Genomic DNA, 243,793 nt, shown 5'->3' on the forward strand with positions numbered 1-243,793 from the left:
AAATTAAATTTTTATTTGTTAAATTTTATTTAAACTTTAAAAAACTAAAAAGATAGGCCGGGCGTGGTGGCTCACACCTGTAATCCCAGCACTTTGGGAGGCCACGGTAGGTGGATCATGAGGTCAGGAGATCAAGACCATCCTGGCCAACATGGTGAAACCCCATCTCTACTAAATATACAAAAATTAGCTGGGTGTGGTGGCATGCACGTGTAATCCCAGCTACTCAGGAAGCTGAGTGAGACAGGAGAATTACTTGAATACGGGTTGCAGAAGTTGCAGTGAGCCGAGATTGCGCCATTGCACTTCTGGGAGACAGAGTAACACTCCTCCAAAAAAAAAATAATAATAATAACTAAAAAATAGAGATGAGCATCTCACTATGTTGACCAGGCTAGTCTCTAACTCCTGGCCTCAAGTGATCCTCCTATCTCAGCCTCCCAAAATGCTGGAATTACAGAGGTGAGCCACTGTGCCTGGCCCCAGATTAGACATTTAATATCAACCTTAGCAGATTAAGATCCCTTGGGTTAAGGCAGTAAGTCCTTCCCACCTCTCTTCACCACCCCCTAATCCCACCACACCTCACACCAGCTTTCTATTCAGTCTGGATCTTAAAATTCCTTCTCTTTAGCACTCTGCAGGGGCCAGCATTTTTTGCCTGGCTCCTGCCTGAATTAATCCCATGTGTCCAGCCCACTGAGGAGCACAAGCTCGTGCTGGCTCTGGCTGCCTCTGGCTGAAGGCTCCAATCCGGTGGCGCTCCCATTTTTCACTAGAATGTTCCAGTGGGATTTGTAAAATCTTTGTCTCCTTCACCGCTCTTTATGATGGAGGGGCCAGGCAGTGCAAGTCTCGGCAGACTGAAGACGAGGTGGCACAGCTTCGGATGAGACTCTAGGGAGACAGGCGTTGTTTGGTTTTGTTAAATTCCAGAAGCAACTCACTTTGCCAAAAATACCAAAAATAAAATGACTGTCTAGACGCTTACATGTTGGAAGCTCTCATAAGAAGAGAGACTTGATTCTCAAGGTCACTGACTTAGGCATCAATGATGAGTCAAAAGGGCTCGATTAAAAAAACACATATTGTGTGTCTGCAATGTGCCAGGCAGTGTTCTAGGCACCGGAGGCGGGGGTACCTGGTGAATAACACACACAAGGTACCAGATGATTTTAGGTAGTGACAAGGGCAAGAACGAACATAAAATAAGGCAACATGATCTATGTGATGGTGGCAGGAACACAATCAGAGGTGTCCCTAAGAAGGCAGGATTGAAGCTGAAACCTTCGTTTGGAGAAGGAAAGCTCCAGGCAGAGGAAGGAGCTGCTGCAGAGGTTCTGGGGGCTGGAACAAGTTGGTTGGTTTGAGGAACAGAAGAAACACGTGTGGGCGGCACAGAGTGAGGCGGGGGAAATGAGACATGAGATGGGAGCCAGGCGGAAGCCAGGTCACGCTGGGATTTGCTTGATGTGGGAAGGAGTTGGGATTTTATTGCAAGGGTGATGGGAAAACAATGGAGAATGTAGAGTAGAAACGATTTGCTTATTTATTTAGTTATTTATTTATTTGAGAAGGATTCTTGCTCTGCTGCCCAGGCTGGAATGCAGTGGTGTGGTCTCCGCTCACTGTAATCTCTGCCTCCTGGGTTCAAGCTATACTCCTGCCTCAGCCTCCTGAGTCGCTAGGACTACAAGCCTGTACCACCGCACGCAGCTGATTTTTTTTTTTTTTTTTTTCATAGAGACGGGGTTTTGTCATGTTGGCCGGGCTGGTCTCGAATTCCTCAGGTGATCTGCCTGTCGTGGCCTTCCAAAGTGCTGGGATTACAGGCGTGAGCCACTATGCCTGGCCCTATTTGCATTTTTAGAACTGATCTCTGTGGAAAGGAGCATATTTTTGGGAGCAAGAATGGAAGCCGGTGAGAGGCTGGTTAGTGGTACGGACGAGTGGGGTTGTGGTGTCTTGGACCTCTTTGGTGGCACTACAGATAGAGAGATGGTGGACCATTTTCCAGGTGAACACACCTGATGCAGACAGTTTTCTTTTTAATGTAATATGTTGCAAATACACAGTGGTTAAGGCCCCATAGAAACTGTAGCTTCATGCATTTTAGCAGAGTTAAACTTAGCTCCGCTTCTCAGGTCAAAGCCTCCTATTCCTGCCCTACCAGAAAAACAAAAAAATCATTAAAATCCTCCTTAAGAGACAGTGGCTTGACTGATCTTGTCCCTGCAGAAAGTTAATCTTGGCAGGCAGGAGGAGGAAAGAAAGAGAAGATATGTATTAAGTGCCAACTGCATACCCTGATCTCATCTGATCCCGCAGTAACTCTACAAAGTCAAGTTATTAGCTTATTTTTTTTTCTTTCTTTTCTTGACGTGAGGGAACTGATGTGTGCCTTGTGTGTGTTAGGTTAGGTAAATTGCCCAAGGTCACATAGCTAACAAGTGACAGAACTGGGATCCAAAACCACATCTGTCTGATTCCAATTCTTTCCACATCATCCCTGGCTGGTGGGGCCAGTTCAGCATATTGAGGAAGATTTAATAATCTCTGGGCTCTGGGGATTTTAGCTACTTCTTGGTTTGGGGATCCACTGACTTTTTCAGGCCATGGGTATGAAAAAAAAAAGCCTGAAGGGTCACAGGGGAACTTTTTGGAATGACAGAGAGGTTTCATATTTTGATTGGGGTGGTGGTAGCATAAGTGTATTTTTAAAATATCATTGAACTCTTCATTTAAGTGGGTGCATTTTATTGCATACAAATTAGGTCTCAATAAATTTACAAGCCTCTAAATTAATTTTTTTACCATAAAATTCACCCTTTTAAAGTGTACAGTTCAGTGGTTTTTAGTGTATTCACAGAGATACCATCTAATTCCATGATCTGATTCCAGAATATTTTCATCACCTCAAAAAGAAACTCTGTACTGTATGCAATGATGTTTAAGAATAACTTTTTTTTTTTGAGTTGAAGTTTCACTCTTGTTGCCCAGGCTGGAGAGCAGTGGTGCGATCTCGGCTCAATACAGCCTCTGCCTCCTGGGTTCAAGTGATTCTCCTGTCTCAGCCTCCTGAGTAGCTGGGATGACAGGTGTGTGCCACCACGCCCAGATAATTTTTTGTATTTTTAGTAGAGATGGGGTTTCACCATGTTGGCCAGGCTGGTCTCAAACTCCTGACCTCGTGATCTGCCTGCCTCAGCCTCCCAAAGTGCTGAAATTATAGGCATGAGCTGCTGCACCTGGCCAAGAATAGCTTTTAAAGATCTTCCCTAATGGTCAAGGCTGGGGATGGTGGCTCACACCTGTAATCCCAGCACTTTGAGAGGATCACTTGAGGTCAGGAGTTCAAGACCAGCCTGGTCAACATGGTGAAATCCCAACTCTACTGAAAATATGAAAATTAGCTGGGTGTGGTAGTGCATGCCTGTGATATCACCTACTTGGGATGTTAAGGCATGAAAATCGTTTTGGCCTGGGAGGCGGAGTTTGCAATATGCCAAGATCACATCACTGCACTCTCATCCGGGTGACAGAGAACCTGTCTCAAAAAAAAAAAAAAAAAATCTTCCCTAATGGTCAAGATTTAATGACCCCAAAGAATCTAATGGAGAAAGAGGGAGTTTGGGTCTTGAGATAAACAGGCTCGTTAAATCAATTAGGGTGAACGCATGCTATCTGCCTTGACTCTTTTCAAATGAAAGACCGATGGTTGCTACCAGTGGATCATGGAGCAGCATTGCGGGTTCAAGACCCTCATGATGAAGAAGGCCTATGCTGTAAATCCTGCCCTTGCTACTGGAGCTGGTTACTTGGTAGGAAGGCTCTGGGGGGCTCTATCTAGTGTTTCCAGCAAGTCCCCTGGCCCATCCCTCCAGCAGCCATAGGACTATGTGTGTCACTCAGAGCAACCCAGAAAGGAGTAGGTCTTTCAGGTTAGACCTAGCCTGACTACCCAAGACTGTCTCAGAGAAAGGCTGGGGCATCCTTCCCAGTGACAGCACATAGGAAAAGCCAGCCCATCAGGTATAAGCAACAGATTCATCATGCCCAGGGTCACACAGAAGAACATGACACTGTGTTCCTCTCTTTGGGGCTTGTAGTAATCTGGGGAGTGTATAAACCTACTGCCAGACTGCAAGCTCCTTGCAGGGAGGAATGTGTCAGACTATTATTTTTTTCTTTCTTATGATTTTTGCTATGTTTGAATGTATTAACTCAGATTGACTGATAGATATTACCTGTTTCCTCCAGGATTTGACATTGCCACTGGAATTTTAAGCCCATAATGAGGAAACTGAGGACAGCACATTTGAGGCTAGGTACAGTGGCTGATGCCTGTAATCCCAGCACTTTGGGAGGTTGAGGTGGGAGGACTGCTTGATCCCAGGAGTTTGAGACCAGCCTGTGTAACATAGCAAGACTCTGTCTCAAAAAAAAAACAACAACCCACAAAACTTACCTGGGCAAGATAGTGCATGCCATCTTGCTACTCAGGAGGCTGAGGCAGGAGGATCGCTTGAGCCCAGGGGTTTGAGGCTGTAGTGAGCTATGATTGTGCTACTGCACTCCAGCTTGGATGACAGAGTGAGACTATCTTTAAAAAAAATAAGTAAAAATAAGGCCAGGCTCGGTGGCCCAAGCCTGTAATCCCAGCATTTTGAGAGGCTGAGGCGGGCCGATCAGGAGTTCAAGACCAGCCTGGCCAACATGGTTAAACCATGTCTCTACTAAAGATACAAAAAATCAGCCAGGCGTGGTGCTACATGCCTGCAATCCCAGCTACTCGGGAAGCTGAGGCAACAGAATCACTTGAACCTGGGAGGCAGAGGTTGCAGTAAGCCGAGATCACACCATTGCACTCCAGCCTAGGTGACAGGGCAAGACTGTCTCTAAAATAAATAAATAAAATTAAATAAAAAATAAAATTAGGCCAGGCATGGTGGCTGATGCCTATAATCCCAGCACTTTGGGAGGCCGAGGCAGGGGGATCACAAGGTCAAAAGATCAAGATCATCCTGGTCAACATGGTGAAACCCCGTCTCTACTAAAAATACAAAAATTAGCTGGGCATGGTGGTGCGCGCCTGTAGTCCCAGCTACTCGGGAGGCTGAGGCAGGAGAATTGCTTGAACTCAGGAGGTGGAGGTTGCGGTGAGCCAGGATTGTGCCATTGCACTCTAGCCTGGGCAGCAAGAGTGAAACTCTGTCTCAATAAATAAATAATAAGATAAAATTAGAATAGTACATTTTGTAATCAGACAGCTCTAGCTTCTAGGTACAAAGCTTTGGTTTCCGGCCGGGTGCGGTGGCTCACGCCTGTAATCCCAGCACTTTGGGAGGCTGAGGCGGGTGGATCACGAGGTCAAGAGATTGAGACCATCCTGGTCAACATGGTGAAACCCCTTCTCTACTAAAAATACAAAAAATTAGCTGGGCACAGTGGCGCGTGCCTGTCATCGCAGCTACTCAGGAGGCTGAGGCAGAAGAATTGCCTGAACCCAGGAGGCAGAGGTTGCGGTGAGCCGAGATAGCGCCATTGCACTCCAGCCCAGGTAACAAGAGCAAAACTCCGTCTCAAAACAAACAAACAAACAAAAAAAACAAAGCTTTGGTTTCCTTACTTGGAGAACGGACGTGATGAGTTGCACTGTGGAAAGGAGCTGTGGAGGTTAAATGAGATTCTGCACGTAAATATTTTGCGCAGAGCCTGTGCTCATCGCAGCACACAGAATGAGACATCACATTTTTTCAACTACCCGCAATGCCTTGCATAATACTTTGTGTTTCAACAGGGACTTTCACATTTTTTGGACTGAGACTCACATCACAACCCTTATAATGTGTTTGTGTGTGTGTCTTTAAATATAATGGAAATGCAGGTTTTATGACACATTAGTCGATTAATTAATTCAAACTTAAATATATAAAGCTATGTGTGGCTAGCGCACTCTGATACAGACAAAACGGTTCAGGCCTTTTCTATGCGTATGTGTGAGTGGAAGGATGTAAAGAAAGCTGGAGACACAAGCATTTCGGCACTGCCTCCCAAAAGCCTCGTAGGTGTGATTACTAATTAACCTAGGACATGTCGGAATTATCCTAAAGAAATGCAGCTGGGCGCGTGTGATCTGAGAGGCCAAGGCGGGTGGACAGCTTGAGGCCAGGAGTTTGAAACTAGCCTGGTCAACACAGACCCTGTCTGTACAAAACATACAGAAATTAGCCAGGCATGGGTACGTGCCTGTAATCCCAGCTACTCAGGGGGCTGAGGTGAGAGGATCCTTTGAGCCCAGGAGTTTGAGGCCACGGTTAGCTGTGACCGCACCACTGCATTCCAGCCTGAGTGACAGAGCAAGACCCTGTCTCTAAAAGAAAAAAATAAGTGATTATGACTTTGCTCAAAATTGAGCTCTGAGAGCATTTATTAACACAAAAAACTGGAATGTTGTAGGAAAATAGTTACTAATGTGGGAATATGTTCTCAACTGTCTATTAAGTAAAAGGCAGGGAACAGCCAGCTCACGCCTGAAATCCCAGCACTTCAGGAGGCATGTAGGAGGATCGCTTGAGCTCAGGAGTTCAAGACCAGCCTGGGCAACATGATGAGACCCCGTCTCTACACAAACATAAAAAATTATCCAGGGATGGTGGAGAGCGCCTGTGGTCCCAACTACTTTGGACGCTGAGGTGGGAGGATCACTTGAGCCTGGGGAGGCGGAGGTTACAGTGAGCCATGATGGCACCATAGCATTCCAGCCTGGGGGACAGAGAAAGACCCTGTCTCAAAAATAAAAAATAACTGAAAGGCAGGTTACAAAGCAGGAGGCTTTCACTAAAATGTAAATAGCCTAGAAAGATCTATTTCAAACTGCTCAGTCCATGGCAGGCACTCAATAAAGATCAGTTAAATGACTGAGTGACTGTTAAGAATTAACACCAGGTGGTGAAATTATGAGTGATTTTATATTTTCATCTTCACCTTTGTTTATATTTTCTAACTTTCTATGGTGAACACATATACTTTTGTAATAAGAAAAAACATATATTGAAGAAGTATAGTTGTTGGCCAGGTGTGGTGGCTCATGCCAGTAATTCCAGCACTTTGGGAGGCTGAGACAGGTAGATCACCTGAGCTCAGGAGTTCGAGACCAGCCTGGCCAACATGGTGAAACTCTGTGTCCACTAAAAATACAAAAAAAGTAGCCGGGTGTGGTAGTAGGCGTCTGTAATCCTAGTTAGGATTACAGGAGAATTGCTGAGGCAGGAGAATTGCTTGAACCCAGGAGGTTGCAGTGAGCTGAGATTGTTGTTTCACTCCAGCCTGGGCAACAAGACTGAGACTCTGTCTCAAAAAAAAAAGAGAAAGAAGTATAGTTGTTGTGTTGTAACAGTTCAGAGCTGGAAGGAACTTTAGAGACAAAGACACACATGGCTAGTGAGTGGCCAAAACCTAGTTTCCGACAACACACAAATATCTTCCTGAGCCAAGGAGAAGATACTGCCTGATTGTCCCTGGCCAGGACAAACTCTCTCGGTGTGACAATTCAGGAGTGTATTTCAAGAGGGAAAAACAAACGGTATTAATGCTCCTCAACAAGATATAAAACATCATGAAAAATCTTACTACAACAAACCCAGGGCATCGTCATCTTTGCTCTAGTTGGGCCTCCCTGCCTACAGGGCCCTCAGCTGTGGCACCAGCAGGGACTCCCTCCAGGACTCCTTGTCTGGCCGGCATGGCCGAGAAGTCTCTCTCTCTTTCCTTCCTTCCCTCCCTCCCTCCCTCCCTCCCTTCCTCCCTCCCTTCTTTCCTTCCTTCCTTCCTTCCTTCCTTCCTTCCTTCCTTCCTTCCTTCCTTCCTTCCTTCCTTCCTTCCTTCTCTCTCTCTTTCTTTCTCTCTCTCTCTCTTTCTTTCTTTCCTTTTTTTTCTCTTGATCTGTCACCAGGCCGGAGTACTTGGTGTGATCTCAGCTCACTGCAACCTCTGCCTCCTGGGTTCAGGTGATTCTGATGCCTCAGCCTCCTGAGTAGCTGGGACTACAGGCACACCCCACCATACCCAGCTCATTTTTGTATTTTTGGTAGAGAACGGGTTTCACCAGTTTGGTCAGGCTGGTCTCGAACTCCTGACCTTGTAATCTGCCTGCCTCAGCCTCCTAAAGTGCTAGGATTAAAGCCACCGTACCCAGCTGCCTTTTTTTTTTTTTTTTTTGAGCCAGCATACCCAGCTGCCTTTTTTTTTTTTGAGACAGAATCTCACTCTCTCATCCAGGCTGGAGTGCAGTGGCACAATCTCAGCTCACTGCAACCTCCATCTCCTGGGTTCAAGCAACTCTTGTGTCTCAGCCTCCCAAGTAGCTGGGACTACAGCTGCACGCCACCACACCTGGCTACTTTTTTTGTATTCTTAGTAGAGACACGGTTTCACCATATTGGTCAAGCTGGTCTCGAACTCCTGATCTCAAGGTTTCTAGCTCCCAAAGTGCTGGGATTACAGGCGTGAGCCACCATGCCTGGCCAGAAGTCTCTGTCACTTGCAGGAAGAAGCCTATTACTTACTGGTTGTCCCCACATATTGGGTCTTCTTCAAAGCCTGTCCCTTTTGCAAAATTCTTAATCACTGTCTATCTCGGCTGTCCTTCCCTTTTATTCAACATTTACCATTGGCTTACACGCTCAAGTTTTTTTTTTTTTTTTTTTTGAGGCAGGGTCTCTGGAGTGCAATGGTGCAATCAGGGCTCACTGATGCCTCCTGGACTCAAGTGATTCTCCCATCTTGGCCTCCCAAGCACTGAGATTACAAGTGTGAGCCACCATCCCCGGCCCATGCCCAACTTTGGAAACTGTTGTGCTCTAGTCTATGAAATGCTTACTGACCCAGCAGCTTTTAGTTCTATGACTCAGTTAGTCTCATCACACATTTTGGTTTTTTATTGTTTTATATTAGTTCCTGGGAGCATAGATTCAGGTGCCCTGAGTATACACTCCCTCAAAAATTTTTTGAGTGGGCCGGACGCGGTGGCTCACGCCTGTAATCCCAGGACTTTGGGAGGCTGAGGTGGGTGGATCACCTGAGGTCAGGAGTTCGAGACCAGCCTGGACAACATGGTGAAACTCTGTCTCTACTAAAAATACAAAAATTAGCTGGGCATGGTGGCAGGCACTGGAATCCCAGCTACTTGAGAGGCTGAGGCGGGAGAATCACTTGAACCCAAGAGGCGGACGTTGCAGTGAGCTGAGATCATGCCATTGCACTCCAGCCTGGGCAACAGAGCAAGACTCCATCTCAAAAAAAAAAATTTGTTTTTTTGAGTGATCACAAGGTGCTAAGCAGCAGTATTTAGGCTGGGCAGAATATCTACTGGTATTTAGGCTGGGTATGGGGGCTTGAGCCTGTAATCCCAGCACTTTCTAAGGCTGAGGCAGGAGGATTGCTTGAGCCCAGGAGTTGGAGGCTGCAGTGAGCTATGATTGTGCCACTGTACTCCAGCCTGGTGATAGAGAGAGCGAGCCTGTGACTAAAAAATATTTTTTAAAGATATTTATCCAAGAGAAAAGCATAGGTCCACAAAAAGGCTTTTATGAAATTTATGTGTTTATGTTGTAGCCAGGGTCCCAGTAGGTAATTTGAGAAGCATTTAATAAAGGGACTATGCATAAGGGTGTGTTTGGTCTAGAGAAATCACAAAGGCTGCAACTTCCTTCCAAAGAGAAACCTACATGGAAAAGGATGGGGGCGGGTTGAAAGCGTAACTTTACAGTGGGGAAACCTGATTCCACCTCAGCCAGGCACTCAAGGTCAACATCAAAGTCACAGATCACGTGGATAGTATGTACACTTCACATGAAGGGATGAAAACAGCAATTGACCTCTGTGGTCTTCCTTCCCCAAACCCATAAGCTCAGTCTAATAGTGAGAAGAAATCAGACCAATTCAAACAGAGGGGCCTACAGTGTACCTGAGCAGTACTCCTCAAACCTGTCAAGGTGGTGGTACATCAGAGGACACAGTTAATAATGTAAAAAGGCAACACTGGAACGTGAGAAAATATTTGCAAATTATACAGTCATGGCAGTATAAAAATGTTTCAGTTAACGACAGAATATAAAACAGTGGTCCTGTGAGATTATAATGGAACACAAATCAAAACCATCTGATATATGGACTGGGCATGGTGGCTTACACCTGTAATCCTAGCACTTTAGGAGGTCAAGGCATGCTGATCACCTGAGGCCTGGAGTTTGAGACCAGCCTGGCCAAAATAGCAAAACCCCATCTCTACTAAAAACACACACACACACAAAAATTAATCAGGCGTGGTATGGGCACCTGTAATCCTAGCTACTCAGAAGGCTGAGGCAGGATAATCACTTGAACCCAGAAGGCAGAAGTGGCAGTGAGTCGAGATTGCGTCACTGCACTCCAACCTGGGTGACAAGAGTGAAACTCCATCTCAAAAAAAAAAAGAAAAAAAAGAAAAGAAAAGAAACCTAATATATGGCACTTGATATTGGCATTGCAGGTCCAGTAAGGGAAAAGACTGATATTTGGTACTGGTGCTGGGACACCTGGTTTTGCATAATATATGTAAATAAAAATATATATGCCATCTAGGTTTGTGTAAGTACACTCTGTGATGTTTGCACAGTCAGTGACAAAATTGCATAATGACTTGTTTCTCAGAACATATCCCATCAAGTGACATATGACTGTGTCTGATGAGGGGTGAATATCTAGAATATGCAAGCAACTCCTACATACAACTCAAGAACAAAAAATTAACCTCATTAAAAAACAGGCAAAGGACTTAAGTAGACTTTTCCCCAATGAAGACATAAAGATATACAAATGGCCAACAAGCACACGTATGAAAAGATGCTCATCTTCCCAGCCACTGGGAAAATGCAAATCAAGACCACAAGATGCTATGTTGTACCCATTAAGATGGCTACCATCAGGAAAACCCCAGAAAACTGCAAGTGTTGATGAGAGTATGGAGAAACTGAACACTTGCTTGCTGTTGGTGGGAATGTTAAATGGTGCAGCCACTATGGAAAATGTTATTATGGTTCCTAAAAAAATTAAAAATAGAGGCTGGCATGGTGGCTCACACCTGTAATCCCAGCCCTTTGGGAGGCTGAGGTGGGCAATTCATGAGGTCAGTAGTTTGAGACCAGCCTGGCCAAAATTGTGAACCTCCATCTCTACTAAAAATACAAAAAATTAGCTGGGTGTAGTCAAGTGCCTGTCATCCCAGCTACTCAGGAGACTGAGGCAGGAGAATCGCTTGAACCTGGGAGGTGGAGGTTGCAGTGAGCTGAGATTGCACCACCGAACTCCAGCTCAGGTGACAGAGTTGAGACTCCGTCTCAGAAAAAAAAAAATTAAAATATAAGTACAATATGGTCCAGCAATCCCGCTTCTGAGTATACATCTCAAAGAAATGAAAGCAGGGTCTGAAAGAGATATTGGTACGTCCATGTTCACAGCAGTACTATTCACAATGGCCAGAAGGTAGGTATCACCCAGGTGTCCATTGACAAATGAATAGATAAACAAAATGTGGTATATATCCATTCAGTGAAATGTTATTCAGCCCTAAAAAGGAAAGAAATTCTGGTACATGCTATGGCATGGGTGAAACTTGAAGATGTTATGCTAGGTGAAATAACCTGGTCACAACAAGACAAATATTATATGATTTCACATATATGAGGTATCTAAAGTAGTCAAATGCATAGAAACATAAAGTAAAATGGTGACCAGGAGCTTAGGGGAAGGGTAATGGGAAGTTGTTGTTTAATGGGTATAGAATTTCCATTCTGCAAGATGCAAAAATTCTGGAGATCTGACTCACAACAATGTAAATACACTTAACACAACTGAGCTGTGCACTTAAAAGTGGTTAAGATGATAATTTTTATGTTACATATATTTTACCAAAATTTAAAACATTGTCAAGATCATTGAAAACAAGGAAAGTATAATAAATTGTCATAGCCAAGAGGAGCCTACAGAGATGTGACAATGTGAAGCCATGGTGGGTGTGGGTGGATCACTTGAGGTCAGAAGTTTGAGACCAGCCTGGCCAACATGGCAAAAACCCATTTCTACTAAAAATATAAAAATTAGCCAGATGTGGTGGCACACACCTTTAATCGCAGCTACTTGAGAGGCTGAGGCAGGAGAATCACTTGAACCCTGGAGGCAGAGGTTGCAGTAAGCTGAGATCATGCCATTGCACTCCAGTCTGGGCGACTAGAGCAAGACTCCATATCAAAAAAAAAAAAAAAAAGAGAGAGAGAGAGAGAGATGTGACAATGCAATGTCCTATATTACCCTGATGGGACCTGGAACACAAACAGGGCATTAGGTAAACTAAGACAATGTGAACAAAGTAGGAACTTCAGTTAATAAAGACGTACTAATATTGGAGCATTAATTACAACAAATGTGGCCGGGTGTGGTGGCTCATGCCTGTAATCTCAGCACTTTGGGAGGCCAAGGCAGGTGGGTCACCTGAGGTCAGGAGTTTGATACTAGGCTGACCAATATGGTGAAACCCCATCTTCTACTAAAAATACAAACAAATTAGCCGAGCGTGGTGGCACGCATCTGTCATCCCAGCTACTCAGGAGGCTGAGGCAGGAGAGTCGCTTGAACCTGGGAGGTGGAGGTTGCAGTGAGCTGAGATCGTGCCACTGCACTCCAGCCTGGGTGACAGAGCAAGACTCTGTCTGAAAAAGAAAATTATAACAAATGTAACCTATTAATATGATGTTAATAATGGTAGAAACTGGAAATGCGTTATATGGAAACTCTATTACCTTACTAATTTTTCTATGAATCTAAAAGGTCCTACAAAAGAAGGTCTATTTAAAACGAATAACTTAGGTCCTCCTCTCAAGGAATGCAGTGGCTTGGGGCGTGAACTGGGGGCTCCTGGGTTCAGACCCTGGCTCCACCACTACCCAGTATGGGCCCTTCAGGGAGTAAAGTCACCCCACTGTGGGTCAGTTTCTTCCTCTGGAAACTGAGGAGAATCCTAGGATCTACCTCATGGGGGCGCTGTGAGGATTGAATGCAAAGTGCTCAGCACCATTCCTGGCTGGTAGTAGATGCTGCTATTCCTGCAAGTTAGAAATAAAAGCAGTAACAGAGTGGTGAGAGTGTGCGTTTTGGAGCAAGGCAGTCTGGATTCGAACCATGGTCCTTTTTGTAAAATCTTGAACAAATTGCTGGCGCTGCACCTCAGTGTACTTAGCTATAAAATGGGACAAATGGGGCCTCCCCCAGGTGTGATTGGAAGGACTGACTGAGCTCAAGCTGCAAAGCCCCAGCACAATGTGTGTGCATGGGAAGCCCTTGCACGCTAATTGGGGAAGAACAAATAAAACTGCCTGGGCATTTGAGAAGGCTTCCCTGAGGGGTTCACAGAGAGGGGCTTGCCCTGGTTTTTGCACTGAATCCACTGACAGGCCAGCTTCACAGTCCTCCAGGGTCCTGTGTGACCTCCTCCTGGGCCCCAAGGTCCTCCCAGGTCCCCATCGTTGGAACGTAGCCTCCATCTGCTGCTCAGCCACTGTTCTGTCTGAACTGTGATTAGGCTCTTATCTCAGCGAGCTTTGCCTTGCTTGGCTGCCTGTCACATTCAATTCTGTGCCAGGGCATTCACCCTGCCCTGGTTGGGTGTGTCCCGAGCACAGGGTTCTGGGACACAGGGCCTGGTCTTGATCGTCCTCAGTTCCCACAATCCTGAGGATGGTGTCTGGAACACAGCAGTGTCTCAGTACATGGCGGCTGAAGAGAATAAAATCAGTGAGAAACTCACTTCCAGCCCTTGCTGTAGCTGGATTCCAAGGCACTGAGAAACACCCACACACTTTCCCCTTTAAAAATACCTTCTCTCTTTGGACTCTGTTTAGCCCCAAATTCTATGATTAGAGCTTCATTTCTTTGGCTTGAGCCAAATCTGGACCCTGTACCTGATAAAAACACAACACCCTATATCAGTCGGATTCCAGTGGGAAAAAGAAGGCACATTCAAAAACTCAACCGGGTTTAAATGTGGGGTGAGGGGAGGGGGCAGAAGGAAAAAATAATAAAAATTAGTAAAAGAACTATTTACAGTGAAATGGACGGGACTAAAGGAATCTGCAGAGACAGTGAGGCACCCCCGGCCTTGCAACAGCAGGAAGCTGTTAACACCCAGGCAGAAGACTTCAAGGGAGCCTGGGAGAGCTGCGCTGCAGGGGACAGAGGCTGCGGAGACATATCCACTGCCCCGTGATCCAGGCTGAAGCAGGTGGGAAATATCTCAGTGGTGCTCTCCTCTTGCCCTCAGATCTCCCAGCAGACCCCCTATTGGCCAAACCCAACGGGAAGCCAGAGGGTGAGGAGCCCTGGGTGATGTTGTCCCCAAAGGTCAGCCTCCCAGGGTCAGAGAAGAGCAGAAAATAGATCTGAGGTTGGGAGAGGGGAGCAAACCAAGAATAACAAGGCTTCAGAGGTGACATAATTCAGTCTTATCAATCATTTACAATTCAGTGCAAATAAAGACATCAGATCTGATATGGTTTGGCTGTGTCCCACCTGACTCTCATCTTGAGGGACCTGGTGGGAAGTAATTGAATCATGGGGGTGGGTCTTTCCTGTGCTGTTCTTTCCTGTGCCATTCTGGTGATTAACTCTCACAAGGTCTAATGGTTATATAAAGGTTTCCCCTTTCCCTTGGTTTTCATTCTCTCTTTTGCCTGCAGCCATGTAAGATGTCCCTTTGCTCTTTCATCATGTTCCACCATGATTGTGAGGCCTCCCCAGCCATGTGGAATTGTGAGTCAATTACACTTCTTTCCTTTATAATGACCCTGTCCCAGGTATGGTTTTATTAGCAGGGTGAGAACAGATCCTGTAAGGAAGAGAAGGAAAGGAGATTGGGGACCAGGGACCTGAAGATTTACAATGAACAGAGTGTCACTGACTGGGAAAAGGTGCCTCCCCTCCTCTAACTCTCCCAAAATAAAGACAAATCTTGCCTGTTTCCAATGGTGGCTCTGGAATTTCCTTACAGGGAAGATCTGAGGCTGGCATTTGGGTGACAGGAAAGCCACCATTGGGTAGCAAACCTGGGATGTCACTTAGATTTGAGTAGCATGGGTGGAGGGTGCTGATGAAGATTAATGAAACCACTGAGTCTCTCCCCCACCTCAGCCATCCCTTCCCCTCCTCCTCCCACCAGCTCCAGCTCCTAAACAAAGCTTTCTCATTGCAGGACTTCTTGGAGATAAAGTGAGCTGTGATTCTGAGTCCTGGGAGATGTCCCTGACCACAGGAGCCCCTTCACCAAGCCTCCCTTAGGACCAGTGGACACACTTTGTGGGAACAGCAGGGATGAGGCTGAATGTCTTCAAACCTGGTTCTGGGAAGGGGGAGGAAAAAATGGGAGGAGTGGCTGGCTGAGGCTGTGTGAGCAGCTTCCAGAAGGTGAGGCAGAGGGAGGGAGGGATTCCTAGTGTGGAATGAGCTTCTCTTGGGGATGGGGACAGGTGGGGATCATCTAGGGTCTTGCTACTCAAAGTGGGGTCCAGGGACCGGGAGTATTGGCATCTCCAGCAAGCTCTTTGGACATGAAGAATGTCAGGCCCTCACTCCCGCCTCTCCCGAATCAGGATTTGCAGTTCTGCAAGCTCCTCATGAGCTTCTTATGTATATTAGGGTTTGAGAAGCAGCCGCTGCAGTGGCCCTGCTCAGGTGAGCCTGCCTGCTCATCTCCCCTCTGCACACCTGTGCTTTTTTCTTTTTCTCCTCTTGGAGGCTTTTTCATTCAGAAAGTCACTCAACAAACACTGAATCCATATCTATCCCTAGGGATACAGAAATTAATAACAGAGGAGCGAATAGGAAACTTCAACTCAGTGTGGGAAACACTAACATAAGGATGGGCGTCAGTTATGCAGGACAGGGGAAGGGCCCCCAACCTGCAGTGGGGTGGGGTGGCCAGGGAATGCTCCCTGGTGTTTGGCCCTCTCCCTTTCTCCTGCCAGATCTTCCTTCCCAGACCCCACCCTGCTGCTCACACCAGCACCACACACTGGACATGACTCCCCGCTTCCCCAATTATTTCACGATTTGTGTGATTGGGTTTCATTTCATCAACTCAAGTGTTCTCTGATTTCTCTTCATTTTAACCCCTAGTAGCCCCTGAGTTCTAAATAGGATGAATGAATGAGTGAATGAATGAGATTATGTGTACCAGGTAACTGTGAGACCCACTCCTTTTTCCCATTGTCTATCAGTCTGCTGTGCTGAAACCACCCCCCGTATCCATCTCTCTCTGTGTATATATAATTTTAAAAATATGAGTGTTTATTTCCTTGTTGATAGGCTTTTTAGAAGCAGCAGGTAGAGCAGGCTAGGAGACCCAGCTTAAGAAAGTGGCTAGGAGCTAAGACTCAAGCCAGATCTTAGGTTCAAATCCTGGCTTCCTTCTTTACCAGGTCAGTGACTTTGGGCATGCTATGTAACCCCTCTGTGCCTCAATTTCCACATCTGTCAAATGGGAATAATAACAGCACCATGTTCATAGGAGACTATTGGACAGATTCCATGAATTGCTATCTGTAAAGCACTCGGAACGGTGTTTGGCAAGCACTAAGAAAATGTTGGCCAGGTGCAGTGGCTCAGGCCTGTAATCCCAGGAGGTCAGAAGTTCAGACCAGCCTGGCCAACATGGTGAAACTCCGTCTCTACTAAAAATACAAAAATTAACTGGGTGTCGTGGCATGTGCCTGTAGATGTTTGGGAGGCTGAGGGAGGAGATTCGCTTGAACCTGGGAGATGGAGGTTGCAGTGAGCCAAGACTGCACCATTGCACTCCAGCCTGGGCAACAAGAGTGAAACTGTCTCAAAACAAGGAAATAATTTGCTATGGGCTAGGGCCTGAGATTCATCTGCCTGATCACTGGGAATCGGGAGGGCAGAGAACATCATCTGTGAATAGTTGATCTGACCCCTGCACACCTGAGGGCTGGAAGAGAAAGGGCTTTGTCTACAGCGGGGGGCGGGGGGAGCTGTGTGGGCTGTGGGCTTGCCTGGGGAGCGAATAGGAAACTTCAACTCAGTGTGGGAAACGCTAACATAAGGATGGGGGTCAGTTATGCAGGACAGGGGAAGGGCCCCCAACCTGCAGTGGGGTGGGGTGAGTCCAGTAACCACTTTCATGGGAACTAGAAAGGCCTTCTTGTGCTCATCTTCTTGGGGGCTCTGTGATTGCTTCTCTTGTCCAGGATCTCCCTGACCTCCTCCTCTTTGAAGACCCTAGGCCTGGTGCCCTTTCCACTTCCTCTCACTGGTAATTGGAAGGCAGTGGGTTGGCTCCCGAAGGCAAATAGTAATACTCAGTCTTGGCTGGCATTGAAACAACTTCATAGACTTCATATTTTGTGAGTTCTGGAGGCCAAAGGGCCCTCACTTGCACTTGGGTGTTCTCTGGGCCTTGACCGGAGGATCTGTTTCTTACGTTCATGGAGCTCTCGCCTGCCTCTTCCACATCTGATGGACTAGGAATCAGGGTGGGTGCCTTGACCTCTGACTCTGGCATCGTGAGGAGGGGCTTTCTAACAGTGGGCCCCACTCACCCAAAGATATTTGGGTAATTCCGCAGCTCTGAGATGTTCTTGGAAACTTGGGAGTTTGCACCACGGTGTTCTGGCCAGGCTGCTTCTGATTGGGCTCGGGGGGCGGGTGAGGAAGGAGAGGTTTCTGCCTTCTGGCCCAGGACCCAACTCCACAGAAGGATGTACTCAATCTTAAAGAGCAAGAGGGTGGGTGGGGACATGGCCTATCCTGAGACATCATGGGGAGCCACTGAGATGTCCCCAGATCAAAGGTAGGGGTGAGACAAGTAGAGACTGACTGAGGGGCTGACCCTGGGGTCACAAGAACAGCACAAAGTTTTGGTAGTACAAGGGTTCCTAATAGCTGCAGGAGATGCTGTCAACTCAGACGGTTGTCACCTCCAGCTCCCTAGACACAGTGGCAGTGTGGCCACATGGGTAACCATCTGACCTCGACCTCTATTTACCATTCTACATTCCATGAAGAAATGATGACACCATGGCCTCTCCTGTCCTTAAATTAAACTTTCTGATTTAACTTAATAGAGACAGGGTCTTGCTATATTGCCCAGGCTGGTCTCACTCTTGGCCTCAAGTGATCCTTCCGCCTCAACCTCCAAAAGTGTTGGGATTACAGGTGTGAGCCATGCACCTGGCGTCCTTGCATTTTAAAAAATCTTTTTATTTTGAAATATTTCAAATTTACACAAAAGCAGCAAATAGCATACTGTAAGGAATTCCTGTGTTCCTTTCATTCAGATGCATTAGTAACGTTTTATTGCATTTGTTCTCTCTCTCTTCTTTTTTGTTTGTGTGTTTTTTTTTTTTTTTTTTTTTTTTTGAGACAGAGTTTTGCTCTTGTTGCCCAGGCTGGAGTGCAATAATGGGATCTTGGCTCACTGCAAACTCCACCTCCCGGGTTCAAGCTATTCTCTTGCCTCAGCCTCCCAGGCAGCTGGGATTACAGGCATGAGCCACCAAGCCCTGCTAATTTTTGCATTTTTAGTAGAGATGGGGTTTCACCATATTGTCTGGGCTGGTCTCGATCTCCTGACATTGGGTGATCTGCCTGCCCTGGCCTCCCAACATGCTGGGATTACCTCTTTTTCTTCTTTTGTCCATAAACGCATGTGCGTGTGTGTGTGTGTGTGTGTGTGTGTGTGTACTTTTTTCCTAAGCAACTTGAAGATTAAGTTGTGGACACATTGACCCCTTAATCTGTTTTTTTTTTTTTTTTTTTTTTGAGATGAAGTCTCACTCTGTTGCCCAGGCTGGAGAGCAGTGGCGTAATCTCGGCTCATTGCAACCTCTGTCTCCCCAGTTCAAGTGATTGTCCTACCTCAGCCTCCTGAGAAGCTGGGATTACAGGCATGCGCCACCACGCCTGGCTAATTTTTATATTTTTAATAGAGATGGGTTTCAGCATGTTGGCCAGGCTGGTCTTGAACTCCTGACCTCAGGTGATCCACCCACCTCAGCCTCCCAAAGTGTTGGGATTATAGGCGTGAGCCACTGCACGGGCCTTACTCCTTAATCTTTTAGTGTGTATTTCCTAAGAATAAATCTCTTTTATTATATGACCAAAATATAATTAGAAAATATAGGAAAGTTAACCTTGATCCTGTTATCTAATACTTAATACTGCTATCTAATCTATAGTTCATATGCCAAATTTCACCAATCTCCAATCAAGTATCTTACGGCTATTTTTTCCCAGTCTAGGATCCAACCCAGGATGAACACTGCATGTTGTCAGGTGCTGTGAGTCTTCTTTCGTCTAGAATTGTTGCTCAGTCTTTCTTTGTCACTCATGTCCTTGGGAGTTTTCTAAATGAAAATAAATCTGAAAGCATTCTTGGGGCTGTGACTTCTCTAAATACTAACTCAGGGGTAAAAAAAAGGAAAGAAATATTTTTCAGTTCCTTGCCTTTGAAGCCTCCAGACATGTGTGTTTGACAACAACTTATTTTGGTCATGCCTGGGCAGTTCTGGCTTATTCATCTACACTAGCCTCAAATGATCCTGGGATTTGCTGTTGGGTATACAGTAGATGCTTAGTAAGTAACTTGCTAATGTGCCAGGAGAGAAAATGAATTGGACCACCGGATGGAATAACTCAATGACATTCCAGAAAGGCTTTGCCGCTGTAGATAGACAAAGGGCTGGCTCTTTCAGGCTGTGTCAGCCCAAGAGCAGCATGCAGCTGCGGACTTCATTTTCTCTCTCTTTCTTTCTTTTTCTTTCTTCCTTTCTTTTTCTTTCTTCCTTTCCTTTCCTTCCTTTCTTCTTTCTTTCTCTTTCTTTTTCTTTCTTTCCTTTCTTTTTTTTCTTTCTCTTTCTTTTTTGAGGGAGTCTCGCTCTGTTGCCCAGGCTAGAGTGCAATGGGGTGCTCTCAGCTTACTGCAACCTCCAACTCCCAGGTTCAAGTGATTCTCCCATCTCAGCCTCCCAAGTAGCTGGGACTACAGGTGTGTGCCACCATACCTGGCTAACTTTTTGTATTTTTAGTAGAGACGGGGTTTCACCATGCTGGCCAGGCTGGTCTTGAACTCCTGATCTTGTGATGAACCCACCTTGGCCTCCCAAAGTGCTGGGATTACAGGCACGAGCCACCATGCCTGGCCTCTTTCTTATTTCTATTACATAGCACTAAGGCTTAATTTCTCCTCAGATTCCCCAGAAGGAGAGCTAGGAATTTCCACTGCAGGCCATTCAATTCACCAAGAAGAGGAAGCAAACCACACATCCTGACATATCCTGCTGTCAGGACTTGGCCAACTTGGACACATGATTTAAGAACAAAAATTGTTTACTTTTATTTAAAAAAAATAGAGATGGGATTGCTGTGTTTCCCAGGCTGGTCTTGATCTCCTGGGCTCAAGTGATTCTCCTGCCTCAACTTCCCGGGAAGCTGGGATTACAAGCACTCAGCAGACACATAATTTTGGATCTCCAATCTGGGGTGTATGCATTTGGATTATCTCCTCAGGAATAAGAGAACAGAGCCTTGGGCCAGGCACGGTGGCTCACGCCTGTAATCTCAGCACTTTGGGAGGCCGAGGCGAGCAGGTCATGAGGTCAAGAGATCGAGACCATCCTGGCCAACATGGTGAAACCCTGTCTCTACTAAAAATACAAAAAATTAGCTGGGCATGGTGGTGTGTGCCTGTGGTCCCAGATGCTCGGGAGGCTGAGGCAGGAGGATCGCTTGAACCTGGGAGGCAGAGGTTGCAGTGAGCCAAGATTGTGCCACTGCATTCCAGCCTGGCGACAGAGTGGGGCTCCATCTCAAAAAAGAGAAAGAACAGAGCCTTAAAATCCACCTATTTGAAACCAGCCAGCCTCCTCCAGGACGATTCCTGTCTATAGCCGTACCACCCTGAATGCACCTGATCTTGGAAGCTAAGCAAGTATGGGCATGGTTAGTTCTTGGATGGGACACCAAGACAATCCCTGCTGATCCCTACCTCCCCGGGTATCCACCTCTTCCTGTAATCCCCTTCCTGTGAATCAGGGCTGGTATACATGAACAATACAATAGGGTGACAGTGACTGGGTGTGACATCTGAGGCTTAGTTATAAAAGATAATGCAGCTTCCACTCTGGCCTCTTGGCCAGCTTGTTTTGGAGGAAGCTGAGTACTTTGGGCATACTCAGGTGTCCATGAGGCCAGGACCTGAAGCCCCCAGCAAATAGCCGGCACCAACTTGCCAGCCATGTGAGTGAACCACTTTTGATGTGGATCCTCCAGCTCCAGGCTAAGCCTTCAGATCCTTGCCACCCTGATCAGCATCTGACTGCAACCTGACAAGCAACCTGGAGGGCTTCAAACCCCTGACCCTCAGAAACTGTGAGCGATAATAATTATTGTTATCTTAAGCCATAAAGTTTTGGGGCACTTTTCTATATAACAATTGGTAATTGGTATGATTCTTTTGAAAAGTATAAAGAGAGGTCAGGCATCGTGGCTCATGCCAGTCATGCCAGCACTTTGGGAGGCTGGGGAGGGCAGATTTCTTTACGTCAGGAGTTCAAGGCCAGCTTGGCCAACATAGTGAACCCCCTTTTCTACTTAAAATATAAAAATTAGCCAGGCGTAGTGGTGCATGACTGTAATCCCAGTTACTCGGAAGGCTGAGACAGGAGAATCACTTGTACCCAGGAGGTGGAGGTTGCAATAAGCTGAGATCGAGCCACTGCACTCCAGCCTGGGTGACAGAACGAGACTCTGTCTCAAAAAGAAAAAGAAAAAAAAAGTATGAAGAGGCACATGACCCAGAAATTCCACTCCTAGGCACATGCTCAAGAGAAATGAAAATGTGTCAGCTGGGTGCAATGGCTTATGCTTGTGATCCCAGCACTTTGGGAGGCTGAGGCGGGTGAATCACTTGAGGTCAGGAGTTCAAGACCAGCCTGGCCAACATGGTGAAACCCCGTTTCTACAAAAAATACAAAAATTGGCCGGGTGCAGTGGCTCATGCCTGTAATCCCAGCACTTTGGGAGGCCAAGACAGGTGGATCACCTGAAGTCAGGAGTTTGAGACCAGCCGGCCGACATGGTGAAACCTTGTCTTTACTGAAAATATAAAAATTACCCAGGCATGGTGGTGGGTGCCTGTAGTCCCAGCTACTAGGGAGGCTGAGGCAGGAGAATCGTGGTAGGTGGAGGCTGCAGTGAGCCAAGATCATGCCACTGCTCTCCAGCCTGGGCAACAGAGCAAGACTCCGTCTCAAAAACAAAACCAAACGAAGCCAGGCATGGTGATGCGTGCCTGTGGTTACAGCTGAAGTGGGAGGATTGCCTGAACCTGGGAGGTCAAGGCTGGAGTGAGCTGAGCTGTGACTGAGCTACTGCACTCCAGCCTGGGAGACAGAGTGAGATCCTATGTCTAAAAAATAATAACTTATTTTTCAGAAGTAACTTTAATAATTTTAGAGACCAAGGATAACCGAGATAGCCTGTAACTATTTAGCATAAATAAAGGAGAGAGCCATTAAACTTGTTTTTTGTTTTTATTTTAGACACAGGGTCTTGCTCTGTCACCCAGGCTGGAGTGTAGAGGCACAGTCAAAGCTCACTGCAGCCCCTAACTCCTGGGCTCAGGTGATCCTCCTGCCTCAGCCTCCCAAGTAGCTGGGACTGCAAGTGTGTGTCAACATGCCCCACTAATTTTTGTATTTTTTGTAGAGACAAGGTTTTGCTCTGTTGCCAGGCTGTTCTTAAGCACCTGGCCTCAAGCAATCCTACGGCCTCAGGCTCCCAAAGTAATGAGATTCCAGGCGTGAGTTACCATGCCCTGGCCGATAAGTTTTTGTTTTTCACCTTTATTTAAGGTAAATTGTAATCTCATTTCGCAGATGACGAAAGTGAGACCGATGGATACTTAGTAACTTGCTCAGGTTGATATGGGTAATACACATAACTGGGGTCCCCATTGCTGTTCCATGTTGCCTCTACAGACACACAATGGGATTGAAGAAAAGGGATGAAATATCTTAGGAATGGCCATGCTGGCCATCTTCTGCCACAAAATATAAGATCTGAGATTTCACGATTCCATCCATTTACAATCCCAAATTCATAACAAATACCTTCATGTGCATGAGAACATTAAAAATACTCAGATTTCTTATATTTCTTAATCTTGTTCTTAGACTCTTGTGTCAAAATGAGGAAATCTAAGATTATTTTAATTGGTGAATTTTTTCCTCTGGGATCCAGAAATCTGTTAGAACTCCTATTTATAAAACTGCTAAGTGAACTATGCCAAGAACTTACCCAAACCCCTCACTTGGCTGTCATTAGTGTCACCAGTAAATGTTTTATTTTTATGTATGAAAAAAATACCTTGCTATCATCAAAGTAGGCTGGAGGGATTTCTTTTGGTGGAGATGGGGGTGTAGCAAGGAAGATTGTTAACAGGTCCATACTGATGTTCCAGCATGGGACCAGGTGGAAGCAGATGCAAAATTTAGTGTCCCCCAAACCTCAGTAATCAAGGTAAGTGCCATTTTTATGCAATTCTTTTTTTTGAGACAGAGTCTCACGCTGTCGCCCAGGCTGGAGTGCAGTGGTGCAATCTTGGCTCACTGCAACCTCCACCTCCTGGGTTCAAGTGATTCTCCGGGCTCAGCCTCCCGAGTAGCTGGGACTACAGGCATGCGCCCCCATGCTCTGCTAATTTTTGTATTTTTAGTAGAGACAGCGTTTCACCATGGCCAGGGTGGTCTCTTTTGACTTTGTGATCCTCTCACCTTGGCCTCCCAAAGGGCCGGGGATACAGGCGTGAGCCATTGTGCCCGGCTTATACAATATTTTTTAAAATAAAAAATAATGCAAAAAAAAAAATCCGTGATGAGCAAAAAAACATCAATATTTTCAGTAAAGTCAGGATCCAACGGGGCTGAGACTGGGGGTGGTACGTGAGGTGAGTCATGCAAATGTAAAGTCTATCTTATTTAAAAGTTTGCTATTTTGTTCATGATAGATTTTTTTTTTTTTGCGTTAACTCTTTTACATGGTATTAAAACATTATTTATCTTGATTGTTGAATTTTTTGGCACCCAATTAAGTTTTGCCTTTGAGGCAAGTGCTTCACTTGCCTTGCCTAGTCTTGGCTCTACAGATTTACATGAATCCATCCTAGGGAAAGCTAGAAGCTGCTCCCATACAACTGGTCCTAGACATGCCCAGCTCTGGTGACCTGAGCAACATGGGTCTCAGGAAATGCTATTTTCCTGGCCTTGCTGATGGTGAGAGGAAGCTTTTGCCACCTCTCTCTGTTTTGCCCTGTTTACCTCATCATGGGGCATGTCTGGCAGCATCTGGCTGAGAAGCACCTTTTCCAGGTGGTATCACGGAGTGAGCAGACTCTATAGACCTAATGTGGGGTGACTGGGTCTTCCACCAAGACTTCACGTTCCTTGGCTGAAAAGTAAGATGTCTGAAAGTCCTGTGGAAACCCAAAGACTAAGTTACGAACTAAGCACTTAATAATACTTGTCAATTTTTAAAAAATCAAGGCAGGGTATTGGTCAGTCAGCCAGGCTGGAGAACAGTGGTGTGATCATAGCTCACTGCAGCCTCAAAGTCTGCAGTTTGAGGCTGCAGGGAGCTAGGGATCCTCCTGCCTTCACCACCTGAGAAGCTGGGACTACGAGTATACACCACTATGCCTGTCTATTTAAAAAAATTGTTGGTGGGGGGGTAAAGATGGGGTCTTTCCATGTTGCTCTGGCTGGTCTTAAACTCCTGGGCTCAAGCAATGACCCCTGACCCCTACCTGCTTCAACCTTCCAAAGTGCTGGGATTACAGGTGTGAACTACCACCTCACCTGGCCAAAATGATGTTTTTAGATAAACAAAGACTAGGCTGGGCATGGTGGCTCATGCCTGTAATCCCAGCACTTTGGGAGGCCAAGGCAGGTAGAGCATCTGAGATCAGGAGTTCAAGACCAGCCTGAGCAACATGGAGAAATCCCATCTCTACTAAAAATGCAAAAAATTAGCCGGGCATGGTGCTGCATGCCTGTAATCCCAGCTACTCAGGAGGCTGAGGCAGGAGAATCACTTGAACCTTGGAGGTGGAGGTTGCAGTGAGCCAAGATGGTGCCACTGCACTCCAGGCTGGGCAACAAGAGCAAAACTCTGTCTCAAAAACAAAACAAAAACTAAAAGAATTCATTGCCAGCAGACCTGCATTATTTAAAAATGCTAAAGGAAAATGTTTCAGGGTAAAAGGACATGATAGGAGCTATCCTCAGAAAGAACACCAGAAATAATATGAGTAACATAAAAAGTAATTTTTCTGGCCAGGCACAGTGGCTCACACCTGTAATCCTACCACTTTGGGAGGCCGAGACAGGCAGATTCTCTAAGCTTAGAAATTCAAAACCAGCCTGGACAAGGTGGTGAAACACCATCTCTACTAAAATACAAAAAATCAGCTGGGCATGTTGGCAGGCATCGGTAATCCCTGCTACTCAGAAGGCTGAGGCACGAGAATTGCTTGAACCTGGGAGGTGGAGGTTTCAGTGAGCCAAGATTGTGCCACTATACCCCAGTATGGACAAGAAAGTGAAACTCTGTCTCAAAAAAGTAATTTTTCCTCTTCACTTTTTAAAAATCCCATGATTGTTTAAAGCAAAAATTGTAGCCTCTTACTGTGAGGTTTATAACTTATGTAGATGTAATATATAACACACATTTAATTTTAATTTATTTTTCCTGAGACGGAGTCTCACTCTGTCACCCAGGCTGGAGTGCAGTGTTGTGATCTCAGCTCACTGCAACCTCTGCCTCCTGGATTCAAGCGATTCTCCTGCCTTAGTCTCTTGGGTAGCTGGGATTATAGGCGTGTGCCACCATGCCTGCCTGATTTTTGTATTTTTAGTAGAGACAGCGTTTCACCATGTTGGCTAGGCTGGTCTTGAACTCCTGACCCACCTCAGTCTCCCAAAGTGCAGGGATTACAGGCATGAGCCACTGCACCTGGCCCATGGACGTTGATTTCTAAAAAATGTTCAGTTAACTCAGAAGAAGGCAAGAAAGGAGCAACAGAGGAACAGGAAAAGGGTGGGGGAAATAAACAGAGGAATAGTACAATGGTAGACCTACTATCAACCATACCAATAATTACATTAAATGTTAATGGTCTAAAACACTTCAATTAAAAGGTAGGGATAGCCTAAGAGATTTTAAAAATCATGATTCAACTATACTGTGTCTACAAGAGACACACAAAAGAGGCTGATGGGAAGTAGAACGGGACACAAGATTATTATTGTGGAAATCAGTATGTACTATTGGCAAACACTTGAGAGATAATTTTTTAAAATGTCATCTAAATTAGTATCCAAAAACATAAAATGCATAGAAATAAGCTTAACAAAAGGCAGGTAAGTCCTATACACTGATGACTGTAAATCATTGCTGAGGGAAATACAAGAACTAGATAAATAGCACGATGGTTAATTTTATATGTCAAATTGACTGGGCCAGGAGATGCCCACATAGCTGGTTAAACTCTATGTTGGGGTGTGTCTGTGAGGGTGTTTCTAGAAGACATTAGCATTTATTGTTTTCCTTTTTCTTTTCTCCCAAGCAGCTGGACTATAGGCACGCACCACCATGCCCAGCTAATTTTTTTATTTTTCGTAGAGACAGGATTCAATATGTTGGCCAGTGGTCTCAAACTCTTGACTTCAGGGGATCTGCCCACCTCAGCCTCCCAAAGTGCTGCAATTACAGGCATGAGCCACCATGCCCAGCTGAGAGTAGCATTTAAATTGGTGAACAGAGTTAAGTAAATGGTCCTCCCAAGTGAGGATAGGCACCATCCAATCCACTGAGGGCCTGAATAGGACAAAAAGGTGGAGAAAGGGAGGATTCACCCTCTCTCTATCTGAATGCTTGAGCTGAGACCCTGATCATCTTGTGCCCTCTGCACTCATGGTTCTCAGGCCTTCAGACTCAGACTGAATCTCCACAATTTCTCCAACTCTCAAGCTTTCAAATTACACCACCAACTTTCCTGGGTCTCCAGTTTGCAGAAGGCAGACCATGGAACTTCTCTACTTCCTTAATCATGAAAAACAATTTCTTGCAAATCTCATTTATTTTACATATTATATATACGTAACCTCCCACTGGTTCTGTTTCTCTGGAAAATTCTAATTAATACAGAGAGATATATTATCTCATGCACTGGAAGACTCAAGATGCCAGTCTTACCCAAACTAATATACATATAGGTTCAGTGTAAACCCCTTTGTAATTCCTATTAAAAATGATGTGATACCACCTTACTTCTGCAAGAATGGCCATAATCAAAAAATTTTTAAAAATAGATGTTGGCGTGGATACAGTGAAAAGGGAACACTTCTACACTGCTGGTGGGAATGTAAAATAGTACAGCCACTATGGATATGTCCATCAACAGTAGAAGAGATACATTGTGGTATAATCATACAATGGAAGAGTGTGATAATCAGAATGAAAGATCCATGAGTATATGCAACAGTATGAATGCACAAATATTAAGTGAAAGAAGTCAGACATAAAATACAAGCCTCATTCATATAAGGTGTAGAAACAGGCAAAACAACTTTATGCTGTTCAAAGTCAAGCTAGTGACTGCCCTTGGGCAGAATCATGGCTAGAAGAGGACATGGTGGGGCTCCTGGGTATCCTTGGGTAAGGTCCTGTTGCTTGGCTTGGATGCTGGTTATATGGGTCTGCACAGTTTGTGAAAATTCATTAAGTGGCACACACTTCTCCCTATTACCTATTATATGCTTCAAGGTAAAGTGATTTAAAAATTAATGTTAGCCCTCACTCCTCTTCAAACAGGTTCCTCAGCCCAGCCCCACCCCTGGGAATTCTTTGCCAGCCATCTTTCTCCCATCTCCCTTCTTCTAGTTCCCAGGCTCTGACATGCCTGTCTCCCTCACCTGCCAGGGAAAAACTCAGTGCAGAGGAATTTAGTTCTCAACCTCTGTCCTTGACTATGCTGCAGAATGAATCCAACTAGAAAAGACTCATTAATCACCTAAACCATGGGGCCATGTAGCCCAGGAGAAACTCCTTTGCTTCCTTACAACAACCACAAAAATTGCCATGGGCTTTTTTTTTTTTTTTAAGATGGAGTCTCGTTCTTGTCACTCAGGCTGGAGTGCAGTGGCGGGATTTCAGCTCACTGCAACCTCTACCTCCCAGGTTCAAACGATTCTCCTGCTTCAGCCTCCTGAATAGCTGGGATGACAGGTGCCTGCCACGAGGCCTGCCTAATTTTTGTACTTTTAGTAGAGATAGGATTTCTTCATGTTGGCCTGGCTGGTCTCGAACTCCTGACGTCAGGTGATCCGCCAGCCTCGGGCTCCCAAAGTGCTGAGATTACAGGTGTGAGCCAACACGCCCGGCCACCATGGGCATTGTTTTAAAGCAAGATGTGTCTTCCCTTTACAGAGATGTCAGCATATTCCTCTTTTACTACCCTCAGTTTATCCCTTCCATCCTCTTTGCTTGATAGTGGTGATTGCAGCTCACTTGCTTTGCCAAATCTGGGAATTGGTGACTTGCCTAAGACATTGTTCTCATGCTTCAGCTCAGGCTTGAGGGTCCTTTGGCTGGTAAGCCAATTCTCAGACCTCAGCAAAGCCGGGATGGAGGTGTATATATGGGGGATGGGGGTAAGAGGACAGGGGAGGAAGGAAGAGAAATATGGTGGTGAGATCAGAGTAGGATACAGAGCTCAAGGACAAAATCCCTGCCCTGCCCGGCCTTGCAATTGGCCGAGGAGTCTACAGGAATACACATCTAAACCAAGCCAGAGAACTATTTAATTAAGCATTTCTTATTTTCATCTGATGGGTCAAGTTTCAGTCCTCTTGTTACTTGATCATTGAGAAGCATTTGACACATTCAACCTTTTTCCTCTTTCTTGAAACGTTTTTCAAGTAAGTTTCTTCTTATCTCCTTATTTATTTTTGGTCTGCTCCTGCTAGTTCTTCCTCATCTCTTTGATCACTAAATGTTGGAGTGCCCCAGGGCATGATCCTTAGACCTCTCTGCTTCAGCTGCTTTCACTTCCTTGATGACTTCACCCACTTCGGTGACTTTAAAAAACAGCATCTATACCCTCTTGACTTCCGAATTGGCGTTTCCACTCAGCTCTCTCCCTTAAACCCCAGAACTGCTTATTGAACCACCTACTCGTCTCCACCAAGGTCCCCCGTAGGCATCTCAAATGTATCATGTCCAACGCTGAGTTCCTGATCCGTCCTCCAGACCCATTCCTCCCACGGTTACCTTAGTAAATGGCAACTCCATTCTTCCTGTCACTCAGGCCAAAAACCTGGGTGTCATTCCTAACTCCTCCCTTTCTCTCACCTCCCACCTCCAAACTGTCAGGAAATGTTGACTTAACTTCAAAACACAGAATCTGACTACTCTTGCCACCTTCACTGCCTCCATCCAAGCCACCATCAGCCTCCACCCATCATTCACAGCACCCCTGCCTTGTGCTTCCTCAGCCTGCTCTCAACACAACAGCCAGAGTCACACAGTTTTTTGTTTGTTTTGAGATGGACTCTTCCTCTGTCACGCAGGCTGGAGTGCAATGGCGTGATTTCGGCTCACTGCAACCTCCACCTCCTGGGTTCAAGCGATTCTCCTGCCTCAGTCTCCCAAGTAGCTGGGATTACAGGCACCTGCCATAACACCGGCTAGTTTTTTTTTTTTTCATTTGAGATGGAGTCTCGCTCTGTCACCCATATTGGAGTACAGTGGCACAATCTCAGCTCACTGCAACCTCCGCCTCCTGGATTTAAGCATTTCTTCTGCCTCAGCCTCCTGAATAGCTGGGATTACAGGTGTATGCCACCACACCAGGCTAATTTTTTTGTATTTTTAGTAGAGATGGGGTTTCACCATTTTGGCCAGGCTGGTCTTGAACTCCTGACCTCGTGATCCACCCACCTTGGCCTCCCAAAGTGCTGGGATTACAGGTGTGAGCCACCGTGCCCGGCCGCTAGTTATTGTATTTTTGGTAGAGACAGAGTTTCACCATGTTGGCCAGGCTGGTTTTGAACTCCTGACCTCAGGTGATTATCTGCCTTGGCCTCCCAAAGTACTGGAATTACAGGCGTTGAGGCACCATGCTCAACCCAGAGTTGTACAGTTAAAATGCAAATGTTAGGGCCCAGAAAATGATACCTCAAAGTATAGTGCTTTGGCAGGCTTAGTACTTTGAACTAACAGACATTGGAAGGCTTCAGAACCAGAGTCTCTCTCTTTTTCTTGCCCTTCTATCTCCTGCTCCTTTTTCTCCACTGGTTTCTCCATAGAAACCAGAATTCCTCTTTCTGCAAGGCACATCCACAAGGCAAACTAGAACCCCGGGAGGCGCAAGGTGACTCTCACCTGTGAGAGGCCAAGGTAGGCAGATCACTTGAGGTCAGGAGTTGGAGACCAGCCTCGTCAGTATGGTGAAACCCCATCTCTACTAAAAATACAAAAATGAGCCGGGCATAGTTGCTCGCACTTGTAATCCCAGCTACTTGGGAGGCTGAGGCAGGAGAATAGTTTGAACTGGGAGGCAGAAGTTGCAGTGAGCTAAGGTTATGCCAGTGCATTCCAGCCTGGGCGACAGAGTGAGACTCTATCTCAAAAAACAAAAACAAAACACCCAAAAATCTAGAACCCCTATCTCCAAAAGCAAGCCATAAAACCTAGAAATATCATTCACTCTGTCTCCCACTTTTCTGTGGAGGAGCTGGCCATTAAGAAATTCTCTAGGCCAGATTCGGTGGCTCACACCTGAAATCCCAACACTTTGGAAGGCCGAGGCGGAGCACCTGAGATCAGGAGTTCAAGACCAGGCTGCCAAATATGACGGAACCCTGTCTCTACTAAAAATACAAAAAAATTAGCCAGTATGGTGGCACGTGAGTGTAGTCCCAGCTACTCGGGAGGCTGAGGCAGGAGAATCGCTTGAATCTGGGAGGTGGAGGTTGCAGTGAGCTGAGATCGTGCCACTGCACTCCAGCCTGGCAACAGAGCAAGACTCCGTCTCAAAAAAAAAAAAAAAGAAAAAAGAATTTCTCTGAACTCCCTTGTCTGATAGTAAGTCATAAGACCCTCTTTCCAGAAAGGTCCTGCCCTATACTCAAGAGGAAGAAATGCTACACAGAGAGGACAAGAAGAATGTGCAAGACAGGCCTTGCTAGGTTTCCCCTCTCAGTCTATTACCTCTAGACCATCCCCCCATTGACTAATCACATCTCTACACAAAGGCCCATTATTCCTTGAATCTAAGCAGAGAAATGAACAGTTTTCCCTGGGTGTTTGGCTCTTCATTTCTGAAGTTCCCTGAGTCACGCAAAACTTTGATTAATTTGATTAAATAGGCTGGGCACGGTGGCTCACTCCTGTAATCCCAGCACTTTGGAAGGCCGAGGCAGGTGGATCACGAGGTCAGGTGACCGAGATCATCCTGGCCAACATGGGAAACCCCATCTCTACTAAAAATTAAAAAAATTAGCAGAGCGTGGTGGCACATGCCTGTAATCCCAGCTACTTGGGAGGCTGAGGCAGGAGAATCTCTTGAACTGGGAGGCAGAGGTTGCAGTGAGCTGAGATCATGCCACTGCACACCAGCGTGGCAACAGAGCAAGACTCCATCTCAAAATAAAACAAAAAAACCTTTGATTAAATAAATGTGTAAAGGCCAGGTGCGATGCCTCATGTCTGTAATCCCTGCATTTCGAGAGGCCAAGAAGGGCAGAACACTTGAGGTCAGGAGTTCAAGACTACCCTGGCCAACATAGTGAAATCCTGTCTCTACTAAAAATACAAAAATTAGCCAGGTGTGATGGTGCATGCCTGTAATCCCAGCTACTCAGGAGGCTGAGACAGGAGACTCGCTTGAACCAGGGAGGCAGAGGTTGCAGTGAGCTGAGATTATGCCACTGCACTCCAGCTTGGGGGACCAGAATGAAACTCTGTCTCAAAAAAAAAAAAAATGTGTTATGCTTTGCTCACTCTTTCGCCCAGGCTCAAGTGCAGTGGCACAATCTCAGCTCACTGCAACCTCTGCCTCCTGGTTCAAGTGATTCTCCTGCCTCAGCCTCCTGAGTAGCTGGAACTACAGGTCCACGCCACTATGCCCAACTAATTTTTGTATTTTTAGTAGAGATGGGGTTTCACCATGTTGGCCAGGATGGTCTTGATCTCTTGACCTCATGATCCGCCTGCCTTGGCCTCCCAAAGTGGTGGGATTACAGGCGTGAGCCACCGCGCCCGGCCATTTCTTTGTTTTTTGTTTTTTTTAAAGGATCCAGTGAAATACTATACACATAATGTCCAGGCAAGGGCAGGGTACTTAGGAAGACTTTGCTGAAAAAGTTGTAGTTATCACTGCGTAGAACTTAGGATACTTACGAGGTAAGACTTCATGTCAAAGGTATCATGGAACATGGGGACAGAGATGGAGCTAGTTTAGATTTAACAGGAACAGCCCCTCATGGGTATAACAGTTTCCGTCTCAGAACTATCAGTTCCTGGACTCAGCCACCTGGGTTGAACCCAGTTCTCATCTTGCATTAGTTAAGATGCCTTTGCTTACAAGAAAAAAAGGAATCAGAATTAGGCACAAACATGGCATGAGGCCTCTTCTGGGGACCAAGTAGCTCCCAGCTGCCTGTCACTGATGCAATCAGAGTAAAGAGAAATGATTCACTTCACTCCTGCCATCAACCTCAGGATTTTGGCCAAGTGCAGGTTTGGGGTTGGTTGGTGGATTATTTTTTCCCTTCCTGAGTTGAAAGACTGACTTTGTGTTTCAAAAAGGCACTTTCTTTATGCAGAGAAACTCTGTGGTGAGGTTTTGCTGAGCTCGGTCTGGGATGGACTACCCTTGCTTATGTCTGGGGAGAGAAAGAAATCTAGGGCCCCTATTTTTAATTCCCCTTCCCCCCAGTAAAGACACAGAGCTGAAAGGTGTCTTTCAGAAGGGCTGGAGACAAGGGAGCTGACTCCCAGGTAAAAGGACACTGCACAGGAGACTGCCAGAGAAGTGGCTTCTTGTTTGTTAGCATGGGTTTGTGGTGAGGAGGTCCGTGAAGCCTTCCCCCAGAGTACCCGGGACTAAACAGAACAAATACCACCTCTATTTGTTCACCTCTGTCCTGGCTTTAGATGGTGCTTTATGGCCAGGGTTATGGGGATCAGCTGAAACCCAGGCTGATGTTTATTCCTGGGATTGCAAAGACAGACAAATACCTCTCTGTCCTTCCATTTACCAAGCCAGGAGAGCAGAAGACATTTTTGATCAAGCAGGCAGGCAGTGAAGAGTTTTGTTTTTTTCTTTCCTTGTTTTTTGAGACGGAATCTCACTCTGTCACTGGGCTGGAGTGTAGTGGCGTGATCTCAGCTCACCGCAACCTCTGTCTCCCGGGTTCAAGTGATTCTCCTGCCTCAGCCTCCCAAGTAGCTGGGACTACAGGTGTGTGCCACCATGCCCGGCTAGTTTTTCTATTTTTAGTAAAGACGGAGTTTCACCATGTTAGACAGAATGGCCTTGATGTCCTGACCTTGTGATCTGCCCACCTCACCTTCCCAGAGTGCTGGGATTATAGGTGTGAGCCACCGCACCTGGCCTGAAGAGTGATTTTTAGGTGCCCACTGTGTCCTTGATGCTGAGCCACATAAGTATAAATAGCAAAAGTACAAGACAAGTTTCAGCCCTGAAGACACATAAAATCCAGTTAATAGGAGGAGGCTTGGTGAGCAAAACACACTCAAGAGAAACTGTTAACAAACAGTGGTGTGAGTTACTAAGAATTAAAGGAGGTAAGAGAGGAGGAAGATGAGTGTGTGATGGTGGGCAGGGTGGTACAGCTCTTGCAGAAAGCTTCACTTAGGTTTGTAAGACAGTAAGCAACATATACTCTGGTTTCTTTTCAAAACAAATACATCATTACCCTTTTACAATAAGCAACATGGCTACAGAAAGCACCTCTGTTTTGTTCCCCACTGTAGCCCAGCACTTAGCATAATGTCTGACACATAGTGGGCATTCGGTGAACGTCTCAAGAATGAATGAAGAAGGGGGCTGATAGGAAAAGGTTAAGTAGGTGAGGAAGAGGGAGGAGAGCATTCCAGCATGAGGAAAGGCCCAGAGAAATGAACTGGATGCCTTGGTGAGACTGGTTTAACCACAGTGGAGGGTGTGGAGTGAGGAGTAGGGTAATGAGGTTAGATACACGGCCAGATGGGGGAAGGCTGGAAAGCCAGGCAGAGAAATTTAGAAGGGATGAACATTTCTTCATTCTTTCATCAAGGGAAAGAATGAGCACAGGCCATGCTCTAGGCAGAAGCAAGGGAAAGTAGTGAAGATAGAAAGATGAATAAAAAGACATCACCATCTGTTGAGGATAGGCAGAATATCTGTCCTTTATTGTAATAACTGTGATAATCATGGTATAGACAAAACATTTTGATGTTTTAATCAGTTAAGTTGCATGAAACTGAGGCCATACCAAACTTGCTCAAATAAATTGGGAGTTTATCGAAAAGTGCACCAGACATCCATGGCTAAGACATGGATTCAAAAGAGACACAACAGGCTGGGTGTGGTGGCTCACGCCTGTAATCTCAGCACTTTGGGAGGCCAAGGTGGGTGGATCATGAGGTCAGGAGTTCAAGATCAGCCTGGCTAACATGATGAAACCCCATCTCTAAAAATAAAGTAATAATAATTTAAAAAAAATAAAAATAAAAAAAGGGTCAGTAAATTGGACACCGACCCTCCCCTCCCTCTCTCCAGTTTTGCATTCATGCGTCATGGACCGTCTCTTACTTTTGCTCTTTTCTACACACAGGCTGCATCCCCTGGCTCCTCTCTCTTATTGGGATTTTACCCGGTGCAAGCTTGACACCTTAATTCCACAATACTCTCCTGGAGGGCCAACCTTCCTCATTCACTCTCTGAACTATTTAAGTCAGACTCTCAAGGACAAAGAGGCTGAAGGGTTCCGTTCAGCAGATGGGCTGGGTCAGGTGATCACTCAGAACCAAAGAGCTGCGGCCAAAAGAAAATCATGTGATTGAAATATGGCTGCCTAAGCCTACCAAGAACTCTGGATGAAGGTCAATTACAAAGAAGGGGTGTGGACCAGGAGACACCAATAGACAAGCTTAATTCCCGCAGGTTAACAATGCAGGGAGCAAATCAATTCACTTGGGTTGGGTTACCCCAAGGTAAGGGAGAAGGCCTGATTTAAAGGTCCGATTTAGACATGGGGTGGGAGGAAAGAAAGATGGCCCTACTGTCGATGAAAGCAGCATTCTGCAGCCATTAGACTAGCTGAAGCTCTTTGGAAGAATTGAAAACGTCGAGAAACTGAAGGGACCCAGACCATCAAGAAAGCTTTTGCCTGAACCAGAACGGAAAGTTTAGAGATAAGTATTTTAGCTTTTTTTTTTTTTTTTTTTTTTTTTTGAGGGCAGAATGTGCTTCTCATTTGTTGCTATAACCTCCTGGTCACATAGTCAGGCTCAGAGTAGAAACTCACTACACATTTGTTCAATTGAGTTTCAGTCCTCTAAAAGCCAGACAATCAACAAACATGTTGCTATTTGTATTCTGTTAGAGACAGAGTCTAGACCAGGAACACAAAACAAAAAATCAAAACATGATTTTTCTGATTACTGATGCAGGGCTCGGGTCACTGGATGCAGATTCGGTGAGAAGCAGAAATGCAGCAGCAGGAGAGTCTGAGGCAAGGTGCCTGGCGGAGAGCTAGATAAATAGATAGTGCTCTGCCCGGTGGCTTCAGGGGCAGATCAAAGCCGGCTTTCCCAGCACAGAGCAAGCATGGCAGGAATCTGGGAGACCTCTTACCCAGTCCCCCACCCACGCTCACAGGTGGAAAGCCACACCATTATTGGTCACACCTTTGCACATTGCCAGCACGCAGGCGTTTGTGACAATCTTTTATAGTCTTGTATATAGCTCTCTCAGATAGACACCTGTGATATGACTGGGGCCTGAGATTTCTGGCTGGGCTGCCTGGGTTCAGTTCACAGCTGAAGTCAGCCACTTGGCAAGTCTCAACTACTAAATTACTTTGTGTCTTAGTTTCCAAATTTGTAAAACAGGGAGAATAGACTCCCTTAGGGGGTTGTTGAGGGGATTAAATGAGAGAATGTGTATTTTTGCATATATATTTAATATGCAAAGCAATTAAAATAGTGTCTGGCACATAGTAAGCAATTATGGTTATTATCACTGGTACCAAAAAACTAAACTACAGAGAATCGCCTCCAACCTGGAGGACCCTAAGATCATTAAAACTCGGAGAGCAAAGGCCAGGCGCAGTGGCTCACGCCTGTAATCCCAGCACTTTGGGAGGCTGAGGCAGGTGGGTCACAAGGTCAAGAGATTGAGACCATCCTGGCCAACATGGTGAAACCCTGTCTCTACTAAAAATACAAAAATTAGCTGGATGTTGTGGGGTGTGCCTATAGTCCCAGCTGCTCGGGAGGCTGAGGCAGGAGAATTGCTTGAACCCGGGAGGCGGAGGTTGCAGTGAGCTGAGATGGTGCCACTGCACTCCAGCCTGGCACCTGACAACAGAGCCAGACTCTGTCTCAAAAAAAGGAAAAAACCTCTCACAGAGAGCAACCTATTGGTAAATATGATTTGGGCCTGCCTGAAACCCATCCCTCCTTCTTCTGGGAACAAACCCTGGGTAGGCTCAGGAACAGAAATTCTTTCCTAGGACTTTTCCAACTGGTAGAAAAAAGTATACTCTCTCTCTTCACATTTTCCCCCTTTTGGGTTTCAAATAGTAAGGATGTGAGCTCGGAGCTGCCTTTGTTCGTTTCCCCTTCCCTGTGGAGAAGCTGGCCTGAGAGAATGAAGCCAATTTGCGGAGAACCTGGAACAGAATTCTGGCTTGGGCAGAACCGGAGTTTCCGAATCCAGTTGACCGTGGATTCAGATACCCACTCCCACTGGTCTGTAATTAGATTACAGAAGTCATTAAATCAGTCTCTCTCCTGAAACTACTTTAGATGCGGTTTCTATTACTTGCAACTAGAATTTGTGCCTGAGGGTCAATTAAATATGAAAACAGCTGAGTTTGATTTTTTTTTTAATATTAAACAACGACAACACTAAGTTTTATGGCAAACAGTGTAGAGTCTCACTGTTTACATTACTTTGTTTTTAAAGTAAGAGCACAAGAAAATTGATGCTGTTTTGTCCAGGTGCGGTGGCTCATGCCTGTAATCCCAGTACTTTGGGAGGCTGAGGCGGGCGGATTGCCTGGGGTCGGGAGTTCAAGACCAGCCTGGCCAACATGGCGAAACCCTGTCTCTATTAAAGATACAAAAAATTTCTACCAGTTGAAACCTAGGAAAGAATTTCTGTTCCCGGGCCTATCTAGGGTCTGTTCCCAGAAGAAAGGAGGGATGGATTTCAGGCAGGCCCCAAATCATGGACATGGTAGCGTGTGCCTATAATCCCAGCTACTCAGGAGGCTGAGGGAGGAGAATCATTTGAACCTGGGCGGCAGAGGTTGTAGTGAGCCAAGATCACACCACATCACTGCACTCCAGCCTGGGTGACAGAGTGAGACTCTGTCAAAAAAAGAAAGAAAAGAAAAGAAAAGAAAATTGGTAGTGTTTTATAACCACTGGAATATTTCTATCTTGGACCACCAGAAAGGAGCAACCCAGGGTCAACTTTAAAAAGTTTTATCTCTTAAGTTTTCTTTTCTTTTTTTTCTTTTCTAGAGCTCTTGGCATGGATATCTCTTAAGTTTTCATTTGTTTGTTTTTTAGAGACTGGGGTCTCATTCTGTTGCCCAGGCTGGCCTCTGGAGTAGCTGGGCATGTAGGCATGTACCACCACACCTGGATAATTTTAAGAAAAAAAATTTTTTATAGAGACAGGAGTCTCCCAGTATTGCCCATGCTGGTCTCAAGCAGTCCTCCTGCCTTGGCCTCCCAAGTAGCTGGGATTACAGGTGGAGAGCCATTGTGTCCAGCCATCTCTTAAATTTGTAAACTCTTCAAAGGCTAGAGTACATTTATTGTAAGGGTTGCAAACTCTAATGCTACAGGAGCCAGCTGGGTAATACCTGAAGTGAAGTGGATGGGTGAGCATAAGACAAGGAGTGATGGGGACTGTGGCAAAGGGGTGAGTGCTTGATCCAGCTGGGAGAAGCTGCTGCCACTCAACACCAGCCAGTTGTTTCCATGTGTAAATCTGGGTGCAGAGTTACCAAGTTGTCCCATTTTTAAGAGATTCTGAACATTTGGAATATTTCAAATATTTTCTTTTTTTTGGAGACGGAGTCTTGCTCTGTCGCCCAGGCTGGAGTCCAGTGATGCAATCTCGGCTCACTGCGGACTCTGCCTCCTGGGTTCAAGCAATTCTCCTGCCTCAGCCTCCTGAGTAGCTGGGATTACAGGCACACCCTACCGTGACTGGCTAATTTTTGTATTTTTAGTAGAGAGGGGGTTTCACCATGTTGGTCAGTCTGGTCTTGAACTCCTGACCTCCTGATCTGCCCACCTTGGCCTCTCAAAATGTTAGGATTACAGGCGTGAGCCACCATGCCTGGCTGACATTTGGAATATTTTATGAGAAATCCTCTCAATTGTGAACATTAGTTACAAATTTGGCTTTAAGAAATGACCATGTAAGGAGGATGACCAATCATCCCAGTTTGCCCAGAACTAAGTTGTTTTCTGGGATGTGGAACTTTCTTTTTTTCTTTTTTTTTGAGACGGAGTTTCGCTCTTGTTCCCCGGGCTGGAGTGCAGTGGTGCGATCTTGGCTCACTGCAACCTCCGCCTCCCAGGTTCAAGAGATTCTCCTGCCTTAGCCTCCTGAGAAGCTGGGATTACAGGCATGTGCCACTACACCCAGCTAGTTTTTTTGTGTTTTTATTAGAGACGGGGTTTTTCTTTTCTTTCTTTGTAATCCCCCGCCCCCCCCAATCTCCGCCTCCCGGGTTCAAGCAATTCTGCCTCAGCCTCCTGAGTAGCTGGGATTATAGGCATGTACTACCACACCCAGCTAATTTAGTATTTTTAGTAGAGACAGGGTTTCTCCATGTTGGTCTTGAACTCCTGACCTCAGGTGATCTGCCCACCTCAGCCTCCCAAAGTGCTGGGATTATAGGCGTGAGCCACTACGCCCGGCCGGGATGTAGAACTTTTATTGCAAATCAGGATGAGTTGATCACCCTATGTGTGGGCAAACTGGAATTGATGTGAGACCCCTGGCTCACACACAGTGGTCTCATTTCACCCCAGTGAAGTATCTTTGCCCTCTAGGTCACTATCCCCGCAATCTACTTTAGAGAGACTCCTACAATGAGTGTGGTACAGAGAATCTATTTATTCTATGACCCAGGGAAACACTCCTTTATCTCCCCTTATGGATCTGGCTTTGTGTAATCAATAAGATTCAGGTCTCTTCTGGCTTCATCTGATAGGTTCTTTATGGTTGTAAAATCTTTTCTCTGCTTGGGGTGGGCAAGACCCTCTGGGTGGCCAGAAGGTTACAGATTTTATGTGTTCTCACCACCAAGAAATGATAGGCACAAATGTTCTGAGACTGGTAATGGGATCATATGTTGAAAATATCATAAGTCAGGCTGGGCGCAGTGGTTTACACCTGTAATCCCAACACTTTGTGAAGCCGAGGTGGGTGGATCACCTGAGGTTAGGAGTTCAAGAACAGCCTGGCCAACATGGTGAAACCCCATCTGTACTGAAAATACAAAATTAGCTAGGTGTTGTGGTGCATACTTGTTAATCCCAGCTACTTAGGAGGCTGAGGCAGGAGAATAGCTTGAACCGGGAGGCAGAGGTTGCAGTGGGCCAAGATCGCGCCATTGCACTTCAACGTGGGCAACAAGAGTGAAACTCTTGTCTCAAAAAAAAAAAATTATAAGTCAAAAATGCATTGAACATACCTAACCTACCAAACATCACGGTTTACCCTGGCCCACCTTAAATGTGCGCAGAACACTTAGATTAGCCTACAGTTAGGCAAAATCATCTAATACAAGGTCTATTTTGTTTTATTTTATTTGTTTTTGAGACAGGAGTCTCACTCTGTCACCGGGCTGCAGTGTAATGGCACAATCACGGCTCACTGCAGCCTACACCTCCTGGCCTCAGGTGTCTCTCCCACCTCAGGCTGCCTAGTAGCTGGGACAGGTGTTTTCATTTTGCCCTCAGCAATGATGACATCTGTAATGAGTTAAACTGTCTTAAGAACCAGTTTCTTTTTTTTTCCCCCCAGCTATTGGCTGCTCAGCATAACTTTTTTTTTGTTTTTCTGAGACGGAGTCTTCCTCTATCACCCAGGCTGGAGGGCAGTGGCACGATCTCCCTCACTGCAACTTCCACCTCCCGGGTTCAAGCGATTCTCCTGCTTCATCTTCCTGAGTAGCTAAGATTACAGGCGTGCACCACCATGAGAGTTTTTTTCCTTCATCCCTCCTCTTTCAGCTGAAAGAAAGGCTACATATATAATTATATGTCATATAATGAACTTGGACCTGCTCCACGTTACGAATGTGGAAACTGAAAACAGTGGAGTGGGAGGTGACTTGCTTGTGGCACGCGGCACAGTGGTCTAACCTCCAGTGTGTCGTTTGCCGGCATGGTACCTGACTCTTGTATTAAGCAAAGCGAAGCGGACCAAGACTTGCTGCCTGTCTCCTGAGTGGCAGGCCCCACTCTGGGTATTCATATGGCCCTCCTAATTCCCTACAAACTCCCAAGAGGAGGACTGGCATTCCAGGCCACCACCCTGCCAATCCAGGAGTGCCAAGAGGGCGTATGGAATTGCCAGGTTGTCATTGCACAAGGGGAGGGGTGCGGCTCAGAATGGAGGGAAATGATAAGGGTCACTCATAGGCTTGTGCACGAAGCTCATCAGGTGTCTGTGGCTCTGTGGGTGGGCTGCAGGGAGAGCCAGCTCTACTCCCCTGTGAAGTCATTCTCTGATGAGATGATGCCTGTTAAGTGATCTATAAACTTTTAAGAGCACATTTCATACCCACTCATAAACATTCGGAATCATTCCCTTTGGGAAAGCTGGTAGGCTCAAGGCGGTAGAGCGTGCCACCAGCCTAAAGGGGCCCCCCTGTTAGAATTTCCTCTCACCACTAGTCTGAATTCTTGTAAGGGATCCAAAATTAGAAGGAGAGGTTTGTGTTTTATTCATACCTTTAGCCCTTATGGCCTAAGTGTCTTTGGCTCCTTTGAACATAGTGGCAGGAAGACAGGATCACATTGCTGTTCCTAGCAAGCTTTTTGCCATCAAAAATCTGAATTCAGATCCCATCTCTGCCACTTACCCACTGAGTGATGTGAGAAGGCAGGCCACTGAACCTCTCCTGCCCTCCTTCCCCTCTAGGATGAGGCTAGTGAATCCAAGTCATGGAGCTGTTATAAAGATTAAAAATGAGATGGCTGGGGCAGTGGTGTGTCTGTAATCCCCAAACTCCTGAACTCATCATTAATACTTAGGAGGCTGAGGTGAGAGGATCGCTTGAGCCCAGGACTCTGAGGCTGCAGTGAGCTGAGACTGCACCACTGCACTCCAGCCTGGTCAACAGCACGAGACGCTGTCTCAAAAAAAAAAAAAAAAAAGAGAAGATGACATGGAAATGATACCCTCCAACTTCAAGCAACCCAAATGTCCTTCAACTGATATAAACTGTGGTACATCCAAATAATGGAATACAACTCACCAATAACGAGAAGCAGATTATTAACATGAAAGACATACGCAACAACAGAGATGACCTCAAATGCACTCTGCCAAGTGAGGAAAGTAAGACACAAAAGGGTGTGTATTTTTGTGGAACGATGTATGATTCCATTTATGAGACATTCTAGAAAACATAAGGCTAGAAGCCCAGAGAACATATCAATGGTTGCTAGTGGTTGGGGGTGGCAATAGAGGAGACTGCAGAGGGGCATCAAAGAATTTGGTGGAGGGGGTGGGAGAAGTCGTTTTTATTTTATTATTATTATTTTTTGAGATGGAGTCTCACTCTGTCGCCCAGGCTGGAGTGCAATGGGGCAGCGGGATATCGGCTCACTGAAACCTCCACCTCCCAGGTTCAAACAATTCTCCTGCCTCAGCCTCCCAAGTAGCTGGGATTGTGGGTGCCGCCACCATGCCCGGCTAATTTTTTTTCTTTTTTTTTTTAGACAGAGTCTCGATATGTTGCCCAGGCTGGAGTGCAGTGGCATGATCTTGGCTCATTACAATCTCTGCTTCTTAGGTTCAAGCAATTCTCCTGCCTCAGCCCCCTGAGTTGCTAGATTTACAGGCACGTACCACCATGTCCAGCTAATTTTTGTATTTTAGTAGAGACAGGGTTTCATCATGTTGGCCAGGCTGGTCTCAAACTCTTGACCTCATCATCTGCCCGCCTTGGCCTCCCAAAGTGTTGGATTACTGGTGCGAGCCACCTCACCGGCCTTTTTTGTGTGTGTATTTTAGTAGAGATGGGGTTTCGCTGTGTTGGCCAGGCTGGTCTCGAACTCCTGGCCTCAAGTGATCCGCCCCACTCGGCTTCCCAAAGTGCTGGGATTACAGGCATGAGCCACCAAACTGGGCCCTTTTGCATCTTGATCATAGTAGTGGCTATGAGACTATGCATTTGTGACAACTTGCAGAACGGCCCACTAAAAAGGATACATTTTACTGTATGTATGTTATGCCTCATTAAACCTAACATTAAAAATGCAAAAGCTAAAAAAAAGAGGGGCCTAGCTGGTGGCCCCAGAAAGAAAACAGCTATAGATTCCTTTTTATTCAACTATTTATAGCACTGTGTTCTTCCCTGTAGCATTTTTACTTTTGCAAAAAGAGCCTGAAACTTTTGTATAAAAAGAAGGGCGGTTGTGTGTGCATGTGTGCATTTATTGTATATGCACAAGGGGACTCTGGAGAGATATTCAAGAAACTAATAACATCAGAGACTGTGGGAGTGGGATAAAAATTAGGAAGGGCCGGGTGCAATGGCTCATACCTGTAATCCCAGCACTTTGGGAGGCTGAGGTAGACAGATCACCTGAGGTCAGAAGTTTGAGATCAGCCTGACCAACATGGAGAAACCCTGTGTCTACTAAAAATACCAAATTAGCTAGACGTGGTGGTGTAATCTGGGCAACAAGAGGGAAATTCCATCTCAAAAAAAAAAAAAAAAAAAGGAGGACCCAGTAAAAGAATGAGAAATAAGGCCGGGTGCAGTGGCTTATGCCTGTAATCCAAGCACTTTAGGAGGCAAAGGTGGGCTGATCACAAGTTCCGGAGTTTGAGACCAGCCTGGTGTGCACCTGTAGTCCCAGCTACTTGGGAGGCTGAGGCAGGAGAATTGCTTGAACCTGGGAGGCAGAGGTTGCAGTGAGCTGAGATCGCACCATTGCACTCCAACCTGGGCAACAGAGCAAGACTCCATCTCAAAAAAAAAAGAGAGAGAAAGAAAATTGTGTGTGTGTGTGAGTGTGTGTGTGTGTGTGTGATGTATATAAGTTTTGAACCATGTGAACAGATTACCTATAAATACACTAAATTACAAAAAAATCAAAAGGTTGAAAAGAAAGGGAAATGCTTAATCCCTAAGCGTGGCTCTCCACTGGAGGAATCTGTAGGGGGTGGGATTCTTGTGGCAACTGCATCACTTCTTCTGCTCTGGCCCTGCCCACCTGGCTAGTAAACTGGAGGTGATATTGGGCTCCTGAGCAGGTGGCCCAGGGTGGCTCATGGTCAGGTTCAACAGAGAGCAGCACTGAGCACACTCCCTTTCTTCCCCAGACATCTCCCCCATGTGTCTTCCAGTGGTAGACATTCCTTTTATTCTTTCACCCCAAAGTTGGAATAAGACTTCACATGTGGGTTTTCACCGACGGAGTAATGATGGGCCTAAATTCATACTTTGTATAAATGTCTGATATCAGATTCTTAGACTCTTTCCCAGAGACCTGTTTTGTAAGAGAGCGATCAGACCCTTTGAGGGGCTCAGGCACCTGAAATCTGGGGCAATGGAGGCTTGGAAGACACAAGTTAATGACTTCCCAGTCTTGTCTTCAGCAGACCTAGATGAAAGTTCAGCCTGAACTTGAATCTCAAGAGCCAGTCTGTTCCTAGCTGTGAGCCCTTGGGCAAGTATTTCACCTCTCCGTGTCTTGTTTCCTCATCTGTGAAATGGGAATGCTAATAACACCTTTGTCGGGTGAGTTGACATGAGAGTAAGAGGCAAGCATGTTGGTGACTGCAGGCAGTGCCACGAATGACCCACTTTAGGTGCTGAGCACCAAGGAGCCCTTCTCAGTGCAATCTGCCTGGACCACCTCGAGACCACACATGTGATGCGGTGGGGATGGTGGGGGTGGCAGGGGTGGGGGGTGGGGAAGGGTGACGGAGAGGAGCAGTAACATGGAACAATCCCAAGAATGAAAGCAGGGCGGCGGGGCTGACTCACCGGATGACTCACTTCCTTGCCCAGGGATGTTCTGAGCATCCACAGAGCTGCTTCTCATACTCCTCATACCCTCGGTTCCTGCTCTGTGGGTAAGGCAGGAGGAAAATGCCCTCCCCCAACCCAGAGCAGGAGCAGAATGTAGGACCTCCTCCACCATACCCAGAACCATGGAGATGTCAACTAGCTAGCACCCCATTTTTTCATTCACAAAATAACTCCCTATAAGATACAATCTTTTTAAGGAAGAAGAGTTTCTGCCCAGGAGTACCAGAGAGATTCTAGACTCCTTTTTGTCCTTTTCCAGATTATCACAGGGAGATCTGGACCCCACAGAATATTTGAAAGTGCAGAAAAATGCAAAGAAGCAGAAAAAAATCACCTCTAATCCTATTGTTTAAAGTTTATCACAGTGATGAGTTTGGTATTTTGCCATTCTATTTTTTTCTCTGTATTTTTTCATGATGCAGTCAAGTTTCTGTTGTCTATATCAGCACTATTCAAAAGAAATATGCAAACCACAGATGTGAATCATATAGGAAATTTAAAATGCTTCTGAAGCCCTACTGAAGAAAAATAAAAACAGGTGAAATTAATGTTTATATGTGTGTGTGTGTATTTTTTTTTTTTTTTGAGATGGAGTCTCACCCAGGCTGGAGTGCAGTGGCATGATCCTGGGTCACTGCAACCTCTGCCTCCTGGGTGCGAGCGATCCTCCTGCCTTAGCCTCCTGAGTAGCTTGGATGACAGGCACCCACCGCCACACTCAGATAATTTTTTGTATTTTTAGTAGAGATGAGGTTTTGCCATGTTTGTCAGGCTGGTCTCAAACTCCTGACCTCAGATGATCTGCCTACCTCAGCTTCCCAAAGTGCTGGGACTACAGGCGTGAGCCACTGTGAAATATATTTTATTTAACTGAATATATCCAAAATATCATATAGGATCAGCATAAACATTTAGCCATTTTTATGACTATTAAATAAAAAATGAGATATTTTACATGCTTATACACCTCAGTTCAGGCTAGCCACATGCATTTCAAGTGCTCGTTAGGCACACAGGGCTGGTGACTACAATGTCCAACAGTGCAAGTCTGTGCAACCCTTTTTTTTTTTTTAGGCAAGGTCTTACTCTGTCACCCAGACTGGAGTGCAATGATACGATTGTGGCTCACTGCAGCCTCGACCTCCTGGGCTCAAGCAATCCTCCAGCTTCAGCCTCCCAAGTAGCTGGACTAAAGATGTATGCTGCCATACTTGGCTAATTTCTTTTTATTTTTTGTAGAGGGGGGGTCTCATTGTGTTGCCAGGCTGGTCTCAAACTCTGGCCTCAAGCAGTCCTCCTTCCTGGACCTCCCAAAGTGCTGGGATTACAGGCAAGTTTATGCAGTTTCTTTCTTGCTTTTGTTTTTGCTTAAATTGCATCCTAAGTATTTCTCATATCATAAAATAGCTTTTGAAAAAGATAACTTTTATGAGTTTCAATAACATGTATTTATTATCTAATATCAAAGGCAATATATTTATTGGTTTTTGTTTCTGGCCACTCAAGGATAATTTATGTTCGCTGCTTGATGTAATTACTTCCTGAAGATTTTCTCAGCAGATATTCACAATGAACAAAAATTGGATGCATGCAATATGTACTGCTTTATAACCACTCTTTTCATTTAATGATACATTGTAAACATACAATGTCAGAGTTAGACATGAGCCTGTATTCAGAGCCAAGCATATTCAAACACCTGTTCTCTTCTCAGCAGTGGGAGGGGTAGCATTTGCATCCCTCCCTTCTCAAAAGTGGGAACTGAGGCTTAGAAAAATAAAATGATTTTCTTGATTATAAAGTTGAGATTCAACCCGGGTCTTCTGATTTTATCTCCGGAGCCCTTCATTTTTACCATATGGTCTCCTTCTGGAAGGAGACAGGAAGGAGATCCAAGATATGCCAGAGAAGCACTTTATAAATTAATGTTTGGAGTAGGATTCTCAGTAAATTGGAACTGTCTCCACCCATAGTTTGGCCTAACAAGCTTCGTAATCACCCAAGTAAATCCTTTTCCCGCCTGCACCTTCATCTCTGAAAGGCTGCCCTCTCCTCGTGGGATGCCCTCTCCCCGTGGGATGCCCTCTCCCCATTCCCACCATGAAAGGTTACAAAGTAACTTCCAAGAAAGAATCATGGTAGTCTAAGTCCGAGTTTATCCATCTCAGCACTATTGAAATTTGAGCCATATAGTTCTTTGCTTTGGGAGTTTTTCTGTGCACTGTCAGATGTCTACTATCCTGACCTCTACCACTAGATGCCCATAGCACTCCTCCCCACGCCCAAGTTGTGACATTTGAAAATGTCTGCAGACATTGCCAAAAGTCCCCTGAGGGGAACATCACTCCCTGGTTGAGAACCACCCCTCTAAGTATTATCAGATGGAGGAAATCTTTCCTAACCCAGTCATTTGATGCTACCCACAGACTAGGTTGAACAATGACTTCTTTGTTTTTCTTTGTTTTTGAGATGGAGTCTCACTTTGTTGCCCAGGCTGGAGTGCAATGGCTCAACCTTGGCTCACTGCAACCTCCACCTCTCAGGCTCAAGTGATTCTCCTGCCTTAGCCTCCCTAGTAGCTGGGATTACAGGTATGCACCACCACACCCAGCTTTTTTTTTTTTTTTTTGATATTTTTTAATAGAGACAGGGTTTCACCATGTTGGCCAGGCTGGTCTCAGACTCCTGACCTCAAGTAATCTGCCTGCCTCAGCCTCCCAAAGTGCTGGGATTACAAGGATGAGCCACCACACCCTGTCATCAATTCTTTCTTATACAGACTGCATTGCTCAGAAAGATAGAAACGTTTTCTCTCCATCATTGAGTCTCCAGTGTCTGCATACAGTAAGCACTCAACAAATGCGTATACCATGAAGGACACTGGTGATTTTTTGTTTTATCTTACACCAAGCTTTTCAAGGCTGAATTTATTGCACACAAGACATGTCCCATATGATGGTGCCCTTTAAAGGGCATTTCTGTCTTTTCCTGGACTCCTTTTCTCCTGGAGTCCTGTGCCTCTCAGATTCTGATACTCAATCTATTATTTTCTTATACCAAAGAGAATGATACGGCAATCTTAGCAATTACATCCTTGAATGTCATATTACATTTGTATTGTGCACATATGCCATATGCTAGATTGACAAAATTTTTTGTCTTTTTTTTTCTTTTTTTTGAGACAGAGTTTCACTCTTGTCACCCAGGCTGGAGTGCAATGGCGTGTTCTCAGCTCACTGCAACCTCTGCCTCTCAGGTTCAAGTGATTCTCCTGCCTTAGCCTCCAGAGTAGCTGGGATCACAGGTGCCAACCACCACGCTCCTCTAATTATCTTGTATTTTTAATAGAGACAGGGTTTCACCATGTTGGCCAGGCTGGTCTCGAAATCATGACCTCAGGTGATCCACCTGCTTCAACCTCCCAAAGTGCTGGGATTACAGGCGTGAACCACCACACCTGGCCCATTGACAAACATTTCTATGAGGCAAAAGAAAGATGATTTTTAACATTTGTTTCATATGCCATCTTTTAAACATACCATGGTCAATCATTTTTCTAATTATGGGCGTTTAGAGTGCTTCCAATTTTCCCACTGTAAATAATACTACAAGCCAGGCATGGTAGCTCACGCCTGTAATCCCAGCACTTTGGGAGGCCAAGGCAGGGAGATCACTTGAGGTCGGGAGTTTAAGACTAGCCATGGCCAACATGGTGAAACCCCGTCTCTACTAAAAATACAAAAATTAGATGGGCATGGTGGTGCATGCCTGTAATCCCAGCTACTCAGGAAGCTGAGGCAGGAGAAAGAATCACTTTAATGAGGGAGGTGGAAGTTTTGCAATGAGCAAGATCAGGACACAGCATTCTAGCCTGAACGACAAAGGAAGACTGTCTTTTTTTTTTAAAAAAAAGGATTTATTGTGGAATTCTTTATTTTATTTTATTTTTAGATGGAGTTTAGTTCTCTCTTATTGCCCAGGCTGGAGTGCAATGGTGCAATCTCAGCTCACTGCAACCCCTACCTCCCGGGTTCAACTGATTCTCCTGCCTCAGCTTCCCACGTAGCTGGGATTACAGGTGCTCACCACCACAGCTGGCTAATTTTTTGTATTTAGTAGAGATGGGGTTTCACCATGTTGGCCAGGCTGGTCTCGAACTCCTGACCTCAGGTGTTCCACCTGCCTTGGCCTCCCAGAGTGCTGGGATTACAGGCATGAACCACCACACCCAGCAGTGTGGAATTCTTTCTTAGCTGGCTATGGAATGTGAATGGGCAAGTTACCTCTCCTTTTGGGGCTCAGTTTCCTCATCTGTGAAATGGGCATGATAATAGTACTGAACATTCCTCACAAAATGATGTGAAGATTAAATGAGAGCACAGGAAAGTGCTTAATGCAGGGCTTGGCACAGAGTGAAGGACAGTAAGGCAGACTGTAGTTTCCTCCTTCCTAAGGGACAAAACTTAGTTTGTTTGTTTTGCCAGGGAATTATTCCGAACGCCACTCTGCTATTATATCCAAAGATGATTTTTCTGTTTGGAAGGTCACACAAGGCTCAATATCCTGAACTGCCCGGAGACCAGTAGTGAAAAACTTAGCATATTATTGTCCTGATTTCACCAGGCCCGTGCACCTGGTGACTCGCTGGGTGATTCACAGATCGCTCTCAGAAATTTCATTTTGACCTTAAACCTGTGACAATTCCATTCCTAGCAAGTGGAGCACATTGCTTTGAGAAAGTGAGCTGATTTATTTTGTGTTTTGAATCCTCTGCTATTGGTTTACACCAGAGGACCCAAAATGTGCACCTGTCATCTGCAGAATATGGGTTTGCTAGGGCATATTATGAGATCTCAGACTCCTGTGTTTCCTGATATTTACGGAACACACCTCCCTTAGCATCCTTCACCACTGACAACCTGAAACATCCTGAATCACACTCCTTATTTTCTTTTTCTCTTCTTTCTTTTTTTTTTTTTTGAGATGGAGTCTCACTCTGTCACCCTGGCTGGAGTGCAGTGGTGTGATCTAGGCCCACTGCAACCTCTGCCTCCCAGGTTCAAGCAATTCTCCTGTCTCAGCCTCCCGAGAAGCTGGGACTACAGGTACCCGCCACCACACCCAGCTAATTTTTGTATTTTCAGTAGATATGAGGTTTCACTATGTTGGCCAGCCTGGTCTCGAACTTTTGACCTCGTGATCTGCCCACCTTGGTCTCCCAAAGTGCTGGGATTACAGGCGTGAGCCACCATGCCCAGCCACATTTGTTATTTTCTACAACAATCATGGCCATGGCCAGCATCACCTTCCTCTTGACATGGGATAAAGGGAAAGAGGAGGGCTGGTGCTGTCCCTAGGGAGCCTTCCTGCTAAGTAAAGGGTGGCACCTGTCTTCTAAGCAGACACAGCCCCTGCTGGAGTACGTGGCTTGGAGAACAAAAATGGGCTTCCACTCACCCACTCTGCAACCCTGGTGGACCCTGCAAACAGCATGGCCTTTGCAGTTAGGTAGAGTCAGAATCTGCTTTGAATCTGGTCCCTGACTTTTACTGTTTACTAGCTATGGCTGTGGGCCAGGTACTGAACCTATCTGAGCCTCAGTTTCCTCATTTGATTGTCATGCCCATTTCATATGATTGTATTATATGAGTGTAGCTCATTGTTTAAATAAGAATATTTTAAAACTGTGTGTGTGTGTTTGAATTAACACGAAATACACACAAAAATACACATTGAGCTATTAAAAGTGGTTGGAACTTAGGGGCAGAATCATAAGGCAGAAGGAAAAAACTAATTCTTTTTTTGGTGGTGGTTTCTTTAAACACTTCTGTTTTGCTTGAACTTGTTTTTATGCACATTCATTACTTTTTTAAAAAATGATATTTTTATTTTGAAATAATTTTAGATTGGCCGGGTGCAATGGCTCATGCCTATAATCACAGCACTTTGGGAGGCTGAGGTGGGTGGATCATCTAAGGTCAGGAGTTTGAGACCAGCCTGGCCAACATAGTGAAACTCTGTCTCTACTAAAAATACAAAAAATTAGCTGGGTATGGTGATGAGCACCTGTAGTCCCTGCTACTAGGGAGGGTGAGGCAGGAGAATCACTTGAACCTGGGAGGCAGAGGTTACAGTGAGCCGAGATCACGCCATTGCACTCAGCCTGGGCAACAAGAGTGAGACTCTTTCTCAATAATAATAATAATTTTAGATTTACAGAACAGATACAAAAATAGTACAGAGATTCTGTATATTCCTCACCCAGTTCCCACTAATGTGATCATCTTATATAACGATGGAACATTTGATAAAACTAAGAAGCCCATATTAGTATATTACTGCTGATTAAACGGCAGACTTGATTAGGATTTCACTGGTTTATCCACTAATGTCCATTTTCTGTTCCGGATACCCGCATTGTATATATATCTATATATGTAAAATATGAATTAATATGTATATTATATTGTCTTTTGTTCTCAAATGTAGGGGAAAGAGGTCAAGATGCTTGAGGATTATTCTGCCACAAATAACTTCGGTTTTGTTTTTGTTTTGAGATAGGGTCTTGCTCTGTTGCCTAGGCTGGAGTGCAGTGGTGCGATCACAGTTCAGCTCAGCCTCGGCTTCCTGGGCTTAAGTGATCCTCCTGTCTCAGCCTTCCAAAGTGCTGGAATTACAGGGATGAGATGCCATGCCCAGACAGCTGTACGGTTTTGAGCCAGATACTCCCTCTCTTTGGACCAGTCTCCTCATTTATAAAAGAAGTGGGTAGGGCGAGAGATCACTAAGCGTCTCTCACAGTCCAGGCCCACTGATTTTTAGGGGAGACAAAATGAGGATGCAAAGTCATTTAAAATAAATTTCTCAAAACATTAAAATAGATGCTATAGCTGCAAGGAGTCCCTTTTGGCCTCATTAAGGAACAGTTAAAGATCTGGTCACATCTTCCAAATGGGAACTGCTGACTCCTGTGACCACTGAGGATGGAGACATTTGCTGATCTCGCAGGTCTCTTCCATTTCTCTCTACTAGGATTTACTGTGTTGTAAAGGCTTGGTGTGAGGAAGAAGGAGGTTTTATCCAAATCCTTTGAGAAACGAGAAAATGTAAATCCTGATTCTCATTTTGCTCTAGTGTTAATGACCCCCAGATATCTGGTGAGGAAGACAGGATCTGGAACCGGTCTCCGTTTCTTACTAGCTGGTTTAGTCTTAAGTTCATGGCAGCTTGCCCAAGCTGTGCCAGCTGAGTGAGCTCTAGATAGCAGCATTTGAAATGGGTAATTATGCATCAAACCCAGCCTACCTTACCTCTCCTAAAGGAACCTGATGTCTGAATTCCTTTCTCCGAGATCATGGCATATACCTGTTTATACAGAACTGTGTCCATGGCAGGCAAGTTCTGTCCATGTTTGGCTAAAAGAAGGGGGCAACAGTGTCACATCCACAGGGAAGCTTTTCTCACCTACCCCTTAAAGATTAGACCAGACCCCTTGTGGAAGCTTTCAGAGAATCCCGCACATCCTTGTCGCAGAAGTCAGCACCATTGTCATCATTTGAATAGTTTGTTATAATTTGATTAATGTCTTTCTTTCCTTGTGGTTCTCAATAGGGACGATTTTGTCCCCAGGGAACATTTGCAGTGTCTAAAGATATCTTTGGTTGTCACAACTGGAGGGAGGCAGGGTGGAGGGATGTTTTTGGCATTTAGTGGATAGAGACAAGGGATTCTGCTAAACATTCTAAAATGTACAAGACAAGGCTGGGCACAGTGGCTCACGCCTGTAATCCCAGAACTTTGGGAGTCTGAGGCAGGAGGATCACCTGAGGTCAGGAGTTCGAGACCAGCCTGGCCAACATGGTGAAACCCTGTCTCTACTAAAAATATAAAAATTAGCTAGGTGTGGTGGCACATGCCTGTAATCCCAGCTACTCAAGAGGCTGAGGCAGGAGAATCGCTTGAACCTGGGAGGCGAAGGTTGTAGTGAACTGAGATCGAGCCATCGCACTCCAGCCTGGGCAACAAGAGCAAAACTCAGTCTCAAAAAAGAAAAAAAATAGAATGTATAAGACAGCCTCCGGAAGTATGATCCATCCAAAATGTCCACAGTGTTGAGAAACACTACTGTGGATTGTGCGTTCCACCAAGAGAGGAATTGTGTTTTTTTTCTTTACCGCCGAACCCAGTCCTCACAGAGTCTGTGACAGGAAAGGTATTTGGTGCATAGTTGATGACTGACACCTGCCTATTCTGTCCTCTGGGCCTGGGATAACATCAGATTACATTTTGTTTCCCAAGGGCTGAACCCAACGCTTAACATATAGTAAGCAAATGATTTGAAATGAATGAAGACTTGGTAAATGAATGGATGAATGAAAGAATGAGTGAATAAATCCATCCATCCATCCATCCATGACCCAAATGGGCCCTCATGCCAATAATACATCAATAGTAGTCTTCTGACGCCAGCTTTGGTTTTACCACTACCCAGCTAAGTAATCTTATGAATTTGGCATGTATTTGTGTAGACCAGCATTGTCCAATAAAATGTCCTACAATTATGGAAATGTTATATATCTGTGTATATGTCTTCAAAACAGGAGCCACTAGCCACCAGTTACTAATGAACCCATGAAATAAGGCTAGTGTGACTAATTCATTTAATTTAAATGGCCACATGTGGCTAGCAGCTACTGTATTAGCACAGTTTCAGACCTTTTAGATTTTTACATTTGGGATTACATCACATATATTATACCCATGTAAAATAGTTTTGTTGCCTGAGTTTTTATATAAATGTATGTATTTATTTATTTATTTATTTTTTTGAGACAGAGTCTTGTTCTGTCACCAGGCACCAGGCTGGAGTGCAGTGGCACAATCTCGGCTCACTGCAATCTTCATCTCCTGGGTTCAAGCAATTCTTCTGCCTCAGCCTGCCGAGTAGCTGGGACTACAGTCATGCGCCACCACGCCTAGCTAATTTTTGTATTTTTTAGTAGAGATGGAGTTTCACCATGTTGGCCAGGACAGTCTTGATCTCTTTTTTTTTTTTTTTTCTGAGATGGAGTTTCGCTCTTGTTACCCAGGCTGGAGTGCAATGGCACAATCTCGGCTTACCGCAACCTCCGCCTCCTCGGTTCAGGCAATTCTCCTGCTTCAGCCTCCCGAGTAGCTGGGATTACAGGCACGCGCCACCATGCTCAGCTAATTTTTTGTATTTTTAGTAGAGATGGGGTTTCACCATGTTGACCAGGATGGTCCTGATCTCTTGACCTCGTGACCCACCTACCTCGGCCTCCCAAAATGCTGGGATTACAGGCGTGAGCCACTGCACCCGGCTCTTTTTTATTTTTGAGATGGAGTCTCAGTCTGTTGCCCAGGCTGAAATGCAGTTGTGCAATCTCAGCTTACTGCAACCTCTGCCTCCCAGGTTCAAGCAATTCTCCTGCCTCAGCCTCTTGAATAGCTGAGACTACAGGTGCATGCCACTATGACTGGCTAATTTTTATATTTTTAGTAGAGACAGGGTTTCCCCATGTTGGCCAGGCTGGTCTCAAACTCCTGACCTCAGGTGATCTGCTTGCCTTGGTCTCCCAAAGTGCTGGGATTATAGGCTTGAGCCCTTGTGCCCAGCCATAAATGTATTTTTCACGGGTTCTGTAACTTGGCTGTTTCACTCATTCTGTTTTTGACACCTGTCCTGTTAGATCTAGCTCACTCCCTTTATTTACTGCATAGTGTTTCATTGTATGACTATTTTATATTTTGTTAGCCATTCTACTGATGGACATTTTGGGTGTTTCTTTTTTTCTCTCTCTCTTACAAACAGTGCTGCAGTGAACATCTTTGTATTGTCTCTGTAGAGGTCTTAGTCCATTTTCTGTTGTTATAGCAGGATACCACAGTCTGGGTAATTTATAAAGAAAAAACTATCTAGCTCACCATTCTGAAGGCTGGGAAGTTCAAGAGCGTGGCTCCAGCCTCTTGAACTTCTTGCCATGTGATGCCGTCTACCATGTTGTGAAGAAGAAAGATGCCTTCATAGCATTGTAGAGGGCATCACATGGCAAGAAGAGAAGAGTGTGTGTGTGTGCTCAGATCTCTCTTCCTCTTCTTATAAAATGACCAGTCCCACTCTGGGGACCCCACCCAGATGACCTCATCTAATCCTAACTACCTCACTAAACCCCCTATCAACATATAAATTTGGAGATTAAATTTTGAACACCGGAAATTTGGGGGACACATTCAAAGCATAGCATTAGGCTTCTCCTGGTTATTCTCAAGATTGAAATACTCCATAGTGTATGCATGAGTATAATTTTATTAGTTCTGCCAGGAGGGTGCCCTAATTTGTAAAATAAGGATTCAGTGATTTCTAAGGTTTCTTTCTCCGGTGTAAAACCCAATTCTTCTGCAACAGTAGAGGTGAGAGACTGATTTTATTTATTTTATTTATTTATTTTTTTTTTGAGACGAAGTCTCACTCTCACCCAGGCTGGAGAGCAATGGCACAATCTCGGCTCACTGCAACCTCCACCTCCCAGGTTCAAGCGATTCTCCTGCCTCAGCTTCCCGAGTAGCCGGGATTACAGGCACATGCTGCCATGCCTGGCTAAGTTTTGTATTTTTAGTAGAGACAGGGTTTCACCATCTTGGCCAGGCTGGTCTCAAACTCCTGACCTCGTGATCCACCCACCTTAGTCTCCCAAAGTGTTGGGATTACAGGTGTGAGCCACCACACCTAGCGAGAGACTAACTTTAAACTTTTGGCAATGATCTAGTCTGTACTGTGCTCAGTCAGATACAATGGAAACAGATAATATCCAGGGTCATATGTTCCCAGTTGTCCCCTCTCTGGGTCCCTGGGAAGAGAAAACTCTATAAAACATCAGATCAATTTTTCTTTTAATCCTCTAAGTAATAAAGTGGATAAAAGTTTCTGGCAGTGGAAAACTCCTATTATTTAATTACATTAAAATAAATCAGTCACTAAACTTGGAAACCCAAGCTTTGCTTGCTCAGATAGCTGAAAGAGTAAAAAGGTTTTCATGCTGCACAGTTTTTCTAACTCCCCCAATGTGATCGTGATCTAGAGTCATTTTACCCGTTCACACCTGCTGTTACCCAGTGGTTAATGCAATGAATAATAATTGTCAAAGAAACCTTATCTAATGTCAGTAAACACCTCATGTCTACTAAGTTTGAATGTGTCACTTGTCTTTGGACAGTAACCACAATTTAGTATTTTAGAATATACACACATGCAGGCAAATATATATCCTATTTCTGAGGAATTAAATATACAGTAGTCCTTGATGTTTTGTCCATTACTCATGTTCACATGACTTCAGTCTTATGAGAGGACTTTAACCCACTTATCTGGGTGGCAGAATAGTGTTAGGAAAATGTGGGCTTTTTCATCACCTGTTTAATTGCAAATACTTGTACTGGGTGTTGTTTCTATATTGACATTAACTAACCTCCAGGTATTAGAATTAAGTTTGCTAAAACAAAGCTTCAGAACAAAACAGAATGATTTGGTGGTTTCCCTCCCATTATAGATTTGCTTATTATGAAAACTTTGGAAATTATAGAAAAGCAGAAGGAAGAATCAAAGGATGATCACTATTACTATATTGGTGTAGTTCCTTCTCATTTTTTCTCTTCCTTCTTCTTCTTCTTCTTTTTTTTTTTTCTGAGACAGTTTCACTCTATTGTTCCGGCTGGAGTAGTCACTGCTTATTGCAGCCTCTACCTCCTGGGCTCAAGTGATCCTCCCACCTAAGCCTCCTAAGTAGCTGGGACTATAGGAGTATGCCACCATGCCTAGCATGAAAATATTTTTTATTATTTTTGTAAAGAAAGAGTCTCCCTATGTTGTCCAGGCTGGTCTTGAACTCCTGACCTCAGGTGATCTGTCGGCCTTGGCCTCCCAAAGTGCTGGGATTACAGATGTGAGCCACAAGATACATATATTTTATATAAAACAATATGCAGTGTTCTTTTGAGTAGTTTTTTTTTTTAATTGCCCATATTTATAGCTTTGTTTTTGATATGAGGTCTCACTATGCTGTCCAGGCTGTACACAAACTCCTGGGCTCAAGCAATCTTCCTGCCTCAACCTCCTGAGGACTGGGACTAAGGTGAGCACCACTGTGTGCAGCTTGTATAGCTGTTGTTTCGATACATAGTGATTGTATAGAGTTGTTTAGATGTGTAATATATTGATGGTATACCTATTGTTTGCATCTTAATGTCCCTCTTGAGGAATGGAAATCCTGAGCCATATAGGAGAATAAACCCTCAGTCCTCTCATCCATAAGATGATAATAATAGTACTGTGATATTGTGAAATATGTTTGGTCTTCATCCAGTTTGCTGACATACAACTAAAATCCTTCAAAGTGATGTGTGTTTTTGTACGCTAATAAGTTGACTGGTGGCTTGGCAGCCTCTAGGTAGCTTCAGAATGCAGGCTGGTCCCAAAAAGACTCAGGCATGATTAGCGGGTTAGGACTTTCAGCCCCACTCTCCAGCTTCTGGGGAAGGGTGAGGGGCTGAGGGTTAAGTTGATCACCAATGTCCAAAGGCTTAATCAGTCATGCCTATGCAATGAAGCCTCCATAAAAACCCAAAAAGACAGGGTTCAGAGAGCTTCTGGATAGCTGGACACATGGAGGTCCCTGGAGGGTGGCACCCCAGAGAGGACCTGGAAACCGTGCCCTTTTCCCCGTACCTCACCCAAGGCATCACTTCATCTGTACCCTTTGCAGTAAGCTAATAAATGTAAACACTTGTTTCCCTGAGTTCTGTGAGCTATTCTAGCAAATTAATCAAACCCAAGTAGGGGATCGTAAGAACCCCTATTTATATCGGTCGGTCAGAAGCATGGGAAAAACAACATGGACTTGAGTTTGGCATCAGAAAGTGGGGGGCAGACTTGTGGGACTGAGCCCTCAACCTGTGAGATCTGACGCTATCTCTAGGTACACAGTATTAGAATCGAATTTATTTATTTATTTATTTATTTTTGAATTGGAGTTTTCGCTCTTGTTACCCAGGCTGGAGTGCAATGGCGCGATCTCGGCTCACTGCAACCTCCACCTCCTTGGTTCAGGCAATTCTCCTGCCTCAGCCTCCTGAGTAGCTGGGATTACAGGCACTGCGCCAACGTGCCTAGCTATTTTTTTGTATTTTTAGTAGAGACGGGGTTTCACCATGTTGACCAGGATGATCTCAATCTCTTGACCTTGTGATCCACCCGCCTCGGCCTCCTAAAGTGCTGGGATTACAGGCGTGAGCCACCGCTCCCGGCTAGAATTGAATTTATTTAGAAGATACCTGACTTGAAGTCAGGAGTTTGAGATCAGCCTGAACAACATGGCGAAACCCCGTCTTTACTAAAAATACAAAAATCAGCTGGGCGCGGCGTGGTGGCAAGCATCTGTAATCCCAGCTGCTTGAGAGGCTGAGGCAGGAAAATCGCTTGAACCCGGGAAGTGGAGGTTGTATTGAGCTGAGATTGCGCCACTGTGCTCCAGCCTGTGCGACAGGCTTCTATTTTCTTTTCTGTCTCAAAAAAGAAAATAGAAGACACCCTACTGGTGTCTGCTGAAGACCTTTCCAGAGAATTGATTACTGGTGGGGAGAAATCCACACACATTTTTATGACCAGAAGTCACAGAAGTAATTTGTTGAGTGAGAGACTAGGAAAAAAAAAAAGGTCTGTTTTTTTTTTCCTGCTTGTACGTACCTCATAGTGTGGATGTGGAAATTAAATGAAATTGAATGATTACTTTGAGTTTTGAGATCTCACTCTGTGCCTGGCTCCCTCCCGCTGAGGGCTCTGGGGCTGCTTGCTGGGCTTCCATTTCCAAGTATTTATTACATGACCTTGAACTGCATACCTGATCCCTATGAGCCAAACTTTTCTCATATTTAGAATGCAGATAATAATAATATGTATCTCTAGTATGACATACTAATACATGTCTAATGCAGATGATAATATGTATCCATGATATGTTATTGTCACAACATATCATTGTTGTGACAAAGAAGTGAGATAGCATGGGGCCTGGCAAATTGTAAGCACCAAGGAACTGACAGCCTTTATTATTTTTAATAATAATTATAAAGGTTGATGCAAAAGTAATTGCAGTTTTTGCCACTAAAAGTAATATTGCTGGCCAGGTGCGGTGGCTTACGCCTGTAATCCCAGCACTTTGGGAAGCCGAGGCAGATGAATCACGAGGTCAGGAGTTTGAGACCAGCCTGGCGAAGATAGTGAAACTTTGTCTCTACTAAAAATACAAAAATTAGCCGGGTGTGGTGGCGGACACCTGTAATCCCAGCTACTCAGGAGGCTGAGGCAGGAGAATCATTGAACCTGGGAGGCAGAGGCTGCAGTGAGCTGAGATCATGCCACTACTCTCCAGTCTGGACAGAGCAAGACAGCATCTCAAAAAAATATATTATTACTACTCTTTAACTTTATATTATTATTATTGTATTATTATTAGCTGTCTAACTTGATCCTGCTCCACAGATTTTGTTTTTGTTTTTTTGAGACAGGGTCTTGCTCTGTTACCCAGATTGAAGTACCGTACCCTCGAACTTCTGGGATCAGGTCATTCTCCCACCTCAGCCTCCTGAGTCTCTAGGACTACACGTATTCACCAGCATGCCTGGCTAATTTTTTAAAATTTTTTGTAGAGATGGAACCTGGTTATATTGCTCAATCTGATCTCAAACTCCTGGCCTCAAATGATCCTCCCACCTCAGCCTCCCAAAGTGCTGGGATTACACGTGTGAGCCACCGTGCCCAGCCTTGCTTGACAGATTTTAATGGCTGAAAATGAATCCACAAAACAAAAAAATGGTCAGTGGTTAGATGAATTTGGGAAACCACATCTGTTGTGACTAGCTCTTGATTGACAGTGCATTGAAAAATATAAAAAGTAAAAATGTCCAAGGTAAAAAGGATTTTTTTTTTTTTTAGGTAAAAAGGGTTTTAACCAACATTTCCCAAACACATTTGACCATAAATCCTTCTGTTCCTCTCACATCTATAAACGTCCCAAAGAAGTAATGTTCTGTCTGAAATGCATTTGGGGTATTAGTTTAAGGTATGCCTCCCTCAGATTGGATACATACACCTGAATTGGCGGCCTTGTATATCTTCATCCATACAAGAAAGCCTACTGGCTACTTCAAGACCTCTGGTGTGAGAACACTAGTGTAATTTAGAATATGTGTTAACAACTACGGATTCTCAGATTCTCAGGCAGCCTTGAGCACCCAACAGATTCTTGATCCTGTAACAAGAGAGTTTTCTTTATTTTGGAAGCAATTGTCTAATACTATGTTGCACAGAGCTTTGTGCCATTGGAGCATGTCTCTTAAAACCTTTGGCCCTCATGTGACTCTGTAATATGAGATAAGACCCTCCTGGCCAGGCTCAGTGGCTCACACCTGTAATCCCAACCCTTAGGGAGGCTGAGGCGGGTGGATCACAAAGTCAGGAGATCAAGACCACCCTGGCCAACATGGTGAAACCCTGTCTCTACTAAAATACAAAAAACTAGCTGGGCATGGTGGCACGTGCCTGTAGTCCCAGCTACTCAGGAGGCTGAGGCAGAGGAATTGCTTGAACTCGGGAGGTGGAGGTTGCAGTGAGCCAAGATTGTGCCACTGCACTCCAGCCTGGCAACAGAGAAGACTCCATCTCAAACAAATAAACAAAAAAAAGATCCGCTGGGCATTAATGACTGAGGTCTTTCAAATATCCTTGAGAGTTCGGTATGACAGAAGATACCATAAACCAAAGGAAAGACAACCCATGGATAGGGATGAGGTCTTTGCAACACATGTAACCAGCCTGGCTGGTTACAATGGATTTGTATCCAGAATACATAAGGCTGGGTGTGGTGGCTCATGCCTGTAATCCCAACACTTTGGGAGTTCCAGATAGGAGGATAGCTTGAGGTCAGCAGTTCAAGACTAGCTTGAACAACATAGCAAGTCCTCATCTTTACCAAAAAATAAAAATAAAACATTTACTGGGCATGGTGGTGTGCACTTGTGGTCCCAGCTACTTGGGAGGCTGAGGGGGAAGGATCACTTCAGCCTGGGAATTTGAGTTTGAGGCTGCAGTGAGCTATGAGAGCACCATTGCATTCCAGTCTGGTTGACAGGGTGAGATCCTGTCCTTAAAAAGTAAAAAAAATTAAAAGGCTCAAATGAATAAGCAATAAAGATAAAAATATCCTAAATGAAAAACTAAGCAAAGCAAACAAAGAGAAGAGGAAACTCAATGGTCAATAAACATCTGAAAAGAGGTCCAGAGTAGTCACAGGAAAATGCAAATTCAAACAATGAGATATGTACATAAGTAAAAGTATGAACACAAGCGGGGGATGACACAAACCAACTTCAAAATAGTAGTTCCTTTTTTTTTTGAGTTAGAGTCTCTTTCACCCAGGCTGGAGTACAGTGGCATGATCCCAGATCACCACAAGCCCCACCTCCTGGGTTCAAGTGATTCTCGTGCCTCTGTCGCCCAGGCTGGAGTGCAGTGGCATGATCCCAGCTCACCACAACCCTGCCTCCTGGGTTCAAGTGATTCTCATACCTCAGCCTCCTGAGTAGCTGGGACTACAGGTGCCTGCTATTTTTTGTATTTTTAGTACAGATGGGATTTCACCCATGTTGGCCAGGCTGGTCTTGAACTCCTAACCTCAGGTGATCCACCTGCCTTGGCCTCCCAAGGTGCTGGAATTACAGGCGTGAGCCACGGCGCCTGGCTTAGCATAGTAGTTTCTAAGGGGAGGGAGAAAGGAACAAAGAATAGGGAATGAGGCTTAAGTGCTATGTGTATGTCTTCTTTCTTTCTAAAAAATGTAAAAACAAGATGAAGAAATATAGGGAATGTTGACATCTGTTAAATCTGGACTGTGGATTTGTGGCATCTATTTTCTGTATATTTTAAATATTTCCTGTTTGTTTTTATTATTATTATTATTGAGACAGTGGCCATGATAGCTCACTGTAACCTTGAACTCCTAGGCTCAAGTGATCCTCCTATCTCAACCTCCTGAGTAGTTGGGATGGACACCATCACACCCACACCCAACTACTTTTTATTTTTATTTACTTATTTATTTGAGATAGAGTCTCCCTCTATTGCCCCGGCTTGAGTCCTCTGCCTCCTGGGTTCCAGTGATTCTCCTGCCTTAGCCTCCTGAGCAGCTGGGGTCATAGGTGTGTGCTGCCACACCAGAGTATTTTTTTTTTTTTTTGGTACTTTTAGTTGAGATGGAGTTTCACCATGTTGGCCAGGTTGTTCTTGAACTCCTGACCTCAAGTAATCGGCCTGCCTCAGCCTCTCAAAGTGCTGGGATTGCAGGCATGAGCCACTGCACCCAGCACTCATTTTTGTTTTTTTATTTTTTGTAGGGACAGGGTCTTTTTATGTTGCCTTGGCTGGTCTTGAATTCTGGCCTCAAGCTATCCTTCTTCCTCCCAAAGTACTGAGATTACAGGCGTGAGCCATTGGGGCTGACTGAGATATTTCCTATTTTAAAATAAAAGGAAAGAAACTTCACCTTGAGCTGATTTATATGAATATAGAGTTTGTAGGATATTACCTTATAAAATATCTTCTTCTATTTTAAGTATTACATTTATTTAATCTCTTTCATTTGTTGATTTTGTGCTTTCATCAACAGACTTATCTGGAATCATTTGTACATTGTAAACAGCAGAAATGTTGATTGTCGTGGTTTGATTGGCCTCTAGGACCTTAAGTCCAGGTAGTTTGGCTTTGCTTAATAGTTTTGGCCTTTTTCCTTTTATAAAAGACTTGGTGTTGATTTAGATTAACTTGATGATAGTTTCTAGATGAATCAGTCAGGACTCACTCAGTAAGGTTGCAAATGACAGAAAAGTCACCTCAAACAGGCTTAAGATGAAATTTTATTTGGACATGTTAGTGAAGGGTTATGAGTTGCAGGAGAACTGGTCAAGCTTTAGATACTAGTGGATCCAGGATCTGAAATAATCTCATTCCACTTTCAGTGTTACAATAATTTTTAATATTTTGGTATTTTATTTTATTTTTTGAGATGGAGTTTCATTCTTGTTGCCCAGGCTGGAGTGCAACGGCTCAATCTCAGCTCACTGCAAACTCCGCCTCTGAGGTTCAAGTGATTCTCCTGCCTCAGCCTCCCAAGTAGCTGGGATTACGGGAGTGAGCCACCACACCTGGCCAGTATTTTGGCATTTTAGTTTTTCAGTATTACAAATAGTGTTGTAATAAGCACGTCATCTATACACATGAGTGCAAGTTTCTTGAACCTAGAAGTGGAACTGCCAGGTCAAGAGTATAGATATTTCCGGCTTTACCAGGTGTTGCCAGATTTCTAGCCAAAGAGGGTTTTTGTGTTTTTTTGTTTTTGTTTTTCTTTTGTTCATTTGTACTTCCAGTAGCACTAGCAGTGTAGGTAAGTTCTCATTTCTTTTCCTTTTGTCCTTTTAGACTTAGAATTTTAAGGATCTAAAATCGTTCCATTCTTCAGCCAAAATGATCAAGGTCAACGTCAACAGTAACAAATCATGTTAATAGTGTGTGTCCTTGAAATGGTGTTAAAAAATGGCATTTTACCTATGTAGTCTTCCTCCCAAAAACACATTTTCCCAGCCTAATTACAAGAAAAACACCATAAAAATGCCATTTGAGGGGTACGCTGCAATGTATTGTCTAATAGTTCTCAAAACTGTCAAGGTCGGCTGGGCGCAGTGGCTCACGCCTGTAATCTCAGCACTTTGGGAGGCTGAGGTGGGTGGATCATGAGATCAGGAATTCAAGACCATCCTGCCCAATATGGTGAAACCCCGTCTCTACTAAAAATATAAAAATTAGCCAGGCACAGTGGCAGGCGCCTGTAATCCCAGCTACTCGGGAGGCTGAGGCAGGAGAATCACTTGAACCCAGGCGGCAGAGGTTTTAGTGAGCCAAGGTGGTACCACTGCACTCCAGCCTGGGTGACAGAGTGAGACTCTCAAAAAAAAAAAAAAAAAAGCTGTCAAGGTCATCAGAAAATCTCAGAAACTGTCACAGCCACGAAAATCCCAAAGAGACATGACAACTAAATGTAAGGGGTTTTCTTGGAGGGGGTCCTGGAACACAAAAAGGACATTAGGTAAACTAAGAAATCTGAATAAACTATGGACTTTAGTTAATAATGATGTATCAGTATTTGTGCATTAATTGTAGCAAACATACCACACTAATGTAAGATGTTAACAATGGAAGAAACTGGAAACTGGGCTTAAGGTATACGGTAACCTTAGGATCACTTGAGCTGGGAGTTCAAAGCTGCAGTGAGCCATGATCACCACACGCCACAGCACTCCAGCCTGGGTGACAGAGTGAGACCTTGTCTCTTAAAAAAAAAAAAGCCAAGTGTGGTGGCTCATGCCTATAACCCCAGCACTTTGGGAGGCTAAGGTAAGCAGGTCACAAGGTTGGGAGTTCAAGAACAGCATGGCCAACATAGTAAAACCCCATCTCTACTAAAAATACAAAAATTAGCCGGTGTGGTGGTGGGCACCTGCAGTTCCAGCTACTGTACTTGGGAGTAGGAGAATTGTTTGAACCTGGGAGGCAGAGGTTGCAGTGAGCCAAGATGTGCCATTGCACTCCAGCCTGGGCAACAGAGCGAGACTCCATCTCAAAAAAAAAAAAAAAAATTAGAGGCTGGGCACAGTGGCTCATGCCTGTAATTGCAACACTTTGCAAGGCTGAGGCAGTCAGATCACTTGAAGTCGGGAATTTAAGACCAGCCTACCTAACATGGAGAAACCCTGTCTCTACTAAATATGCAAAATTAGCTGGGTGTGGTGTCGCATGCCTGTAATCCCAGCTACTCGGGAGAATGAGAATTGCTTGAACCCAGGAGGCGGAGGTTGCAGTGAGCCAAGATTGTGCCATTACACTCCAGCCTGGGCAACAAGATAGAAACTCTGTCTAAAAAAAAAAAAAAGAAGAGGAGGAAGAAGAAGGAGGAGGTTTGTAGCAAGTGTCTTGGTGCCATTTTCTCAAAAGCATGTGTTCACTTCTTATCTCTATGTCACATTTTGGTAATTCTTGTGATATTTCAATTTTTTTCATTATTACTCTATCTGTTATGGTGTTATGGTGATATGTGATCAGTGATCCTTGATATTACTATTTAAATTGTTTTGTGGCACCACCAACCACACCCATATAAGACAGAAAACTTAATCAATAAATGACTACTTTACTGACCGGCCATTCCCTTGTCTGTCTCTCTCTCTCTCTCTCTCCTTGGGCCTTCCTACTTCTTGAAACACAACATACTGAAATTAAGCCAATTAATAACATTACAGTGACCTCTAAATGTCAAAAGTCAAGAAGGGCTGAAAGCTAGGTTTCTTGTGAGTGAAAAGGAAAAGTTTTTTTGTTTGTTTTTGTTTTGAGATAGGATCTCTATTGCTCAGGTTGGAGTGCAGTAGTGGGGTCATGGCTCACCGCAGCCTCAACCTCCTGGGCTTAAGTAATCCTCCTGCCTTAGCCTCTCAAGTAGCTGGGACTACAGAGGAGCACTATCATCTGGCTAATTTGTTATTTATTGTAGAGATGGGGGTCTCACTCTGTTGTCCAGAATGGTCTTGAACTCCTAGACTCAAGCAATCCTCCCACCTCAGTTTCCCAAAGTGTGGGGATTACAGGCATGAGCCATCCCGCCCAGCCCAACCAGATTTTCAGAATGCTAAATGAGCATTAGCTTCAGTTTAAAAGTCTCCAGCTGCATTAGCCCCTGACAGGGGAGTCAGCCAGCCCTTTGAAGCCAGGCACTGATTTCTCTAGCTGTGGAAGTCCTAGATGGCAGCTTCTTCCAATAGAAGGCTGTTTCATCTACATGGAAGATCTGTTGTTTAGTGCAGCTCCCACTGTCAATTACCTTGGCTAGATCTTATGGATTACTTGCTGCAGTTTCTCCATCAGCACTTGCAGTTTCACCTTGCATTTTCATATTGTAGAGATGGTTTCTTTCCTTTAGCCTCATGAACCAAGCCCTGCTATCTTCCAACTTTTCTTCTGCAACTTCCTCACCTCTCTCAGCCTTCATAAAATTGAAGAGATTTAGGGCCTTGCTCTGGATTAGGCTTTGGTTTAAGGGAATGTTGTGGCTGGTTTGATCTTCTGTCTAAACCACTCAAACTTCCTTCCTATTAGCAATGAAGCTGTTTTGCTTTCTGTCATTTGTATATTCACTGCAGCAGCACCTTTGATTACCTTCAAGAATTTTTCCAGCGCCAGGTAAGGTAGTTCTCACCTGTAATCCAAGCACTTTGGGAGGCCGAGGCAGGAGTATCACTTGAGGTCAGGAGTTCGAGACCAGGCTGACCAACATAGTGAAAACCCATCTCTACAACAAATATAAAAAATTAGCCAGGTTTGGTAGCACATTCCTATAATCCCAGCTACTTGGGTGAGGCAGGAGAATCGGTTGAACCCGGGACAGAGGTTGAAGTGAGCCGAGATCATGCCACTGTGCTCCAGCCTGGGAGACAGAGTGAGATTCCATTTCAAAAAAAATTAGTCAGGCATAGTGGCATGTGCCTGTAGTTCCCGCTACTCCAGAGGCTGAGACAGAATTGCTTGAACCTGGGAGGCAGAAATTACAGTGAGCACAGATTGTGCCACTGCACTCCAGCCTGGGTGACTCAGTCTCAAAAAAAAAGAAAAAAAAATCTGACTGGGCATGGTGGCTCACATCAGTAATCCCAACACTTTGGGAGGCCCAGGTGGGAGGATTGATTGACCCTAGGATTTGAGACCAGCATGGGCAACAACACAGCAAGAGCTTGTCTCTATGAAAAAATAAAATAAATTAACCAGACATGGTATCATGTACCTGTAGTCCCAGCTAGTCTGGAGGCTGAGGTGGGAGGATCACGTGAGCATGGGAGATAGGAGTGAGCTGTCATCATGCCACTGCACTCCAGCCTGGGTGACAGAGTGAGACCCCATCTTAAAAATATATATATATCCTAAGGCTCATAAGAATTATGCTAAATCTACTGTGCCTATGCTTTATAAATGGAACAACAAAGCCTGGATGTCAGCCCATCTGTTTACAGCATAGTTTATCAAATATTTTAAGTCCACTGTTGAAACCTACTGCTCAGAAAAAAAAAGATTCATTTCAAAATATTACTGTTCATTGATAATGTACCTGGTTACCCAGGGGCTCTGGTGGAGATTTACAAGGTGATTAATGTTTTCATGCTTTCTAACACAACATCCATTCTGTAGCCCACAGATTAAGCAGTCATTTCAACTTTCAAGTCGTATCATTTAAGAAATACATTTTGTAAGGCTGTAAGTGCCATAGATTGTGATTCTTCTAATGGATCTGGGAAAAGTCCAATGAAAACCTTCTGAAGCTGGGCACAGTGGTATGTGCCTCTAGTTCCAGCTACCTGAGAGACAGGAGGATCACTTGACTCCAGGAGTTTGAGACCAGCCTGGATAACATATTGAGAACTCCAACTGTTTTTTATTTTTTTGAGATTTCACCTTTGTTGTATCCTATATTTTATTTTCTTTTCTTTTTTTTAAATTATCCTTTAAGTTCTGGGATACACATGCAGAACATGTGGGTTTGTTAGATAGGTATACATGTGTCATGGTGGTTTGCTGCACCCATCAACCCACCATCTACATTAGGTTTTCTCCTAATGCTATCCCTCCCCTTGCCTCCCAACCCCTGACAGGCCACAGTATGTGATGTTTCCTTCCCTGTGCTTATTTGTTCAACTCCCACTTATGAGTAAGAACACGCTGTGTTTGGTTTTCTGTTCCTGTGTTAGTTTGCTGAGAATGATGGTTTTTAGCTTTGCTCTGTTGCCTCCTGAGTAGCTGTGATTACAGGCGCCTGCCACCAGGCCCAGATGATTTTTTGTATTTTTTAGTAAAGGCAGGGTTTTGCCATATTGGCCAGACTGGTCTTGAACTATTGCCCTCAAATGATCCACCCACCTTGGTCTCCCAAAGTGCTGGGACTACAGGTGTGAGCCACTGCGTCCAGCCAGCAATAAAGTATTTTTAAAGTATGGGCTGGGCGCAGTGGCTCACACCTGTAATCCCAGCACTTTGGGAGGCTGAGGTGGATGGATCATCTGAGGTCAGGCGTTCAAGATTAGCCTGGCCAACATGGAGAAATCCTGTTTCTACTAATAATACAAAATTAGCTGGGTGTGGTGTTGCATGCCTGTAATCCCAGCTACTTGGGAGATTGAGGCAGGAAAATCACTTAAACCCGGGAGGCGGAGGTTGCAGTGAGCCGAGATGGTGCCATTGCACTCCAGCCTGGGCAAAAAGAGAAAAACTCCATCTCAAATACTAATACTAATAATTAATTAATTAAAGTATGTACAGTTTTTTAGACATGATGCTGTTGCACACTTAATAGGTGACAGTACAGTGTAAACATAAATATGCACCAGAAAACCAAAAAATTCATATGACTCACTTTATTGCTGTGGTCTGGAACTCAACCTGAAATGTCTTCAAGGTATACTTGTATTTGTGAATTAATCTTTTGTTGGGTAAATGAGTTGTAAGTAAATAACTTCAGTTTATAGATTATCCTTTGATCAATTTTCCATATATATTTTATATACAGATATTTGAATTTAATATAGTCTAATCTTTTTCTTTATGCTTTGTACTTCTGAGTCTTTAGAAAATCTCTCCCTGTTCTGATGCCATAAGGACATTGGGCATTTTATTCCAAAAGTTTTTACATGCTGCTTTTTACCTTTCAAATTTTTAATTCATTTAAAATTATTTTATTTTATGTAAGGAACTAATTCATTTTGTGGGTTTTTTTTAATATAAATAATTGTTCTAGCACCATTGTATTTTCATTTTTTTCCCCACAGATTGATTTATAAAACCATTTCTATTTTATGCCAAGTTTCTATATGTATTTAAGCTGCTTCTGGCTTATCTACTCCTTTAATCTATTTGTCTATTGCTAAACAAATGTTGAATTTTTTTTTAATAATACGGCTTTATGTTAAATGTTTCTCATCTGGCAGGTCAAGTTCCCTCCTCTGTATGTTTTTTTCCTCAAAATTATCTTGGCTATTTTTGGCCTATTTGTTCTTTCATATGAAATTTAGGATTAGTTTTTCAAGAGCCATAAGAAGACTTCTGGGAATTTTGGTTGGTGTTATAATGTATTGATAAACCAACTTATTAATATTGAGTCTTTCTATTCAGGAACATAGTATCAGCTCTCTTTTTTAAGTTTTCCTTTGTGTCCTTCAATGAGCATTTTGTAAATTTCTCCTTAAAAGTATTTCCCATCTTTTGTTATATATTTATGGGCACCTCATAGTTTTTGTTGCTCTTGAAATTGTATTTTTTATCATTAATGACATTTTGAATGTCCTTACCAGCAAGTTGCTGAATTATTTTAATATTTTTCTTGGACTTCCTATGTAGATAAACATTTTGACTGTAAATAACCAAGATTTTTCTTCCTTACTTTGCAACCCTTATTCCTTTCATTTTTCATATTGCATTGACTAGAACCTCTTGGACAATATATAATAGTAGCACTGAGAGGAAAACATCTTTATCTTCTGTATTTTTGTCTGTTTTTGAGTCAGAGTCTTGCTCTCTTGCCCAGGCTGGAGTGCAGTGGCGTGATCATAGCTCACCACATCCTCCAACTCCTGGGCTCAAGTGATCCTTCTGCAGCAGCCTTCCAAATAGCTAGGACTACAGGTGTGTGCCACTATGCCCAGCTAAATGTTAAAATTTTTCGTAGAGGTGGGATCTTGCTATGTTGCTCAGGCTGGTCTCAAGAGGTCCTCCTACATAGGTGCCCTAAAGTGCTGGGATTACAGGCATAAACCATTATGCCTGGTCCCTGTAACGTTTATTTATCTGGTGTTTGTTTCTAACCAAGACAGAACGATTAATTCTAGAACATAGATTAGAATATGTTTTCTGTCTAACTAAAAATATTTTTGAAAATTGAGCAGGGATAGCTGATTAAGGATACAGAACTCTTAAGTACACTCAAGCTGGGATGAATTTCTTTAAATTGATTTGTGCATGTAATTATAAACTTTAAAGAAATAGAAGGAACAAGGCTGGGCATGGTTTTCCTGGGCTCACACCTGTAATCCCAGCACTTCAGGAGGTCAGCTTTTATTTTTATTTTTAATTTTTTTTGAGATGGAGTCTTGTTCTGTCACCCAGGCTGGAGTGCAGTGGCACCATCTCGCTTCATTGCAACCCCTGCCTCCTGGGTGGTGATTCTCCTGCCTTAGCCTCCTGAGTAACTGGGATTACAGGTGCCCGCCACGAGACAGGGCTAATTTTTGTATTTTTAGTAGAGACAGCGTTTCACCATCTTGTCCAGGCTGGTCTTGAACTCCTGACCTTGTGATCCACCTGCCTTGGTCTCCCAAAGTGCTGGGATTAGAGGCATAAGCCACTGTGCCTGGCTGAAGTTATGTTTTATGATGTTTAAGTTTCTCTATGAGGATTTCTGCAGTGCTCTGCAGAAAGCTCAGATTTCCAGGTATGATGCCACAATAATATATTTTAAAACCATTGCATTAGGTTATGCTGAGTAAGCCCTGGAGCCCGCAAGCCAAATACATGTTAGGTCCCAAAATAATGGTAAAGTACTACTGTGGGTTTGTTTTAGTCTCTCCCATTTCATATGAAATGTGTATTGCTTCTCCTTATTGGTCATCAAAATGAATCTTATTGGGGAGCGTATCCAAAGGGAATAATTAAGAAAAGGACACAAGTATAGATTTAGCTACAAGGATGTTCATTTCAGTTGTATTTACAAAGGTTTTTTCTTCTTCTTCTTCTTCTTCTTCTTTTCTTTTTTTGTGAGACAGTCTCACACTGTCGCCCAGACTGGAGTGCAGTGGCGTGATCTTGGCTCACTGCAACCTGTGCCTCCCAGGTTCAAGAGATTCTCCTGCCTTAGCCTCCCAAGTAGCTGGGATTACAGGCATGTGCCACCATGCCTGTCTGGTTTTTGTATCTTTAGTATCTGAGAGGTTTCACCATGTTGGCCAGGCTCATCTTGAATTCCTGACCTCAAGTGATCCACCCCATCTTGGCCTCCCAAATTGCTGTGATTACAGGTGTGAGCCACCACACCCAGCCTACAAATGTTTCTGAAAAAGAAAATAAACTAAATGCCAAAAGTAGGAGATTAGCTAAATAAGGTATTTCCTGTAATGGAATACTCTTCTGTCATCACACATTATTAAGAATATTGACTGATGTGGACGGACGTTCACAGTTAAATCAGGAAGGCAGGATAATAGTATATATAGGAGAGCCAATTTTTGTAATATGTAATGCAAAATATACATGAAAAAAATTCTCGAAAGATATATACTAAATGATCTTCTCTATGTGATAGTTTATGAGTTTTTGAATAATTATTATTTATGTTTTCAGCGATTATTTTTGTTTTTTACAATGAACACCTATTGTTTTTGAAGTATAATCCCACACACGCCTTATTTTTTATTAGAAAAAAACACTCAGGCCTTTCTAAAGCACTGATTAAATATATTACCTGCTGTGTTCTGTCAACTTAGAGAGCAAAGGAAGAAGAAATAGCTGTGTACAAAACTTAATTTAGACATAAGGAGAATTTCCTGAAGGTAAGACCTTTAATCTGTTGAATTGGGAAGGGGCTAGGTGAAACAATTAGGCAAAGGGAAGTGGTCAGGGCAGACTTGTGGGGCCAGCTGAATGAATAATGGTGAAGAGGATTTGAAGGTAGAAAGTAAAAGGCTTTCTGAAGCTGGAGGCCTAGGATACAAATTGCCTTGGTAATGACTCTTAAAGGCAGTCAGTTCACAAGCATGCATGGAAGGCAGAGTTCTGGGGAGAGAAAAGAAATAGAAACTGGGACTTCAATTATTCATTCATTCATTGCTCAAACATTATCGATTGCTCACTACCAATCCAGCATTGTACTAAGTGTTAGGCTCTGCTCTAGACAAGTTTACAATTTAGTTGGAGAGATGAAACACTAGAGTATGAAATCATCTGAGAAGGACTGGAAAATTAGTAGGAAAACACAGGTAACTTAGTTCATTTATTTATTTTACTTTATTTTTTGAGATGGAGTCTTGCTCTGTCACCCAGGCTAGAGTGTAGCCATCTTGGCTCACTGCAACCTCTGCCTCCCAGGTTCAAGCAATTCTCCTGCCTCAGCCTCTCAAGTCACTGGGATTCCAGGTATGCACCACCACACCAGCTAATTTTTGTATTTTTTTAGTAGAGGTGGGGTTTCACCATGTTAGCCAGGCTGGTCTAAAACTCCTGACCTCAAGTGATTTGCCTGCCCTGGCTTCCCAAAGTGTTGCGATTACAGGCATGAGTCACTGCGCCCAGCCAGGACTAGAAAATTAGAAAGAAAACCCAGGTAACTTGGTTCAACTAAAGAAGATACCTGCATAGCTGGGGTTAGTGAGAATAAGTTTCCTGAAGTTTGGAATTTAAAGTTTAAGAACATTTCAGGAAAAACCTAATAAATGTAAAGCGATTTTGACTGTAATCTGACACAAATGTATTATCATTTAATATATGTATCTCACACAAATGTATTATCATTTAATATATGAGATGTAGCTACTCTTCTCCAAGACTGAATTTTAAAAATGTGCTTTCCATAAAATACTTAGCTCTTTTCCATTAGAAAATGATTAAGTAAAACAAAATGGAAAGAAGACGAATTCAGATAATTGAAGTCAGGCATGGCTTCCTCCAGAGACTTCAGCTTTGTTTTGTTTTCTTTCAGGTTCTGTTTTTTTCTCTCTCTCCATCTCTTGGCTCATAATTAGTCTGCTTCTGGCTCTTTCCTCTTTGTGGCAAGGTGGTGCCAACAGCTTCAGCCTTATCCCACCCAGGATGAAGTTCTGCAGAAAGCTGAAACTCCTCTCTAGAGGAAAGTCACACTATTCAGGAATAGCACGGAATGCCTCACTTCCTGTGCACAGTAGGTGCCAAAATAGAACTAGAATTTAGGACTCTGCTCCAAGTCAGTTCACTTTCTTTTTAAATTTCATTTTATTAGTTGTTTATTTAGAAACAGGGTCTCGGCAGGCTCGGTGACTCATGCCTATAATCCTAGCACTTCGGAAGGCTGAGGCAGGTGGATCACTTGAGGCCAGGAGTTCAAAACCAGCCTGGCCAACATGGTGAAATCCCATTTCTAATAAAAATACAAAAAAAAAAAAAAAAAACTAGCTTGGCATGATGGCAGACGTCTGTAATCCCAGCTACTTGGGAGCCTGAGGCAGGGTAATCACTTGAACCTGGGAGGCAGAGGTTGCAGCAGTGATCTGAGATCGCGCACCACCACTACACTTCAGCCTGGGTGACAAAGTGAGACTTTAAAAAAAAAAAAAAAAGAGGGTCTCACTCTGTTGCCTAGGCTGAGATTTGCAGTGATGTAATCATAGCTCACAGCAGCCTTGAACCCCTGGGCTCAAGGGATCCTCCTGCCTCAACTTCCCAGTAGCTGGGTCTACAGCTGGCTAATTTGTGTGTGTGTGTGTGTGTGTGTGTGTGTGTGTGTTTTTAGTTTCAAACTCCTGGGCTCAAGGGATCCTCTAGCCTTGGCCTCCCAAATCAGATAATAGGCATGAAACACTATGCCTGGCCCCAAGTCAGTTCACTTTCTACCTTGTCAAATAGCTTCTGAAAAATGTATCCTAAGTAGGTATATATAGCACCCATGAGAAATAACAGAGTTTCCTTTGATCACATGGATGATCACTTGTTCCTTTGGAAGCTTTTCACTATTGAGGTATGTGAGTACCATGGAGAAAATATCAAGTCTATCTAGAATAAATTTGAACTCACTGGGCACCATACCTAAAGATGGTCCCCAGTAGGGAGGACCAAGTCTGATCTGGGGTTTAGGGTGGACCTGCTCATGAGGAGTAACACAGATCACATCTTCTCCTTTGCTTCTGGAGGAAAGCCTGCTGGAGCACCTCTCTACAGGCTTTTTCTCTTACTGAATGTTTCTTTCTGAATTTCCCTTTTTTCCATACTCTGTTTGCACTCAAAAAAAGCATTCATTTAATAGTTCAGAAGCGCTGAAGATCTACTTATTCCTGATCAGGTCAGGCTGTCAGGTCTGAGTTCAGATTATCCACAGCCTATACCATGTCTAGTTTTTAAATATTTTGGTCCCTAGGCCTGGACCAGGATAACCTTTAGGTCTATTATTACCCAAGTCTTCTATGAATGGAAGGTTTGCAAATTGATCCTCTTTAAAGAAATTAGACATATGGCTGCTTTTCTTTCTACAAGCTTTTTTTTTCTTTTTCCTTAGAATTGTTGGCCTGTAGGATTCTTGAACTTCTTCCACATTTAGTTATAAAAGTGAGTAGATAAAGGCTTAAATATTAGTACTCAAGTATGTTTGGAGTGAAACTGGGAATGCATGGTCATGTAGATTTGTTTCTTACCAGCTATGTTCATTTGAATTTCCTACTGGCAAAGTGTAAGTATAGGATTATTTCTGAGTAGAGTCTTTGCAGTTCCAGGTAATAAAGTATAAAGTCTTGCCAGGCAAGTGGCTCATGTCTGAAATCCCAGCACTTTGGGAGGCCAAGGTGGGTGGATCACCCGAGGTCAGAGTTCAAGACCAGCCTGACCAAAATGGTGAAATCCTGTCTCTACTAAAAATACAAAAATGAGCTGGGTGTGGTGGTTGGGTGCCTGTAATCCATCTACTAGAGGCTGAGGCAGGAAAATTGCTTGAACCCGGAAGGCAGAAATTGCAGTGAACCAAGATTGGGCCATTGCACTCCAGCTTGGGTGACAAGCGAAACTCCATCTCAAAAAAAAAAAACACCAAAAAACAAAAACAAAGGATAAAGTCTCTTGAGTGATTTATGCTTGGTGGCGTTTGCTTCTCTGTTAAATTTTCTTCTGATGGGTTAAGCTATTGGACTCTGTGCTAGTTTTGCATTACTATCAAGAAGTAGCTAAAAGAGGGATTTAAAAAGAAAAGAGGTTTAATTGGCTCCAATTCTGTAGGCTGTACAAGAAGCATGGTGCCAGCATCTGCTTGGCTTCCAGTGAGGCCTCAGGGAGCTTTTACTCATGGAGGAAGGTAAAGTGGGATCAGGCATGTCACATGGCAAGAGGGAGCAAGAGAGAGGAGGAGGTGCCAGGCTCTTTAAACAACCAGAGCTTGCATGAATTCAGAGCAAGGACTCACTTATTACCAGGACGAGGGAGCCAAGCCATTCATGAGGAATCTACCCCGTGACCCAAACACCTCCCACCAGGCCTCACTTCCAACTTTGGAGATTCCATTTCTCTTTTTTTTTTTTTTTTTTGTGACAAGAGTCTCACTCTGTTGCCCAGGCTGGAGTGCAGTGGTGGGATCATAGCTCACTGCAGCCTCAAACTCCTGGGCTTAAGTGATTCTCTCACCTCAGCCTCCCAAGGAGCTGAGACTACAGGCCCGGGCCACCACACTTGGCTAATATTTTAATTTTTTTTTTTTTTAAAGATGGGTCTTGCTATGTTGCCCAGTCTGGTCTTGAACTCTTGGCTTTAAGCAGTCCTCCTGCCTCGGTCTTCCAAAGCGCTGGCATTACAGGTATGAGCTGCCCCGCCTGGTCTGAGGATTATATTTCAACCTAAGATTTGGAGGTAACAAACATTCAAACCATATCAGACTCCACCGATGAAGTACCTGTTGGTTCATACAAGTTTCGAGTCTTTGTCTCATCATCTCCTTTTTCAGACTTTTCTCTTTTCCTTACTCTCAACATTTGAGCACTTCTGAGTTCTTCTGATTCTATTTGTATATCTTTTCTTTCTTTCTGATTTTTTAAATGGAGTCTAGCTGTGTTGCCCAGGCTGGAGTGCAGTGGTGCAGTCTCGGCTCACTGCCACCTCCACCTCCTGGGTTCAAGCGATTCTCGTGCCTCAGCCTCCCAAGTAGCTGGGATTACAGGCGCCCACCACCAGCCACCCGGCTAATTTTTGTATTTTCAGTAGAAATGGGGTTATACTGTGTTGGCCAGGCTGGTCTGGAACTCCTGACCTCGTGATCCACCTGCCTCGGTCTCCCAAAGTGCTGGGATTACAAGCGTTAGCCACCGCGCCCAGCTACTTGTATGTCTTACAAATACAATTCCTTCTTTACATTTTGTTTCCTGCTCTACTCTTTTTTTTTTTTTCTTTTGTGAGATGGAGTCTCACTCTGTCATTCAGGCTGCTGTGTGCAGTGGCGCGCTCTCAGCTCATTACAACCTCCACCTCCCTGGTTCAATTCTCCTGCCTCAGCCTCCCGAGTAGCTGGGAGTACAGGCATGTGCCACTACATCTGGGTAATTTTTTGTATTTTTAGTAGAGATGGGGTTTCACTGTGTTAACCAGGATGGTCTCGATCTCCTGAGCTTGTGATCCACCTGCCTTGGCCTCCCGAAGTGCTGGGATTACAGGCGTGAGCCACCTTGCACGGCCCTCCTGCTTACTCTTTCAGGCCTCATTGGCTGCTGACTGGTCTCTCTTTCTAGGCTCTCAGCTGCCCATTTACTCTCCACAATGCTGCCTCTGTTACTTCCCTAAAATAGAGCTATGGTCAGGTCATTTCCTCAAAAAATCTTCAATGCTCCCCAGTGCCTTCAGGATAAAGAATAAAATCCTTGGCATAATGTTTAATATCTTTCAACTCTGTCCTTGTCTTACCTTTAGAGTTGCTTGTTTCTTCTTCCATTCTCTTCATCTCTGTACCCAATGTCAACAGATGGCTATTATAACATTTGTTTCATTCTGTCTGGGTGCTAAAGCTGTGTGCTCGCAATGAATTATAAGCTATTTAAGGCAAGAATTGTGTTTTCTTTATTTTTACTTTCTCCGATACTGTATGACCAAGTGTGTTCACAATATATCAGAGAGAGAGACCCAGGAACTGTAATTCACTGTGTTGATTGCTATGCCAGCACTTTGAACAAAATGCTATAGGAACACAGAAGAGAGAATGATTAACATTGCTTGGAAGGGCTTGGGATGAATTCACAGAGAAAATGGTATCTGAGCTGGACTTTGAAAATAAAGTAAGATTTTTGCAGGTGGAGAAACTGAATGAATAAATAGATAAATATTGTCTGTAAGTAGGATCCCATTTTATCATCAGAGTCTAACACCTGGAGGCAGATCAGTCCCTTGTATGTTTCTTCCAGGTTTGGGGCCGTCCACATTTCCTTATGCAGCTGAAGTAAATGCTTTTCAGGTGAAATATGTTATTTCTAAAATCAGTCTAGTTTATCCAGTAACTTCAGCGCAACCCTTTAATTCTGGGGCTTAGTTGTGGATTACCAGTTCAACGATTTTATCATTGCATCCTTAATCTAAGTATTGAACCATAATCCTCTGCAAAGCTGAAAAAAAAAAAAGACACTCAATGTTTCTTTGACCATCCACTGACAAAGTCCAATGAAGCCCAGGTATTACATGGACTCTTCGCATCAACACATAATACCTGTGATGCATCACATTGTAAACATTTGCATGTCAGGACTTTGCCCTGCAACTGTCTGGCCTCTTTTAACCCCTGTGGGAAACTGCGGTTCAAGTGAAGAGATATCAGCTGTGGTAGTGGAGGAGGAGAAAGAGTGTGATGTGTGAGATGACTGACATTCCTCCTTCCCCTCTCTCAGCTCACTAAGAAAGCAAACTGATAATTTATTTCTAGATATCTGTACAAGATTTCTAGCATAGCACCTATCACAATGCTAAGTATACTACTATATTCCTCTTTTCAAAAAATCTTCATATTTATTTATTTATCTATTATTGTTATTTTTGAGATGAAGTCTCACTCTGTCGCCAGACTGGAGTGCAATGGTGTGATTCTGGCTCACTGCAACCTCTGCTTCCTGGGTTCAAGTGATTCTCCTGCCTTATCCTGCCCAGTAGCTGGGACTACAGACACGCGACACCATCTCCAACTAATATTTGTATTTTTAGTAGAGGCAGGTTTTCACCCTGTTGGCCAGGATGGTCTCAATCTCTTGACCTCATGATCCACTTGCCTCAGCCTCCCAAAGTGCTGGGATTACAGGCATGAGCCACCACACCTGGCCGCTGAGACGGAGTTTCGCTCTTGTTACCCAGGCTGGAGTGCAATGGCGCAATCTCGGCTCACCGCAACCTCCTCCTCCTGGGTTCAAACAATTCTCCTGCCTCAGCCTCCGGAGTAGCTAGGACTACAGGCATGCACCACCATGCCCAGCTAATTTTTGTATTTTTAGTAGAGACGGGGTTTCACCATGTTGGCCAGGATGGTCTCGATCTCTCGGCCTCCCAAAGTGCTGGGATTATACGCGTGAGCCACCGTGCCCAGCCTGTGCAAAATGTTTCTATCGCTTATACCTAGCATAGCTCCCAGCACCCATTCGTGGAATGAGAGAAGAGTGATTCCGATTCATGTAGAGGAATCTTTTTTTTTTTTTTTTAATCTTTTCTGGGTGATGAGTCTTTCTTTCAGAAAGCTTAAGCAGGCCAAAATTTTAACCTTTGTCCGAAGAAAAGAGATGCTTGTCAAAATTTGCATACACGTTTAGGAAGATTACAGATGTTTTGAAGCAAACCCATGGAGCTCAGAGGTCAAAACTCCCTAAATTAAGAGAGAGGGCAATAACCTTTACTAATTCATACTCTTGGTCAAACTAATATCACAGCTGAGGTGGGGTTACTAGACATAATAAATACCGTAATTATGTGTGGAAACAGCATTGTAGCAAATGCAATGTGGTGGTTTTAGAAACAGCGTTGTAGCAAATGCAATTTGGTGGTCTTCACAATGGTGATAGGTCAGTGTGAATAAGGACCTGCTTGCAGTTTTCATGTATAACTGAACTGCCTAGTGTTGTGATGATCTGGAGACATTATCTTCCTTTCTTTCTTGGATTCAATGGGATCAAGTATTTCCACTTTTCCATTAAAACTTCTCCTCCCTAACCTATCCTTCAAATTGCTCTGGCATTGGCTGGGTGCAGTGGCTCACACCTGTAATCCCAGCATTTTGGGAGGTCAAGGAGGGCGGATCACTTGATGTCAGGAGTTTCAGACCAGCCTGGCCACCAACATGGCAAAACCCTGTCACTACTTAAAAAAGAAATTGCTCTGATATATACCATTTACCTCCTTTCTTCTTGCTCATTGTGTCTTCCAGATGCAAAATGACTGTACTGTATTTCAGGACTTGCAATTATTCTAGATATTGAGAGACTTAATTGGTCTCTATAAGACTTTAGATGCAAACTCTGACTGAGACCAACTCATAAACTAAAGAAGTATGCCATCAAAGTGAACAAAGTGAACTGAATGCCTGATTCTAAGATTTTGGCTATTTAGAAGACACCAGGAGTGAGAATGTTCTAAACCTGATGCTAAATAGTATATAAACTAATTTCGCCTTCACAAATATTTGCTAGGCTAGGCATCATGGCTCACACTTCTAATCACAACATTTTGGGAGGCCAAGGAGGGAGAACTGCTTGAGCCTAGGCGTTTGAGACCAGCCTGAGCAACATGGTGAAACCCTGTCTCTACAAAGAAAAAAAAAAATTAGGCAGGCATGGTGGCACACACCTGTGGTTGCAGCTACTCAGAAGGCTGAGGTGGGAGGATTGCTTGAGCCCAGGAGGTTGAGGCTGTAGTGAGCCGTGTTCACTCCACAGCACTCCAGCCTGGGCAACAGAGTGAGACCCTGTTTTAAAGAAAAAAAAAAAAAAAAAGGAAGGGCTGGGTAGGGTGGCTCACGCCTGTAATCCCAGCACTTTGGGAGGCCAAGGCAGATGGATCAACTGAGGTCAGGAGTTCGAGACTAGCCTGACCAACATCGTAAAACTCCGTCTCTACTAAAAAACACACAAAATTAGCTGGGCGTAGTGGCAGGTTCCTGTAATCCCAGCTACTTGGGAGGCTGAAGCAGGAGAATCTCTTGAAGCTGGGAGGCAGAGGTTGTAGTAAACCCAGATCATGACATTGCACTCTGGCCTGGGTGACAAGAGCATCTCAAAAAAAAAAAAATTAATTAATTAAATTAAATTGAATGTTAAAAGAAAAAATATTTCCTAGAACATGCTATATGGGTAGAAATTGACACCTAAACATATTCAGAATTTGATTACAATTCCAGCACAAATGCAGTCACTACTATTTCCCACCACTATTAATTCTCCATTATTATTAAGGAGTGCTCCCATGGTGGGGCAAAAATAATTGTGGTCTAAACTTTTTTTTTGTTTTTGTCTTGAATTGTTCTGGAAATTTTCCTTTCAGATTTTGTGTTTGTTTAGCAGGTTCCTTACAATATATGTGTGACTAAAATTATTTTAACAGCTTTAATTGTATTACAATGACAAAGATTTGTAGATCTTGTGACAGCACATTCCTCTGTTCTGTATGAGTTTATTTAATTCCTTTTCAGTGGCTGATATTTGAACCTCTTTCATTTATAGTCATTCCAGCTACACAATTCACAAAGTGCCTAAACAAGTCCAGGAGGGGTTAAAGTACACACCACAAATATAAAAAGTGCCATTCTATTGCATAATCTACAGTCTTGTAGTTGAATCTGGGTTCTTGTGAAATTTTAATCAAGTGACTGGGGAAGGTGATATATGATTGGGAAGTAACAGAAAGGAATTCTACAAACTCCTAAATCTGCTCTATGTTTTGCTCGTGGTCCCATTATAATTTCAAAAGGAGGAAATTTCTAAATTCTGCATGCTTACAGTTTTACTTTTTGTTGTGAACAGAAAAAGTTTTATTTACTTATTTATTTTGAGATGGCATCTCACTCTGGTTGCCCAGGCTAGAGTGCAGTGGTGCAATGTTGGCTCACTGCAACCTCCGCCTCCCAGGTTCAAGCAATTCTCCTGTCTCAGCCTCCCAAGTAGCTGGGTCTATAGGTGTGAACCACCATGCCTGGCTAATTTTTTTTTTTTGTATTTTTAGTAGAGACAGGGTTTTACAATGTTGGCCAGGCTGGTCTCGAACTCCTGACCTCAAGTGATCTGCCTGTTTGGGCCTCCCAAAGTGCTGGGATTATAGGCTCAAGTCACCATGCCCAGTCAGAGGAAGTTTTGTTTTTTTTTTTAAAGACGGGGTTTCACCATGTTGGTCGGGCTGATCTTGAACTCTGACCTCAGGTGATCCGCCCACCTTGGCCTCCAAAGTGCTTGGATTACAGGAGTGAGCCACCACGCCCGGTCCAGAGGAAGTTTTATAAAGGTATATAGATGAAGAGGTAGTTTAAAAAATACATCATTAGACTATTTCAGATATCAAAGAAAAGGGGATGCAACTGAGACCTAAATGACCACAGAGGGAAATATGATTGGAACTAAGAATGGCATATAATTTACTAATGACACAGTGACCAGATAGTTATTTTTGATAATCTTGAATATCATGCAGGTCGCATTTTATTTTGTGATGACAGCAGAGCAAACACTGTTTACTAACGAATTTATTTGTGTTTTCAGTCACTGAAATTTGAAAGACAAAATGAAAATCTAAGTCTCTATGCTGTTGCAAAGTATGGCCAAGAAAACTAGCCACCTAAGCAGTTTTTCAGATAATGTGTTTTGGGCCAGGCTCGAGGGCTCATGCCTCTAATCTCAGCATTTTGGGAGGCCGAGGCAAGAGGATAATTTGAAGCCAGGAGTCCAAGACCAGCCTAGGCAATATACCAAAACCATGTCTCTGCAAAAAAGGAGTTCAAGACCAGCCTGGGTAATACAGCAAGACCATGTATCTACAAAATCAATCAATCAATAATAATGGAATGAATTAGCCAAGTGTGATGGCACATGCCTGTAGTCCAGATATTCGGGAAGCTGAGGTGGAAGGATTACTTTGAAGCTGGGAGTTTCAGTTTGTAGCTGCACTGAGCTATGACCTTGCCACTACACTCCAGCTTGGGCAACAGAACAATACTCTGTCTCAGAAGAAAAAAAAAAGAAAGAAAAAAAAAGAATATAGGGCAGATGCGGTGGCTCATGCCTATAATCCCAGAACTTTGGGAGGCAGAGGCAGGTCGATCACCTCAGGTCAGGAATTTGAGACCAGCCTGACCAACATTGTGAAACCCCATCTCTACTAAAAATATAAAAAAATTAGCCGGGGGTGGTGGTGGGCACCTGTAATCCCAGCTACCCAGGAGGCTGAAGCAGGAGAATCACTTGAACCTGGGTGGTGGAGGTTGCAGGGAGCCGAGATTGTGCCATTGCATTCCAGCCTGTGCAACAAGAGTGAAATTCCGTCTCAAAAAAAAAAAAAAAAGAATCTATTTCTATAAAAAGACAGGTGCAAGCAGTGGGAGTGGGCACTGATTTTTCAAATAACTATTTAGATATAATCCAAGTTTAATGCAGGACCTAATGAGGTGAGGCCTGAGGCTACAGAATCCTTCTCAGAATTCACAGCTGAGGTCAAGCCACCCTTTGGTGGGCCCCTTTTCACTTTGCTCTTACCTAATCAGGGGAAATCTGATTAACATACACAACGAAGCCTCATTGGGGGAAAAAAGGTCACAAAAGGGCAGAGAAGTATTGAGATAAAAAGGAAGAGGCCTTGCCAGTTCTCAAGTAATTAATTAGGGTCAGAGCAGTACTGGGGATTTCCTATACCCTAAGTTTGTGAACTGATTACATAGGCCTGGGGAAAAGGGATCTGCTCAGAGTGATTCACTCAACTTTCTTAGTATTGGTGGTGAATTGCATTTCCTCTCCACTACCCTACGTATTGACTAATGGATGGGGGACGTCTCCAAGAAGTGTGTTTACTCCAGTTCAAAAGCTATAGGATTTCAGTAGGCCTTGGCCTGTTGGACAATGTGAGGTTTGAATCTTCCTCCCTCTAATGAGTGGGGCTCTTATCAGTTATGAAGGGACTTCCCTTGGGACTTGTCACAACAGCATGCAGTGGAGATGGAAATGTGAAGGTAGTTTTCCTGTTCTCCTTTGCCATCTTGGGGTAGCTCTGAAAAGCTTTCTGAACCTCTGACGAGAGACTAATTTTCACAGGGTTGATTACTACACAGAATTCGGTGAAGACAATTGGGCAACCTGAATCAAATGTTGAGATGGAAAGATAGGTGAGCTCTGATGACACACACGTTTAAACTGTAGTTCTGCAAGTAAAACTTTGTAAAGGGCCCTGCCTCAGCGACATCTGCACTGGGGACCTCCTTTGCTGAGAGCTTCTTACCCCAACCGTAGCACTCCAAATCCTGAGGAACTGCTCAATTTCACGGGAAAAAGCCTCTATAATTTATATATATCTACCTATATATCTGTCTACACACACACACACACACACAAAACAACAGACTGATTTTCATGATTTGTAACCATCCTTGTATATAAAATTAAAAAAAAAACACTTCGAATAGCTTAAAAACCTTGCCCATGTGGCTTCTGACATCAGTATTTCACACAAGATTTAAATTACTTCCCAAGATGCAGACCCTGCACTCCACTGGATAATTCAGTAACTTGATTAAAATTTTCTCAGAAGTCTATTAGAATCAGGAAACGGTCTGCGGTGTGAGGATTTTAAGTGTTTGCAACGGAAACTTTTGCTCCACGAACAGAAAAGCAAGAGCAAAAACTCAATTAAATGCGTTCTTCCTCCATCCTTGCCTAGTCCAAAAGTTAAAAAAAAGAAAGAAAGAAAAACCTGGAAGAGTAGCGTTTAGGTTTGTTTTTTTTCTTTTTCCTCTAGAACAGCCAGGTGGATTCACATGATCCAATTTTTAAATTGTCTTGTGTCCCACTCCGAATAACCCGGATGCCCCAGCACAATCAGAAAGATCGTTTTTTTTTTTTTTTTTTTTTAAATAATTTCAGCCTCCAAAGGTGGGAGGAGTGTTGGGAGAAAAAGTAATTAAAAACAATCAATAACTTGAGGTTTTTGGGATACGGTTTGCCATTTCCTAATTAAGAAATTGCTTAGGCAGTCCCTTTGTAGACACTGCTATGAAAACTTCAAAGGGTTGGTGGCTGTCCAAGCGATGACACTTCGGTCCCCTGCGAGACCCAGGGCCAGGCAGGCCGGGCCGCGGCCCGCCGCCCGCCTCTGGGGTCCGTCCCCGGCTCGGGCAGACACCTCGCTTTCCTCTGCTCTGTCTCTTGCGCTCAGCTCCGCGCCGGGCCGGCCGCCTCAGGCTCGCCGCCACCAGATCGGTGCAAATACCTTTTCCCTCCCCGGGGCCCCAGCGCGCGGCCACCTCCCAGCCTCCCTCCCTCCGTCCCTCCGTCCCTGGCGGCGGGGCCCTTTCCCGGGTCGGGAACAGCAGCTCGGGCCGCGGCGGCAGGAAGCGAGGCGCTTGTTGCTGCTGTTCCCTGGCGCGCCTCCCCGCCCTCCGGGGCCGCCGGGGCTCTTCCGGGCTCCAGAGCGCTCCCCCCCTCCGCGCCTGCGCAGTGCCCCGCGGGGGGGCGGGGCTCAGATTCCTGTCAGCGGCGGCGGCGGTGGCGGCGACCGTCAGTTTTCGCTGAGGAGAAGCACGGAACGGACCCTTTGGCTATCCCCCTTCCCCTTCCCCGCCCTGAACCCCTCTCCTGGCCGCCGAGTATCAGTCCCTGTGGAGTTCCCCCTCCACCTCGCCTCCTTTTCCTCGGTCCTTGGCCCGGTGGAAGTCACTACCCTCGAGGAGGAGGCAGCGGCAGCCGCCCTCGCCTCGCCGCCCCCGGTTCGGTGCCCGCGGTCCCGGAGAGGAGGTGCCGCCGCCACCGCCGCTCCTCCCCTCCCGCTGCCCTCGGGCCGGGCTGGGTCGAGCTGCGATGCCCTCGGACTTCATTTCATTGCTCAGCGCGGACCTAGACCTGGAATCGCCCAAGTCCCTGTACTCGCGAGGTGAGTCAGGCTGGGGGGTGGGGCGTGGGGGCGGGGAGACCGGGCTTGGGGGAGACGGAGGGTCCCCGTCGGGGCTGGGGACGGCTGAGCCGCGACCCTGATGGCTTCTCTGGCCAGAGCGGGCAGAGGCCGATGGGGTCTGGGCGACGGTGGAGGGGGCGTGCAGAGCAGTGGCGGCCCCTCCCCCGCGGAGTCGCGGGTAGCTCCGGGCCCGGATTCTGTCGGCCCCCAGGGCTCTGCGGCACCGGGTCGCTCCTAGCAGTTTTCTGCCCTTCTGGCCCCGCCACACTCCGCGAGCCGCCGGCCTCGGCCTCCCGGGCTCGGGGATGGTCCCAGACTGGGCCCCGCGCTGGGACCGTCGCGATCGGGGAGCCGCGTCTTCTCTTACCGGGACCCTCCTCCCCAGCAAAGTTGCCCCCAAGCGGGCGTCGTGGCCTGGAGCCGGTTCTGGGTGCAGGGTCACCATTTTCCTCCCCTTCCAGCTTGTTTGTGCGCCGTCGTTCCACCCCCTCTCCCTCAGGCCTAATCCACTCCCTCCCCATGTTGGGACAGCCCCCCTCTACCAGGCGTTCTTCCCTTCCTCGTCATCTTCTTGCTGGAAAGGGCCCGAATTTTCTTTTTTTTTTTTTTCTCTTCCCACCTCCGTGGCATTCTAATTACTTCTCCCTTCTCTTTTACAAAGATGGGGGTGCCCTCTCTGGATTGGTTTTATTCCTCTCCTCTCCCATGAGGACCAGCTCAGGCACAGACGCTGTCCTTTGAGAATTTTCTCTGGTTTTCCGTTCAAGGGCTGGTTGCAGGGAGGGGGCTCAGAACAGAGATTTTTCATTTAAGACTTCTTTTGGCTAAGGCCTGCAGGGGATTCCCACCATCTGAAATAATAGCACTGAAACTGAGCTCTACTCAGGTGAAATTCCTATACTGGACACCACAAGAATGTGTCAGAACAGGTTTCCTGTGCAAGGGGCATCAAAACCAAAAAACTCCCACTGCGCTCTTTACCACTTTTAAAACACCGGAAGGGGGCAAAAAACTTAACTGGGTGGTTAACTATTAGTTTCACCGTATGAAAAAAAAAAAAAGTGCCATTGTGAACCCCCTTCCTGAGAAATTCTGCTTTTGGTTTGATGTATCCGTTCGCTTATTCCATCCCCTCCAAAAAAGGGGACTTCACCTTCATAGTAGCGTCTCTAAATTGTTAAGTGAATCAGTGAGATGGTTTACTCTGAAAGGTACTGGACTTTACAGACTGACCATTGATTTTGTACACAGAGTCCTACTTAGTAACTGTAGCCACTGTCTGTTGCTCCAATGACTTTAATTGGCAGCCACTATACTGTAGGATGTTTTTCGGGCAGCATTACTTGAAGTAGTTTAGAAATATTGTAGTTTTGAATGTCAAAAGAAAGACATGTCAAGAGATGATTCTTAGAGCAGGGCTAATATGTTAGAATTGAGTGCTAAAAATAGTCAAGACATTAGCACCATTTGGGCAGTAATCACCAGATAATTTTCCATGAAACATATACTTAATGAAAACCTAGGTTTAGCTTAGACCAGAGTAGAGGCAATTCAGCTTCTTCTGCGGGGAATATATTCACAAATATGGGCGTTAGCTCTTAAAAATACATTGCAGTTGGCCAGGAATGGTGGCTTACACCTGTAATCCCAGCACTTTGGGAGGCCGAGGTGGGTGGATCACCTGAGGTCGGGAGTTCTAGACCAGCCTGACCAACGTGGAGAAGCCCAGTCTTTACTAAAAATACGAAATTAGGTGGGCGTGGTGGCGCATGCCTGTAATCCTAGCTACTCAGGAGGCTGAGGCAGGAGAATTGCTTGAAGCCGGGAGGCGGAGGTTGCGATGAGCCGAGATCGCGACGTTGCACTCCATTCTGGGCAACAAGAGCAAAACTCCATCTCAAAAAAAAAAAAAAACAAATTGTAGTTATATAAGAGCTGTATGCTATCCTTGGCATTTTTTCCTCATTCAGCATAAAAAGTACCTTAATGCTTTTTGTGTTTTTCAGATTCTCTAAAGTTACACCCAACACAGAATTTTAATAGAGCTGACTGTTGGAAGGTCAGCAGAGTATCATTTTAAAGCATAGTGTGTTGGTATGCAAAGGCTTTCTCTGAAGTGGAGTTTAAATGGGAAAGTATGAAACTTTGCAAACTCACACAATATCGTTTTCTCCTGAACAGTCTGATCCTTCTTTTAGAGCAGCTGAATGTTTCAGTGGATTTTGTTGCTGCGTGTAATGTGCTTGTTGGCTGTTGTATCTTTGAGATACATTGAAAAAAATGTATCTCATTTGAGAATCATTGAAAAAAAAACATTTTAAATTGTGTGTTGGGTGTTCTACTTTAAAATTCCAACTCTTCATTTTAGCTTTTTATACACAAAATAGAATGTGAAAAGACCCAAAGATTAACATGAATATAAAAGAGTGACACCAAGCACATAGTTTGAAAATTCAGAATTTAGAACATTTATATGGTGAGCATTTCAAAATGATACGTTATTTATTTATTGCAAAAACATTGATGCCATTACTATTGCATTATACTTAAGGGTAAGGAAAGCCAAGTAATAGCAATGATGATTGAGCTATGCTTAGAAGAAAGAGTTTTAGAAAGTTCTGGAAATGTTGATAGAATCTGTAGATTAGTTTAAACAGCTTACACTTACTTAGAACACTTTTGGCTTTTGTGTGTGTGTGTTTTAACATTTTAAGACAAAATATTCTGTGTTGTTTTTGTAGATTTCGAAGTGATTTGACAATATGTCATCTTTAAATCTTTGTAATTCTCGAATTGGACAGCAAATATATTAATTTTCCAATTAGAGAGAAGAGAAACTGAGGCTGAAATTAAGAAACCAAAAAAAAAAAAAAAAAAAAAAAGTCCCACAGTAGAAGAAATAATACTTTCTGTGTTTTGGTTAGTGCTCTTTATCCAAAGCCAAGCTGCCGCAGTGAAATGTGCATGTAACCAGTAACAAACATTTTACTGTCTACTTTAAAAAGGCCCTAAATAAGTTTGACTTGAGAAGATTTTTGCCTCCCTTGGAGGTAGTCTAGGATAGTGGGGGGAATGTGGGTTTTTGCAGTTGAACTTAAATTTGAATATCAACTTAGCTACTTACTAGTTCTGTGACTTTGGGCAAGTGGTTTTACCTCTCTAAACTTTAATATTCTTCCTGTTAAAATGTAATTGTCTCTTAAATTTAGTGAGCCAGTGTGTATTAAAGTGCCTAGTATAACATCTGGCTTAATAAATGTTTTTTTCTTTTAGTATCAGCTAAATTGTTTTAACAGTATAATTTAGAACATATAAAATGTTCTCAAATTAATAATTGGTTATATTTGTACATATCAGAAGCCAGTAGATATGTATTAGTATGAAAATCAAATATTTTTAAAACTACAATTTGAAGTGAGAAATTTTTAGCAGTGCTTCTTAGTGAAGCAGATTTCTGGTTTTTATTCATATTCAATTTGTGACCATGTTGTAGAGACATATTTGTCTGTACAAACCCATCCCATTTCCTGGGCAACAGACCATAGATTGTCATAATCATAGAGATGATCAGGGAGGAGAAAGACTTGAAAAAAAAAGTGTTAATTATTTAAACAAATATTTTTAGTGAGTTGATGGAAATACAGACAACTGATTAGTATATATATTTACATGTTTATGCCTAAATACTTTCGTTAATTTTTCATTTTAGTTAAGAAGATTCTCAATAATTTAAAGTATGGCTACCCTTTTGGAAATAATATATAAAATATAAAATGTATGAGTATCAATTATGTCATGTCTCTTAAAAATGTTTGAGACAGGGTGTCTTAAAAAAGTTGTTTGCATCTGTAATGAAGTATCTAATTTGTGCTACCTTGTTGCTATTTCTTTTTTATTATTGACATTTTAAAGACTATATAAAAGTAGAGAGAATAAAATAATGAACCCCCATATACCCATCACCACAGTTTAGACATTGTCAATCTAATTTTGCTTCTTTTATCCCTTCTCTCCCAATCTGGATTATTTTAAAACAAATATCAAATATCATATCACTTCATACACAAGTATTTCTGTATTACAGTGACTCATTTCTTACATTAATTTTTAATTACTCTATAGTTTGTAAACTATTTCTTGGAATATTTTAGTTTATTTCAGCAAAGTCTCTTGTGACTCTCCTGTCTTCTTTTTTTTTTTTTTTGAGACAGAATCTTTTTACTCTGTCACCAGGCACCAGACTGCAGTGCAGTGGCGCGATCTCGGCTCACTGTGACCTCCGCCTCCTGGGTTTAAGCAATTCTTGTGCCTCATCCTCCTGAGTAGCTGGGACTACAGGTGCACGCCACCATGCCCAGTTAATATTTTTCTGTGTTTTTAGTAGAGACAGGGTTTCACCATGTTGGCCAGGATGGTCTCTTGACCTCGTGATCTGCTTGCCTCGGCCTCCCAAAGTGCTGGGATTACAGGCGTGAGCCACCATGCCTGGCCCTCTCCTGTCCTCTTTTTAAGATAGAGTACTGAAGGAGGCTACTGCTTCTAGTGTATAGTGTATCCTGTAACCTATGTTAAAATTGTAGGCCATGCTGCTAGATTTGAGTTCAAATTGTTGCTCTTGACATTTACTTGTATGGCCTTGGACTAATAACTTAATCTTTTTTGCTTCAATTTTCTAATCTTTAAATGGGTGCAATAATAGTGTCTTATCCTCGGTTGTTGTGAAGATGATTTGAGGCAAATTCATGTAAAGCATTTAATTTAGCATGTAGTAAGTGCTCAATAAATATTAGCTAAAGTTAAACAATTTTAAACAACTAAATAATATTTATAGATTGCTTACTATGTGCCAAGAACTTTACAAATAAGAACTCCTAGCGGGCAGATCACTTGAGGTCAGGAGTTTGAGACCAGTCTGGCAAACATGGTAAAAACCCCATCTCTACTAAAAATACAACAAAAAAATACACCTGTAATCCCAGCTACTCAAGAGGCTGAAGCAGGAGAATCCCTTGAAACCTGGAAGGCAGAGGTTGTGGTGAGCTGAGATCACGCCACTACACTCCACTCCAGCCTGGGTGACAGAGTGAGATAGACAAGACAGAGTGAAACAAACAAACAAGAACTCAGTGAATTCTCTTAACTACTCTTTGAGATGATGATGATTATCCCACTTTAGAGATGAGCAAATGAAGACATAGAGAGGTCCAATAACTCACCCAGAGTGACGAGCCAGTAGAACCAGGTAGTCTCACTTTAGCCTAAGCTCTCAACTACTGTGCTGTGCTAACTCACAATGGTATATAATATCAAGTATTGTCTAGTAATATTTATGTATGGATGTTTTACATCAATAGTCTAGATTTTCATCTATTAATAGTAATTAAAAACTCTGCCCAGAGTGAGGGGAATTTAAGTAATTGGTGTGATATAATTTGTTAATTTTTTAAATAGAATGTACATTTTCCAAATTAAAATTTTTTTTTTTCTATTTTGGAAACAAGGTTGGAAAACATACACTTGGGTATTATTAAACTTTGCAAGTAAATTCAAAATGTCTACTATTCAACAGAGTTGGCATTTAAACCTTCCTATCAAAACAGTGCTAGTCTTTCTGGCAGTCACTTTTTAAATTTAATGTGATGATTGCCTGACAATGGGAAAAGGGTCCTGTCTAATTAATGTTATAATACATGGCCATTAAATGACGTTTCTGATAACCCCATAATTAATATGTGATACTCTTAATAAAGTAAATAAAAATTATGCTGTTACAATTATATTCAAAGTAACTTGTATTAAAAAAAATCCTAATAAAACTATACACTACAGATTTTTACTTTTCAATTCTATTCTTGTATTTTCCTTCTTTAAAGAACGTGGTTTATATATATATATATTTTAAATAAAATGGTTTGCCATTAGTAAGTTCAAATTTGAAGGCTAGAGTTCCTCTTTGTAGTGCCTGGGAAAAAAATTCAGCTGCAGAGAAAAGACACTATTTCTTATACATTCTATAATGAAAACTATTCATTTTGGCAAATGAAAAACTGAGATAGAAATGACACTAACTGAAAGTATCATTCTAGAAATATAGAGATATAAGATGGGAGAAAAATCATAGATAAAACAGGAAAAATAAGAATATAAACAAATTGGAAAGATGGATAAATATAAACAATAGATTTAAAATTTTTAATGATTTTAAAAGCATGAGTTAAGAGATCATATGATGTATCAAATGAAAGAACTGGTTAAATAAGAGCTGAATGCTGATCTGATACAATCTTTTTTTTTTTTTTTTTTTTTTTTTTTTTGAGACAGAGTCTAGCTCTGTTGCCAGGCTGGAGTGCAGTGGCGTGATTTCAGCTCACTGAAACCTCTGCCTCTCAGGTTCAAACAATTCTCCTGCCTTAGCTTCTCGAGTAGCTGGGACTACAGGCACACACCACCACACCAGCTAATTTTTGTATTTTTAGTAGAGATGGAGTTTCACCATGTTGGCCAAGATGGTCTTGATCTCTTGACCTTGTGATCTACCTGCCTTGACCTCCCAAAGTGCTGGGATTACAGGTGTGCCCGGCCACAATCTTTGTTTAAATCAAACATTTAAGACTGGAAGAGTTTTTTTTTTTTTTTAAATAGAGATGGGGTTTCTCCATGTTGGTCAGGCTGGTCTTGAGCTCCCGACCTCAGGTGATCCACCCGCTTTGGCCTCCCAAAGTGCTGGGATTACAAGCATGAGCCACCATTCCCAGCCAAGACTGGAAGATTTTTAAAAGAAAATGTGGGGCCAGGCATGGTGGCTCACATCTGTAATCCCAGCACTTTGGGAGGCCATGGCAGGCAGATCATGAGGTCAAGAGATCAAGATCATCCTGGCCAACATGGTGAAAGCCCGTCTCTAGTAAAAAATACAAAAATTAGCTGGGCGTGGTGGCGTCTGCCTGTAGTCCCAGCTACTAGGGAGGCTGAGGTTCAAGAATTGCTTGAACCCCGGAAGGGGAGATTGCAGTGAGCCGAGATTGAGCCACTGTACTTCAGCCTGGCACCTGACGACAGAGCAAGACTCTGTCTCAAAAAAAAAGAAAAAAGAAAGAAAAAGAAAGAAAATGTGAAATACCACAATGAGGAGAAAATAAGCTATGATTTTTTTTTTCCTACTGCTAATATGTTTGATATGGTACCATACAGAATTATACTTTATAGTGCACAAATGGAAAATCCTAAACATAGTAATAATATTTTATTGACTTTATAGACTATTTCTGATTTATTTCTCTTCCTAGGGTCCTTGTTATATCACAGTTAGACCATAAATGCCTATATTATGTATGAAGATATCTTTTTGGAAAAGGATTTTTTGAAAACATTTGACATGAAAATAATCTATTGGATTATTTTCTTGTTTAGTATTTATCTAATAATCTCTATGGATCCATATCTAGTAAATTAAAAGTATTATGGAAATAATGAAGTTCAAACATGTCAAAAGTCATACCTAGTTCCTCCTAGCTTTTTGTCTTTAGATCCATCTCTCTGATTTCTTACCATCTGTTTTTGTGTCCCTTCCTAAACTCTTCTTTCATTATTTTCACTCAATACTGGAATTCTGTTGCTTATTAAAATAAAAAGATGTAAGTTCATATTCTAATCAGGTGTTTCTTGGCCTGATTTTAATTTATTGTTGAGTTGAATTATTCCAGGAGTCCCCAAAAACTTCAAAATGGTAGTACAGAAAAATATTTCCTAGTGTGATTAGTATTATATATGAAAAACGGCCACTTTTTATATGAAAAAGTTGACTCATCAGATTATATTTTATATTAAGAGTAACAGGTAACTAAAAAAAGTAAATATCAAATTAATCTGAGAGATCAGTTAGGCCTGATTGTTTAGTGGCCTAGGATATAGACTTGTTAACTTCAGAGAGGTAAAAGACATTTTTTCAATAGAAATGTTGCTTATTAATTTATATTATTGTCTTTTCTTGCTGTTGTTAGGATTTCAGGTTACACTAAAAAGAATCCTGTGTCCTCTGTTTGCTTTTGTGTGAATAAAAGTCAAGGTTAAATAAACTAATAGGGTATAAGACTAATGATAATTATGTACTTGAGTGAAAAGATAGAAATTTTCTTTATGGGCTAACTACAGATAATCGATCTAGCTTTCAGATAGAAATAAACCTGATGTTATAATAAAGGATATATATATTTGATGATTTGAACTAAACGTGTTACATGAGAGTTCAGTTATTTTTATTTGTTCTTAATAGCTTTTGAAAAATAGATATTTTTCTCTCTTTTTTTTTTTTTTTGGTTTTTGAGATGGAGTCTTGCTCTGTCGCCTAGGCTGGAGTGCAGTGGCACAATCTTGGCTCACTGTAACCTCTGCCTCCTGGGTTCAAACGATTCTCCCACCAGAGCCTCCCAAGTAGCTGGGAGGGATTACAGGCACGCACCACCATGCACAGCTAATTTTTTGTATTTTTTTTTTCGTAGAGACAGAGTTTCACCATGTTGGCCAGGATGGTCTCAAACTCCTGACCTCAGGCGATCTGTCTGCCTTGGCCTCCCAAAGTGCTGGTATTACAGGCATGAGCCACCGTGCCTGGCCCATTCTCTTTTATTTTTAATATTTATGTAATAAATAGATGATCATCATTATTGCTTCCCAGACATGAATGTTCATCATTCTCATTCAGAAAACATTGCCATTAGTCTTTTACTAAATATGGTGTTTAGTTTTGAAGATGAGAGAAGAACAGAAAAGTTTCTAATAGCTGAGTTGTTGATTATGCTTATATATATATACACACACACACACACACACATATATATATATACATATATATATATATTTTTAAAATTTTCCATCTGACTTTATTTCCAAATACACTTTCTTTTTTAAAAAAACCAATACACTTTCTTTGGGGATGACAAATATCAGTATTAGGAAATCCAATTATACAAAAAAATACTACATCTAGTCTGGGGTAGATATATTTATTTTTGGTAACATACATTAAGTGGCGCTAATTACACAGTAACTATAAGGTAACTAACATGAAACCACAGAACTGTAACTGCCACAGCTGCATGGACTTGGGCTTTTCTGGTTCAGCCCGTTTTCAAAAAACTGCCCACCCCAGAGCTATGCCAACAAAATCTGTTAACGAGTAAAACCCTGAAGTGGTGACTCACCAGAGTACCTTGCAGCTGACAGGTGATAGGCAGGACATGTTAGTTATAAAGTAGTTACAGCCTAATTCACAAAAGTTACCAACTGTTTCTCTTTCTAGAAAGAAGCAAGAAGTTAGGAAATTCCTTGAATTAGTGCCTGGTGTATCAGGTGGGAGTGCAGAGGAGGGATGTTAGAGCAGTGTCAAAAAGACCCTAGTGAGCCAGACAGGTTGGACATCATTAATAATCATAATTGGCTTCTACATGCCGGTAGCAAGATGACTTCTGATTTGTAATCTTAGGTAAATTATAGATAACTGAAAAAGGCCAGTAATCATACACTAAGATTAATAAACAGCACTTGTTCAAAATGAACCGCATAAAGGCTGTGCTTGCAGCAAGGTTTCACAAGACAAGGCACCCAGATTTTTTCTTCCCACGTCTAGCTTGCAGAGCAGCTCTTGTACCCATTTCAAAAACCTCTCTCACTCCATCTTTGGTCTTTGCTGAACACTCCATGTACCCAAAAGCGCCAATCCTGTTTGCCATATCTCTGCCTTCTTCAGGTTTCACAGGTTCCTGCTTCATCTTGGCGAGCTCCCGCCTTGTGTGCTCATCATTCCGAAGATCCTCCTTATTCCCAACCAGGATGATGGGCACGTTGGGACAGAAATGCTTGACTTCCGGGGTCCACTTTTCTGGGATGTTTTCTAAACTATCAGGACTGTTGATGGAAAAACACATCAGGATAACATCAGTGTCTGGGTAGGAGAGGGGCCTCAGGAGATTATAATCTTCCTGTCCAGCTGTGTCCCACAAAGCCAACTCAACCTGTTTTCCATCCACCTCGATATCTGCCACATAGTTCTCAAACACTGTGGGCACATAAGCCTCTGGGAACTGGTCCTTGCTGAAGACTATGAGCGAGGATGTTTTTCCACAGGCTCCATCACCAACAATCACCAGTTTCTTCCGAATGGCAGCCATTGCTCAGGCAACGAATCCGAGTCCTGCCTCTTTGCGCCGGGGACGCCGGTCCGCGAGTCGCAAGCTCGGAGACAAAGACGGGCAGCTTAACACGAGACTGCAGACTCATATATATATATGTATATATATGTATATTATACATATATATATATTATATATATGTATATTATACATATATATACATATATATATGTATATTATACATATATATATTATATATATGTATATTATACATATATATATATATTTTAAAGACAGAGTCTTGCTCTGTCACCTAGGCTGGAGTGCAGTGGCACCATCTTGGCTCACTGCAAAGTCTCCCTCTCGGGTTCAAGCAATTCTCCTGTCTCAGCCTCCCAAGTAGCTGGGACTGCAAGCGTGCACCACCATGGACGGCTAATTTTTATATTTTTTAGTAGAGACGGGATTTTACCATATTGGTCAGGCTGATCTTGAACACTCACCTCGTGATCTGCCCTCCTTGGCCTCCCAAAGTGCTGGGATTACAGGTGTAAGCCACTGCACCTGGCTGATTATGCTTATCTTTATAAAATTAGTTTTATAAGAGGCTGAGGTGGAAGGATCACTTGAGCCTAGGAGGTCAAGGCTGCATTGAGCCGAGATCATGCCACTGCACTCCAGCCTGGATGACAGAGCAAGAACCTCTCTTAAAAATAAATAAATAAATAAATGAAGAAATGAAGAAAAGAAAAAAATTAGTTTTTTTTTTTTTTTTGAGATGGAGCCTTGCACTGTCACCAGGCTGGAGTGCAGTGGCATGATCTCGGCTTACTGCAACCTCCATCTCCCAGGTTCAAGCAATTCTCTTGCCTCAGCCTCCTGAGTAGCTGGGACTACAGGTGCACACCACCACGCCCAGCTAATTTTTGTATTTTTAGTAGAGACAGGGCTTCACCATGTTGGCCAGGATGGTCTCGAGCTCTTGACCTCATGATCCACCTGCCTCAGCCTCCCGAAGTGCTGGGATTACAGGTGTGAGCCCCCGTGCCTGGCCTAAAAATTAGTTTTAATTTTAAAAATCTACTTGAAGCAATCTTTGGGGGACACGCTAGTCAAAAGAATAAATTCAGTATTAGTAATAATTAAAAACCTTTTTTGGGCAATTTGTATGTCAAGCAGTTTATGTATAACAGCATTTTAAATATATTTTTCACATTTAAGTCTTAGAAAAATCCTATGATGTAGTACCATCGTCCTTATTTCATAAATGAGCAAACTGAGGTACAGAGGGATTCACTAATACTCCCAAGGGCACAAATCTAGTAGATGAGGCTGGAATTTGAACTTCACCAGTTTTACCCCAGAGTTGTACGATTATACTGACTGTCTTACAGTATAATTTACAGAAATGTGTAAAGAATGTGATTATGACCCTTTGAGGAAGATTTTAACACTCAAAATTAGCAAATCATTGCCTGGCTTTGGTGAGTGTCTTTAAGATTTAGATGAAGCAGATGGCTGATCAAAACACTTATGTTGGCTTAGCTCAGTGGTTCATGCCTGTAATCCCAGAACTTTGGGAGGCTGAGGTGGGCAGATCACTTGACCTCAGGAGTTCGAAATCAGCCTGGGCAACATGGTGAAACCCTGTCTCTACAAAAAAAAAAAAAAAAAAAAAAAAAGCTGGGCATGGTGACCCGTGCCTAAAGTCCCAACTACTTGTGAGGCAGGCTGAGGCAGGAGGATCACCTGAGCCCAAGGGTCAAGAAACAATTCTGTCTTGGCTGATGATGGGACTTAGAACTAAAAAGTAGGAGAAGGCTAAGCGGAAGCCACCACCTAAGAATTACTTTAGAAATGAAGGTGCCACGGGGCTCTTGATTTCTTTGGCAGTAGTTTTATGGAAGCATGGATGCCATTGTTCCCTATTTCTGCTAGTATATTTCAGAGACAAAGTAAATTCTAGAAGAGATGAACAACAGAAGAAATAGTACTAATGTGAGCTATATGAATAGTGGTATTTTACATAGAGTCCTTATTAATTTACTTTGATTCTTTCCGTTTTGTCTTTTTTAATCTGTCCCTATCACCCCATGCATCTATTTTCTTATGATAGTCTATACATTTTATTGTTCTGCTATCGCATCTTGTATCCTTTCTCTAGTTCCCTTCTTTTAAAAAACCTCTGTAAAGGAGATTTGCTATTGTAAATTGTAGTTTAGAAGTTAACCCTCCCCCTGTAGTTTAGTTTCTTCTAATAAACTGTAAGCACCATGGGCCAGGACCTATGTGTAAATTCATCTTGAGTGAATGAATAAACAACAGTATTATGGCTAAGTAACCTATACTTGCACATATATATATGAAAAAGCTATACTTGGCTATATTACAGAATAATATAGCAATCTATAAAAGAACAAAAAATTTATTACCTTTATACCCAGTTTTAAAAATACTGTATTACCTTTTAGAAGGTTGTGGTTATTGAACAATATCAAAAAGGTAAAGAGTGCATTGGAACCAAATCATTTTCTGAGAGCTAAAAAAAAAAAAAAAAAAAAGAATACGGTAAAGAGTACACACACAGTATAGACCCATTTATATGAAATTCTTTAGAAGACAAACTAATCTATAGTAAGAAAAAGCAGATCAGTAGTTCCCTGGGGCTGGAGTGGGCAGGATTAACTACAGAGGAGCAAAAGGTAGCTTTACCAAATGATTGAAATGTTCTCTGTCTTGACCATGGTGATTACACAAACATATATACTTTTAAAAAAACTCATGGAACATTTAAAATGGGTGCAATTCTATACCTCTATAAAGGGTATGTTTTATATATATTCTGCCACTGCACTCCAGCCTGGGCAACAGAAGAAATAGTACTGATGTGACCTATATGAATAATGATATTTTGCTATTTTGGGAGGCTGAGGTGGGAGGATCACTTGAACCCAGTAGGTAGAGGATGCAGTGAGCAGAGATTGTGCCACTGTACTCCAGCCTGGGTGACAGTGTGAGACCCTGTTTCAAAAAAAAAAGATTTTTTTTTCACTTGTACTGAACCATGTACAGACTTCTTTTCTTGTTGTTATTCCCTAAATGATGCAGTATAAAAACTATTTATGTAACACTTAATGTTGTATTAGGTATAAGTAATCTAGAGATGATTTGAAGTATATAGGAGGATGTGCATAGATGATATGCAAATAAAAAACCATTTTATATTAGGGACTTGAACATCTGAAAATTTTGTGGGAAGTCTTGCAGCCTATCTCCAACGGATACCAAAGGATGACTATACTCTGATACATAATTTCTATAGTTAAGCATAAAGATAAAAACAGAATATGCATTTTTGGTTCCTTACAAGCGAGTAGTATCTTGTGCTTAACTATGTATTATAAATACTAATGTTGTATAAAATTCAAATATGCATGTAATCATATGTACTGTATTCTGTATAGCTAGTTTGAGACAGGCATTAAAATGTTTTTATTAGCAATGTAATAGAACACTTAAATATTTGTTGGTAGAAGACTGATTACACAACTCAAATTATTTGTTTGAATTGAAGTTTTCATTACAGTCATCTAAGTCAATAAAACATGTGTTTAAATGTCTTATGGCAATGACCATAAGCCAAACGTAGACTTAATTTAACAAATAGCTATTCTTTACAATGGAGTTGTGAATTTGTTAATGTTTTTCTTTTCTCCAGTTTTTAAGTTACAGCTTACTTGTTGGATTGCTATCATGAAACACAGAAACACAGATTTTTCTTGAAAAAAATACTACTGTAAACTGGAATGAATGATAAAATATTGTTTCCAAATGTCAGTATTCAACTTATAAGCACCTTGATAATTGACATTTGTAAGAACTTTAGAAATACTATAAAAGTGTCATCTGAATAAGTTTTAATAAAATTATATTGTGAACTGGAATGAATGATAAAATATTGTTTCCAAATGTCAGTATTCAACTTATAAACACCTTGATAATTGACATTTGTAAGAACTTTAGAAATACTATAAAAGTGTCATCTGAATAAGTTTTAATAAAATTATATTGTGAACTCCAAGACATTTTTTTGTATTCTTTTTTGTATTTGTTATTAAATCATATTCTCTAGAATATTGGAGTAGGGTGAATGGATAGGAAAATAAACACAGATGGAATTTTATAATTATTTTTAAAGAACTTTTGGTTTTCTTAGTTAATTTTCACCCATAATACTGAGTACAGAATGATAATTTATGTGTATTATTTGAATTATAGATGCATTAGATAAAATGACTAATTCCTTAAAAAATTATTGCTTTTTTTAAAAACTAGGTAATTAAGTAGTTGAAATATAGAATGTCATTAGTTAAATTACCACTCTATTACAGTAAATACAAATAACATGTTTACAATGTAAATGATGGTAAATAAAAACTAAAAAAACACTTCCTTAAAAGTGTTTTTTAACCAAACTTCACAAGGATGGATAGAATTAACACTATAAATTCTGCACAGAAAAAGAATGAGTGCATACTAAATTGAGAACAGATGCACAGAAGAGCCATTTTTAGAAATTAAAAATGGTAAAGATAATAGGCAGATCAAAAGTCCCACATATTTATCAGTGTTGTAAAGAAAAACCCAATTCAAAAATGTGCATTACTAATTGGCTGTGTGATTTTTTTTAGGCAAGTTACTTAACTTTTCTGTGAGTCTGTTCTTTTGTAAAATGGAGATACTAGACTTACAGAACTGTAACCAGGATTAGATAAGTTAATATTTCTGAAGCATTTGGCATACACATAGTAAGTACTATATGAGTGCTTGTTAAATAAGCAGAATAAAAGTATGTATCCAGAGGAAAATTACTTGGCAAACATACTTAATCAGAATGTAGCAAGAAACCAGGATTTTATTAGCATAAGCTTCTGAACAACACAAGTGTTGCTAAATTTACATATTAAAAGTTCAGGGTGGCTCATGTCTGTAATCCTAGCACTTTGAGAGGCTGAGATGGGCGGATCAGTTGAGGTCAGGAGTTCGAAACCAGCCTGGCCAATACGGTGAAACCCTGCCTCTACTAAAAAATACAAGTAAGTAGCTGGGCGTGGTGGTGTGTGCCTGTAGTCCTAGCTACTTGAGAGGCTGAGGCAGAGGTTGCTGTGAGCCAAGATCTTACTACTGCACTCGAGCCTGGCCAACAAGAGCAAAACTCCATCTTAAAAAAAAAAGTTAGGCATTCATAGCATTATGTTGCCGCGGGTTTGTTTTCCTAATTTAAACTTAGCACTTGCTTAAAAATTCTTTGTTAGTATCCACAGGCTTTAGGATGAAATCCAAGTTATTAAAATCTGGGTCCTGATTATATTTCTTTAAAAAAATTGAGAAAAAATTCATATAACGAAGTTCAGTTTTTTTGTTTCTTTCTTTTGTTTTTGAGACAGGGCCTCACTCTGTGGCCCAGGCTGGAATGCAGTGGCACAATTTCGGCTCACTGCAACTTCTGCCTCCTGGGTTCAAGTGATTCTCATGCCTCAGCCACCTGAGTAGCTGGGACTACAGGAGCACACCACCATGTCAGGCTAATTTTTTGTATTTTTAGTAGAGATGGGGTTTTGTTATGTTCGAAAGGGTGGTCTTGAACTCCTGATCTCAAGTAATCCTCCTGCCTCGGCCTCCCAAAGTGCTGGAATTACAGGCATGAGCTGCTGCACCCAGCTAAAGTTCATCATTTTAACCATTTTAAAGTGTGCAATTTAGTGGTTTTTAGTATATTCACAATGTGGTGCAACTATCATCTTTATCACATTCTAGAACATTTTTATTCCCAGAGAAACTTCTTACCCATTAGGTAGTCATTCTCTTTCATGCTACTAAGACATACCTGAAAAAAACAAAAACAAAAAAATATAAAAGTAGTCATTCTCCATTTGTCCTTTCCTCAGGCCCTGGCAACCATTTATTAACTTTCTGCTTCTATGGATTTGCCTGATTCTAGACATTTCATGTAAAAGGAATTCTGTAATATGTGGTCTTTAGAGACTAGCTTGTTTCACTTAGCATAATATTTTCAAGTTCCTTCATGTTGTAGTATGCATCAGTAATTCATTCCTTTTTTATTGCACAATAGTATTTCATTTTATGAATATACCACATTTTGTTCATTCATTAGTTGATGGACATTTGTGTCATTTGCACATTTTGACTGTCATGAACAGTGCTGCTGTGAACATGTAAAGTTTTTGTATAGATGTTTTCATTTCTCTTGGGTCTGTCTATATGTAGGAGTAGAATTACTGGGTCATATGTTAACCCTATATTTAACTTTTTAAGAAACTGCCCAACTGCTTTCCATGATAGCGGCACCATTTTTTCATTCTCACCAGCAGTGTATGAGGGTTCTGATTTTTTCACATTTTTGCCACTACTTATCTGTCTTTTTAATAAAGCCATCCTAGTGGGTATGAATTGGTATTTCTTGTGATTTTGAGTTAATTTCAGTGATGACTAATGATATTGAGCATCTTTTCAAGTCATTAATAGACAGTAGTATCTTTGGAGAAAGGCCTATTCAAGGGTCTTGTGAACTTTTTATGATTAAAAAATCTTAAATGACAAATAAAAATTAATATGTTTATCATGTACAACATGTTTTGAAATACATATTCATTGGCTAATTTGAGCTAATTAACATATGCATTAACTTTTTTGGTGAGAACACTTAAAATATATTTTCTTAGGAATTTTCAAGAATGTCATACATTATTATTAATTTTTCTCACTTTAAAATTGGGTTATTAGGCCAGGTGCAATGGCTCAGGCCTGTAATCCCAGCACTTTGGGAGGCCAAGGAAGGTGGATCCCTTGAGGTCAGGAGTTCAAGACTAGGCTGGCCAACAGGGTGAAACCCTGTTTGTACTAAAAATACAAAAATTAGCTGGATGTGGTGGTACATGCCTGTAATCCCAGCTGCTCAGGAGGCTGAGGCAGGAGAATTGATTGAACCCAGGAGGTGGAGGTTGCAGTGAGCCGAGATCATGTACCTGCACTCCAGCCTGGGTGACAGAGTGAGACTCTGTCTCAAATTAATTAATTAATTAATTAAATTAGGTTATTTGCCTTCTTATTCTTGAATTATAAGAGTTTTCATATATCCTGGATTTAAGTCTCTTATCAGATTGGATTTGCAAAAATTTTCTCCCATTCTGTGTGTTGGCTTCACATTCTTGGTAGTAGTATTTGATGCACAAGTATTTTAATTTTGATAAAAGCCAATTTATTTTTTCTTTTGTTGCTCATGCTTTGGTGTCATATTTTAAAAACTATTGCCTAGCTCAGGGTCACAGAGGTATACTTTTGTTTTTTTCTAAGAACTTTATAATTTTAGCTCTTACATTTAGGTCTTTGATCCATTTTGAGCTAATTTTATATATTGTGTGAGGTAAGAGTCCAACAGCTTCATTGTTCTGCATTTGCATATCTAGTTGCCTAAGCACTATTTGTTGACAAGACTTGTTTCCCCATTGAATGGTCTTGGCACTCTTGTCAGAAATTAATTGGGCATAGATGTATGGGTTATTTTTGTTTTTTCTTCTGAACTCTCAGTTCTATTCCATTTATATATCTATTCTGTGTCAATGTCATATTGTCTTGATTACTGTAGCTTTGTAGAAGTTTTGAAATTAGGAATTGTGAGCCTTTCAACTTTTTTTCTTCTTTTATAGGATTGTTTCAGCTAATGTCCCATGAATTTCTAAATAAATTTTAGGAATAGCTTCTCAGTTTCTGCAAAGAAGTCAGCTGTGATTTTAATAAGAATGGTGTTGAATCTGTAGGCTAATCTGAGGAGTATTACCATCTTAATAATATTAAATCTTTTTGTCCATGAACATGGGATATCTTTTTATGTTTTTTGGATCTTTATTTCAACACTTCTTTAAAAAATTTATTTATAAGTATTCCATCTTTTTAAATGGAATTTTAAAAGTGAGTGTTAATCATGGAAATAATTTGAAAAAACGTTTGTCAAAATTTAAGAAAGCTTTTATATTTATTATTTTCTTTTTTTAAGGGATGGGGTCTCATTCTGTCATCCTGGCTGCTGGAGTGCAGTGGGATGAGCATGAATCACTGTAGCCTTGAACTCCTGGGCTAAAACTCCTGCCTCAGCCTCCTGAGTAGCTGGGACTACTCAGTGTTCACAGGTGCATGACACCACACCCAGCTAATTTAAAAAAATTGTAGGCCTGGCATGGTGGCTCAAGCCTGTAATCTGAGCACTTTGGGAGGCTGAGGCGGGTGGATCGTGAGGTCAAGAGATTGAGATCATCCTGGTCAACATGGTGAAACCCTGTCTCTACTAAAAATACAATAAATTAGCTGGACATGGTGGTGCGCACGTACCTGTAATCCGAGCTACTCAGGAGGCTGAGGCAGGAGAATTGCCTGAACCCAGGAGGCGGAGGTTGTGGTGAGCCGAGATCGCGCCATTGTACTCCAGCCTGGGTAACGAGTGAAACTCCGTCTCAAAAAAAAAAAAAATTGTAGAGACGGGTTCTTGCTATGTTGCCCAGGCTGATCTTGAACTCTTTCCTCAAGTGATCCTCCCATCTCATTCTTCCAAAGTGCTGGGAATACAGGCATGAACCTCCAGGCCCAGCAGAGCTTTTGTATTTAAATACAAGATTATGCATGTGTTCAGGAAAAGAAACCTAGGATGTGATAAAATCTGTAAAATATCAGAATCAGTCATAGAAGTAAAGCTGCAGTAAACCATAAAGTACATCTGATGAAGTCCAGTTTTGCTTAAATAGTCATACTGGATGGTAAGGTTCTTAAGGGCATTTACTATACCTCCTATTTTTGTAACACCTGGCACAAGTGTTTTGTATTAGAAAGGTTCTTGATATTTATTGAATGAATGAGTGAATGAATGCTACATTGGGAAAAGAAGGAAGGGTTTCGGAAGTTTGAGGATTGTGCACTAGTTACAGGCAACCATATAGCAGATTTCAATTGGAATAATAATTGCGTTAAAATAACTACAAATGGGAAACTAGGCCTTTGAAGAATTGGGACTGGTTGCAGTGGCTCACACCTGTAATCCTAGCACTTGGGGAGGCTGAGGCAGATGGACCACTCACTTGAGGTCAAGAGTTCGAGACCAGCCTAGCCAACATGGTGAAACCCCATCTCTACTAAAAATACAAAAAAATTAGCAGAGTGTAGTAGGGTCCGCCTCTAATCCCAGCTACTTGGGAGGTTGAGGCAGGAGAATCACTTGAACCCTGAAGGTGGAGGTTTCAGTGAGCTGAGATTGTGCCACTGCACTCCAGCTTGGAAGCTGGGAGACAGAGCAAGACTCTGTCTAAAAAAAAAAAGAAAGAAAGAAAGAAAGAAAGAAAAAAAAAAAAAAAAGCCCGGGGTGGTGGCTTATGCCTGTAATCTCAGCACTTTGGGAGGTCGAGGCCAACAGATCACCTGAGGTTGGGAGTTCGAGACCAGCCAGACCAACATGGAGATACCCTGTCTCTACTAAAAATACAAAATTAGCCGAGCGTGGTGGCACATGCTTGCAATCCCAGCTGCTTGAGAGGCTGAGGAAGGAGAATCGCTTGAACCCAGGAGGCGGAGGTTGCGGTGAGCCGAGATTGCACCATTGCACTCCAGCCTGGCCAACAAGAGTGAAACTCCGTCTCAAAAAAAAAAAAAAAAAAAAAGTGGAACTATTTTATCTGTAAAGATAAGAATTTAGATAAATAAGATGAAAATTGAGGTGGATTTGTTCTCTCTCTGTGTCTCTCTCTTTCTCTCTTTTTTTTTTTGAGTAAGTCTCACTATGTCATCTAGAGTGCAGTGGAGTGAGTAAAGTGCAGTGGTGCAATCTCTGCTCACTGCAGCCTCCGCCTCCCAGGTTCGAACCATTCTCCTGCCTCAGCTTCCCAACCAGCTGGGAATGCAGGCGCATGTCATGATGGCTGGATAATTTTTTTAATTTTTAGTAGAGACAAGGTTTCACCATGTTGGCCAGGCTGGTCTCAAATTCCTCACCTCAAATGATGTGCCTGCTTTGGCCTCCCAAAGTGCTGGGATTACAGGTATGAGCCACCATGCCCAGCCATTGAAAATTGAGGTGGATTTGTTCTCTAAATCCAGAATACTCTAATCAGGAAGTTGTCTTGGAGCTTGCAAGAGGCAGCTTTAGGGCAAAATGTGTAACTATGTAATATAGTGAGCAACCGTTCTCATAGGGAACTTTGTATCTCTAACATGTTACAGACTGAAATAACAGACTCTAGATTGGTTAAATTAATAGGTAATAGGACTGTCAAGAATAATTGCAAAAACTAGAAATATGACCTTAGTCTTATGGCACAGAAAACACCTAGTGTCTTTATCCTATATGAGAAAACATAATATTTCCCAGCAGTACTTTCTCCCCCTTGTCTTTGTTTGGGAGGATTATTTTTTAAGGGTGAGTCTTAATTAAAAATGTTATTTAAAAGCCTGTGCCCCACAGAACGCAATGTAACAAGTTAACATGAGGTGATTGTAGAATTGGAAATAGGCTGGGCGAGATGGCTCACACCGGTAATCCCAGCACTTTGGGAGGCTGAGATGAGTGGAATATGTGAGGCCAGTAGTTGGAGACCAGCCTGGCCAACATGGTGAAAAGTTGTCTCTACTAAAAATACAAAAATTAGCAGGGCATGTTGGCCCACGCCTGTAATCCCAGCATTTTGGGAGGCCAAGGTGGTATAATTGTTTGACCCCAGGAGTTTGAGACCAGCGTGGGCAGTATAGTGAGATCTCACCTCTACAAAAAATAAAATTAGCTGGGCATGGTGGCATGCACCTATAGTCCCAACTACTCAGGTGGCTCAGGTGGGAGGATCCCTTGAAACCAGGATGTTAAGGCTCTGTGAACTATGATTGTACCACTCCTCCAGCCTGGGTGACAGAGTAAGAAAAATAAAATTTTTCCCGTCTCAAAAATAAAATTTATTTTGGTGATGGATACCCAACTGTGACTATGCTAAAAGCCATTGAATTGTGTGCTTTAAGTAGGTAAATTGTATGATATGTGAATTATATCAATAAAATATGTGTATGTACACACATATGCACACATATAAATGGACAGTTTAAACAGTTGGCAAGTGCTGTCAAAACAGTATAGAATTTATGTTTTTTTTGATTTGTTTTTTTTTTTTGAGATAGAGTCTTGCTCAGTGGCCTGGTTGGAGTGCAGTAATGTAGTCTCGGCTCACTGTAACCTCCACTTCCCAGGTTCAAGTGATTCTCCTGCCTTAGCCTCTGAGTAGCTGGGACTACAGGTGCGCACCACCACACCCAGCTAATTTTTTAGTATTTTTAGTAGACATGGGATTTCACCATGTTGGCCAGGATGGTCTCGTTCTCCTGACCTTGTCATCTGCCCACCTCAGCCTCCCAAAGTGCTAGGATTACAGGTGTGAATCACTGCACCTACCCCCAATTTTTTTTTTTAATTGTGTGGGGCTGTCTCTCATAAAATTAGCTTTCCACATGCATTGCTGGTGGGGAATGTAAAGTGGTGCAGCTGTTGCGAAAAAACAAGTGGTTCCCCCCCAAAAAGTAAACATAGAATTATATGATCCACCAATTCCACTCATAGGTATATACCCCAAAGAATTGAAGGCAGGAACTCAAACAGATATGTGTGCCCTAATGTTTCTAGCAGCATTATTTACAGTAGCCAAAAGATGGAAACAACCCAGGGGTCTATCAGCAGATGAATGGATAAATTCCAAAATGTGGTATATAAATACAAGGGAATATTATTCACCCTTGAGAAGGAATGAAATTCTGTTACATGCCACAGTATGAGTGAACCTTGAAAATATATCCAAATTGAAATAAGCCAGACAGAAAAGGACAAATATTGTATGATTCCATTTACATCACATAACTAGCTACATGAGAAACTTAGAAGAGGCAGAGATAGAAAGTGGAATATTGGTTACCAGGAGCTGGCAGTAGGGGAGGAATGGGGAGCTATAGTTAAATGGGTACAGCTTGTTTGGAGTAATGAGAAAGTTCTGAAAATGAATAATGGTAATGGTTGCACAATGTCGTGCATAGATTTAATGCCACTGAATTGTGCACTTAAAAATAGTTAAAATGGTAAATTATATGTATCATTTACTGCAATTAAAAATGTGTTCAAAAAACAAGTTTTTAAGAGTCAGATGCACTATTTTTTGTAAAGTTAGTGAGATGTGATTGTGTGGTATGTGGAAAGGAGAATATTTTCATTTTTGCATTTGACAGACTGTAGTGTTTTAGTTGTCTGTCATTTGTGGTTTTCTTCCTTCTGTTTTTGAAGAGTGTAAATTTCTGTTACTTTCTATTTGGGACCCCAAATCTTTAGCTTTAGATGTAAATGAGATGACCTAAATACCCTATGTTACATCATTGATAATCAAAAACTAAATTTTGATAAGCCAGACTACACTACAGATTACTTTGTGAAAAATTCTTGAAGCACATACATATTAACCTCATTTAGATTGGAATTTTTTGGTTTTTTGTAGACGGAGTCTCACTGTGTTGCCCAGGCTGGAGGGCAGTGGTGCGATCTTGGCTCACTGTAACCCCCACCTCCCAGGTTCAAGCGATTCATCTGCCTCAGCCTCCCAAGTAGCTGGGATTACAGGTACCCCACCACCATGCCTGGCTAATTTTTGTGTTTTTAGTAGAGATGGGGTTTCACAAGGTTGGCTAGGCTGGTCTTGAACTCCTGTGACCTTAGGTGATCTGCCTGCTTCAGCCTCCCAAAGTGCTGAAATTACAGGCATGGGTCATTGTGCCTGGCCTCGATTGGAACATTTTTTTGACTTCTAATATGCTTGGTTGATTCATTTTGTTGATTTCTGGAAAGCAAATGTTTATATTTAATAGTAGCAATAGCATTGCAGTTTTCTAGTAAATGTCACAGAATTATGGCAGTGAGCCAGGAAGAAGAAAAGCTGTATTAGTGAAATAATGCATACTTTTATACCTATGGAAACTGTAAACCCTACTAAGTCTCATAAAGGTATTCTCTTGGTATTTGTATTATTAATTGGACATTGGTAAGGGTTCATGAGGACCCTAAATAATGGCTAGATTAAATCTAGGTATAATTGTATTCATCAAAGGGCCTGGATAAAGGCACTGTTAAGTAGTTTGGTATTTGTTTTGTGTGAATATTAAAGTGCTTATTTTTCTTTAATTTCACTTTTTGTTTTGTTTTGTTTTTTTGCGACGGAGTCTTGCTCTGTCACCTAGGCTGGACTGCAGTGGCATGACCTCTGCTCACTGCAACCTCTGCCCCGTGTTTAATCAATTCTGCTGCCTCAGCCTCCCGAGTAGCTGGGATTACAGGCACCTGCCACCGTGCCGGGGTCATTTTTGTATTTTTAATACAGACAGGATTTCTCTATGTTGGCCAGACTGGTCTTGAACTCCTGACCTGAAGTGGTCTACCCACCTCAGCCTCCCAAAGTGCTGTGATTACAGGCGTGAGCCACCACACCCGGCCACATAACTAGTGCTTTCACCAAGTAGTAATTTTGTGGTAAATAACCTGACTAGCATATTAGCTTAATATTTTCCCTAATTATAAAAACCAGCTAACTCCTGGGAGTACTTAAGACAAGGTCTGTAATCAGTTTTACCTATATTCATTTGGTGAAATTAATGGGCTGTTTGGGGTGCCACGCTTCAGAAGAGATTATTGCTAATCCTAAAAATATAAAGGTAATTTAGAGCCAGAAAGATAGGTGCTGAGTAATTGTGCTCTTACTGCACTTGTTTACTTATTTGTGTGTCAATTTAAAAGTGCATTTCCCATTATATTTAGATATGTCTTGTTCTGTTATTTTTCTGTACTAGAAAGTACTTCAAACTGCTAGGGTACTTACCAGAATTATCAACTACTAACTAGCATAGAAACAAACTGTGTTTTGGAATTTCCCATATCAATATATTTAGAAGAGACATTTAGCAATCCTTTGTTATATGAGTAAAATGAAACAAAAGAAGTGAACCATGAGAGGCGGACTCTTTTGGAAAAATCATTTTAGTTTGGAACCTATAATATTGCCTAGAAGAGAGAGCCCATCCATGTGGAAATCCCAGATTAGAGGGAAGTTTATGAAGAAAAGACTTTTCCATGTAGAATGATTTGAATATTGACCATGGTCTAGTTTTAGAACAAAAAAAGACCAGGAGGTTACATGCAGGGGGACCTTCTCAGTGTTGGATCCTCCCCTTTTCCTACTTCTTTTTTTTTTTGAGATGAAGTTTTGCTCTTGTTGCCCAGGCTGGAGTGCAATGGCGCTATCTCAGCTCATTGCAACGTCTGCCTCCTGGGTTCAAGCAATTCTCCTGCCTCAGCCTCCCGAGTAGCTGGGATCACAGGTATTTAGATACAGCTCTTCGTAACAGAACTGGATGATGTGTCCTGTGAGAAAAATACCATTTTAGCAATCCAAATGTGGATGTGCTATATAATAAGATAGATAATTTTTAAATGATAATAAACCTCAACTCAGAAACTCAAAGGATAAAATTTGATAAAAATAAGAGGGCAAAAAAATTTTAGTGGTTAAAATAGAGTAGAAAGCAATAGCCCTAAGTTTTACATTTGATTAAGGTTAAATAGAAACTTTAGGTTGCAGTATCTACCTCAGGATGATTCAGATCACTTTGAGTCTTTAAGGTATGGCTCTAGAATTCTAAACTCAGGAATTAAAGAGAAGTCCTCATATTTTTTTGCTAAGCTACAAGGAGTTATTTTTCTTGAAATATAAGGGTTTTTTTTTGTTTTTTTAGGGAGGGAAGGAGGAAGGGAGGAAGGCAGGAAGGGAGGGAAGGAGGAAGGGAGTGAGGAAGGAAGGGATGAAGGAAGGGAGGGAGGAAGGGGGGCAGAGAGAGGGAGGGAGGGAGGGAAGGGAAGGAATGAATTCAAGCAATGAGAGAGACATTGCCGACCTGGATCTAGAGGTTTACAAGTTGATCTCTTTTTTTGAGAGAAGGAAAGGAAAAAAAAAATGAGTAAAGGAGAGAAAGAAAGAGAAAGAGAGGGAGGGAGGGTGAACGGAAATATTGCTTTATTCTGAAAAAAAAAAAAAAAAGGGTATTAATAATGGCCAATCAATGTTTCATTTAAACCTATGAGTAGGTGTGATGTGGTATGACAAGAATGTATATTTTATGTATTTGAAGTGGAGAGCTCTATAAATATTTATTAAGTTTACTTGTTCTGGATCTGAGTTCGAGTCCTTGATATCCTTATTAATTTTCTGTCTCATTGAATCTAAGTCTCTATGTATCTGGGTGTTAGGATCGTTAGCTCTTGTTGTTGTATTGATCCTTTTACCACGATATCTTTGTTGCTTTAAAATCTATTTTATCTGCTACGAGAATTGCAACTCCTGCTTTTTATTTATTTATTTATTTATTTTTTCTCTCCATTTGGTTGGTAAATCTTTCTCCATTCCTTTGTTTTGAGTCTTTGTGTATCCTTGCATGTGAAACAGGTCTGGATGTAACATGCCGTTGGGTTTTGGCTGTGTCTTTTGTTGGGGGATTTAGTCAATTTAAATTTAGGGTTACTGCCATTTGATGTTAACTGGCTGTTTGATCCATTCGTTGATGAAAATTCTTCTTTATGTTGGTGCTCTTTACTTTTTGGTATATTTTTAGTAAGGCTGATACTGGTTGTTTCTTTCTGTGTGTAATGCCTCTTTCAGAAGCTCTTGTAAAGCAGGCCTGGTGGTAATACAATCTCTGAGTACTTGCTTGCTCATAAAAGATTTTATTTTTCCTTCAGTTGTGAAGCTTAGTTTGGCTGGATATGAAATTCTGGGCTGAAGGTTCTGTTCTTTGAGGATGTTGAATATTGGCCCCCACTCTCTTCTGGCTTGTAGAGTTTCTGCTGAGAGATCTGCTGTAAGTCTGATAGGCTTGCCTTTGTGGGTAACCTGACCTTTCTCTCTGGCTGCCCTTAGTATTTTCTCCTTCATTTCGACCCTGGTGAATCTAACGATTATGTGCCTTGGGGTTGCTCTTCGTGACGAATATCTTTGTGGTGTTCTCTGTATTACCTGGGGTTGAATATTGACCTGCTTTGCTAGTTCAGGAAAATTTTCCTGAATAATATCCTGAAGGGTATTTTCCATCTTGGATTCATTCTCTCCGTTGCATTCAGGTACACCTATCAAACGTAAATTTGGTCTTTTCACATAGTCCCACATTTCTTGGAGACTTTGCTCATTCCTTTTTATCCTTTTATCCCTAATCTTGTCTTCTTGTTTTCTTTCATTAAGTTGAACTTTGACCTCTGTTATCCTTTCTTCTGCTTGAACAATTCGAGTGTTTAAACCTGTGCATACTTCTCGGAGTTCCTGTATTGTATTCTTCAGTTCCATTAATTCACTTATATTCCTCTCTAAGTTGTCTATTCTCAATAGAATTTTGCTATGGTATGCAACAAAGTTGTTTCCAAATAATTTTAGGTTTGGATATTTAAAATAGTATTAAAAAAACTGTATTAGTTAAAGTTCAGGATTTTTTGCATAAAAGTGATTTACAATATAGGGCAGTTCTAGTTCTTTGATTATATTGTTAAAATAAGACTCAGTTGAATTTAAGTTAGTAAATACTGGAAAAATTGTTATTCATAGCTACTTTGTCTCAGGTTAAATAATTATAAGGAGAAAATTAATTCTGAAGTGGTTTAAACCAAATCATGTTTTAAATTTAGTGTTACATAAATTTCAGGTTGTGTTCTATGTCTTTTTCTGGCTCCCCACCCCACCTCAGCCAGTTTAGTTGTTCAGGATAGGGAGACTTGTTCCATATATTTATTTTTCAGTGTTGCTGAACATATTTTTTAAATGGCTACCTTTCTTGCGTACAGCGTTATGGGATTCCCTGCCCCATCTGGGGTAGAGTGTTGTGGGATTAGAGTGGGATAAGAGATAAAGGGGAATCTTTCAGGTCTTCTAACTCAAATCACCAGAAATTTAGGCATGATCTGGGCCTTAATGTGTGAGAGGCTGTATCATTTTGTATCTCAAATTGTATTTTCTTTGTTTTTGAGACTGAGTCTCGCTCTGTCACCCAGGCTGGAATGCAGTGGCACAATCTTAGCTCACTGCAACCTTTGTCTTCTGGGTTCAAGCAGTTCTCCTGCCCCAGTCTCCCTAGTAGCTGGGATTACAGGTATGTGCCACCACGCCCAGCTAATTTTTGTATTTTTAGAAGAGAAGGGGTTTTACCGTGTTAACCAGGCTGTTCTCAAACTCCTGACCTCAGGTGAACGGCCTGCTTTGGCCTCCCAAAGTGCTGAGATTAAAGGCATGAGCCACTGTGCCTGACCACAGATTGTATTTTCTCTAACTTCTAGTTGATATGAAAACATTATTGAAGGGTTTGTTTTTGTTTTCCCTAAGACGTAGTTTCATTCTTGTTCCCCAGGCTGGAGTACAATGGCAAGGTCTTGGCTCACTGCAACCTCTACCTCTGGGGTTCAAGCAATTCTCCTGCCTCAGCCTCTCAAGTAGCTGGAATTACAGGTGGCTGCCACCACAACCGACTAATTTGTTTGTAATTTTAGTAGAGACAGGGTTTCACCGTATTGGCCGGGCTGGTCTTAAACTCCTGACCTCAGGTGATCCACCAGCCTGCCTCAGCCTCCCAAACTGCTGGGATTGCAGGCATGAGCTAAAGTGTTTTTATAGGTGGAAACTAAGGTAATATTGTAAGCTTTCAAGTCATCCTTGTACAAAATGACCCACTTAAGATCTTGCTCCTGTTCAGTCCTAAAATCAGGACTGGAGTTGGTGCTCCTTAAAGTTGTGTTTATTCAGGTTTTGCTTAATTTGTCTGTAAGTAAGTACTGTTGAGTTAATTCATTTTTATTACAGATCTTTTAGAAAGTATTTTTATTATGTATGCCCTTTTAGGTTTTACCTTTAGTTCATACTTTGAAATAATTACCCCTTAGTGTCAAATATTAATTTCTGAAGGAAGTATAAACAAATAGATACTCTTTTTTTTTTTTTGAGACAGGAGTTTCGCTCTTGTTGCCCAGGCTAGAATGCAATGGCATGATCTTGGCTCATCACAACCTCTGCCTCCCAGGTTCGAGCTATTTTCCTGCCTCAGGCTCCCGAGTAGCTGGGATTACAGGCATGTGCCACCAAGCCTGGCTAATTTTGTTTTTTTTTAAGTAGATGTGGGGTTTCACCATGTTGGTCAGGCTGGTCTCAAACTCTTGACATTGTGATCTGCCTGTCTTGACCTCCCAAAGTGCTAGGATTACAGGCATGAGCCACTGTGCCTGGCCACAAATAGATATTCTTAAGAGGGCTAATTTGAATTAATCTACCTTTATATTGGGGAAAAAAAGCTGAGACATTGCATGAAAGATGATGCAAGATATACATTAATCTTTGGCCCCGTTGTTAATTGTATTATATATTAGCTATTTGACTGTTGACCTGAACTGTTGTTAGTTTTCTTCATCATTTATTGGATAGTCAACCTTTAAGTTTCTGTAGTATGAGACCTTTTTCTATCTTTTAAATTATTATTACCTAAGGTTAATAAACGCAGATTATATGGACTAAAATGAACTCAAAGAAATAAAATAAAATTGACCGGGTTCAGTGGCTCACACTCGTAATCCCAGCCCTTTGGGAGGCTGAGGCAGTTGGATTGCTTGAGCTCAGGAGCTTGAGACCAGCCTGGGCAACATGGTGAAACCCCATCTCTACCAGATAGATAGATAGATAGAAAAAAATAAAATAAATCACATAAAATAAAATGGCTAACTTTGGGCTAAGGATGAAAAGACATTGAGTTTCTTTTTTTTTTTTTTTTTTTGAGACGGAGTTTCGCTCTTGTTACCCAGACTGGAGTGCAATGGCGCAATCTTGGCTCACCGCAACCTCCGCCTCCTGGGTTCAGGCAATTCTCCTGCCTCAGCCTCCCGAGCAGCTGGGATTACAGGCACACACCACCGTGCCCAGCTAATTTTTTGTAATTTTAGTAGAGACGGGGTTTCACCATGTTGACCAAGATGGTCTCGATCTGTTGACCTCGTGATCCACCCGCCTTGGCCTCCCAAAGTGCTGGGATTACAGGCTTGAGCCACCACTCCCGGCCAAGACATTGAGTTTCTTATTGCTTCAAAGGTCAGTTGTCCTCTAAGAACTTAGATAATTGTATTCTGTTGCCTCACTATTCAGCCTCACTATTGAAATGAGGGTCACACAGAAGTTATGTTGCAGGACCCTGTTCTTTGCTTTAGAGCAGATCCAATTCCAAAGTCTAATGCCCAACTACATAGGAACATAACATCGACTTTGTGGGACTAGTGTTATTCAACAGCAATATCTTCATGCTTAGCTATATAAAAGTTAAAAATATTAAGGCAATTTTTAAAAACTTTTCTTCTTAACCTGTTTACCAGGTAATATAATATTGTAATAACACGGAAAATGTGTGTAAGGATGTGGACCTTGGAGGCAGATTGCCTATGTTCAAATTCTGACTCTAATATTCACTAGCTGTGCAATAACTTGAGCATATTAATTGACCTCTCTGTGCTCAGTTTTCTCATCTGTAAAATGCAGTTGATAATACAGCCTATATCATAAAATTGTGATAATTAAATGAGTTAATATAAGTAAAGTATTTAGAATGGTACCTAGGGTAAACTATATAAATTGGTATTATGATTATTGGAATAAAATTTCTAAGTATTTTTTGGAAAGAGATAAAAGACATACTATTTTAAGATCATTAATGCCAAAGAAAAAAATGGAAAATATCACATTTTAATTAAAGCAGAATAAATATCAACTATTGATCTTTTTTGACATTCTGTGTGTGTGGCCATTTTCCTTTGGGTGGTTTCTTGATTTTTCTGATTGTAGGAAGAATAACAGTGCCATAGTTTCTTTGGGCCTGAAAAAATAATTTGTGTCAGTGTAAGAGCATTTAATACTACCAGCATCTCTTCTTTATTAAAGTCTGTTTTTTAAGGCTCAGTTTTCTTACTCTGAGGATGAAGGTGAAGGGGAAAACTTTAAATAGTTGTTTTTTTGCCATGGAAAAATTATTTGCTGTTTTATGAAATATGCAATTCAGTTAATCTAGAAGATGTTGTTTAGTAAGGGGAAAAGTACAGAATTTCTAGTTAGGAAAAATAATCAAATATTTGTTTTAAAATTTTCTAGTTTTTTTTTGTATCCTCATTTCCTTTTTATCTAACAAGGATTATCTTGAAGCTTCTGTGAACAATTTTTTATTATTATGCTAGTGCCTTTAAACATTGTTTGAATATGAATCTCTAACTTGCTCTGAATATTTTGAGAAAAAAGTTGAATCTTTGTTTGAAGGAAAAGTTGATTTTTCAGGATAAGTAATTCTCTTTGGATATTCAAGATATTTTTAACAGACAGTTTTTCAAAAATTGAAATTGGCTTGGCATAGTAGCTCACACCTGTAATTTCAGCACTTTGGGAGGGCGAGGCAGATGATTTAAGGCCAGGAATTCAAGACCAGCATGGGCAACATAGCGAGACCCCTTCCTACATAGCCCGGGAGTTTGAGGTTGCAGTGAGCTATGATTGTGCCTCTGCATTCCAGCCTGGGTGACGTAATGAGACCTTGTCTTGATTAGTAAGAACTAATAACTGAAAGCTTAAGTTTTTTAGATTGTAATAAACTAATGCTTTTTACTGCCTATTTTTAAAAAAAGAGACCAGTGTGAATCGTATAAAGCTTGTAAAGAATAGGAAAACAATATGTAAATATTAATATAATAATAAAAACAATATAAGTATCATAACAAAAATAATAAAAATAGAATTCCACCACATAGAGATAATCCCTGTTAATATTTTTACATATGCTGAGCTCAGTAGCTCACACCTATAATCCTAGTACTTTGGGAGGCTGAGGCAGAAGCATTGCTTGTCTTTTTGGTCATTTGCATCTTTGCTTTTGTGAATTGCCTGTTTATTTTCTTTGTCAGTTTTTTATTGGGTTAAAGTCATTTTGTATGAATTATTTGCATAAATCTAACCTTAGTTTTTTGTATGTGTTACAAATATTTTTGCCTAGTCTGTAGTTCGTCTTTTGCCATGTAGAAATTGTTCATTTTATGCAACCAAATCTGTCTTTTTGAGTTTCCTGCCATGGAAAACAGTATGTTTGCATCTCTTTTCAGAGTTTAAAAAATATTGTTATTTATTTAAGAAGGTTTTGAAGTTTAGTTTCTTAATTTATCTGACATTTATTTTTGTAGTTGATGGGAGGTAGTTGTGTTTTTATACATCAAGTATAAAACAATGTCTGTGTAAGATGTCTCTTGGAATAAAAACAATGAATTTAAACATTTTAATTTGTATTTTATTAAAAGTACATGTGCGCACAGTTTAAGGAGGCAAGTATTTCCACAAATATTTCTACCAAAAAAGTTGTATCCAAAGAGCTCCTCACTCATACCTTCCAGAAACCTTTTCAATGCTTCAGCTCACTCTTAAGAAAAAAATCAGTGAATTTTTAAACTATAAAATGCCAAACATTTTACTCCTAAGAAATTCATACCAAACCATTTCTTTTCCTAAGAAAATCACAGAGAAGTCTTTCCAAAGCTGTAAAAACTTTAAGCTTTATTCTTTCTCTTTTTCCGTGAGACTTAGTGGCTCTTTTAGGTTTAGTGGTAACTCCTACCAATAATCCTTAAAAGGTAAATGATGATTCTTTTTTTTTTTTGAGATGGAGTCTCGCCCTGTTGCCCAGGCTGAAGCGCAGTGGCTTGATCTTGGCTCACTGCAACCTCTGCCTCCCAGGCTCAAGTGATTTTCCTGCCTCAGCCTCCCAAGTAGCTAAGATTACAGGTGCATACCACCACGCCTGGCTAATTTTTTGTATTTTCAGTAGAGACGGGGTTTCACCATGTTGGCAAAGCTGGTCCTGAACTCCTGACCTCATGTTCCACCTGCCTTGGCCTCCCAAAGTGCTGGGATTGCAGGTGTGTCACTGAGCCTGGCCTTTTTTTTTTTTTTTGAGATGGAGTCTCTCTCTGTTGCCCAGTCTGGGGTGCAGTGGCGCAATCTCGGCTCACTGCATCCCCTGTGTTCTAAGGTCAAGTAATTCTCCTGCCTCAGCCTCCTGAGTAGCGGGGATTATAGGTATGCGCAACCACGCCCAGCTAATTTTTGTATTTTTAGTAGAGACAGAGTTTCACCATGTTAGCCAGGCTGGTCTCAAATTCCTGACCTCAAGTGATACCTGCTTTGGCCTCCCAAAGTGCTGGAATGACAGGTGTGAGCCACCACACCTGGTGATAATTACTTTTATGGATGATACATGATACTTAGTGGTCAGTTATTTATTTATTTATTTTTAGTAAAAAAATTATAGTATCTAAAATCTTGTTATCATGGGAGCAGATTGTGAGGAGAAAAATAAGAACTTGTGATTATTTCAAACTCTTATGATCACAAATCTTGACTTTTTTAAAACATGTGCTTTACAGGGATTAAGATTAAAGTGAAGCTGCTTTCTTCTCATAATGTTCCTAACTTAAAGTTTTAAGGGGCATTACTTATGAAATTGACAGTTTTCTCATCTTTTGATTACTCCCCTCAATTCATGCTTCTGAAAAATGCATTCTAGCTAAAAATATAAGCATACTTATTAATCATAAAATATATTGATACTTTTTTCTATAGAACTAAGGGATTTAGATGTACCCTTTAAAGGCAAGTAATACATTTGATCAATATATTAGAAAATCTGAGAGTCTTCAGCTATTGAAATATAAAAGATTAATTTATTACTTGGAATTTTTGAAAGTCTGTTTTCTAAGGTATATGTTATTGATATAAGCACATTTTCTTTTAGTTGTTAATAATGTCATAAATTGTGGTAGACTGTCTTTGCCAGCCTCCGTGTTAAATGCTTGCTGTTTCTTAGATATACTAAGGTACTTGTGGTAAAACTATCTCAAGTGTCTCCTCAACTATGTGTCATAATTTTAGTGTAATGTTAGAGGAATTAATGAATTCCCCTAAAATTGAGTTAATTGTGCTAATCTAAGTATACTGTTAAAATAGTTCTTTTAGGTTAATTTCTGAACATTTAAAATGGAATAAGTTAGGGTATAGCAGGGTTTATTCTTGGGAATTTGAAGTTGAGCACAAGAGGCATGGATATAAGAATGGATTCACATCTATTTCCTGTCTGGGTGCTTTCGGTATTTAATCCTATTTAAAATTGGAACTATTTTATTTTTTTTGTGAGGAATTGTGAAAATGCCAGGTTTAAGTACATACTTTTTCTAGTTAGATTAGTTACATTAGTGTCAAAAATGAATAAACTAGTTTTAGGTTTCCTATGTGTTTTGAATATTTACTCTTACTATGAATACATAAATTAGCCAACAAATATTAGTCAGAATTTTATTTTGATTGGTCAGCTTTTAAAAATGTGACTTTTGCTGAGTTTCTGTCTTTATCTTTCTAGATGTTATAGTAAAATGTCTTAAAGAGGGAAACTGAAATGAAGTGGTGTCTGCATAAAGAAAAACTTTACTTGTGGTTTGCAGCACAGTTACTTCTTTAAAAAAAAATTTTTTTTTTTTTGAGTTTTAAGACAGCATCTTACTCTGTCACCCAGGCTGCAGCCTCCACCTCTTGGGTTCAAACAGTGCTCCCACCTCAGCCTTCCAGATTGCTGGGATGGGACCACAGGTGTGCACCACCATACCTAGCTACTTTTTTCTTTTTTTGGTAGTAGAAACTGAGTGTAGGTTGCCCAGACTGGTCTTGAACTCCTGCATTCAAGTGATCCTCCTGCCTCAGCCTCCCAAAATGCTCGGATTATAGGCAGAAGCTACCATGCCCCCAGCCTAGTTACATTTTAACAAAGTAATTCTGAGAACACAAGTAAAAGGGATGTGATTCTGAAACTGTTTGATGTGTAGAATGGGAAGAGAAAAAGGAAGCCAATTAAATTGAAGGAGGAAATATGGTAATCTGAATTTTTGAGTTTATTATTGGAAGAAAATATGCCATTTTATGCAGTATAAGAGTAAAAGCTTATCAGAATTTTTAAACATTAAAGTTTGTATTTTAACCCATTTTCATATTAGAGCCATTTTTTTTTTTTTCCAGATCCTGTTTTCGACTGTAGCTGTTAATGGGCTGAATTTTATTCCAGGCTCCCTGGTTGTTCATTAACCTATTAGTGCTTGACTACTTTTAATAGGTTCAGGGAAGTTGCTGGTTAGTTGAAACTGCTCAGAGTTGGAATTGGAACTACTCTGCAGTTCTTCCTTATTTGTGGGGATATGTCCCAAGACCCCCTAGTGGATGCCCGAAACCAAGGATAGTACTGAACACTGTATATACAATTATGTGTAACTTAACGATGGGGTACGTTCCGAGAAATGCATCATTAGGTAGTTCATTATCCAAACATCATAGAGTGTACTTACACAAACCTAGGTGGTATAGCCTACTACATATCTAGGCTATAAGATTTAGCCTGTTGCCCCAGGCTGTAATACTGTAGGCAGTTGTAACACAGTAGTATTTGTGTATCTGAACACGATATGACATCACTAAGAGACAGGAATTTTTCGTCTGCATTATAATTTTATGGGACTGCTGTTTTATAAGTCTTTATATCTTTTATGTGGAAAACCAAATGTCCCAGCACCATTGCTGAATAACAGTCATTTTCCCTATTTGGTCTGCAATGTCAATATTAAGTACGATATAGCAGTTTTCTGTATATTCTGTGTTATCTTTTGGGGCCACTGTCATAGATGTGATCCATTCTTGACTGAAACATATGTGGCACATGACTGTACTATGTTTTCTTCTATACATACATACCTATGATAAAGTTTAATTTATAAATTAGACATAGTAAGAGATTAATAATAACTACTGTTAGGGTTCTCTAGAGGGACAGAACTTATAGGATAGATGTATATGTAAAGGGGAGTTTATTAAGGAGTATTGACTCAACGATCACAAAGTGAGCTCCCACAATAGGCCATCTGCAAGCTGAGGAGCAAGGGAGCCAGTCTGAATCCCAAAGCTGAAGAACTTGGAATCCGATGTTCGTGGGCAGGAAACATCAAGCACAGGAGAAAGACGCAGGCTCGGAGACTAAACCAGTTTACTCTTTGCACGTTCTTCTTCCTGCTTTTATTCTCTCTGTGCTGGCAGCCGATTAAATTGTGCCCACCAGGTTGAGGGTGAGTCTGCCTTTCCCCGTCCACTAACTCAAATGTTAATATTCTTTGGCAACACCCTCACAGACACACCCAGGAACATACACTTTGCGTCCTTCAGTTAAGGAACACTTAATAGTAACCATCACAACTATTAATAAATAGAACAATATAGCAACATACTATAATAAAAGTTATGTGAGTGTAGTCTCTCAAAATAGCTTATTGTTCTGTATTCACCCTTCTTATAATGATGGAAGATGATACAATGCCTATGTGATCAAATTAAGTGACATGAATGAAGTGGGCATTGTGACACAGCATTAAGCTGCTATTGACCTTCTGTATTCCCAAATCTGTGTCATTCATTTCAGGGGATCCCTTGTTGAAATCTTCCTTTAGGCTCATAGGTTTTTGGCACATGGGTTTCTGTTGCTGTCAGTAGAAAATGTTTTATGTTCATTTATTTCACCTACAAATTTAGTTCCTTTTGAATATTAACTAAGTACTTATCTTGCTCTGGCTATAACTTTTGCTGTTTGAGATGTGGCAGCAAAACTAGCATGAATAATTTCTTTTTCATTCTTTCACAGTTTTACAGATAGAAGACTCATTCTTACCATTAATCTTAGCAGCCTCAGCATATGATTTTTTTTCTTTCCTTATTAAGAAATTTCACCTTTTCGCTTAAATGAAACACGTTAAAGCTTTGCTTTGGCATATCCAAATTGCCAAATATCACTACTCTTCTACATTGGGGCCATTGTTAAGTAAAATAAGGGTTACTTGAACACAAACACTGTGATACTTTGACAGTTAAGCTGATAATCCATATGGTTACTAAGTGACTAAAGGGTAGGTAATGCGTATAGAGCGTGGATACACTGGTTAAAAGGACGATTCATGTCCTGGATGGGATGGAGCTAGACTTGCAGGTCAACAGAAGAGTTCATCATGCTACTTAGAATGGTGTTGTATTTAAAATGTATAAGTTACTTAAATTGGAATTTTTCATTTAATATTTTCTGACCTTGGTTGACCATAAGTAACTGAAACCATGGAAAGCAAAACCATGGATTAGGGAGGACTACTGTATTTACCAAATGAGTTCATTTCATTTTGAGAAAAGTTACTTGTAACTTTAATAGGCTGATTTAACATGTTAGGATAACAGGATTATATAGATTATAAGAGAGTGGGCAGGTAGATATTACACTAGTCTCATACTTTGTTTATACTTTTATATAGCACTTTGATGTATATTATTTTATTTAATCTTTTTGACATTTGAGAGGTATATATTCTCATAGATGATAAAACCCAAATGCCCCAGATGATTAAGAGACTTGCCCAATTTTGCACTGTTAGTCATTAGAAGAGCTAGTCTTAAAGAAAAAGTATTCTGACTTCAAACAATTTTTTTCTCTAACTACAGCCAAGATAATTTATTTACTGAATATTTTCAGCTATAATGGTAAAAGACATAAATGTGATTTCTTCTCTAATTGAGCCTACTTACTAGTCCAAGAGGCAGACTAGTAAATAATCAATTAAAAACAGTGTGTTAGGTGCTCTGAAAGAGGAAGTATAGGTTGATGAAGTGGGAAATAAAGAGGAGTGCCTGTGTGCCAGGGGATCAGGAAGGGCTTCTGATAGGAGATGAACTTGCTATTTTTTTTTGAGACAGAGTTTCGCTCTTGTTACCCAGGCTGGAGTGCAATGGCATGATCTTGGCTCACCGCAACCTCCACCTCTTGGGTTCAAGCAATTCTCCTGCCTCAGCCTCCTGAGTAGCTGGGATTACAGGCACATGCCACCATGCCCAGCTAATTTTTTGTATTTTTAGTAGAGACGGGGTTTCACCATGTTGACCAGGATGGTCTTGATCTCTTGACCTCGTGATCCACCCACTTCGGCCTCCTTAAGTGCCGGGATTACAGGCGTGAGCCACCGCTCCGGGCCCTGAACTTGCTATTAAAGTCAGACCTGAAGTCATAAAAATTAGCCATGTGAAGATTAAAGGGCTATGTTGGAGGAAGAGTGTTCCAGGCAGAAGAGAGAATATCATAGTAGAAGTTTTGGAGGTAAATGAGAACTTGGTGTATTGAAGAACTGAAAAAAATTCAATAGGGCTGGTTATAGAGCCAGGGATGAGGGAAGGGGAGGGGAAAAGAGGGAAAGAATAGCTATGAAAGATTCGATAAACCAAAAGCTGGATATAATAATGGCCTAAATTAGTGACAGCTGGGACGAGAAAAAGAGTACTGCAGGTATCACAAGTTAGAAATATTTTAGCCAACAAGTGATATTTTATACAGTTATTATATATATCTTGTGATTGCCTTGCACAGTAAAGGGTACATGATGCTAAAAGTTGAAAACAGGTTAACAGTGCACTAACTCATCACTCTGGAGATCAGTTTTGGCTATCAGATTGTTTTGCTATCATTCCTAGCCTGATTTCTTTATTGTGGCTTCTTGAGATTAATTTTGCTGTAAAGAATTCTGAAGTGGGTCTTGGACCTAATGTTAACAGATGATAGATAGGTAAGTCAGGATTACCCTTGCTAGGCCTTAGTAACTGTTGTCTAGATAAGAAGATGTTAGGGGTCAGGCGTGGTGGCTCATGCCTGTAATCCCAGCATTTTGGGAGGCTGAGGCAGGCGGATCACGAGGTCAGGAGTTTGAAACCAGCTTGGTCAGTATGGTGAAATCTCATCTCTACTAAAAAATACAAAAATGAGCCAGGTGTAGTCCCAGCTACACAGGAGGCTGAAATAGGAGAATCGTGTGAATCCAGGTGGCGGAGGGTGCAGTGAGCCAAGATTACACCACTGCACTCCAGCCTGGGCGACAGAGTGAGACTCTGTCTCCAAAAAAAAAAAAAAAAAAAAAAGATGTTAGGGAAAAGCAAGGGATAAAGTGGGTATGAAGGAGTGTAAATTATGACTTATTGCTATGATATTTAGTTATTGGTTTAATTTTTACATGTAAGCTTGTTATTGATATACTGAATATTAAGATATTTGGGTGTGGTGGCTGACACCTGTAATTCCAGCACTTTGGAAGCCTGAGGTGGGAGGATAGCTTTAGCCCAGGAGATTGAGGCTAGCCTGACACATCATAACGAGATCTTGTCTCTATAAATAATTTAAAAATTAGCCTGGCGTGGTGGTGTGTGCCTGTAGTCACAGCTACTTGGGAGGCTGAGGTTGGTGGACCACTTGAGGCAACGAGGTTAGTGAGCCATGATTGCAAGACTGCACTCCAGCCTGGGTGACAGAGTGAGACCATCTCTTTAAAAAATAAATGGGGGGAAGTGGTTATTTATTCAATACACATCTTGTGCCCAGTGTTTGAAGTATAAAGAGACTCACCATTGTCAACAGGGAAGACAGGCACGCAATATCAACATAGTAAAATAATTGTTTTATGATAAAAAATAAACAGTAGAAGATAATGAGTTCAATTTGGGATATGTTGAAATCGAGATGCTTATGGGATATTGAACACCTGCTGTGCACCAGCAGTAAGCTATATGCTGGGGATACAAAAAGTAAGGAAAATAAAGACCTTTTTCTCACCAGTTCGTATTCTGAACTGGAAGCAGACATTAAACAAATGATTATAAAAATGTCAGGGTATGGGAATTGGCAAGTCCATAGAAACAGAAAGTAAATTAGTGGTTGTCAGGGATTCAAGGAATGAGGGGTAGAGAATGACTGCTAATGGGAATAGCTTTTCTTTTTGAGGTGATGAAAATGTTCTGTAATTAGGCAGTAGTAATGACTACACAACTTTGGGTCTATACTAAAACCCACTGAATCGTGCACTTTAAAGGGTAAAACTTTATGTCATCTGAATTATATCTCAAAAAATGTCCCAGGTACAGCGGCTCACGCCTGCAATCCCAGCACTTTGGGAGGGCAGGGCAGGAGGATCACCTGAGGTCAGGAGTTAGAGACTAGCCTGTGCAACATGGTGAAATCCTGTCTCTACTAAAAATACAAAAATTAGCCAGGCGTGGTGGCGCATGCCTGTAATCCCACCTACTTGGGAGGGCAGGGTGGGAGGATCACCTGAGGTCAGGAGTTAGAGACTAGCCTGTGCAACATGGTGAAATCCTGTCTCTACTAAAAATACAAAAATTAGCCGGGCGTGGGAGGTGCATGCCTGTAATCCCAGCTACTTGGGAGGCTGAGGCAGGAGAATCCCTTGAAGCCAGGAGGCGAATGTTGCAGTGAGCTGACATTGCGCCACTGCCCTCCAACCTGGGCAAAGGAGCGAGACTCCGTCTCAAAAAGAATAAAAAAAAGTCGGGAGTGAAAAAAATAAAACAAGATTAAGGAGGACAAGAAAATGATGGGGGTACGATTTTGTAGAGCATCATCATGGTGCTTTTTGAGCCTCATTTGAACAGATACCTAAGGGAACTGAAGTAGTAAGCAATGAAGATATTTGTGGAAAGAGTTTTCCAGGTGGAGGAACGGCGAATACAAAGACATCAAGGCTGAGAAAGTGCTTGGCATGTTCAAGAAGTAGCAATAAGGACAGTACACCTGGAGCAGAGTGGAAAAGGAGGAGAGTTGTAGGAGAGAAAGGAAGAGAAATAGTAAGGTGCTAGATCATATAAGGACTTTGGGTTTTATGCTAAGATGGATGCTGAGGAGTGATGTCATCTGAATTAGGTTTTTAATGAATTGTTCTGGCTACAGTGTAGATAAAATGTAAGAGTAAAAAGGAAATCAATCAGCTGAAGTAGTTCAGGTGAGATGATAAGATCAGGATTGTAGTAGTGGAGGTTGTTAAGAAGTGGCGGAATTCTGGATTCAAAAAGTGAGAAAGAAAAAGACAGGATTAATTTCTCCAGGAAGTAAACAAGGTATTTCCGGGACATGAAGAGAGGTGTAGACTAAAGAGAAGCCAGCAAATGAAGAAAATAAACAGGAATTCCTGAAAGCAGGAGTAGTCACTTGTGTCAGAAGTTGGAAATAAATCGGTTAGGAGTTTATTGATAACTGAGCAGTTTGAATGGGGCGTGGTTGGAACAGAAGCCAAGTAGTAGTTGATTGAGTAATAAATGTGAATAGAGGAAGTGGAAGCAGCTAGGAAGACAACTATAGTGCTAATTAAGAATGGTTGTGAGGGGAAGGAGAGGGTGGAAACTGAAAAGGCATATAAATAAGAATAGGAATCTTGTGAAATGAGGAAGTTGAAAGGACAGGAATTATTAATAGAAGGAAGTTTTGGAGGAGCAATGAAGAAAAAGGGATGTAGTACACATGGTTGCTTCCTTTCTTGAGCCCAAAGAGGTAAGGATAATTTTTATCTGGGAAAAGAAGTATGGGAAATTTATGTCCTATAAATTTTATGTGGAGAAATAAACAGTCATTTGCCAAGAATGATAGATACAGGACAGTAGCCTTAAGAGAATAATCATGAGGAACTGGGGAATAAAGCTGATGAAGAATACTTTGAGAAAAAAAAAAAGAAAAGAAAAAGCCTCCTGAGCTACTTTGAGGAAGATCTTGTATTCATAGTGGTACTGGTCCATATGTTTTGATTTTTCTCTATCAAAACTTAGAAGCTGTGGTTCAGGAATGTTGAAGATGAGTGGTTAAGATCATTCATGATTGGGCATGATTAACAGGATGAATATGATAGAAAAATAATAGGGACGGGGTAAAGGAATTCTTGAAGACATAAGCTCAGGCTTTGTCTTTTCCTTGAAGTGTCTCCCATTGGTCTTTTCTCTTTTAATCTTGTACTTTTCCCTGCTACTGCTGCCTTATGTTTAGTCCGTTAGAATTTACGCACGCACACACAAGCACTTAAATATTTTTTTTTAAATATGTATTTTATTTTTTGAAAATATTTTGAAAGTAATTAAGATACCTGATTGGAAGGGGGAAAAAATCAACACAATGAAATTTAGGAACAGAAATGCAAGAGCAGCTGCTGCATCCGGCCCCTTCCCCCCGAGGGGCGCAGCCAGGAGATGCTCATTTTATGATCCCAGGTGCACGCTGCGGTCCACGCAGAATCGCTAATCACCAGCCTTCTGGTGGAAGGACCTGCCCAAAGTCAGGGTCAGAAATAGGACAGCTCATCGTGCTTGGCTTTGTTGGTCTGGTAGTTAGACAAGGTCAAGGGCTTGTTTTCGTGAGGGAGACTTTGGAATACTCGCAAGTGGACAAATTCCTCGTCACCGACATGCACCTTGATGAAGTAGTTCGTCCCCGCAACCACCTGGCTCCTGAAGGACACAGCCTCGAACACAGGGAACTTCTTGTTTTCTTTTTCTTCAAGCTGGGACCTCACCTGGTCGGCGATGTTCTGGGTCTCGGCGGTGGCCGGCTGCGCGGCGGAGGGCGCCCCGCACATCATCGTGGCGGCAGCAGAAGGACTTGGCGAGGGGACTGGGCCAAATATTTTTTTAAATATGAAAAATGACAAAACAGGGACAAATCACATGCAGTCCTGCCATATCTAGATATGTTAATGTCGGTGATTATTCTTTCAGGCATCTCTGTATATGTATACACATCTATTTATTTATACATTTCTGCATAAGTGGGATTATACATCTGTTTTGTTTGCCTACTGATGTTATTAAATATAGATATAATTTGTGATAGCTGCAAAGTATTACATGGTTATTTATTTATTTATTTTTGAGGCAGGGTCTCTGTTGCCCAGACTGGAGTACAGGGGCACAATCACAGCTCACTGCAGCCTTGACCTCCTGGGCTGAAGTGATTCTCCAACCTTAGCCTCTCAAGTAGCTGGGACAATAGGTATGCACAACCACACTTGGCTAATATTTTTTTTAAATATTTTTGTAGAGACAGGGTCTCGCTGTGTTGCTGAGGCTGGTCTAAAACTCCTGGGCTCAAGTGATCCTCCTGCCTCAGCCTTCCAAAGTTCTAGAATTACAGGTGGGAGTTACCATGCCAACCAGTGTTAATTAGCCAGTCCTTTGGTGATGCACTATTATTTCATTTTATTTTCATTTTATTTTTTTAATTTATTTTTTGAGACGGAGTCTCGCATTGTCGCCAGGCTGGAGTGCAGTGGCACGATCTTGGCTCACTGCAACCTCTGCCTCCCATGTTCAAGCAATTCTTCTGCCTCAGCCCCCTGAGTAGCTGAGACTATAGGCATGCACCACCACACCCAGCTAAGTTTTGTATTTTTAATAGAGATGGGGTTTTACCACGTCAGCCAGGATGATTTTTATCTCCTGACCTCATGATCCGCCCACCTCGGCCTCCCAAAGTGGTGGGATTATAGGCATGAGCCACTGTACCCGGCCCATTTTATTTTTTAACTATTATAAGTCATTGTAATGAACACAGTACAAATGATTTCCCCCTGTACTGGTATGGTAATTTCTTGTGAGTAATAATAGCTAATACTTATGTAGCATTTTCTATATGATGAGTACTGTTCTAAGTACTTAAATTTCTCTTTTATTTCTAAATTTCTTCTGCTGTTATGTTTCAAGGTGAATCCTTCAGACTTGCATTCTTTTAACTTTCTCTTGAGAATGGATCCAGATAAATAAGACTACCTGCATATTATTAGATAAGACCACCTACATATTAGATAAGAGCAACCCCAAACCATCCTGTAATCTATAGTGTTGAGGTTAAGTGCATAGGCTTTGGAGTCAGAACCCAGATTTGGATTTAAATCTTTGCTCTGCTACTTCATTTAGTTGTATAGCTTTAAACCAGTTTTCCAGTCTGTTAAATAACACTGAAAGCATAAAGGCTTTTTTTCATTGGAGGAGAAATCTATAACTGAGGTGAAATAATCATTATTTAAAAATTTCCTAGCTAATTGAAATCTTTCATGGTACAATTTAATGTTATTTTCCTTTTCTAGATTAAGGGAAAGTAGAGAAATCTTGGTTATTATCTTTTTTTTTTTGAGATGGAGTTTCGCTCTTGTTACACGGGCTGGAGTGCAGTAGTACCATCTTGGCTCCCTGCAACCTCTGCCTCCCAGGTTCAAGTGATTCTCCTGCCTCAGCCTGCTGAGTAGCTGGGATTACAGGCATGTGCCACAACGCCCCACTAATTTTTTGTATTTTTAGTAGAGACGGGGTTTGTCCATGTTGGTTAGGCTGGTCTCAAACTCCTGATCTCAGGTGATCCTCCCCCCTCGGCCTTCCAAAGTGCTGGTATTACAGGCATGAGCCACTATGCCTGGCCTTTTTTTTTCTTTTTCTTTTGAAACAGGCTCTTACTCTCAAAATCTATGAGAAAAGATTTTCCAGCCTAGGCTGGAGTGCAGTGGGACGATCTTGGCTCACTGCAGCCTTGACCTACTGGGCTCAAGCAGTCCTCCTATCTAAGCCTCCCCAGTAGTTGGGACTACAGGTGTGCACCACTGTGCTCAGCTAATTTTTTTGTATTGATGAGGTTTTGCAACATTGCCCAGGTTAGTCTTGAAATCCTGAGCTCAAGCTATCCACCCACCTTGGCCTCACAAAGTGTTGGGATTATAGGCATGCACCACTGTGCCTGGCTTTGGTTATCTTTTTTTTAACAAACCTTCATAAATGAAGTCCTATGTTCCTATTATAAATCATGTTTATTAAATAAATATGCATTATTATAAATCATGTTACATGTATTCAAAAAACATTTAACGATGGCAGAAAATATTCGTGATTGTATCTTACATTTTTTTTAAAGAAACATATCAAATTGTGATTCCAGTTTCATTTTCTTAAAAATAAGGCCCATAGAAAATAGACTAAAATGTTAGAATGGTGATCTATGGGAATTGGGATTTGAAGTGACTATTTTCTGTTTTACACTTGTAAAAAGTTTCTGAATTTTTATGATATATCGGCTTTATATCTCCCTTAAATCCTTTATACATCCTTTTTGTCTATCAATTTTATAACCTAAATAAGTATACAAATATTAAAATAGAAGTCTTCATATAGTAGAATATTACAACTGAAACTTTCATGATTCTTTTAATTTTTTCTCATAGATTTTAATTTGTAGTGTTTATATTTATCATAGCCCTCTAAATCCTCTTCAAGTTTTTCATTTATATCATGCATTGCTGGAGTTAAAATAGAACATATCAGCCAGGCACAGTGGCTCATGCTTGTAATCTCAGCACTTTGGGAGGTAGGCAGATCACTTAAGCTCAGGAGTTTGAGACCAGACTGGGCAACAAAGTAAGACCCTGGTTTCTAAAAAAAATACAAAAGTTAGCCGGGCATGGTGGTACGTGCCTCTGGTCTCAGTTACTCAGGAGGCTGAGGTAGAAGGATAGCTTGAGCCTGGGAGGCAGAGGTTGCAGTGAGCTGGGCTTTTTTTTTTTTTGGTCTGTACCCATATCCTGTCTGATTTCTTTTATATAAAATTTAAAAACAGGCAAAACTATAATCTACTGTGTTAAAAGCCAGAAGATGGGTCACTGTGTAAGGGGTGAAGCATGTGGAGGGATGCTTAATTGGCTGGGTGGTGGTTATGGGTATGTCCACTTTGTAAAATTCCACAAGCTCAAGACTTAAGATTTGTACACTTTACTACATGTGAAGTGTATGTCATTCTTTAATAAGAAGTTAAAACTGGCTGGGTGCAGTGGCTCACAGCTGTAATCCCAGCTTTTTGAGAGTGCGAGGATCACTTGAGACCACGAGTTTGAGACTGAAGTAAACCGTAATCATACCACTGTACTTCAGCTTGGACAACAGAGCCAAGACTTAGTTAGTTTAAAAAAAAGAAGAAAGTTAAAACACTAATAAAAAAAGTCAGTTCTGAAACTATGACCTGTAAGATTAGTAATAATTACCCATTTTTGTTTATGTATACTTTATGTCAAAGCACTTTTCACAAATATCAGTATTATGATTGTGCATATAAAAATACTTCATAAACTTTAAGTTATGATATTTCAGTTATTTATTTTTAGAACAGTTTCAGTTGTCTAGAGCTGTTTGTCTGTTTCTATTTAAGGACCACATTCTGGCACAAAGGACTGCACAAGCTACCTTTTTGTTTGCTATTGTAAAATGACAATTGAAAAATCATTATCACAGTTTATTTTTTTAAAAATTGCCTTGTGGCTAGGCACAGTGGCTCACACCTGTAATCCCAGCACTTTGGGAGCTTGAGGCAGTGGATCTCTTGAGTCCCAGCTTTCTAGAACAGCCTGGGCAACGTGGTAAAACCCAGTCCCTACAAAATAATACAAAAATTAGCAGTTGTGGTGGCATTTGCCTATAGTCCTGGCTACTTGGGAGGCTGAGTTGGGAGGATTGTTTGAGTCTAGGAGGTTAAGGCTGTAATGAGCTGTGATTATGTCATTGGGCGACAGAGTGAGACCCAGTCACTAAAAAAAAAAGTTTTTTTAATGGCCTTCTCCATCAGTAAACTGACCTTTGGTTAATATAGCACAATCAAAGTGTTCTTTTTTGGTAAGAAACAATGTATTAAACTTTATAGAACAAATATTATTTGTATTAGAGAACAGCCAGGTGGATGATCTGGAGAGCAGCTACCATACACTATCAGTGGGCTAGTTTTTCTCATTGAGAATCTGGTCTTTGCCTCATGTTATTTGAGCCTGAGAGAAATTATCTATAATTCTTGACTCAAATAACATGAGCTCTGCTAATTTGTTTCACCATTTTAGATATTATTCAAGTCTACTTGTATCAAATTTAAGTATTAAATACTGATAATTATCTACCACAGTGTGAAACAGTAGTTGTCATTTTAGTCAGGAAAAATACACAATATTTATTTCTCCTTTTTGTTATGTAAATATGATTGTTTTTTCCTCTAGGTTTTAATAATTTAGTATCTAATCCACTGAAGAAGGTAGTTCAGCTCTTTGGTTGCTGTTTTTTCCTTGATTCTTCAGAAAAGGATAAATTAACTAACAGTGTTTAAAGAGGTAGTACACACAAGCCAGTCCATTTTCATTCCAGCTGAATTTCATGCTTCAGAGTAATGGCTGTTACCCAGAATCATTTGTGAAGCTTTATACACATATACATTCTGTGATTTTTATTCCCTGTAAACCCTTATTCAGTCATAGGCCTGTGATGAAATCCCAGGCATCTTCATTCAGGTAAAAAAAAAACAAAAACTTATTTCGACATGCAATTCTGATATTCCCTTTTGAAAACCAGTCTTAAATTAGAGGCATTCTCCAGTTGTACAGGGAGTAAGGGAAACAAAAGTTAAAATGGAAAAAATTAAATTAAGAGGTAGAAGTAATGAATTTGGTCATTTGTTTGTTGTCACTTATGGTAGACACTTATTTTTTATCTCTGTAAACATCAGCTTATAGCTCAGAGTATGAGGTCTGAATACTTCTGCTTGTGGGTGATAATCTTTGTATAGAATACAAAAGACAAAGTGGGGCCAGGTGCAGTACCTCACGCCTGTAATAACTAACATTTTGAGAGACCAAGGTGGGAGAATCACTTGAGCCCAGAAGTTCAATATCAGGCTAGACAACACGGTGTGAGACCCTATCTGTACTTAAAGAAAGAAAGAAAGAAAGAAAATATTAGCTAGGTGTGGTGGCATGAGCCTATAGCCCCAGCATACTTGGTACATGGAAGTGAGAGGATCACTTGAGCCTGGGAGGTTGAGGCTGCAGTGAGTCATGATCGCACCACTTTACTCCAGTCTGGACAACAGCATGAGACTCTATATGAGAAAAGAAAGAGAGAGACAGACAGAGCGACTGCCTTGTTGATTTATTCAGTGTTGGCTCAAAGAAGGGGAAAAAATTGTGTTGTATAAGTAGAAAAAAAGGAAAACTAACTTTTTAAGGCTTTAAAAATAACTGAAAGTGAAGACTCTGAGATATGAAAAGTGATTTTTGTTAATCAGAAAATTGGTGATTTAGATGATAATGGTATAGAAGTTAGAAGATAGAACGTGAGAGGACAGAGTATTTGGATTAAATATGTCATAGGAAGATGACATTTTTAGTTCGGGTAGTAGGATATTCTGGTAATGATAGGAAAACAAGATGAGTTTTTTTTGTTTTTGTTTAATATTTTTGTTCTTCCTCTCTAAGATTATGGTATAAAAGCAGAAATTTATGTTTTAGAATTGTTTGGGTAGAATCACTTACGGCAGATGATTTGCTTATTCATGAAGCACATTATTGAAATGCCCATTATGTGCCAGGCTCCATAATATAGTAAGTCAAATAGATGGCATTCCTAACCTCAGTGTTATTCTAATTGCATAGACAGGAATACTGGGGAAAGAATTTATCTTTCTGCCAGCTATTCTCCTGCCTGGGACCCAGCTTTAACTAGTCTTGGCTCTATAAAGCAAGTTGTAACCTAATTGGAACATAATTTCTTCTCTGTAAAAACTGAGGGTTACACCAAATACTTTCACAACTTCTACCTCTAATATATTCTATGCTTTTAATGTGAACTTTAGATTAATTCCTTAAAACTGCATTCATACCATTCCGGCATTGCCCTCTATATATTTCTTCTCTTCTACTACCTTTTTTCCCTCATAGCTCCTGTGTCTTGATGCAGTTTTGATTGGCTATTCATGTGCTTTCGGTCAACCTCACTGGACTAAAAGCTTCTTGGGAACAGACTTGGGTTTCTGTGTACATGTGATTTACTGTGTGTGTACCTGTGCACACAAAGTGAATGAATGGTGACAAAATTAGTTTTTTTCTTATTTTTGAAAATGCTATTCTTACCTTGTGAATTTAATATTAGACTGTCTTTTCAAGATTAAAATAATATAAATTGTAATTCCGCTTGTTTCTTTTAATTGATAGATTATTATGTATGTTTACAAGAATATGATTAGTTTAGAAAGGAATGGCTGTTAAATATATGGTTATATAATATGGTTAGCTGTTAATAGCCAAGGAACAGATCTCTATTCAGTATTGGTTTTATAAACACTCAGCAAAATTCTGTTTTAAGTATGTATTTTAAATTTTAAAATGAATGCATGTTGACATTTTTCTACTGCTAACATTTCAGAAATGAACTTATTTTAGTGATAACAGTTAAATGTGAGTTTAGTAAGGGTAAAAAATTGGAGGAAACTGGAGTCTCCTTTTCTCTTTAGCAGATGTCTTAGTCTCTTTGTCACCTGTAACAAAATACCTTAGGCCAGGTAATTTATAAACAATAAAAATGTACTGCTCACAATCTGGAATCTACAGTCTGGGAAGTCCAAGATAAAGGCACAAACAGCCTCTGTGTCTGCTGAGGATTTGCTCTCTGCTTTGAAGATGACACCTTCTTACTGTGTGTCCACATGGTGAAAGGGCCAAGGCAGCATCCTTCAGTCTCTTTCATAAGGGTATTCATTTCATTTTGGGAGAGCAAAGCCCTCATTACTTACTTCCTAAATGGCCCCACCTCTTAATACTATTACATTGGATTTTAGGTTCCACCATGAATTTTGGCAGGACACAAACACTCAGTGTATAGCAGTGGACAAGCAAGCAGTCACTGTAATTTAAGTTTATTAGAATGGAGGGTCCATGAAGACAGATTGCTGTCTGTTTTGTTGTTGATGTATCCCCAGAACCTGGAACAGTGCCTGGCATACATCGGGCAGTCCATAAATACTTGTTGAGTGAATGAGTACATGAATAAATTAATGAGAATATTTACTGAGCTGTGCTGCATTTTATAGCAGGTACAATGTTGTTTCTTCATCACTTAAACATTAATTTATCACCTCTATTATTTATTAGCAGTATTTCTGAAATAATGTTAAAATTAGAAATTTTCCTGAAGCTTTTTTTATAGCTTAGAATTATTATCCAATAGCTTTCCTTAATATTTTGATAACCTCATCAACAAACATTGAGTGTCCATTGTAAGTAGAGCACTGCTGAACCTTAGTCAGAGAAGACATGACATAGTTTTGGTCCGTGAAGGGTTTTCAACCCATTTGGAGAAGTAGGAAATAGATATAAAGATTATTTGTAACAACCTGAGAGGTGTCAAATAAATGGTATGTGCAGGAAATTAATGTTATATTTGGTGAAATTTTGATACTGTTTATGTACATTATTCAACTTTTAAAAAGTTTTCATTAAAATATGGGAAGGAAGCATAAGTATACTATTGTTTTAATAGTTATCTTTGATGAGATCATGGGCAAGTGGAATTTTTGTTTCTTACATGTCGGTATTTTTAAAAGCAAACAATAACTCTGAGTAAATTAATCTAGGTCAGGCACAGTGGTTCTATAATCCCAGCACTTTGGGAGATTGAGGTGGGAGGACCACTCGAGCCCAAGAATTTGAGATCAGCCTAGACAACATAAGGGGACCGTGTCTCTACAAAACACACACACACACACACACACACACACACACACACACACAAAAAAAAAAAAAAAAAAAAAAAAACCTAGCTCAGCATGGTGGCACACACCTGTGGTCCCAGTTACTCGGGAGGCTGAGATAGGAGGATCAATTTAGGCCCAGGAGCTTAAGACTGCAGTGAGCTGTGAACATGCCACTACACTCTAGCCTGCGTGACAGAACTAGAGTTTGAAAAGTTAATCTAGTTCTAGTACAGATTTGATATAAAAAAACAAAAGTAAAGCAGGCTATGTGTCCAGTAACATCAATTGCTAGACCTATCTCCTGTTTATGTATTCACTGGGATGCCCTACAGGCATCTCAAATTCATAATTTAAAACTGAATTCTCCTCTTCCCAGGTTTACTCTTAACTCATATTCTCTATCATGGGAAATAGCTCCACCTTTCATCAATTTTCCCAAGCCAGAGTTCCTGTGAGCTGTTTGGAACTCCCTTTTTTTTCCCCTCTCCTTTCCCCTCTGTAGCCAGTCATCCATTTTAATTCATCTATTTAAACAGCTTTAAATTCATAGCCTATTCACTGTTTTGACTGCCACTTCCTTGGTTCAAGATTTCATTATTTCTTGCTCAGGCTGTTATTGTAAAAACCTTCTTATTCATCTCCATCTCTAGGACCTAATCTATTCTCTGTATTCCTGGTAGGATGATCTTCCTCAAATATATGTTTGAGTTTATCATTTCTTTGCTTAAAACCCTCAAAGGCTCCCTGTGTGCTGAGGGATAAAATCCTTACTGCTGAGCATGATACACAAGCCCTGTCATAATCTGGCCTCACCCTGGCTTTAGTAGCTTCATTTCATGTTACTGCTTGTAACTTCTATGTTCTGAGTAACTGAGTTACTTAAAAAACTGAGATGAAAATACTCTTTTTGTTCTGGTTTGCTTTTATAGTTTCTCCTTCCTTTTCCCAAATCTGTCTAAGTACCCATTTCAGTATTCATGATTGACTTCAGGTGTTACATCCTCTCTGACACCTTCTCAGATCCTCCACAGATAACATTAATGGTTCCCTCTTCTCCAGTTGCCTAACACTTCATACTTTTATTAAAGCACATATTGCATTATTTTAAACTTGACTCATTTTATTATCTTTAGACTGTAAACTGCTTATGGGTGATTTTCTTTTGTATTGTGCCCCCAAATAGTATAGGTGCTAAATAAATGTTGAATGAATGTTTAATTACTGCTCTGTCAGGTTGAAGGTGATAGTGAAGAGGAGCTGGCATAGACAAAAATACCTAGCCCCTGTGATTGGAAATAAGGTGTGAAACAAGTAATTATATGACCAAGAGAAAACTCATGGTATATTTTGTAACCAAGATTCTGTTGCCTTTTTCAACCAAAATGTTTGGTTTTGTTTGATTTTAAACAGAAAGTAGCAAAGTGAGAGGGAGAGCAATGTAGATTGGTCTTTTCTTTCCTCTCTTTTCTTCCTTTTTTTTTCCTCTTGAGACAAGGTCTTGCTCTGTCACCCAGCCTAGAATGCAGTGGCACAATTACAGCTCACTACAGCCTTGACATCCTGGGCTCAAGTAGTCCTCCTGCTGGATCTTACAGGGATGAGCCACCATCCCTGGCCCTAGATTGGCTTTTGATATCTAAAATATCTAAACTGATATCTAAAAATGAAGACATGAAATAAGTTTGTTTACTCTGATAGATTCATTTCTTTGCAAATTAAGATCTTACAGCGAGAAACTACGGTTACCTAGCTGAATTTTTTTGAATCCTTAGTAGTTAATAAATTCTTAATGAAATGTATGTCTGGATGCACTTTTTGGAACACTCTTGAACTTACAAGAGAGTTGTGAATTGGCTGAGCGCAGTGGCTCATGCCTGTAATCCCAGCACTTTGGGAGGCTGAGGCAGGTGGATCATGAAGTCAGGAGTTCAAGACCAGACTAGTCAAGATGGTGAAACCCTGTCTCTACTAAAAATACAAAAATTAGCTGGTTATGGTGGTGGTGTGCCTGTAATTTCAGCTACTCAGGAGGCTGAGGCAGGGAGTTGCTTGAACCTGGGAGGCAGAGGTTGCAGTGAGCCGAGATTGCGCCACTGCACTCCAGCCTGGCGACAGAGCAAGACTCTGTCTCAAAAAAAAAAAAAAAGTTGTGAATATAGTGCAAATAATTTTTTTTTATGAATCATTTGAGAATAAGTTGCTGACATGGTGCCTTGCTGCCTCCCAGTACCTTATTTCAACAAATAATAATCATTCCCTTACATAATCACAATAGAGCTACCAAAATAAAAATCAACATCGATACATTTTTTTACCTAGTCCTCAGATCCTATTCAGGTTTTGCAAATTGTCTTGATAATTTCCTATATAGCAAAAGGATCCAGTTTAGAATTATGTTATACCGCTTTAGTTTCCCTCAATCCGAAATCATTCCTTGGTGTTTCCTGGACTTTTATGGTTTTTTTTTTTTTTTTTTTTTGAGACATAGTCTTTCTCTGTCGGCCATGCTGGAGTGCAGTGGTACAATCTCAGTTCACTGCAGGCTCCTCCTCCTGATTTCAAGCAATTTTCATGCCGCAGCCTCCCAAGTAGCTGGGACTACAGGCACACCCCACCATGCTCAGCTAAGTTTTTAGTTTTTGTTTTTTTTTTGAGACAGAGTCTCGCTCTGTCACCCAGGCTGGGGTGCAGTGATGTGATCTTGGCTGACTGCAACCTCCTCCTCCTGGGTTCAAGCAATTCTTCTGCCTCAGATTCCCAAGTAGCTGGGATTACAGGCGTGTGGTTGGTCAGGCTGCTTTTGAACTCCTGACCTCAGGTGATCTACTTGCCTTGGCCTCCCAAAATGCTGGATTACAAGCATGAGCCACCATGCCTGACCCATGCTGTCTTTTGTGTTCCTTTGATATACCTCATAATTCTTTGAGTACTTTCTTACCTTTAACAAAACAAGACATTCCAGGATCATCTTGTGTTTTGCCTGTCCCAGCCCTGATACTACCTATATCTCTGAAAAGTCCTGTTACTTTTGGGGTGCCACTCCTCCTAGGACCTTTCAGAGGAACAGAACTTAGGGAACATATGTATATTTATATACATACATACACACACACACACACACACACACATATTTATGTCTATATTTTTCTACCTATACATATTGACTGATAAGTTCACATTAATACCTTCAGTTGCAATGCAATACCATAGGGTTCCTCCTCCTTTTCACCCTGTGTTTGTAACTCACTCTTTGACACTGAGAAACTTGATTTCCTTTCATCTTATTATATTTACTTATTTGATCAATCTCCTCTTGTAACCAATCTCCCATTGCCACTGCCTCCCACTTTGACACATTAATACCCTAATTACCTTAATTATGGCCTCTCATAGCTTGCCTCCTACATGGATGCTCTTGATACCCAGGGCTGTCCTCCTGCTCACATGTGAACACCCTCCTGACTCTACTTTATTTCTTACTCCCTACTTTGGGCAGCCCTACTAGGTACATAGCCTCCTATCTTGCTCATCCTGCTAGAATTTTGATACCCTGCCTAAAACTGCCATTTGCTCCTGCTCCCTCAACCCCTATAGATGTCTTCCCTACCCCATTTGAACTCCAACACCCCATGCTGGGCTGCCCATGTATGGAAATGCCCTTTTTACTCTAGTCAGTCTTCTACTTTCCTACCTTAGGAAAGTAGATGCCTTTAGCAAAATGAATGTTATCTCTCTTCAATGAAGAACTATGTTGGCACATTGGAGATGCCAGGCATTTTGTTTTAGAGTGTCTAATGTGAAATTATAAGCTTGGGATTTATCAGCCGATTGAGGTAGTTAATGGAGAATGGAAGAGTAAGGCAATTCATGCAGATGCCTTTCCTATTCTGCTCAGGCTCCAAGGCCTCACATGCTTTGTAAGGTATCTAAACGTTATAAATAAATCATAAATGGTTTACTCAGTGGTGAATGGATCCTTGATGACCTGAGAGTTTTGTTGCTTCTAGGATAGACTCAAGTAATTTCAGAAAACAAAAAAGAAATTTAAAATGTAGATAATCAGAATAGTTAGGTGACTGGTATATTCCATTCTGTCTTTCATGCTAAGAGGTTATTTAGAAAAAAAAAAAATATATATATATATATTTTGAGACTGGGTCTTGCTCTGTCACCCAGGCTGGAGTACAGTGGCACAGTCATGGCTTGCTGCAGCCTTGACCTTCTGGGCTCAAGCAGTCCTCCCACCTTAGCCTCCCAAGTAGCTGGAACTACTTGTACCACCTCGCCTGGCTAATTTTTGTATTTTTTATAAAGACGAAGTCTTGCTGTGTGCCTAGACTGGTCTCAAACTCCTGGACTCAAGTGATCCTCCCACTTTGGCCTCTCAAAGTGCCTGGATTACAGGCATGAGCCACTGTGCCTGGCCGAATATAATTTTAAAATTTTTAAGTGAAAAATAATACCTAGTGGAAAAAAAATATATGGGTATGCTATATCGTCTGTGGAACTCAAGCTGGTTTTCTTATTCCCCAAATTGATGTAATTTATACTGCTGTATATTACTTAAAATGACTTTAAAACACTAGATTGTTTTAGGAAAACAATAATGAAATACAATCCGGAGGAAGTGATATGGATAAATACATGACAGCAGACTAATAAATTGGGTTAAACTTGGAAAATGAGAAAAATTTGTTAAAACAGAGCATCACCTCCCAGTTATTCTTGGACTGCATACTCTTTTAGAAACTAAATATCCAATGGACCTGCAGCCAGTACATTTTTTCCAGTAGAGACGCCAAGTATGATGACTGTCAAGCTTGAAGTGTTTTTAACAAAATGAATGCTGTCTCTCTTCAAGGCAGAACTATGTTGGCACATTGAAGATGCCAGGCATTTTGTTTTAGTGTCTAATTGTGAAATTATAGCCTTGGGATTTACCAGCTGATTGAGTTAGTTAATGGAGAATGGAAGAGTAAGGCAATTCATTCCCAAACCATTTTTTGAAGGTTTTTTTTTTAAGCTCAGATTCCTAGAGTAGCTTCATGTTTAGAGTTTTTAAAAAGTAAAATCTAATATTTAAAACAAGATTAAAATGTTTTAAAATGGATTTTTCAGGATTATAATGTTTGTATTTTATATCAGAGAGCATTCATTGTTTGAGTAACTAATATCTGTTCTGAGCATTAGTTTACTTCTTGGTAAATTTTTAAAGCACTCCCAACACAAAGGAGCATTCTTTTTTCCACAGATATTTCTCTTTAGCTGCTTACTTGACAACTGAACATCTTATTTACAGAGCTTTTTTCCCCTTTTTATTATTCATCTCTGTATATGTGGAAGTCAATAGTATTATTTGTCAACTTTATTTTACTACTCAAAAGTAAATAAGACAGTCTTGAGAAAAGTCATAAAGTAGATGGACTTTCTGACAATTTTGATTTTTACTCTCTGACCCCAAAGCAGTTGAATACCAAGTGCCAGCTCTTAGGTCAACAAGGGTGAGGTAGGGATGAAAATTCTAAGAAAAAATAAGAACTTAGAGTCCTTTTTAAGAGATCATCTTACTTAAGCTTTGTAGCATCTCTATGAGGCTGTGCACTATCCATGTATAGCCCTAATTTTATTGTACTTGATTTGGTTACATATTTTAGTAAAAAGAATACCTGTGAACCCACTGTGCAGCTCTGCTTATTTCTGTTTTTCCTTGTCTCCCATCAAAGGAAGCCACTGTCCTGAACTTTATCATTTCTTTCTTTTATCATGTGTTTTTCTTTTTTTTACTGTCATACAGATATCACATTCTTTATTGATAAAAGCTACCTCACAGGATTGTTTTCAAGTTAAATGAGAAAATTGATATACTGAGCCTGGCCCCCACAAACTGCTCAATAAATGGTAGCTATAATAGTGTTATTACTGTTGTTATTTTGCTGCATGAGAACAGCATTAAAAACATGTCTTTTCCCAGCTGTTTCCTGTGGTTTATCTCCCTGCACTCTTTTGAGGTCTTTTCATCTCTTCCTGGAATGACCAGTAACAGTAAAGCTGTAGAGAAGGGGATGTGGGTGATCAGCCGTTTGGACGTAGATACCCAACGGAGAAGAAACAAACCAGCAAAAAAGTTAAATTGCCCGATTAAATTACCAATTTTTTTTCTTCTCTTTCACTGTCCTGTGCTTCATAATAGGATTTCCGTCTACTTTAAATTTGACACACTGTAGTGAAATTCTTCCACCCTATTATAGACAGTGTTGAATCATAAAAGATTCAATTAACCCAGAAATAATCAGTGACATAAATGGATCTATTAGAATTTACAGAATGATCAAACAAGCCAACCAGTCAGTGTATTTTCACATTGTTTGCCTTTCCACCCAACATTGCGAAGCATTAATTTATTTTCAATATCTGAAAATGTTGATTTCATTTCTCTGTTTCCTTATTCCAGTTGCCCTGGGCTCTATGCTAATGCACCGACATAAGACAGATTCTTAATTTTCTGAACTTGCTTCCCTTTCTGCTTAGCTCCTTTTCTTATATACATATTAATAATTTATGTTAATGGAGTTATTGTATTGCACTTGCCCTAATTCTACTACATGGATACCTAAGCAGTGCACTTACCTTGGCATTTTGGTCAACTAAAATTTATAATGAACTATTAGGTGAGTTGATTACACATTATTGCACAAATTATTGGCAGCATTAATAGAAAAAAATATATAAGAAAATAATCAGGTCAGGCACAATGGCTCACTCCTGTAATTCTAGCACTTTGGAAGGTCAAGACAGGAAGATTGCTTGAGCCCAGGAGTTCAGGAGCAGCCTGGCCAACATAGCAAGACCCTATCTCTACAGAAAAATTAAAAAGGTAGCTGGGCATGATGGTATGCACCTGTAGTCCCAGCTACTCAGGAGGCAGAGGTGGGAGGATCGCCTGAGCAAGGAGGTCAAGGCTGCAGTGAGCCATGATCACACCACTGCATTCTAGCCTGGGTGACAAGAGTGTGATCCTGTCTGAAAATATAAATAAAAAGAAAATAATGACCCTAGTCTTGGCAGACTGAAGAAAGAGTTCTTAGATCAAAAAAGTAAAATCACTTCTAGATTTAAAAAGAGAGAGAGAGAGAACTAGAGTGAGTACATGTAAGTTTGTTGCGCAAGAGCGGATTTTACCAGCTGTTACATTCATCCTTGTTAAGTTTCACCTTATTCCTTTGGGCAGATATTCCAATCTTTCATGATCTGTGATGAATTATGACATAAGATTTGATCCCTTTTAAACTTACTTTGTCATTTGAAAATTCAATATATTTGTTCTAGTTGTTGATATAATAACCACCTTCCTCCAGGTTGAACCTATACATTTTTTGGGTGCTGTTGTTTAGAAGTCATCTATTTTATTTAGTTTATATTTCTTCATCTTGTTTACAATAACTTATAAAGATTTTTATAACATATTTTACTGAATTTAGGATAACTGTGCCTGCAACTATTTTTTAGGATAACTATCTTCCTGATCCTCTAGTAGAAGAGCCTTAAAAGATAAATTAGTTTGTAGCTCTGCCTTCTTCATATACAGAAGCTGTGTAAAGATATGTTTTTGTCCATGAAATTTATCAGAGCATTGTTAAATACCCTGGCGCTCTTGTGTAATTCTTACTTGTGCTTCTTTTATTACTGTCTTCCTTTTTTAAAAAAATCAGCTTTATTGATATGTAATTTATGTACTATAAAGGTTACCCATTTAGAAAGTACAGTTCAGTGGTTATTAATATATACACAGTTGTGTAACCATTGCCATTTTTATCACTACAAAAGAAACTTGGTCTTATACCTGTATATTCTCTCACTCTCTCTTTCTTTTTCTGTTTCATCAAAAAGCGATTTTGCTTTTGTTTTCTAAGGAAGTCTTCCTTCAGAAGCTTCCTTTTCTTTAGGGATTTCCCATTCTATTTCTTTATATCTTGTGTTTATAAGCCTGGAATTTCATTCTTCCCTTATATATATGAAAAAAAGATAACATTAGAAAAATAGATACTGGGGCATAATATGAAGTAGCTGTCACTTATTTAGTGCTGTCATTTTCATAGATTTAAAGTACATATGGGCCAAGTACAGTAGCTCACGTCTGTAATCCAGGCCCTTTGGGAGGCTGAGACAGGAGGATCGCTTGAGTCCAGGAGTTTGAGAGCAGCCTGGGCAACAAAAGGGAGACTCTGTCTCTACAAAAAGTAAATAAATACATAAATAAATGCCAAGTGTAGTGGTGTACGTTTGTGGTCCCAGCACCTCAGGAGGCTGAGGCAGGAGGAGGATCTCTTGAGCTCAGGAGTTGGAGGCTGCAGTGAGTTTTGATTGTGTCTCAGTACTCCAACTTGGATAACAGAGTGAGACCCTAACTCAAATAAAGTACATATGCTCTTATTCAGGATTGCTTTCATTGGCTAGTGGAGACTGTAAAAGTATTTAATTTAGATTGAATTTAGGACTGAATGACAGTATCAATAATTTATGTTTCTTTCTTTTTTTTTTTTTTTTTGAGACTGATTCTGTCACCCAGGCTGGAGTGCAGTGGTGTGATCTCAGCTCACTGCAACCTCTGCCTCCCAGGTTCAAGTGATTCTCCTGCCTCAGCCTCCCAGATAGCTGGGATTACAGGTGCCCACCACCACGCCTGGCTCACTTTTTATATTTTTAGTAGAGACAGGGTTTCTCCATGTTGGCAAGGCTGGTCTCGAACTCCTGACCTCAAATGATCCACCCACCTCGGCCTCTCAAAGTGCTGGGATTATGGGCATGGACCAGGTTCAGGTAACAGCATTTTTCAAGAAACTTTTAAGTTTATTCTTTACTGTGAATGAAGATCATTTAAGAGTACAATTTCTAATTTTAGCTTTCTTTCATGATCTTCTTTCTTATCTCTAGTCACATTAAAGTTAGGATACATAGTTCAGTGATTAACTAGGAGGATAAAAGTATTTATGAATCCAGTAAGCAGTTAACCGGAAGTATTGTCTCTTACCATGGATAAAATGTCTTATGGTGCTACCTTTGTATTTTAAAGTACTCATGCAGATAATTAATAATCTCAAATACTGGAATGTGGGGTTTCTTGGAATACTAGGCAAGTCCCTTAAAACTTGGTATCTCAGTTCTTTTGAAAATAAGTATATGCCTCTAATCGGTCTTTTGAAGTTCCTTCTAACATTGATTCTGCTACCTTTAGAGGATATTTTGGAATTATTTATGTATGGAACTATACAATAAGGGATTTTTTTTTTTTTTTTGAGACAGAGTCTCGCTCTGTTGCCAAGCTGGAGTGCAGTGGCACGATCTTGGCTCACTGCAACCTTCACCTCCCAGGTTCAAGTGATTCTCCTGCCTCAGCCTCCCAAGTATCTGGGAGTACAGGCATGTGCCACCACACCCAGCTAATTTTTGTATTTTTAGTAGTCGGGATTTCACCATGTTGGCCAGCATGGCCTTGGTCTCTTGACCTCACGATCCATCCGTCTCAGCTTTCCAGAGTGCTGGGATTACAGGTGTGAGCCACCATGCCTGGCCATGATAAGGGATTTTTTTTTAAAGTAATAGAGATAATTTTATGTGCAATTAAAGTATTATAAAGTACTTCAGAAAGATACAGGATTCTTTAATCTGGAATACAGAAGTAATTATAACCTAATATAGGTATTGATGCATTATGCAGTTTGATTTAAGAGTTTCCTTTACCTTTGCCTTTCCAGGGTTGGAGATGCCTCAGAGAGTAAGAAGTATTTGCATGAGCCATAGCATTCCTTATTTTTTTTTCTCTTTTTTTTTTTATAGACGGAGTCTTGCTCTGTCGCCAGGCTGGAGTACAGTGGTGGGAATTCGGCTCACTGCGACCTCCACCTCCCGAGTTCAAGTGATTCTTCTGCTTTAGTCTCCTGAGTAGCTGGGAATATAGGCACGTGCCACCATGCCCAGCTAATTTTTGTATTTTTAGTAGAGATGGGGTTTCACCATATTGGCCAGGATGGTTTCGATCTCTTGACCTCATGATCTGCCCGCCTTGGCCTCCCAAAGTGCTAGGATTACAGGTGTGAGCCACCACCAGGCCTTTTTTTATTTTTTAAGCTTCAGTCCACAGAGTTATTCTTTGATGAGATTGTTTTATTTTAATAATTGGGAAAAATGAATTATGATAGTGTTGAATTAAAATATTTGCTCAAGGGCGTTGGGTAAAAGAACAGGACTATACTAATTGACTGGAGAAGCCAATTTAAAGCTGATACACAGTAGTATATGCTATCTGATATGTAAAGGATGATAAATTTTACTTGTACTACTACAAAGGAAGATATTGGACCATCTTGTGTTATTTAGCATTTCTCCCATTCCTTCTACTTTTATCCAATTTTCAATTGTAATAACTGTTTCTGGAGACTATCTTGAACATAAGGAATAAAGCCAAGAAGAAAACAGGGTCAGAACTAATGGGAAATTCATTCTTCAGTTCAATAAGATTATATAATAAAAGAAAAAAATATATCACTTTTTTTTTTTTTTTTTGAAACAGGGTCTTACTCTGTCACCCAGGCTAGAGTGCAGTGACACAGTCATGGCTCACTGTAGCCTTGACCTCAAGCAATTTTCCTACCTGAGCCTCCCAAATAGTTGGGGGTACAGGTGTGTACCATCATGCCTGGCTAATTTTTTGAAAAAAATTTTGTAGAGATGGTGTCACTATGTTGCCCAGACTTGTCTTGAATTCCTGGCCTCAAGCAATCCTCTCACCTTAGCTTCCCAAAGTGGTGATTACAAGTGTGAGCCACTGTGTCCAGCTGCTAATAACTCTTCACATTAGTTATGTGGGATTGGTTTTGAATAATACAGTTCTCTTCATGAGAGAAAAGATATACTCATTTTGTGCCTATAGTACATTGTTGACTGAATCTCTTTTAAAAATTGTTTTCTCTTCTCATTCCCATCCCCCTACAGAATCTGTCTATGATCTTCTCCCAAAGGAGTTACAATTACCTCCATCTAGAGAAACATCTGTAGCATCAATGAGTCAGACAAGCGGTGGTGAGGCAGGCTCGCCTCCTCCAGCTGTTGTTGCTGCTGGTATGCATTTCATTTTATTTTATTAAAAAAAACTAGGGACAACATGAAATCTGGCCAACATGAACAGTGCTGGCAAAATTCATATTAAAAAGTGTGGTTTGAGGGTTTTAAAAGAGGCATTAAAATACGTACTTTTAACCTTAAACTTTTTCAATATGATTTTCTTGTTGTAATTTTTATTTTTAAAAATTTTACATTATCACATCTGTAAGTGCCATTAAAATGGACCTTGTTTTTAAATATGGGAACCAGCTTAAAGTTGTTATGTTGACTGTACTTTAAAAAGGTTAAATAGCAAGCTGTGAATAGAAAATTATATTTGAGTTCCTATTTAATAATTAATTTTAAAGACTTCCTCCAAGGGAGAATATCGTATATGATCTGGAAAAATGACTGAAGCACTTAAGTGACTTTTATATTCATAGCGTGTTACTGAAACCTTTTTCTTATATTTAAAAATATATGTGACTTCATATTTATTGAAAGTAAGGAGTATTTCTATATAATATTTATATAAAGACATTTCTTATATTAATGAAAAAGTATAGAAAGTAATATAAGAAATTTATTAGATTTATTTTTACTCAGCTCTCAAATTATACACTTAATAATGATCCAGTTGGCTCAAATTTTTATTTTACATAAAGAATTTTATATAAGAATAAAAGATTTTACATAAATAAAATACATTTATTTTATTTTACATAAGAATAAAAGATTGACAAATTAATAGAAAAAAGTCTTATCAGTGACAAATTAGTATCAGTGCTTTCTGTAATACTAGTTTGCCCAACTAATATTGGGCTTATAGACTGCTAAGGATGTTTGCTTTAAAAAAAGGAAATATATATATATAGATAGATAGATACATATATATTGAAGTTTTATCTGTCCTAATTAGAAGTTTCTTGCCTAATACAACACCTCTCATCTTTTAAAATGGTATTTAAAGTTTATCAGAGCATTGTTTTCAGTAAAGTAGTTTCAAAATGAGAACAGTGAGGTGTAAGGTGGTTAAATGAGGATATTGGTACTATAGTATAACTTCAGATATATTTCTCATATGCATTAACCTATGTACCATTAACCTTGTGTACCAGTCTTTCTCAAGCTGTATATATAGTGCATTATTGAAGCCTTCCTAGTTGAAGGCAGGAAAACTTTAAATATGGCAAAGAAACTGATCAGCCCTGCTCACTGTTCATGTGTTGCCAGACATTTTCTAACAGTTTCTGTGGATTTAATTGTGAATTAGTGAACTTTTTAGTAATCAAATTGATAAGATGACCTAATTTGCTTTATATCCACTGGGTTCTAAAATGGCTATGATGATTTTTTCTGGAATTTTAAGTTTTAAATCTGCTTTTAAAATTGTATTCAATAATAAAACATGACAAAGATAAAACATTTTTATGAGAGACTTCACTTTAAATCCACAAGTAGAAGTTGAGTAATTGATTTCTTTTGTATCTTTTGAGATTGTTTTTTAAAGATGTGTTGAATCTATATAGAACTAAAAGTCTCTTCCTTATGTGCTTTTTAACATCTGTTGACAGTAGATCCAGTTCCTTTTAAAAGCTGAAAAAAAATGTTAGGTTTAGAAAAAAAATTCTTCGTTTTAAATAATACCAAATTCAATTTTAGAAATTCATATATATATGTAGTTATTGAATTTGGATCACTAATGAAACATTAACCTTCCCCCACCCCAGTATATTTGAGAAAATCTCTCAAGATAAATTACATTGAAAACTTTGAATTGAAAAATCATGAAAATAAGAAATTTAATCAAAGGAAATATTTTGAAGTCATACATTCTTAATTATCTCGAAATTATTGACATTATAAAGATCACAGAAAGAATAAGAATATAGAAAAAGAATAAGAATTATAGTTTTGTTATAGTCACACACGAAGTGTCTGTGATCATTAACAAGTCATTTATAATCTTTTAAAAAAACTTTAGCAACCAACTTAGATTATTCTAGGATTCTAACATCTTAGAAAGAGTACTTTATACCTTATTATAGATAAGAGAGTTTAAATCAGAGAATAATTATTGTAGGGAATCGGTATATATCATTAGAATTATATTTTTATTTGACATTTTAATATTCTTGGTGATAAAACTGTCAAAGAGAGATATTTGGAATATATTACCAAGTTACTCAATGTTTTTCTAGTCAAAAGGCTGGTAGATGTCTAGGGAAAGGCACATTAATTTAGACTTGCATGGTTTTTTCAAAAAAAACCTTTAGCATTTTTGAAAGAATATGGGTTGGGCACGGTGGCTCACACCTGTAATCTCAGCACTTTGGGAGGTCAGGTGGGCAGATCACCTGGGGTCAGGAGTTTGAGACTAGCCTGACCAACATGGCAAAACCTCGTTTCTAATAAAAATAGAAAAAATTTGCCAGGTGTGGTGGCAGGTGCCTGTAATCCCACCTACTCCAGAGGCTGAGACAGGAGAATTGCTTGAACCTGGGAGGTGGAGGCTGCAGTGAGCTGAGACAGCAACATTGCACTCTGGCCTGGGCAACAAGAGCAAAAGTTCGTCTTAAAAAAAAAAAAAAGAAAGTAACGAAAAAAATATGAAATGTATAAAAACATTGACTCTTGATATAGTTAATTCTTCAGAGTTTTAAAGGAGCCGGATTGGCTGCTCTCAGGTATGAGGGCCTGGTGGGAACAGACTTCTAGTTCTGCCATAAAGGTTTGTGTTTGACAAGTTTTAAATTATTTAAAATTTAAAGACTGGGCATATGAGTGTTCATGGACATTTTTGTTGTTGAATTGTTTAAAATGTGTTTCTCAGATTCACCAATCTAGATTTTTTTCCTCTTCATGTAACTGAGGGAATAAGTAAACATGATGCTGCTAATCCACAATCCAGAATATTGGGTAAAAAAGAGTGTCTTTCAAACCTTTATCTGCTTCTACACTCTTCACACTTTTACGCGCTCCCATCAATAATATATTTTGATCCTCTAATCCCTGGGTCAAGATGTAGGGGAAAGGGGCTTATTTAGACACAGTTTCTCCCCACTTCATGGGGCCAAGTGTTAGAATCTGGGAGGTATAGTTCAGAGTCACCAATCTGAGATTTGTTGTCCTTCCCAATTTTTTAAGAGGTATGTTCTAGCTCTGTCACTCATGCTAGAGTGCAAGCTGCAGTCATAGTTCACTGCAGCCTTCAACTACCGGGCTCAAGTAGCCTCCGGCCTCAGCTGGGAAATAAGTGCACACCACCACACTTGGCTAATTTTTTTTACAGACAGGGTCTATCACCCAGGCTAGATGCAGTGGTGTGACCTTGACTAGCTGTAGCCTCAACCCCCTGGGCTCAAGTGATCCTCCCACCTCAGTCTCCTGAGTAGCTGGGATCACAGGCATATACCACCACATGGACCTGGTTTATTTTATTTTATTTTTTGAGACAGTCTCATTGTGTCGCCCAGTCTGGAGTACAGTGGTGTGATCTCAGTTCACTGCAACCTCCACCTCCCAGGTTCAAGCGATTCTCCTGCCACAGCCCCTGGCATTATAGGTACACGCCACCATGCCCAGCAAATTTTTGTGTTTTTAGTAGAGACAGGGTTTCACCATGTTGGTCAGGCTGATCTCAAACTCGTGACCTCAGGTGATGGACTTCGCTAATTTTTGTATTTTTTGTAGAGACAGGGTCTCACTATACTCCTTGTCCAGGCTGGTCTCAAACAGACTCCTGAGCTCAAGTCATCCTCCTTCCTTGGCCTCCCAAAGTGGTGGTATCACAGGTGTGAACCACTATGCTTGGCCCTGGATTGTTTTTTAATTTTTTGTAGCGATGTCTTGCTGTGTTGCCCAGGCTGGTCTCAAATCCCTGGCCTCAAGCAGTTCTACCTTGGGCCTCCCAAAGCACTGGAATTATAGGTGTGAGCCACCACACTGGGCCCTCCTCATTTTTAAGATTCTGTTTTTGTCCCAGTGGATAGATAGTTAAGCCTTAGATGTTCACTGTATCAATGAATAAAAGCTTTAGAAATATAAACTTTTTGAACCATTTTGTAAGTTCTTAGTAGTTAAAAGAGAGGCCATGTTCCTAAAACATAAAAGGTATGCAAATGAATTGATGATACTTTTTGGCAAAAAGAATAAGAAATTGATTAAGAAAGAAGTACAAATCATGAAAATATTCTTGTTTATTTTTTGTATAATCTTATGGTATAGCTTGTACAGAATTAAAACGTAGATATTATTTAGGAGAACTAAATGAGTTATATCAGAATTTGGGGCATTTGAAAAGATATATTCAGGTTTGGGTTTTTTTTTTAAAATAATAGCTTTATTGAGACATAATTCGCATGCTGTATAACCAAATATTTTAAATCTATGTATTTATAGTTTTAATCCTTAAATTTACTTAACTTATTTAAAATAGTCTTTCATGGAAGTAAGCAGTAAACTTTAGTCTTCATTTTAAGAAATCAAGTTATTTTCTTGTTCTCTCCTAGACTCAATTTGATTGGCTTCATTTGGGAATGTGATATTGTGTTTATTAGTTTATTTCAAAATATATTTTGCTAAGTGGACTGTTTTAAGTTTCTTTAAAAATTTTAATTCAAATTCTTGAGCTAAACAATGAATTAAACTATAGGTTTTACAGCCAGAGGATCTTAACGTGTTAATAATTCTTTTTCACAGTTTCATAATATTGATATTTTGCTTTTAGTAATTATATATTAGTACTCTCTAGAAGTAACAGTACACTAATACCTCATAGCAGTTTTTAACATGTATAGATAATACACAGTCCTAAAGCACATACAGTGGAAATCTTGGTTGAATATCTCTACTTGTTGGACCACTGTAGGTTTTTAAGTGCATAACTTAATGTGAAGTGATCCATTTAATAAACTTTTCTTTTGGAAGAGCTTTACTGTATAGTGCTTTGAATTCTATGCCCTGTCACTTAATAAATCTCAAGTATGTAACAAGTATTTTCTACAAAGTTTCATTGAGTGCTATTTATGCTACAGGAGAAGGCACTAGATATCTAAATTAATGTCCTATAATCAAGTAAGAATGATATTCATTTCATATCTCTTAATCACCTGAATTAAAATCATAGAAATTTGTAAACCATCTGTAACAATAAACTGTACCAAAAAATGAGGTGAAGAAAATATGTTATGCCTTCCTGTAGGAGACAGCTTTTAAAAAATGAAAATATATTATCATTTTTAAGTTACTACCATGTGGCAGGAATTGTATTAGACAATTTGCATGTCTTCATATCACAATCCTTCTAGCCATAAAGTACCTCTCTTCTTTCCTTTACTTAGTTCTTACTCCTTTGCGTTATGCTTGAGGGAATTTGGCATTGTATTCCATCACTTCAGTTAGGGAAACACAAGATCCTTGACTAGGCAATGTATAGAATATTGAGTTGAAAAGCCATACCACCTCTCTACAAGTGTCAGGATCTTCAGAAAGTATATCCCATGTACACATATGTGGGCCGTGGGATATACTTTCTGACTTTGTTATTCTGTCTTGTTGACACTTTCTCAGTGGGAACCTGTATTAGTCTGTTTTCATGCTGCTCATAAAGACATACCCGACACAGGGAAGAAAAAAAGGTTTAATTAAACTTACAGTTCACATGGCTAGGGAGGCCTCAGAATCATGGTAGGAGGCAAAAGGCACTTCTTACATGGCGGCAGCAGCAGCAGCAAGAGAAAATGAAGAGGAAGCAAAAGCAGAAACCCCTGATAAACGCATCAGATCTCATGAGACTTATTAGCTAACATAGGAATAACATAGGAAAGACCAGCCCCCATGATTCAGTTACTTCCTCCTGGGTCCCTCCCAGAACACATGGGAATTCTAGGAGATATAATTCAAGTTGAGATTTGAGTGGGGACACAGCCAAACCACATCATTCTACCCTTGGCCCGTCCAAATATCATGTCCTCACATTTCAAACCTAATCATGCCTTCCCAACAGTTCCTCAAAGTCTTAATTCATTTCAGCATTAACACAGAGTCCACAGTCCAAAGTCTCACCTGAGACAAGGCAGGCTCCTTCTGCCTATGAACCTGTAAAATCAAAAGCAGGCTGGCCAGACACGGTGGCTCACGCCTGTAATCCCAGCACTTTGGGAGGCTGAGACAAGCAGAACACGAGGTCAGGAGTTCAAGACCAGCTTAACCAACATGGTGAAACCCTGTCTCCACTAAAGATACAAAAATTAGCTGGGCATGGTGGTACATGCCTGTAATCCCAGCTACTCAGGAGTCTGAGGCAGGAGAATTGCCTGAACCTGGGAGGTGGAGGTTGCAGTGAGCCTCTTCTACCTCCCAGGTTCAAGCAATTGCACATTGTGCCACTGCACTCTAGCCTGGCAACAGAGTGAGACTTTGTCTCAAAAAAAAAAAAAAGAAAATCTAAACAAGCTGGTTACTTCCTAGATACAATAGGAGTACAGGTACTGGGTAATTATAGCTGTACCAAATGGGAGAAATTGGCCAAAATAAAGGGTTTACAGGGCCCATGCAGGTCTGAAATCCAGTGGGACAGTCAAATTTTAAAGCTCCAAAATTATCTCCTTTGACTCCAGGTCTCACATCCAAGTCATGCTGATGGAAGAGGTGGGTTCCCAGGGTCTTGAGCAGCTGTGCCTCAGTGGCTTTGCCAGGTACAGCCTCCCTTCCAGCTGCTTTCATGGGCTAGTGTTGAGTGTCGGTGGCTTTTCTAGGTGCACAGTACAAGCTGTCAGTGGATCTGTCATTCTGGGGTCTGGAGGACAGTGGTCCTTTCCTCACAGATCTCCTAGGCAGTACCCCAGTAGGGACTCTGTGGCGGGGGGGCGGGGGCTCCAACCCCACATTTCACTTCTGCACTGCCCTAGCAGAGGTTCTCCATGAGGGCCCCCACCCCTGCAGCAAACTTTTGCCTAGGCATCTAGGGGTTTCCATAATCCTCTGAAATCTAGGTGGAGGTTCCTGAATCTTAATTCTTGACTTCTGTTCACCACAGGCTCAACACCACATGGAAGCTGCCAAGGTTTGAGGCTTCCATCCTCTGAAGCCACACCCCGAGCTGTATGTTGGCTCCTTTCAGCCACGGCTGGAGTGGCTGGGATACAGGGCACCAAGTCCCTAGCCAGCACACAGCACAGGGACCCTGGGCCCAGCCCACAAAACCATTTTTCCCTCCTGGGCCTCCAGGCCTGTGATGGGAGGGGCTGCCACAAAGGTCTCTGATATCACCTAGAGACATTTTCCTCATGGTCTTGGGGATTCACATCAGGCTCCTTGCTACTTACACAGATTTCTACAGCCAGTTTGATTTTCTCCCCAGAAAATGGGTTTCTTTTTTTCTATTGCATAGTCAGGCTACAAATTTTCCAAACTTGTATGCTCTGCTTCCCTTATAAAACTGAATGCCTTTAACAGAACCCAAGAACAAATGCTTTGCTGCTTAGAAATTTCTTCTGCCAGATACCCTAAATCATCTCTCTCAAGTTGAAAGTTCCACAGATCTCTAGGGCTGGGCCAAAATGCCACCAGTCTCTTGGCTAAAACATAAGAATAGTTGCCTTGCTGGGTGCGGTGGCTCACGCCAATAATCCCAGCACTTTGGGAGGCCAAGGTGGGTGGATCACGAGGTCAAGAGATTGAGACCATCCTGGTCAACAAGGTGAAACCCCATCTCTACTAAAAATACAAAAATTAGCTGGGCATGGTGGTGCATGCCCGTAGTCCCAGCTACTCAGGAGGCTGAGGCAGGAGAATTGCCTGAACCCAGAAGGCGGAGGTTGCAGTGAGCCGAGATCATGCCATTGCACTCCGGTCTGGGTAACAACAGCAAAACTCCGTCTCAAAAAAAAGAAAAAGAATAGTTGCCTTTATCCAGTTTCCAACAAATTCCTTATCTCCATCTGAAACCACCTCAGCATGGACCTTATTGTCCATATCGCTGTCAGCATTTTGGGCAAAGCCGCTCAGCAAGTCTCTAGGAATTTCCACACTTTCCCACATTTTCCTGTCTTTCTGAGCCCTCCAAATTCTGCCCGTTACCCAGTTCAGAAGTCACTTCTACATTTTCAGGTATCTTTTCAGCACCATCTGACTTCTGGTACCAATTTACTTTATTAGTCCATTTTCATGCTGCTGATAAAAACATGCCCCATACTGGGAAGAAAAAAGGTTTAATTGGACTTACAGTTCCACATGGCTGGGGAGGTCTTAGAGTCGTGGCAGGAGGTGAAAGCCACTTTTTACACGGTGACGTCAAGAAAAGATGAGGAAGAAGCAAAAGGAAACCCCTGATAAACCCATCAGATCTCATAAGAATAGCGAGGGAAAGACCAGCCCCCATGACTCAGTTACCTCCCCCTGGGTCCCTCTTGCAAGACATGGGAATTCTGGGAAATAAAATTCAAGTTGAGATTTGGGTAGGGACATAGCTAACCATATCAGAATCTTTGTATATAAAAGGAACATTATTAGAGGATGATAGGAAGGATAGGAAATTTGTGAAGGACTGATAATTCTGTAAAGTCTACTGATTTAGAGTTCTTCATAGAATTTTTAAAATGAAATTATTTAAATTGCATGGTTAATGATCAAAACTTCTGGTAGAGGCCAGGTATGATGGCTAACGCCTGTAATTCCAGCACTTCGGGAGGCCGAGGTGGGCAGATCACCTGAGGTCAGGAGTTCGAGACTAGTCTGGCCAACATGGTGAAATCCCGTCTCTACTAAAAATAGAAAAATTAGCTGGGTGTAGTGGCAGGCACCTCTAATTCCAGCTACTTGGGAGGCTGAGGCAGGAGAATCGCTTGAACTCAGGAGATAGAGATTACAGTGAGCTGAGATCAAGCCATTGTACTCCAGCCTGAGCGACAGGGGCTAGACTCTCAGACCAAAAAAAAAAACCTCTGGTAGACCAATTTATGACTTCTGTTTGTTATGTCTAGGAAATTTATTTTGTCTACAATTGGATCTAATGTACACTCTACTCCAGACCCAGGTCTAAAACCTGATTGATTAAATCAGAAGCTTTTATTTATTTATTTTAATTAAAAAAATTTTTTTAATTAGGTGGAGTCTCACTCTGAACTCCTGACGTTGTGATTCCCCCACCTCAGCCTCCCAAAGTGATGGGATTACAGGTGTGAGTCACCACACCCTGCCAAATCAGAAGTTTTTAATGATGCTGTAAACTTTTTTTATTATTGTTTTGGTCATATCTTAAAAAAAGAAATGTAGGGCTGGGTGCAGTGGCTCACACTTGTAATCGCACTTTGGGAGGCTGAGGCGGGTGGATCACCTGAGGTCAGGAGTTCAAGACCAGTCTAGCCAACATGACGAAACCCCATCTCTACTAAAAAATACAAAAAATTAGCCAGGTGTGGTGGTGGGCACCTGTAACCCCCACAACTCAGGAGGCTGAGGCAGGAGAATCACTTGAACCCGGGAGGCAGAGGTTGCATTGAGCTGAGATTGTGTCATTGCACTCCAGCCTGGGCAACAGAGAGAGACTCCATCTCAAAAAAAAAAAGGAAAAACATTGGACTAGAATTGGCAGGGATGCCTTTATTTTTTAATCTAAACTATTATAAAATGTATAGCGTATTGAAGTGTCCTTCAGATAACATCCCTTGGAACTGTTTTTCTCTCTAATTTTTAAGTTTAGTGTTTTTATCTTAAAGTGACATTATCTTTCAGTAGTACAGTATTTGTCTCTCTCTGCCTCTCTTTTTAGCCTATACTTTCTGGGATCTTTGGCAGTGTAATAAATGTAGCTATCAGCTAGTATAATTATTTCCTTTTGTGTTTAAATTATTTGGGATAGAAGATTATGTCTGAGTTTTAGTCTCTTCATTTATTATTGATAAGTGATGCTATCCAGTAGTACTTAAATCATTAGATGATGGAAAACATCTTTTTCTTCTATTAGGAAAGAATTTTAAAAGGACTTAAAATGAAATTATTTAATGTATGTATCTAGTACATGTTTTATACACTGTGCTTAGATATTTTGGGTTGAATTTTTGTTTGAATAGAACAAAAAATACATTTAAAACATTGTGATAAGTTTCAGGATAAGCATTTTATTATTCAGGAAGCATTCTTTAGTAAATATATGAGTATATTCATGGTACTCTGATAAGGTAGAAATGATTATTTAAAGAGAATTCACATTAAAAACTGGAGGGTAATTGTTTTATAATATTAGAACCCTGAATGGCAATTTAATGGACTAGAGAAGAAAAAGATAGTCTGCAGTAAATCAGTAACAGACCCTTCAGCTTCAGCAGTAGTGCTCATTATTTTAAAAAATAGAGCCTCTAGGATCAAACATATACAAAGTAGCATATATCATTAAAAGAATAAATTGGTATATTTTTTAAGGGAAGTATAAGGAAGTATGTGGGAGTCAGTATGGCATGAAAAATGAAAAGGTTATTTTGCTGCTAAAGTAAAGGTTTTTTTTTTTTTTTACAGTGTAAGTGCATTGCTCAGAACATATCTTCTTTTACTCTTTATAAGTGTTTCGGTAAGGGAACAGCCTGAAAAACAGCTGAAAGAGAATTCTGGCTTATGGATTAGATTGCATCTATAAACAGAACAAATTGGTGAATACGAGTTAACAAAAATTTTTTATAAGAAATTTCCCCATATGCATTCAGAGGTTAATAATTTAATTTTTTGAAGTTTATTTTAAAACATTGCTTATTTTAGCATGTAAACTTTTGTTGGGTGGGAAAAGTACAAATGGGAGATTGAAACTGTTTTATTCATGTAAATTAAATGATCAACCCTACAATTTTTTTTAATAATCTGGATTGCTTATTTTATATGCTGGGATGCTAGTTGTTTTTTCTATTAATACACTTAACTTGCATTCTAGCTTCGCCATTCAGAGACAGGCATCGTGTGGTGGGTTGTGTGACAGTGTCTGTCAATAGTGAAGACAAATAGTGCCAGAGACACTTAACCCATCCAATCTCACCCAGGGTATAGGTCGGTCTCGTTTTTCAGACTTCTTCCTAAGTCTTTTCTTCTTTCTTTCTTTCTTCTTTCTTCCTTTCTTACTTTTTTTTGTTTGTTTCTAAATAGTGGATTGATATTGATTGAAACTAAACCATTTTGTAAAGTTTTAAACTTTTAATATTATAAGAAGAAGAAAAGTAGAAAATGAAGGTTGGCATGTAAGGTGTTGACAAAGCAGGTTTGCAGCCACTTTGTGTGTTTTACATATTTCAATCTCTTGGCAACATGAGTATGTTGGCCTTACAATTTTTTTTCTGAATATCTTTATTCTTTAATCTGGAAATATGTCCTTGTGTCTGGTAACTTTATTCTTTAATCTGAAATATGTCCTTGTGTCTGGTAACTTTTATCAGATAAGAATTTTACAGTTGGTCGTTGTTACCAGTAAGAAAAATACAGTGCTTAAGAAGAAATAACTAAGATTGAACAATATGTGTTTTAGATCAGAAATTGTTTCTGGCCGGGCAAGGTGGTTCGCACCTGTAATCCCAGCACTATGGAAGGCTGAGGCGGGCAGATCAACTGAGGTCAGGAGTTTGAGACCAGCTTAACCAACATGATGAAACCCGTCTCTACTAAAAATACAAAATTAGCCAGGTGTGGTGGTGCATGCCTGTAATCCCAGCTACTTGGGAGGCTGAGGCAGGAGAATTGCTTGAACCTGGGAGATGGAGGTTACAGTGAGCCAAAATTGCACCGCTGCACTCCAGACCAGGCAACAAGAGCGAAACTCTGTCTCAAAAAAAAAAAAAAAAAAAAAGTCCAGGTGCAGTGGCTCATGCCTGTAATCCCAACACTTTGGGAGGTGGAGGCGGGTGGGACACAAGATCAGGAGTTTGAGACCAGCCTGGCCAATATGGTGAAACCCCACCCCGTCTTTACTAAAAATACAAAAATTGGCCGGGCGTGGTGGCAGGCGCCTGTAGTCCCAGCTATCCAGGAGGCTGAGGCAGGAGAATCGCTTGAACCTGGGAGGCGGAGGTTTCAGTGAGCTGAGATCATGCCATTGCACTCCAGCCTGGAACAGAGTGAGACTCTGTCTCAAAAAAAAAAAAAAAAAGGAAAGAAATTTTTTCGAAGTATCCTGTGGGTTTTTTTATGCTTATTTTCTGAACAGTCAATAATTTATTCCTTCTTTGTTCCACTATGTGTTCACTAGGCACACCTGCAAAATTTTATGGCTTTTTTTAACTGACTTTTTAAGAAAACTCTATTGATTTTGCACAGATGTTGAAAAATTATAAAATATATACATATTCAAATGTTCAGAATCAGATTTTAATCTTGGAAGCTTGGAAGTTAAATGACATTTCTGTCATGTATTTTAAGTCAGTGAAAAGTATTTCTTTTGAGGGCTTTAACAAATATTTCTAACTTCAAAGCTTTCTATTTAAAGTATCGTTAGTTCCATATAAAGTATCATATCTTTTTAATGATATTTTAAGCACTAATGTATTATGGTAGTTAAAATAATTTATAGTTGACAAATCTAGAACTGATGGTTCTTTAGTTTAAAATATAGTTTAAGCAAGGAGTATATAAAATCTGTATGGATTTCTGTAAATGGTACCATCTAAAATCTTTTTTTCAGGCTGGGCACGGTGCCTCACGCCTGTAATCCTAGCACTTTGGGAGGCTGAGATGGGAGGATCGCTTGAGCCCAGGAGTTCAAAATCAGCCTGCGCAACATGGTGAAACCCTGTCTCTACAAAAAAATAACAAAAATTAGCGAGGCGTGGTAGTGCGCACATGTAGTCCTAGCTATCCAGGAGGCTGAGGTGGGATGATCACTTGATCCTGGGAGGTTGAGGCTGCAGTGAGTTGTGATTATGCCCCTGTACTTTATCCTGGGTGACAGAGCAAGACCATCTAAAAAAAAAGAAAGAAAGAAAAAAGAAATTTGAAAAATTAAATCCTTTTTCATTTTTTATTAAATTGCAGATTCTGGGATATCCATATTCCATGTAGATATTATTTAATATCTGCCAATCTTTAAATCTCAACTACTTTTGTGTGTTTGTAGGGAACCTTAGTGTTTCCATCAATATGCACAATTCAAGTTCACCATCATTACTGACATTTGGTCTAATAATTAGCAACTGCTAATAGTGGCATATAGACTTAAATACAGGGTACTTTACATGTGACACTTACCTTCTCTTTTAAATTTTTAAAATTATTCTATTTAAAATAATCTAACATTATAAATTTCTATTAGTAAATTATAGGATGATCTGTTTTTTCCTTTGTTGTGCTTTCAGTGGTCACAGAAAATTCTGTAGAACAAATAAAATTATTCTATATAAATTAGACTATAGGTTCAAAGATATTTCCTTCATAAAAGAAAATAAAATTAATGAAATATATTCACATGGCCATGTGCCATGGCTCACGCCTGTAATCTCAGCTCTTTGGGAGGCTGAGGTGGAAGAATCCCTTGAAACCTGGGAGGCAGAGGTTGCAGTGAGCTGAGATCACACCACTGTACTCCAGCCTGGGTGACAGAGCAAGATTCCCTCTCAAAAAAAAAAAAGAATATATAGATGGGGCAGGATTGCATTCACACTTTAGTTCTACAGATGTCAAGCTATTTTTTTTGATATTTTATTTAGTGATACAGTGACTGAAAGATCTTTATAGACATATTGAGTACATTTACAACAATCCCAGGAAGATTTGTTAGCATTTTCTGGGAATGCTTGGAAATGACAAATTAGCATTAGACATTTAAAATCTTCTGATATCATTATTTTAGGTATTTATATTTTGATAGGATATTAAAGATTTTTTTCATGGTAAATTTATGGATATATAAGTAGGTAATTTGGCTTATTTATAGTTTAAGGAAATAAAATTACTACAGTACTCTCTGTAGAGATAGCAAATAGGTACTTCTAAACTATTAGTATTTCCCTTGTATTAAATAATGCTATCATAGTAAAGTATATTCTAAGTACTCTTATTCTTCAACCTACATTTATTTGCAAGCTTAACTTTAACTCAAAATACATATCAAATTTTTGGCTCTCCATAATCAATTTAATAAATTTGAATTTTATTACATGCTGGGCACTGTGATAGGTGTTGGGAGGATCTGAGATGAGAAAGATACTGTCGCTGCTTTCGAGGTGCTCACAGTTCATACCCTCCACTTTACTACTTCACCTGGCATTATTAAGGCACTCAGATCTCTTGCTAATCAGAATGTAACATCTTGATATGAAACATTTTATACATCATCAGAGCCATGTCAGAATAAAAAGTTTTTAAAAAAAAGATTTTATACATCATCATCATTGTCAGAATATCAGTAATACCATTGTAAAGAGTTTTAGGCTGGGTGTGGTGGCTCATACTTGTAATCCCAGCACTTTAGGAGGCCAAAGCAGGAGGATTGCTTGAACCTAAGAATTCGAGACCCAGCCTGGGCAACATGACAAAACCCTGTCTCTACAAATAATTTAAAAAGTAGCCAGGCATGGTGTTGTGTGCCTGTAGCCTCGGCTACTTGGGAAGCTGAGGCAGGAGGATTTCTTGAGCCCCGGAGGTTGAGGCTGCGGTGAGCCATGATTGTGCCACTGCACTGTAGCTTGAGTAACAGAGCTTAAAAAAAAAAACAAGAGTTTTATAGTTTTACAAAAATTATCTCATCTGTCTTAAAATGAGTAGAATCTTTGCAATTTGGGGGCCAAACTGAGGTATACTTTAACAAGTAATGTTATTTTTCAATTAAAAGATGCTTACTTTCTACTCTGACAGAGTTAATATTCTCAGTGTCAGAGTTTTGTGCTAATTAACTTTTTCTTTAAGAAGTATAGCCAGGAAATGAGAGGAAATGCAACAATCATGTGTTAGTTGTACAAGGAAAATGTATAGAATATTTAAATTTACATAGGGTATGATATCACAGTTTGGCATACTTGTCCCAGAGCACACACTTATGTATGACTGTTAAATCATTTGGGTTTTATCATCACTACGGTTTTGATAAGGTTTACAAGATAAAAATTTTACCTCAGAGAATAAGGCAAGGTTACATCGTGCATATTAAATTCATAAATATATAACTTGCTTTTGAGTTCATGATTGCTTTTCACCTGTACTTTCCATCTGTCATGAACAGGGATCCCTGAGATGTTCATACTCTGCATTCTCATGTGCATGATCCTTAGATTTAAAAAGGGTGAGTGGGAGAAAGCTGCTTTATGGAAATATAAGTTCACAGCATTCATGTTTTTTGTGTTCCACTGCAAATATTGCATGCTGCATACTTGTATGCTGCATACTTGTATTTCTCTGAAAATGAAGAACAGGCTTACACACAAAAAAAAAATTGTTTCGTTTTTGCCAATAATTGGAACAGATGGAGGAATGTTAGATATAATACCTTTTCTATTTTTTCTAAAATGAATTCTGTAGTATTTTTCAAAAGACAAGAAAAAAATTTATATTTAAACTCAAAGTGGCTACAAATCAGCTCCTAAACTGTCACTGGCATTAGCATATAGATTTTGTAGTTTTTATAAATCTTTTACAATATTTATTTACTAAGAAAACATTGCATTAATGCATGTTACAAAATTGTTAAGTTTTCCTTCAAAGTGGAATGCAGTTTAAAGTGACTGAATTTTCCAATTTCAGCTACTGCATTTGACAAGGATACATACTGGAAAATGGAACTGGTATCATCTAATTTCTTTAGGTTCTTTCACTTATGGTAGTTGGGAAAAAATCTCTCCATGTCAGATTATGTAGATCATAGTCTTGATGACTAATATTAATTACTGTGCTCTTTAGCCTTGACAGCAATGAAGAATTCTGGGTGGATATAGTTCATTGAAATAATTTAGGTGTATATGAAATACCTGTTTTTAATTAGAAAAACAGATCTTTGGCACTTGGCTTTTAATTATCTAAACATTGACATTCTTACATTGTGCTCTTTATCACTGATATGAATGTTGCAATTCCATTAACTGCACATCACAATTTTAGCATATACTTTAAAACAGTGGCATAGTTGGCCGTAAATACAAATTAATTTTAGATTGAAATGTATCTTTGTCTGTCACATGTTACCTATATAAATTAGACTATAGGTTCAAAGATATTTCCTTCATAAAAGAAAAGAAAATGAATAAAATATATTCACATGGCCATGTGCCATGGCTCATAATGTAATTTTTGTGTGTGCATATGATGACAAACCTTTCCAAATTAAGAATAAGATAAAATGATACCTAAAATGTTAGTCATGACATTTCCAACCTTAGCAATTAATGTGCCTCTGAGGTTATGCTGTTAAGGGCTAAAGTAGTAGTATTTTCAATGAGCTATTCTGCTAGTTGCCACACGTGCTGAAAAGATCTATGTAAATCTTTTTTGCTAGGCATAGTAGATAAATAGTTTTGTAATAGGAATTAATTCTGATGCTCTCCAGAGATTTTTAAGCTTACCTATTTTTTGTTAGACTTCAGCCAATAAAATTTACCATTGTTCTTAAATTGGAATATTCCCTGACTAGTCACAATCAACTAGGCCCTTTAAAAAGAGAGAAAATAGACAGCTGTAACCAATTGTTGAGCCATGTAATCAAGTACTTTGAAGGAGAAATCCATCCATTAATCTGTTCTTCCTTTGCTTTTTACTCTGTCATAAAGGATGGGTTTATTTTAGAGCTTATGGTTTTGAACTACCACTTCCAGCTTCTGGAGACACAATGATTGACTTGCTTATCTTCTTCAACCCAGCATATTCCAAATCAAACCTTTTTCATCTTGTTTCTCCTAGATTTTACAACCAATTATAGTGACAATACCAGTTCCATTTTGCCTCCAATTCAGTTGATTATATATTTTTTTCTATTTATTTCTCATTTTATAATTGATATCTGGAATAATCAGCAGCTCTTTTCTCATTTATTTTCTCATATTTTTATTCCAGGATTTGCCTCTGAAGCAGGGAGTGTCTGCATTAAAAATGACCTGTAGTTCTCTGCTTCATAGGTTAGAAACTTATTTTAATATTTTGTGGCTAAGCACAGTCCCACTTTTCAAATTCGATAATGAATTATTTAATTGGCATTGAATGTGGACCACAAGAATATATTTCATATTGGGGTTTTCTTTATTACTTTAAATGATTAAAATTCAATAGAATGTCCGGCTGAGGCAATAAAAGCTTTATTTTTGCTTTACAGCTTAAAACATTAAATTAGATTTTTAAAATCTATTGATTGTAACACAAGTAAAATAATGCTATTTGGGCATTTTTTAAAATTACATTTCTTAGGCCTTATATTGCTTGAAGCATTTATATTCTAAAACATAACCAAATTCCGACTATTCATTTTGGGGAAAAACAATCAGTTCACAATCACATTTTCAATGGGACTGCTAGCCAGCATAGGTGAAAACATGTATAGTGTATTTACTCTTGAATTGTACACTGCAGATGCTTCTTCAGCTCCCTCCTCTTCCTCCATGGGCGGTGCTTGCAGCTCCTTTACCACCTCTTCCAGCCCTACCATTTATTCTACCTCAGTCACCGACAGCAAGGCTATGCAAGTGGAGAGCTGCTCCTCAGCCTTGGGGGTAAGTAACAGAGGGGTAAGTGAAAAGCAGTTAACCAGTAACACAGTTCAGCAGCATCCATCAACACCGAAGAGGCACACAGTCTTGTACATCTCACCACCACCTGAGGACTTGCTGGATAACAGTCGGATGTCCTGCCAGGATGAGGGGTGTGGATTGGAATCTGAGCAGAGCTGCAGTATGTGGATGGAGGATTCCCCCTCCAACTTCAGTAACATGAGCACCAGTTCCTACAATGATAACACTGAGGTACCTCGTAAATCACGAAAACGAAATCCAAAGCAGAGGCCGGGGGTCAAACGACGAGATTGTGAAGAATCTAATATGGATATATTTGATGCCGACAGTGCCAAAGCACCTCACTATGTGCTTTCTCAGCTTACCACGGACAACAAAGGCAACTCAAAAGCGGGAAATGGGTTGGTATTCACATTTTTTAAAATTCTATCACCATTATGCAAAACAAAAAAAAAATTCCCAATTTTTCTTAATTGCTCTGCTCAAGTTTGCATATAAAGCAACAGTGCTAATTTTATCATTGAAATACATGAACATTTTAACTTAAAATTACCAACTTTTACTAGATAGAAAATAAAATAATCATCTTATTATGGGGGTAGTTAGGTAATAGAAAATGAAAATAATCTGTTTTGAAATAACTTAAATTTCAAATGAATTTATATTTTAAAAGGACTTAAAAATATTTTTACTCATAAAATAACTAGCAATGTAATGACTCTAGCCAAAATAACTCAAATGATCACTAAGAGCTGTGTTCTCTTTCACGTTGTGTCCTCATATAGTTTACATCTTTTTAGAGAATTTTAGACTTAGTTTTTTTCTCTTTGATTGATAAGAGAAAACTAAATTGATAGTTTGATTTTCATCATTTAGATTCATGTAAGCTTTTTTCCTTTGATACTAATGCATTGGATTCAAGATTTTTTTTTTAATCACTAATTTTTTTTTTCTGTGATTCTGGGTTACTTACTTAGAGGGTGATGAAACAGGATCATGGTACATGTTTGAGTTTTCTTTCATCTCTGCCAGTTCATACTACCCACTAATATGGTTCAATAGCTACGTTACAGAAAATTCACTGCTGTAATGCAGACTAGTATGACTTATTTTTAATTCCTTTAGTAATTTTATTGTAATATTTAATTGCTAGACTTTTAAATTCAATTTGTCTATAGTAGATTCAAAATTATTTGTTAAAATTTAACTCACTAGGACCCAGGATCTCCTACAATTTCAGTTTTACACAAAAAGTGGTCAAGATGCTTTAGATTGGTTTACTACTTGATGACATCACTGATCTCTTTTTGGTTAAAAATCCAGTTTAATATTATGGAGAATATTCTTAATGTATATTAAACTTGCCGTTAAGCATTCCCTCAGTACATTTTTAAAAGTAATATCTACCCTTTAAGCAATAATTATTCTACACTGCTTCTTTATCTCCTTTGCGTTGATGTAGTTAAATGAAAATAATATTTAAATGCTTTTTTTTTTTTTTTTTGTGAGACGGAGTTTCGCTCTTGTTACCCAGACTGGAGTGCAATGGCGCAATCTTGGCTCACCGCAACCTCCGCCTCCTGGGTTCAGGCAATTCTCCTGCCTCAGCCTCCTGAGTAGCTGGGATTACAGGCACGTGCCACCATGCCCAGCTAATTTTTTTTGTATTTTTAGTAGAGACGGGGTTTCACCATGTTGACCAGGATGGTCTCGATCTCTTGACCTCGTGATCCACCCGCCTCGGCCTCCCAAAGTGCTGTTAAATGCTTTTTAGTTTTAGAAAGTCCAGATTAGTAAATTACCTAAAAGAAAATAAGATAAACTCTTTCCTAAAATGTTGCCGTTTAATAGAGTCAAGAATTTCAGAACATAATATTTGTGAAAATATTATTTATAAAATAAGACTCTGAAACATAATGAATATAGCACGTAAATAAGTAACTGTGATGGTAGCACGGATCTAAAAGGTTCATGAATATCATTTAATTACATATGTGTGTTTATTTGGGCTTTAGTAGAGAAAGTCTTTGAAGTTCCAGAAGACAGATTTTCATTTTTATATCAAAATCAATGTTGAAGATTCAAATTAACTTATGGCTAGTAAACAGTGATTTGCAGTTGCTAATTAAATAAATATCTTGACCCTTCATCTTTTCTGCTTCTACTTTTGTATGATAGCTGTATCTTAGAAATGATTTGAGGTTACCCAGGGAAAGTATAATGACACTGGTCAAGACAAACTTTCATGAAATAATTCATGGAGCAGAAACTCCATCAAGCAGAAGAAATGTCCAGCTTCTTAGGTAATGAAAAAAATATTTGAAACTAGTATATGAAAATGATGGAAGAAGTTTAAAATTGGAATTTATAAGAACTATGTTGAGGAAAGGATGAAACCATACCTAAATATAGAAAAATAGACCTTAAAAATAACTTTTCAGAGCATCTCAAGCTAAAAGCCTGTGTTCTTCAACAATAAAAAAAATCTTAAAATGTTTTGAGAGATAAGAATATAGCCTTAGATCTGATGTACCATAAAATTACAATTTATATCATACTGAGTATTTAGAAAATGTACTTTCAAATATATTGTATACAGCAGTTTATTGATCTTCAAAATACCACATAGAAATTTGATAGCTTGTGGATGAAAATAGCATTTTTAAGTGACTAAAATGTTAGAGTTTATTAAGAAAATAAAACCTTTTTTTAAAGAAAGCTTAGTATTTTGAATATTCCTAGACATTCTTAAATGTCTCAACTAAATGTCCTAAGAATCACTTGCCCCATGTCTCTTCTAGATATTTCTGCAAGTTAAGATATGATGTCATCTGGATGTGAAACCTGCTTCAGGCTTTTTGTAGTGAAAATTATTTTTTTGACATAGGCCACCAGAAGGATTATGCAGCACAAATAAATTAGAATGTCATTTAAGACTTCTGAATAGAATATTCCATGATGATGGATTTTCCTTTTTACTTGTCATTTAGAAGTAAAATCCCATGTAACTGACTGCTACTTTATTTTTTCTTAAGCCATCATTCCTTAAAAATTAGTAACTACTACTTTTCTAAGCATTAGTTCATGTTTTCATAGTTTTACATGTCTATACATCTCAATATGTATGTATTCCATTTTACATTTAAATTTAGAGCATAAAGATAGTTTTAAGGACTTCTAAAGTAGCATTTTAGAAATTGCTCAATTACATATGATATTCTTTTTTAAGCCATGTGTATACTCACTCATCCAAATGAGATAATTTGTTTTGCTAGACTAGTAATACTCATTTTCATTTATTTGCCCTTATAAATATTAGCTTGACTAGCATAAGTGAGTATAAAAACATGTCTTGCCAAGTTAATCAGTATGCTCTACAAATTTTCCCTAAATTTCAAACTAAAATTTTCCCTTTTCTATTATAAAATTAGTAGATATGAATTACAAATATTTGAAAAATACAAGAAAACGCATCATTTAGTCAGTAAACCTGCTGTTACCATTTTGCAGTATTTTCTTTGTTCCCTTTGTATGTATATTTGGGGAATATTTCTACAGAGTTTCAATACATGAATATTTTTACTTTGATATTAAGATTAGTATAAAACAGAATATCATAGACTTTCATGTATGAGGAATTGCACAGTAGTTAGACAAAAATGTTTGAATCTGTAGCCAGAAGGATGAGAAGAACAACAGGGTTTATTGCCCATTGTTCCAGCTTCAACTTGATAGTTATATTCATAGAATTTATTTTTCCAGTCCCTTTTAAATGACTTGCACAGGTAATCTTTGACTGAGTTATGTCAAACTTACATGAATGTTATTTCTTGTCCACTTAGGACTTTTCTCATCTTACTTAGGTCTCAGGTCTTCCTCATCTTAGTATTACAGAAACTAGTTTTTTCCCCTGCTTTCCTTTCTTTGTCCCTTTCTTCTTATTTGCCTACATTAACAAACATATCTTCAGCACCTGTTATGTTTCAGGAACTGTGCAAGGTTCAGGGAATATGAAGAGGATTAAGCACCGTACTTGGCTTGAGAACTTTTCCTCTTATCTATCAGTCTTACTGAATTCCTATGCTAGTTTTTCATTCTTTCTTTCCTCCATGCTTCTGGCCCTTTTCCTAGCAAAGGATTCAACCTACTTTCCGTTTCCATTGAAGATACTACGTTTCGTCACTTTGTTCTTGATGAGTGAGGCAGTAACTTGGTTACAGCTGGAGGGATAAACATCAGAGCCAGGTCTAAGGCTGCTTAGCTCCTCTGTGTTTGAAGTCATAATATCCCTTCTGGGATCTGGTTGTTTTTAGAGGAGATTTTTGTCCACAGTCACCTAGCTCCTGGATCTTCAATGTGAGTCAAAACTTAGGACTAGGAGAGTCACAGAGAAAGCTATGGCCCTGACTTCATTTAAAAACATATATGAATAATTTTTTTTTTTTTGAGACGGAGTTTTGCTCTTGTTGCCCAGGCTGGAGTGTCATGGTGTGATCTTGGCTCACTGCAACCTCCACCTTGTGAGTACAGGTGATTCTCCTGCCTCAGCCTCCCGAGTGGCTGGGATTACAGGCTCCTGGAACCACACCCAGCTAATTTTATGTACGTTTAGTAGAGATGGGGTTTCACCATGTTGGCCAGGGTGATCTCAAACTCTTGACCTCAGGTGATCCACCTGCCTTGGATTCCCAAAGTGCTGAAATTACAGACATGAGCCACCACACCATTGCTCAGAAGGAAAGATAACTAGCAATATTATTTTCTATTTATGTTTATTATATATTTGCAGTGCTTTAACTATTTTACAGATTAAATGTGTTTGCCTGAAGTCATAGCCACCATTTGGGATACTGTTTTTCTTTGAACATATACTCTACGTAGCAAATGCATAATAAATAAATGTTAGAAATATAACATTAAAAAATAAGGGCCAGGCACAGTGGCTCATGCTTGTAATGCAGCACTTTGGGAGGCTGAGGCAGGCAGATCACCTGAGGTCAGGAGTTTGAGACAAGTCTGGACAACATGGTAAAACCCCCGTCTCTAACAAAAACACAAAAATTAGCTGGGCATGGTGGTGTGCACCTGTAATGCCAGGTACTTGGGAGGCTGAGGAGGAGAATCACTTGAACCCAGTGGGTAGAGGTTACTGTGAGCCGAGATTGTACCACTGCACTCCAGCCTGGGTGACAGAGCGAAACTCCATCTCAAAAAAAGTAAAAGGTATAATGCTGGTGCTGTAAAATCCAGATTGTAAAATTTTTATTGAGAGCTTTAATTACTTAACTAATCACAAATAAAAATAATCTGAAAAATCACACTTCTAGAAAAGATTGTTTAGAATAAAGCTAATTTCCCAATAAAAATTGAATCACTAATCTTTTATTATAATTTCTTCACTTTGATTTACTGAAAAGGATACCCAAAAGAATATGCTATATATACCTTCATGTGGTTTGTAGGCCATTTTGTATGGGGGTATGTAGGGGTTTTTTGGGTTTGTTGTTTTTGCTACCCTCTTTTTTTTTTCTTTGCAATTAAAAAATAACAGTAGGTAATCTTATAGCTTTATATAGAATTTGGAATTTATATATGGAATGCATACATGGAATTTTAAAATCTTATTTTGACTGAAGTGCAATGTGAAAGGTCATAGTGACATTAGATATTCTTTGCTGTTATCCTCAGTTTATTGCACTCAATCTTTCTCCCTTCCTCCTATCACTCATATACATTTGTTTTCTTTTCTGTCAAACTTACTTTCTCTTATTTTTGTATCATATAATAAACTTTTAATAAAACTTTTTAAGATACTTTGCTTATGTATCTTCCTTTAGGCAATATTTTGTTTTGCCAGTAAGCTAAATAGTTGTTTTTACTATTATTGCCAGTTCTGTTTCTTCCTTTGTCTTAGATGACTTACTTTTTTATCAAAAAACTCTTTTTGATACTTTTTCCATGTTGTGCTCTGATTTCTCAGAACATTGGAAAGCCAAAAAGGAACTGGAGTAAAGAAGAGCCCTATGTTGTGTGGACAATATCCTGTTAAAAGTGAGGGAAAGGAGCTGAAGATAGTTGTACAACCTGAGACACAGCACCGAGCTCGGTACCTTACTGAGGGCAGCCGCGGCTCAGTAAAAGACAGAACACAGCAAGGCTTTCCTACAGTAAAGGTATTTACTTTATTTGTCATCTGAATTTTAGTTAAAATGTAAAGGGAAATGAGAATATGTCCTGAAAAGTAATGTATTTTCAATCACTAATTTTCTTCCTTCATATTTGATATTTGAATTAGATTCATCCCAAACTTTATATTTAGAAAGAATTTTTTTTTTTTTTTTTTTTAAGACAGACTCACCCTGTTGCCCAGGCTGGGGTGTAGTGTTTGCGATCTCAGCTCTCTGCAGCCTCTGTCTCTCAGGTGCAAGCAAGCGATTGTGCCTCAGCTACCAGTATCTGGGAGTGTGCTACCAGGCCCAGATAATTTTTGTATTTTTAGTAGAGGCAGGATTTCACCATGTCGGCCACACTGGTCTCAAAACTCCTGATCTCAAGTGATTCGCTTGACTTGGAGGAAGAAATCTTAAGGTGAATTCAAAGAAATATAGTAGAAATTATTAAGAATTTTAAAAATAAGGTTTTTGAAATGATTATAGTAATCAGGACTGTTGGACTGAGAAAAGACTTGGTTTTAAGTCTTCAGTTTAAGAAATAGAATATCATTTGTATATACCAAAGTACAAAGAAGAAAGAAGAAAATGAGAAAAAAAATGGGATATTAGTTGAGTCTTAATTTTTTTTAAGGTTGAGACTAAAAGTTAAAAGAGACTTAAGCGTTAGCACCTACTATATCTTGTTATAAAGAATATTTGTCTTTGAAGACAAGTCTCAGAAAAATGGGGGAATAGAGAGGACTTAAGTGTCCGTACCCTTTGCAAAATACTAAATAGGGAGGAATTTTGGCTAATCACATGGTAGATTCTTATTAAATACAGTTTGTTTAAATATATTAGCTGAACAGTATTTTAAGTTTGGAGCAGAGTTCGACTGCCTTTCATTTTATACTTGAATGAAATTATGATTGAAACTCTGAATCGGGAAATGTGTCTGCCACCATTTATAAGGTTGGTTAATAGTCACATGTACAATATCATGTCTACCCCTTTTCCTAGCTACTGCCTTAACCCACATCCAATCCTTCAAACCCAGGACAGGTAATAGGCAAGTGAGAAACTTATGTTATGCTTTGTGTAAATATTTGTCTAGCCAGATATTTTGGTAGTTTGCTCATTATGTTTAACTGAATTACCCTGACTTTTAAGTTATGTTTTGTCTAGTTAGAAGTATTGTTAGATTAATTGCTTAACTATGATAGGGAATGAATTGACCTTAAAAGTTTATTTATAGCCGGGCATGGTGGGGCATGCCTGTAATCCCAGCTACTTGGGAGGCTGAGGCAGGAGAATCACTTGAAAACCCGGGTGGCGGAGTTTTTGGTGAGCTGAGATCACACCATTGCACTCCAGCCTGGGCAACAAGAGCAAAACTCCATCTCAAAAAAAAAAAAGTTTGTTTAGTCATTCATTCAACAAATACTGCACTCCTAGACAAGAAAAAAATCTCCTAGTTGGCTGCTGCTACGTTAAAAAACAAAACAAAACAAACAAAACAACCAAACACTGCACTCCTCTATGTGCCAGACACTGTTCATCTAGGTTCTGCTGACCAGCAATTTGACTAGTTTGCTTATTATCCTCATTATACCATTTTACAGAGGTACAACTGTACTGGATAGAAAAGATGTGTAGTTTTTTAAGCACTTGGTATGCTTAAAAATTTTACTGTGTAATTTTCTGTATTCTGTAATTTTCTGTATTCTGTACAGAATTTAGTTTGTAATTTTCTGTATTCTGTATTAGTGGTTTCATTGTTTAACTATAAATCTTACCAAGAATCAGGATCAGAAACACTTGTTCCCAAGTGCTTTTTAAAATATTTATTTTTCAGCATACAAATTATGATTTAATTTATGAAGGCTTGCTAGTGACCTGTAATCATCCATAGATCCTAGTTTGAACTAGCAGCCTCTCAGATCATAATACTTTGGCCCAGGATTTAATGATGTTATATGTATGTATCTAGTCCATGAAAATGAGCTTAATTTTCCTGTTACTCATTTGGCTGCACTTGTCCTTTTCTATTCAAGTAGCTTTAGTTAGAATAAAAATTTGGTATATGTACTCTCATTTCATATTTATGATGATGCCACCAACACAGGTTGTATTTTCATTAGTTATGATGGTAGGTCCTGAGTAACCCAAGTGCTGCCTAAAGTACTGTGTATTCATTCTTATCTGCTTGTACAAATAAATTATAAATGATAATTTATCATCTAACATCTAAGTTTACAATTAAAGTATAGTTATTACAGAATTAAAACTATGACTTCAGGAATTTAGCCAGCTCTTTGGTGAAAATGTTTTACCTCTGTTTTTCTGGAAGACTTAAATGTTTTTAAATGTAATCCAGTTACAAGTAGAGGATTTGGTCTTAAATCTTTGATTTTATAATTAGATTATTTCTAATGCTAATTAGTGTTTCTGCGGCATGTTTTCTGATTTCAGCTGGAAGGCCACAATGAACCTGTAGTGTTGCAAGTGTTTGTGGGCAACGACTCTGGACGAGTGAAACCACATGGATTTTATCAGGCCTGCAGGGTAACTGGACGAAATACAACTCCTTGCAAAGAAGTGGACATTGAAGGCACTACTGTTATAGAAGTCGGCCTTGATCCTAGCAACAACATGACACTGGCGTAAGTACTTAGTAATAATTTTTTCATTATATATTACACTCTTGTGTTAGGCAGGAGAATTGTTCAGTTTCTAATGTATAGAAGATTTTGGGTATTTTATTAAAATGTTTAAAATAATTATGATAAAAAAAGACATTACTTCAGACTGCTAATGGGTTAAAATTAGCTGTTTTACCCTTTGCTAAATAATTCCCATGGTTGGGCCAGGTGCAGTGGCTCATGCCTATAATCCCAGCACTTTGGGAGTCTGAGGTGGGTAGATCCTCTGAGGTCAGAAGTTCAAGAGCAGCCTGGCCAACATGGTGAAACCCCATCTCTACTACAAATACAAAAATTAGCTGGGCATGGTGGCATGTGCCTGTAATCCCAGCTACTCGGGCAGCTGAGGTAGGAGAATTGCTTTGAACCCTGGAGGCGGAGGTTGTGGTGAGCCGAGATCGCGCCATTGCACTCCAGCCTGGGTAACAAGAGTGAAACTCCGTCTCAAATAAATAAATAAATAAATACATACATACATACATACATACCAACTTCCTGCCAGGCACAGTGACTCATGCTTGTAATCCCACCACTTTAGGAGGCCAAGGTGGGCAGATCACTTGAGCCAGGAGTTCAAGACCAGCCTGGGCAACATAGGGAGACTCCAGCTCTACTAAAAATACAAAAATTAGCTGGGGTGATGGTGCATGCCTGTAATCCCAGCTACTTAGGAGGCTGAGACATGAGAATTACTTGCACCCAGGAGGCAGAGGTTGCAGTGAGCTGAGATTGCGCCACAGCACTCCAGCCTGGGTGACAGAGCGAGACTCTGACTCACAAAAATAAAATAATAAAATGTAAATAAATAAAAACCAACTTCCCAGAAATAACTACTATTTTAATGTTTATCTTCGTAGTCTTTTTGGAACAAAATTGAGAAAGTACTGTACCCATTGTTTTGTAATCTGCTTTTTACTTAACATATCATGAGCATTTTCACATATCATTCAACATGATAACGTACCTTTTAGTGGCTGTCTAGTATTCCATCCTTCTGGAGGCAGCTACTAATTTTAAAAGTAAAGTCCATTTTCTCTCTTTTCTGAATTAGCTCTGTAAAGAAAGAGATTAAATATATTTTTTAAAAATGGTCCCTGGCTGGGTGTGGTGGTGGCTCATGCCTACAATCCCAGCATTTTGGGAGCTTAAGGCAGGCGAATCACTTGAGGACAGGAGTTCGAGACCATCCTGGCCAACATGGTATAACCCCATCTGTACTAAAAATACAAAAAATTAGCTGGGTATGGTGGCGGGCGCCTATAATCCCAGCTATGGGGGAGGCTGAGGCAGGAGATTCTCTTGAACCCAGGAGACAGAGGTTGCAGTGAGCCGAGATCATGCCACTACACTCCAGCCTGGGTGAGATTCCATCTCAAAAAAAAAAAAGATGTCTTACAAGCCATTACTTATGTTCAGATTTTAAAATAGTGATTTTATTTTTTTTTGTTTCATCTTTATTATTATAAACAAAAGATTGACAGTATAAGGAACAATGAATGTTTAGAATTTACCCTTGGTACTTTTGAACTTGGAATTTTGTGACTTTATTACATATTCATAGAATTAATAGATAACCAAAATTTTTAAAAACACACTTGTTGTTTAAGGACATTATACTAACAAAATGTCCGTTTATATATTTTTTTCTGTATTAGGGTGGACTGTGTAGGGATATTGAAATTGAGGAATGCTGATGTTGAAGCCAGAATAGGAATTGCTGGTTCCAAGAAGAAAAGCACTCGTGCCAGATTGGTTTTTCGAGTTAATATCACGAGGAAAGACGGCTCCACTTTGACTCTGCAAACACCCTCTTCTCCAATTTTGTGTAGTAAGTAAGAAGATGTAGAGATATTAAACATATGGAGTTCCTTTCATTTTCTGTTAATCTTTTAGACATCTCTAAATTTTAGATAATTTCACATACTCCAGCTTGTGATCATGCAAAATTTGAAATATTTTAAAAGCGGTAGTCAGATTTTCTATACTAAACTAGTGGTGAATAATTGGGATACAATTCAAAAGGCATGGAGCATTTTGTAGTTTCCTATTATCATAACATACTGATATAAAAAGTAATTTGGGCCAGGCATGGTGGCTGCCACCTTTAATACCAGAACTTTTGGAGGCCACAGCAGAAGGATCACTTCAGCCCAGGAGTTTAAGACCAGCCTGGGTAATGTAGTGAAAATCCTGTCTCTACAAAATAAAAAAATATATATATTATAATAATTAGTTGGGTGTGATGGCTCGTGCCTGTAGTTTCAGCTACTCGAGAAGATGAGGCAAGAGGATCACTTGAGCCCTAGGGGGTCAAGGCTACAGTGAGCCTTGACCATGCCACTACATTCCAGCCTGGGTGTCAGACTAAGACTGTCTGAAGAAAAAAAAAAGTATTTGAGCAGGTTTCAGAAGTAAATTACAAAGCCAAAGCATTTTCCAGGTATCTTCACTGTGTGGTAAATCGCTATGGTTCTAACTCTGTTTTGTGTTAGAACATGAGGAAGGTAAGCAGAACTTTGCAAATAACAACATGTCAGATGTTTTTATTACTAATTATTAATACTGTAGTATAATGTCAGGGGTGGAAAATGAAATTCTTTTTTTTTTTGAGACGGAGTTTCACTCTTGTTACCCAGGCTGGGGTGCAATGGCGCAATCTCGGCTCACCACAACCTCCACCTCCTGGGTTCAAGCAATTCTCCTGCCTCAGCCTCCCAAGTAGCTGGGACTACAGGTGCGCGCCACCATGCCCAGCTAATTTTTGTATTTTTAGTAGAGAAGGGGTTTCACCTTGTTGATCAGGATGGTCTCGATCTCTTGACCTCATGATTTACCCGCCTCAGCCTCCCAAAGTGCTGGGATTATAGGCATGAGCCACCGCGCCCGACCATAAAATGAAATTCTTATCACTAACCTTGGCATGTACAGAAAATGATGTGTGCATGTTTGTGTGTATAAATTCAATTATGTTGTTATATATGTCTCACCATAATTGTAGTTTCTCTCTAATGATTATTGTTACAAGTAATAAATAGGAAAAATTTTCCTTTCCGCATCTCTCTCTCTCTTTTTTTTCTTTTTTTTTGAGATGGAGTTTTGCTCTTGTTACCCAGGCCATAATACAATGGCACAATCTCGGTTCACTACAGCCTTTACCTCCCGGATTCAAGCTGTTCTTCTGCATCAGCCTCCCAAGTAGCTGGGATTACAGGCATGAACTACAACACCTGGCTAATTTTGTATTTTTAGTAGAGACAGGGTTTCTCCATGTTGGCCAGGCTGGTCTCCTGTCAGGCTCCCACAGTCTCCAACTTCTGACCTCAAGTGATCCGCCCACCTTGGCCTCCCAAAGTGCTGGGATTACAGGCATGAGCCACTGTGCCCGGCCTCTTTTCAAATCTCTTAAGAAGATTTTCATTATGGATTTTTTTTTTTAGCATTGCTTCTTCACAACTTACACCTGAATTCAAAAGAGCAAAAGATAGTCATTATTCCATTCAATTTGACTTCCTTTTGGGTTATTAGGAGTATTATGACTTGCTATTCCTTAGACACTTACAGAGCCTTATTAATTGTTAAATTATTCAGCCTTTGTAAATCATATTTTTTCTTTTAATTCATATCAGAAATTTAGCTCAGCAGGCACCTTAATTTTAAAAAGAAAGCACTAGAAATATCTTTCTGTTCTCAAAAGAACTGTTTGATTTCTCTATTTTTCATTGTTATAAAAACTTTGTTTTTATACTAGTGTTTCCTTAGTATATTACATAGGTAATGTTTACTTATAAAATAGACTGTTTTTAAAGTGCATGGATTCCGTGTTCATTCCATCACATTCAGATAGAGATAGAATAAATAATCTGTAGAGGGTTTATTGAATTGTAAAACTTTTCTTATCAGGGTGCTCAATTTCTGAATTTGTTATAATTCATGATACGCTTCAACTTGAATATTATTAGGATGGATGTCCAGTTTTAGTGGGGCATATGCAGCTATTTTACATGACTAACACCTCCAGTATGATCATAGCTACCCTCTAAAGGCCATAGCCAGCAGATGCTTAGATAGTTCAAATCATACTGCTTTAGCAGGGACTGGGAAATGGTTGCCCACTTTATTTCATTGCTTGCTGCTTTCTTCATTTGTTTATTTTGTTCATTCATATATTTCCTGTTTCATTAAGGTATTGTTAAAGAATGACTATATTTAGCTAAAAATAGTAGAAAATAGAAAAGAAATCGAAAATGTGATTTTTAAAACATTTTTATCTGCAGTTACTATCATTTCTTAATTACCACCATTAATGATAATATTATGTTACATTGCAAAGACTGTATGCTTCCTAGGAAGCTGGTCTGTGTCTGTGGTTTATATGGGAGTTAGTGTCTGAGATAGCTGTGAAAGCTCTAAGAAGCTGCAGCATATAGTGGAAGCCATAGATAACTGATGATAAAAATTCCCATGTTTTGAACTTCTAACTATGTGCCTGGGATTGTATTAACTACTTAGTAAGCATTATATCATTTAACTGTCACCTTAATGGATTCCATCCTATTTTGATGAAACTGAGACTTAAGAGATATTAAATAACTTCCTCAAGATCACATAGCTAATAAATTGGAAGACCAGGATTCAAACAAAGCCTCTGCTTTTAGTCACTGTGCTATATTGGCACTGCAATCACTTAAATTGCAGTATTGAAACTAAGTTTAACTTCTACTTCATACTAGTTATGGTCTTTGAATATTAAACTGTGTTATAGTATGAAATTATTGTTTAGAGAACTGTTTACCTCCAATTTAGAGAGTAGATTTTGATTTCTGCTAGGAGATTTTACTGAATACTTATGTCGTTCCCTCCGTATACTTTTGCAGATGCCATTTATTATGGAGGTGTTGAATGTAGTTTACATCTCTTTAATTTGAGCTGGTGTCTACTATAGAATCTAGGAAGGATTTTATTTTGACTGATTATAATATAACAGTGGATATACTTTTAAAGTTATATTGCTTATAATTTATTAGTAGAGTGTTGTCATATAGGCATTTATTTACTTAATTTAAGTTTAGATATAATCAGATTAATGCTTTCTGTCCCATAAGTGGCAATTTCTTTTTTTCTTTTGTAACAGATTCACTGAGAATATAATTCATATGCCACAAAGTCCAGCTTTTAAAACTTGTACAATTATCCCAGCACTTTGGGAGGCCGAGGCGGGGGAATACGAGGTCGAGAGATCGAGACCATCCTGGTCAACATGGTGAAACCCCGTCTCTACTAAAAATACAAAAATTAGCTGGGCATGGTGGCGCATGCCTATAATCCCAGCTACTCAGGAGGCTGAGGCAGGAGAATTGCCTGAACCCAGGAGGCGGAGGTTGCAGTGAGCCGACATCGCGCCATTGCACTCCAGCCTGGGTAACAAGAGAGAAACTCCGTCTCAAAAAAAAAAAAAAAAAAACCGTGTACAATTAAGTGGTTTTTAGTGCATTCACAAAATTCTACAACCATCAGCATTATCAAATTTTAGAACATTTTTATTACCACCCCAAAAAGAAAGTATATACCCATTAGCAGTCACTCTCCACCCCCCATCACCCTAGTCCCTGGCAACGACTAATGTATAATACTTTCTGTCTCTGTGGACTTACTTATTTTGAACATTTCATATGAAAAGAATCATACAATGTGTGACCTTTTTGCCCAGCTTCTTTCACTTAGCATGTTTTCAAGTTATAAGTATGTTGTAGCATGTATTAGGTTGGCACAAAAGTAATTTCGGTTTCTGCCATTCCATTTACTTGCAAAAACCGCAATTACTTTTGCATCAACCTAATATTTGATTCCTTTTTATGGCTAAATGATACTCCATTGTGTGGTTATATACAACATTTTGTTTGTCCTATCATATATTGATGGACATTTGTGTTATTTCCATCCATTGGCTATTGTGAATAATGCTGCTATGATGTGTACAAGTTTTGGTGTGGACAGGTTTTCAGTTCTCTTGGGTAGATATCTAGGAGTGGAATTCCTGAATCATATAGTAGACAGTTTCTTGTTTAACATTTCTTTGAATTTCTGTCATATAACTCACAGAAGGCAGGTTTTTACTTTTCAACATTTCTCTATACTTCTCCCTGTTTTAACATGATTTTTCTAGAAATATTGAAGGTACATGAGTTGTGTTTTAGCTTTATCATTTTGTATCTGATCCTTAATTGCTTTATTTGACCTATTTTATTTATTTATTTGTTTGTTCATTTATTATTTTTATTATTTTTTGAGACATGGTCTCACTCTGTCACACAGACTGGAGTGCAGTGGCATGATCTTGCTCGCTGCAACGTTCGCCTCCCAGGCTCAAGTGATTCTCATGCCTCAGCCTCTGTAGTAGCTGGGTTTATAAGCGCTTGCCACTACCACCCAGCTGATTTTGTGTTTTTTATAGAGATGGGGTTTCACCATGTTGACCAGGCTGGTCTTGAACTTCTTTTTTTTTTTTTGAGATGGAGTTTCGTTCTGGTTACCCAGGCTGGAGTGCAATGGCGCGATCTCGGCTCACCACAACCTCCGCCTCCTGGGTTCAGGCAGTTCTCCTGCCTCAGCCTCCTGAGTAGCCGGGATTACAGGCACGTGCCACCGTGCCCAGCTAATTCTTTGTATTTTCAGTAGAGACGGGGTTTCACCATGTTGACCAGGAGGGTCTCGATCTCTCAACCTTGTGATCCACCCGCCTCGGCCTCCCAAAGTGCTGGGATTACAGGCGTGAGCCACTGCACCTGACCTATTTGACCTATTTTTAAAAACAATTTATGACATATTACTAAAAATGTTTATAAGATCAGTCAGCAAATTTTGGCAGGCAGTGAAGTTGTTCAAGGCTGGGCACAGTGGTTCAAACCTGTAATCCCAGCACTTTGGGAAGCCCAATTGAGGTGGAAGAACTGCTTGCAGCCAGGAGTTCAAAACCAGCCTGAGCAACATAGTGAGACCTAGTCTCTACAAAAATGAATGAATGATTTTCTTTTAATTTGAGTCTTGCTCTGTCACCCATGCTGGAGTTCAGTGTCGCAATCTTGGCTCACTGCAGCCTCCACCTCCCAGGTTCAAGCAATCCTCCCACCACAGCCTCTCAGGTAGCTGGGATTACAGGTGTGTGCTACCACACCTGGCTAATTTTTTTGTATTTTTAGTAGAAATGGGGTTTCACCATGTTAACCAGGCAGGTCTTGAACTCCTGACCTCAAATGATCCACCCGCCTCAGCCTCCCAAAGTACTTAAGATTACAGGCGTGAGCCACCTCAGCCAGCACTCCCCTCTCTTTTTTTTTTTAAGAAAAAGTCTGTGTGTGGTGGCTCATGCCTGTCATACCAGCACTTTGAGAGGCTGAGGCAGGAGGATCACTGGAGGCCAGGAGTTTGAGACCAGCCCAGGCTGGTATCTCTTCCTGTTTCTTTCTGTCTCTTATTCCAACCCAGTTCTTCCCTCTAACAAACTTTCTTTTCACCTCTCATTTTACTCCAACTGTTTAAACCTGCCCAAAAGTTTTTATTCATGGAAACTAACACAAGCCAGAAATTTACAATGGAAGTATATTTAACAACATAATGACAGACCCTGTCTCTACAAAAATTAAAAAAAAAAAAAAAAAAGCCAGGCATGGTGGTATGTGCCTATAGTCCCAGCTACTCAGGAGGCTTAGCAAGAAGGATCACTTGAGCCCAGGAGTTTTGAGACTGCCATGTGTTGTGATCACACCACTGCACTCCAGCTTATGCAAGAGACCCTGTTTCTAAAAACAAAAAGGAAATTGTTTAATTTTTCATTTATTGTTTCTAGTCTACTTTTTTTTTTAACAGTTATAATTACTGGAGGCTACAGTTTCGTTCAGGGAAACAGTATTGTGTTCTAACAACAAAATAGTGCCGCATTGCTCATTCAGTCACTCATTTATTCAACATAAATTAAATGCAGTGGTTCTCAATCCTGGGTATAGGTTAGAGTCACCTGTAGTGCATTAAAACAAACAAACAAAAAGACATGTCAATTAATGGTTTGTTTTTGGAAAGCTTCCTAGTTTATTCAGTGGATAGTTACAGTGTGCATAACTCTGAAAATAAAGATGATAGTTTAAGGAGCTTACAGTTTAGCAGGCTAGCAGAAAAACAGGCAAGTAGATGTCCAATTTTACTATAAAATTATATTAACTTCCATATATGTGTATATGGAATTGTATATAGGCCAGGCGTGGTAGCTCACACCTGTAATTAGAGCACTTTGGGAGGCCAAGGAAGGGGGATCGCTTGAGCCCAGGAGTTTGAGATTAGCTTGGGAACAAAGCAAGACCATGTCTCTATTTTTTTTAATTGTATATAAAAATCATATAAGCTTCCAATCGTATTATAAAGTTCTAGAAAGATACTATACTATATAGTAGATGAGTGAATAAAGTACAGTGGAAACATAGTAAGAGCTTCTAATTCAGACTGCTCATAGATGATAAAACTTTTGCCATCTTGTCTTAAAAGACAAATGGAAGTAAAATGGGATTTAGAAGAAGGTCATTCTGGGCAGAGGTATTCATGTATAAATATATTCCCTAAAAGGGTATGATTCTTTTGGGGGAAATAAAAAGAGTTTGATGTGATTGGAACAAAAAGGTATACAAGATGAAGTGGTAAGGTGAGGTTTAGGCCACACCTCTTTCATAAAGAGACTTGTGTGTTCAGCAAAATAAATTTGAATTTTATCCTGATCGCTTAGGAAGCTTGATGCTTGAACTTAGACTTTGAGGTCTGGATATGGGAGGAAATGAATAAACATAAAAATAATATACAGCAAAACATAGGACCCAAAAAATCTTTTTATTTAAAAAAAATTTTAGGGCCAGGCACGGTGGCTAACACCTATAATCCAAGCACTTTGGGAGGCCAAAGCGGGTCTGGGTAACAACAGCAAAACTTCGTCTCAAAAAAAAAAAAAAATTTTTTAAATGTTTGTTCCATTACAAGTTTCTGTCTTGTATTTATTTCCATGAATATAAAAGTTTTGGCAGGCTTAAGTGGTTAGAGTAAAATGAAATGTAAAAAGGAAATTGCTTAGTGTGAAGATTTGGGATTGGAATGGGAGATAGAAGGAAACACAAAGAGAGAGAGATAGAAAAGGAAAGAGGGGCCAAAAGGTGACAGAGTTGGAAGAGAGAAGAGGAAACAGATACTTAATCTTCATTCTATAGACACTCAGTGGAAAGAATTTCTAATACCAGGATTCATGCAGTACTTTGTGGCTTTAAAAAATTTACTTCTTCTAATTGTTGGTTTAACAATGGCCATTGGATGCTTTGTCTTGTTTGTTTTTAAGGGGATAGAAGATCATCCCCTTTTACATTCTTAACATCTTTAGTGTTCTCCAGACCATATAGGTATATATGTTTTTTGTTTTGGTGTATATGTTTATATTACTTTGTTATGTTACATCAAATTAAGAATATCAATTTTCAGCCAGGTACAGTGGCACATACCTGTTATCCCAGCTACTTGGGAGGCTGAGGAAGGAGAAACACGCAAGCTCAGGAGTTTGAATCCAGCTGGGATTCAAACTCATCTCTTAAAAAAAAAAAAAAAGCCAGGTGCAGTTGTACACACCTGTAATCCCAGCACTTTGGGAGGGCAAGGTAGGAGGATTGCTTGAAGCCAGGAATTCAAAACCAGTGTGGGCAACATAGCAAGAACCCATCTCCACACTCACACAAAAATGTTTTAAATTAGCTAGGCATGGTGGCATGTGCCTGTAGACCCAGCTACTTGAGAGGCAAAGATGGGAGGATAACTTGAGCCCAAGAGTTCAAGAATACAGTCAGCGAGCTATGGTGACACCACTGCACTCCAGCCTGGGCAACAGAGTGAGGTCTTGTTGAACCTGTCTCTGAAAGATAAAAAAGGCTGGGCACGATGGCTCATGCCTGCAATCCCAGCACTTTGGGAGGCAGAGGCAGGTGGATTACCAGGTCAAGAAATTGAGACCATTCTGCCCAACGTGGTGAAACCCCATCTCTACTAAAAATACAAAAATTTAGCTGGATGTGGTGGCATACACCTGTAATCCCAGCTACTCAAGAGGCTGAGGCAAGTAGATCACTTGAACCCAGGAGGCAGAGGTGGAGGTTGTAGTGAGCTGAGATGTTACCACTATACTCCAGCCTGGTGGCAGAGGGAGACTCTGACTCAAAAAAAAAAAAGAGAAAAGAAAAAATTTTCATATCTACCCTTCTGTAGTAGTTTTTAATAAGACAGAATTAATCATGGCTTTCTTATACATAATATGTATTAGATTTTATTAAGCTTACTAAATTAAATATTACTCTGAATTTAAGAATTTTCTACTTCTCGTATTTCTACCTATCCCACAACTATAGGGAAGGATGATGTTGTTAAGTAAACTATCCCTCTCTTAAAATTTTGGATAGGATTAGTAATTTACATAATCAGATGTAGACATTGTACTCTAAAATATTCTATTAAGTATGTACTTCTACTAGACATTCTTACAAAGACTTATTCTTTTGACAGGTTGAAATATTTGCTTATTTTTCAGTTTTCAGACATTCATTTTTTTTTCAACTTTATTTTTAAGACTGCTATTTGAAAAGCATCTTAAGCACATAGTTTTTCTAATACCAAAAAGGTGTTTGCTTTTTTGTGTTTTTAAGTGTTATTCCTTTCAAGAGTCAGCTTATAAATAAAGATAAAAATAAAACAGTTAATGCTTAAATAATCTTGACTTTAGTGCTCTTTAATATGGAGTCTGTCTTTCAAAGAAAGGAGCTTTAGAAAGGCCAAAGGTTAAATTGTCTTGAAACTTGTTCTTTCTGGAATGTAAATACAAATATGTAGAAGATAAATATATTCTAAACCTTTGAGGTCTCATTTGGCCATCTTATGCCTTTGACACATAAACAGATAAATGAGATATGGGAAAAAGTTTTACCAGTAATCAGTGAAGTGGAATTCCATATGCTATTTGAAAATGGAGGGGAAGGTTCCAGACTTTACATTTCATTTTTGTAATATAATGTTAATGTAATTTTGTACCTTTTATTTTCTTATCAGAACAATATATGTCATTTTTCTTGAATGTTTTTAAAAAACAAATATATATTTCCTGTTACTCCAAAAAATTACCTTTAAATAAACTGATTTTGTTAATTCTTCATCTAAAAGAATATACAAGATCTAAAAGAATATATAATTGGCCGGGCGCGGTGGCTCAAGCCTGTAATCCCAGCACTTTGGGAGGCCAAGTCGGTTGGATCACGAGGTCAACAGATCGAGACCATCCTGGTTAACATAGTGAAACCCCGTCTCTACTAAAAATACAAAAAATTAGCTGGGCGTGGTGGCACATGCCTGTAATCCAAGCTACTCAGGAGACTGAGGCAGGAGAATTGCCTGAACCCAGGAGGCGGGGGTTGCGGTGAGCCGAGATTGCGCCATTGCACTCCAGTCTGGGTAACAAGAGCGAAACTCCGTCTCAAAAAAAAAAAATTAATACATATATAAAATTGTCAGTGTATGACCAATAACCCTTTCCATTCTGTTCACACATTAACCCTGTGGGTTCTAGACAATATTTGTTTTTTGGTTTTTGTTTGTTTATTTCTTTAGACGGAATTTTGCTCTTGTTGCCCAGGCTGGAGTGTAGTGGAGCAATCTCAGGTTCAAGCAGTTGCCTCCCAGTTTCAACCTCTGCCTCCCAGATTCAAGTGATTTTCCTGCCTTAGCCTCCTGAGTAGCTGGGATTACAAGCATGCGCCAGTATACCCAGCTAATTTTTTGTATTTTTAGTAGAGATGGGGTTTCACCATGTTGGCCAAGCTGGTCTCGAACTCCTGACCTCAAGTGATCCACTCTCCTTGGCCTCCCAAAGTATTGGGATTACAGGCGTAAGCCAATTCACCCAACCAGTGTCTTTGTTTATACATTCACTGTTTCTTTTAAGCTCCCCAGCATTGCTGAAAATGGCATTTATCATTTGCAAACAGGTTAAATATCTCTTACCTGAAATGCTTCGGACCCAAAGTACTTCAGGTTTTGAATTTTTTTGGACTTTGGAATATTTGCATATACATAATGACGTTTTCATGGGAATGGGACCCAAGTCTAAACACAGAATTCATTTATTTTTCATATACACCTATACACATAGCCTGAAGGTAATTTTATATAATATTTTAAATAATTTTGTACAGTAAAGTTTCAAAAAGCAAAGGTGTCACTGTTTCAGCCATCTCTGTAAATAATCTGGCATCACTGGTCATTCCTGACTCTGAATTTATTTTTATTTTTATTGTTTTAAGTTTTAAATTTTTTTTAGATGGAGTTTTGCTCTGTCGCTCAGGCTGGTGTGCAGTGGCACAATCTCGGCTCACTGCAACCTCCACGTCCCAGGTTCAAGCAATTCTCCTGCCTCAGCCTTCCGAGTAGCTGGGATTACAGGTGCCCACTGCCATACCCAGCTAAATTTTTGTATTTTTAGTAGAGATGGGGTTTCACCTGCCACTGAATTTATATGCTACCGATAAGCAATCCTTTTCTTGTACTTTTTCACACATAACAGTGCAATCATGGCTCACTGCAGCCTTGACCTCAGGGGTTTAAATGATCCTCCCATCTCAGCCTCTTAAGTAGCTGAGAATTATATGTGTATGCTACCATGCCCAGCTAATTTTTTTGATTTTTTTGTAGAGACAAGGTCTCACTGTTGTCCAGGCTAGTTCGAACTCCTGGGCTCAAGTAATCCTCCCACTTCAGCCTCCCAAAGTGATGGAATTACAGGTGTGAACCACTGCACCTGGCCCAGGTGTGTACATTTTTGAGCACTGTATTGGCACTCAAAAAGTTTTGGATTTTAGAGCATTTGAGATTTTATTTTTGGCCGGGAGTGGTGGCTCACACGTATAAGCACTTTGGGAGGCCAGCGTGGGTGGATCACAAGGTCAGGAGTTCAAGACCAGCCTGACCAACATGGTGAAATCCTGTCTCTACTAAAAATATAAAAATTGCCCAGGTGTGGTGGCACGTGCCTGTAATCCCAGCTACTCAGGAGGCTGAGGCAGGAGAATTGCTTGAACCCAGGAGGCATAGGTTGCAGTGAGCCAAGATTGTGTCACTGCACTCTGGCCTGGGTGACAGAGTGAGACTTTGTCTCAAAAAAAAAAAAAAATTAGATTTTTGGATTAGGGATGCTCAACCTGTATTTAACAAAGACAGGATACTTTGTATCAATAGCTGAAGGCTAAATGATGCTGTAATAACTCTTAATTTTTAAAAAGGCAACAAAACAAAACTCAGTGGCTTTCAACAACAGAGTTGGTAGAACCATGTGATGGCTCTCAGAGCTTCACTTGGACTTGGCACAGTACTTCAGTTTACATTTGATTATCCAGATCAGTCACATGGCCAAGCCTGATGTCAATAGGGCAAGAATTAGAGCCTTTCCAGATAATTGTATTATTGTAAAAATATTTACTGCCCCTCCTTCAACAAAGACAACTCATAGAACTGGATGATTGCAAGTTGATTTTAGGTAAGAAATAAGTTTGGGTGGTTCTTTCTATAGAATGCTTATGTATATCCACAGCTCAGCCAGCAGGAGTGCCAGAAATCTTAAAGAAAAGCTTGCATAGCTGTTCAGTAAAAGGAGAAGAAGAAGTGTTTTTAATCGGCAAGAACTTTCTGAAAGGAACTAAAGTTATTTTCCAAGAAAATGTTTCTGGTAAGTAGACATATTTGTGGTATAGGCATTTGTATGTTTTCACTTTGTTATGTGGATATAGTCATAGAGAGTAAAAAAAAAAAATAGTTCAAAAATTTAATAAATCACTTTTTTTTTCCAATCAGATGAAAACTCTTGGAAGTCAGAAGCTGAAATTGACATGGAATTATTTCATCAGGTATAATTTAAGCTTTTTTATAATTTGTGTTTACTCTCTGAGCATTTCAGTTTTGTTCTGAAAATTTCTTGAATCAATAGATTAAATTTCTTCTTCGTATGGGAGTGATGTGAATCATTTAAAGTTTCTTTCTTGAGTTTCTTTAACTGAAATAGAATTATTTTCCTAATGCTAAACATGACCACCTCTATTTTAAAAAGTTAGGAGCATTAGCACATGTTTTCATTGCTAATAAACAAAACATTTCTTTCCTAATATTTATTTCTCTGAGGATTTGGATAATCTTATTCCACTATATAGTTAAATAAAAGGGAAACCAATATTTATTGAGAATCTGTTACGTTTCAGCTGCTCTGTGTTTGTTAAACCTTCTTGTGTTTAGAAGCACTCATCACACTGATATTAAAGAGTCTATAAGACATGTATTGTTTTCCAAGTAACAATAAAAACTTGAAAACAAGGATCAAGACCTGACTTAGGAATTAGTATTTAGAGCAGATAGGACCAAATCCATAGAAATTAAGACTTAACAGAAGGCCAACTTTCTAAGCAAGTTAGAAGGCACATGCAGAAAAGGTAGTATGTACAGGTGTAGATAGGAGAGAGAGAAGAGAGAAATAGGAACAAGCTAATGTGTAAATTACCTAAAGCCTAAAATTTAGTGCAAGAAGCTGTTGGGGATAGAAAAGAGCACATGAAGGAAGGCAGAGAAATAGAAGAGGCAAAAAAAATGGACAATATATAGCCATTTTATCCTAAAAGTTTATAATTTCCTTGTTTTCCTATTTTTAAAAACCTAATAAAATTTAAAACTTGTATCCAGTATATTGCCAAACTCAAAGCTCAGGGCACAACCAAGATTGCTCCCATTTCATACACGAGACACAAGTTCAGAGGTCCCTAGGCCACCACCACCCTCTTTTTAAACAAGTGACTCAAACAGTGGTTTTTTCCACTGTCCCCTTGGATTTGATAACTTCCTGTAACAATTCACAGAACTCTAGAAAGTGCTATACTTAGTGCCTATAGTTTTATAACAAAAGGATAGAGATCAGAATCAGCTAAAAGGAGAGATGGATAAACCAAGGTCTAGGAGTGTCCCAGACACCAACCTTCTATCATTCTCAAGAAGACATTACCATCTTAGCATAGCAATGTGTGGTAACAATTTGCAGAGAATTACCAACCAGGGAAGCTTACCTAAGTCTTTGGTGTCCAGAGTTGTTATTTCAGACCTAATAATATACTGCCCATGCAGCTGACCTTTGGTCTTCACTTCCATGAGGTTGGAATTGATATGGTGTGATCCAAAGCCTCTGCTATAAATCACATTGTTAGACTGTCCAGTGATCAAAGCCTCTGTTATAAATCACATTGTTCATCTGTCTAGTGACCAAAGCTCTCAAGTAAAGATCATTGTCACACAAGACATTGCAGGAACCTAGAGATCAACTCCTAGCAGCCAAAAAGGTAAAGGCCAGAACCCTCTCTGGGTAAATTTAGTTATTTCCTACACAGTATTTATAGTGTGGAGCTTCCTATATACCTAAACAAATGCTATGTGGCAAGTTTTTCTCTAGCCTTATGCTACTACATGTTGTGGAAAAGAGTTAGTGGGACTTAACAAACATTCCTTTTGTCACACAGATCATTGGGCAATATCTCCTAGGGTTCATTGTCAGACTAGTCTTAACTAAAGTTCTTTTTTTTTAAATTTATTTATTTATTTATTTATTTATTTATTTATTTTTGAGACAAAGTCTTGCTCTTTTGCCCAGGCTACAGTACAGTGGTGTGATCTCGGCTCATTGCAACCTCCACCTCCCAGGTTCAAGCGATTCTACTGCCTCAGCCTCCCGAGTAGCTGGGACTACAGGCGTGTGCCACCACATCCAGCTAATTTTTGTATTTTTAGTAGAGCAGGGTTTCACCATGTTGTCCAGGACAGTCTCAATCTCTTGCCCTTGTTGATCTGCCTGCCTTGGCCTCCCAAAGTGCTGGGATTACCACCACCACACCTGGCCAACTAAAGTTCTAATACCTGCTTTGTCATTAGCAATCTGTGTTAACTAAGTAAGACAAGTAACTTTTGTGCCCCAATTTTCTGATCTGTAAGATAAGCTCTTTCATTGGATTATTTGAGGCTCCCTCTCTCTAATATTTTATTATTTCTTATATTTGATCAGACCATCTCCACTCCCATGAACCAACAATAGCTTCCTCTGGAGTACTCCTGGAGGTTAGAGGCAATGTATTATAATTTTTCTGTGTTCCTTGTAATACCAAACACTTAATAGACACACAAGAAAAACTTTTTAGTTCATTTTATTCACTTTGAAGAAAAAGATGGGTGACTCTGGTCTAAGTAAGGTTCATTTGTTCTTTCTGAGATACTTCAAACCCTAATTTCAGCCAGGACCTTAAATACCTAGACTTTTAATCCTAACTGAAACTTAATTTATTCATGCAGTACTTTTGTATGCTATGAACATGTTTTCTTTCTTGACACGTTGGTTAGATTAATGTAGACTCCCTTGCTTGTAATGCTCTATTATAATTGTTATTCTTATAAATAATATAGATGAGGAGACTGTACATAAAGGGACATTCAATCTTTATAATATATACAAATATACATAAAAGGTTAGCTCAGGGGAAGATAGTATAAATGTGAAAATAAAATTCTTGAAAGAAGTACAAAAGACAGATCCTCAGAAGAATTTGTAGGAACAACTAGACTAAACAAAGACTTGAAAGTTTAGAGGTTATGTTTTTCAAATCGGTTCTAATAGTAATTTTGTAATGGGTCTTTGGTCAAGTCAAATTATATATTTATGTATATGTATATTCCAAACTGTAAAATTAATGTGACAAAGAAAAAGTATATCATAGGAGAGTGAAAGATATCTAGCACCATTGCTGACACACTCTGAAAAAGCTTATCTGCTAAGGAAAGTTATTTTGAATCTAAACAAATCTTTCTAAGAAATTAAAATTTGCCAGGCACAGTGGCTCATGCCTGTAATCCCAGAACTTTGGGAGGTGAGGCGGGCTGATCACCTGAGGTTAGGAGTTTGAGACCAGCCTGACCAATATGGAGAAACCCCCTCTTGGAAAAAAAAAGAAAAAAGAAATTAAAATTTAGCTGTTTTCCTCTTTTTATCCCAAAGAGCCTTATACCTGCTCCAAAGGCCTCCTAACCCTTTGTATGTTTTGTATGTATTGTATTCCTAGTTTAGTGATAGTTAATTGACCTAATTTATGAGAAGAGTATTGAAAACAGCTTTGCCAGGCATGGTGGCTCATGCCTGTAATCCCAGCACTTGGGGAGGCTGAGGTGGGCAGATCATGAGGTCAAGAGACTGAGACTGTCCTGGCCATCATGGTGAAACCCTGTGTCTACTAAAAATTTAAAAATTAGCTTGGCAAGAGAATTAAGAGAATCACTTAAACCCAGGAGGCGGAGGCTGCAGTGATCTGAGATCACGCCACTGCACTCCAGCCTGGCAACAGAGTGAGACTCTACCTCAAAAAAAAAAAATAAAAGCTTTTGATCATGAGTCACAGTTTACCTAATTTTTAATTCAGATCAGTTGTAGAATTTCTAGATTCAGATTGAGGAAGTTTGAAGAATTAGCAAAATAGGCTCGTTTGGTTTTTAAAAGGCTTCAAATTAGTTTTACTTAAATATGCTCTCCAAAGCAAGTGGAGTAAAAGTATTTTGATAAAATATGCATCTGATTTTTAGATACTAATCCTGTTACTAATTGGCAAGAAAAAAGTTTTTATTCAAAAGAATAATTTGAATTGTGGAGTTTGCCAAGTAATTTTAAGAGTGGAAGCTCTCACAAGCTGTTCATCCACCGATCTCCTTAACTCTAGGTAGACTGCTTCAACAAGAGTAAAAATGAGGATAGACAAGATTTAGTAACTCTGTTTCTTAGAAATTTGATCAATACCAGTACATTTTTTTATGACCTTGTACGCATTTAGATGTAGCTCCTGCCTCATAATGTGGATGTATACATATTTGTACATGATTTTCCACCTAGTTTAAAAGAATGTGTTTTCTTTTTTTGAGATGGCTAACTTAGGAGGCATTCTGTTAATGCCGTAAATTAGAAGCTAGCCAGTTCATTCGTTCGTTCTTTCTGTCTTTCTTCTCTTTCTTTCTTGTCTTTTTTCTTTCTCTTTTTGTCTTTCTTTCTGGCCTGTCTCCCTCCCTCCTTCCCTTGCTTCCTTCCTTCCTCTTTTTTTGTTTTTGTTTTTGTATTTTGAGACAGAGTCTCACTCTGTCTCCCAAGCTGGAGTGCAGTGACACAATCTTGGCTCGCTGCAACCTCCGCCTCCCCGGTACAAGCAATTCTCCTGCCTCAGCCTCCCCAGTAGCTGGGACTACAAGCATGTGCCACCACACCCAGCTAATTTTTTGTATTTTTAGTAGAGACGGGAGGTTTCACCATGTTAGCCAGGATCATCTCAAACTCCTGACCTCATGATCCACCTGCCTCAGCCTCCCAAAGTGCTGGGATTACAAGCCTGAGCCACATGCCTGCCTGCCTGCCTGGCTTGCTTGCTTGCTTCCTTCCTTCCTTCCTTCCCTCCCTTTCTTTTCTTTCTTTCCTCCTTTCCTCCTTTGTTTTTCGCTCTTGTTGCCCAAGCTGGAGTATAGTGGCGCCATCTTGGCTTACTGCAACCTCCACCTGCCGGGCTCAAGCGATTCTCCTGCTTCAGCCTCTGGAGTAGCTGGGATTATAGGTGCATGCCACCATGCCCAGCTAATTTTTTGTATTTTTAGTAAAAACAAGGTTTCACCATGTTAGCCAGGATGGTCTCAAACTCCTGACCTTAAGTAATCCACCCACCTCAGCCTCCCAGAGTGCTGGGATTACAGGCATGAGCCACTGCACCTGGCCTAGTTCTTTATTTATAATGTGACTGTATTTCAGAAAGTGTTTTAAGATGGCTCAGAAACAAATTAAATTCTCAGAAATGGAAACCTTGACCTTAATCTCATTTGTCGCATGTTTTCTGTTCAACTGAGTCAACCAACTATATAGTCTAACTTAATTTAAAATGTCATCAAATTCACATCACCCTCAGCTGTCAGCTTTGGTCTCCTGCAAATCAGATCATTAGTAAAAAAGTGTAATCACTACCCTATAATACCCCTTACCATTATAATCATCTAGGGAAGAAGAAAAAAGTCAAATATGGTTCATATTACTAGCTAAGACGATATAATCCCCATGGGTAAGTACTGGTGAAACATTTATGAATTCTACCTTTCTCTTATAAGGATGCTTCTGTCACTATTCCAACTGAAAACATCTTTGGTTTACTGAGATGTAGATAAACTGAACCCAGTTTGACTTAAAATGAGAATTACGTGGTTAGGAGTAGTGAACTGCATTGTGAAGTACATCTCACACTGAGGTTGTACAGAATATATGGTAACTGACTTTGCCCTTGGTAGGGCAAAAAATATAAGAATGACTTATATTTTTTCTCATAAGTCATTCTTTTATTCAATGAACATAATTGTGTATATTTTATATAAGGTACTATTCTTTACAAGTGAGACAGAGTGAAGAACAAAACAGCCTAGATCCTCATGGAGCTTACATTCTTGTGGTTGGAGAGAAACCAAAAATCAACCAAACAGAGTAATTTCAGGTGATGATAAGTGCGATCATGGAAATAAACAAGATTATAAGGCTGGGGAGGGGTACTGCTTTAAATAGGATGATCAGGGAAGGCTTCTCTGAGGTGACATTTGTATCAGACCTGATAATGGGTTAGGAACTCACCATTTGAGGAGGTGAGGGAAAAATATTACAGTTGAAAAGAATAACAAATAGAATCTGAAGTAAAACTGAGTTTAGTATGTTAAAAGAAGACTAAGGTTACTGTGTCTACAGTATAGTGAGCTGGAATAGCGGGAATGACATGAAGTTGACAGGACAGGGATCTTGACCTTGTAAGCCATTATAAAACACTTGGATTTTACCTTAAAAACTGTCTTAAGATTAATATCCTGATGCCTGTGACTCTGAGCTTTAAGATACATTCTTTTAAAAAAAAAAAAAAATCACTTTTTAAGGCCAGGCACGGTGGCTCACGCCTATAATCTCAGCACTTTGGGAGGCTGAGGCGGGTGGATCACCTGAGGTCGGCAGTTCGAGACCAGCCTAACCAATATGGTGAAACCCCGTCTCTATTAAAAAAAAAAAAAAAAAAATCACTTTTTAAACTTTATAGCTAACATGAAACATACTTAATTTAATTTTTAAAACTATTTTCCAACTCTTGTACTTTTCTTTATATTAGAATCATCTTATTGTGAAGGTTCCCCCCTATCATGATCAACATATAACTTTGCCTGTATCAGTGGGAATATATGTAGTGACGAATGCTGGAAGATCTCATGATGTTCAACCATTCACTTATACTCCAGACCCAGGTATGTCAAAATGAAAAATTAAGAACTAAGATGAATAATTACTTGCCAGTTTTTTGAAAGAATATGAAGACAACTAACTAGCTATCCAAAAAGAAAGTTGTCGTCCCAGCTACTTGGGAGGCTGAGACAGGAGAATCTCTTGAACCTGGGAGGTAGAGGTTGCAATGAGCCAAGATCACACCTAGGCTGGGTGACAGAGTGAGACTGTCAAAAACAAAAAACAAAAAAGCCCTTGATACTTGTCTCAGAATTAAAGATCATGTGTGAAAACTTTAAAGTTTAGAAATAGTATTCTGGCTTCAACAAAAATAGGAGAAAGAATACTGGCTTATTCTCAAAGACCAAATATTTTATTGTTTCCTTTCTAGGAAGGCTTCAGACATCTAAGGAAATTTGATTTAAAATCAATGGTAAAGCATTTTAGTAACTGTTAGTTACTAAATATTGACATTTGTTGTTTTGCAGGAGCTTGCACAAACATGAGAAGAAAGATGGTGTAATTAATACATAGGATTTGTTTCCTGATGAGCTTCTGCTCCAGTTGTGTTGGAAGGGAAAGAGTTTATGTCAGGGAATAGCCTTAAAGGTTTTGCTATTCTGAAAACACTGAGATTTTGTTCTTTTCACTTGTTTCTTTGTTTTTATTGATTAATTATAGAGACTTCAGGACTTTGAAGTACTTAGCATCAACACTAAGAATCCTTATTTTTTAGTGATAAATGCTAATTATTAGAAATTGCCCTTCAATAAATTGCTGAATAAACAACTTTTAAGTATTCTACTTCAAAGGCTGTACTAATTGCCTAATTTTGGCCACTCTTAGGTAATCATTACCATATGCTTGCTCTTTCAAGTTTGCCCCCAACATACTTTGTATGTTACAGATAACAGTCACTCTTAGAAAATCATGTTTGAATAAATATAAGGTATGCAAACTTTGTAATACAATCTAATGCCTTAGCTTCTGCCTTTATAATTCAGCTAATTAATCTTCCACAATTTTACCTTTTTTTTTTTTTTTTTTTTTTTTGAGACAGAGTCTCACTTTGTCACCTAGGCTGGAGTGCAGTGGTGCAGCCTCAGCTCACTGCAACTTCCACCTCCCGGGTTCAAGTGATTCTCCTGTCTCAGCCTCCCAAGTAGCTGGGATTACAGGCATCCACCACCATGCCTGGCTAATTTTTGTGTTTTTAGTAGAGACAGGGTTTCACCATATTGGCCAGGCTGGTCTCAAACTCCTGACCTCAAGTGATCCATCCACCTCAGCCTCCCGAAGTATTGGGATTACAGGCATGAACCACAATTTTATTTTTTTGTATTTGATGTAGTGTGACAATATTTTCAAGTGTTCATAAGAGAGAATATGATTTCAGGAAAACTTGGGTACAGAAAAAGGCCTATCTCAGTGTAACAAGCTAATAGCTGTTGTGATTTATTTAGGTACTATTGTTAAATATTTCATTATTCAATAGTGCAGCCAAAACAAGGTCCATCCTGATATATACAGTTTGGAGTAGAAGTGGTAACTGTTAATACTATTTGTTGAAATACTTATAAATAAAACTAACAAATCATTAAGTAGAATTTGACCAAAATACACTCACAACAACATGAGAGGCCAAATTTGAATTTAGAGTTTTCAAACTATTTTGAGTTCTAAGCTGGAATATGGCAGCATAAGGAGAGAGGCATCCCTGCCTGCCACCCTCCTTTTGCCACTTTTTGGCTCCATCCTATACTTCGAGGCCTTTGATTCTTTTTTTTTTTTTTTTTGGGGGGGGGAGGAAGGCAGAAAGGAAGGGAATAAGGACGGTAGGGAGGAAGGAAGGGATGAAGGAAGGAAGGAAGGGAGGAAGCGGGGAGGGAGGGAGGGAGGGAAGGGAAGAAAGGAAATCAAGCAATTGAAAGAGACATTGCCGACCTGGATCTAGAGGTTTACAAGTTGATTTCTTTTTTTTTTTTTTTGAGAGAAGGAAAGAAAAAAAAAAATAAGTAAAGGAGAGGAAGAAAGAGGAAGAGAAAGAGGGAAAGTAAATGGAAATATTGCTTTATTTTGAAAAAAATTGGGTATTAATAATGGCCAATCAATGTTTCATTTAAACTAATGGGTAGGTGTGATGTGGTATTGACAAGAATGTATATTTTGTGTATTTGAAGTGGAGAGCTCTATAAATATTTATTAAGTTTACTTGTTCTGGATCTGAGTTCGAGTCCTTGATATCCTTATTAATTTTCTGTCTCATTGAATCTAAGTCTCCTATCTGGGTGTTAGGATGGTTAGCTCTTGTTGTTGCATTGATCCTTTTACCACTATATCTTTGTTGCTTTAAAATCTATTTTATCCAATACGAGAATTGCAACTTCTGCTTTTTATTTATTTATTATTTATTTTTGCTCTCCATTTGGTTGGTAAATCTTTCTCCATCCCTTTGTTTTGAGTCTTTGTGTATCCTTGCATGTGAAACAGGTCTGGATGTAACATGCCGTTGGGTTTTGGCTGTGTCTTTTGATTGGGAATTCAGTCAATTTAAATTTAGGGTTACTGCCATTTGATGTTGACTGGCTGTTTTATCCATTTGTTGGTGTAAATTCTTCTTTATGTTGTTGCTCTTTACTTTTTGGTGTATTTTTAGAAAGGCTAATACTGGTTGTTTCTTTCTGTGTGTAATGCTTCTTTCAGAAGCTCTTGTAAAGCAGGCCTGGTGGTAATAAAATCTCTCAGTTCTTGCTTGTTCATAAAAGATTTTATTTTTCCTTCAGTTGTGAAGCTTAGTTTGGCTGGATATGAAATTCTGGGCTGAAGGTTCTGTTCTTTGAGGATGTTGAATATTGGCCCCCACTCTCTTCTGGCCTGTAGAGTTTCTGCTGAGAGATCTGCTGTAAGTCTGATAGGCTTGCCTTTGTGGGTAATCTGACCTTTCTCTCTGGCTGCCCTTAGTATCCTCTCCTTTGTTTCAGCCCTGGTGAATCTAACGATTACGTGCCTTGGGGTTGCTCTTCTTGAGGAATATCTTTGTGGTGTTCTCTGTATTACCTGGGGTTGAATGTTGACCTGCTTTGCTAGTTGAGGAAAATTTTCCTGAATAATATCCTGAAGGGTATTTTCCATCTTGGATTCATTCTCTCCGTCGCATTCAGGTACACCTATCAAACGTAAATTTGGTCTTTTCACATAGTCCCACATTTCTTGGAGACTTTGCTCATTCCTTTTTATCCTTTTTTCTCTAATCTTTTCTTCACGTTTTATTTCATTAAGTTGGACTTTGACCTCTGATATCCCTTCTTCTGCTTGAACAATTCGAGTGTTTAAACCTGTGCATACTTCTCGGAGTTCCTGTATTGTATTCTTCAGTTCCATTAATTCACTCATACTCCTCTCTAATTTGTCTATTCTCAGTAGGATTTCATCAAACCTTTTTTCAAAGTTCCTAGTTTCTTTATGTTGGGCTACAACATGTTCTTTTAACTCACCGAAGTTTGTTATTATCCATTCCTTGAAGAGTGATTCTGTCATCAGGAGGCGCTCCTTCTCCATCAAGCCTTGTTCCATTGTTGATGTGGAACTGTGATCATCTTTAGAGGGAGAGGCGTTCTGACTTTGAGTATTCTCAGCTTTTTTACTCTGGTTTCTTCCCATCATTGTAAATTTATCCTCCTGTCGTCTTTGAAATTACCAACTTTCAGATTAGGTCTCTTGAGTGGATGTCCAGGTTGTTAGTTCCCAGGGCCAGAGCAGTGGCGTTAAAACTGATGGTGCTTTTCTGCTCAGGATTCTCCTGTCGGGCTTCCTTCTTGTTTCCGTAGTAGGCGACTCTGCCTTCCCGGGGCTCCAAACCTCGGTCAGAAGGGGAACCTGTCCCGTTTACTCTGCGCCGAGCGCTGCCGCGTCGAGGTGCCGGCGGAACTGCTGCGCCGACCACGAGAGTCGCGCTGGCGACTCGTGTGTTTCCACCTCTGGGGGATCTTCTGCTCTGTAAGCGACCAGACTTTGTCTGAAAGTGTGGCGTCCTCTAGTCCTCCACGCCTTCCCTGAGAGCTGCAATCCCGGGATGTTAGCGATCGGCCATCTTGGATCGTTCCGCCTTTGATTCTTAATCAGTGCTTCCACCTAATAGGCCTAAGAGTGCTCACAAAATCTAGGGTAGTTGTACAGAAAATCTGGGCATTCTAGGTGCTTGTTACGTGTTCTAAAAGTAGGGTCAGGGCAGAGGTTCAACTGAATATATCCTGGTTCCATACATTCTTCCTGGTACAGACCTTCTGACACCCAGTGGGGCCATACTGCCCCAAATCAAAATGTGTATGCTCTCAGGCACTTAGGTACTTTGCAGAGGCATAAAATCTTTGTTTTATTCATAGTCTCTGAAGCTTTGCTTGGGCATTAAAACATCTTTAATTTTTTTTGCTTCAGCCTATTCAGACACAGAAATCACACTAGACATTATTTGCTGTAACTCTACAGTGGTGATTTCTATAAGAAATGGGGATATAATATTTAACATCTTTTTCTTTTTTTCTAAAAAGAAAGTACTGGCTGGATGAGGTGGCTCACATCTGTGATCCTGACACTTCAGGAGGCTGAGGCAGGAGGATCACTCGAGCCCAGAGGTTCAAGACTAGCCTGGGCAACATAGTGAAACCCCCATCCCTACAAAGAAAAAATAATAATAAGTTGGACATGGTGGCATGTGCCTGTAGTCCCAGCTCCTCAGGAGACTGAGGTGGGAGGATTGCTTCAGCCTGAGAGGCTGAGGCTGCAGTGATCCATGATTATGTCACTGTATTCCAGCCTGGATAACAGAGCAAGACACTGTCTCAAAAAAAGAATAATAAGAATTTAAAATAACTAATAACTTGATTTAAAAGTAGAAATTTAAATTTTTTCAAGGATTAGTTTATATTTTTAAATCTGTAGTTACTGGAATTAATATCATGCATAAATAATTTATGTGTATTTTTTCATTCAATTGCCTATAAATCATTTGTTAGACCTACTGTGAAACGTACTAACATAAATTACTTCATTCTCAGGAGATGTGTACAAATTTCTCTCTTTATTCATTTAGTGATAACTATTGTTTGACATGTTAGAAAATATAAAATAAACATACTGAAAAATAGAAATTGGCCAGGCGCAGTGACTCACACCAGTAATCCCAGCACTTTGGGAGGCCAAGGCAGGTGGATCACCTGAGGTCGGGAGTTCAAGAACAGCCTGACCAACATGGAGAAACCCCATCTCTACTAAAAATATAAAATTCGCAAGGCATGGTGGCGCATGCCTGTAAGCGCAGCTACTCTGGAGGCTGAGGTAGAAGAATCACTTGAACCCAGGAGGCAGAGGTTGCAGTGAGCCAAGATTACGCCATTGCACTCCAGCCTGGGCAACAAGAGTGAAACTCTGTCTCAAAATCAAAAAAAGGAAAGAAAAAGAAAAATAGAAATTAAGGCCGGGCATGGTGGTTCATGCCTGTAATCCCAGCACTTTGGGAATCTAAGATGGGCAGATTGCTTGAGCTCAGGAGTTTGAACCGGGGCAACATGGCAAAACACCATCTCTACCAAAAATATAAAAATTATCCTGTTCTGGTGGTGTGCACCTGTAGTTCCAGCTACTCAGGAGGCCGAGGTGGGTGGTAACTTGAGCCCGGGAGGTGGAAGTTGCAGTGAGCTGAGACCACACCACTGTACTCCAGCCTGGGTGACAGAGCCCTAGACTCTGTCTCATAAGAAAATAAATTGAAATGTACTCAAATAAAATATGTAATCATTTGAAGCAAGAACCAATTTATTTGTAATTTATTAAACTTTATTGTTTAGAACTGATTTATATTCTTAGGCCCATTAAATTTATAGTTTAAATTTGTTTTAAAAAAAAAATTAGCCTTGCATGGTGTTGTGTACCTGAAATCCCAGCTACTCAAGAGGCTGAGGCAGGAGAATAGCTTGAACCCAGGAGGCAGTGGTTGCAGTGAGCCAAGATCATGCCACTGTACTCCTGGGCAACAGAGCAAGACTGTGTCTCAAAAAATAAAAAAAATTGTTATAGTAGATACAATTGATATGACTAGATATGGTAGCCCAGCAATTCTCCATTAATACTAGCAAAGATATTTTTGTTTGTTTGTTTGTTTTTTCTCTTGTTTTTTTTTTGTTGTTGTTTGTTTAGCAAAGATATTTTTTAAGGTGTTACACAAAGAGTAATTATATTATAAATTCAGTATTTTCATCCCACTTAATTTAGCTTTAGCACATTACTTGACTAATGCTTCTGAATCCATATTTTTAAATAAATCATTTATAGGTGAATTATCTGTTGCTAGCGTTCTAGTATGTTTAATGTTTTAAATATTTGATGTTCTTACATCAGTCTACTCATCTGATATCATCAGCATATATTGTTACAAGAAGGATTTTTTTTTTTTTTTTTTTTAGTTTTTGGTTTTTATTGTTGTTGTTTAGAGATGGAGTTTCGCTCTTGTTGCCCAGGGAGGAATGTGATGGCGGGATCTCAGCTCACTGCAACTTCCACCTCCCGGGTTCAAGTAATTCTCCTGCCTCAGCCTCCCGAGTAGCTGGGGTTATAGGTTTGCGCCACCATGCCTGGCCAATTTTGTATTTTTAGTAGAGACGGGATTTCACTATGTTGGTCAGGCTGGTCTTGAACTTCTGACCTCAAGTGATCATCACCCACCATGAGGTTTGGGCCACCTTTAGGAAGGTGGCCTCCCAAAGTGCTGGATTACACGTGAGCCACTGCATCCAGCCTGGTTTTGTTTTGCTAAGTAATCATATGCTCTGCCCACTTGGAAATTGGAGAATTTAGAGGATAGAAATTTACTTCAGCTAGAACTTTTGCTAAACAAATAATTACATGATACCTTGTGATAAGATATTCTAATTAAAGAATTTTAAGATGTAAGTTTTTTAGGATGAATAAATGTAAATAAATACATTCATCTTTTTTTTTTAATAGCAGCAGCTGGTGCTTTGAATGTAAATGTGAAGAAGGAAATATCTAGTCCAGCAAGACCTTGCTCTTTTGAAGAGGCCATGAAAGGTACCAAGTTAATTCTTCTCAAAAATTGTAATTTGATGCTATGTTTTCTCTAATACACCTTACTATTTTATTTTCTTAGGTATTTACAACACTTTGCAGGGCATCTTCTATATTGTAAAATAAATATTTGTTTAACTTTATTAAATGTAGAGACTTGTCTTCCAGTTTGATATTTTTCTTACTGAATATGTTTATATATATATATATATATATACGTATATATATATATATATATATATATATTTTTTTTTAAAGAATGTTGGAGTAGAGAAGTTTTTTGTTTGTTTGTTTGTTTTAATTCCCCAATATTAAAAGTATATGAGGCCGGGCACAGTGGTTCATGCCTATAATCCCAGCATTTTGGGAGGCAATGCAGATCTATCACTTGAGGTCAGGAGTTTGAGACCTGCCTGGACAACATGGTGAAACCCTGTCTCTGCTAAAAATATAAAAATTAGCCAGGCATGGTGGCAAGTGCCTGTAGTCCCAGCTGCTCGGGAGGCTGAGTCAGGAGAATCTTTTGAATCCAGGAAGCGGAAGTTGCAGTGAGCTAAGATCATGCCATTGCACTCCAGCCTGGGTGACAGAGCAAGACCCTGTCTCAAAAAATATATACACATAAAGTAAGGTCAGGCACGGTGGCTCATACCTATAGTCCCAGCACTTTAAGAGGCCAAGGTAGGAAGATTATTTGGGTCCAGAAATTTGAGACGATAAATATCTGTTGACTAATAATTAAATGCATCATCTATAGTTATTGCTGAACAGATATGGGCAGCACAGTGAGGACCTTGTCTCTACAAAAAAATTAAAACAGGCCAAGTGCTATGGCTCATGCCTTTAACCTCAACACTTTGGGAGGCTGAGGTGGGCAGATCACCTGAGGTCAGGAGTTTGAGACCAGACTGGCCAACATGGCAAAACCCTGTCTCTACTAAAAATACAAAAAAAATTTAGCCCAGTGCGGTGGTGTGTGCCTATAATCCCAGCTACTTGGGAGGCTGAGGCAAGAGAATCACTTGAACCCAGGAGGTGGAGGTTGCAGTGTGCTGAGATTGCACCACTGCACTCCAGCCTGGGCAACAGAGCAGAACTCAGTCTCAAAAAAAAAAAAAAATTTAAAACATTATCAGGGCATGGTGGCACACACCTATCATCCTAGCTATTCATGAGACTGAGGTAGGAGGATTGCTTTATCTCAAGAGGTCGAAGTTGCATTGAGCTCTGATCACACCACTGCACTCTAGCGTGGGCTGAGGAACAAGACTCTCAAAAACAAAACAGAAATTTAAAATGTGATTAAGTGAGCAGTATTTTAAGGTCAAACTTTAAGGGTTTGTTTATATACTTTTTCAATAAAAAATTTAAATCAGGCTGGGCACGGTGGCTCATGTGTATAATCCCGGCACTTTGGGAGGCCAAGGCAGGTGGATCACCTGAGGTCAGGAGTTCAAGACCAGCCTGGCCAACGTGGTAAAATCCCATCTCTGCTAAAAATACAGAATTAGCCAGGCATGGTGTTGCATGCCTGTAATTCCAGCTACTCAGGGGGCTGAGGCAGGAGAATCACCAGAACCCAGGAGGCACAGGTTGCAGTGAGCTGAGATCATTCCACTGCACTCCAGCCTGGGCAACAGAGTAAAAAAAAAAAAAATTTAATCATATATGAGGAATAGTATGGTAAACAGAGATGACATGAAAAAAAATACAAGTGTTGGATTGTAATGCATTGACACCAGCTTGATGTTCTTAGGGCAAATTAATTCTTAGAAGGAGAAAAAATCAATCTGATATAAAATGTACTACTAAATTGAAGTTGGCTAGAAGGTTATTATTAAATTAACAAGATGGAACATAACCGACAAAACTTAATATCTGGCCTGGAGAGATTTTGGACTGTTTTTGGTGGGACTAGACTTAGATAAAATTGGAAGAAGGCTGGACGCAGTGGCTCACGCCTATAATCCCAGCACTTTGGGAGGCCAAGGCAGTGGATCACCTGAGGTCAAGAGTTTGAGACCTACCTGGCTGACATGGCAAAACCCCATCTCTACTAAAAATACAAAAATTACCTGGGCATGGTGGCGTGTGCCTGTAAAAAGCTATTTGGAAGGCTGAAGCAGGAGAATCACTTGAACCCAGGAGGCACAGGTTGAAGTGAGCCGAGATTGCTCCACTGCACACCAGGCTGGATGACAGAGTGAGACTCTGAAAAAAAAAAAAAAAAGATTGGAACATAAATAAAATTAACCTTTGTGACCTTTGTATGTATGGCCAAGGAAAGACTTGTATCTTTGCATGAGCATTAGACTAAATGTCCTTTTACTCTTTGTCTTTACCAATAGACATACTTGTCAGTGGTCAACTGAGGATAAGTAAAAGACTCTTGCTCAACTTACTCTACCTAGTCTTGCTTTCCAGAAAGGGGGAGAAGATAATAAGCATTACTATCTCAATACATTTTAAGAAAAATTGTAGATCTGTTAAGCAGTCAGTAACTGTATAGCTGATATATTTATTTATATGTAATTTCTAATTGAATTATAATCTTGTCCATAGATACTGACATTTTTAGACCAAATATAGTGTTAATAAAAATATAAGCCAGGTGCAGTGGCTAGTGCCGATAATCCCAACTACTCAGGAGACTGAGGTGGGAGGATCACTTGAGCCCAGGAGTTTCAGGCTGCATGTTCTATACTCCAGCCTGGGTAACAGAGTAAGACCCTGTCTAATTGAATGAATGAATGAATGAGTGAATAAATAAACACATAAATATTTTTAAAAGAAAAATACAGACTGTATATTTTTATTTTTATATTATTATTATCTTTTGAGACAGAGTCTTGTTCTGTCACCAAGGCTGGAGTGCAGTGGCACAGACTCGGCTCACCGCAACTTCCACCTCCTGGGTTCAAGCGATTCTACTGCCTCAGCCTCTCAAGTAGCTGGGATTACAGGTGTTTGCCACCACACCTGGCTAATTTTTTTTTTTGTATTTTTAGTAGAGATGGGGTTTGCCGTGTTTGCCAGGCTGGTGTCAAACTCCTGACCTCAAGTGATTTGCCTGCCTCAGCCTCTCAGAGTGCTGGGATTATGGGTGTGAGCCACCACACCCAGCCCATATTTTTATTTTTATAGGATTAATCAAATAACCTACAACAAACTAAATTGATAGTGATAAAGCTAAAAGTAAGACCATTTTCTTCATTTAGCAAACATTTGTTGATTACCTGCCGTGCAGCAGGCGATTAACAACAATATCTCTTCCTTCACAGAGCTCAAAATCTAATGGAATTCAAAAGCAAGAATAGTAGTTGAATATTATGGGATCAACTTAAGATCACACTAATAGTTTTTCAAAGTGTCCTATGGGATATTCTTAGGTTACTTTTAGATGCCTGCCCTGTGCATGATCTGATGTTTTGTCTCAGTTAAAATTAGGTTGTAGGCTGAGTGTGGTGGCTCATACCTATAATCTCAGTACTTTGGGAGACCTAGAGGTAGGGATCGCTTGAGTACAGGAGTTTGAGACCAGCCTAGGCAACATAATTAGACTTTTGTCTCTACAAAAAATAAAAAAATTAGCCAGGCAGGGTGGTACGTGCCTGTAGTCCCAGCTACTTAGGGGGCTGAGGTGGGAGGATTGCTTGAGCCCAGGAGGTGGAGGTTGCAGTGAGGCCTGATTGCACTACTGCACTCCCACCAACAGAGACCCTGTCTCAAAATAAAATAAAAATCTGGTTGTTAGGAGAATTGTATTGGTATTAGAATTTAGGTGAAAATAGGTCCAAAGAACTCATGAATAAGTGATTCATTTCTCAAAAACTACTTAGGTAGAATAATAAAATATGGAATGTCAAAAGTTAAATGAGCACTTTCCCCTCTGTCAAAATAATCAGTTTTCATAGGAATTATGTTTTTAGCCAAATGGCTGTGAGGCAAGTTGAAGTAAGACAAGAAAAATGCCAGTATTTTTAGATGAAAATATTTACTTTCAGCAGGTTTTTTTTTTTTTTGAGACAGAATAGTGCTCTGTTGCCCAGCCTGCAGTACAGTAGAGAAATCTCGGCTCACTGCAACCTCCGCCTCCTGGGTTCAAGTGATTCTTGTGCCTCAGTCTCCCAAGTGGCTGGGATTACAGGCATGTACCACCATGCCCTGCTAATTTTTTGTATTTTTAGTAGAGACAAAGTCACCATTTCAGCCGGGCTGGTCTCAAACTCCTGGCCTCAAGTAATCCACCTGCCTTGGCCTGCCAAAGTGCTTGGATTACTGGCATAAGCCACAACACTTGGCCTTTCAGCAGAATATTGACTAACAACAACAAAAATTTATGAAGGGAGCTATCCAACTCATGTACCATGTGCCATTTAAAAACTTTTCTTTATAGCCAGGATTTCTTCTCGATATCAGATTAAGACATTTAACAGCTGTGCTTTCTGAAGACTCTTTCCATAGAGCCACAGAGTAGTAGTAAACTTTTAAATCAGGATTTGGCTATGTGCTCAACTCAGAGGACTGTCATTAGCAATAGCAGTAGGCATCACTGAATGCTACTATGGATTCAGGTAGACAAAAACGAAGAAAGAAAAGCAATCAAGGGGAAAAGTAGATGTCGAGAAGTGGTAGAATCTTGCTATATGTTGCCTCTAGGTATAAATCTATAACTGGGTGGATGTGGTGGCTCAGGCCTGTATCTCAACACTTTGGGAGGCCAAGGCAGGCAGATCACCTGAGGTCAGGAGTTCGAGACCAACCTGACCAACATGGAGAAACCCCATCTCTACAAAAATACAAAATTAGCAATACTCAGGAGGCTGAGGCAGGGGAATCCCTTGAACCTGGGAGATGGAGGTTGCAGTGAGCCAAGATCGTGCCATTGCTCTCCTGCCTGGGCAACAAGAATGACATTCCATCTCAAAAAAAAAAGACATTTAAATTATTACTAATATTCAACAAATTTTAGAGTGCAATAGTTGGCAATTTTTGTGGTTTTTAAACTTTTTGTGTGTGTGTGTTTGTATGCAGCAATGAAGACTACTGGATGTAATTTAGATAAGGTAAATATTATTCCTAATGCCCTGATCACTCCACTCATACCAAGCAGTATGATTAAGAGTGAAGATGTTACTCCAATGGAAGTAACAGCAGAAAAAAGATCTTCCAGTATTTTTAAGGTAAGCTGTATTGACTAGTGCCCCAACTTGTAACCTCCCGTATAAAAATTGCTTTTACTTTATCTATTTTTTTCAAATTGTTTTTGCTTTGGATGCACTTAATGAATTTTGCTCTAAAGAGGGAATGCTATACTTAAGCAAAATTGCCCACAAAGTGACTTCCAATATGCATTTTGACGAGGGAAGAATTAATATGTTATGTGAGATATTAATGAAAATACTAATTTTAGCATTTTCAGAATTAGAGATGTTTTTATTTTTTTCCCAGCCTTTTCTCATAACTCCCTATTTTTTTTTTATACTTGTCTTCTCCCTTGTAATGTTACTGGTGAGCTGCAAATTTGAGATATTTTCATACCTGCTCTTCATGAACCATAAAATTAATGTGTTCTGATTACCCTTAATTCACCTAAGCATATGAGTAGCTGATAATTCTACTTCCTTGTTTGACTATCTTTGCTTATAGTACTTTAAAAAAATACATCCCAAGGACAATGAGACATCATGTTATGGAGAATCATAGTCCCACAGCTGTTTTCTAAAATAATAATATAGAGTGGAAAACTGATCCTGCATATATTTTTAGAACAGTAGTGATTTTTGATGTATGTTACAAACTTATTTAATGTTTACATTTTCATATTATTTGGGAATTTTTATTTTTTAGACTTCAAACACAGTTGGATCAACTCCGCAAACATTAGAAAACATCTCAAACATAGCAGGAAATGGCTCTTTTTCATCACCATCATCTTCTCACCTGCCTTCAGAAAATGAAAAACAGCAGCAGATTCAGCCCAAAGCTTACAACCCAGAGACCCTGACAACTATTCAAACCCAGGACATCTCACAGCCTGGTACTTTTCCAGCAGTTTCTGCTTCTAGTCAGCTGCCCAACAGTGATGCTCTATTGCAGCAGGCTACACAGTTTCAGACAAGAGAAACTCAGTCTAGAGAGGTATTACAATCAGATGGCACAGTGGTTAATTTGTCACAACTGACTGAGGCGTCACAACAGCAGCAGCAGTCCCCACTACAAGAACAAGCACAGACTTTACAGCAGCAGATTTCATCAAATATTTTTCCATCACCAAATAGTGTGAGTCAGCTTCAGAATACTATTCAGCAGTTGCAAGCAGGGAGTTTTACAGGCAGCACTGCTAGTGGCAGCAGTGGAAGTGTTGACTTGGTCCAGCAAGTTTTAGAGGCACAGCAACAGTTATCTTCAGTTTTATTTTCTGCTCCAGATGGTAATGAGAATGTTCAAGAGCAGCTTAGTGCAGATATTTTTCAACAAGTCAGTCAAATTCAAAGTGGTGTAAGCCCTGGAATGTTTTCCTCAACAGAGCCAACAGTCCATACCAGACCAGATAATTTATTACCTGGAAGAGCTGAAAGTGTCCATCCACAGTCTGAAAACACGTTATCTAATCAACAGCAGCAGCAGCAGCAACAGCAAGTGATGGAATCTTCAGCCGCAATGGTGATGGAGATGCAACAGAGTATCTGCCAGGCAGCTGCCCAGATTCAGTCAGAGTTATTCCCTTCAACTGCCTCAGCAAATGGAAACCTTCAGCAATCACCAGTTTACCAGCAGACTTCTCACATGATGAGTGCATTGTCTACCAGTGAGGATATGCAAATGCAGTGTGAATTGTTTTCTTCTCCTCCTGCAGTTTCTGGAAATGAAACTTCTACAACCACCACACAGCAGGTTGCAACCCCTGGCACTACCATGTTTCAGACACCAAATTCAGGAGATGGAGAAGAAACTGGAACACAAGCAAAACAGATTCAGAACAGTGTCTTTCAGACGATGGTCCAAATGCAACATAGTGGGGACAGTCAACCTCAAGTTAACCTTTTTTCGTCCACAAAAAGTATGATGAATGTTCAGAATAGTGGTACGCAGCAACAAGGTAATGGTTTATTCCAGCAAGGGAATGAGATGATGTCACTTCAATCTGGAAATTTTTTGCAGCAGTCTTCTCATTCACAGGCCCAGCTTTTTCATCCTCAAAATACTATTGCTGATGCTCAGAACCTTTCCCAGGAAACTCAAGGTTCTATTTTTCATAGTCCAAATCCTATTGTCCACAGTCAGACTTCTACAACCTCCTCTGAACAAATGCAGCCTCCAATGTTTCATTCTCAAAATACCATTGCTGTGTTACAGGGCTCTTCAGTTCCTCAAGACCAGCAGTCAGCCAACATATTTCTTTCCCAGAGTTCCATGAGTAATCTTCAGACTAACACAGTAGCCCAAGAGGAACAGATTTCATTTTTTGCAGCACCAAACTCAATTTCTCCACTTCAGTCAACATCAAATACTGAACAGCAAGCTGCTTTCCAACAGCAAGCTCCAATATCACACATCCAGACTCCTCTGCTTTCCCAAGAACAGGCACAGTCCTCCCAGCAGGGTTTATTTCAGCCTCAAGTGTCCCTGGGCTCCCTTCCACCTAATCCAATGCCTCAAAGCCAACAAGGAACCATGTTCCAGTCACAGCACTCAATAGTTGCCATGCAGAGTAACTCTCCATCCCAGGAGCAGCAGCAGCAGCAGCAGCAACAACAACAGCAGCAGCAGCAACAACAACAGAGCATTTTATTCAGTAATCAGAATACCATGGCTACAATGGCATCTCAAAAGCAACCACCACCAAACATGATATTCAACCCAAATCAAAATCCCATGGCTACTCAGGAGCAACAGAACCAGTCAATTTTTCACCAACAAAGTAATATGGCCCCAATGAATCAAGAACAGCAGCCCATGCAATTTCAGAGTCAGTCCACAGTTTCCTCACTTCAGAACCCAGGTCCTACCCAATCTGAATCATCACAGACCCCCTTGTTCCATAGCTCTCCTCAGATTCAGTTGGTACAAGGGTCACCTAGTTCTCAAGAGCAGCAAGTAACACTCTTCTTATCTCCAGCATCCATGTCTGCCTTGCAGACCAGTATAAATCAACAAGATATGCAACAGTCTCCTCTTTATTCCCCTCAGAACAACATACCTGGAATTCAAGGAGCCACATCTTCGCCTCAACCACAGGCTGCTTTATTTCACAACACAGCAGGAGGCACAATGAACCAACTACAGAATTCTCCTGGCTCATCTCAGCAGACATCAGGAATGTTCTTATTTGGCATTCAAAATAGTAAGAAACTCTTAATTTCTCATTACTAAATTGGTCATTGTTACTATTAGAAGGAAATAAAGTACAGGCTCACTGCAACCTCTGTCTCCCAGGTTCAAGTGATTCTCCTGCCCCAGCCCCCTGAGCAGCTGGGATTACAGGTGTGAGCCACCCCACCCAGCCTGTACAGTTGTTTTAAGAGTACAGATTGTAGTTAGAACTCTATCACCTGTAGACTATAAGATCTTGTACAAGTTATTTGACTTTTATGGGATTCAACTGTCACATCTAAAATGGTGATAATATTACATACTTTACATGAATTTGGGGAGGATTAAATATGGCAATGTACAAAAATATGTGTTTGCCATTTTAAGCTATAAACATAAAAGGAAAATGAAGTTAGAATGACAGATAATGTCTTAGCCATTTGAACTAAGTAGTTTCTAAGGAGCTAGAAACCCATTTTTAATATTTATATACAAAGGAATTTATATATGATTTTTTATATTTAAGCAGAATTGTATTTTTAGACTGCTTAAAGGAAACCTAGGATGAATTCCAGTACCAATCTATGAAAACCTTTTTCTTGGACTATCAGGTGCCTAACTTTTAGTAATGTACAAGGAGAATGCAGTAATGAATTTTCCCCAACAACTAATAAATATCTTTTCATGAATCTTTACTAATCAGATAGCTTCTATTTTCAATATCTCTGCAGACTGTAGTCAGCTTTTAACCTCTGGACCAGCTACATTGCCTGATCAGTTGATGGCCATAAGTCAGCCAGGCCAACCACAAAATGAGGGCCAGCCACCTGTGACAACACTTCTTTCTCAGCAAATGCCAGAGAATTCTCCACTGGCATCGTCTATAAACACCAACCAGAACATTGAAAAGATTGATTTGCTTGTTTCGTTGCAAAACCAAGGGAACAACTTGACTGGCTCCTTTTAACTGGATGTGTAAGTATTGTATTTTGGCTTCTTATTGAAAAGTATCAAATTTTATTCTTAACAGATTTAAGTTAAGTAATAATAGTTTAGTTCTGGCCAGGCTCAGTGGTGCACACCTGCAAGCCCAGCACTTTGGGAGGCAAAGGTGGGCAGATAACGAGGTCAAGAGATCAAGACCATTCTGGCCAACATGGTGAAACGCCATCTCTATTAAAAATACAAAACTGTGGGGGAACTAGAGGAGGGACAATCAGGAGTAGGGAGTTGGGGAGGGATAACATGGGGAGAAATGCCAGATATAGATGATGGGGATGGAGGCAGCAAACCACATTGCCATGTATGTACCTATGTAACAATCCTGCATGTTCTTTACATGTACTCCAGAACCTAAAATGCAATTTAAAAAAAAAGTATGTATATATAAATACAGAAATTAGCTAGGCGTGGTGGCACGTGCCTGTAGTCCCAGCTACTTGGGAGGCTGAGGCAGGAGAATCGCTTAAACCTGTGAGGTGGAAGTTGCAGTGAGCCGAGATCGCACCACTACACCTCCTGGGTGACAGAGTGAGACTCTGTCTCAAAAAAAAAAAAATTCTGAATGATAGCTTATGATCATATTGTTAATACAGAGCAAGCATCCCTAGTCCAAAAATCCAAAATCCAAAATGCTCTGAAGTCCAAATCTTTTTGAGCACTGACATGACATCTCAAGTGGAAAATTCCACACCTGACCTCATATGACAGGGTTATAGTCAAAATGCAGGCTCACGACATGCAATTTATTCAGTGTCCCCAAGTAGAAAAAAGATTCTCCCAGCCCCCTTCAGCTGTGATAGATCTTTTTAGGTGTATATGAAACAGAAGTGAATTTCATATTTGGACTTGTGTCTTATCCCCAAGAAAACTCATTGTGTATACGTACATATTCCAAAATCCAAAAAAGTCAGAAACACTTGTGATCCCAAGCATTTTAGGTAAGGAATATTCAACCTATATTGGACATTCCTTCTGCCTCTGAGCTTCTTTGCCTTGGAATGACAAAACATCTGATGAGTATGGAAACTGTGCTTCCTTTGTACTATATATTGGATATAATCATGCCTCATTTATCCCTTCCTCCAGAAATAAATATTGAGTCAGGAAGGTCTGTGGGGCTGGGCATGGTGGCTCACGCCTATAATCCCAGCACTTTGGGAGGCCGTGGCAGGCAGATTCCAAGGTCAGGAGTTTGAGACCAGCCTGGCCAATATGGTGAAACTCCATCTTTGTACTAAAAATACAAAAAGTTAGCCAGGCATGGTAACAGTAGCACCTGTAGTCCCAGCTACTCAGGAGGCTGAGGCAGGAGAATTGCTTGAACCCAGAAGGTGGAGGTTGCAGTGAGCTGATATCGCACCATTGCACTCCAACGTGGACGACAGCAAGACTCTGTCTCAAAAAAAAAAAAAACAGGGCCGGGAGGGGTGGCTCACGCCTGTAATCCCAGCACTTTGGGAGGCCGAGGCGGACGGATCACGAGGTCAGGAGATCAAGACCAAACTGGCCAACACAGTGAAACCCCATCTCTGCTAAAATATAAAAAAATTAGCTGGGTGTGGTGGCACGCGTCTGTAGTCCCAGCTGCTTGGGAGGCTGAGGCAGGAGAATTGCTTGAACCTGGGAGGCGAGGTTGCAGTGAGCGGAGATCACGCCACTGCACTCCAGCCCGGCGCCTGGCGACAGAACGAGACTCTGTCTCAAAAAAAAAGTTTTACTTATAGTACCATAATATACTTTTGGATCATTCAGGGTGTCAGAAACTTTATAAATGCTTCCCTCCCTAGTAAGTTACATTAAACTTTTTCTCTTTTTTAGAAATTCCATGAAGAAAATCCTGATTCCAAGATATCCTGAGATCTTGTGGTTTCATGAGAATGATTGAACTGTTAACTTTAAAAACAAAACAAGATATGAAAAAATGTATTTGAGTAAATTGATAGATTTTACTCTGACTGCAAAAGAGCACACCTATGCTGCTTGTTGCAGTGATGAACCACCAATGTTAACATCTTCATATTTTATATTCCTAATAACAGTGATGACTGAGAATCTGTTTGAGTTTCCAGCTGGCAGAATTAATTGTTACTATTTTCCTAGGCGTAATTTCCTTAAAAGTACAGTTTAAATTCAAGGCTGGACCACTCAGTTATTATTGCTATTAGAAAATGATATGTCATGTTTACTTTTGTTCTTCATTATTTTCTTTCCTGTGTTGTTTTAGTCAAGTAATGGCTTTTGAAAAAGTAAAGTTCAATAATAACTAAGGCATATTTTTTATAAAAGGCACAGCTGTTGGCCACAGTGAAGGAATCTTTTTTTCAGTTTCTATGGAGAAACTGAAGGGATAACATTCTAACAAGTAAACTGTATATACAGATAAAAGGACTCTTGATTTAACACAAAGGCATATGATGCACTTATAAAACTGGAAACAGCTGGAATGCTATTTTATTTTTCAGAGAGTTGTTCTCTGGGTTTCTACTAAAGGGGTTTAGCCATAACTGTGCATAGAAAAATAATTATCTTTACTAAAAGAATGAAGGGGATAATATATGATAAATTATGTTCTGATATCCTCCTACAGTAGTTTAAACTGACAGAAAAATTTGAGTGTTTTCTTCTTAACCCAGTATTAGGCTGGTTTTCCCTTTTTATATACATCTATATTACTTTTCACTTCTTTTTCTCTTTACTTTAGAGAACTATTAATGTACTACTGGCTTCATGACCCTGTAGCATCTTTGGCCACTTTAATCTAGGGTGACCTAGCATTCCTGCAGCACAGGGCAGAGAGTATTCTCTTAGGAATTATTGGGAGTTGATTCCTGAGAAACAACACATTTTTTCCCCATGGACGGTGCTGTTCTGAAGTCTTCAAATTTTTCCCTCTAATAGGAAACAGTATAAATTTCAATTTTAAAAAAAAAAAAGGCAAACTAAAATTTCTTGAAACATCACTTCTCCCCGATCTGCAGTGAGTATAAATTCACTTGTCACCTCAGTGCTTTACAGTTTGAAGTGGTCACTTACCTGATGGTTCCCAAAAGCCTTAGGCTTTACAGGGTCATATCATTGACTTAAAATGAAGAATTAACTTGTGTTACATCTATAAAGAGCAAAATAACACTCCAGAACTTGGCAGTTGTAGCATTAGTTATACAGTTTTGGGTGTTCTTGCCACCCGTGGGATGCCTGCTTCTCACTACCACCTGTGTCTGGACACATGCTTATGTCTCATTTTCCTTTTGGCATGTGGAAAGCTGTCAATGCAGTGTAAGGCCAACGTGTGTGTGGCTTCTATGTGTTTATATAATGTTTTGGTATCCTCGTTCGTTTCATTTATTTTTTAAGTGTACAAAAAATGGCCTGTTAATTGTTGAAGGCTACTTTTCTGTTTTTGTTTTCTATCCTGTACATTTAGTTGAAATGTGTGGAATTGTGGTGTTGGTTTTGTTTATACAGCCAGATTTTTCCTTTTTTGTGTGTGTGATGATCTTCCTTTGTTCTTTGAATGTGCCCTTTTAAGTGGTCTTTTTCTCTTTATTCACATGTTTTCTTCCCTCCACCTCCACCCCTTTCTTTCTTTCTCTCTCTGATTGAGAGGCATTGAATTACGTTTTCAGTAGTACAGGCTTCTTGCCAATATGAAGGGAACTTTTCAGAAAGAGACCTACTCTGGGTCATTTAATTTTGAATACAGTTTTCAATCGTTCAAGTTTTGGATGGTTTATATCTAATGTGTGTTTCATTTTTTTGGAAAGCTATATTTTGTATTTAGGAAATGGTATACTATTTTGCTATTTGTACTGAGTGAGTACATTGGCATAAATATAGAAATTTATATATATACATATATATAAACTATTCTTTTTTGCCACACATTTTTGTGGTAAATTTGTGAGTTTGTCTGATGTTCTACCACAACGTGGCGTCTGATAACAGTGAGGGGAGGGGGGGTTTGTTATGTCTTTATTGAGTATTTAAGTATCTTTTGAAACAAATGACCTGTTCATCTGTGGCCATTCCATCAGGCAGTTCCTTGATGTTAATAGTGGGCTAAAGGCAGCTTACTGTGTGTTTGCTGGAGCTTTCACTCAGCCAAGTGTTAGAGTAAGGAAACGCATTGAGGCAATGGCTTCAAATGGTGTTTCACAAGAATGAGCCATTCAGTCTTTGCTCACTATATATTTAATATTTTATTATTGTTATTGTTATTATTAATTGGCTTTCTGTATTCTATGCCTTTTATTTATAAAGACACTAAGAAAACCCATGTTTGTAATTTTAATAACATTTTTCCCCATCTTGTAATATCCCAAGCTACTTTATAAATTCTCTGAACCAAAAGTATTTTCCTCAGTGTATCTCTTCTCCCCCAGCCCTTTTGGGAAAAATTACCCAGTATAGTTCAGGTTATGAGGAGGATCAGCCACACAATCCAGTGCTTCACTTTGAAAATGTAAAACTCTAACCCTAAAGTAGGGTCGATTGAAATGTCAGACAAAGCAAACCCAGCAAGTATAAAAAGAAGTAGTAGAAATAAAAATCTGTAAGTTTATTTTTGAATTTTCTGAACTTTTTTCTAGGAGATTATGTAGAGACTAAAGGAATCTGTTTACCAAATTCTAATTAGGATGATTGTTAATATCGCACTGTAGATGAAGTAGTGGCAAGACTGGCTTGTGTGCTGACTTCTTTTCTGTGGTTTAGCAAGAGGTTTATTGTTATAAAATGCTGATTGGCAATGCCAAGTCACTGGGACCAATTTTCTGTTTTATAATACCTAAGTTTAGAACAGAATATATACCTGAACTGTAGTGGTTTGATTGGATGGAGGCAGAAAATCTTATTTTTATTCTCATAAATTTTGTGATTATTTATACAAGGGCTGTGCTATGCTACCATATTCTTGTTAAATAATAATAGGTTTTTTGTGTTTTTACATTGTTAAATGTTCCTTACCCCTAAAGGTCAATGTTAAGTACAACATTCTGAAAATACAATTTGGTTACAAAGAGTATTCATCTTCTTTGAAGCTCAGTGGTTGATACTTGTGCTAATAATGCAATTTCCTTATTACTGTTACAAATTATAGCTACATATAGGAGAGACTCAGTGAGCCAGCAAAGGCCATAGAAACAACAATTTATTAAATGTATTTATGGCAGAAGGACCTAAATAAACTGTGAGCCACCTTTTCTTTGTATTGTTACATTCAATTGTCGTTGATTTCAGCAACTCACATTAATGCTTGGAGCTTATCTCTCTCTCTCTCTCTCTCTCTCTCTCTCTCTCTCCCCCCCTCCCCTCCACCCCGTGTGTGTGTGTGTGTGTGTGTGTGTGTGATTCCTTATTGTCATGATTCCATTATATATCCACACCAACATGGGTGACGATAATGCCAAGTCATAATTTGCCTCTGAGCTTGATCATGTTACCTTTATAATTAGAGTATCATGTTATTTAGCCATTGCAAATCTGTTTTAAAACAACTCATTTTAAAAAAAGAAGAAGTTTTTAAGGGCTTTATTATAGAAGAAGTATTAATGAAGGACTTTCCTTCCTCCCTTCTTTCCTTCCTTCCTTTCCTCCCTCCTTTCTTTCCTTCCTTCCTTTCCTCCCTCTCTCCCTTTTCCCCTTCCTCCTTGCCTTCTTCGTTTCTTCCCTTATTCCTGTCTCCCTCTTTTCTCCCTCCCTTCCATCCATCCTTCCTTGCTTTTTTTTTTTTTTTTTTTTAGTAATATCACATGTGCTATAGTTTGGAATTTTATTCTAGTGCATTTCTTGCCCATCAGAACCTCAGCTAATCTACATAGGAAAAATAGTGTCAAAGGAAATGAATTTGTATCTGAGTCCCTCCAGAACTAAGATAATTCTTTTTGACCATTTAAGCCTTTATAAATGCTTGTTTTAGGAAATTGAATCTGTTAGATGCATCAACAAAATAATGACTAGATAAAATGATTTAATAATTAAAGTCTCAAATTCACCATGGTTATACATTTTCACCAGAAATAGTAATTTTTATAATTTTTCATTTTTCTCATGAAGATTTTTATTCCAGTATCTGTTTCCTAATTGATTTTTAAAATTAATTAGCTTTCCCCTGCTTTATGACCATAGGCTTTATCCCTAACCAAGACAACTGTCTTATATCTGCATGCCCTAGGCTCTATGGAGGGACTCCATGAAGAAAGACCATAGGTTAGAAAAATAACTCAGAGAATATACCCTAGCAAGTGGGTTAGTAGAATCTCATAACATGTATTAAAAAGAGGTTTTCTCCTCTGCCTGTTTGTGTCACTAGAGCAAAATTGTAGAGATAATGTTCATAATATAGTAACTATCAGAATAATATCTACAGTATCATTTGTGGATGATCCCAGTGCTCTAGTTACCTTTTTTTTTTTTTTTTTTTTGGTGAGACAAAGTCTTGCTTTGTTGCTCAGACTGGAGTGCAGTGGTATGATCTCAGCTCACTGCAACTTCCACCTCCTGGGTTCAAGCGATTCTCCTGCCTCAGCCTTTCGAGAGGCCAGGATTACAGGTACTCACCACTACACACTACACCTAGCTAATCTTTTTTTGTATTTTTAGTAGAGACAGGATTTCACCATGTTGGCCAGGCTGGTTTTGAACTCCTGACCTCCAGTGATCCACCCACCTCAGCCTTCCAAAGTGCTAGGATTACAGGCATGAGCCACCACACCTGGCCTAATTACTTCTTTAATCCCCATTTATTTTTATGCCATTCTAGCCTAATTTATTAATAGAATTCTGTTTTTTACTCTTTCAAAAAATTTTTTAAATTAATATTTTATATCTAGATTCAATGCTATGGAAAAGTGCCTTTTTATCATTTATAATTTCATTTTTCACTATTTCCAAAAACACATAAACAGAGAGTTTCAACAGATCCCAGCTTTCACTTTTTCAATTTAAACCTTCTTTTCTCCATTTCTTCCCTTTGGCTTAAGAATAACAGAAAAGGTATATTGCTAGAATTGTTTCTTTCAGAGACGGCAAAAGATTACAGAATTAGACTGTTCAGGCTTTATGTAAATAAAATTTGTCTTCATTTTAACCAGCTAAAGGTAGGTCTTAAATGAATGCTGATTAGAATTTTAGCATCTGTGAAACTCCATGTGCACAGATGTGTGTAAATTTCAGAGAGAAAGTGTTTAAAGCATTTTCTCTGATGTTAATTAGATGGAGATAAATCACTAAAACATAGTTTAGGTAAAGCCTAACTATGTCACTTTTATTTTTTTGACTAGACAAGGCAAAGTTGTTTATTTTAATATACTTCTTGTCTACCGTCAGTTAATTCACCTAGAAAAAAAGGGTGAAAGGAAATGAGAAAGGAGTCCCTCCAGACTTAAGGTAATTCCTTTTGATCAGATACAGTTGGACAGAGGGCCCTGGTTTTTGTTAATTTTGCCTCTATTCCAGCTCATTACCACAGTGGTGGTGCTTGAAGAAAGTGCCATCAGCAACAGGTCAGGATAGTAGTACCTTTGGATAGGGCTGCTTTCCCCATGCTAGTATTTCTGTGACCGTTAGTGGCACTGAAGACTGCAAACTCTTATGCAATATTCTTAATACCCTATTGATATTATGCACTTCAATCATTCCAAAGAAGCCAAGAATGCTGTATAGTGATGATTCCTTCCTAATGAATACATCTTAACTATTTAGAATATTATGTCCCTTTTCTTTTGAATAGCCAACTTGGTATAAATGTTTATGGATTTTTCTAAAATGACTGTATAGGACCTAAGACTTTGAAATGTAATTTACTATAAGGTGAAATGATTACGCTTTAGCAAATCATTTTAGAAACATCACATTTTAGAAACATTCAGCTTGCTAACCTACATGTTTGGGAATTCATTCAAACCAGCTGTTTTTCTATATATTTTGTGTCATGTATATAAGAACATTTCAATATATCATTTTCTATGTACATAGTATGTGCAAACCTGTGGTTCTCAGAGTATGGTTCTCAGCCCACCAGCTAGTATCAGTATCACCTGGGAACTAGTTAGAAATGTAAATTCTTGGGCCCCATCCCAGACATACTGAGTCAGAAACTTTGGAATAGGGCCCAGCAATCTGTTTTCACAAGCCCTCCAGGTGATTCTGATGCACACTTTAAAGTTTAAGAACCACTGGTCTAAGGCTATATTGAGATCTAGAGAGTTTTTCTTCAACTCAGACTGATACACATTGTTCTTCATGTAAATTTAGCTTAACGTGGTTATCTATAATCTTTTATTGGCAAAGATAATTTATTCTCAGTACTGCCTCTAGAGAGATCCAGTATATTTTATGTACATACACAGCCTAATTCTTGATAATTCTGTTAACTTAGTTTGGAATTTTTCTACCACTTACTAAAAAGTTTACATGAAATGGTTAATTTAAATATATAGGTGCAATGTTCTATATTTATTTTCATTGTTATGTCATTTAAGTAGCTAATAAAATTGACCGGTGCTAAAGACCTGTTTATCCATAAAATGGGTACCTTGTGGGCGGTGTAATACAAGCATTCTTTCCATTGCCTCGTACTTTACCAGCAGACCACAGTTTTGCTCTGGGTAGACCGTCCCTCAGAACAAAACCATCATTCCTTGTATTTATATTTGTATCTGAGATAGTCAACAAGATGGCTGGCCAGGTCAACATAGCACCTTAACTTATTTTTTTAATAGGTAGAACTTCTTCAAAAGTAGTTTGTTCTGTATAAGACCTAAGCTATCAGTGGAGATATAGCTATCCTTGGAGCTTATGCTTCAGACAAGAATTATTAACTAAAATAACAAGATAATGTGTTACATAATTTGGGCATTTCTCCTTTCTCAAGTGTATGCAATCATGGTAGATATAAACTAACCACAACATAGGTAGATCGACTGATTTCATTTTAATTTCCTGTGTAAATTCAGTACCTCTGTAATTGTTCTAATCTTCTTCCCACTGTTTACAAATCACCAGTTAGTTAATTTGAGAAAGAAAAATTCACATTTCAAAATAAAAGTAAATGTATACTCACTTTATGAAAATCATCACTGCTGTCTTTCCTTAATACCAGCAGTGGACATGTGAGTGGCTTATTCTACAAATTTTGGTGCTGGCAAATACATAGGCAAACTGTTGGGAGCTGCTCTGGTTACATTCCTCCTTTCTTATTCCCTTTTTCTCTTCCCCATTTTTTTCACAATATATTCCTGTACCCAAAGCATTCTACCACAGTTCTATTTGACTCCCACTTGTAATACCCCCTTTAAGCAATTCCGTGTTTAACCATGTGATCCAGCTTGCCCCCTCATGTTCTCCCTCCCTCTCCCTCTCCTTTCTCTCTCTTCCAGAAGTCATTTGCCCGGTTTGAAATATTTTTTAGGGCTTGCTTATTGCTATTATTTTAGCTGCTGAACCTCGGGACAATATATACACACACTTACACACCTACACACACATACACGCACACAAAATCTCAGCTGTTGAAGAGTGGGTTTGGAATCAGACTTCTGTGACCAGTAAAGAACTGTCCTGTGCTGAAGTCATTGTAACTTTAGTAGTTACAGACTGATTCCAGTGAACTTTATCTGATTTCTTTTAATCTAATGAATGTATCCACTTACCTTGTTTCCTTCTAAATTGATAAGCTCCAAGTAGTTGCTAATTTTTTGACAACTTTAACTGAGTTTCATTCAGTTCTTATACTAAGTGTTTTAAGTATGCTACCAATATTTCATTAACCTGTTCTCAAGTGGTTTAGCTACCATTCTGCCATTTGTAATTTTTATTTAATTTTATTTGCTTGAGCACACTCATCAACCACTGAACTACTTTCTTCCATTGTCCTGCAGTGAAATAAGGGTTACATTTTTGTGTATATGGCTTTCATAGTTGGGATTTCAGAGCACTGATACCAGATAATTTTCAGTTTGTTCTCTGGGGGAATTTCATTTGCGTCTATGTTTTTAGCTATCTGTGATAACTTGTTAAATATTAAAAAGATATTTTGCTTCTATTGGAACATTTGTATACTCGCAACTATATTTCTGTAAACAGCTGCAGTCAAAAATAAAACACTGAAAGTTTTCATTTTGCAGTGGGTAACTGTCTTTTTTTCCTCAAACTTTGTGAACAGAATTGTGTGCATGAATGGCAGTTTTGAGCAGAATAAGTATGTGACTGAAGTTAGAAAATTCATTAGGGAAGAGGTATGAAATATAGACACATTTCTGAGTAGTTATTTTGTGTCTGCCATTTTGCCAGGCAGAGTATAGTGACTCAGTGTGACAGAATTTTTGTTTTACTTAATTTAAGTGTTTCATGTTTAATAAATACATATACATGGAGGTGCTTTTGATGAAAACCAAGTCTCCCCATCCTTCAGTCCCATGCCCAGAGACAATCTCTGTTTATTCTTTTGGTGGTTATTTCTTCACCTCTAAATTAGTGTATATTAGAGTGTGGTACATATAACTACCAGTGATACGTGGATAAACATTATTTTTTAACTTGTATAAGTGTTTTGATGTATAATAGAAAAAAATAGGCCAGGCGTGGTGGCTTACGCCTATAATCCCAGCACTTTGAGAGGCCGAGGCGGGTGGATCACAAGGTCAGGAGATTGAGACCATCCTGGCCAACATGGTGAAACCCCATCTCTATTAAAAAAAAGAAAAAGAAAAAAATAGCCGGGCGCGGTGGCTCACACCTGTAATCCTAACACTTTGGGAGGCTGAGGTGGGTGGATCACCTGAGGTCAGGAGTTCAAGACCGGCCTGGCCATCATGGTGAAACCCCATCTTTAAATAAAATAATAAAAAGAAAAGAAATAAATATATGCCAGGCGCAGTGACTCATGCCTGTAATCCTAGCACTTTAGGAGGCCGAGGCGAGCGGATCACAAGGTCAGGAGTTTGAGAGCAGCCTGGCCAACATGGTGAAACTCTGTCTCTACTAAAAATACAAAAAATAGCTGGGCGTGGTGGCAGGTGCCTGTAATCCCAGCTACTCAGGAGGCTGAGACAGGAGAATCGTTTGAACCTTGGAGGTGGAGGCTGCAGTGAGCCGAGATCCTGCCATTACACTCGACTGGGTGACAGGGTGAGACTTCATCTTAAAATATATATATAATGTGTTTACCTACCAGAGTGGTGACAAAAGTGAGTCAAAGAAAACTATTAAATCACCAAGTTTGGTGGCTCATGCCTCTGTAATTCCAGCTACTCAGGAGGCTAAGACAAGAGGATCACTTGAGACCTGGAGTTAGAGACCAGCCTGAGGAACATAGCAAGACCCTGTCTCTATTTTTTTTTTCTTTTTCTTTTTTTTTTTGAGACGGAGTTTCGCTCTTGTTACCCAGGCTGGAGTGCAATGGAGCGATCTCGGCTCACCGCAACCTCCGCCTCCTGGGTTCAGGCAATTCTGCCTCAGCCTCCCGAGTAGCTGGGACTACAGGCACACGCCACCACGCCCAGCTAATTTTTTGTATTTTTAGTAGAGACGTGGTTTCACCACGTTGACCAGGATGGTCTTGATCTCTTGACCTCGTGATCCACCCACCTCGGCCTCCCAAAGTGCTGGGATTACAGGCGTGAGCCACCGCGCCCAGCCTTATTTTTTTAAGTATAAATGAAAAAGGAAGAAAAATATTAAATGAAAAAGAAAATAATAAATGCTAATACAAATACATGGATATCATGAATATGGTATCTAACTGAATCTTAAGAGACATTGCTTTAGACAGTATACTTACACCTTATCAAATACAGACAGTATTCTTGATTCTGTGAAGGAGTGACACTTCTTAATACATCCAAATGTACACTTCTAAATGAGTTGTTACTTAAGAGTGTGTGTGTGTGTATATAATTTTTTCTAATGCTGCTGTTATGAATACAGTGTATTTACATGTTGCCTTGCCAAGCATGGTGGCCCATGCCTATAATTGCAACACTTTGGGAGGCCGAGATAGGAGGACCACTTGAGCCCAGGAGTTCAAGACCAGCCTGGGCAACAAAGTGAGACCTCATATCTACAAAACATAAAATAATTAGGAGTCCCAGCTACTCAGGAGGCTGAGAGGATCGCTTACGTCCAGAAGTTTAAGGCTGCAGTGAGCTATCATCATGCCACTGCACTCCATCCAGCCTGGACAACAGACATTTTCTAAAAAAGAAAAAAGGGAAAGAAGAGTAAAAGTTGCCTTTTGGTATTTATTGACTTCAGTGACACTGAAAATGAGCAAAAACCAAATGTAGTAAGTATAAATATCAAATTATATACTTTGGCTCAAAAAAACAGCTTATGTGGGCAAAATACTGATCTGAAGATGGGACTGCAATAGGATGGGGCTGCCAGAAAATCTGATGCAGTCTCAGGTTACATAATTGAAGTACAGTGTCCAGAATAAGGGAGGTTATTGTCTTGTTCTACTCCAAGCTGGTAAGAGCCTTACTCTATTAAATGGACAAATTCTAGAAGAGAACTAAAATATCACTTATTCATGCTGAGAACACAGTAGGGACTCTAGAAATAAAAAAAATAGCTATAATTTCTCAGAAAAAGAGGTATTGGCTGCTACTCTCATGCTCTATTTTATGGAGCCATCTCTGTGCTTCTACTGAGGCAATATAGTGTTTGAAAGCATGGGCTGTTGAGTTTGCCCACAATGTAACCTCCATTCCTCAATTTCCTTTGCTGTAAATTGAAAACAATAAAACCTTCCTTGTAGAGTTGTTGAAAGAGTTAAGCAAGTTAGTCGATGTAAAATTACCTAGTTCCTGGCACCAATAAGTGCCTCCTAAGTGTTACCTTGTACTAGTATTACTAGTCCTGTTGCTCCTCTGCTCTTCTAGCTCTTGTCTACTACTCACATCCTGGTATGTATTAGTCTGTTTTTTGTTGCTTATAACAGAATACCTGAAGCTGGGCAATATATAAAGAAAAGAATTTTTTTGGCCAGGCACAGTGGCTCACGCCTGTAATCCTAGCACTTTGGGAGGGCGAGGTGGGTCTGATGTTAGGAGTTCAAGATCAGCCTGGCCATCATGGTGAAACCCCATCTTAAAAAAAAAAAAAGAAAAGAAATTTTTTAACAGCTATGGAGGCTGGAAGTCCAGGAGGAGGGGCTGCATCTGGTTAGAGCCTTCCTCCTGGTGAGGGCTTTCAAGAATCCCACTGTGCTGCAAGCTATCACGGCAAAGGGGCTGAGCATGCAGAGGACTCAGGTCTCTCTTCCTGTTTTAAAGATACCAGTAGCCCTCCTATGATAGATAACTCATTAATCCATGAGTAGTGAGTTAATTTATTCATGAGCACAGAACCCTCCCTCATGGGTTTTTTTTTTTTTTTTAGATGGTTTTGCTCCATCACCCAGGTGGGAGTGCAGTGGCACAATCACAGCTCACTGCAGCCTCTTCCAGGCTCAAGCAATCCTCCCACCTCAGCCCCTACCCTGAGTAGCTGGAACTACAGGCACATCCCCACTACACCCAGCTAAGTTTTGCATTTTTGTAGAGATGGAGTTTCACCATGTTGCCCAGGCTGGTCTTGAAGTCCTGGCCTCAGGTGATCCATCCGCCTCAGCCTCCCAAAGTGCTGGGATTACAGATGTGAGCCATCATGCTGGCCCTCAGTCACCTTTTAAAAGGCCCCCCTTCTCAATTCTACCAGATTGGGGATTAAATTTCAACTTCAGTTTTGGAGGGGATAAGTATACAAATCAGCATTTTGGCTTTATCAAAGACTGTCATCAGTATCAAAACTCTTCCTTTGAGTCATTTCCATTGGCATATAAATTTGTTGTAATGTCTCTTGTCTCTTAAAAAAAAAATTGTTCTTTGATCACACATCCTCCTCCACACTATTTCTACTTCCTCTCCTTCCATTCTCTCTTAAACCCATTCAAATCAGGCTCTCATCAAGATACTCTACTGAAATGGCACTTGTCAATATCACCAACAAATGGGTTCCACATGGCCAAGCCCAGTGGTCAGTTCCCAGGTCTCATCTTGCTTGGCTTGTCAGCAGTATTTGACTCACCTGATCATTCCGTCCTTCAAACACTTGCTTCGCTTGGGTTTCAGGACACCACACTCAGCTCTGCTGTGTCCCTGAACGTTTTTTTTTTTTTTTTTTCATGGCAGATGGGAAATGTACTGATGTCATAACAAGATTCAAGGGTGGCATATCTCACCCATGCATGTGAACACCCAATCATCTCATTTAGGAACTACAAAAGGATCTGACCACTGCTTTTCACTCTCATCTTCACCTCCGAACACTGTTGAGCCCCAGAGGTCAATCGTCAAATCTCTTCTCTCAAAACCCAATGAGTTTGAGCCCAGCCAATCTCATTGCTTTAAATACCATCTGTTGAAGACCTAGATGTGCATCTCCAGCCATAACTTCTGCCTTAACTCTAGGTTCTTCCTTTTTTTTCTTTTTTTTTTGAGACAGAGTCTTGCTCCATCGCCAGGCACCAGGCACCAGTGGCCCAATCTCGGCTCACTGCGACCTCCACCTCCTGGGTTCAAGCAATTCTCCTGCCTCAACCTCCTGAGTAGCTGGGACTACAGGCACGCGCCACCACACCCAACTAATTTTTGTATGTTTAGTAGAGATGGGGTTTCACTATGTTGGCCAGGATGGTCTCGATCTCTTGACCTTGTGATCCGCCCGCCTCGGCCTCCCAAAGTGCTGGGATTACAGGAGTGAGCCGCCGTGCCTGGCCGAACTCCAGGTTCTTCCTATCCAACTGCCTACTTGTCAGCCTCACCTGGCTGTACTAATAGAGTCTCACTCATAACCTAGGCTGGAGTGCAGTGGCACAATCTCAGCTCACCACAACCTCCACCTCCCGGGTTCAAGCGATTCTCTTGCCTCAGCCTCTTGAGTAGCTGGGATTACAGGTCCACGCCACCACGCCCAGCTAATTTTTGTATTTTTAGTAGAGAGGGGGTTTTGCCGTGTTGGCTAGCCTGGTCTCGAACTCCTGATTTCAGTTAATACGCCTGCAGTGGCCTCCCAAAGTGCTGGGATCACAGGTGTGAGTCATTGCGCCCAGCCTGTTTTTCTTAATTTCTATACCACTCTCTTTCCCGGCTCTCTTTTAAATTTCCTGAGAGGACCGAATAGGTTGTTCCATTGCCATTTAGTAGGAAGTAGCCCTGCGGGATGAGCTGTGGGACCACGTCACCTAGGGGGTTCCAGCCGCGGTTTATGATTGAATCCTCTGATGTGTCTCCCACTAGATTCCACTATCATTAGCTTCACTGATACCAATGAGTGTGGATCTGTTTTGTAGAGATGAATTTTACTTAATTTGGATCTTTCAGAAATTTACTCAAAATTGCAGTGAAGATGAAGGCAACAGAAAACATTTTCAGCCGGGCGCGGTGGCTCACGCCTGTAATCCCAGCACTTTGGGAGGCCAAGGCGGGTGGATCACGAGGTCAACAGATTGAGACCATCCTGGTCAACATGGTGAAACCCCGTCTCTACTAAAAATACAAAAAATTAGCCGGGCATGGTGGCGCGTGCCTGTAATCCCAGCTACTCAGGAGACTGAGGCAGGAGAATTGCCTGAACCCAGGAGGCAGAGGTTGCGGTGAGCCGAGATCGTGCCATTGCACTCCAGCCTGGGTAACGAGCGAAACTCCGTCTAAAAAAAAAAAATTTCAAACTGAAACAGCCGTCAGCTATTGTCGACACTGTCGAGAGGAAAAACCACCAATACCAGTCAGCCTCTGGTAAAGGAGGTTCTCTAGCTCGGTGCAATGCCTTTGTTTTCTTGGCAAGAGGCTGTCTCCCATTTTTCAGGCAACCTTCTCATCATTTCTCATCTCTTCTTTCAATAGACCACAAGAGGGCAGTGTTTCATCATATTCTTCCTGAATGATACACTACCAACAGTGAGACGAGATGACTTCCGGAAGTAGAAATTGACTATTATGCCAAAATTGTTCACCAAAGTTGACAAAACTCTAGGTTTACTATTGTGCCCCGAAAGTCATGGGACTGGACCCTATCAGTTTAGCATAAGTCAGTTTAGCAATGATACAGAAAATAACCTCCTGAAAGTTTGAATAGATCAGAAATGAACTACTTTTTGTGGAAGGCTGTTTTTAAGTATTAAAGGTACTATTTCCTTTCTTTTTTTTTTTTTTTTGAGACGGAGTTTCGCTCTTGTTACCCAGGCTGGAGTGCAATGGCGCGATCTCGGCTCACCGCAATTTCCACCTCCTGGGTTCAGGCAATTCTCCTTCCTCAGCCTCCCGAGCAGCTGGGATTACAGGCACGCACCACCGTGCCCAGCTAATTTTTTGTAATTTTAGTAGAGACGGGGTTTCACCATGTTGACCAAGATGGTCTCGATCTGTTGACCTTGTGATCCACCCGCCTCGGCCTCCCAAAGTGCTGGGATTACAGGCTTGAGCCACCGCGCCCGGCCCCTATTTCCTTTCTTGAATTCACATTGCAGATGTGCATTGTGGATTTATGGGTTTATCTCTGCAAACCTTAAAGTGGAAGATTGAAAGGGCCAGGTGTGGTGGCTCATGCCTATAACCCCAGCACTTTGGGAGGCTGAGGCAGGCTGGTCACCTGAGATCAGGAGTTTGAGAACAGCCTGGCCAATATGGTGAAACCCTGAATCTACTAAAAATACAAAAATTAGCCAGGTGTGGTGGTAAGCGCCTGTAGTTCCAGCTTCTAGGGAGGCTGAGGCAGGAGAATCGCTGGAACCTGGGAGGCAGAGGTTGCAGTGAGCCAAGATCACACCACTGCACTTGAGCCTGGGCAACAGAGCAAGACTGTTTCAAATATATATATTTTTTTTAATTAAAAAAAAAAAGTAGAATATTGCAGTAAAGAAGAGATTGATTAGCTGTTCCTATCAAGGTATCTATATGTACTGGATACAAACAATGAAAGTCGAAGAGTGATATTCATGTTAGGCATATTAGTCACTGCATTGTAATCGAAAGCAAGAAATATCACAAACAAACGTTGGATTACTAACTGCCAAACGAGTTAAGTCCCTTAGGACAGATAGATTCAGTGTTTTCTTTCTCTGAGCAATTCCCTTCTGCCATAAACTCCAGAGACGTGATGAATAGAAATAGAAAATTGGAGAGTTGAATGATACCTAGCCAGACTTTGCTCTAAAACTTTAGCCCTAAAAAGAGAATTAAATTGTGTAGATGCCTTTAAAGAACATTTTGTAGCTTCTTTCTACATCTTTCCCTAAGTGGCCTCTTGAGCCCAGTTGGATTTTGGTTATATGCCATGATAGTAATCATAACAATCAGTGACATTCAATAATAAAATGATCCAAAAATGCATGAATACAGTCGATTCCCTCTCTTATTTATTCCTTGTGGGAGAAAAAAAAAAAAACACCCAAATCTTAAAAACTAAAGTGAGTCAGGGAAGCTTGGGAAGATACCCAGATCTGATAACATGTTATGAGGAAATCCAGTCTTACGAATCTTATTTTCTGGCTTTGATCTGGTTGTCAGTTGGGATGGACTTGCCCAAGTGATGGCCCACAGAAAGGCCAAATTTCTTGTTTTTCTCCTCATCCTGCACCTCTTTTTTCATTAAGAATCCTGCCTGGAAATTTAGATCAAAGAGGCTGCTTGGAGCAAAATACAGTGGTGTCTCCTCCCAAATATTCTCCAGGCGTTTCTTCCATCCTTCCAGGATCTGAATTCGGATGTCTGCTGGAGTGTGCCCAATGCTGTATGTCAGTTGAGGTTCTAAGACTTGGAAGCCACAGAAATGCAGAATGCCACTCTGGGGATACAGAAAGCACAGAGAGGTAAGTCAACGAAATTCCATGCAGTTGTACTATAAACAACAGAAGCTGGTCTGGGCTGCCCAGTAAGACACTCTGATAGGGAGGCCTCAGGCACCCTAGCCAATCATTTTGGAGCCACCGTCTCTGTCCTACCCTCTACCTAGCTGTTACCAACTTTAGCCTTTTCAGCTGTGCTCTTCTTTAAATGCATAAACCCTTGAAACTGTGCCAACCTGAATACTTTGCCAAGAAGGCTGGAAGTTCTGTTACTTTAGGGAGTCTCAGTTTCTTGGCAGGTGACTCTTGCCAACGCATGTGTGAGCATTTCTCCGCCTCGCTATGTAACCAGATGAATCTTGCTTTTTTTTTTTTTTTGAGACAGAGTCTCGCTTACAGGCTGGAGTGCTATGGCATGATCTCGGCTAACTTCAGCTTCTACCACCCGGGTTCAGGCGATTCTCATGCCCCAGCCTCCTGAATAGCTGGGACTATGCCCAGCTAATTTTTGTAATTTCAGTAGAGACAGAGTTTCACCATGTTGGCCAGGCTGGTCTCCCAAAGTGCAGGGATTACAGGCCCAGATGAGTCTTGATAAATAATTTTCATACATGGCCACTCATGGGCTCTTCTCTCCAACCACCGTCTTTACAGAAATTATCCTGAGGGTCTGGTGACACCAATAAGCCCACCCCAGGCTTCGGTTTTATCCATGTCTAAACAGGCTGGACTAAATCATTTCTGTTTTCTTTGAAACAGGGTCTCGTCCTGTATCCCAGGCTGGAATGCAGTGGTGTGATCATAGCTCACTGCAGCCTCGAACTCCTGGGTCTCTCGCCTTAACCTCCCAAGTAGCTGGGAACACAGGTGTGTGCTATTACACCCAGCTAATTTTTTTTTTTTTTTGGTAGAGAGGAGGTTTCACTATGTTGCCCAGGCTGGACTCAAACTCCTGGGCTCAAGCGATCCTTCTGACTCAGCCTCCCAATAAATCATTTCTTAAATTGTCTTGGGCTCTAATAGTCAATGGGACTGTATCAGCAACTTGGAGAAGGACAGGAAGGCTGGAGAGAGATGTCAGTCATCTGGTGAGACCAGGGCCCATGGCTGTACAAACCAAGGGTAGAAATCCTCACTCGTCCTTGGCTGGGAGAGAATGCTGTTTTCACATGCACACACGTGGGTGTTTTCTACATGCATAGGCACCCAGGAAGGCAGGCGGCAGCTGAAGGAAGCTCCTGCAGTTCTGAATCATAATGATGCTTCCATCTTCACAACTCAAGATCTGTTTTCAGCTGCTATCTTGATGCTTTGAACCCCACAGAAGGCTCAATTAATGAATTCCTCTGAAGGTTCATTGAAAATGAGGTACCTGGCTGGGCACTGTGGCTCGCCCCTGTAATTCCAGCACTTTGGGAGGCTAAGGCAGGAGGATCATTTGAGATCAGGAGTTTGAGACCCGCCTGGCCAACGTGATGAAACCCCGTTTCTACTAAAAATACAAAAATTAGCCGAGCATGGTGACAGGTCCCTGTAATCGCAGCTACTCGGTAGGCTGACGCAGGAGAATTGCTTTAACCCAGCAGGCGGAGGTGGCAGTGAACCAAGATGGTGCCACTGTACTCCAGCCTGGGCAACAGAGCGACTCCATCTCAAAGGAAAAAAAAAGAAAATGAGGTACCTGAATTGGCCAGAGAATGACATTCATGTCCCCATGGACTCCTTGCAGAGAGTACATGGAGCCGCTGCCACCAGTGGTGATGGAAAGCACTGCCTTCTTACTCTGCAAAAGAAAAAAACACACTTCATTCCCCTCACATCCCCTTGGTGACAAGAAGTTAATAAAACAGCTCCAGGGAAAAGAACACACAAGTCCCTCCTATTTGCTGTTTATATTACATCATACTTTGGCTCCTCGGAGCTACACAGTATGACTCTGCAGAAGTACCAGCCTAGACGGTCTACAGACAGGCGGCCCGGGGCAAACCAAGGATTCCAAACCCCCACGTGTGGCTCAGGGCAAGGCTGTCACTACATCCAAAATGAGTGCTGGCTGCCAGCTGCCTAGATGGAGTGATTGATGGTTCTTATCCATCCTCCCACGTGCTAGGCATGGCGTAGGACAAGCTCTTTCTTTCTTTCTTTCTTTCTTTCTTTCTTTCTTTCTTTCTTTCTTTCTTTCTTTCTTTCTTTCTTTCTTTCTCTTTCCTTTCTTTCTCTCTCTCTCTCTTTCTCTCTCTCTCTCCTTTCTTTCTTTCTTTTTTGAGACAGAGTCTTGATTTGGCACCAGGCGCCAGGCTGGAGTGCAGTGGCACAATCTCAGCTCACGGCAATCTCCGCCTCCTGGGTTCAAGCAATTCTCCTGCCTCAGCCTCCCGAGTAGCTGGGACTACAGGTGCGCCACCACAACCAGCTAATTTTTTTTTTTTTTTTTGGTAGAGATGGGGTTTCACCATGTTGGCCAGGATGGTCTCAATCTCTTGACCTCGTGATCCTCCTGCCTCAGCCTCCCAAAGTGCTGGGATTACAGGCGTGAGCCACTGCATCCAGTCAAGCTCTTTCATCTGGAAGGTCTCAAGGTGTTCCCTGTGCAGGATTTGGGTCTCCAAAAAATAAGACAGGCCTTCTTTTGTTTTGTTTATGGGAATTTTCCACACACATAAATGAGGAAATAGTGCTGCATCTACACCACTCATCTCAACTCTCAGTATTTTGCCATTCTAGTTTTAGCGACCTGTGACCCCCTTTTTCTCTGGAGCATTTTATTTTCTTTTTCTTTTTTTTTTTTTTTTTTTTCTGAGACAAAGCCTGGCTCCGCCGCCCAGACTGTAGAGCAGTGGCGTGATCTCCGCTCACTGCAATCTGCCTCCCGGGTTCAAGCGATTCTCCTGCCTCAGCCTCCCAAGTAGTTGTGATTACAGGCACCTACCACCATGCCTGGCTATTTTCTTTTCTTTTCTTTTCTTTTTTTTGAGATGGAATCTTGCTCTGTTCCCCAGGCTGGAGTGCAGTGGTGTGATCTCAGCTCACTGCAACCTCCACCTCTCAAGTTCAAGCTGGGATTTCAGGCACGCGCCACCAGGCCCAGCAAATTTTTTGTATTTTTAGTAGAGACAGGGTTTCACCATGTTTGCCAGGACTGTCTCCATCTCCTGACCTCATGATCCGCCTGCTTCAGCCTCCCAAAGTGCTAGGATTACAGGCATGAGCCACCGCACCTGGCCTAATTTTTGTATTTTTAGTAGAGATGGGTTTTCATTCACCATGTTGGCCAGGCTGGTCTCGAACTCCTAACCTCAGATGATCTGCCCACCTCAGCCTCCCAAAGTGCTGGGATTACAGGCATGAGCCACCGCACATGGACTTTTATTTTATTTTATTTATTTATTTTTTGAGACAGAGTCTTGCTCTGTCACCAGGCGCCAGGATGGAGTGCAGTGGCGTGAGCTCAGCTCACTGCAACCTCCGCCTCCTGGGTTCAAGCAATGCTCCTGCCTCAGCATCCCAAGTAGCTGGGACTATAGGCGCACACCACCACACCCAGCTAATTTTTGTATTTTTTAGTAGAGACAGGTTTTCACCATGTTGGCCAGGATAGTCTCAATCTCTGGACCTCGCAATCCACCCACCTCAGCTTCCCAAAGTGCTGGGATTATAGGCATGAGCCACCCACGCCTGGCCTTATTTTATTTTTTAAGAAAGAGTATCATTCTGTTGCCCAGGCTGAGCACAGTGGTGCGATCTCAGCTCACTGTAACCTCTGCCTTCTGGGTTTCAAGCAATTCTCCTGCCTTAGCCTCCTGAGTAGCTGGGGTTATAGGTGCCCACCACCATGCCCAGCTAATATTTGTATTTTTAGTAGAGACTGGGTTTCGACATGTTAGCCAGGCTGACCTCAAGTGATCTGCCTGCCTCGGCCTCCCAAATTGCTGAGATTACAGGTGTGAGCCACCACATCCAGCTTCTGGAGCGTTTTAAAACATATCCCAAACATCATGTCATTCCATCTGTAAAAACTTGATCATGCATCTCTCCCAAAGGGCCCAGAGCCTCGGCTTAGGATCTAATTGTGCTCAAAACCCTGCATCAGGACAGACTCCACCCAGAAGCCACTATCAGAGCATTCCGAACTGTCCACCTACCCGGAAGGGTCCTTTGTCGTACATGGCAGCGTATGTGTAAGCAAACTCTCCTATGAACACTCGCTCAAACCAGCCTTTCAGAATGGCAGGGACTCCAAACCACTGCAGGGGGAACTGCGGGACAGAAGACATCATTGAGATCAGACCAGAGGCTCCCCAGCCCAGAAGGCAGCCGGGGTGCTGAGCTGCTGTCCATGATGGCAATGAGAGGAGCCCCTCAGCCTTTCCCGTTCCTCCTGGAAGTGTTAGCACTTTAAGGAAAGAGATCATTATTGTACTTGGTCAGCCAACTTGACAGTCTTCTTTTGGCCTGAAAATGCAAATATCGAGTGGGCCCCAAGCAAAGCTACATACACAGATGACTTGTTTATATGAAATTTGTATGAAGTCACATTTGGCAGCAAAGTCTAAATAGCAAGGATTGCAAACAAGGTTTGCCTCAGGGTGTGATGCCTCAATCAGTATTTTCCCAGGAGTTTGCTTTAGTAGGTGTGGTATCAACAATGTGACCGTTGGCTGGGCATAGTGGCTCATGCCTATAATCCCAGACATTGGGAGGCTGGGGCAGGGAGATCACCTGAGGTCAGGAGTTTGAGGCCAGCCTGACCAACATGTTGAAACCCATCTCTACTAAAAATACAAAAATTAGCTGAGTGTGGTGGTGTGTGCCTGTAGTCCCAGCTACTTGGGGGTCTCAGGAGAATCGCTTGAATCCAGGAGGCAAAGGTTGCAGTGAGCCGAGATCACACCATTGCTCTCCAGCCTGGGCAACAGAGCAAGACTCTACCTCCAAAATTAAATAAATAAAAAAATTTCAAAAATAAAAATAATAATAAATAATAATTATTGTGACTAAGGTTTATCAGGGACTTTCCATGAGAAAGTCTTGTCTGACCTCTTATCCTAATAAAAGCAGAGTAAGGACTATGCCAGGAGTTCTTATCCTTGATTCATGATATAAAGATGTGATAGGCACATGCCTATAATCCTAGCACTTTGGGAGGCTGAGGCAGGCAGATCACTTGAGCCCAAGAGTTTGAGACCAGCCTGGGCAGCATGGTGGGACCCCATCTGTACAAAAAATTTTAAAAACTCAGCAGGGCATTGGTGGTGTGCGCCGGTAGTCCCAGCTGTTTGGGAGACTGAGGCGGGAGGATCACTTGAGCCCGGGAGGCTGAGGCGGGAGGATCACTTGAGCCCGGGAGGCTGAGGCGGGAGGATCACTTGAGCCCGGGAGACTGAGGCGGGAGGATCACTTGAGCCCGGGAGGCTGAGGCAGCAGTTGGCAGAGATCACGCCACTGCACTCCAGTCTGACTACCGTGAGAACTTGTGTTCATTTTTTTAAAAAAATCTTTGTTAAAGGCATCCTTTGGGGTACTGGCTAGTGGCATGTGGCTTTGAAGATTCATGTGATTCATAGCAACAGGCCCTCGGGTAGAAGAAGAGATCTCAAGGATTGGATGCTTTGTAGCTGATTGAATAAGAACAACAGTAAGAAAAACCACAGCCCGTACCACCCTCCTCGTGGTTTCCAGCATCATATACATTCTATGTTCAATATCAAAAGACTGGCTGGAATTGGCAAAAGCGAAGTCATTGAGTACAGTCACATTTATGGGAAAGATCACTGATGAGATGCCCACACAATCCCAGCATTGTCTGCTAAACGGTAGGGCAGCTTCCCTAAGAAGAAAGGCCATGGATTGCCGTGGAAACACGTTCAGCAGGGTTTCAAAGCCCCCTTCAGCTGGCAGACTACCACGGCAGGGAAGTCAACGTCTCATGCATCATTCTACAAAGTATTTGGGATTCTTATGGAGAAAGGAGGAAAACAGCAAATGTTGAGAGAGTCCTCCAGGAATCTCTAACTGAAGGGGAGACGAGGTATGTGGGAGAAAGCAAGTTCAAGGGTCGTACATCATCTCTGCAGCTGCATTTCTATATGTAACAGTAATACAACCAGATTCCCAGTATCTGTGAAATCCGTGTAATACTGCACCTTTAAAGTAATCAGCCTTGTTTGTAAAGAGTGCAGTCAAGTGGGTGACTGTTCTAAGATCCCATAGCTAATCAGGTGACAGGTATAGGACAATAAGCAGGCAAGTGTCCCTGACACACCTTCTGATGTCCCCCCCGCCCAATACCTGGAATATCACAAGGTCTGCGGCTTCCAGCTTCTTTTGTTCAACCACAATATCCGGGCTCAGACGGCCTTCTTTATAAGCCAGAGTAGATTCAGCAGCATACTGAAAGTTCTCAGGGTCCTTCAGTTTACCTGCAGAGAAGAAAAAGAGTGGCCGGGGCCAGCGGGGCCAAGGCTGGGCCAGAGGACCCACAGGCAGGGAGATCCACAAAGAACTGATCAAAGAGGGGAGGAGGAGCTCCTACCTGTGAAGTCCTTTCTGGAAATGATGGCATTGAAGTTCATGGCGTAGAGGTCCGACTCGGCCACCTCCCATCCTTTCTTCTTCAAAGCCACTGCAGCAGCCTCCTTCATGGCATAGTTGAAGGACGTCCTCTCTGAGTGAGCCAGGACGATCAGTGCTTTTCTGCCTACCGAGACACACACAAAGCACATGGAGAAAACCCATTACCAACCAGCAAACCTTCAGCTACAGGGGAGCCTCAGTCTGTAAAGGAAGGGGCAGCTTTGTTAGACATTAGGTTATTGCAATCCATCCTCTGTTGCCAGAAATGTATTTTCCTCTTAAAAGTGCTGAAGATTAAAGGAAGCATTTAAATCAGTGGCTGATTTAATAAACAGTGTTGACAGATGAGTACCATGTCTCATGCCTGTAATCCCATCACTTTGGTAGGCTGAGGTGGGCAGATCATGAGGTCAAAAGATCGAGACCATCCAGGCCAACATGGTGACCCCATCTCTACTAAAAATACAAAAATCAGCCGGGCATGGTGGTGCATGCCTGTAATTCCAGCTACTTGGAGGCTGAGGCAGGAGAATTGCTTGAACCTGGGACGTGGAGGTTGCAGTGAGCCAAGATTGTGCCATTGCACTCCAGCCTGGGCGACAAGAGCGAGACTTTGTCTCCAAAAACAAAAAAAATTGTTTAGCAATAAACACCATAAACAAAGTCAAAAGATACCCACTGGGAGAAGAAATTTGCACATCTCATCACAGAGTTAGTTATACTCCCAGTGAGTGCCCACAAATAATTAGAAAAGAACAGATGGTGCAAAGGAAAGTGGGTCAAGGACCTGCACACACTGTTCGCAGAGCAGGAAAGGCGAATGGCAACAAACAAATGGAAAGACACTCCGCGTGGCCTGTCAGGGAAAGCAAAATTAGAACAAGGTATTTACCCATGAGATTGGCACCAAGAAATGTAAAACAAATAACGTCCGGGGCTATTAAGATTGTACTAACAGAAAACTTGGTGCATTCCTGGTGGGAATATGAATTAGCTCAACCTTTAGGGAAAGTAATCAGGCAGAATCTCTTAAAACTTTAAAGACACGTAAATCTTTTATTTCCCTCTCCAATTTGGGGAAATCTGTTCTACAGACTAAAAGCATCGGGCTATACGAGCAAGGATGTGTATTACACCATGCTTTTCACTGGTAAAAATTAGATGTAACCTGATTGTCTAATTATGGGGAACATTTTAATAAATGATGCATATATCCACACTACAGGATATTTTGCTGTTAACAAGAATGAGTTGACGGGGTGCGGTGGCTCACGCCCGTAATCCCAGCACTTTGGGAGGCCCAGGCGGGCGGATCACCTGAGGTCAGGAATTCAAGACCAGCCTGGCCAACATGGTAAAACCCTGTCTCTATAAAAATACAAAAATTAGCCAGACGTGGTGGCAGGTGACTGTAGTCCCAACTATTTGGGAGACTGAGGCAGGACAATTCCTTGAACCCCAGAGGCAGAGGTTACGGTGAGCCGAGATCATGCCATTGCACTCCAGCCTGGGCAACTAAGTAAGACCCTGTCTCAGAAAAATAAAATAAATAAAAATAAAAGTAAAAAAAAAAAAAAAGAATAAGTTAACTGGCTGGGCACAGTGGCTCGAGCCTATAATCCAGCTACTTGGGAGGCTGAGGTGGGAAGAGCCCTTGAGGCCAGGAGTTGGAGACCAGGCTGGGCAAGGCAGTGACACTTTATCAACTAAAAAAAATTTTTTAGAGACTGTTGACCAAGTACGGTTGCTCTCGCCTCTAATCCCAGCATTTTGGGAGGCTAAGGCGGGAGGATTGCTTGAGCCCAAGAGTTCGAGACCACCTAGGCGACATGGCAAAAGCAAAACCACTGTTCTACAAAAAATACAAAATTAGCCTATACTCTCAACTACTCAGGAGGCTGAGAGATGGGAGGATCACTTGAACCCAGGAGGCTGAGAGATGGGAGGATCACTTGAACCCAGGAGGCTGAGAGATGGGAGGATCACTTGAACCCAGGAGGCTGAGGCTGCAGCAATCTGTGATTGCCACACTGCACTCCAGTCTGGGCGACAGAGCAAGACTCTATCTCAAATAAATTTTTAAAACTAAAAAAATTAAAATGAATTAACTATATACAGTGACTCAGAAAGATATCCATGATATATTGTTAACGGATAAAAAACAAGTGAATATGAATCCGTTTTTATTTAAAACAAAAGAAAGAAATGAGAGACAGGGAGAGAGAGAGAGGGAAGGGAAGGAAGAAAAACTACACAAAAAGAGAAAGAAAAAAAGAAACTACATATATATGTGTGTAGATTAGCAGTACATTGGTATGAGGGAGAGAAATGTGTAATGATCACATTAGACTTTTTTTTTGAGACACAGTCTCACTTTGTCGCCAAGGCTGGAGTGCAGTTGCACAATCTCAGCTCACTGCAACTTCTGCGGCCCAAGTTCAAGCGATTCTCCTGCCTCATCCTCCCCAGTAGCTGGGATTACAGGTGTGCACCACCACACCCGGCTAATTTTTGTATTTTTAATAGAGACGAGGTTTTGCCATGTTGACCAGGCTGGTCTCAAACCGTGGACCTCAAGTGAGCCACTGGCGTCGGCCTCCCAAAGTCCTGGGATTACAGGTGTGAGCCACAGCACCCGGCTGATGACATTAAACTATTAACAGCTTCCTTTCTAAGAAATGGCAAAGGGGTACGGGTAGAAGGGAAATGGGCCTCTTTGATATTAACAAGCTTGTCAGAGGCAGCATGCTTCAATTTGCAACAACAGTATTTAGCGGGTTCTATGATGTGCTGGGTGCCGCCCTAAGTGCTTTGCATTCTTTTTTTTGGAGGGGGACAGAGTTTCGCTGTTGTTACCCAGGCTGGAGTGCAATGGCACGACCTCGGCTCACCGCAGCCTCCACCTTCTGGGTTCAAGCAATTCTCCTGCCTCAGCCTCTTGAGTAGCTGGGACTACAGGCGTGCGCCACCATGCCCAGCTAATTTTTGCATTTTTAGTAGAGACGGGGTTTCACCTTGTTGACCATGCTGGTCTCGATCTCTTGACCTCGTGATCCACCCCCCTCGGCCTCCCAAAGTGCTGGGATTATAGGCGTGAGCCACCGCGCCCAGACTATCTTTTTTTTTTTTTTAAGATGGAGTTTCGCTCTGTCACCCAGTCTTGAGTGCAATGTCATGATCTCGGCTCACTGCAACCTAGGCCTCCCAGGCTCAAGTGATTCTCCTGCCTCAGCCTTCTGAGTAATTGGGATTATAGGAGCACACCATCATGCCCAGCTAATTTTTTTATATTTTTAGTAGAGATGGGGTTTCACCATGTTGGCCGGGCTGGTCTTGAACTGCTGACCTCAGGTGATCCACTTGCCTTAGCCTCCCATAGTGCTGGGATTACAGGCGTGAGCCACCGCACCCTGTCTTTTTCTAAGACAGGGTCTCGATCTGTCTCTCAGGCTGGAATGCAGTGGCTCAAGCAATCTCAGGTCACTAAAGCCTCAACTCTCAGGCTCAGGCTGTCATCCTACCTCAGCCTCCCTAGTAGCTGGGACTCCAGGTGTATGCTACCACGCCTAATTTTTTTTTTTTTTTTTTTCTTTTTACAGAGACAGGGTTTTGCCCCGTTGCCCAGGCTGGTCTCAAACTCCTGGGCTCAAGCAATTTTGCCTGCCTCAGTCTCCCCAAGTGTTAGGATCATAGGTGTGAGCCACCACGCCCGGCCCTCACTTTCTCCCTTTGTCAGGACAACCTGCTTTTTAAATGTGTCCCTTCCAAAAATTCAGGTGCTGCCAATGTGAAAGAATTAACAGTTGGGGCCTGTGAGAGGTAATAAGGTGAGGCGGGGCTCCTTCCTCGTGAGCAGGATTGAGGGCCTCATAAAAGAAGCTTCACCCAGCACGGGGCTCAGCTGCCCTTCCATTTTCCACCTTCTGCCTCACACCGTCCATATCAGGACACAGCATTCCTCCAAATGCAGCTCTCACCAGACAACCACACCTTCCAGCACCTTGATCTTGGACATCTGAGCTTCCAGAACTGTGAGAAATCAATTTCTCTTTTTTTATGAATTATCTAGTTCCAGTTATTCTGTTATGGCAGCATGGAATAGATTAAGACAAACCCTATGAGGTCAGTACTGTGAGTAGCCCCGTGTTATGGATGAGAAAACCGAGGCACGGGAGAGAAGCAAGTTACCCGAGTGAGCAGTCATTAAGTGGTGAAGCTGGAATGATGTGAAAATGTAGAGAGTGGCTGGGCGTGGTGGCTCACACCTATAATCCCAGCACTTTGGGAGGCCAAGGCAGGCAGATTGCTTGAGCCCAGGAGTTTGAGACCAGCCTGGCCAACATGGAGAAACCCCATTTCAAGAGCAACAACAACAAAAATTAGCTGAGCGTGGTGGTGTGTGCCTGTAGTCCGTGATACTCAGGGGGCTGAAGAGCAAGGATTACTTGAGCCAGGGAGGTGGAGGTTGCAGTGCGCCATGATCACGCCACTGCACTCCAGCCTGGGCGAAGGTGAGACTCCCTCAAAAAATAGAAAGATGGTGGTGGGGTGGGAGAGGGAGTGGAGGGAGAGAGGGAAAGAGAAATACAAGTAACAGCATGCAGGGATATAAACCCCCACAGTTGCTCCTGATAAGTGCACTGCTACTTCATACCCTACCATGAACAGTGGGTGGAGCTGGGAGAGAAGGCATCTGCAACTTTTTTGCACTATCTGAATAACTTAAAATAACTAAAATAACTAGAAAAGCACGTTGAAGCCTTAAGCTCTCTTCCTGCTTTTGTTACAGACCACACCTGGCAAGGGAGGCGCCTCTTGGGCTAACTTTGAGGGCCCAGCGTGCCACTCCAGGGGATTTCCAAACTTCATCCTAAGGTTTTAGACTCTCGAAAGTAAAATTCAGTGGAATAGGTGTTGGATGATGATTTAAATGCGCTGGAAGTGATTGGCCGGCTTTGGATAGCCTGGGAAAAGGGAAAGGAAGTTCTGAGGCTGCCTCAACAAATTCCTACCTCCTTAACCCATGGATCTAACATGACTGGGAGGCCAGTGAGACAGGAAGCTCTAACACGCGTTTTCTTTGTGATTGACCTTGCCATTAGTCATATCAGTGTGCACTCAACACAGCTCTGACAGTTTTTATTCTACTGACTTATCAATGTTAACAAGTAGTAGCCGGGCGCGGTGGCTCACGCCTGTAATCCCAGCACTTTGGGAGGCCGAGGCGGGTGGATCACGAGGTCAAGAGATCGAGACCATCCTGGTCAACATGGTGAAACCCCGTCTCTACTAAAAATACAAAAAAAATTAGCTGGGCATGGTGGCGCGTGCCTGTAATCCCAGCTACTCAGGAGGCTCAGGCAGGAGAATTGCCTGAACCCAGGAAGGCGGAGGTTGTGGTGAGCTGAGATCGCGCCATTGCACTCCAGCCTGGGTAACAAGAGCGGAAACTCCGTCTCAAAAAAAAAAAAAAACACAAGTAGTAAAACAGTCAAGGCACTTCTCAGAAGATGAGCAAGTCAGGATATCCATCTCTAGCTCTTGAAGGAGCTCATACTCTAATAGATAGAGGCATGCCTGTGACTTTAAAATGTTTCACGTAAGGCAACACACAAACAGGAATAATACATTTGCAACAAACACAACCACCAAGGTGCAGCACCTGTAAACACAAACCCCAAAACCAACTCAAAAGAACGGACAAAAGAAGGTGGTGGGCTGGGCGCAGTGGCTCCTGCCTGTCCTCTCAGCACTTTGGGAGCCCGAGATGGGCAAATGACCTAATGTCAGGAGTTCCAGACCAGCCTGCTCAACATGGTGAAACCCCATCTCTACAAAATACAAAAAAAATTAGCCAGGTGTGGTGGCAGGGCCTATAATCCCAGCTACTTGGGAAGCTGAGGCAGGAGAATCACTTGAACCAGGGAGGTGGAGGGTGCAGTGAGCCAAAATCGCACAGCTGCACTCCAGCCTGGGCAACAGAGCAAGACTCTGTCTCAAACAAACAAACAGAAAAATGGTTGTGAACAGGCAATTGACAGAAAGGAAGTTTTCTGGGCCTGGAAGGTTCATTTACCCTTCCGGCCACACACCTAGCTGAACAACATGACCTGGGAAGAGTTAGAGCATTATCCTGAGAGGCCCCAGATGCATGCACAGATAACCTCCTCAGGGTACAGTGGCATTAGTGTGCTAGGAGGGGTAAGGGGCAAAGTTCAACAGAGGGCCGGGCGCGGTGGCTCACACCTGGAATCACAGCACTGTCGGAGGCCGAGAGGGGGGATCACTTGAGGTCAGGAGTTTGAGAGCAGCCTGGCCAACATGGTAAAAACCCGTCTCTACTAAAAATACAAAAATGAGCTGGGCATGGTGGCGTGCACCTATAATCCTAGCTGCTGGGGAGCCTGAGGCATGAGAATGGCTTGAACCTGGGAGGCACAGATTGCAGTGAGCCTATATCATGCCACTGCACTCCAGCCTGGGCAGCAGAGTGAGACTCCATCTCTGAAGGAAACCTCAGGACTTGAGGGCTGGCTCAAGCCCTAATGGAAGGGTTCTGAGAGGAGCTTGCCATTTGAGCTGAATCTTGGTATTGAACTCTTGGCCTCAAGCAGTCCTCCTGTTTCAGCCTCCAAAATGCTGGGATTATAGGCATGAGCCACCATGCCCAGCAGAAAAAAAAAAATGTTGTTTAATTAGCTGGGTTTCAAGTTGTTCTGCTCTGACCAAAAAAATTAGCCGGGTGTGGTGGCACACACATATAGTCCCAGCTACTCAGGAGGCAAAGATGGGACAATCACTTCAGCCCAGGAAGTCAAAACTGTAGTGAGCCCAGATCATGCCACTGCACTCCAGCCTGGGCGACAGAGCAAGACCCTGTCTCAAAAGGAAAGAGAGAAGTATGATAAGGGCAAGACTTAGCAGCAGTTTCCTGCATTCTCCTTCTGCCTTCTCGGCTCACTTGAATCCTCCAGGGAATATAAGTGCAAGCCAGATGCGTCTACTAGTTGCAAACAAAAAGCCTGGATGTTTCAGTTAACCTCAAGGTTTGGTTAGCTGTGTACAGCTAAAACTAATTATACAAGGTCCAAGTCTCCCCTTTTCCCTCGTTACCACCCGCTTTTTTGTGCTTAAACTACACAGAAACACAGAACACTCTGGAAGATTGAAAAGTCAGGAGTTAGCTCCTGCCCTAGTATTTGGAGGAGAGGGTGCCGGTGCCTCAGAGCAGCTGAAGAATGAAATACAAGGGAAGCAGCAGCCACCGCGTATGCAGGAAGCCTCTCAGCTCTCAGAACCTATGCCCTGCTGTCTTCCCCCAGCAACTTATGCTGGGCTTCTAATCCACAGGTTCCTCCCTTTCTTAGAGATCCTGACAAGTTTAGTTTGTCAACTGCAAGCGTGATCTCTTCCCCCACTCACTTTGACCAAGATGGGTTTCTTGTCTGTGCAGTTGCTTTTTATTTTCTTGAGATGGAGTCCTGCTGTGGCCGGGCTGGAGTGCAGTGGCACGATCTCCGCTCCCTTCAACCTCTGCCTCCCTGGTACAGGTGCATTTTTAGAGGCAGGACCAGGTTCACAGGGAAGGAAATTACAGAAAGGCAGAATTCTGCCCCAGCTGAGGCAACAGCTTTCTAAATCTTAGCACTGTCCAATCTCAGAGTGAAATTGTTTGGGAAACAGCTCTCAGTCCCTGCAATTGTCTCAGCTGGTTATTTATGCCTCAGGTAGAGTTAGGGTACCCTCTAAGTTCCCCTAGGGTTGATGGGCAAGTGGGGAGGCTCTATCACTGAAATGAACCCAATACCAGAAACAGATCCAGTGCTAGCCAATCAGGTTTGCCTGATCCAAGAGGCTTAATGGAAAATACCTCCCAAGGCTGGGCACAGAGACTTGAGCCTGTAATCCCAACACTTTGGGAGGCCGAGGTGGGTGGATCACTTGAGTCAGGGAGTTCGAGACCATGCTGACCAACATGGTGAAACCCCCATCTCTACTGAAAATACAAACTTAGCTGGGTGTGGTGGTGCACACCTGTAATCCCAGCTACTCGGGAGGCTGAGGCCAAAGAATCGCTTGAACCCAGTAGGTGAGGTTGCAGCGAGCCAAGATCGCACCATTGCACCCCAGCCTGGGCGACCAGAGCGAAACTCCATCTCAAAAACACAAAGCAAAATAAAACCTGAGCCTGGCAGCCTGGAGCTGGTTCTGGTCTCCGTCAAACTAAAGGCATCAGTTTCCTCCACTCCTGCCCACCAATCGCCTGATCTCATTTTCTTCAGAAGCCGGGAATCCACATTTTTAAGTGAAATCACCCATTTTAATGTTAGCAACTTATGTCAAAGTGTTTTAAATACTATAGACCAAAAGAGGTATAGACAGTGACCGCAAGCCTGATTTGGCCTCCGAGGGTCAGTTTCTGAACTAACCCCAGTTTTGGAGGGAATGTCTGCTTCTAAGGTCTGCTTCCTAAATGTCCACTAGAGTTCGTGGGGTGGAGTGAGGGAGTATCTGCGGCTCCCATACAAACAGAAGCTCTCCCCCTGCTGGAATCCGATCAAGGCTCATCCCAGGACCCTAATCTCTTCCTTTGTGCATTTTGAGTCAAGGAAAAACACTCAGAGCTAAGCCCTTACAACCACCTCCGCACACACCAGGTCTCCAGAAATGCAAAAACTTCCTCCTTGGCTGCACTCACCGGCCATGGCTCCGGGGCAGTCCAGGGCGCTGATTGGCTGGGCTCGTGGTTGCTGGGGCGACCCTGGCCAGATAGTAGGTTTTCCGGGTTGGTTTCAGGGGCTGCAACCAACCATGCAAGAGTCCCGAGTGCGCAGCGCATTCTCTCTTATATCTGCTGCCCCGCCCATTTGAGTTGGACAGCCAACCAGGGTGGTACCGAACGCCTGGTCCTGGGGCGCTGGGCAGAGGCTGCCGAGGCTACAGTTCCAGGAAGGGAGGGAGCCTGGGGGATGAAGGAGGGGCCCTTCCACTCCCGCTCACCCTAGCAACTGGTTGAAGTCGCGAAAAGTCTCTGGGGGTCGGGGGAGGGGTTTTGTGGGGGTGTGTGACAGAGACCTCAAAAATCTGGCTGGAGGGGCTAGGCAGGCCCATCTGCGCACTGTGTCCTGAGGGGCAAGGGGATGCAAGGAGGAGGTTGTTCCCAAGGAGTCCAGGGATCGGTTGGCCACACCCTTCGGGCCTTGGCAAGAAACCCGGCAGCAAAAGCTGGATGCAGATTACTGTGGTTTCCTAGGGTCAGATTTAGCTGAGTCACTGTGACTGGATTTGGAAGGCTAACAGCACTGAAGAGACTTGCTCCGTAGAAATGCGTTTGTTTCTTCCTTTTCTTTTCCTTTTTTTTTTGAGACGGGGTTGGTCTCGAACTCCTGACCTCAGGTAATCTACCCGCCTCGGCCTCCCAAAGTGCTGGGATTCCAGGAGTGAGCCACAGCGCCTGGGCCATTTCTTACTTTTCAAGATTCAGATTCTGCACTTGGGGGCACATACAATGTACTTCTGTGGGTGCCTGCCGCCAGCCTACCCCTGCTCCTCAAAGCAGGTAATTGGAAACTAATTGGTTTTGTTTCCCCATGAACTAAAGCAAGGCTGGTGTGGAGGTAGCAGTTACAGGGAAGCATTTAAAAAATAGCCAAAACAGAACCAAGTGTACTGGCTTTACACAAAAGCTCACACAAAGGGACAGAACAGAACAGAGCAAATAATTTAAATCTGGGCTGGAGGTGGTGGCCCACGCCTGTAATCCTAACACTTTGGGAGGCCAAGGCAGGGGAATCAATTGAGGTCAGGAGTTTCAGACCAGTCTGGCCAACCTGGTGAAACCTAGTCTCTGCTAAAAATACAAAAATTAACCAGGTGTGGTGGTGCACACCTGTAGTTCCAGCTACTTGGGAGGCTGAGGCAAGAGAATTGCTTCAACCCGGGAGGCAGAGGTTGCAGTGAACCGAGATTGTGCCACTACTGCACTCCAGCCTGGGCGACAGAGTGAGACTCTGTCTCAAGAAAACAAACAAACAAACAAAAAAAACTATAAAGTAACAATTATAGTGAAGAGGGGAGACATACTGTCAAAAGGTGAAGGAAAAATGACTAGAAAAAGTGGTAATTAACCATCAGAAGAATGACAGATGGGGGTGATGAGGACCACACAGGGCCCTTCCTTTGTCCCTCCAGTGCAAAATTTAAGAAAGCACCAGAGTTTAAAGAAAAAAAAAAAAGCCTGTCCCTGTGGCTTATGTCTGTAATCCCAGCTCTTAGGGAGGCAGAGGCGGGAGCATAGCCTGAGCCCAGGAGTTCCCTGCCTGGGCAGTATAGTGTTGCATTGAACTTAGAACAGAAAGTCAGCACCAGAACAAAAGTATACCAAATTGCAGGGTTTATTGCCGGCGACCAGGGAGGACTCACGTCTCTCCAACCCGTGGCAGAGAAAGAAGAGTGACAAGACCTTTTTATACCCACAAAACC

General features: G+C 40.8%; 3 protein-coding genes, 1 non-coding gene and 1 pseudogene across 19 annotated transcripts; 1 reads left to right on the plus strand and 4 right to left on the minus strand.

The window, feature by feature from the left end:
• The first annotated feature begins 84,296 nt into the window (after positions 1–84,296).
• Positions 84,297–210,821, plus strand: NFAT5 (nuclear factor of activated T cells 5). 12 transcript variants are annotated; one of them, XM_054248481.2, is made up of 15 exons: positions 84,297–84,705; positions 107,432–107,553; positions 145,485–145,610; positions 163,110–163,668; positions 169,248–169,440; positions 171,892–172,082; positions 173,777–173,949; positions 185,764–185,898; positions 186,024–186,076; positions 192,407–192,539; positions 199,516–199,599; positions 204,631–204,779; positions 205,447–207,943; positions 208,644–208,887; positions 210,733–210,821. In XM_054248481.2, exons 3-14 carry the CDS (start codon positions 145,553–145,555, stop codon positions 208,877–208,879), a joined length of 4,461 nt encoding a protein of 1,486 aa, XP_054104456.2. In that variant the 5' UTR covers positions 84,297–84,705; positions 107,432–107,553; positions 145,485–145,552; the 3' UTR covers positions 208,880–208,887; positions 210,733–210,821. The 12 variants fall into 12 exon arrangements, with proteins under 12 accessions (XP_054104456.2, XP_054104457.2, XP_035137938.3 ...); XM_054248482.2 differs by having other exon boundaries at positions 199,519–199,599; XM_035282047.3 differs by lacking the exon at positions 107,432–107,553 and having other exon boundaries at positions 163,110–163,249.
• On the minus strand, positions 93,583–94,938 carry LOC100404129 (transforming protein RhoA pseudogene; annotated as a pseudogene). The gene has a single exon (XR_013530119.1). The product of XR_013530119.1 is annotated as a transforming protein RhoA pseudogene (transcript).
• Positions 125,989–126,538, minus strand: LOC100404734 (cystatin-B). Its single transcript, XM_002761113.7, has one exon. The coding sequence runs from the start codon at positions 126,535–126,537 to the stop codon at positions 126,241–126,243; it is 297 nt and encodes a 98-aa protein (XP_002761159.1). The 5' UTR covers position 126,538; the 3' UTR covers positions 125,989–126,240.
• Positions 210,822–223,079: 12,258 nt separating the features above from the next.
• Positions 223,080–223,183, minus strand: LOC118149810 (small nucleolar RNA U13). Its single transcript, XR_004737525.1, has one exon. It is a non-coding gene; the product is annotated as a small nucleolar RNA U13 (small nucleolar RNA).
• Positions 223,184–226,287: 3,104 nt separating this feature from the next.
• NQO1 (NAD(P)H quinone dehydrogenase 1) lies at positions 226,288–242,133 on the minus strand. 4 transcript variants are annotated; one of them, XM_002761114.7, is made up of 6 exons: positions 242,010–242,133; positions 233,271–233,435; positions 233,027–233,157; positions 230,881–230,994; positions 228,420–228,521; positions 226,288–226,737 (listed from the first exon to the last, which is right to left on the minus strand). In XM_002761114.7, exons 1-6 carry the CDS (start codon positions 242,014–242,016, stop codon positions 226,432–226,434), a joined length of 825 nt encoding a protein of 274 aa, XP_002761160.1. In that variant the 5' UTR covers positions 242,017–242,133; the 3' UTR covers positions 226,288–226,431. The 4 variants fall into 4 exon arrangements, with proteins under 4 accessions (XP_002761160.1, XP_035137944.1, XP_008984396.1 ...); XM_035282053.3 differs by lacking the exon at positions 242,010–242,133 and adding an exon at positions 233,991–234,040; XM_008986148.4 differs by lacking the exon at positions 230,881–230,994.
• Between the last annotated feature and the right edge of the window lie 1,660 nt (positions 242,134–243,793).

The sequence above is a fragment of the Callithrix jacchus genome, chromosome 20 (genome assembly GCF_049354715.1).
Source record: "Callithrix jacchus isolate 240 chromosome 20, calJac240_pri, whole genome shotgun sequence".
Classification (NCBI taxonomy): domain Eukaryota; kingdom Metazoa; phylum Chordata; class Mammalia; order Primates; family Cebidae; genus Callithrix; species Callithrix jacchus.

Bases quoted from the DNA above. Each gene is read 5' to 3' on its own strand.
- LOC100404734 (XM_002761113.7), bottom strand. From the start codon at position 126,537: ATGATGTGCGGGGCGCCCTCCGCCGCGCAGCCGGCCACCGCCGAGACC.
- NFAT5 (XM_054248481.2), top strand. From the start codon at position 145,553: ATGAGTCAGACAAGCGGTGGTGAGGCAGGCTCGCCTCCTCCAGCTGTT. The intron at 163,669-169,247 runs GTTGGTATTCAC...CTGATTTCTCAG, and splicing joins AACTCAAAAGCGGGAAATGG to AACATTGGAAAGCCAAAAAG. The intron at 186,077-192,406 runs GTATAATTTAAG...TCTTTATATTAG, and splicing joins ACATGGAATTATTTCATCAG to AATCATCTTATTGTGAAGGT.
- NQO1 (XM_002761114.7), bottom strand. The intron at 230,995-233,026 runs GTATTGGGCGGG...TCTGTCCCGCAG, and splicing joins CAGACCTTGTGATATTCCAG to TTCCCCCTGCAGTGGTTTGG. The intron at 228,522-230,880 runs GTAGGTGGACAG...TTTCTTTTGCAG, and splicing joins ACGACAAAGGACCCTTCCGG to AGTAAGAAGGCAGTGCTTTC.